Source organism: Anomalospiza imberbis, chromosome 15, assembly GCF_031753505.1.
Source record: "Anomalospiza imberbis isolate Cuckoo-Finch-1a 21T00152 chromosome 15, ASM3175350v1, whole genome shotgun sequence".
NCBI classification, from domain to species: Eukaryota; Metazoa; Chordata; class Aves; order Passeriformes; family Viduidae; genus Anomalospiza; species Anomalospiza imberbis.
In genome coordinates this window covers 11,351,998-11,622,568 of record NC_089695.1, presented here as the reverse complement: position 1 = coordinate 11,622,568, position 270,571 = coordinate 11,351,998, and the positions used below count along the sequence as shown (strand labels likewise).

At 41.5% G+C, this 270,571-nt stretch overlaps 2 protein-coding genes across 3 annotated transcripts; one reads left to right on the top strand and one right to left on the bottom strand.

The window, feature by feature from the left end:
• The first annotated feature begins 40,688 nt into the window (after positions 1–40,688).
• On the top strand, positions 40,689–215,431 carry ADAMTS2 (ADAM metallopeptidase with thrombospondin type 1 motif 2). Its single transcript, XM_068205862.1, has 22 exons — positions 40,689–41,133; positions 42,085–42,446; positions 103,993–104,152; positions 155,682–155,884; positions 166,791–166,874; positions 177,413–177,569; positions 178,403–178,508; positions 180,132–180,275; positions 182,033–182,165; positions 183,625–183,738; positions 190,726–190,871; positions 192,291–192,466; positions 196,263–196,396; positions 197,200–197,323; positions 197,943–198,023; positions 199,497–199,660; positions 200,825–200,984; positions 202,178–202,310; positions 204,577–204,784; positions 205,142–205,271; positions 206,300–206,389; positions 210,685–215,431. Exons 1-22 carry the CDS (start codon positions 41,046–41,048, stop codon positions 211,143–211,145), a joined length of 3,558 nt encoding a protein of 1,185 aa, XP_068061963.1. The 5' UTR covers positions 40,689–41,045; the 3' UTR covers positions 211,146–215,431.
• Positions 215,432–239,851: 24,420 nt separating this feature from the next.
• On the bottom strand, positions 239,852–269,406 carry CNOT6 (CCR4-NOT transcription complex subunit 6). Of its 2 annotated transcripts, none has more exons than XM_068205861.1 (12): positions 269,245–269,406; positions 254,764–254,877; positions 252,108–252,294; positions 248,686–248,771; positions 247,632–247,721; positions 247,457–247,525; positions 245,895–246,052; positions 245,232–245,386; positions 244,123–244,277; positions 242,930–243,160; positions 241,487–241,689; positions 239,852–240,834 (listed from the first exon to the last, which is right to left on the bottom strand). In XM_068205861.1, the coding sequence occupies exons 2-12, from the start codon at positions 254,873–254,875 to the stop codon at positions 240,622–240,624; spliced, it is 1,659 nt and encodes a 552-aa protein (XP_068061962.1). In that variant the 5' UTR covers positions 254,876–254,877; positions 269,245–269,406; the 3' UTR covers positions 239,852–240,621. The 2 variants fall into 2 exon arrangements, with proteins under 2 accessions (XP_068061962.1, XP_068061961.1); XM_068205860.1 differs by having other exon boundaries at positions 247,617–247,721; positions 269,245–269,405.
• Between the last annotated feature and the right edge of the window lie 1,165 nt (positions 269,407–270,571).

The following is a 270,571-nucleotide window of genomic DNA, read 5'->3' as shown; positions in this document are numbered from 1 at the left end:
GCAAGATGGTATCACTTCTGTTTAATAAAATGAGATTTACATTGGAGAACCAACAAAGAACCTTGCAGAGTTTGACATTTACTGTTAGACAGAGAGAAGAGTGATGCAGTTGCTAATGACTGTATTGTCACCAGGTGTCTAAGAATTAAACATTATAGCAACAGGTTTTTTACTCAGTCCTAATGATTCTGTTTCAACAGTGAATCGATGGGCAAAACAGAAGCTAATGTCCTGTTCAGGTGTACCTGTAGCCCCACACAGCTTATTTCTGGGAAAATCTCTGTTTTATGAGTACTTTATAGCCCATTTTAAATATCCACTTACATGCCTAGGAGGAGCAAGAGGGTTTTGATGTAGAATGCAAAGTGGCAAATGATTTCAGAGGGCCAGCTGATGGGAAGATGGAGTCTAGTAACCAGTCCCATTCCTTGAGTTCCATCCTCATGGATCATGAATAGAAGGACCTTCACACTGTCCTGTATATTATCATTTAAAAACACCAAAAGTTAAAATTGACCAAGGCAGAGAATTTCTGCCCACATTGTACTGGATTGCAAGCAGTATGTTTTATGTTTTGAGCTGGTGCCATCCATGGAGGTGCACTGGAGTTTGTCACACATGGGGGCTGCAGCATGTGTTTGTAGTAACAGACCCTCAGAGCTCTGAGACAGAATCTGTTTTGTATAAGCAGCCCTGCTAGTGAGGTCTGGCACGTGGCTCTCTCTCCTTCAGGCAGGTCTGGCTGCTCAGTTCCCTAAGCACTAAGTGTGATTCTCTCATTTATCTGTCTTTGCTGGCTCTCAGAACCTGCCATGCCTTCTACCATCTCAGCAGCCTCAGCCTCCCTTGCAGCTGTTCTCAATAGCACCCAGCAGCAATAGAAGGGATGGCTGAGTAAAGACGGACAGAAAATTCATCTTCTGTGGGATTTTTTATGTTCAGTAAGAAAGAATGCTATGGAACATTGAGCCAGTGTGGCTCCAAAATGGAAAGTCACAGAGTACTGTGACCAAAAGAAGGGTTGCTACTCTGATCAGGAATAAATAAATTGGGGAGATGCTTCTGTGGGACCAAAGCAGAGGTAAGACCTGTATCACCTAAGGTGTTTTCTCCTTGAAAGCACTGGATTTCTTCTGATCCAGAACAGAGTGTGAAGTTCTGGGTTCTTACTCACTTTAGCAAATATTTATCCAAGCTCATGCCAGACCTGAAGTCTTCAGCCATGAGATTGCTCTCAAATTCTCATAAAATGCATTACTTTTTCTTTCTCATCATATCATGTCATATCATATCAAGACAGTGCAAACATCAATGCCATTTAATGAGCTGTAATGGCAGCTCATTGGTTCCAGGCAATAACTTTTTATTTAGCTCTATAATGCAAACATTAATATTAGAATAATAACTTCATCTGATTATTATTTTTAAGCTGTCCCAATTTTATGGACATTGTATGACTAAATTATATTTGTTCTTTTTCTTCTCCTTGCAAGCAGTTTCCCTAATATTAAATCTTCCAACATCCTGCATCCTTTCTATCAGGGTGTGCTGTTGCTGAGCAACACCAGATTTGCTCTTTAAAATTATCCAGGTTTCTTTAGCCAGCTTTGTGAGTTGGTGCAGCAGGGAAGCAGTAATATGTCTAAATGCTTTTAAAATATACATACTTTTAATTCAAACTATTTATTAATGTTTCTTGTCTTTGGGCCATCATACATGGGTATGTGGCTATTCATTTAAAAATAATGCAGTTTCACATAGTTTTTTAGTTCTGCTATGAGGATTTTTGTAATTACATAACTGTACTTGTATAACATACATTAACTCTTTATACATAGGTGTGAGAAGAGAGAAAAATTAAAACACAGATATACTTTGGAAAGTTCTTATAAGAGACACTATTAATTGTTTTTTTTTTCCCTAAGGCATATATATTTCAGCTTAACTATCTAGATGGCCATAAAAGTTGCCAAAATATTTCTTTTGACTTTATAATTGAGTGTTGGAGGAGTTATTTTCCTGTAGATTAAGAGGAATTAACTATTTCAATGCAGACCCTGATATAGGACCATGTATGTTCCAAATGCTTTATTCTTTAGTGTCAATTTTTAATTACAAAAGCAAAAACTTTCATTACTTACTTTATTGAACTATTCCTTTGAATATGACCATTACTAGCAAGGTGATAAAACATGTGTGTAATATTTGCACATGTGGCCAACATCTGATTACAGGGGTTGCAAAGCAGGAGAGAGGCTGAGGTCTTGCTTACCTCGTGGAAGCTCAGACTGCAAGAACCCTGGTGAAAATTGGAAACCTCAGCCTCAGCAGAGGATTGTCAGTGCCTTTCAGCTCCTGTGCCACAGCACAGGAATGCTTTGGGAGACAGGAACCTTGAGCATCTGAGCTGTGTACCAGGAGCTGAGTCTGTGTGAAGCATGTTCTTCCCTGTGTTCAGCAGAAAGTAATGTTAGCCTGAGTTCAGACTGGTAGAACAAGGCACTGAGAGAACAAACCAGTGGCAATAAGTTTGGAAAGGGAGCTGCACTTTCAGGCACAGGAAGGAAGAGACCGGGCTGCAACTTCACACCTGCTTTCAGCGGATTTTCAGCTTGCTGTTACTAAACAGAGCAATATCTTCAGTCCCTGCCCTTCATCCTCAGCAGCATATGTTCACTGTTCTCCAGAGCTGGTGCTTGTAGAGTTTTGCAATGAGTTATATCAGGGAGCTTATTTGACTACAAATGAATATCCAAGGAGGTCTTGCTGGTTTGGTTTGCAGTTGCATCAGTTTCTGTGTCAGACTCACTGTGCAACCATGGGAGAGCTAAAGCCAGGGTTAGTGAGGGAATGAAAAGGAGCAGTTTCAGAGAGAGGGGAATTTAGAAGTCCCCCATTTCCCTGACAGACTGGGTTTATGCTGGATTAAAGCAGCTGTGTAACCATGGCCACAGATCTCCTAGGATAGCTAAAGGGTTTTACAGGTGCTCTCTGTGCTTTTCTGTAAATACCTGCTTTGCAGAGGAATAGTGCTGCAAGAACCTTGTGTGTGAACCCAAAGGTTTATGGGACTTCTTTGCTGTTTGTGTGATATATGAAGAGATAGTTCTGGGAAGATGCTTTTGCATAAACCAACAGTGTAGCCATCAGCTGAATGTCTAAGTGGAAGAATCTTGCCTATTCTCCAACATAGCTTCCTTCCTATTGACTCTCGTGTGCTCAAGTGAATTTAATGATTAGAGATCAATTTTAAATTAAAAGCAGAGAATATCCAACCCCTGGAAGATGAAAAGAAGGAGGCAGTTGAATACACATGCAGAACACAGACAGCTAGAACAAATCCTCTGGCAGCCATTGCAGAGGAGGCAAGGAAGAAAAGCACAGCAAATAATGATCTGAAAATGTTGATTACCACATTTTTGAAGATGTGAGAGCTCCTTGAAAATGTTGACCCAAGCAATGATTACACCTAAGAGGAACAAAAGGTAATTACTTAGGAGATAATAAATCCAAGAAGGAAGGCAAAAGTAGTATCAGGGGAAAGTGTTAAAATGTTGTGCAAAGGATGAAAGGATATTTTAAGTCCAGATGTTCCTTTATGAATTTATGGGAAATGAGCCTGCATTTGAATAGTACTTTGAAAGCTCTCCAAGGAGGCAAAAAAAAGGGCATTTTAAAATTCTGTAATTCTAATATAACTGGAAAAGTCTTTTTATTAATCAGCTCTCGAAAGGATGTTCTCAGATACAACTTTGTATTTCTCTTTAAGAATCTCATTTCCAGCAATGTTTGCAAAAAGAGTTGGCTGCACTTGGGTTGTTGATGTACTTGCACCACAATTTATGACACTAACAGGCAATATCTGGATGTGCTTTTTTTCATTGTGCTCTGTATGTGGTTACTCACCTGTGTCCCATCTCTTTGCATGGAAGATAAGCTCTCTCTGGACAGAGATAATTTTTGATTCTGTGCTGCTACACATGTTGTGTGTCTGGGTCCCAGCCCTTGGCTACAAATCCTACTTTGTGTCACAACATGGGTAATGACATTCAAATACCACTAAACTTGGGCCGTGTTTCAAAGTCTTCTGGCCTCTAACCTGTGCCCATAACAGTGAATTTCTGCTGCCATTTCTGAAGTAGGTTTGGCTGCTTTGGACTCCTGACCCTCCCTGACCCAATTTATCAAACTGAGTGACAGTAATTCCATTAAATTGAACAGCTAGTTGGAGAAGAGAAATAGACTAAGAAGTGAACCACATGGGCTCAAAAAGTATTAAAACAAAGAAAATATCTCAATGTTTGTCACTTAAAAACCCCCGAACCCTAAGATTTTTTAGTTAATCTCTTTATAAGGTATTAAACAGGCAGATGTATGCGCTTTGCTGAATCATAGCAGCATGAAAGGAAAATAATAAAAAAATACATAAATCCATGCAGTGGACATGAGAAGTGACATTGGGCATGTTCCTCAGGATGAAAGACAAAATTAAGTATACTATCCACGTTCTAAAATTTTCAAGTCACCTTGTATTTAGGTTCCTTCTTAGTAGAGCAATGAAGGTATTTGCATGTGGTCAAAGTCTCTGGCAGCACCTTTCAAAAGCTGGCAATTTTCTTGCTGCCATTGGTTTACATTTTCACATTACCAGCATAAAAAGTCAGGAAGGAAGACCATGGCCAGTTAATTAAGTGGAAGAGTTAGCTGAAGGTGGAGGAAAAGTGGGTTTGATAAATGAGGCTGTTGTTGTTTACTCAGTAGTTAAAGGGAATCGAAGCTTCTGGCCCCCTGATGCTCAGTCCTCTGCAGGGCAGAAGAGCAGCTCACCAGTTTGGTGTAGTGGCTTCAGTTCTTATGAAACAAATTAGATCCACTCAGATAAGTGACCTTAATGCTTAACTTAAGTCATATTGCAAAGCATTGAAGAAAATATTTTTTCCCAATTACATGAAAATGAAGCTAGCAAAAGTCTTGAGTGATGAAGAATATTTTAATGATAAGCTTGATATTTCAAGATCTTTAATTTCAGTTTTCCAAAGTCGCAAGTAGCCATGAATGCTGCACATCATTATCTAAAACAAATACTTCATGATTTCCCTAAGCACAGCCTGAAAATAATGATCAGTTGCCGCCTACAGAAGATAACACAACAAATACTGCACTGTAAAAAGAATGAAATTTTGCATTGAAGTGCTTACCCTATGCTTCTTTTAATTTGCACATTATTCAGATGGTATCTAACAGAGTATTTATTTATATACCAAAAGTTAAACTCATTAAAAAGCACCACCACACATGCAACTCAAGATGTATATTTATTTTCCAAAATCTCATTAAGCTCAGGTACTTCTTCTACATTTCCTTTCATAATAATGAAGCACAAACAGAGTTTCTGCTAACACTGAATGAGGAATTTTTAAAACCATGTGTACAGTTCTTAGAGGCAAATCTGTTAGGACAAATGTATTCTGCCTCCCTTTCTACTTTTGACTTAGTGATGTGCCAAGGACTTCCTTCAACACCTTGCCTGGTCCCCTTCTTCAGATACACTTTATTATCCCTTAACTTCACATACTTAACTATAATAGAAGTGGACAGTATTAGTAATTGGAAGGGAGCATGAGAAACAAAAACAAAGGCTTCAAAGTATAAATTTTCCTCTTAATGTGGAATGTTTTGGGGTTTTTTATAATTAAAACCAGCACTACATCACAGAAAGACAATTTGGATTTTGTCAGTCAAGTTATTCCCCCAGCAACATCATCATTTTATCACCCTGCCAGGAATGTGTGTATTTGTCCACACATGTCAGTAACTTCTTGGTAGTAAACCTGTATTCACTGGTACATATTCTATAGAATCCATAGATTCTATATTTATAGAATATATAAATATAGGAAAATAGATAACATTTACAATAAATAATTAAAAATTATTTATTATATAAATATTAAAGACCCGGACAAACACCCCACTATCTATTAGCAATTGAAAAAATGTATGAACTTTACATAACAGACTTATCTAAATGCTTTGGCCTATCCTCAAAAGTTTCTCATTTTTCAAAGTTGTTTTCAACTGGAATGACATTTTGAATTCTTCCTAGTATGAGTAATTGGACTAAAGCCTGGCAAGTATTTGTTAGATTGAAAAAAAGATTTAAAAAAGGTGCAACTTCCAGTGTTTTTTTTTCTTTTTATCCCTCCTCTTTTTCCTGAAAGGTTCTGTAATTTAATACAAAGAACAACATCAAAAGAAAAAAGTTAAATCTATCCTCTCTCCTCATTTTTAGGGACTTGTTAATGTGACAGTGATATTTATTTTTGGCTTTTTGAATTGTCTGCAGATTCACCTTATGTTCATTTATGAAATAGTCTTTTGAAGAGATGTTCAAAATTGAGATGTTTAATGGAAATGTGTGATTAACACCCAAGCTTACCCAAAATGTTCTGGGAAAAAATCTATTGTCTGTAACTGTGATTAAAGTATCTCTGTAAGTTCTATAGCCAAGTTTACCAACTTCTTTATAGCTCAGTCTCCATTGCAGGGGGAGAGCAGGGGATTAAGGAGTGGGAGTTACACTTCTTTACTTTCATTATTGTAATAAAAGATAAGTATTGTTTAATAAGTATGTGAGGATGAATTCAGCAGTAGGGCTTGAAGACTAATTAAAACATTAACTTTATAATCTTCCTAGAATTGCCATTTCCATAATCCAACAATATTCCACTTAATCAGAACCATTATGGTAGTTCCTGATTCTCTTTTCCCAGGGGTAGTACCACAGCCTGACATCACTGCCAGAGAAGTCATGGAAAAAGTTGTCACTGTGTAACATGAGTGTCCCTTCTTGTGCCCAGCCCAGCATCTGTGCAGATGTGATGAAAGTGAATTATACCGAACACGATGAGGCATCAGAATATTAACTGAGGAGGGGCCTGTTACAGCCAGAGATGTCTCTGCTCCTTGAGATTTTACTCTGTACCAGAATAAGGGTGACTAAATTTTACAAAGATATCAGCCTGTGGTAAGGACTTGGTGCACAGTGCTCATAACCTTTGTTTAAAACCTGTTATTGAGTTTCTTTCTAGTGATGAAGTATTCACTGCTGAGAAACAATTCTGAGCACGATGATAAAACATTGCAGATGCCCAGCTGGGGATGTTCATCTGTAAAGGTGGTGTTTTTTACAGCTGAAATATGTTATGCTAAAATACTCCCAGTAGGCCTAATTAAAACTGGGAAGGAAGCGAACACCGTATTTGCCATCTTTATGTTCTGATGCTCTTAACCTATAGTACATGTGTTTATGCTTCAATAAAATTCATTAAGAGCCACATAACTCAGGGATAAATGGCAAAAATTGGATTCTGGATCATTGGATTATAAACCCATGACAGTATTTTACAGTAGTTATAATGAATTTCAGAAAACTCCTTCCAGTAACTTTGGGTTTAATCCAAAGAGTATCATAAAGCACTAAATGGTCCTTTATATAAGCAAATATTGAGTTTTCTTCGTGTTGTTGTACATGTGAGGTACTGGTACACAAACCACAGTAACTAGAGAATCCTTTTCTCAAGGCACTAGGATGAACTAAAACAATTTCTAGAAGGGAAATGTCCTTGTCTCTCTGCCTTGAATGACTGAATGCAGTAATCATTGCTCTTCTGTTTGGTTTGATATTGGCTTTCAGATTTCCCATATCACATCAGATCTTATTGGACTGGGACACAAAACTTTAAGTCATTTCTGTTTTTGCTGTATCCTCTGTACTCATCTGAGGCATTGCATCCAGATTCAGATGTCTTACTGAAAGCACATAATAATTACTTAAGAATGAAAACTCCATGTTAAAAAGACAGACTCCATTTTAAAGACAGTATTCTTTGGCTAAATAATTTTCTTAATTATTATAAGACCATCTACTCAATACCTTATTGACCTTTAAGCACACATAATAGTCATGTTCTAATAGACAGTCTTCATTTTTCTTGATTGTTTTTCAGTTTTCAATAGGACTTGTATATTGACAAACTCTTTTTAATGTTGATTAAAATAGTAGCTTTTTTCTTTAGTGTTTATTAGCTTTTCAAATGCCTCCCGTGTGTGTCCACATGACCTGGAGCCAAGGGCTGGGTGCTAGGCAGGACAGTGACCTCTCATGGTAAATGAGCAGCTCACAGAATGAATTGCAGCGACATTTCTCATTACGCTTGTAATGAAACTGCCTTTTCTTTGCCTTTCTTCAGGGCCACAGGAGGCACGGGCAGAGCAGTGGTCTCCAAGGCAGACAGAGAATTAGGGGCAACAACCAAGAGCCCTGAGGCACTGCCAGAGCACTGGCAGGTTCTTGCTGCTGCCTCAGGAGAAGCTGGAGTGTGTAACACGGTCACTGCAGGTGTGACAGCAGAAAGCCCTTTGCAAAGCCTGACACCCCATTTATATCATCTCATCCCTTTGAACAGTGCCAGAAAAAGCCAAGTTTTGCTCCCTTTCCAGATCTCTGCCTGGTTTCTGGTTTTCCCTTCCTTTTTTCCCCTTCCCGGGAAAGGCGTGCCCTGGTCACTCTCCTTTCAGATGCCAGGGTTTCTTGGTTGTACTGGAGTGCTGAGCAGCCCTGGGCCAGTCTTGCTGTTCCTAAAGAGGCAGTGAAAGCTTTTTATAGGAGAAGGTACTGTCTAGAACACAGCTGGAAAACGTGAGTCAGACAGAGGTCTGCTTGAACCTAGAGAAATGAGTTGGGAAGTAATGTGATGATCTCCCTTTTTTATCTGCTCAAATATGGCAAAACGTTTACCATTCTGTATGCAAAAATCACAACTAACACAACTTCAACTCTATAGCTAATGTATAGAAATCATAGCTCTGTGATTATTTTGAACCTTTTAATAGCATTTCCCTTTTGTCTTCATAATACTTGATCACATTCCAAGGTTGCCTATTTTTATTGGAACCGGGGTGATGCTGTGGTGGTAGGTCACACACAGCTGTGCTACACGTGGATCCTTCAGCACCAATCCCACCCTGGTGCCAACAGCATCCAGCTGTGCCAGCACTAACACAGCGCTTGCCTTGCACTTGTGGCTGTAATCATCAGGTCAAGATGAGAAACATTTGTCAAGGTGGAATCTGGTCAAAGTAAATGAGCACATTTCTCCCCCAGTGTATCCTGAGCTTCCTGCGCTGCAGAGTTTGATTTGTTCACTTTTAGCTGTGTGGGAAACTGGAGATGGTTTAGCCAGGAAATGTCCCAGAACCCTGAACAGGAACTGTTCTTCAACTGCTTTGGCTGAATTTACCCTGCATCTCAGGAATGTCATCTTTTATTTTTTGCTGAAATTCACATCTTGATTTTTCTAACAGTTGGCAGAGATTTTATTTTGCCACTTGGTGCATTACACAGATATAGGCTGCAGATATAGGCTGCAGTTCCCAGGAACTCAAGGTTTTTTCACACTTATTTCTAATATTACTGTAATTTTGTGTGTTTTGGGTTCTAGTTTTCTCCCCCTCCCCCCAAAACATTATGATCTGATTTGCTTTTAGCAGTTGTAACAAGAATATTAGTGTTGACACCTTCTGGTTTCATCAGTGAGATTGTCAAAATTAATCTGAAATCTCAAATATGTCCCTGACTGATTGCTTCTGTGCTGAAATCAGAAGGGGTTTATTATTCTAAATCTTCTTGCAATACTTGATCTTGAATATTTCTAGCATTCTGGGTAAAAAATGTTGTGAAAAAAATCTGTGATTTGAGCCTTAATTTAAAAATGGATTTCAAAGAACAGACTGTTCCTGTACGCATCACTGGATAGATACACCATTGAAAACATATCAAATGCTTGTACTAATATTTAAGGCTCCTATTTTAAATATAAATAAATAATCTAGATTCATTGGGAACTGGTAATCAGTAAACTGAAGAACTTCACCAAAATAACCAAATTTCCACTGTGGGTTTTTTCTGCAGTAAGAATAACAATGTTGCAGAGATTTACTAAAACAGCCAAAGGAGAAGGTAACAGAGTTTGTAAATCTTCCAAAATCTATTTCTTGGTGAAGTCAGAAAGTATAATATTTTAAGACTTGTATGATGGCAGAGAGTACATTAAAAGTGTGCAGAGAGATCATGAAAAATGTATTTTATTATTCTTTCCTGGTAGAGTATTCATTTTTGTCAAAATTACAAACTTCAGGTTCAAGTTATCAACTGAGATTGAAGTTAAGGAAGCACAAGCAGTGCTATATGGGCCTTCCTCATGCTCAGTGTAAGCATATTAAACTAGAGTGATTATCCCAGGGTTTTCCAATCTACATAACTGGTTCATTTGGGAATAGACTTAAAATTATTTGATATAATAATTAACTCTCCCAAATATATTTTTCCTCAGAACTACTGGAAAATTTAACAAATAAACACTTTGTAACAATTCCCCAATATATAAAAAAATCCAGTTGCTGTTTCATAATCCTGTAAAAAATTGCAAGAGGTTAAGTTGTCAGGAAACTTCAGTGGAATTTCAACTTTAATGTGAGCAACTACATTGAGTGCTCTTGTAGAGTCAGTAAAACAAGATATAAATACTTACTGTTGCTCAGTTGTTGTAAAGCAATTCTTTATAATTGACTATTCTTTTTTTGACTACATGTTTCCATCTTTTTATATGGCATATGTGTGTATTAGATATAAATAAAATGTAATAGGATATAGGTAATACATGTATTTCTGCTGTGCTATTTCCATCAGTTCATATCTAGAGTTTCCTGCTCTCTGGTCGAAATACCTGGTGGACTTTAGAAGTTGGAATTAACTGTTTATACTTTGCCTTTAAAATCCAATGTGATATGTAGTGATATGGAGAATAATATTTAGAGTAATTAAAAAAATTGGTTCTTTTGTAGATGTGACAAATACAGATATATATACACTCCAGATTTGTGTATTCATGTCTCTGCAAATTAGGAGTGATTGTGTTTTAACAAGGCACAAACAGCTAATAATATAATAACAACACATTTCATCTGTGTTCTGAAATTAACATCAATGAACAATTGGAAGCTAATAACTGTGTAGTGTATTTGGAACTTCATAATGATTTGGGCTTCTCTGCAGTCTTTCTGGGGAGACCTGTGTGTGTGTGTTCAGCAGTGTCAGAATGAAAAGATAAAAAAGGGCTAAGGATTAAACTCTACAAACTAATATACAGGAATAATAAAAATATTGTAAGTGACCTGACCTTTGAGGTGCAATTATACACTAACTGTGGTGGATTATTAAAATTTCCTGTATGGTTCTATCAATCCAGCTTAAAAATGGGCACTGGGAAGAGCAAACAGAAAAACATTTTCATGCATGGATGTAGGTAGAGGTGCACACAGAAATAGCTGCCGGCTTGTATCCTGCCTCTGTGGTGCCACAAGCCTTGTTCTGTGGGAGCTCAGAACCTGAAAACCAAAAACCTCACTCAGTTAACAAGAAATTCTTTTCCAAAGCCATTTTCAGGAGCATCCCAGTGAGGTGGAAACAGGGTCTGTTTGACAACTGCAGTGGCCTGTCCAGGAATCCAGGTAAAACCCTGGTGCACCCCAGGACCCAGCTGAATCCCTGTGCCAGGTGTGGAGAGCTGTGTAGAATGGTGGAGCACAGCCTCAGTGTTAACAAGGTCTCCTGTAGCTGTTCTCTAAATCCTGGAAGAACTTCTACATGTATCCTTGATTTTATGATAGTTTATGAGGTCCTGTTAAGATTTTATAATGTGGAACTTGAATTTCCACAGAAAGTATCTTCTGAAAGAAAACTCTAAAAGTCACGAAGCAATGTTGTGACTTGAAAAGTGTGTGTGCAGTCACTGAATTATGCAGCACCCAGAGACACAAACCAGTCACACAAGATTGTTTAGGCAACATAAGTTTTTAAGTTCTTGAATTTGAAAGTCTACATTGCAAGCATAAATATGCACTATTTAAAAGAGAAAATCTGTGATGAATTTTTTTTTTTTGTGGCTTGTACCTTGAACCACAGATTTTATGGAGAGAACATAGTTTTTATATGAAAGGGAACAGTTCAAATTTAGGGCAATAACCACTTGGAAGCTTAAAGTGTCTAGCTACAATGAAATTCTACAATTAACTTTAAAATCTACCTCTGTAGAACTGCAGATTAATCAGTTTTATATCTCAATCAACCATGAACAAGCAATTCCGTGCTTTGAACAAAAGAATAGCAGATTTCAGCATAGCAATAAATTGGATTCTTAGTGTATCTGTAATAGGAAATTTAATCCTGTAATTCCTCTGTGTCACTAACTTGACTCTAGGTCATGGTAAATGATCCCCAAAAACTTCTTAATCTATTCAAAACCCATATCAGATAAGATGGACATACATGTCTTGTTTGACAAGTGTGTGTTATTTAGAAACATCTTTTACTTAACTGTAAACATTATAATAGCTGACAATGGCATCAAAAGTCACTGATAGGTTGGAAGCACTACTGAATTTGTCAAAAGCACTCTGAGACAGATTTTAAAATTTGTTTTAATTTGTACACCCTTCAGAATTTCAGCTGGAGCTGGAAAAGGAGCTTGATTTGCTGCATCGTGGGAACAGAACACCTAGTAATCCCAGTAGACTAAAACCTACAGTGACAAAACATGGAAAAGATTTAAAAAAAAAGTAATTTCCAGGAAACTATTGAGGATGTGAAGCTTAAAATACTTGTAGCCAATAACTGCATTTTATATAACATAGCTGTGAAATTTTACTGAGTTTGGATGGGACACATTTAAGGGTTAACACTGTTCAGCTGGTGTCCACAGTGGCTCTGAAGTCAATCAAGTATGAATTTGTACGTCTCATGCTGAAGGATAAGTGCGATGTGATGTGACGGTTTTTCTGCCTTTCTTCTTGAAACAACCAGATTTATTTGAGATGAGTGAGCTGTTGTGCTCAATCTGTTCACAGTAGCTCCCTTCCTATCTTCATACTTAGCTGCCATTAACATTAACTGCAGGTGTGCACAGAGAAAGGAAATTAAATGTCTTAATTTTCTTGCATCTGGTAGACAGCTGTACTTTTAAGCACACCATAGAGGAGAGTGAGGAGAGAACAGCCCTTCCCTTTATCTCCTGATCCCTGCTGTAGTAAATACAGGGTAGGGAATGAAGTATTACAATATCCAACTACTGCTGAAGATTTTACAACTAAACCTCTGGACAGCATGGTTGAAAGGAATTAGAAAATTACTGTTCAAAACTCACTGTGGACAAATTCAAATAGTACATGGCAGCTTGGGAACATCCCAACCATACAACTGGACAGAGTTAATGTGGGAAAAGATGTTCTTTTTCCAGTCCATGCATATTTATGGTGAATCCATGGCATTCCTATTTTTTTTTCTGAAAGTGAGACAGCAGCATCCTTTTCCTCAACCACCTCTGTACCCAAGAATCTAAAATTAGCTCAGTGTTATTGAGCATTGCCTGTGACAGGATCAGACTCATAGCACCAGAGATCAGGGCTGCTGGCTCATAGAGAAAACCAGGTAAACCAGGGAAAGGAGGGAGTTGTTGATGTTATAAACTGTGACTGAGCTGCCCGCAGCTGGCTCAGACCCCCTCTGTGTGTGTATATTCAGTGACCAAACACTTGATGCAGATCACAATACAATGAGTTATCGGGGCATTCTAGGACCCACTCGAGTTGGTGTTTACTGCTCTGTTGTGGATGCAATGTTTTACCTTGGGTGCATTTTCATGAGCAGGCTGAGGTGATCTATGATGAATGGCCGCTGATCTCCCATTCTTCTGCCTGCCCAGGGCAGAAGGTGGGACAGCCCATTTTGGTGACAGTGCAGTTTTAGATTGGATTAAACTGATTATGAAACCACATCCTTACACAGCAATGTCAGTGTAATAGGAATGTAGACAACAATTGCATTGTCATATGAATGAGCAAATTATTGTCTTCAGTAAAAAATACTAAATTTTTTATCCTAACATGTCTTTCCATGTCCTGAAATTTGTCATTCACCACAGTGCAGCTGCAGCAATATTCCTAACATCCTAACATACATTATACATGGATGTATAACAAAACTTGTCTTTTACCCAAAAGACCTCACTATCTGATCAGGAAAAAATAAGCTCCAACCTCAACTAATCCGTTTCTTTCAGCTCCTCTTTCAGATTAATATGTGCAAATTCCCCCACAGAATCCCTAACTGCTTTTAAAGTTTTCCATCTGTGGACACAATTTTCTTTTATTTTTCTTTGCAGTGGAGAGCTCATCTTGGTGTATGCATTTTCAGCACATCCAAATAATCAACTTTGTTTTTCAGTTTCTGTATAGTTTTGAAGAATTGCCAGTTTACAAGTGGTCAGTTATACAGTAGCCAGTGTGTGCTTTCTAGTAGACTGTGATAATTTTTTGCAATTTTCCTATGTGAAGATTATTCTAAAAGGGAAAGTGGGCACTGACAATTCCTCAGAGTGGTATGTAGTTATTTTTGCTTTGGACTCAAATAGGCCAGTCCCTAGCCACAGTGGCAGATATATCAGCTGAGTTACATAATAAATTTGTCACTTTTAATTCTATTTGGGAAGACTTAAAGAATTTAGGGCTTTATGATTTGGGACTCAGTCAGTACACAGTGTTCTTTCTGCACCGAGGGAGGAATAAAAGGTCTTGTTTTATGACTTGGCTGGTTGTCCTGCCTGTGATAGTTTTCTCCACTGTGTGTGTTTTTCTTTATAGAATTAAGGATGACAAAAGAGAACCACAAGTAGCAAATTGCCAAATGACAACTTGACTTTAAAGACCAGAACTGACCATGAATGAAGTGAAAACTCTTTCAACAACTGTAAACACCTAATTCTTTTCTCATGTGAGTGTCGATCAGAGTAACTCCTGAGAGCCTGCAGTGATTCAGCTCAAAATAAAAGATGTGCAGCAGCATTGTTGTCACAGTTTCCAATATGATGCTGTGTTTGATGGGACGTGGTAAGTGATGTTAGAATTAAGACATTCAAAGTAACAGCAGGGGGTAATCTCAAGAACTAAATTTAAACAGAAGTACAGCCCAGACATGTCTTGTTCCATTTGAAAGATGGGATTCTTAGTGCATTTAAGCTGGCTGTGCAAAATCCAATTACTATTAGATAAATGTTTTAGGTAACAATTCTGCAGAAGCTAGTTTGAGCATCTTTGAAGCAGATCTCAGCTAACTTCTCTTGCTTTTGCTTGTTTCCATTTTCTTGTCCCATTTTGTGCTCTGCATAGCTTGAGAATCACAGTCAGCTGACAAAAATTCCTGCTATAAACAGAAAACCTTTTTTCACTCAGTTTGCAGAGAGTATAGTGCTTCACTGAAGCAAGGGAGACCTTCCCAAAGAACAGGACACTGCAGAGATCAAGAGTATAATTGCCTGGCTGCTGAGCATCTGAAAGTTTCTACAGGGCTTTTGAATGCCTTGGCATAAGGTGGGGTAAAACATAGGTCATGTTTACAGGGTGTTATTATTCCTCTGTAATGATGCCAGTGTGCCTCTGCTTTCCTGTGGGAATGCTCTGTTCCAGAAAAATCCTTTAAATCCTTTATTTGAAAATAGAATGCCTGCAGAAAGGAGAAACATGACAATACTTTGGGTCTGTTACGTGTTCATCTGCAGTTCTCCTGGGTCAGCATAGCCATGCAGGCGAGATTTTATCTTAGTGTGGAAAAACCAGAAGGGTTTCTCTTTTTTGAACTGATATATCTGAATCTTACAAAGATTTCCTCCCTATGTTAGAGTATGTGATGTAGTAGGCAATGCCCTTTTAAAAACATTCTCTCACATGCCTAGTGTTATTTAAAAAAAAAAATCTCATGTACAAAACAAAGCTACACTGCTACAGCTGCTATCTTATCTCCTTTATATCTCTCAGAAATTCTTTTCAGCCTTGATGCATCTTCTGGGTATCCAGATCTGGTGAGCTTTGACTGTCCTATACATTTTTTGTCTTCTTTTACCTTATATGATCACTTAATTCTCAGTGCCAGCTATTTGAAAAAACAAAGCCTAACAGAACATGAAGCATTTTCTAGCAAATATATCCAACTTTTCATGCTGTTCACTTGCCTGCATCTGATCACCTCGTACCTGTTTCTCTGTTCACTTGCTTGGCACTAAAACCTTCTCAGTCAAGACTGGGTTTTATTCTGTGTTTGCATAGCAAAGGGGTGATTTTTCCTCGTGCTCCAACTACTGCTAACAATAGTAATGAAGAAAGGTTCTATTACTCCAGAGAAAAAAGAAAGAAGAAAAAATATAGTTAAAAGCAATGGTGGTAGAGATGCAGGATTCAGACAGAATGAAAGTAGAAAGATGGAAGAATATGCTGGACTTCGCAAAACTCCAGAGTTATATAACTTCATATAAATTTCAGAGGAGTGTGAATTTATGTCCATATCATTATCAGATCATTCTACTTTATTATTCACTTCTAATTAAAAAAAAAAAAAGCTCCTGAAGAGTGTGCTTATCCCTGCAGAGTTCTTTCAATAAAATAAAATGAAAGGCAACAGCTAAGTCAGTATTCTGCATTTCTCAGATCTACACAGGTCAGAAAAAGAAAAGGAAAAAAGGGATGGAGCAGAACTGTCTGATCTTATTTTACACTTAGACCTGATTAAGGTTTTACATAAGATGATCAGTCGCAGGAACCCTATACAAATATAATAAAGACTTTTAAAAGGCATAATATACAGAATTTTGAATTTATATTTGACAAATAGCAACTCTCACTTAGTAAAAACCCTCCCCTGACTGAGATTCACTAAAACTGGATTAAAATCTGAAGTAAAGCAAGTGGAAACTAAAATAAGAGTATTGCTTATTACAGTGGGTTGGGACAAAACACAGTTCTTTGTAACAGATCAAAGTTGCTATAGGGTCGTGACTTGGTCTGGCCAGGAAGAGGTGAGCAATTTTAATTTTCCTTTGGCTTAACAAAACACATTGGGCAGATAATTTAAATCAGATGAATTAATTTGATCCTAGCACTCCTTGTTATCCCTTATGAAATCAGTAAAAGAAGGGAAAGAATAATGGAGTGAAATGAAACATTTTCAGTACGTTTGCCAGTGTCCTTCGTGCCCTCTCCAGGAGGGAAGTGCGGTAGAAATCAGGAAGTTCTTCTGCTGATCCCATCACTCTTTGGAGGCTGGAGGTAAAAGTCACTGGCCATGGTTGGCAAGATTCCCAGAAATTTCACTGAGTGATCAATAGGGTTTAAGAAGTAAAAAAGAGAATAAAACTAATTCCATAAGAATTCTGTCACCATTCACTAAACCAAGCAAGTTATAGCAGTCTTTCAATTGAATTCCATTAAATTTTGGATGTGGCCTTAATAAAACATAGTGCTTCATGGGGCCAGCACAAAGCACTTAACTAGATCTGTCTTTGGGAGGATGTTTATATTGCTTAAGTACACTACTGACAGAAATACTGACTGAATTATAGCTGGCTTAAATGAAAAACTTTCTGCCTCTTTTCTCTTTCCTTATGGAATCATTTTACAACCTTAAGTGAAAAACTAATCTCTGTAAGATTTTTGAAACTTAAAAATTTTAGTGAGGAATTATATCCCTATCAAATCTAATTGAGAATTTGAAAGGCCCACTACAAATGTGGAATTCTCTGTCAAAATCAATAGTTCTCCAAATGCATTCTACAGAGTCCAGTGATATTTCATTGAAACCTTGTTGTTTTATTCTACTCGTTACTGAAATCTTTGGTTACTCAATTAATGGAGCAAAACTGTTTTTCACCACTCATTGTCTCTCTCTGGTGGCTGCATCCCATGACAGAAACCATGGAGCGCCAAGGCAGGAATAATGGCATGAAATTCCATTGAATTCCATGAAATTCTCTCATGTTGGCTCTCCAACCACAGGCCTCAGGTACCTTTGAAAGCCATTATGTTCCTTAAAGCTCTTTTTTCCATAGGAGCCAGGTCCTACTCCTGGAAATCTAATTTAAGTTTTTTACATGTTCCTCTGAAATATTTCACTGATCATTTCAGGTCAGTTCTTCTGGATGCTAGGTTCTGAATCAGCTACTTAAATCCTTATATTTTTCTTATGGAAAAATTATTTCTTTTTATGTAACTTTCCATTGTTATGGCTGGAGATGTCAGCAGGGAAGTAGAATTTTGCAACAGTTCTTCAGATTTCACAGATGTTGATTTGCCCAGAATTGAAGCAATGAAAAGTGTCTGCAGAACCAGGTGTCCTAGCTGAAAAAGAATATAATAGAACATAAAATGTAGAAAACTCAGCTGTGTTATACTGCATTTTGGAAAAGCAGGCAGTAAAAACCTATTCTAAGAGACATTTTGAAAATGTGATTAAAAATTATTTCATTTATTTAATTTTCATCCAGGAGCACAATCCAGTTATACCTGAGTGTGACTGCCTCTGCTATGATACTTTCTGTAAAAATAGTCATGGATCAACTTGATCCCTGGTATAATTATATGGCATTAAACTGTCAAATATGCTTAGCACACACACACAAAGACAGGAGGTCATTTGTGGCAGTAAAGCTTTGGAACATGGAGTCTTCTGCATGTGGTTGTTGTTTTATAAGTGATAGTTGTCACTTCAATAGCTCCTCTGTTGTCAAGACTTTTGGTTGAAGCATGTGAAGCAATTCCTCGCTGGGCTCAGTGCTGTTATTGACTGGGGGATGGAGTGAACGTGCTGTTGCTGGGAAACTGAGAGGGAGAGGCAGAAGTAAAACATGGCAGGTGGAAGCAGCTTGTGGAAATGTGGAAATGGTGGTGCTCCCTTTCAGTCTGAACAAGATGTCCTTGGTTTTTTAGTAACGTGCCCGTTGTAGCAGCCTTTGCATGGGTTGAGGAAGGAGGTGCTTGGCTGTCGTTGGGAAGTTATGGTGTGGTCAAAGCACAATGAGGTGTGATTTCAAGTAAAATGTTACATTACCAGCAGAATGTTAGGGGAGAAAATATTATACATATTTCAAGAGCAAGAGAACTATCTAAATAGTGATTTTGTATTTTCTCTGATTATTTTGTGTAAAGATGTACCCATTTAGTGGACTGTGGGGTAGCAGAAGAACCAAAAAGCCCCAAACAAGCCAAAAAAGTACAGAATAACTTGAGTGAAGTATCTCAGGTTTTAATAAGAGGACTGTCAAGAAAATGCCATGACTATAATTCCAGACAGAGGTCTACAGATGCTGCTAATGCATAAATAAAAAAATAACAGAAAGATAAAGAGGGACAGAACGCATATTGGAAACTATTTATGTTTTCAAGAGCAGGGCATAGTGTTGGTGCATCATGTTCATCCTGATGGAGCAAACATTTTTAAAAAGGAGATGGTAGGAGATAAAAATGACAAGAATTTTTACTTAGAATAAATGTGTACATGATGGCTGGCATCTTGGTGTGAACTACATCATATTGTCCAGAATGAAAAAATTTAGATAAATTTGCCTAAAACACTAAAAGACCCTGAGTGAGGCTGTAGGATTTTTGTTCTCTACAAGCTGGACACCAAGGGAAACCTTTAACCCATATTCCTCCATGACAGAACCCAACAAAATGAAAAAATAACATTTTTGGATTGGAGCCAGCTGAGTTTTCCTCTCATGCCCCCAAATAATGTAGGATCTACAGGGAGTATGTTAAACCTAGAAGTCAATAAATTTCTTACTTGATTTGGAATAAAACCGGCAGGGAACCGTAGGAAGTATGAACTTTAATTTTAGATATCCATTCCAAAGATAAAAAGCTTTTTGTCTTCCAAAGGACAAACTGACCTAGGATGTTACAGAAATCTGGGTTTTTTTAGTACTCACATAATGGGAAATGAAAAGTTCCTTTTTTCAGTGGTGGAGATTACAGAAAAAGAGCTAAGGACCTTCACATGGGAAGGAATATGTTAGAGCAATTTAAATATAGCACAACTTCCTTCATGTTCTGTCAAGGAGCAGGCTGTTGTTTTTTGCCTTCTGAGGATGAAGAGGTAGTAGGGGGTAATCTGCCTGCTGTAGCTTATGGCTACAGTCAGATGATCTGAGACAGTATTTATGCCAACATGTAAAAATATAGTAATATATAAGAGCTGTACATCGAACCATGCAATTAATACTGGAAATCAAAGATATGACACTGAAACTGCTGTAAAATAGTTTCCCAAATTAGTATGTCCATCAAATAATGAAGAGTATACTTCTAGGTACAGTTTTAGGTAATATTGGAGGTACAACTGACTATATAATAAAGCAAGGATCATAGCCTAAATAGATTTGGAATTAAAACAAAAATGAAAGTGAGGAGAGTGCTGCCAAGAAGTTAAACATGGAAAAGGAGAATTTTGCCTTGGAATCATGCTGTGTTTTACACTGCAGAGCTTTATTAGAAGGAAATATTTAATTAATGATGTCTGGGGCAGAGAAATAGTGAAATATGCCAAAGATGACTATAATAGGTAAGAACAGCCAGAGAATAAGGGCAAAACTCTGTCCCATGGAAACCAGTAAACTTTTGCCATTGATGGAGTAGGATCAACTTCTTCCAAAAAAAGTCATAAGTGGGAAATCACTATGAGAAATGTCCAGATTAAGTGCACTGAGGACATTTGCATACCAAAACTTCTTTAAAAAAATTAGTTGTTAAACCTGACCCACTGAATATAAATTAAGAAAGGAATTACTGGCCATCCAAAGTTGCTCAGTCCTCATTCTGCCAAACTTACTCTGAAGTAAAATCAATAGGACTCTTCAAAGGGCAAGGTACTGCTCACTATAATGCAGTGACTTGCTAAAATACATTAGAAACCATTCTGGTTTATTTTAATTCTGGCTCTTTAATTTCTGCAAATGTTGATGACAAATAACTTAGTGAATAAAGTGTTATTTTACATACATTTACTTGAAGTCATTCTAGTTTCCAAGCTTTGCATGTGATGTAGAGTTTCTATGATCCCCTGGCACATCACAACTCTGACTACAGCTCAGCCAGTGTAGGTACTCTCATTCCAACCCTCCATACACTAAGAATAACTGCAAAACAAGTTCATGTCCAAAATTCATGAAACCTTTTGGGGTCACATGTATTTGGAGTGATGCCCAGCATATGCATTTCAAACTTTCAGCATGTTGGAAATGCTAATACATCTTAAATATATTCCATCAGATTCAGCCAAGAAATGCCTATGAGCACAGAATGATGCAAAAGGAAGGACGTGCCAATTAAAGCTAGTAGCAAGTCACTTCAGTGTAGGCAGAATGCTGCTTTCTTCCAGGTGAAAATCCAGCTGAATGACATATCCACAAGTCATCTGCTCGTTACAGAGCATGGCAGGAGGAAATCTGGCTTGTGTTACGCTTTATTGGCAAAATGTCTGCAGAAAGTGAATCAAAGCAGCATAGGCAAGAATTAATGGAAAACCTCTGAGTTTGCTTTGGCTCCTGGAACAGTCCAGCCTTGAGCCATGTCAAGGGGAGCATATCAGAAATTTTCGTGACACATGAGGGGATGTAATGCTGTGGTACAATGTTTTGGTGCCATCCAGCACCAAAAGAAGAAAGAAATTTAAAGAAATTCTTCCACTAGGAGCTGCAGTGCCAGGTTCATTGCTGTGTCCCCCCCTGCCGTGCCCTGTGGTGCTGGACACAAACGTGGCTGGCAGATAAACATGGGAGCAGAGAGTGGGAGAGAGGCAGTAGTGCTGGAGCCTGGAGTGGCCCTCGGTAAGGGAGAACCTTGGTGAGGCTCACACACAGGTTAGCTGGCAGATCTTGAAGGCTAAATTTTAAATTTAAATAGATAGGTATTAGAATTACAGATATTGGAACCCTATTTTGGGAATTGAAACAATTAGTATGTAACTTTACCTGACTGCTTCAGTGATGGCTGTTGTCCTTTGCAGATGGAGACAGGAAACACTTGCGAAGAACATTACAGTATTCAGCTATAGGCAATGAGAAGAATTGTCCCCAGAACCTAAAAAAAAACCAAATAGGTTAGAGAAATTCCTAATCTTTTAGAGACTATTTGTAAGCAGAGGAATTTTTTTCCCATGGTGCATAGTCTCTCAGCCTTACATTATTCTTTTAGCAGAGAATTCCACCTGGAAGCTGTTGTAGGTAGAAGGTGAAAGAGGAAATAACACTGTCTACATTTTGCAAATGGAAAATTAAAGCATAGTGCTCAATAGCTAAATTTGCAAAGTTAGTTATTTAAAATCCCCTGGAGTCGGATGTCCAGATGCCCATAAAAACCTTGCCCTGAGCAATGTGCCTAAGGTCACAGGGGAAGTCTGTGGCAGAACAGGAATTTAAATCAGCTCTCCTTAGTCTCTTAAACAACATCATATTTCCTTTGAATTAAGCCATATTTTTCCAGCCACATATTCCTGAGTTTTTCTGGTTTTATGAAGACCCCAATTTTACAGTGAAATCCATGTCTCCCTCAGCTTCCTTTATGGCAAAAGCAAGACACTAAAGTTAACCTACTCATATCATCCAAATTTAGATATTTAATTCAGCTGCCTGCAATAGGACCTCTGAGTCTGCACACAATCAGGGAAGTATACAGTGAACAGTTAGGTAGGGAGGATGCTCTGAATTGCTCTCTCCAGCCTCCACTGACTACACTAGGTGTCCATTCTACTGCAGTTCAATGTTAGATAGTTGCCTAAAATGAAGAGCCATTGGAAATAGGGGAGTTCTTACCTCTAAGGAAAGTGAGGCAGAAAGGAAAAGAGACAAAGTCCTTAGGTAGGTTTTTAGTCAATGTGTTTTGGAGCACCTGCTTTATCTGCCACACTCACTATTCAAACAGAAGAGAAAAGAGTGAATAATTTTTAAGAACTAAATGTCACTTTGTGAAGTCAGTTTAAAAATCAATTAAATTTAAGGGCCTTGTTTATTAAATAACTGTTCTTCATCCTGTTGTTAATACTGATTAGAGAATGATTCATTTTGAAGTAAATGTAATTAACATAATTAATGAATAGACATGATGGGGGAAACCTCAGGGAACTCTCTTTAATGCTACAAAGGTATTGATTTTAATACATAAATATATACATTTATGACGGCTCATTTTAGGAATTCAGCTCTTTTAACCACCTTTATGTGCAGTATAGTATTCTACACCATGTACTGTACTCTAATTAGGGTAGGTGATTCAGTTAAGTGATCAGTCAGATAATTTATTTATAAAGCTGTTATCCAAACTGTGAAAAAAAAAAAAAAAACAAACCATGAACAATCAGAGCTTTTTAAAGCTATTCCTTAAATGCTCTATTTTTGAATGAGGACTCTGTCATGGGAATGGTATAATTAATATATAAAATTTCCTCCATTTTGTCATTGAAAGGAGCATTTTACACACAGGCCTTAGTTTTTGATAGACTGATTCTAAGCTTATTGTTGTCAATGCATTGACATCTTTGACAATTTACTCAGCCCGTAATTACAGACAGTGTGAAGAGCAAAGGAGTGGCCCTGAGTGCTCATTGCAGGGCAGGAGGAGGGCAGGGCACAGGCTTCTCCCTCACAATTACATGTTTCCAAAAAAGTTTCTAACAGGAATTACTCCCAGCAAATTCCTACACTGAAGTTTGATTTTTAGGAACCTAAAGTTTTACTACTGAAGAGACAGCAGAAGAAATTACAATAGATTAGAAAACTGATTCAGTAACTCATATTTCTGTGGGATTAGTAAGACACAGAAAAGTAGCAAAAAACCCCAAATGATCATTATCTGAATAAAAGAGATAAATGTAAACTTTTGGGGAGATATTTGTTCAAGGCAGTAGCATGGATTGCCACTGAAAAGCCACCTCTCTTCAGAGAGAGCTAATATTCCTGTTTTAAACTGTCTGACTTTCCTCAAGGGTAAGAAACGTCCCTGCCCAGGTGGGCTGTGCTTGCAGCTGGTTAGATGAAGTACCCAGTTGGTCCCAGCTATTGAAACCCAGTGCTCCCTGGAGGTAGCTATCAGTATTATAATCACTCCGGGATCAGCCTTGGGAAATAATACGGCATGAGGAGAATAGTTAATTCTATGGAAAATGTCATGGAAGAACTGAACATCAGGCTCCAGATAAAAATTCACAAAGTAAAAGGAATGTTTCCAGTGTGAACAAAATCTCCCAAATTTTTAATCCCTCTGCTTCCATTTCAGAGTTAAATAATACTAAAATTCTTAATATCAGTACCAACCTTACAGGCTGTTCCATTTTGTAGTCTTAAATATCCCCAAATACATGTTTTAATGTCTACAGTGCAAAAAAACCCAAAACGGATAAACCGGTTATGCTTGAGTTACGGCTTCAAGGAGCTTTCTTGTACTTCAGTGCTCCCCACAGAGGAATCAGTGGGAGGATGCAGGGGCACAGCTATGTTATGGGCATATGCCAAGGCTGGAAGATGCATTCCCTGGGTCATGAAGAGCCTTTGGATCCCTCATGCCCAGGTAAAACCACACTCAGCCAGCAGCAGCTACTTCAGATAAAATGATGGCAACAGACTCTCTGTTGTTCCGAAGCAGCATTGTGTGCATCTGCAGGCATATTGTTTTAGGCACTTGTTCCCAGTGTTTCCTCTCTGCCCTGGGTAAATTTCCAGAAGTTTGAGACCCAATATTGCTTGGAGTTTCCCTGGGGCTTTGCTTTGCAGCTGCCCTGCTTTCTATTGGTACAATCATACTCTAAACTGACAGGTGTTGCAAGAATAAGCAAGCAAGGAGAAATAATAAAAAGGGATCTAAAGAGCTCAAAAATATGTGCAGGAAGCAAAATGAGATTCAAGCTGGAGAACGGCAAGCTGATGTATCTGGAGGAATTGATAAATTCAGTTCTGGCCAGCTCAATAGCAGAAATGTGAAAGGAATTCAGAGACAAGCAACAAAAATGATTGAGTCAGGACAGTGTAACTCCTGCAGACCGAGTAGCACAGACTGGGCAGCCCCAAAGCCCTCACTCAGCACACTGAAGGTGACCATGGCCTTCCAGAATCCAGTCCTATCCTCAGCCCAATAAATGGCAGAATTAATGTTCAGATAAAAGGTGATGAGGACAATCCAAAGGGCAAGAAGGTTGAGGGCTAGGAACTGACCGAACTCCGGTGCAGGAAGCCATGGGAGACACAATGTTTCCCATGGACCAAATCTGCATCAGCATCAGGACAGGCTTGAAAGAAACCCAGACCATTTTATTTCTGATTTCTTATTCCATAGGTTTTTGAGCTGTTTGTGTGCTTGTTACCTTGATGTGACTCTGTTTCTAGTGGCTGTAGGAGATAAAGGATAATAAGTGCTCAAGTAAAAATGTGAAGGAAATGTGGGATTTTGAAACAGAAGCTAGAAGGTTTTTTTGCACGTTTAAAATGGCATATGTTTGTTTGGCTTTGATTCTAAGGTATTACTTGCCTGTGAAATGGTCAAAAGAGATTACAGTTGTACTTGATCTCAGATTAAAATTTACATAAATTAATTCCAATTTATCACATTATAGTTAGACTGTATTTTTAAGTTGTTTCTTTAATCTGAGCACAATAGACAATTCTAAAATATTGTATATTTAATAATTCCCTATACTTTAAAATTGTATATGGACAGTAAAAAAGTTCAGATGCTTCGTCACTGTGTAATTTAAAACAAAACCTTGGTGAATTGAAAGATAATGTTTTCCAGGACATCTGAGCCACACAAGGTATTGTACTTTGAAAATTCATTTCTAGCTGGTATTTTCAGTATATATTTTTGCATCAACTGCATTTGCTTCAGAATAATTTTTTTCACTACTACTATATACTTTATTCTGGCCATTTGTTTTTGTCCCTTATCATTAAAAACCTCAGCAGTTCAATATACTTTTCAACAATTCCTTTCCTAAGTGCAGTAATACAAAAAAGAAACAATTGCTCTCTTGTGTGTTGTGAACCATTTGAATATGTCCATGATTCCAGTGTACAGGCAATGTTTTAGACACAGGCAGCTCGATATAAACTGTGCACTCCTGGAGGATGATTTTAGGTGACTAGGAAGCTGAACATCTGTTCTGTAGGTGAACAGAATGGCAGCTAATCTCATATTGTCAGCGTGTTTATTCCCAGCCTTTTTTTGTTTGATGCTTGGCTGTGCCTCAGCGTGGATGATGCAAATGGCATCTTTTGAGAAGTAAGAGCACACAAGTATTTGAAACACGGGCAGGGCTGATTTAAAGTCTTTTGCCACAAGTTGATCATGCCAGCTGTTGGGAAGTGCTCCCCAGCAACCATATGGTGTGAACGAGATAAGCAATTACTGTGCACCATCCAGGCTTTGTACTGAACAGGAGAAGCTTGTGCTTTTAAGGTAGAGCTCCCCAGGAAAAGTACTACCCCACTCCTTCTGTCTGTAACCACCTATTAGAGGGCACTGTTGCTAATAAATACCAGGAGTAATATTTAGTGAGAGATCACCGAGCCAAATAATAAAGTCACTGCATACCCTTGGGTTACAATTCCATGTCTCTGCAGGAATAATTTACCCCAGCAAGAACTGCATGGGGCTCTGATTGTGTTATTGTTATTTCTGCCTCACAATTGTTGTTTTCGTTGTGACTGAGCCCTCAACCATTTGTTAACAATTTAGTTTTTGTCAGAAGTGTGGCAGAGAATGTGAGTTGTTTTGGAAAAAAACAGTTGGAACAAGTTACTTTGACTGGTCTATAGAGTTAATCAAGATGACAATAAAAGCAGGAGTGCAGCTCCAGCCTGTTCCTACAGGATAGGCCAGAGGGTCTTTGTGGAAGTTGTCCCCATGTTATTCCAGGTAGCTGCTGAGAGCTCTGTGCCCCCAGCTCTTGTTTCCCCAGCCTGCAGCAACACAGACTTGCTGAACAGCTTTTTCCTGCTGCTTGTGGCCCTGAGCAGACCCTTGCAGGTGAGAAAATATGGGGAAATTAATCTTCTGTTTGCTTTTACTAAGGATTTGGGATTATAATGTGGGATGTTCTGTATTAGAGGATATCTAGCAACCTTCCCAGTATCATAAATTTTACAATAGCTTTCAACTATGTAGAGACTCTATGAACATTTTTTCTGTTAATATTGCAGTAGGGCCAATACAGATAATGAAGAATCAGTACTCAACTGAATGTCACTGCTAACAATTGCTGGAGACAGTGCCTTTTTTAATTCTTCATCCATGTTTGTGTCTCTCTTGAGCTACAGTAGAACTTTCTCCAATTAATATGTAAAAGCAGATGCTCTGCTGAGTTGCCTTTAATCTGTCTCATGCAAGGCCATGCATCCTGAAGAGGATCACTGCAGTCATACAGTGCCTTCAAAGAGCTGACTGACCACAAGATATAGTTTCAGATACTAAATTACTCTCAGAAAATGTATAGAAGACCTTATTTGTGTGTGTTTCTGAAAGAGATATACAAAATTATCTTACATGGAATAATAGAAGTTGATGTGGCCTCGCAGTCCATGCAGAAGACTATGAAACCTCATGTTTTTATTTTCATAAGGGCAGAATTCCCCCAGCTCCAGTAACTATTCTTTGCACTTGGTGTAAATTTGAGACTTGTTTAATAAACAGCTCACAGAGCTGTTGAATTTTGTATTTTGCATTCATAGCATTTCTGCTTAGTTTGGAGGTAATCACCTCAGATATTCCAATGGATTAGGGAGGAAATGGCTTTTCATACAATCAAATCCATTGAATGGGTATTTTTACTGGAAAGGGTTGTTTTGGGGGTGCAGTCAGACAGCAAAGCCTGGATTTGTCATATTTTGATGAGAAGGAATTGGGTTATGAAGCAGCTTGCCATTGCCTTGGAGAGCCTGAGAACATTGCAGTGCTGGACTCTCAGGAAATGTGGCTTTTCCCCCGAGCCCCTGAAACAGGAGCTGAGTGAAGCTGAAAATCAATCTCCCCATGTAGGTGCTCTGCACTCCTAGAAACCAGTGCCAAAAAAGTCCCCAGAAAGGGACACCTTCTAATGACAACACACTGAACCCCAGCCATGAGCAAACAATGTCCTTTTGACCTGTTATGTGCCATCCTGTGCTGCTCCATCTCATTGCACTTTATTTTGAGGCTTCATGTACACAGATGCAGAACAGAATAAGAAGCTAAAAGGATTGTACTGGGGATAGCTCAAGAATTTTTATATAGTTAGAGAAAAATTCCTCTCCCACCCTCCTGAAATGTGATCATTACAATAACATATATTCCAAAAGAAAGCATCTGTATCAACACCTCCTGACATAAATGAATGGAAATAGTGACTTTGCCTATTATTATTATAAAGGTTGTTAGTTCTGCTAATAAAATGTTTCTTAAGCTCCACAGCTAGATGGGTTTCCTGTGGAATTGTCTAAACCCTTCCAATGCTAACTGTTTGCAATATTCAGAAAAGTATTTGCAGAACTGCTGTACCAGAAAAAGGCCACCTTTCCCAGGAAACACAGCTCCAGTTACAGTTGTATTGAAAAGAGGCCAAGGAGGCCAGAGCAGAGCACTTACAGACACATTTCCTCGTCATACATAGAATGCTGAATTATTGCTGCCATGCAGTGCTTGGGTTGAGAGCTGAATTTGCAAGGGGGAGCTGACTGCAGCAGGACCAAAGGGCATGGAGACAGAGTCCTGCACACTTTTACCACTCCAAACCTATCTGTTCCACACATACAGTGCACTTTAACTGCTTGTGGGTTATTGTCTCTTTTCCAAAGCCCACAGGCTGCCTCGCCCTTCATCTTCCTGAATTCTTTACCATTTTCTGGCAGCCATCTGCTGTGTCTCAGTCGGAAATGTCTGCTCCTCTGTCTTAATTTAAAAAAAAAAAAAAAAACAAACCCACAGCATTTTCTTCCAGTTCTTTTGGAGAGCAGTGCACACCCTGTGCTGCTGCTCACAGTGAGCTGTGTCTTTGTCTCCATAGCTGTAACTTTGCACAGAGAGAAAATGGGCAGATGTAAGATCAGCTTGCAGAGTAAAAAGTGGATGAGCCTCCAAACAATCCTGTATTCAAACCCAAATTGATTGCTGAACTTTCAGCTCAATTTTAATTTCCCTTGATGCCTTATTTTTAAAATAAATATGCAGGGCTTTTTTTCCTTTGGTATTATCCAGCCTCCTATTGCAGCTGTTGCCAGGATGTTCCAAGCAGCCACACAGGATGGATGTGAGAGGTCTCAATATCTGCAGATTGGTAACAATAACAATCTCTCTTGTCCCTCGGTTCAAACAATTTAAAATGTCATGTCAGGAATGGAAAGATATTAATCACTGCACAGCTAGAGAGAGTTCCTAGGAAGAAGACTGAAACTGTGGATTCAGAAGCCTGTTGAATGAGATGAGGAGAACCTTTGCCTTGGAAACTCGATTCAGCAGATGTGAAATCCTGTAGGTTCTGAGTGCAGGTCCATGGAGCTCAGCTTCTCCTCTGTTTCAAAGAGAAACACCATGGTATATGCAGGAACAGTGGCACATGAAGGGTAATATTTAGTTATTTTGAGATAATTGCAATGTAAAACTAAGCAAAATAGTTTATTTTCATTGTGACATAAGTAGCATTTTGTTTAAGCAGCATTTAATGATTATAACAGCAGAGACCAATGATTTTCTTTCATAATTAGCCCTATTAGAGTGAAGACATGCACATGGTTGACCTTGAAACAAGAATCAATGTATTTTTTTCTTTTGTGCACGTTTTCCCTTTTTTATTTCTTTAATCATTTAACATACTCTTTGATCAATATCTAATGTGATGCAATATCTAAGAAAGGACTGAATGCAGATGTTTAACATAAGTTGCATGTTCTTTCACTGTTCTGATGTATCAAATTACCAAACCTTGTAAGAGTGAACAAATGTTTATTCAAGTGTAATGCAGATTCATTATGGTGATGTTAGATTATGTTCTGAGGTAATGATTACATGGTCCATTGAGACGTGTTTATTCTTGATTTTTTTTAGCTGACCTATTGTATGATTTTAGGCAAGTTATACCCGTACTCCCTGCCAGTCATTTTCTTACTATGTTTATCTTGTCTTGTTTATGTAAATAGTAAGATATTTACAAAAGAGTGAGTCATTGACTGTATTTAATAGGATTTACCACAATATGTTCTGGTCTTATTTGAATCTGCTTCACATTAAATAATTACTTATAATCAAGGCTCTTAATCCACTGCAGTCACCAATGGCACATTTTCTTTAGGGAATCTGTACATTAATCCTCTCTTATACTGATATTGTTATAATGATATTAAAGTTGTAAGAGGCTGAAGTGCAAAATTCAAATCTAGTAATTTAATAGTCTCAGAGAGCTTTGAGAATTATTCGGTTTCGTAAAAAATCAGAGTAATGGAAATATCAGTTTGTGTGGTAACACTGGTCACAAGTAGCTCAGGTTGTCCTTCACTTCTCTCTTCAGTTTGAGGGCAGAATTTTTAAGAACTTGCCCATCCTTTTGTTTCCATAAGAACTGAAATTCTGTTTTGAAGATTATTTCCCTTTTGCTCTCCTACTTGCATTATTTAGTTAAATATAGGAGACTATCAGCTTCATGAGAAGCTTCAAATTTTTATGATATCACGGAATGGCTGAGCTGAAATTGCAATTAAGACTGAAGCCAGATGGAACACCATCAGTAAGACGGGGGTAATGTTGGAATAGGGAAATTTCTAAAGAAACTCAGAAATGAATAAAACAATTCTTTGTCTTATAAACTGGGATAACCTTGGAAAAAACAGCATTTTAGAAATACTTAGACTGGTCATAAAAACATTTGCTTTTCTTTCTTCTCCCATGGAACATGACAGGTACTAGTTAAAATACAAGGCCAGCTGGAGGAAGAGTACAGCAGACACTAAAAAAAAACAACTGCTTTTCCCTTGTCCTCAAAACTGGAATTGCTCATATTTTGATGCATATATATTCAGTAGCAAATAATGTTTGAATAATCATTTAGAGTGAAGGGGTGAAGTAGTCATGGAAGTGGTATATGAAACTCTCTAGGAAGAGATTCCTTTTCCTTGTGGACAAGGATTTTTTCTAAATTTGTTTACTAATTGTGCTCCAGCTGCATTTCCCCTTTTGCTCTTGATATAACTTATTTCATAATCAGCATAATTTACAGTCAGAGCTATGTTTTGAAAGATCCCACATACATTTCAGCACTCTATATGTATATGAGAACCCCCCCGATTACCATAATGATAAATTATTTATTTAACTACTGACATGATAAGTATGGTGTTTCTATAGAATATTTCAAGCATATTTCTAAGAGATGATACAATTCAGAAGAAAATTTGACTTTTGTTAAAATATTTAACTGGAGCCACTTTTAGAACCAAAGTAGTTGATGTCTGTTCCTTAGTTTGTGCATCTGTATTTGTTTGTACGCAGCCACAGGGAAGGCAGGTTTTACAAAGGGAAGGTACAGAGATGAAAATCTGATTAGTTTTAGGAATCTCCCCCAGAATCACACACATCGGTACATGCATATTGTACAGAACATGTACTTCTTGCAAAACCTGCCAGGCACAGAATGAAATCCCTTTTATGAGGACAGCTGGAGAGTTATGCAACTTCAGGAGGATTATGCAGATGTGTATACGCCGTGAAGTTGCCTGATGGATTGCGAGCCTGTGTAGGTTTGATTTAAAAAGAAAAATTACTTGATTCTCTTGTGTAGTGAATGGAATGTTTCCAGATATGGCCAGAAGCCTGGAGACTTCAGAACTGAGATAGTCTGATGAATGTACAGGTCTATACTAGTGTCTTCAGTATGACCAGTGATGAGAATTGACCAAGTTTAAGCAGGACCTGTGTTACTCTGTACTCCCTATAATGGAAATTATGTTCTCAGTCTCTACAGAACATGCCCAAAGCTCAGTGTAGACAGACTAGTTGTAAATTAGCCCTACTGAAATCCTTTTGTAATACGCCACCTAATGAAGATGGGCATCTTACAGTTTTATTGAACTGTAAAACATTAAGTAGACATGTTCCACCAAGAATTGCATCAGTTGTAATTAGGAGGCTGATGTAATTTTACCTACTGTTTCACTGGAAGAGTTGGATCTTGTTCATACTCAGGCATTGCCCTGGCAGAACTGAGTGCCACTATCTTCAACATTTGCAAACGGGAATGCTGGAAGCAAATATGCAAAGGGAAAGGCACAGTTAATTCTGGTGTCTGAGGGCTCTGTCCACTCAACCACAACATGCCTTCGAGCTGGAGAAAGCTGCAGGGAGTCCTGCAGGTCCATCATGCTGTTTCCACAAATGCTTTGGAGAAATGAAAGGCCTTGCACTCATGAACACAGATCAGAAACTAGAGTTGTTTCTGCTTTTAAAGAGCTAATCTTTGACATAGACAAGATACACAGACTACTTTTGAAGTTCAACAATCCATGTACAGCACTGCCTAAAGAAGACAGGATCCAGAAGTTATTTCAGATGGAAATAGTTGTCAGGGAATGCAAAGCACATGCACTTTGATATTTGATGCAGTATCCCTTATGTAGTATCATTATTGTGAGCATAAAAACAGATCAATAAAATACTACACTGCAGTTGGTTACCTAGTCTGAAACTCGAACAGCCCAAAACCCCCCAGACTGCCCCATGATGCCTGAGGAAATAAATTGTAGGGCATCACATTTAGTAGATATACTTCATGTTTTTCACCTGCTTCTATGTTTAGGGGTTCTTTGCTGTCTGAATATGAAATGCACCTTAAATAATTGCCCAAAATTACAAGTTAGAGGCATGGATGCTGTAAGCACAGCAGGCTGAAATGATTCAAAACCACATTGTCAGTAGGTGATCCTGATTATATTAACATCCATTTCACATGAGGGTCACAGCTCTTAGTTCAGTGAATTTACTCTTGATTTATAAGTCTATAAAGGACAGGAACAATCATAAGATACTCCCTGTGATACTCTGAAATCAATACAAAGGACCAAAGAACAAGGAAGGCTGCTAACAAGCTTTCAGGTCATGGACTGAGCGCTGCAGTCTACTTGTCAACCATTGGTTGAAAGTGGAGCAAAAGCCAGTTATAAATTTGCTAAACATAAGATATCCATTTGAAAGTGATTTTATTACATTTATAAAACGAAGAAGGTCATTAGAAGCATCAAGATTTTCCCATTGTTGCCTTGGGGCACTGAAAAGCCTAATGTGTGATTTGCACTTATTGCACCAAGCCAGCTTTCTGCAGCTTTGAATTTTCGGGTGAAAATTATTTCTTATTATGCTTTCTGAATGTGTTTCCCTAAATTTCCATTTCTGTGGGCTTGCTCTATTATTTCCCCTAAACTGGACTTTCTGAAGCAATAATTCTTTTTGTGTAACATAGAGCAGGCTTACCCAAGTTAAAGCTCTTCTTATTAGGCTAGACCCTGACATGTCATTTGGAGAATAAGCTGAAGAACAGCCAGAAACATTTGGTTGTTTTACTGCATATGTTTCAATAATAGCCCTGGGCTTACTAGAGATTTTCCATGCTATTTTCCTTTGATGTTAGTGTGACACAATTTGCAGCTCACTCTTAGGAGTGCCAGCTCACACTCAAGTAAGTCCTGTTCAGGGATTAAGTAGAAGACAGGGATGGGATTCAATTCCTGCATGATAAAGGTGAATAGAAATTATTCTATTCTTAGTGCTTTTCTCAAATTTTTCTTAGTGACAAATGATGCAAATGGCTTGCTTTTAAATGTTCCTAAAGAATTCCTGCCCTCATTTCCTCATGTGAATGAGTGAAGGATTAGGTAGAGCTTCCATGTGCAGTGCCACATCATTTGGCAGGCTTAGAGACTGGAACTAGAGGAAGTGCAAAATTCACAATCTTAACATAACTTTCCTTTTTTAAGGTAGAAAATGCACATTCCCAAAAGCTTCCCATTTCCCAACAGCCTGAGAACTGTTTTCCTTTATCCTTCAGGCCCTGTGACTGTGACCTTCCCCCTGAGTTGGCAGTTCTCACTGAGTCAAATTCCATGAACCTTCTGAGCTTGTTTGACTTGAGGCTGCAGATATTCCATATTGGATAAGATCCAAGTAATCTGCTGTGCTTTTCCTTCTGTCTTACTTATATACTGAAACAGCAGCTACAGAAAGTCTATCATTTCTGTGACTGATGAAAAACCTCTTAAAATATAGGGTCCTGGGTAGTAGTAAGTTTTCCTTACCCTAATTTGTAAGGCCTTCTCTGATGAAGCCTGGTGGAGCATACGAATTCAGTATTTCTGCCACTGCTTAAAGCTTAAACTCATCTCTGAAGATGCAATTATTTACGGTTTTCTCCCTTTCAGCTTTATGGCTCCCAGCAAGCATGATTAAGGGGGAAAAAAATAAAAAAGGGTAAGTTGCAAACGTGTGGCATCTCTCGAGGAGATGGAGTAGGCGGTGAGAAGGGAATTAGCCTAAGACTTCTGTTGTTAAAGGATAAAATTATTCAGATAAACTGTTTGTAAATGTAAAGAATAAATACTATTTGAAAAGTGTGCCGGCAAGGAATACATAAGGACTGCAGAGATGATTTTTTAAAATATTATCCAAACTGCTAGGATTTTGGGATGGGAATCCTTATTTTCGTACTTGTTTCACTAAACTGCTATACTGAACTTTGTACTTAGGGAGGTCACTTTCTTCACTGTCTTACTAACTCAATAGACCTCAGTCTCAGCTGGGCCTTCTAGGCATTACTTCAATACAAATACACAAATAATGATTCTGAAACTGGAAAATGTCCCGGTCTATTTCAAATGGGTATTTGTTTTTAGTGAAGATATAAATTACTAAGATGCCCTATTATCAGAGTTGTAGCTGTGAAGCAGGCAACCAGAAAGTAAAATGTCTTTTATTTGTAAAGGGAATTGAATGTTAAGATCTTGATAAGTCTTAATTTTCAAAATTTCCCTGTTTTAGGAGTAGTCTTGTGTTTTGGTTGTGCTTTGATTTATTAGTAAATATTTCAGAGGTATTTGCTACTAGTTATTAGGACTAGTAGCAAATTTGCTATTAGTTATTAGGAATACTTTTGCTTTGCTTCTTAATATATGCTCTTTATGTGTATCTTTACTCACTAAAACAATGCTTCAACTGAACAAGTGACTGATTAATATAAGCAGTGGGTGAACCAGTGAGAATGAGTGGTGTGGTTTTTTTGGAGAGTGAAGAAATCTGCATGGCTGAAATGCTTCTGAAGTGATTTCTTTCTAGCAGAAAAATTTGTAAGTACGGTTGGTTGAAACTGATCCATCGAAATTGTTTCTCAAAAATAAGTTAGTATGTTGACTAGAAACATGTTTTTCCTCCTGAAATGTTCCTCCTGGAAGATGTTGATCCTTCTGTTTTTAAAAAGTCATGGTGCACACAGCCAATATATTTCAGCCAAACTTGCTAAATGTTTTTCAGGGAAAATTATATATGGCTAGATGCACTGGGAAAAAAATCCCACACCCCTGTTTGGGGCCTAAACTTCCTTTATAGGTAGAGCTGACAGGGGAAGTGACAGATCTGAGGGTCATCAAACTTTATTATATTTCCAAGATCTTCCACAAATCTGAACCTAGTGACTTGTCCCGATTTGTGGCATAATAAGATGTTAAATAAGGCCTGTCTTTCTGTAAGGTTGGAAGCATGTTGATAGGCAGGATAGGAATGCTTTATTGTCACTGCCTGTGAACTTGATGTTTTTGAGATTTCTGACCTAGGAGAGTTATTTTGGCATTAGATTGACATGAACAATATGAAGAAGGGTAGAACAGTATTGAAAAAGTGTTTGGTTAATTCAGTTGCCTCTATTCTCTGCCCTCAAAATAGGTGTCTCTTATACTGGAAAAGAACTGGTTAGTAGCAAATGAGAATTCTTCAAGAGGGAAATCAAATGTCCCAGTACTAATTAGTTGAAATTAGGATCATTCAAATATTTATATAGAGAAGGCAAGTATTCCGGGAACATGCTGGGATAAATCACACGGCTGGAATATTAATAGCGAGGCAATAAATCTGAACAGAAAGAATCAAGGTGAAAACATAGGGGAGAGATTGTAGTATTTATCAAAAGACAACTAGCTGGTAAATACAGATGATTAGTGGAAGAAGTGGTAACAACGAAATTTTGCATTTTCTCTGTCAGCACAATACATAAAGAGGAATTAAGATGGAACACCTACCATGGGCCACAAAATCAGGATAAAGTGACTGAACCAAATAGTGAAGATGCTGAAGGAAACTTGGATCCATCCCTGCAGTTCTGTTACTTCCTTCCCTGCCTCTGAGTGCAAACCTGTGTGTGTGGACAGCTCAGGTGCAAAGCTGTGGTCAGGCAGCAGCTCTGGCCCAGCACAGAAGGAATTTGAACCTGTGTTATCAATGAGCACAGACCCAAAAATGTACCCACAGCCAGTCCCTGCGTGAGCAGCATCTTACAGATTAATTTCTTGGCCTCAGAGAATTGCAGGCAGCAGGACCTTTGTACTGTCCCAGGCTGCAGGTGTCCCAGCAGTGACACCAGGAACAGGGCTGGGAGGAATTGCTGCTCTGATCTGTCTTGGAAGAACGGACACTTGAATCTTCGACAACTGAAGTGAGAGCCAAGTCCCACTGTCCAACAGTGACAGGCTTCAGAATGTAAAACTGCCCAGGTTTTTCTAAGTAAAGCCCCTGAAATCCTGGGGTAAGTCTCATGCTGCTCCTGGCTCAGCAGAATCACCAAGTCTCCTGAGGAGCCTGGGCACACTGAGCATGCCTGGGAAGGACTCAGGAGTTGGTTCTCAGAAAGCCCAGGATGAGCAGGCAGAGGGGATGTCCTGCTTTTATACCTTCAGTCAGTAGTTTTCTGTTGAAGGTAGGATTTTATTGGTTAAAGATGTCAGTATCTTCTGTAATACTACCTGATTTCTTACTCCAAGAATCCAAGGGACTGGCCTGGGTATTACTGCTTTAATTTGGCTCATTTTTACTTCACTTATCTTAGAATATTTTTTGGCACTGTCTTAAAAAAGAAGTGGAAGTGAAATTATTAGCAAGAGCTGAATAAGTTGATAAGTTATTAATAGTTCAATTGGTCTATTTTTTGTGTGATAGATTGTTTTGTTACCTTACTAAAGTAAAGGGGGGGAAGGTAGGACTGTTCCAATTTTAATTACTGCCCTTTAGGTAGCACTGCTTCAAAATCAGCATTAAATACATCCTTTTTTTCCTAGGTAGTACATCATAGTGCCACATAATGGCACAAGGGTTCAAATAATATGAAGCCTGGAAATGTCAAGTGTGAAGGAAATGAACTGGCATACTGTTTTAATTTTTCTTTCTTTTTATTAAGCTTTATAACATTGCATAGCCACAAAGTGTGCATGGCAGTCAAGGGTGAGAGCAAAGACAATCATCTGCATGAGAAACACGGGCAAAATGCAGTCCTTGTGCAGAGAGGTACCATCTTCCCCATCAGGAGGTCAGGAATGAGAATTCCCCTTTTGAGGAACCTTTCACCTGAGAGCTTGGACTGCTTTGAGCCATAAACAGACTCAAAGTTACCTTCTTAGGCATTGGTGTGCCCTTTGCAGAATGCACAGTGCTGCAGTCCAGCATCTTCCCTCACAGCCCCACTAATAAAAGGAAAAGAGTGATTTTCCCTTGAAAACAGCAAGAAATCTTAGAAATTCCAGACACAGTAAATTTCTCATTGCAATGTGCAGTTATATGTGTTTAAAACACCTTCAGAGCAGTACTGGTGATGAAGCTTAGGATCTATTCATTTTCCTAAGCAAAATTAAATGTTGTGAGAACATCTCCAAGGGAAGGTCTGGCTGCAGTTTATGCAGATGCACCCTAGCTGGAACAGGAACAGACAGCACAAACTTGGTGTGGATTAGAAAATCTGTAAAGCCAATAAATACTCCACAGTCTGTGCTGAGCCCCGTATCAGTTCAGTTACAGGGCTGTTCATACCTCTGCTGGCTAGTTTGAAAGTAATTCGGGTATTTCAGCTCCTAGAACACCTTGCTTCAGTGTGGGCATTCATTCAGGACATACAGAGCATCATTTTCTCCTTTCTCTATGCCTGTATCCAGTGAAGGCAAACATCTGTGTGACTGTAGTCATGGTTGGCAGAGCACAGCCATACTCTCAGATTGAACTATCCAAGCACAGTTGCAGTATCTAGTCCTTCTCCCTTCATTCCAGTTAAATACATATGGTGTGACTTCATTTGCACCAATTAATTTAGAGGGTTGTGGACTATAATTAATGCAGCAGTGCATACATTCCATGCTGACTGTTTTCCAGTTCATTGTAAAATGTATAGAAGCCATGGAGACAGCCATGGCAATGCCCCACTAAGAAAACCCAGGCCACAACCTCATCTGTCTGTGACAAGAAGCCCAGTTTAGGAAATGGAAAATTACTTTTGAGGAGGATATTTCCCTGAATTTCTCTGCTATGATTGTGTAATGGCAGGGAGGTAAGGACTCAAATTTCACTCCCCTGGGCTCTGTGGTGGTGGGCATGCTTTGGACCACCTCCTCAGGGTCAAACATACACCCTTTTTTCCTGTGGAAGGATACAGGCCCATTGCTGTGCCATGTGGCACATCCTCAGTTGGTCTAAATCTCATTGAGAATCTACTGCAGAAAATCTTGGCTCTGCTGAAGTCAATGGCAAAACTCTCACTGGCTTCAGTGGGGATCAGGATTTATTCCAGCGAGTGCAGTGGAAGCACAGTTTTTACCAGCTGCAGAGCTGGCTCTATTGTTTGACACTGGTTCTCAGTTTGGTTTTTTTTTTTTTTTTAATTTTAAAGGAGTTTGTAAAACAGTCCCCCCCAAGCCCTGGAGCCCATGGAGCTTTTGTCTCCATGTGATAAGGTAACAACATATGCACATAGAACTTGGTTTCTCTATAGAAATAAACTGCATGAAGGCAATTACTGGTTCTTTTTGTTTACATCATTACTCTGCAGTACAGCTGTTATCCATATTAAAGCATATTTTCTAACCTCCAGTATTTTTAAGAGTAAAAATCCATCTTAATTAGTAGAACTAATGGCTAGGTTGTTTTGTATTTGTATAAACTACTCAGTCTCTCTTTTTTTTTTTTCTTGATGAATCATATACAAATAAGAACTTTGATTTCAAATGTAGAGGGCCAACCCCTCTCCCTTTCAAGTTTATGTGCAGAAGTTATTTCAATTTGAGCAGGATGGGATGGATGAAACATAAAAAAGCCACATCATCAACTTAAAATACAAGTCCAATAAAAATGAGGTTGGAACTCTACCAGCTGTGTACTGATGAAAGCATATGAGATTTTAAGTATGAGAATCTGCTCAATATGGACCCAAACCCAAAAAAAAAAAAAAAAAAAAAAAAGTGTGCCAATCTAGGACCATATCAAAAGGACAAAGGAAGAACTGGGAGAAGCCTGGCGCAGACAGCAATTCCAAAGGAGGGTCATTTGAAAAGATAAGAAGAGGGATGTTTGAATTGTTTGAATGCAATGTACAAGTTGATCTACCTCATCATTCACAATAATCTTTCCCTTTTTATCCTTAACCTGAAAAATGGGAAAGTCAAACCAGAACACCAAACCAAGCAAGCAGAAATCATATACTGCCATAACTGATCAGGGCTGAGGTCCATAAGACCTCTTCATGGGCAGGGAGCTGGACTGGCTTGCTGTTATTTTTCTTCTATACCCTTCATCTGTATCCATAATAGAGGGGTGGAAGGTAATAGCTGGACCCTTAGTCATAAAGGAGCAAGAATAGTCAAGGATACCCAGGAAAATTCTTTGGCAGAAGACCAGCTTCCTGCAGGAAGCCATTGCCTGCAGCTTTCCAGAGAGGTCTAACTCATGCAGACACAGTGAGAATCAGCCTGGGGTAAGCAGGGCTGTGGGCTGGCAGGGCCAGCCGGAGCACAAGAAGGGCTAATAGGATTCTGCAAGGTTAAAGAGTAAAGTGGTTAAAACAGCAGATGATCCCAGTAATGTAAAAGCTGAGTAAATATATACATTATTTGAAGGGAATAAGCGGTATGGCATTTATCCTGGCCATATGGAAACAAATATAACTTGTTTTTTACCATAAAGGCCACTCTTGATGTTTTAATTATTTAAAAATCCTGCTTCTATATTGTATTTATAGTATTCCTAAAGACTTTCAGGGTCTATCTTTCCAACTGCAGATATTTAATATGATTGCTTGAAGCAATTTCAGTCTTATTGGCAAATAGCCCTAACAATTTTTCCTGTGAAATGGCTGCTTAGAGTAATTTATTGGATCAGATGAAGATCTCTGACCGTGATTTGCCTCTGCCGGTGGCACTTTTTCCATTTGGGTCCCTGCTGTCAACTGGAAACACAGACTGCAACACAACTCATGCCGAGGTGCCCTAAGTTTGTCAGCCTCGTCTGTCTCTGGTCGTTTCCATATGGATGCACAGCCGGGACGGCGCAGCCGGCGGGCCCCGGTAGCGGGACGCTGCCCCAGCGCCCGGGGGCTCCCGAGCCCGGCGCGGGGCGTTCCTTTCCGCCTCCACACGCGTTCTGCCAACTCCCGTCCCCGCCGGCCGGGCCGTCCCGGAGCGGGGCGCGGCGCGGGGCGGGCGCTGCCGGCCGGGGCTGCCCGGAGCGCGGCGGGGGCGGCGCGGGGGCTGCCCGGCGGGGCGGGCGGTCCCGTCCCCGCTGCCCGCGGCCCGTCCCCGCTCCCCGCGGCCGGGCTGCGCCGTGTGGCAGCGCCTCTGTCAATCAGCCTGACTTCACTCCGCACGCCCTGTGCTTCCAGTACTATACCCCCGCCGCCTCCTGGTGTCTCTGCTTCGCTGCGAGCCGGGAGCGCGGCCGCCACTGCCGCTGCGGCTGCGGCTGGGCGAATGCGCGGGCGGCGGGGCGCGGGGCAGCGCTGAGCCGCGCGGAGCCGCGCGGAGCGGGGCTGCCGCCTGGCCCGCCCCGGCTGCGGGCAGCCCGGGCGCCGGCCCCCGCGTCCGGCCGGGGCCGCCGCGATGGACCCTCCCGCGGGCATCGCCTGCGTCCTGCTCTGCTGCGCGCTCGCCCTGCCCGCCGGCGCCCTGCGGCGCCCCGGGGACAGAGGTAGGTCTCCGCCGGGACGCCTTCGGGGCTGCTCGCCCTGCCCCGCCGCCGCCGGCCGGTGCCCGCAGCCCGCCCGTCCCAAGTAGCGGCTCGCCGCCCCGCGGCTTTCGGCTCCCCTTGAACTTCTTCTGCGGCTACTTTTGCCGGGTTGCCAGTTGTTTCCTGCAAGCGGCAGGCGGGGACGGGGACCGGGCAGCCGCGCCGCCGGCGGGGAAGGGACGCGGGAGCGCCCGGCAGTGACAGCGCTGCGCCGCTGCCCGCAGCCCCGCTGCTGCCCCGCGGAGCGGGCGAGCCCCGGCGGGCAGGGAGCGGTGCCTGGGGTTCCCGTGCGGGCTGAAACACATGGCAGCTCGTCTGCCTCCTCCTCCTCCTCTTCCTCGGGCCATCGCCTCCGTCCGAAACTCCCGAGCTCCCCACTGAGACCGCTCCCGTTCGCTGCCCGCGGCGTCCCCGTCACCGCTCGACTCAAACCCGCCGCACCGGGGGTAGTTTGAGGGACGTGCCTTTGCCTTGCAGGCTTACCACCTGCAAACCCTACCCCTTGCCCCTGCGAGCAGTCCCGAAGTGAATCAACGCCCCGTCTTGAACGCTGGCCACTCGGGAAACCCCCGAAGTCCCCGCGGCGACCCGGTCACTGACTGGGTGTGCAGGGGAGCGGGGTCCGGGCTCGTGGGCAAAGGGGAGCGGGACCTCGCGGCAGGGGCAGGAGTGCGGGGTCCTGGCAGGGTGGGGAGGCTCACACTGCCGTCTGGTATTTTGGGGAAGAAAAGGCAAGTTTGAGTGAACTCTGCACACTTCATGCAGGTGAACCAAGTGCTTGCAAATAGTGCAGTGTCCATCTGCCTTATGTAAGTGTCTGCTGTGCTAATGAATAATGGAATAAATATCCCGCGGCATCAGGATATGTTTAGTTCCAGTATCTCTGTCCTCTCTTGCTTTCTCCCTGTAAAGATTCAATCCTGAGGAATATAGAGGAGTACAGCCTTGTCATCCCCACAAGCACCGATTCAGAGGGCAGGTTCCTATCCCACTTGGTGTCTGGACCGCCAAAAGCACGCTTCCGGAGAGCTGTGGAGGACTTGCAACGTGAAGCAGCAGATGAGCAGATATTTTACAATGTCACTGTTTTTGGAAGAGAGTTTCACTTCAGGCTGCGGCCAAACTCCAGGCTCGTGGCCCCTGGAGCAACAGTTGAGTGGCAGGAGGACTCTGAGGAGACTCATATTGAACCTCTCTATGGGAATTGCCTCTATGTTGGGGATATCACTGATCTGCCAAATGCTTCAGTTGCTATCAGCAATTGCGATGGACTGGTAAGTTACTTTTGTTATTATATCAAAGATAATTATATTAATTTCCTACAGTCTTTAAATATAAAATGTGTGGACTGTCAGAAACTCACACCTCATATGGTAACTGTGAATGCAAATTAACTAATGTTCCCTTGTGTGGGAATAGCTGTGCTGCACCAAGCGCTGCTTTACAGACAGTGGCACTAGAAGTTTGAGCACATGCTCTGAGGTAGCTACTCTGGAACAGAGCAGCTGAAAACAGTGTTTATGTTGATTTGTGGTAAAGTTACTTGAGGGGGTCGGATGCTCTAAACCAGAAGGTTAAGTAGCAAGTTCTCAGCATCCTCTTCCACTTCTCACTTACAGCCTGCAAGGATAAATGTTAGAAAGAGTTAATCCCAAATAATGGGCTGGACTACCCTGGAAACAAATTTGATAGGTAAAATATGGTTTTGTCCTGGAAAATTTTAATTTATTCAGAGTCTGTTTTCTTGGATATTTCACTTGGTGAGTTTCATTGCCTAATCAAGTGATTGATGAAAAGTTGCAGAAGACTTTGAGTTTTATGAGCAAAACAGCCCCCTGTGATACATTTGTCAAAGCTGTGTTTTAAAACCGGCTGCAGCTTTCTGTTCTGGAATGCATGTTCAGCACTCAGATTATGACTGTTTGTCCCTGACATCCTAAACTGTCACACTGTCATTTGAGCAGTAATTACTGAACAGCAATTTGTTTAGTGAGAAAGGGGCTATATTTTTTTTATAATGACCAGTTTATCCAGCCTGTATTTCCTTGCTATAGCCTTTAGAGTTTGTAATTTTGAGATTGCTTAATTGTAATGCATTCTGCCTCTGCATAAAGAGCCAGTAAGAGTCAGTTGTATTTCTATTTATTTAGTCATAGGAAGTTGTTCATTTGCTGTGCCAAGAAGATGACATGTATGGAGATAGTATGTTGGCTATCTGAGAATGGAAGGGAATCAAATACTTTTCCCCTTAGTCTTTCCTTTCCTGTGGTTTCTCCCAGCCATGTGCATTTCTGTTTTCAGAAACAGGTTTTAATGTTGCAGTTGTTTGATGTGGACAGCTGGCTGAGGGTAAGAGAAGCACGAGGACTGAGCAAGAAGAGCCATTCAGAGAGCAGAGTGTGAGCCTGCAGTTCTGCCTCGGGGGGGAAGCAAAAGTTCTGTGCTCTCTCTCTGTCTAGAACAGATCATTTTGTTTAAGGCAAATTTACTTGCTCAAGATTTACTTGCTCTTTACTTTTAAAACTGGGGCAGAGCCAAAACTCTTCTTCCTTGTCCATCTGTGCTGAAAGGTGGAGGAAGATCCTATTTGATGGCTACTCCTTGCCTTGTATTCTCCTCAGCACAGGTGTTGACTGTAAGGGCAGGGGGGGAGCTTGTTCCTGCTTCCTTCCAGTGTTTGCTTGAATGTGGGCTCCTTATATTTAGACAAAAGAGTTATGATAAAACAGAACAGGAGTTAAAGCCAAACTTTGGATGAGACTCTAAAGGTCCAAGGCATCATGTTGCATGTAAAAATGACAAAGAATGAGAATGACTTATAAAATGAAGTAAAAATAGAAATGAAAGTCTTTATAAATTACTGCTCTTTTCACATTTGTAATGTCTCAAATGCAAAGGTGTGAAGCCAGGCCTCAATGCAATAATAAATGCACTCATAAATGACTGGAATCCAGAAAGCTACTGAAGGAATTGTAGTTTTTAACCTGTATGCCCAACCCATGTGCCTGCCTTTTCCAGTGTTCTTGTTTCCATTAGAAGGAGCTGGAGAGTTGGTCTGGGCTAGGAGGTGCCACATTCTAATCTGAGTGATTTTCATATGGAATTACAACTTCTGTGTTTCTGCTAATACATTCAGAAATGTATTGGCTTCCTCCAGGGTGTATCTACATGGTAGATGTTGCAGGGCAGAGATGTGGTTTTTTTGCCCAGGTCACTGAAGCCTTCCTGCAGGAAGCATTGCCTCAATACCTTTCGGCTGTAAAGATTTCCCTGAGATTGTGCAGTAAATCTGTTTTGGAACAACAAATTGAACTCCAGTCCCTTGGGTACCATGTTCCATCTCTACCCTTTCCCTCCATCTCAGTTTCTTTCTTTCTTGTGGGGTGAGCGTATAAAACAGATTATCAATAGATTACTCAAACTCAAAGGAATTATACCAATGTTTCTCCAAAAGCCACTGCTCTGTGGACAGAAATAATAAGCAAGTAATGACAGAAGTTAATACTGCTTGTAATTCTCTCTCTCTTTATTTCTTGTTTTTTGCAAGGAGAATTGAAGAGTCCTTGGAGCAATGTGTAGCCAGCAAGACATACTTAGAGACCTCTGGGCTGTATGCTTTTCTTGGGTTTATTGACATTTGGATGTGAATAAAGACATGGACAAGGCTATTCTCAACTGTTTTTCTATGTTTGTTTTTTACTTCACACCTAGTTTTCTTCAGTGGGCCCAAGTATTTCCACAACATTTTCTAGGTTATTCTGGAAATAGGGATGGTGGACCTCTCTTACAACTGAGTTGTCAACTGACAAGTGTTAGAATTTTACATTATAAACTTGATTAATTTAATTCCTAGTATTTATTTTTGAAGTGCTTGCTTTTGAAGGTGGTTTGACATCTGTCTATGCTTGTCGTGGTCTTCTGTCTTTTGCATCAGCCATCAGGGCTGAAACAATACTGGACTTGAAGTGTTCTACTTTGATTTTTACATTGGAAACTTTTGTTGACCGAATCTAGTTTAAGTCGGCAAATGCATCTGCCACCTTGCCAGCTTCTGATGTTACTTCCTTTGAACAGCCCTTTGGTTTGCACTGCACTACCAACCATGTCTTATTTTCCAGTTACTGTCTTAGAAGAGTCAGGCTGGTGGAACTGATATTGCCAAATGACAAGTTGCTCGAAGGAATTTACATGAAAATAGTAGATCTGTGAAGGGACTTTTGAACTGTACTATAAAAGATGAGGATCTACTGCCCTGACCAAAGAGATACACATTAATTTGGGTATTCACGATTTTCTGTATCAGAAGTCAGCCAAAAATTTGTTGACCTAGAAATTAAATCTGAGGCAGATGAAGAGAACTTCTGAAGTATGCAATCTAGGTGTGTTGTCAGAGCTGGAGTGGGTAATTAAAAATTGTGGATGAAGAATCAAAGTTAAAGCTAATCAATAGATTTTTAACAGCTTTCTGAATTATGAATGTGATTTTTACCATATAAAAAAAAAAGTACTGTGAAAGCTTTCTCACTTAAGATAAAAACACTCGGGACAACTTGTTATCATCTTGGTTGGCCTGACAGCATTCAAACTATTTCTCCACTGAGTGGGCAGAGCAAGCATGGTCAGCTGTCCATGACCAGCAGGCTGTGGTGGAAGGTGTTGTGCTTTGAGTATGTTCTTGGTCCTTGGCCAGATTCTTACTTGTGGATGCAGTTGGAGGATGAGGGAGCTGGCTGTCCTCTCCAAGGGGTGTGAAGGAGAGTGGTTGGAGGCTGTAAAAAATGCTATAAAACAACAAAAAGTTAGGATTATGTTAACCTTTCCAGATTATTGCATAACTGTTATTGTGGAACTTTCTTCACCTCACCTGCCATTGTAGAAGAACTCTTTACACATCTAGATTTTTCATAAATATTTCTGCAGTGCTTGAGGCAGATGTGCCAAAAAGTCTTCTTCAGGTTGGCTGTATGGCACAATTTGGTTGTGGAAATTCGAAGACATAACCTCCCTCCCAGTATCCTCATGACATTTGTAGTTTGTGAGCTAGAATGTATACTTAGACAGGAAAAACACAATATCAACAGCACATCTGAAGTGGATAATGAACACATGATTAACTTAGGCTGCAGTGCAGAGTCAGATGTACTGACAGGACTGAGAAGACTGAGGATCACTACTCCATGATGAACAATCAATGTGATCTGATGGCACCCACTGAAGCAAAGGAAGGAACATCAGTTTCAGTAACACCTCATGGTGTCCTAGTTTGACTCCATTAGTATAACCCTCTTCCATTTTTAAAGGTAAAAGATCAGCTGTCCAAAAATTTTGCAGTATTGTCACTAAAATGGAAAGTTATTAGAAGAAGATATATAGAAATTAGCTTTTCAAGCCATCTCTGGTTGTTTTCTAAACGAGCTGTAAGCATTACATGGCTGGGGCTACCAAGACAGACACCTTACAAGTGCAGTGGACTTGTTTCTTCTTGTGATGAACCAGGCAGGGTTTGCTGTACAACGCTTCAGTCTTTCCTGTGCTCTGTGCTAACCCTCCCAAACTGTTTTTGAGCAGCCTGCTGGCTGGCTGGCTGCTTGCCCAGGCTCTGTTTCTTCTAGAAATGCTTGGGACATCAACAGTGCTTTTTCGACTCATGCACAATGCTGCAGTGTCTGTAGCCCTGGGCTCACCTGGGTGGGTTTATGGTGATACATTTCCCTTTCCTAACCAGTCATGGATCCTCAGGAACTGGCTGGTGCTTTGGCTGCTGTCAATACAAGTGCACATCTGCCAGTTGTCCCAAGATGTTGTTAGGTATTATTTATATTATGAGTATTTTCTTTCCTGTTTTAAATCAGAGAACAAAATTTTTTTCCTCAGTTTTTATTTTACGGGGTTGTATTCATATAATCTAATTTCTGAAGTATAAATGTAGAATCTCACGTTCAGATCCAATTGACGGTATTTCTTGAGAGCAATTCCAGCTACTCATTGAAATGTCTGCCTTTCTCCCCTTCCTTCTGCCACCTTCCCTGCCTTCCTAAAGGCATTCAGACACCTTGTGAAGTCTAGCCTTGCTTAGTATAGTTCTTCTTCACTTTGAGCATGAGTTTGACCTCTTTGAAGTAAGTGAATTTTAAGGTTATATTGTTATATACTGTTCTGACAGAGGTGTTTTCTTGGAACTGCCCACAGAGTTGAAGGTGAATCTAACTCACCTTAGGTGGAACATGTAATTTACCTGGATAAGAAAGTGAAGGAGCTGCTCACAATTAATATACCAGGAGAAGGCAGACATGATTATGTAACTGTGTTATTTTTCCTTTTAGACATCCATCTCCTGTTGTCATATGGATTTATAATTTAGTCATGTTTCTTTTTGATCTGGTTTTTGGATTACACTGGTTTGTGATGTAGTAAAAAAGCAGAGCTCAAGGTAGCACAATATTATCTTCAAAGTCTGGTCAGGTCTAGTTCCTGACAGTTTAAACAGATGCCTGCTACAAATAATTCCAGTAATTCCTTTTCTGTATGCTAAATTCTTAGCATTTACATTATGATGGGGTTGCATCCATTTTGAGGAGATCAAAATTGGGCAAATTTTGAAAATGATCTTTGGAAAATGGTCTTTTCATTTGGGAGCATTTTCTCATTAAATTAAACCAAACTCAAACCAAAGTGCCATTTGCGTTTTTTTTTTTCTTTTCTTTCTGCATTTTTAAATGTAATGACAAAATTCATGGTGGGCATTTTAGATAAGTAGAACTGTAATACAGTGGCAGAAGAAGTGCAAATAAGTTCTGTGACACAGTATAGAACAAAATGTAAAAGCCATTCTCATTAAGGAAACAGCAGCCCTTCCTCTGCAGATGATCAGCGGGATCACCATTAACCCTTTTTCAAGGACATTTTGAATTCACCTGGGGTTTCCACATGGCTAAGCCAAGCATGTATGTGAATTCCTGCACACCAGAGCCTGACTGCACATCCCCAGCTACACACATCATTTAAAAGACCTGCGTTGCCTGGCAAAGCAATGGAGCTCTTTTGATGCCTAACACTCCAGCATCTCCATGTTTTCACAGGATAGAGACTTTGCTTTGTCACCCATTCTCTGGGTTTCTGCTGTTCATTTCCCTGGCCAACACAAGCCTAGTTGGACAGTCCCTTCTGCTGTGTGAATTGCACAGGCTTTCCCTTTTAAAAGTGATGGTGTGAAAGACGAAGAGTGTAAACACTATGATTCAGCCTCTGACTGGAGTAAATTATCCTCTGCTGTCCTTAAAAGAGACTCTGTCATCAGTAAATACTGGGTTTTTTTTTTCTTTACATCTTCTGTGCATGGATCATCTCACCTACATTTTATCTGAGAGCAGAGCAAGTAATTTCCTACATCATACAGGTGGACACCATCTGGACAGAGTATCCTCAGACAGTCAGAACTGGTATCTTTGTGGTATGTTGTGGGCCTTTGGACAAAATATAAGTATTTCTTTATGTCCTCTTTGACTTTGTGTTGCATTGTCCTCATTGTAGTAGTGTCTCAGCTGTACTGTGCCCTTTGACCACACAAAAACTAATTTTCCAACCAGAATATTAAACTCTATATATCTGAGGAAAGGGGCCTAGTGTCTCCTGCTTCCCGTCTTGAAAGACCCAAATATAGGAACTAATTTTGATAAGGTCATAATTAATTTCTGGGGTAAGCAGAGCATCTATTTTGAGAAGTCTGTCCCTCTTAGCTTCCAAAGGTGTGTCCCTCAAAAAGTTCTATTAACTCACTTACCTGCCAGCTCGCTGCTTCCTCGTGGTGTGGAGAGGGTGTTCCCTGAGAATTCAAGATTCCTGCAAATGGCAAGGCATTACCACATTTCAGGTTAGTTACATGTTTACTTTTATCTACAGAAGGCTAAAAAAATTTTTTTTTTGATCAACCAGAACTCCAGCTGCTGCATGGAGCAGGACCTTTTCTCCAGAGATCACACTAGTGTTTTATTCGACCTACTTCTGAGTACTTTTTATTTATGGTGACTGTTGCTTTGTAAGCAGGTCATGCACTGCCTGCTTGATGCCATACTTAATGGCACACTAGGACATTTCTCATACTGCGTCTGATTAAAACAGAAGCAGGGAGCAGGTCTTGAGTGTCTTGCCGGGGGTTGCACAACCTTGCTCTGATGTGCACACCCTCCTTTTCGGATCACCTTGTCCCTTTATTGCTTTCTTTCTGCCAAAGTTTCAGTAAGTTCTCTAACACATCACATCTGGTTCCTTTAGCCCCTTTATCTGAGTGTGTTTTAAATTCATCTTTGTTTGCAGAGTCTTGACACAGCGGGTTCCCAGCTTTAATAGTCTGCAAATGAAAGGCCCACATTTCACACGCTATTTTCAGCGCTGTTCTATTAAACTGTAACATTGAAAAGAAGAGTGTCCTCTTCAAGTGTGGAAGAGCACGTTGCTTCCTCATATCTAAATCACAGCTTCAGTTATAGATCTTCTCAGTTATTCCCAGGTCTCAAAACGTCTGGTACTTTCTTCAGATCTGGAGTTCTTGGAGTTGTAAGTGTGAATCTCAGCATTAATGTTTCTGCTTTTTCTTCTAAGCAACTGTTTTTTGTTTAAAGAAAGAGTTTTAAAGCGTTTCCCTCAAGGAAAATACAGAGATGCCAGTTCTCTTTCTTGAAGTCTCAAAAAACCCCAGGCCAGTGAAAATCACCCCAAGTGTGTTGTTTTGAAGGTGTCATTTTACAGTACAGATGAGTTTCTCTTTTCTCTTGTGTGCCTCTGTGAGACTTTGTGCACTGCCGTGGGTTCCGTGGGCTGGCTGCCCCCCAAGTGGGGGAGGTTCATTTACTGACCATGGTAACTTCAGTATCATTTTATCCTCTCTAGTCCCACAGAGAGAACCTGCCCTCACCACTAATTTATGCACTTGATTTCCCCCCCACTTCATGCCCCTTGTAGGACTGCATCTACTGGTCTGTTTTCCAAATCTTTGCCTTGCTGAAATGGAAGTCCCATTTGTACAACTTGCTGTTACTTGTTGGTCTTGGCATCTCAAGTGTGTTGAAGTTTTTCAGTGTTAACTGTCCAGTTTATATATATTTTTTAATTCTTTTTAAATAGGCTCGTGTAAAATTTTGTGTTTTGTCCCTTTACTGCTGTATTTGTGACCCTTATCTTCAAAATAGACACTATTATTTCTTCACTTGTGCAGCTCTCTGTGGAGAATTCAGAGGTTGGAATTGCCTAGCGTCCCTGGTACTTTCTGACTCTTCCACCTGCAAAGTACAATGTTGCCACTTTTGATGCGGTGAGCTATAAATACAGCTACTTTAGCTTCTTTCCTACTGTGATTCCCTTTAACTTTTCCTATAGTTGCCACCTCTGTGTTTGAATTTCATTATATGGTCAGACTGCTTTTTCCCAGCATTTAACCTCTAGCCTCATGGACCTCAGGGGACAAATTATAACCTATTTTCCACTGAAATTAAGTGTGAAGCCTACTAATCCTGTAATGAGAAAGTCAGTGGACATCACTGGTATCTGTGAAGAAGAAGACCTCCTTCTACCTGTAACTAGATAGAGTTAATTTATGCATTTAAGTTATTTCTCTTCACTAAGAGTGTGGACTATAGGTTGCTGTTATTGCCCTGCAATGAAGGTGAATGATTTTTACAGTTTTTTGAGGCAAGAAAGCTGGAAGGAAATACCTGGCATACAGTCAACATCTAATCTGTTTTTTGAAAAACATGGAATCAAAATATCTGCCTGAGGTTTAGTGTAGCACAGAGCCACACCTTGATGTAGGCCCTGAGTCTTAAAGCCTTTATTAATATGTTTTCTGATTTACTGTCACTGTAAGAATAATGAAGTGGATGTGTGGAGAAGAACATGCATGGCTAATGAGCAGGCAGGCTAATGAGCAGGCTGGCCAGCAGCTCTCTTCTTTTACCCCATCACTTAGAATCCTGACAAGAAGCAGTCCATGAAATGGCAGGGGGCATTGGATTTTGAGAACGATACAGCAAATTTCTACAGGAGCCCTGAGTGCAGCTCTCTCAGGCTGCTGCTGTGCCTGCTTCCCAAGGTTGTGGGCAGTCCCTCTTTCACCCCTGCCTCCTCCCTCTGTGTCCTGGGGGCTGCTGGGCTGCAGCGGCAGCTTCCAGCATGTCCAGTGGAGCTCTGGACATGCATCTGCCCCCTCAGGCAAACCCATCCGCCACCTTCACACCACGCACCCAGATGGGCACTGCAGACTCAGGGCTACTCTTGCACAATTCGGTGCGTGGGAGGGATTTCTCTTTCAAGTTTTGTTTCTGAACATGTGCTTTTTTGGCATGATTTAATGAGTATTGTAGAGTGTAGAATGGAGAAAGTCAAAATAATACATCGGGTCCAACAGGAAAGAAAGGCTTACTTTCTTGGGAGTAAAACTATTTCAAGAGCTAAGCATAGTAATGCACTGTTTAGATTTTAATTAAAATGCAGTAAAATGACAGAATTTAGAAAGGAAGAGGGGAAAACACTTGCTGAATTTTTAGATTAGATTTTAGGAAAAACTTCTTCACCAAAAGGGCTGGAACAGGCTGCTCAGGGAGGTACAGATTTGGCACGTGGGGACATGGTTTGGTGTGGACTTAACAGTCCTGTGTTAATGGTTGGACTTAAAGATCTTCCAAGTCTCTTCCAACCTAAATGATTCCGTGCTTCTGTGATTCTCATTTCTCTGCTTTTTCCCGCACCTGCAAAAGGCAGAACTAACATCCAGTACCTGCCCTAAGCAGCTGCATCTTGCATTTCTCCCATGGTGAAGAGTGTGACTCCCAAGGCTGGTGCCCATGGCCATGACATCACCTGCAGGGCATTCCAATTTCCACGACAGAGCCCACACTTTGGAAAAAGCCTACAGAAAACACGGAGATTAAGCAAGGGTAGGTGGCAGCACAGGCTGTGGTTACTGTTTTAATAGTGGGTTTATTTGTTTTAAATCATGGCTTTTGGGTAAATCATGTTCTTCCAACTCATATGCAGAATATATTTCTTCATTTTTCAGAGTGCTAAAATTGCAAGGCTTTTCTCTTCCTCCAAGCAGAAGAGCTGTGGAAGAAATGTGAGAGATGTTGTTCAGAAAGCATTCTGCAAACCAGAATGTATTTAAGAAACAGTCATTGAGAAATAAATCACTACCTGACCATGAAGACAGCTGAGCTGGGCTCAGTGAGAGTCTTTCACATGCCAACACTCTCACGTGACAGGCGTTATATTGGAAGATGACAGGCTTTGAAACTTGCAAGGTTTAAAATGTCTAAAGGTTTTTATATACCTAAAGTAATAGCTGGATAAAATGGTGTCTTTCAGACTTCAAAATGCTCTCTGTAAAGCACCATGAACATACATAGGGTCACAATCTTTTACTTGTTGTAATCAACAAAAAAAGCCCCACCCCAAATCCCAGAATCAGAAATTTTATGCCACTTCTGTTCAATTCCACTAAGTACCTCAGGGATATAGAAGTTTTAGAGATGAATTTGTATTGATTTCAGATTTATAACCAAGCTTGAAATCAGAGTTTTCTAATAGTTTTAGGTTTTATTGTAGAAATGGCAAACGCACCATTCATCAAGTAAACCAAAATATTTAATTCCCACAAAAGTGCTAAGAGGTGTCTGTCAATATTAAATTTGTTTGCAAAGTTACAGCACGTTAAGGCTGACATAAGCAGCAAGTGTAAAAATGGGATTAATCAAAGGATGATTTAGTACTCCTGAAAGAAGACTATGAAACTCAGTCTGGATAAGTTATAGACAGGCAAAGAAAGACAAGACCATTTACAAGATGTTTTGAATTAATTTAATCTCCTCAGAAGGAGAATGTAATGAATTTCTGTGAAAATAAAGTGCTTAGTTCACTGCAGTCAAATTAAGCCCAATGATAATCATACACATTTATAAAATAGAATAAAAATGCTAAACCTATGAAAATACAGTGTAATCTTGCATTTATCTAAACAGAAAATCACACAGGAAAAAACCCAGATTTCTGTCAATGTTTGTCATTTTACATAAGGGCCAGGGAGGTCCCATGGCAAGCAGCTGATTTTTGGGTCTATTCCAAAGCTGCTGAAGTGAATGTGTTTAGTTTCACTGGCTGTTTGGCTTTGTGTGGACAGGTTGATTAGCAGAGTATTTGGGACAAAAAGCAGGCCATGGAGTATTCCACATCATAACCTTGTCTTTCACCTTGTTGTCTGTCCCCTGATGCAGTGGTGCTGGGGGGGCAGGTGAGTATGAGAAGCTCAAGTGCAGTTTTCCCATGGCTGTTTATATCCCGTGTGCTGGATGGAACAAGACAGAACTGTGTGCCTCTAAACCTGAAATAGCTCTGCTAAACCTTCTTCCCCTTCTGCCTCACACCACATCCCCACCACAGAAGAGGTGATGCATTAAGTAAGGGGGAGGGATCAGGAGAAACCCTCCAGTCTATGCCAGGAGGATGAGGCAATTCCAGCTGCCTTGAATTTGCAGGCTCATTCTGACAGCTTTTCTGTCTTCATATTCCTATGAAGATGAGGCCAGAAAGGAGAAAGATTTTCCTGCTGACACTGCCTCTCTTTGCTTCTGCACTGCTGGGGGCGTGGTGGTGGAAGAGCTTTCTCTGCCTAAGATGTTAGTTTTGACCTCCATAAAACTAGCATCACTTGCAAAAAACCCCACCCAAATGCCAAATACTATCCCCCAACAAAAAAACCCCAAGTCACAAGAGAGAACAACATGAGAAAAACTCTAATTGCACATCTGTTCAACAGACTTTTGTGATAGCTCAGCAACAGCTAATTGAAACTCCTGGATCATAAATATGCTTTCAGCCAAACTGGAGTTTACTTTCCCTGATGCTATCTCCTTTCAACTCCCCATTGCACTCTGAGGTTCTGGTGGTCAGGATTCCAACAATCTGTCACTAGATGGGAAAATTAGAATTTGGGTCCATTGAATTATAATGAGCCAAACCTCTGTTAATCTGCATCATCATATCTCCCCGGATTTCTGGGAGCTCTGTCACTTTGCATTAGCTGAGGACCTGGCTTTATGTAATTAGATGTTTTCACACTCATGTGGAGATATGCCCTCCTCCAACAATCTGGATTACAGGCTCCCATGCTTTGAAAAGAGATACACTCCTTCTTGGGAGGCAACAGGACACACAACATCTGTGAATGTGCATATGTTTTCATGAGATTTCACTAAGTGACATATTTAGGGTTTGTTTTTTGGAAATGGCAAAGTGCACTGGAAAGGGAGACTGGGAATCCCAGGATCTTTGAAGAGCCCTAGGTCTCGAATGGGCAGATGGGTTAAAGACACAGCTCCAGGCACTGCTACTTGTCACACAAAGCTCACTGAGGGCCTTGTGGCTCCCTGCCTCTGGATTGCCATTCTGAAGTAATTTTTGTGACATTTTCATGTTATTATGCAAGCCTGTAGAAATCATGACAAGAGTAGGAAAACTGTTGAATAAATGCAATGCTAGTAATGTAAAATTCATCTGTGATAGAATATACTTAGGTCTTTGAAGGATTTAGCTGCTTCTGGCAATTTTGTGTTCCTTTTAGGTGATTTGAAGAGGTGTTTGCTTTGATTTGTGGGTTTAAGAAATATTTGTGCTTAGGTAACACTTTTATAGTGCACTTCCAGAATGAACTCCATGCAGTCTTTAATCCAAGGTAATAATTTTTGGAGTATTGAATCACTGCTTGCAAGTTCTACAGTAGATTCTAGCTATGCCACTGTGGGGAAGCATTGTTTTTTTATCTTTTAGTTTTATATTTGTTTATATTAAGACCACTTTTCACTGACGTCAGAGACCTATCAGGTCAAATCTAATCCTCTATATCTCACGGTGTGCTGGCTAGATTAGCCCTAATACTTGTGTTTTCTAGTCTGTGTGGAGGCAGCTTTCACCTTGTAATGATGTCCTTCCTGGAGCTGGTTCTAGGGGATGGTTGAGCCTGTAGGTTCTCACTCCTCGCCTTCACAGAGCCAGCATGCCTTGTCAGCATCCCTCCTTTGCTGAGGAATGTGGAGCGAATGGCCATCTTTGAAATTGCTGCCAAGAGCTGGTGAATTTGCTCCACCACAGCGAATGGGTTTGAATTCCAAAGCTGCACAGATTGTTTGGAGGTCTACCTCCCTCCCCTCTGGCTGCTGCTGGGCTGCTGGGCAGTTCTGCTCTCCTTTTCATGAGCTGGAAAGACTTCCATCACTGGGGAAAAATGCACTGGGGCTCCTGTGAAGTGTAGTGCTCAGAGCAGTGAGATGACTGTGTGGGATTTGGGGGACAGGAAGGGATGTGTCAGAAAGAAGGCCAAAAGAAAGAGCAGTTGGAGACATCTGATCAGTGTCAGCAAGCACTTGAGTGCTGAGGTGGTGAGAATAGCTTGTGAGTGGCCCATGCAGCAGGAAGGAGCAGAAAACACTGCACTGTATTTCCTGGCAATTCACAACAGAATCCTTGCTCAGTGAATATTCTCCTTTAATGAGCAGCTCTAAAAGAGACAATGAAGCAAGAAGTGATGTCCCCATTTATGTTCAGTGCAAGTTTGCAGGGCAGGGCTGGAATCTGACTCCATGGGAGAGCAAACGGAGGTGTCAGTACAAGGTGAGTCAGGGCTGCCCAGAGGCACTGGGCAGATGGGAGCAGGGAGCTGGAGACACGTGCCCACATCACCAACGTGTCCTGGTGTGCTGCAGGACAGTCCCCTCCAGAGCTGCTGTGATTGATTCCATGGGAAGGGTCACAGCTCCAGCCCAGAAGGGACTGAAGCACCTCTCATCCTCACCCTGAATTTTCTTCTTTCTCTATTAACGTTCTGCCAAAGTTGTTTTCAAGGAAATTTGTTCCCTAGCCTACTGTGCTGCCAGGTTGGAGTAGTGTGAAATGAAAGAAATACATTGAAACCAGCAGCACAAGTCTCGGTTTTTTGTTTGGGCTTTTGAGAATTTTAAAGAAGGATCCTGTGGCTCTGCTGCTGAGTCAGCATTGGTTGGATGTGATTTCTGAATGTGATTTCTGTGGTCAAACTTTACACAGAACTTTGATGTTTAATGTGCCAGTCAATTAAACCATGCTGTTGTGCTAGAAGTGATGTGGTAGCTTTGTGTGGCTTGCTTGGTATTGCCAAAATGGGTCAAAAGTATCATGAGAAGGTTTAATCTCCCTGTTTACATAGTGTCATTTTTCTTGCTTTGTGGTTCATTGCTTTCTGCAGTGACTGGGGTATAGTCTAAGGGCAGGAAGCCTCCTCTCTCCTCTGTGACAAAAATAGCTGGTGCTCTCTCCTGCTGGTTTGATGAAAGTGGTTATGGAGGTTCAGCTGTGCTGCACTAGAGCTGACTGCTCTGCTGAACAGAGCTCCCCTCAGCTGGGCCTGGCTGTCCTGGTGCCACCTGGTCAGGTGTGGATGTCTCTGGCCAAACAGCCTTAGTGGCTGAATGACATTGGTGAAGTTTTCTGCAGAGCAGCCCAATAGACCCAGGGTTGGCACAACTGTGGTGGTGCCAGAGAAAGAACAAGTGTTTGGGGCAGGACCTTTAAACAGTTCTGTTGCCAGGTCTGTCCTCCCAGGGTGGACCCTCCCGTCCTTGCACAGTGTAGGATTCCCAGGAAAAGCCTCAGGAAGGTGTCACCTTCTGCCATGGGAAGGTTTCTCACAGTGAAGCTCTGCACACTTTTACGTGCCTTCTGACACTTTAATCACACTTGCAAAAAAAGAGCTGTCCAGCTGGTTTTGTAAGGTGTTCAATAATGAGATTTACTTTAAAGTGGGTAAAAACTTTAGGAAGGTTTTAAGATTGTACTTTAAAGTGTAAGCTTGTTATAGCTGTTCTTTTCCTAGGGGTGTTTTATTTGATTCTGGTATTAAACCAGGAGTTGGTCCAAAGCCCGTTAACATAAATGAAAAGAGTTTTATTGACTTTGATGGGATTTGGATCATGCTGCACTAATTAAATAGTAAAGTATCCATTAGTAGTGAAGAAAACAGACGAGAGGAGAGCCAAATACTGTTGTGATGAACCCTGTGAAGTTGAGTGAACTGCAGCCAAAGTCTCAGCATCTTTACAGATGAGCTTTTCCATATTTCTCTGCCTCAGTCCTTCTGACACAGATACATGGTGGATTTTAAAGAGAACTGAATTTATAAAGATCTTTACATTTATTCTGCCTATTTACAAGTGTTCATAGACACATTTAGTCAATAAATATTACCTTATTCAAGGTAATAATAAGAAAAAAATTGGAAGTGAGTTGTGACAGAAGAAAAAGTTATGCTTTAAACAACATTGAAATCAGGTACTAATAATTTGCACTTACTTTGCCTGAGTATTCTTGTAAGATTCTTTAGGAACACAGATTTACTAGATTCCAAAGAAAAGAGAAACAGCTTTTCTCTGTTATTGATGCTGTAAGTAGAAGGTAAAGTAAAAGTTAATATCTTATGTGTCTGGAAGATCTGCATAAAAAGTGGGTTTTATTTAAAAAATAAAATGAAAGCAGGCTGTTCTGGAACTGGCCAAAACTCAACCATGTACAGACAGCTTAAAAATATAGTAATGTTTGAATTTATATGGGCTACTGGATGGATGTTAAAAGGAGCTGGCATTTAAAACTCAGAAATGCTGTTCCTCATTCCTCTTGCTGTGACCCGCTGTGCCTGGGTGGCAGCAGTGGCCCTTGAATTCAGTAGCCTACAGCCTGCTGAGACAGGAGGTCTGCACTCTCAAAAAGCATTTATGGGAATTTCCCTGTGACAGTGGGATGGTTGGAAAGCACCCCTCATTTGAAAGGAGTTGGATGTGTTGGGATTCAGCTGTAACCATGAAAGCTGAGGTTTTGAGGACATGAGGAGCCCATCTGTGTTTGGCTGTCAGTTCTCCTTAGGCGTCTTTGTCAACACAACCCTAATTGAGATGCTTTCTAAAAACAACTTGCTGGCATTGTTTGCCTGCTGCCGCATTTACTGAAGGACAGTACTCTTAAGCCAGTTCACAAGGTTTTTTCCATTTCAGATACTTGTCATCAGATTTCCTAGCACCCTCTCTCTCAAACTTAGCAAAAAAGAGGTTTTCCCACCTTCACTGCTCAGGTATTTAAGAAGAAATGATGTCTGCAATTTGGTTTGGATTTTTACTAAAGTTATCACACAAAAATGTCGATCATGCCATGCTGATACCATGAACCCATCTTCTGTGTTTATAAGTGTATGTTGGCATTCTACTTGCAAAAATCATGAGGTCTTGTCAGCTGCAGCTGCAGCTTGGAGAGTAATTTAGGTTGAATTGTAGATTAGTCCATTTTTCAATTCTGTGATGGCTGAAACTCCCAAACAAATAAATGTTCTAGTAGACTGAAATTTTCTAGAATACTCAAAATAGGAAAATGTGAAAGGAAAGAGTCAGTCTGAGGCCCAGCAGCTAAAATGCTCTTCAGTGCTTCCAAAAATAAAGTGTCAGAGGTAGAACCCTGTATCCCCTTTTTATAAATCTTCTCTTTCAAATCCAGTGGATAACTAACAGAAAGTTTTCAGAAGGACAAAAAAGAGGCTTTATGCTTTATGTAAGAAAGATTAAGTGGAGAGGGGCTTTTTTCTTCTTGAATACATGGGTGTGTAGGAATTGTGTTTTAGAATCAGGCTTTTTGTGAGGCCTGCAGAGTAAAATTGTTATTTGGGAAATTCAAAATTGTTCTTTTGCTTGTTGGGAGGTCAGGGAATGAAGCAGAAGAGATTGGCATTGAAAGATGCCACTGAATAGCAATACCCCAGAAGGGCAGGTGTCACCTTGCAACGGTGACAGGTTGCAAACAGGGTTACAAAACAGGGCTCAGGAACCAACTGAGAACTGCCAGACTGCCCTAGGGTGCAATCCTGCTCTTTTCTGATCAGTTCTACTCCTATATTTGTTCTGTTGGCCAATGCGGGTACATGGGCAAGTAAGGTTATATAAGAGTTAAAGGTTTAACCTTTCAAAGAACATAACCATTCATTAACGTGATTTCATTAAGTATAAAAAGAAAATTAGATGGAGACTCCAGCACATGAGAATATAGAGATGGATTTGCTTCAGAAGAAACTCTTTCAATATGAAATTACTTTTTGCTCTGAGACAAGGAAAATAATCCAAAGTATAATGGAAATGCTTTAATTACATTTAGCTTTATTATTTCTAAACAAAAATATTTCTGTCTGAGAGCAAATGACAAACTAATTTTCCCCCACCCTAAACCTAATTTGGCAACCAACTGATTTGTTAGTCCAAGACTGATTCTTAAAAAAAATCCTAATATAAAATGTTCCCTTATGTTCCAGGCAATACTGCATGTGTTTCCATAGAAACCTCTTCTCATGTCTTGAACTTGTCAGCATCAACATATGACATTTTAAACTATAAAGCATTTGCATGTTCTGCTGCCTCTGTGGACATGAGTGAGATTTGCCAAAAACTGGGTTCTTGGAGACAGTTGAAGTTAGGGAAAGGTGATAGACTCAGATATTCTTTGTACCTCCTGCTTGCTTACAAAGAATAAGGAAGTTCTTTGAGTTCTCACCAAACTCAGGCACTGGGACACAGATTCCTGCTCCCTGCTCCAAGGTCAACAGCTAACTCCAAGCCTGGCTTTTCCCCCAGGACTGTTTGTCAGCGGGTTCCCTGTCTGATTCTCTGCACTGTGTATTTTTGGGCTGTCTGACTTTTCTCAGGTGCACCTGCTTCTCTGTTCCGTGTTCAGCTGAGTTGTTCTTGACCCTGGACACACACAGGCTTTGGACAGTGATGTACACCAGATCTCTCTCTGTTGCTCTGATGCTTTTCATTTTAAACCCAGGGAATTGTAAGTGCAGGTTAAGTGCAGCCTAATCCAAGTGACAGTGTATTTGCAAAACATTTGAGAAATAAAAGAACTGAAGAAGGGGTACAGAAAAGCCCTAGTCAGCTTGGAGGAAATAGAAGAGATGGTGTTCCAGCAAGCAGTACAGAGAAATTGGTTTGACTAGCCAGACATAATTGTAAAACATTCTCTAGGAAGGTGCACTAATATAATTGTATGATATGTGCTTTTACTGTCTTCTTTTTCTGTCTGTAGTATGGGTTGGCTGCTGATTTGATCTTCTAAAATATGTATTTGCAGATATGGATGAGCTGCCAAAAATGTGACTCACACAAAAATGCCCATTGATCTCTTTTTAAAGCCTGTATTAACATTGCTCTCTGAAAGATAATAATAATTTCTCAGTCTTTGCAGTATTTATGCAGACACCTTCCTAAAGGATAGCTCCACTTTTCCAAAGAGAGAGGAACATTAGTACCAGGTTTGTGAGGCCAGGTTTTGATTCTGTGTGTGGGGACTAGAGGGGTGGCTTCTGTGAGCAGCTGCTAAAATCTCCCCCATGTCCCCTAGTGCCACTGGCTCCAAAAAGGACTTGCTGCTGGCCAAGGCTGAGCCCGTCAGGGATGGTGGTAGTGCCTCATAACATATTTCAGAAGAAGGGAAAAGAACTTGCAGATGTGGTGAGAGGAGTGAGAATATGTGAGGGCAGCACCTCTGCAGAGCCCAAGGTCAGTGCAGAAGAAAGGGAGGAGGTGCTGCAGGTGCTGGAGCAGAGATTCCCCATGGAGGGGCCACATGTCCCCATGCAGCCCATGGAGGAGCAGGGGGAGCAGACATCCACCTGCAGCCCCAGGAGGAGCCCACACTGGAGCTGGGCAAGAGTGTGAGGAGTCCTCCCCCTGAGGAGGAAAGAGCAGCACAGACAACGGGTGATGAACTGCCCACAGCCCCCATTCCCCATCCCACTGCACCATTGTGGGGAAGGAGGCAGGGAATTCAGGAGTGAAATTGAGCTTGGGAAGAACAGAGGGATGAGGTGGAAGGTGTTTTTAGGATTTGGTTTTATTTCTCATTGCTATACTGTGATTTGATTAGTAATAAATTAAATTAATTTTCCCCAACTCGAGTTTTGCCTGTGGCAGTAATTGGTGAATGATCTCTCCCTGTCCTTATCTCAGCCTAGAGTATTTTGTTATATTTTATCTCCTCTGTCCATCTGAGGAGGGGAGTGATGGACTGGCTTTGGTGGGCATCTGGAATCCAGCCAGTGGCCCCCCACCACAATACCACTCCCCTGCTTTGGCTGTCAGAGTGTATTTGGATTTATCCTTCACACCATTATGTAGGAGAGAGCTGATTTATGCAGCAGGACTCGTCATGGCCTTAAATGCTCACTGCAGTGGTGCATCTCCACATAAGAATAAAGACAGGTCAATGGCTTGTTTTGCCTTGATTTATGACTTTATGGCTTGGAGCAGGAGACTCCTTTTATTGATGACTCTGTGCATTCAAAAGATGTGGGTGTAGATTCTTTCCTCTGTCTTCACTAAAATAGATATCACGGTGATGTTTAACTCTTAGGGCCCTGCTGAAGCTTCCCCCATGCACTGCTCCTTACAGGGTGTTCCTGTGCCACTCACTGGCCCACAGGCACTCACAATTCCTGGGGAGCTGTGGCCCCCAGGAATTCATCAGAGGGGATGGTTTTTCCAGGTATGGAATAAACCTTTCCCTGTGAGACCTGGCAAGAGAAGTGACAGTGGAATGAACTTCAGTGATTTGTCTAGGACTGGACATGAACTCTGCTCCCAAAGCAGAGCAGATACTGCTTGTGCCGAAGTAATAACTGCAACAAAAACCAGTTTTAAAACCATCTGGGCATGCATATGTCAATATGGGGCATGAGGAGCCCATGTTCGTATTCTGGGGTGATAACTCTTATCAGAAGAGATGAGAAGTAGATGCTTGAATTTCTTGTGGACTTTCTTCATAACTGATCTGGAACAGTATGTTCTTGGGCCAGTGCTTTGATCTAGCTGGGATATAGCCAGAGGGAAAACAATTTCTTACTTTTAGTTTGCTAATCAGGAAATTAGATAATTCATATAAAAATATCTTTTTGGGAAAAAAAATTGAAGCCTTCTGGTCACTTTGCAGGCATTAATCTTCAGATAAAGAATTTATGTTTTGCTTCTGAATCAGCCATATCTTTAATACAAATAACATAAAGCTCAGTGTTTTCTGTGTTCCTTAAATCCAGTTTCAGAGAAAAACTGACCTTTCCTTCATTTCAAAATACAGCTGCTCCTCTTGAAATTTTAGCTGTGTAAATACACTTGTTGCTCTCTTCTGTTAGTTTTCTGCATCTTTTACTCACTGAAGTGTAAAACAATATATGACATCTTCAAATCCTCTTTGGAAGACTGGGAAAGTTCTGCTCTGTTGCTGCTGAGGGAATTACCGAGTTTCAGTATTGCCTTTTTTTGCCCCTGGTTTGTAAGGAATGCTACCATTTTCCAGAATTGTTCTTACATGAACAGTTCTAAAGTGTTTGTCCCTTCCTTGATACTTCCTCTGATTTCATTCTCTTCTGCATGTTGAGGCCCAAACTGAATACAGCATCACCCACTGCTTCTGAGAGAAGGAAATTGGGGACTTCAGTGTCCCAACATTTGTGTCCGCTGCCTTTCTCCCTTGCTGGAACTGTCACCCTCTGAGCTGTTGATGAGCTGCAGTTCCCTGGGTTCCTCCTGCCTGGCAGCTCCTTGAAGGGTCCTGGTTCAGCCTCCCCACATAAGGAGAGGATAAAGTTGGGAGTGGTTGGAGAGGCAGTTTTGGATCATAAGAAAAAGTGGACCAAATGTGGCATATGCAGCCTCCTGCCTCAGTGGCTGTTTGATCTCTCTCTTTTAATCTTTCCCACACCACAGACATGACCCATGTCAGGAACAGGTAGTAAAGCATCCCTCTCTTTCCCATTTGTAGGAAATCAGTGGAAGTGGCAATGCTGTGATGCCTTGAGAGAGGTCAGCTCAGCTGAGTCCAGCAAAAAGTGACTGTAGTATTACTTTACTTTCATACTGAAGTGGTTGAACCGATTTTGAAATAGAGAATTATTCAATTATTTGGGTCAGTACAATTAAAAGCCAACAGATGAATGTTATTTAGCAATAATTTTCTTTTTATCAGGCATCAGGGTCATGTTTGTCTTTTTATATAACCTTTATTTTAGTTTTCTGCATAGACCTTACCAAATACATATTATTCTTTCCTTTAGGAAAAAAAAATCTTTTCAGTTTCTGGTTTAAGATTTATGGAAAATACTGGAAAAGGGAGGTTTCTTGGAGTAGTCTGTGTATATCATTATATTTCAGTGTGCTTGAAACATTATACTGTATATTGGTCCAAGTACCACCTTTTGCAAAAGACAATTGACTCTTTTTGTGGAACTCACAGAAAATGAACATAAAACATTGATGAAATGAAATTTGGGCTGAATCGTTTAGACTATTGTACATTCAAAATCCCTTAAATACTTATAAAATGGAATAAATTGGCAAATGATGCTAGTGCACCTCTAGGACATATGGGAAAATGGGTAAAATAAGTAAATCTCTGTTACTTTCAGTACTTACAGGGAGCATAATGTCATTAAGAAAGGAAAATGCAAAACATGTGATAGCAGATGCCAGACAAACCACAGTGCTCCAGCTCTCACAAGAAGCCCCCTTTTCAAGCTGTACGTGGCCCTGGCCAAAGCATTCATCTTGGACTGAGTTTTCATTCCTGGTTTTAGGCCAAAGGTAAATTCTCCTCTGTGTGGAAACTTTGAATAAAACCAATTCAATCATTTTTCGGATTCTCTCTCTCATCAGGGCTCCTGCCCCTTTCCCATTGCTGTGCCAATGCTGCAGCAGCTGTGAGAGCTCTGCCTTAGCTTCTTTTGGAGTGTTTTTGCACATGCTCCAAAAATATTGCTATGGTCCTTTGCCTTGTATTTCTAATATCACCAAGAATGTTTATGATGCTGCTGATTGATCTCTTGGACAGCACAAACTGCAAAATCACCTGAAGTTGTGCTGCAGCCTGCCCAAGAAAGTAGCTGAGACCCAGATCAACCCTCTCAGAAAAGCAGGAGTTTGAAACTTCCACTGACTCTTAAGGTTAAGGGTGGATTTTGAGTTTTTGTAGAGTTATACAGGGAACTAAAAAACAAGCATGGTACCTAGTGACACTTCCACATTCACCTGAGCTCTGGTCTTAATTCTCCTGACCTCATGGGGTTTAAGTATCTAACCCACTGGGGCTGGAGCTTTGCGGAGCCCACCCGCTTCTTTCGTGGGTGAATACCTTTGGCTATGTAACCCCACACAGCTGACTTTCTGAACTGTTGGCTTTTGTTGGCTCTTTCATGGGCTCCAGAGGAAGTGAAGTCATGTGCTGGGCTTCACTGTCCTCTTCTGAATTTGGCCCCAACTCATTCCAAAATGGCTATTTTAGGGTTTGTTTTTACTGCTTTAAAAACGTATTTAAATTATCTATATCTGCCCTCTGCAATAGCAGTGGTGAGCATCATTGTTCTTAGCAAAAAAAAGGAAAAGTGGAAGCGAGGACTTTGAAGTTGCTTGAGCTCTTGGGTGAGGCAATGTGAACAGGTCAGGCAAGAGAAAGAGGAGCTAAAGCACATTTCTACTGTTATTTGAAGATAATTTTCAGTTTCATTTGGTCTGGCTGGTGGAAAGACATTCACTCATGAACTTGCTTGATTTTAGAGATTTCAGAGCTATTTTCATTTGAGTGAAAAATCATTTCATACCTTGGTGTTGTCATTCTGTTATATGGACCTTCCCCTGCTCACTTCTGGCTTCGTGCACCTGGATTTTTCTAATCAGGCAAGAATGGTGGATGCAGAATGGGTCAGTTTGGGATTCTTGATAGGCTTAAGTGTGTATGAAGCTGAATCTAAATAGCCAATTACTTGCTGTGGCTTATTTAATTTCACTCAGTTCTTTTTTTCCTGATGGTTTATGAAGTATTCATACCACGTTTTCCCTAATTAACTTAAGTTAGCTCTTCCTTTTTTGAAAGGAAATATGCCAAACTAAAAGGTTGCAAATGAAGACTGTGGTCACATTGTGGTTTTTTTTGTCATCTTGACTACAATATTTAGTATTGGAAAAAAACTGCTGATAAAATTATATGGTAAAGTGCTTTGAGACATTTAAGGAAGACAGAAGCCAAATGGAACTGTCAGGAGACAAATCTGGCCACTAGAACAGTTCTATCTCATGCAAGTCTCATCTGTAATCCGAGTTTCCATTCATTGAATAGCAGATAAGGAATAATCTCTTCTTAATGTAATAATGTGGGCATTTGTATTTTTTTGAGAATTAAGATTCGTGTGCTAAGAAACAAATGCTTTATTTTAATTTGGCTGGATATTTTGAAGGTGTTAATTAAGAAAGAAAGAGAGCCTCTTAATCTAAAGAAATAAATGTTGAGTTTCTACTTGAATGCAGAGAGAGAAATTTACAGTTGCTTTTACTTTGTTTGTTTAGTTTAAGTTTGTTTTTGTTTTTTTTTTAAGTGCTTGTGCATCGAAGGCTGTAATTGGCTCTGGAGAAGGCCTTTTACTTGTGTTTCCCAGTCATGGATGTCTGCACTTATCTCATTCTTGGCATCCTCCCATTTCAAAGTAAGACGTGGCAGTAAAGTATTCTGAGGCAGTGCCAAAGAGCAGATTGTTGTAGGGGGAAAAAATTGTTCCTTATACGTTATGCTGAACTCTTAAGCTTTTAAGGAATTGAGCTTACCCATTTTCCTTATAACATTACAGGAGAGGTTAGTTGCCACCCAAATAACAAGCTTCTCACAGGTGCTTTTGTGCACAGCTCATGTATTTGGGTAAGGAATAAGTTAGCTCTGTGTCCCTTTACCTGCTCCGCTCCCGGAGCGTGGCTGGGCTGAGCTGGAAGCGGTCGCTGCGGGAAGCAGGGAGGTGTCTGGCGTCACCCACGTGTGGTCTGCTCTGCTCAGATTCCAAGGCAGCTGCTGGGGTGAGGAAGGTGGTCATGATGTAAGAAACCCTGTGCAAGTCAGATTTGCTTCTTTTTTTTTTTTTTTTTTTTTTTTTAATCTGATATTTTTGGGGTTTTTGCAAGTGATTTTTATGAGGTGGAAGTAAAAATGAATGAGGGTTAATGAAGGAGGAAAAACTGCTGATTTTAAACACGTGGTAAGTGTAGATCAGTCTTTCTTATAGCAGGGTTTTGCAGAAAATAAATCCTCTGCTAGTTTCCTGTGGGATAGATTAAGGCATTAATTAATGATTTTGGATATAACTCTATTCCAATGTAGTTCCTGTACTTGAGAATATGGAGTGTGGTTACAGAAAGGGAAGAACTTCTCACATTAAACCTCCTATGTATTGATTCATAAATCCATGTGTATTAATCTGTGGGAATCTACTTTTAGAAATGGAAGGGATCACACCATATTTTGGTGAAGTGTTAAATCTGGGTTGGAACAGGAGAAGTGCTGGCAAGAGGAGATTGCTTTGCTTCAGTGTCACCAGCAGGGCTGGATGAAATGGTGCAAGAGGGCAAAGTGGGACTGTCTACAAAGAATTAAAACAGGAGATGTAGGAGAGCAGTATTTTTAATTATGTTTCATCTGAGGCACATGTTCATTGTCTCAAGACAGATTTTGAGATTTTTATCCATATTTGAACTGGAACAAGAGAACAGTTTTTTCCCAGTTTTGCGTCTGACTTGCATCCAAAGCAGATTTGGATGGGTGCCCCACCTGAATTGTTAAGGACTTGGAAGAAATCTTTTAGTCTTGGCCTATTTCTGGGTAAAATACATTCTTCTGCAATGGAGCAAAAGTATTTTTTTAAATAAATGAAACAGACAGGAGGCAGATATAATCTCAAGAGATGAGGTTAAGATTTCAAACATCTTTTAAACTGATCTATTTTTGATAGGCAGATTACTAAAACCTGACTGTTGGGCAGATTTATTTAAACTCTCAGTAGTGTGTGGTATTGGGAAAACTGCACCATCAATGCAGGGAAATGTGAGTTTGGGCACAGCATTTGCCTTATTTACTTGAATAATCTCACAGTGCACCCACTACACAAAACAGTTCTCCTGCTGATTATGTGTTTCCTGTTCTGTTAATTAGGATGTCACTGCTCTTCCGTATCTCATTTCTTACCGTAATTTCTTAATGAGTCAGTTGAAGTTTTGTGGGCATGGGAAATCTGGTGAACTGGCTAACGTTTTCCTCTGATATCTGTTTTGATATCAATTATGCTTCAGCTTCCAATTAAGCAGGTCAGGGTGCATTAGCAAGTCTGCAGTTCATGGCAAAATAGTGCATAGAGAGATGGCATAAGACTAAATTCAAGATTATCCAAAGTAATTGGGACAGAAAATTATTTAGTTTGCCTTGCTGGAATTAGTCTGACTTATTGTTGAAATGCTGCCTGCCTTAGTTCAGTTCTTTCTGTAGTTCCAGGCAGAAGAAAGCCATCTGCAGCAGACTGTAATCTTTAATAAGGTTGTATTATGCAACTAAGTAAACCAGGGTGAGGAAAGACTGGAGCTGAACTCCCTGAAAAAGTTTGCACTGAAAATGCAAAAGACATGAACTTGCAATTAAAAAGCAAAAATTGCACATGATCTATTGGACAATAGGCCCTGATATTAAAGAACGGAATGAATGAATGAGGATATAATTTGGGAGAAGAAAAATAGAAAAGTCTTATATCACTGAGTTACTCATGTCCATGTTTTGTACCTTTTCTAAATATTTCTTATAGCATCATAGGCAACGTTCCTCCTTGTCATATTGACTTGCAGGACAAGTGAAAATTATATCTGCTAAGCTTTATTAGAATATATTAATTTGGCCAGGCTGTGTAGGATGTGCTTGGAATGTAGCAATTTGCACACTAAGGAAAATTAGAATTTTTTCAAATTAAGTGATAAAATTTGGCAGCATTTCTTAGAGCAAAATGTATGTTGAGTTGTATCTAGAATGAAAACATGACTTTTAATTTGAAAATATTGCTTTGCGCTTATCAGAGAGTCTTCATACATCTGGTCATGATCAGAAATGGTCAGGGAAAAAATCTGAAAAGCAGTATATACTTTACACTGTCAAGTTTCAGAGTCTTCACTGTTTTTTTTTTTTTTTAACTTATTTTTGGTGATGACTAGAATTCTGCAGGCTCAATCAAGTGCATTAGTGTAACTCTTAATAATAGTATATATCTTTGACTCGGGTTCTTCCAAAATGAGAGAGCTCTTCCCCCTCCTCCCATATGAGAAATGAAATTTAAATCTGTGTATATGAAGGATTGCTCTATGCAGAGTTTCTCTTCTTCTCTCACTATAGTGCAGCTCTTCAGACCTCAGTCACTGATGTTGAGTGAGGCATTCCACAGTTGTCTCCAGGCTATGGACTGGATCCAAGAACAAGACTGAATTTTTAAACTCCTTATAAAGAAGTTTCATTTGTATTGATACCTTTTTTTTGGTGCCTTTTTGAAACCTGCCTTTTTGAAACCTGCCTTTTAAAACCTTATTATGCCCTAGGAAATCACTGGATGCTGCTCTACCAGATGTGCACGCACCAATTTCTCCTCTTTAGGATTCTGCCTTCCTGTACATCTGACAAAAAATCTCTGGACCACAGCTGTCATTTAGCACTTTGAAATCGAACCATCTTTCATTACAGTTGGTATTTCTGACCTTCAAGACTGAAATTCTGAACGTGCCCCCTTGTTGGCATTGGGTTTTATACTGTGCTCTAGGCAGTAATTTGCTGAACCACTCCTGTGCCTTCCAAAAGCCATTTTGTAATTAAAAAAGTCTTCAACAGAGATAGCTGCAAGAAAAGTAGTATATACAGCAGACTCCTAAGGCTTCTGGCTTTTTTTCTGTATCAGGGAAAGGTTTTGGAAAAACTTTGATGCCTAAAGGCTTAAACAATAGCAATAAAAAGTGAGATAAAATTTGATGAAAAACTGATAGAACTTATGAGAGCCAAGGCATTATCCTCCATAAAGGGAACAGTTCCTAAAGATAGCACAAGTTGATGCTGTGTGTAAAGTCCTGGTTACATTACACACGTGTCACAGCGCTGCTTAATTTTCTTAAATGAAGATGGCATAGACTCTTCCCTATGTTCCTACATAGCAGATAGACTCATGCATGGCCTTCTTATAACTGGTTTTCCTTGGTGTATCCTTTCTGTGTGAGACAGGGTGCTATTTTTCTCAGGGATAAAGTACCTAAGGTGTTCTTAACCCCTCCTTTAATTCTTTTTGAATTAGAAGTGCTGCTTCAGCAGCAGGGCTGTTGTTTCCTTGGGTTGATGATACAGGCAGCTGCAGTCAGTATTAGGGCTAATCCAGCTCCACAATTTAAATGGAATGAAAGGAAGTTGAGTGTTTAAAATCAGGTCATTTTTAAGTGTTTAGTGAAGGATTTGAAGAGCCAAACTTACGCACAGATCTCAGTGTTCCAGTTTAATTTAACTAGTGGTGATGGTGTTTTTTGTTTTGTTTTCCTCACAAGATGCAAGAGGATTTTAAACCACTGCTACTTCTGTGAAGAGAGAAAAAAGGGGTGCTCAGGACACCAGCATGCAGGCAGAAAAGAGAGCCGGGATGTGTACAAGAGTAAAAGTTGTTATTTTCTTTAAGGATGAGCCATTCTGAACTTCAAAAGCTTCATTTCATTTCTTAAGGCAAACCTTTGCTCAGATGGCAACGTTAAATTTCTTGTGCTAATCTAAATCTTCTATGTAGTTTATTTTCCCTGGACTTTTTAAGGCCCCCTAACTAAGAGGAGAAATTAAAAAGCATCTACTTGTTTACTCTGGTCCTGTCAGCTGAAATAAATGTCCCAATTTATCCCAAGCCCTGCTTACACTAAGGAAGTGCAGTTAGCTGATGGTAAATGAACCTGGGTCATTGTTCATTAGTCTCTGTAGCTGGACAGAGTGTTCTGTGTTCTGCTCCACCTTTTTCCCCCTCATACTTTTATATTTAAATGCTCTTACTTGTTCAGGATGGGTGTTTTAACTCTGTCCCCTGAGGCCCCTTATGAAAATGCGATGATGCATCTTAGCTTATTCCGTTAAGCAAAACAGATCCATGTCTTATGACAACAGCTGACTGCCATGGTGGGGAACACAGGTCCCTCAGGACCCACACACTCCTTTACCTTCTCCTTTGATCTTGATGATACAGATGAAAACTTCATTTTGTTTTAAATTATCCATCCCTTGCTCTGCCATAGTTTGAAAGGAGATTTCAGAAAGGCTTTAAGCGATATTAAATAGACCACCATGAGGCACTGCCAAATCCCTGTGTCCCTCCCCTTGCCAGGGGCCATGTGGAGCATCTGTGCCAGTTGCAGAAGGAGCTGGAGAGTCTGAGCTCGGAGACCTGCCAGAGGCTCCAGCAGCAGAGCATTGCTCGAGATTGGTGCTGGAATTTCTTCTCCTCTCTCCTCTTGGCATATTTTGCTGCTTGGCTTCCAGAAGCAAGGTCTACCTCTTCTGTGATGATGATGCTTCCCATTCTGTTAAAACTAATTTATGGCCAGAGCAGGGAGTTGTGGTGGCAGGCTTAGGCAGTGGGCTTGCTGTCCCAGCTAATGCATTTGTACCTAGAGCTGTTTTGATATACTCTCTTGCTTCCATTGTGATTATGAATGCCCCATCCCTTTTTTCACTGCTCCAAGCCTACAATTTAAGAGAAATTCTGCCTGAAATTTAAGAGAAGATGATGAAAGAGGGAGGGATTCTTTTCTCTCCACTTATCCATTTGTTTCTTGGCTTCATGTGAGGCTTTTCTTTTCTTTCTTTCCTGTTGTACTGAGATTTGCAGGCAGTTTCTCATCCTGGTCCTCCTCCTTTGATCCTCTTCCAAAATAAAAAAAGAATAACTCCCCTTCCCCTCAAAGATATGCTTTTTAAATGCTTATTTGTAATCCAGTCGTAAGAACTTAATCTATTAGTCAGGTTCACGAACTGAGATTTCACAGCCTATTTTATTTATCTATTTTATTATACCTGCCAAGATTTTAATCTTGAGATATTTTCCTTTGCTCCTGAATTTTGAAATAACTGCTGTCATGGCCAAATCACATATCCCAGTGCTGACATCCAATCTGTCCAGATTACTTGCCCTGCACAGATTGTACTCCTGTGTTTGGTGTCATCCTCCAGCGTGACATTGCTCTGTGCGATGGAAATTTCCTTGTGAACAGCAACAGCTTCTGAAACTTGGGGTCAACCAAAGCTGAAGATGAGCCTGGCTTTTATAGGAGAGCATCTGAAGGATAATATTTACCACTTTCTTTAATTTGTAACTTCTCTGTGTAGCTCAGCTTACTGTGATGGAACTTCAGTGGAAGCTACTCATTTTGGGAAAGGCTTGTGAACAGGTTGGAAGTGGTGTCTGGACTAAGGGTAGGCTGCAGATATGGATAAATCCATCTTGGATTTGGGGTTTGATTTGTTTTTAGAACTTAAGTTACAGATTTTTTTTATGCCTACACTTTTCCACTGCAATAGAAAACATCTTTTATTGGTCTGCTTTGAAGAAGGTAAATCTGGATAAAGTTAAAATAGTAAGAATGTTGGTCAGGTTATATTCCTAGTATTTCCAAAAATTATTTCCTTCCCCTTTATGCCCCACAGGGAATTGATGCAAAGTGCCCTATGAAAAGAGCCTCAATTATTTAAGGACCTCAAAGAACTTAATGTAAATTAAGGATTTTTAAGAGAATGGAGTGGAAGAAACCTCCTGAGCTGCCGTGTGCCTTCTGCCGCTGGTGCGGGTGCCACGCACGTGTGAGGTTGTCCCTTTCTCATCTCCATTTCACAAACCAGCAATCTGTGGCAATTATACAGATGGGTCAGTGGCAGGGCTAGCACAAAGCCAGGGTTTTGTCTTGCAGTTACAGTACACTGCCTTCTAAACAGAATATTCACCAAGAGTAGAAGTCTCCATAGCAGTTCTGCCAGTTTCTACAATCACTGTGTGTTATGACCGTGAAGATTACAAACAGCGTGGGACAATGCCAATAATATTTTTTACTGTAGATGTCTGAAGCAAACTGAATAATTCAACGGAAATTCATTTTGGGATACAAATATTGAGCAATTTTATTCTGGAAATGGCCTTCGGTGTTTTACGATGGAGATATTGGAAGGTCGCTGCGCACTGATGGTAGCAGGCATTAACTCTGTTGTGATCAGTGAAATTGTTACATGAACACAAGGAGCCTAAGGGCCCATTTTACAATCTGGTGTCTGTTTAGGAAGCTGGTTGAGCTAGAGGATAGAGTTCTGTCTCTCAGATGTGTAGCCACAAGTCATTATGAGCTTCCTGCTAATTCAGAAACTGCAGAAACCGAATCGTGCTGCTCTCCGTGCTGTGTTGATTTTGCAGCCACTGTGCATTGCAGCAGTCTAAGAGAAAGAGAAGTTTCCCTACATGTAGGAAAATAGCAAAGAATAAATATCCAAAGGCAAAGGAACCGTTGACAAACATCATGGAAAACTGCAGATAATGAAATTGAATGTGCAGTAGTAGTTGCTGGCTGGTAGCCTTTCCATCCAAGAATGTACTTCTTAGTTAGGAGGCTGCCTCATAGGCTGGGGATAATTAGGAATTTTAAGTGCAAAAGAAGGAGGAGATGAGAATCTTTTGTTCATTACTAGAGCTTCTGGAAAACAGCTGAAAATGGTGATAAATTTTTGCAAAGCATTCAGTAAGTAATTTTTCTGATCAACTTATTTTTTTGCAGCTAGCATACCAGCAAATGCTCTTTTAACAGCAATCCAGACTATTGTTAGAGTTCCTGAAGGGTTCTCACCCTAATTTGTGGCTTCAAGTAGATTGCTAACCTCTCAGCACAACACTTGAGTTGCATGGATCAGGCCACAGGAATTTCCTTAGTCTCCAAAGGTATGAATGTTGACATTGGATCTGATTTTAGGAAGTGTGAAGCACTCCAAAATCTCAAAGATGTTAATAGAAAAAATATGGAACAAAATTCTCTTTCTGCTAGAGGTGTGTGGAGCTGATTGGCAATGGGACTGGGAAGCAGAGGGCTGGATTTTCAGTTAAGATCTTAAAATACCTTTGAATAAGATGGAAGTGGTACTGAGGAATGTCAATGTTTGGTGTAAGCAGGTAGAAAGATATGAGGAGAATCAAAAACTCTGCAGGGTGTCTGCCCTTTTCTTTGTGGAAGGGTTATGCAGTTAATTTTACAGAGTGGTTTGAAACTGTAGTTTCATTCATCAGTACTAGAGATGACGCGGGGAAAAGGAGTCAAAATTGTTGGCCCTTAAAAACACAGGAAAAAATGTCTTCTCAATATAAAGATGTTTACTGGTATAAAAGTGTTTGTGAAGTGCATATGTCAGAATCATGGTGTGTAGTGTGGCTGCTAATGCATAAATACTATAGTGAGCTAGTGGCATTATAAATTCTAGGGCACTTAACAATGAATTATCCCAGTGACCTAAATAATTTTCTGTCAGAATGTTTTTTTCCCTTTTACATTTTCAAATTGTCTATAGTAAATCTTCCATGTGTTTCACTGAGATTTATTCTTAAATCCTCACACTATTTACCCCTTAAGGTTGAAAGCTTGAATTTAAGATAAGCAGCCATAGAAAAATGTGATTTTCCCCTTCCAGACAAGCAAACTACTTCTAACACTTACCTGACTTTACAGGGAAGGATGTGGGAGACATGAGGCTTTGCCATTTAGGCTCCATTAAACATATACACTTAATGCTATAAACAGGGTGCTTAATGTTGTTCTCACTGCTTGCAATTGTTGTGACTTGGCAGGTGTATTTGATGGGGTCCTTGGAGCTGCAGCCTTGTCAGCAAGCATGTGTGAAAAATAACTGGTTAGAATTGCAATACAAATGGGGATTGTGAAATGAACTCATTGTGGTATGCTGGAATTACTGGCCTATAATTAAATATTCTATTAAAATACGCACATTACGTGGGATAGCAGGGGTCACAGACAGGGACAAATTTCATGTGCATAAAATATTCCATTACTCAAGCAAAGATTTAAGGAATAAGCTATTCTTAAACAGTCATTATTTGGTTGCAAAACAAAGGGGAATATTAAGATTTATCTGCTTTCCTGACAAGCGTGAAATTCACTAATCCCTTTGAAGAACTCAAAAACCTGCCATATCTCTGCCTTGTGAACACAGTTTATATGTATCATTACTCCTAGCAGTTATTTTGCAGAGAATTTGGGCAGAACCTACTCTAGGAGAAATCCTGCATGTCAAAGTACAAATGCTTATGTGGCTTTATGATTTCTTCTGTAACCTTTGATCCGGACAGCTCATGGGCTGAACACCAAGGCTTCTGCTCTCATTTTCTGGGTTTAAATCCTCCTGGGGATGTGTTGCAGTAAAGCCAATTTAAAGCATTCTGGCTCAATCCTCCTGTTCCATCCCCAAATGCAGAATAATGGAAAAAAAAAAATAAAAAAGTATTTTTTTAGTTATTCACATTCTCTTTTTGTCTCTTGATGCTGAGCATACCTTTTTGGCTGTACTAAGTTGTTGTTGACAAGTTGTGATTGCTTTTTTGTTTATTTATTTTTAAAAGCCCACTGTATGAATACGAACATATAAGTTTAAAGACAGGAACTGCAACTTGATCCTGTGGGGCTTTGGATAAAACTAGGAGAGTGAATTTACAGTTGCTTACAATTAAAAAGGCAACAGATTTCAAAATCTTCAATAACTGATTTTAGATCTGGGAGTCTATTAGATTCCTTCTGTACCATATCCTGGTCCCAATGGGAACTGGAGGAGCAAGCACTCTGGTTGATTCTCAGTTCCTCAAAGGGCTGCTGTAATTTGAATAATCAGTAGGGCTGTAGAGGTCCTTCAGTGTGGTCTGCAGTGTCTGCTCCCACCACAGCTCTGTGCTCGACCCTGCAGGCAGAGCCCTTCCAGTGGGAGTTTCTCCCTGACGCAGTGATCGGTCAAATGTCCCAGAGCTTTGCTTTTTTAAAGAGCCCGTCAATGGACAGTGGCACTTCTCAGCCTGACAGCAAATGTGTCAGGAAGTGTCAGGATTTTCTCCAGAGTTCTCATTTGTTTGCTGTGGATGGACAAGGCACAAAACATCCCACCATAATATGTGGTTTAAATTTTTAGTGGGGTAGAGAAAACCATCTGCTTTTGAGTGTTTTGGTTCCCATTGTGAGCTCGAGGTGAGAATCCAGTCTGACAGGGTTTTGGTTGCTTTCAGGATCTGGAGTTTGGGGATTTGTGATTCTGATCTGTCCTGTTTTAAGCCTAAGATTTTATTGTAAAATTTTGAGAAATAGTGGTGTGTTAACCAGCAAAACCTGACTTAAGAGTAGGAGAGTGGAATGGCTTCCTGCTTGGATATATCTCATAAAAGCCCACTAAGGCTCTGTGTCTAGGATTGTGTGGTTTTGTGAATGCACTGGAAGTGTCTTTTTCTCTCTGCAGTCCATCATCCATTGGGATCTGCAATACATTTTGAAGAGGGTCACAATAGCACTAAACCCACCAAGCTTATAACTAGGAAGATAATTTCTGCCTCATCTGATGCCCTGTTTCACTGGAAATTGTTAAATGTATGCATTGGAAAAGATATTGATAATACTGGTAAAACAAAAATTAATAACCACCTCAGCTTTCACCAAATACTAAAATAAGTATTCTGTGCTTTCCACAGTCTTTGCTCATTGGAATTGATTTTCTGCTGGAGCGTGCCTGCTGTGCAGTACTGGAATGAATTCCTGTAGTTTTACAAATTGGCTAGATTAGAAGGTCTGGCTTTACATGTCAGGAGTGGTTGTCAGATTCTCCAGATAAATGGGGTACTGCTTGTCTCAGGACTTTGGCTGGTTCTTAAGGCATGAGTGTATGGGGTTTTGGGGCTTTTGTCTGTCTTTGTTTTACTTTCAGACTTTCATGGAAATGACTAGAAACTGTCAGGGATCACAAGTGGTAGCTGGACGCTCTGAGGCCTGGAATGCTTTGGCTGCAGCTTGTGCAGCTACTAAGAGCTTTCAGGTGATGAGGTGTTGGGAGTTAAACCAAAGCAGGAACTCGTAGGAGTGTTAGCGCTGACTTTTCTGCAAGATGGATGGGAGAACTCTTCCTCTTGTGCTATCAGAAGGGCACACCACAAGGTCTTCATGAAACAGCATTCCTGCCCTTGTCCTCTCCTACCCAGTAACCCCATGAATATGACATTCTCCTTCAGAAGGACCAGACAAGCTTAAAAGTGGTAAAATTGTAGAATAGACTTCCCTTTCCAAATACCAATTTCCCCTTGCCATCCCATGAAAACACTTCCATGTGAACTCTGGCCTCTGGGAAAGGATGGAGAGAGATGGTTGTAGCCTGTGGTTCCCTCATGGATTTCTGGTGTCTGAGCTGTCTGGTCATTGAGAGGGGAAAAAAGCACCTTTGTTTTTAGAGGAACATCTAGAATGTAAAAGCCTGGTGTGAGAATAGGAGCTGGGCAGAGCTGTCTTCTGCCAATTCAGTGTAGCTACAAAAGGGAGACAACTAAAATAAGCAATGTGGCAGCAACTTAATGTGGTCTGTATTAAAAAATAGAAAGGAGAAAATAGAAAAGAAATAATTTGTTGTCTCACAGCTGGAATATTTCCTCCGAGAGCTACTTGGAAACTTCTGAAGGGAATTCCCAGTAGTGTTTGGGGATGTGTTCAGACGTGGTTGGAAACCAGAGGCTTGAATGCAGGGCTGAGGGAAGCATGTCAGTGCTCTTGGAAGTACCGACAGGCTCAGAATTGACCACGACCACAAACAAATTAAAAGGGATGGGTAGGATCAGGTCCAGAGCTGGGCACAAAATGTAGCTAGTGAGCCTCCATTGACTGTGCCTAGGACAATTGTAGAACAGTTTTATAATGTTCAATATTTGATGTTCTGTATCTTCAAATTCCCCATTTTTCTCATTTGCTGTAAATAAGTTTTGTACATGCCAAGATTGTCAGATGAATGCCTGCTTGTTTCAGCCAAACATGTATTTAGCTGACTTCTAAGCCATTTTGTTCAAATGAGGGCACATTTATGGAATGAATCATAGAATGGTTTGGGTTGGAAGGGACCTTAGAGATCATCTAGTTCCAACCCCCTGCCATGGCAAGGACAATTGCCATTTATATTTATACTTACAAACATTTCCATTTATATTCTCAAATTGAGAAGATGATTGTGAAATCTGACTCCAGTTTAACTCAGTCCATGATTAAGTTTTCAGGACAGAGAATGTTCTTCATACTATGTGTAAAATGATCTGTATGTTTTCAGCGTTGTATAAAAGCTGCTAATAATAATTCAGAGAAGCTTTTGAATCTGAATCAAGTGTAAACAAACTGTAAGTGAATACCAATTTCCTGGAGCAACTTTTACCATTTTTAGGTTCCCATCTTATGTAAAGACTTAAAATATGCAATGATTTCATATAAACAGACATAAATACATAGAAGTTGGATACAAACATGAATTTGAGTACTTGAGTATTATTTTGTAACTTAGTGTGTTGTGCAGAATGAAAAAGATGTTTCAGTTGTACTCTGAACTGTGGAAAGCAGGAGAGTGAAGCTCTGAGCTGCTAAATCCAAGCTGGAGTCCTTCTGAACTCAATTTACGTCTGTGGCCCTTGAGTCAAAGGTGTGATTGCAGCTTGTGTAGACCACATGCAGTTGCTGAGACAGCAAGAGCTTGAAGGAGAGGCAACAACCCCTCCAAAACAACCTGTGACTGCAGCCCCCCTCATCTCAAAAAGACTGATGAGCCTGAGCTGAACTTCATGGTGAAATGAATACCTGAGGAACCTGTTTTAAACTTGCATGAGCTGCAGGCATGGCGTTAGGAAACAGACAGATAATCCGTAGAGTGTAGAGGGAGGTTCATGCACTAAATCCAATTGCTCAAAAAATGAGATTTGGTGAAAAATCCCCAGATTTGTTGTTTAATTTCTCATCATATTTGGGTTTATATCTGCCACCTCCCCTGAGCTTTTAAGATTGTGGTAAAGTTCAAACATTTCTTTGCAACCACAACAGTTCGAGCTGTTTTGTTTTAGATGCAGGAGAGAATCGCAGGGAGTTATGCTCCTGCCAGAGCATAAAAGAAACCCCTGCTGGTATCATAACAACAGTGATAAAATTGTGAAATGAGTTCTTTCCTCTAAGCATGAATTGCTTGAACTTTACAGTGGTAGAAAACAGACTTCACTGGGATAGCAGAAGCTGTGGTTGTGTAAGGATAAACCACTAATTTGGCTGTCTGTCACTTTTCATCAACAATAGTGTTCTGTCACCTTGAATTATAACTTGCAAATCTTATATTCCGATTGGAGCTTAACCTTGAATTGAGTTTAAACCTTTAGATTAGACCTCTGTGATAAGTTTGCAGGAGGTATGATGTGTAATACCAAAATAATATAAAAACAAGCTATGGAACATGGTACTAGTATAGAACTGAGAATGTAGAGAAGAACAGCCAGTGAATTGCAGTGGTAATATGTAACATTTCCACAAAACTCTTCCTTGTCTGAGTCTCTGGAAGACCAGACTGTTTGTATGGCAGTGTGGGAACCAAACAAAGCTGTTCTTGAGCCCTGAGTGTGAAACAGGGACTGCCATGGACCTGTCTCCAAGGGCAGTTCAAAGAGTGTTGCAAAGCACAGAACAATTCCAGGGGAGGGGAGATGGAAAGTGATGCTGAGATATCAAGATCTATAAAATCATGAGTGAGCAGGAGAAGGTCCTGTGTCTCTTCCTATGTAACAACTAAGAGACATCAAGTTGAACTTTGAGGAAGCAGTTTCTGACAAACTCAAGGAAGCCAGCTCAACACAATAAAGCCATGGAACTATTTGCTGAGTGATACCATGGATGGTAAAGTGCAACAAGAGTTCAAAAAATCATCAGAGATTCACAGAAAGAAAATTGATTAAGGACTGGGAAGTATCCACGCACCAGCACTGCTGCAGGAAATCCCAGACTAGCACTTTGCTGGAAGTAGGAGGTATATTCTGGAGAACATCACTGGCTTGCAAGTTTGTGGGAGGTATGATGTTTAATACCACTTAGTCTTACATAGTTCCTTAGGAAGGAGTTACAGGACACCTTTGGAAACAGAATATTGAACTTTTATTTGGGAGTCTCAAAGTACTGAGAATATTTGTTCTTATTGCAAGTGGGAACCCTTGGGGCTTCATAGGCAATCAGTAGGCTTACAAACACTGCTGTATATCTTTATCATCCTCTATTTAGACAGAAAATCTCTGTGTCTGACTTGGCCCAGTGAGGACAGACATTTGCTGTTATGCATCATATATTATGAAAAAAACCTTCACATTTCTCCACAATTCCATCAGCACATCTCATTATTGCAGTTAGGAGTGGCTTGGAGCTTTGCTCTTAATGCAGTTCTCATAGCTTCCCTATATTATGTTGTCCAAATATCCCATGTATTAAATTCTCAGTTTCTTTTTATGATACTTCTCCCATCTTCTGTTAGTTGGCATCAAAGCTTTTCAGACACTGGAGAAGATGTTTTCTTTTTCTAACTCACCATTTGCCATAGCAGTGTGGGGTTTGTGTTCGTTGTGATATTTTTAAGATATTTTCTTGGCATAATGACTGATTTGCAAGAAGTTGAGAAGATTCAAAAAAGCCCAAGATGGGAAATTAAATTTAATTTGATTTCTTGGCAATGTGAAAATTCATTTCCCCAGTCTTTCCACGCAACAGGGCAAAATTTCAGCCTGTTCCCAAGCTATCAAGATTCTTGGGTCTTTCAGTGGCTGCAAATCCATTTCTCACGATCCATATTATTGGGACAGGGCAAGAAGTGACCATGTAGGCTGCTCCATCCCATGCTTTTATTGCTGCTCTGACTAATGGGTGTTCAGAGACCCCATGCTAATGGGATGTTTTGCTTATTCATAAAATTTCATCAGTGCTAATTTCTGAAGGAATGTCTTGGTCTACGTGCAGTGTTGAACCCAGAGGCAGGAATTTGGCAGGCCTCATAATAAGTCTGAGTATTGAGAATTGTTATGTCTTCCTCACCAATATGTCTAAATAATGGTTCATAATTAACTCTGGCAATCTCTCTTGTCCAAGCAAAATTCATCATTTTGTAATTCTCTGGGGCTTTTGCCAGCTTTCCCACGAGGAGTGTTTGGACTGTGTGTGAAGAGGTTGCAAGGCCAGCTGAAACAGGCAGCAGATGATTCTTCCAATTAGTGTGGAGCGAGTGTGATGCCCGCCCTTGCTGGGAGTGTGCCTTTCCCACCCTGGCAGTGGGGCAGTCATCAGTTCCTCTCTGTAGTAGATAGCACTTGGCCTCAGTGGAAAACAAAGCCATCAGGCTCTTCAGAGCTTACTGGTTTATTGTGGCACGTATGAGGCATGAAAATGCAGTTTTCCCTTGAGGAAAACATATGCAATTCCCAACATGGTAAGAATTTGCTTTCCATCTTTCTTACAATCTTGTGGACACCCTGTAGACTATTTGACATCTGTAGAGGGCTTTTATTCTAACCCTTATGTTGGGAATGAAGTGGGTAAGATCACTCACCATTCTTCAGGAGAAATACAGGCACTGTATTTCAGGACATTGGCCTCAGACAGAGAAGATAGTGTGTGTTTCCTTGGAGGGCTCACAATAGCAGTACATGTCCATCTGGTCTGCATTTTTACCGGCCTTGCTCCTGAAAAACAGAGTTACCACATGTCTTTAGAAGGATGGACTGAGAAAAAGATCTTAGAGTTTCTATCTCCCTTCCCAGAAATCACCATTACAGGAAAATGCTGGACTCAAGTGCTGACTCGGGATGGAAAATCCCATGTGCGCTTGGGCCATGTGCAAAAGATTTGTGAGTCACATGGAATTTACACGTCACTTGCTGAACTCAAAGCTTGGAAAGGACTAATCTTCTATTAATTTATGTAAACAGGAAGCTGTGTTTGGCCATTTGGATGTTCTTAAGCTGCACACTTTAGCCTTTTAAAATGTTAGATTTCCCTAGAGAATAACAATGTCCTGTCAGCATGCCAGTCCTGCTTTGTATTTCATACCTGTACATTGACTCTGCCTGCATGCCTAATTCCCCTGCCTAGGTTTGCATTATTTTATCTTTCAATTGGAAAACTACGTACATCTGTAAAAACAGAGTGCAATATATGGCAGTGGTCTGCTACTGTATTCATTTGAATTAATATCCTTAAAGTGCAAAGGCTGCAGAATTCATGCATTGCAGGATGGCAGAACTCTGTGCATTTGAAGACAACAGATCCTGTTTTTATAAAGGCTGATTTATAACTTGTTCCAGGTTAATTTAATTTTGGTGGTGCAACGAGAGGAAAAGTGGTGGCAAAAACTTAGATTATCAGTCTGAATTCACAGACTGTACAATTTTGTTTTTGTTGCCTTTCTACCAATGGGAATTCTCTGTGTTCACATTCTTGATCCTTCTCCTCTTCCTTGAGGAAACACAGCTGTGGACTAGGAGCCGTGATTGTATTGCACTTATGAGGAGGGCAGGGGGAATTGGGTTGCACTGGATGTAAATGTGATTGTGTTGTTTCTGCCTGTCAGGAATAAGTGTTTTATCATATCAGTTACCATCTGTTTTCCCATTAATCAGGTTTTTCTGCCTTGAAAATGGCCAAAGCCAAAGGTCCCAGCCACAAGTACATGAAGATTAATAGCAGGTGTAAAGTCATCCCACTCTGAAGCTGTGAGTGGTTGCTTTTTTTCCCTAAAATATGATGACTTATTTATTTGGTGCAATAGCCTTAAGATTTCTTTAACAACACTTGAGGATGGTTTATTTGAAAAGCACAAGAATTTGGTCAAAACTCCCTAAAATTATGAAGTTACTGGGACTTAGCTAGAGCATCTCAAGTCTCTGCCAGAATGGTCTTCTCTGGCAGTGAAGTGAGTGTAGCTGCTGAATGTTCGTGTGGTTAGGATTAAGTTATGACAAACAAATTCCTCTTTCAGATGAGCATAATCCCCAGCACTTAGTGAGCTTTAATTTATGTGCATCAACTTCGTGGAACTAGTTGATTCATTTACTTCTGCTTTTTCTGCTCATCTTTCTGGCTTTGGAGTGTGATGCCTCTTTATCTAGTAGGAAGCCTGCAAAGCTAGGATTTATTTCCAAACTGCTTCAAGCACATTAAACATGTCTCAAATGCAGATCTCATCATCCACATTTTCCCCTTTCACATATTTTGACATCTGCTTTCCTGGTTGGTGCCCGCAATCCTGTTTTTAAATCAGTTGCAGCGACATCTACATAGTGGAGTGGAGTGTCCTCTTTCTAAATAATCTGGTTTACAAAAAATCCTGGCACAGATGTCACTGATGACTGAGAATGGGGTCACCTCAGCTCCTCACCTCTCTCCTCCTTGATCACAAGTGAGAGGCTGCTCTGGGTTCAAAGCCTTCCCCATCTGCTCCTTCAAATAGTGCAAAACTCATTTCCAGAGAGAAGATCAAATTTTGTCTCTGATCTGTGAAGCTCCCCATGGAAACTCATTTCCTAATAATGATGTAAGTTGACTGTTACTTAGAGATGGTCTTTCCCTTTATCTCTACACAAACAAAAATAAGCCACAGAGTGTGTTAATGCCCAGAGTAGGTGTATGTTAGACAGAACAGTAACAGTGGAGAGTATTGACCTGCAATTGTGGTTACAGGGCTGATGCACACCATGAGCAGAAGTATGTGATACACATATGGGACCTAGCATGTAGTTTCCATTTACACAGTAATTTTCTTCTTTTTAGATCTATGTTTTTCTCCCCTCCTTTTGCTTTCTATCACTAACTTTAAAAATTCTTGGAAGAAGGGACAAACCATTTTCTTTGGAGCCAACAGCAACACCATGGGGTTTTTCTTTTGGTTTTGGCAGTCTGCTAGCACTTTGGATTTCGATTTCCTTTACCTACTAGATATGTTTAAATATGTAGATATTAAAATAGCACAAAATTTATTTTGTCTGTTTCTGTTCATCTTTAAAACAATGTGCAGCTGTTGAACTGCACATGAGTGTTCCCTTGCTGTGGGTTATTCTTGATGGATTTATTATTGCTGTGCCAGGCAGTGATCTTTGAGAATAGCGAGATGGGCTTGGTTCTCTCTCCTTTAAAGACATAAGATTAATAAGAAATAATTCCAGGTATGTATATGGTGAGAAAGAAGCTTTGAATTATGTTCTTGGCATGATCAGTTTCCATCACTTTATATTTCCTGTGATATAAATTTCTTGTTTCTAAAAATTCACTAGTGGCAGCTGCTTAAAAAACCACTTGTGACATTTCAGTTGAAACCCTGTTCTCCTCCTCGCCACTCCATCCTTTTCTTTTGGACCTTTATGCCATTTACTGCAGGTTCTGCTTTCTCTCCCATTCTGCCTTTGTCACATCTTTCTCTTTTCCTTCTTTCCCGTCTTCTTTCCCGTCTTCTTTCCCGTCTTCTTTCCCGTCTTCTTTCCCGTCTTTCTTCCCTCTGGTGTTTCAAGTTGTAGGTCATCCCATTCCATCTTCCTTCCTGCTCACAGCAAATAGAGGATTTATCTTAAGTGTTTTTTATCTGCAGGTCATTTGACATTCCAAGGAAAATGTTTTCTGGGGTTTTAGGCTGGTACAGAGTAGACATGGGAGGTCACTGTCCAGCATTTTGAGTTATCAGATTACTCCTCCAGCACATTAGTCATGTTTCTTGGATGCAAAGAGGAGGCCGTGGCTGCATAGGATCAGGGTGGTGATGTAGCAGAGGGAACACAGCTGTAGATCCATTAGGGTTAGTTGGAAATTTTTAGTCCATTTTCCCTCTGAAAAGAACACTTTCCCATATCCTCTCAAGCCCTAAATTTGCTCAGAAACATCTATGTAAGATTTAGATTTTCCTTCAAAAATGAGAAGCAGCAGCTTCACTGGGATTTCTGGAGTATTCAGACACTGCAAATGAGAGCAGAGGATTTGAGAACAGAGTTAGTTTATTTAATGCTGACATATTTCTCAGAAAGGGAATGGGGACACCCTTTATAGCCTTTCAAAGAGCCCCCCTGCCTCTGCTGACCTCTGTTTCTCCATGCCCTGTGCATAGCAGCACCAGCACAGCAATGCCACAAAACCCTCCTCAATGAGCACAGGCTTCCCCCGTCACAGGAACGTGGAGGGGCAGAAGCTGCTCTGAGGTGCACCACTACCTGTCCTGGCTGCTCTTGTTTATTGTCCTGTAATGCAGAATTGTGATTCCTCTCCTGCTTTTGCATGCTTCCATATTTACTTGAGCTGCCAACAAACCATTGACAATTTGGCTAAGACTGTGGGAAAGAACGTAAATATTAGATTTGCATTGTGAATCTTCTTCCTTCAGTGCTGCCTGGCATTTGGGATCCCCGTGTGCCCAGAGCAGCCTGTGCTCAGCCTCCCAGCAGAGCAGGGGCCTCTCTGTTGACACATGGTCCTGCCCTCTGGTGTGGTGCTGCGTCTTGTTCTCGGGGCTGGGACTACAGCCGTGCTCTGTAATGTGCTGATTTGCAATTCCCTGACATATGCTGGTTACAATGATACATCAGGTTTCGGGAAAACAGCCCTCCTAATATACATGAGAGATAACACACCAGATGACTGTTATGAGAGAGATCTGAGACATCTTATTTAATGTAATAGCAAACCAAATGGAGAAACCTTGCAGCAATGGCTGCCAGATTATCCTCTGTGGACCACAGCCTGGCTATTTGGCTGATGATAAAACTGCATATTTTTGTATTTACTAATATGGGAGAAGTGAACTCTCCATGGTGAGTAATGCAGACAGCAGCAGCTCCAGCTCCTCTTCATTCATCACTACACTGTGCTCCCCAACAAAGGTCAGTGAGTGTGCTTAGTTTGCGTGTTGTAGGATTTAAGGTCATGAGTCACTGAAGGGTCTGTGATTGCATCCTGGCAGTGTGGACCAAGAGAGCTGCTGTTTCAGGAGCCTGTACCCCTCTCCTGCTCTTGGACAGACCCAAGTGATGATTCAGTGTAAGGGGAAGGTCAGGATGTGGAAAGTTTACGCTCTTAGCCCGTGACTCACCTTACCTTAAGCTTCCTCTTTCACATGGTAAGGGAACAGGTCTGGGACTGGGGCTTCATCCTGAGTTTTTTGACATCCAAGCACTATCAGGAGAGAGGCAACATCATCTAAGTCTGCCCGTGATTGTCTAGGAAGTAGGTCAGTAGGTCATGCCCAGATATCTTTAGTTTCTTTTTAAGGATAGCACTTGTAATCCAGGTGTTGATGTGTCTTTTAAAATGCAGGTAAGAGAACACATTCTGCATTTGTGTAAAACAGGAATTTCAGATGCAGAACAGTTGGTTGTAATGACCAATCTGTGTATTCTTTCCTTCAGGGCTCAGTTAAGTTTATTTTAATGAATATGGTATTGAGCTTTTCACAGTAGGGTTTAGTGAACAGATTGGAAAGTCTCAAAAAGATATTAGAACTGGGTGAATAATTCATAAAGAGTAATTTATTTTATGAATGTCACCTCTTTCTATTTTGAATTGCCTGGGAATAAAGCATGGCTTACTTGAATGTAGTTGTTAATTAAAATTATACACCATAATTTCTGTCAGTAATTCCTACTTTGTAACTCTTTTACAAGAGTTTTGTTGTGAGCAGGTAATGTTTAGAAGCTCATGTGTTACACTGAACACAGAAATTCCAGGATTTATTTTTAAATTTTTTATTAGATTATCATAACTTGCTAAGTTTTGCTTTGTTGAAAGGATTGACTAAAATTACAGAGTATTCTCATTCATAAGTTTACGGGAATATTGGAATATTTGCCAGAATTTCATGTTTCAGACAGCTGTTCTGCCAAAAAATTATTTCATTATAAGACTGATGAAGCAATTACATTATTAAAAATAGACTATCACATTTGTTTCTGTCTTCTACATACTTTGAAACTGAACTTCTGATTTTTGGAGTAACCAATACAAAGGCTATCTCCATCATGGCAATATTATGAGATTCTAGTGTTGAATTTTTCAGGGCTAAGCTTGAAGAATAAAGAACTCTGACTTTTTTTGTGTTATTCTGCTCCTAATAATGGGTCAGAAGAAGTCCATGTCAGGCTCAGAGAGCGTAAAATTGTCTGTAAGTAGATTGTTTTGTGGGTTGTTCTTTTTTTTTTTTAGTTCTTAGTCTTATTTTTTGTTTTTATTTATTTTAAAAACATGGAGTCAGTTGCACAGTAGCAAGAATTAGTTCCCTTCAACTATCTCCCCCATAATTTTTACAAATCTTGTCAGCTAATGAAAACTATGTATCTTTACACTTTCTCTAAACTGGGAGCTAATGTGATGTGCAGAAATTGCTCCAAACTTTCTTGTGCCCATTATGACAGGCTTTATTAATGCACCAGATTCCAATATACAAAATTAAAGGCATTAGACATGTACACTGCTGCTTATTTGACAAGGTGCTGTGTATCCCCTGTGCCAGGTTTGCTGGCTGCAGTGGCTCAGGCTGCACTTCATTACACTGTGCTGGGCTGGGAAGTGAAGCTGACCTTGTCCAACACTCTGTTTTGTTGCCTCTCTTTCTCATCTGTCTTGGTGATCAAGTTGTCATTATAAATGCAATTTAAAATCCTGTAAGAAATGTAATTTTCCCCAACTGTCTGCTGCTGGAGGAGTCCTGAAAGTGCAGCTTCAGGAAAGCACAGGCTGGCAGCCCATGCTCCTGGAGTCAGCTGCTCCCCTGCCAGGTAGACACTTCATGAAATAGTATTGCCCACAGGGATCGTTTGTCTCATTTGAATTGATAACTCTGGCAATCTGTTGTAACCTGTGTTGCTTTTTCATCATTTCTTGCATGGTTTTATGCCCTCAGCCTGACATGTGCCTCCCATATGGAGTCAGACCCTGGGGCTGTGTGCTTTGGATCCTGTGTCTTATGGTTGGACTCGATGATCTTAAAGGTATTTCCAGCCTAGATGATTCTATGATTTCATGTGCAAACAGCAGCACTGCTCTTGGCTTGGGCACATGCAAGCTCTCCAGTTGCTGTGTGTTGCCAGATCGTAATTCTTTCTGATTACCTGGTGTTTACCCCACTCCTGGTTTGTGTTTTGTACGTAATCCTTGTGTGCAGGGCTGTAGTTTGATCATCAGCAATTTGTGGGTTATATATTTACACAATGCCTCTTTACTCCTGAGAGACTTCAGTGGAAATAAATGGTAATACTGCATGTTCAATATTTGTTCTCCCTTTTCCACAGAGTCAGAGCAATATAATAGGATCTATTTAGCTTTTGTTCATTTGCTTTGCAGAATTCTTCCTCCTTTTTCTCTGATTCTGTAGGTGTCTACTATTGCTCTTAGCTGTAGATTGTACTGCGTAGGTTTTCACAGAGTAAACATATACTGAAATCTGTACAGAAGATTCTTGTTTAATAATAGATGAGATGAACATAACCTGTTTAGATTTGACATTATACATTCCTAAAAGGAGTGTGTAGGGGAGGCACAATGTGCTGTTTGAAATGCATACAAAGACAACCCCCCCGAATATTTATATATATATTTTTTTGGTGTGCGGTTCCTTATACTTGGGTCAAAGGAAAGAGGAAAACCAAATCCCAATAAACCTATGTGTATTATTAATGAGCATTAACTCACTCAATAGGATGTGGTGCTTAACTAAAAAGATGCAGAACAGACCAATGGAGAACAAATGAAAAAAAAACCAGCCCATTAACTGACCCATTGTCTTCTATAGAGCAGGAGAATGAGACCAGATCCCCATGGGTATGCACTGCAGGGTGGGATGTGCTTTTTTAAGCACAGTGTCCAAGGTCTTTGCTACAGCCATGGATACTGATATTAAGAGTGGCAACTATTCCAAGTTAGGCACTTCCAGTGAGAACTTAGAGTATGGTTAGTCCTTTCCTTGCTGAGAAGAGTTGGAGGCTTAGCCTGACTGTTCAGTGAGACAGCACTTACGGGAGGGAAAGGTGACAGATGGAGAAGCTTGTTTCAAGGTTTCTCTATCCATGTGTTTTCCATATGATCTAGTGCTTTTGAAAAACGTTGTAGTCACGTTAGATAATGCAATCACATGGTATGTGCTGTACCTACGTTCTAGTGTAATGACTTTTTTTCCCCCATGAAATTCTCTGGGGCCTCCCAGTATCTGGCGCTGGCTATTGTGTTGGACATACATGCCAGGTACCTGGCTGGTCTTTGCCTGTGTGCTTCACTGAAGAAAGGCTCAGGTTGGAAAAGCAAGTTACTTTTTTATGCATATAAATATTTGATTATGTTTTAGCTCTTTTAAAAGTAGTGTTAGTAAGTGGTTATAAATACCTGCATGCTAATTTTAGCCCTCTGTAAAATTTGTACAAGGACTGATCTATAAAGAAATCTATAAATGCCCAAGTCTGCCTTCACAGAGAGCAAAAACAAATTTGAGAGCAAGTGGGTCTTTCAGCAATTTCTCCCCTATGAATCACTTGTAAAATAGGAAACCCCTCTGCTTGCCCACACTTTCATGTGTGCCGAGTGTCTTGGTTGCTGCAGAGTCATGTACAGGTCTTGGAGAGGAACAAGAGTTCCAAAGCCCAGCTTCTGCTACCTGAATTTTATTGGTTTTGAGGTTTTGCTTTTATAGCCCCAGGAGCTGAGCACAGAGAGCTCTGGCCATACTGAGTGACATTGCTTTTTGAAAGGAGATGTTAAGGGGAATGTTTAAGGTGTGATTTAGTTTATCCCAAGAGATAAAAGCAATAAAAAAATGGTGCAGAAGTTGTATTAATGTTTGGTTTTTAATTGATTCCCTTCCAAAGACGTTAAAAAGGAAGGAAATTTGAATAGCTGCTGAAAGGGGAGCTCTGTTATCTACTTCTGTAACTCAAACTTTCCAAGGTTTGGCCAGTATTTATACATCTCTCTGCTGAGCTCTATTTTTGGCACCAAAATATTGGTTGTGGTTTGCATAATCATGTGTTACACTAACTGCCTGCAAGAAAGCTGAAGTTATTCTTATTTTAAAAATAAAATTAATTTAAAAACATTATGCTAATTAAAAAAAAATCTCTACAAGATGTGGAAAAAACAAACTTTTGTTCACTCTTGAGGGATACAGAAGGTAGCTTGGAGAGAGTCAAAAAATAAGTAGTTTTCAGTTCCTCTGAGACTGAACTAAAATGACTTTTTTTCTTCCAAAAAATGATAAAAAAATCAGCATAAACTCTGTAAAAGAAAAGTTTAAATATTGTAGAAAAATGTTGGCCTTTACTACTCTGCTCTCATTTCTACCTTCTCTTTGTTGAGGTAGGAAGTAGATCCCAAAGACTGTTTCTGTCAGAGCTATTATGTGTCACTGCCTTTAGTGACCAGTTACAAATACAACACACTTGTGAATAAATGTAGGAGTTGGTGAGTGGATGAAAAAGTTTGTACATGCTAAAATAATTTGGTTCCCATGGACATGATGATGTGTTTATAACAGAGGATGTGTTGATACATTTAAGGTTTCATCTGTATAAATATTGGCTGATAAAGCAAAGATATCCCAAATGTAATGCTCTGAGGATCACAAGTCTAATGTAAATCCAGGAGGAGTGTTTAAAAACACACAGGTGTTTTATTAATCCCTTTCTTCTACACAGGTTTTTTTCCCAAAGCAAGACCTCAGAGCTCATTACTTCCTTATGCTTCCTCTCTTCCTCCTCTAGGATTATCTCCATGGCTTGAAAAATGACATCTCCTTCTTCATGGTAATTTGTCATGTTTCTAATGGGTATTAGCCCAAATGGAAACCAAAAATATGTGTCTGTAAATTCCTTACTGAATTGAAGTGGCCTGAAATATTTCCCTCTGGTCACTCTAAAATGGGATGGTGAGTTTGTGGTAGAGGAGGAAGGGCTTCTTCAAACACACCAATGGTTGCTGATGTGATCAGTTGGAAGTGTGAACTCATCATCTTCTTTCTTTTGAGGCAGCTGTGCCCAGAAGAAATCTGGACCACTAACCTGGAGATGGCCCTTTGTGCACACAAGAGCCCACCTGAGGAAGGAGTGGGTCCTGTCTGTAAGCACAATGTAGCCTGGCCACAGCAGGCTGTTTAAAGACTGTTTCATCCATCACCAGGCACAGCTTTCAGGGATGGCTTGCTCCTTGTGTCTGCCAACACAGCAGAGTGCTTGGCAGGCCAGGGGTTAATTGTCACTGCTTGGCTCTGTTCAGAAGCTGTGTGATCCCAGCCTGCTGTCACGAGGCTACGTGGCCTCTGGCTTTCCAAGATGGAACAGGTTCCTTCCACAAACTGTAATTCTGACTGATGGGAGGCTGCTTAAGAAGTTGAAATATGGTTTAAAATGACAGTACTTATCCTCAGGCTCTTCTGGGAGAGTCAGCATATCTTGTTCTTTTGTCCTCCTACTTCTCCCTACCTCCCCTTGCACTTTAATGCTTTCCCAAGATTTGTTATTCTTGAGGACTTGGGAGAAAGGTGCCTATTGGTGTTTGATCCTTGTGCTGCCAGCTGGGAGATGCCATGTCTGTGCCCATCCATGCTGCCCACAGGCCAGTTTGGGTCCAGGGGATCTGGAGAGTGCCTGGTCCTGCCCAGTGCCAGCTGATGGCCACAGCATCCCTGTCCTTGGCTTGCAGAGGTACAGCTCACCAAGAAGCTATGAGCAGAGCAGAACAAAGCAACTGCATTTGTCCAGTTATTAAAGCAAATCTGAGTGTTGTGCCATCTGTTCTGCAGAGACACAAAACCCTCTTTTGACACAAAAAGCTCTTTGGAAAAGTCAGAGAATATGTTCAGGATCTGTGGAAAAGATGGATGTGAAAATAAGATGCTGAGAATTGGTAGGAGCCTGGATAACACCAAAACAGACTAAATACAACAAAATAAACACTTGAAGGAGCAAACACAACAAAGAAAACTCACTTCAAGTGCAGGAAAACACAACATTGATTGGATTTTTCATCTTGCATCTTCCCCACTGCCTTTCATACATGTGGTAATTTTTTCCCCAGTGATTCTACTCAGGAGAGCAGATCCAAGGGTATTTCACAGCTCAGAAATGCTGTGACAGTGCAGGAGCCCACAACACCTCACCCTGCCATGCCAGCAAGGGGGACTGGTCTCTCCTGGCTGATGAGAAGCCCCAGATAGCTCAGGATGACACTGGCTACCCCAGCCTCGCATTGGGTCTCCTCTGCCTGCTGCCAGAAGTCACAGCTGTCATGTAAAGCACAGCTGTGTGTCATTTTTCAAAAGCCAGGAAGGAGAATTGCAGAGGAGATCCCCAGAGTTCAGATGAATCCCATGAATTCTAATTGTGTGAAGCTCCTTGTTGCAGTCCCGTGGCCAGACAGGGCTGGTGGCTGTGCTGGTGGTGAACAGTTGGCAGAGAGGGTCGTTGGCTGACCAACTCCTTGCAGCAGAGTAGAACAGGAAGAGCAGGTTATGAGATATCCCACACCTCTCCTGCTTTTTAAACTGAGAGCCATGGTCTGGTTGGAAGTGACTCTGATGCTGAAAGCTACCTGAAGTGAGAGATTTTGCTGGTCGGAGTGAAAAGCGCACCTTGTGGATCATGCTCTGGACTTGGTCTTCAGGACATTTGGTTTCCCATCTCTGCCACAGAGTTCCAACATGTCTTTGGGCAAGTCATCCAGCTTACTCTCCTCTCATTTCCCCAGTGAGGAATGGGGGATTGCTTTCCTCCAGCACAGTGCTGTGAGGCTTCGTGGAGTTGGCAGTTACCATAGAGATGAGGGACCTAAATAGAATTTGAAACCTGTTGAAGGAGAGCTGGAAACCTGACAGTGTTACCAAAAGAGCAGCTTGGCTTTGGCTGTGTTGTGTGGGGCAGCTACAACAGGTTGTAAAACTGTTACAGTAGGTGTAAGTCCTGTGAATCCTGGGTCATCTGGAACACTGACTTGTAAAAACAAAAAGCTACTAGCACAAACTCAGCCCGTAAATATGAAGCAATATCACTAGTTAAACAAATAAACTAAAAGAGATTTTTTTCTTTAGGATCCTCTGGGCATTTTCATTTAATAAAGTCTTTAGGTCTGGCAGGAGTCCAAAACCAAGAAGTCCAGACCTGCTTCTGTTCTTTCTGGGGCACCAGGGAGCTTCTGAGGCTCTTCACTGTTTGTATTAAAGGTCTTTAATTTGCTATAAAATGTCAGCTGGAGAATAAAAACTGAGTTACTCTGATTTGTTTTAGGCAGAAGGAGACAGGGGGAAGAATATTTAATCTAATTGATACTCTGTTGTGAAATGAAGAGATTAATTTCAGGTAGTCCTTATTGCACCATTAATTGTGTTTCTCTGTCCTTCTCATTCGCGTTAAAACAAATATTTAACGTTTTCAGTCTCCCTGCTGAAATGAGGATGGCTTTGAGATCCTGGTCATTCCCATTCAACTTATTTGGAAACATTTCAGTTAGGTTGTATTTGCAGGCATCCTGCATCCAGTGTTTTCAGTGCAGCTATAGGACTGACTTGTGTAACAACAAAACAATGCCATCTGTCTTGTCTTTTTTTATCCCATATTTAAGCATACTTCTCTTTCTTTTTTTCCTGTTTTGGTGCTGATTGAGTTTGTGGAGTGAAGTGAAAGGAAATATTTGTTGAACTTGTTGCAATAGTTGTCCATCCCTCACGTGAATTGGAAGTAGCTAATTTAGGACTTGTGCGTAGGTTGGTTAAATGTTTCTAACAAAACATTTTAGTTTTTTGTCAGTGTTATTTTGACAGGTTCCTGTGCATTCATTCCTTGATCTTCCTGAGTTCTGTCTCTTGGGCTCCTGATACTACTATCTCTAATCTAAATTGTGTGGCTAGCAGCAAATTCAAAGTGGAAGTGCAAGGACTATATTGACTTTCTTGGTAATTTTTCAAAAACATTTGGAAATTCGTTGTGAAGCTCAGTGGCTCACTGGTCACACAACCACAACTCACCACCAGTGTGTAAGTTCACCTGTCTAGCCTGGGATAAGCATGGGTTGGTTGGAACCTCTGTTTTCTGGAGGAGGGATGTTTCCTGTCAGGACCTGGATGCTCCCATGTCACTGCTGGGTACCCTCAGCAGCCCCCTTGGTGCCCTCAGCTGTTTTGCCCTGGGCTGGATATTTGGTCCTCCTCTAGACAGGTCGTAAAGACACAATTGCAATAATTGACTTTAGAGTAGGGGAAGAGGGTAGATACAGATTATCTGATAATTTCTTTAGAAAACTAATGATTTTTGCATTTATAGAGGTAGTAAACTGGCACCCTTACTAGAGTATTTCCTCTGACCCATATTCCCAGTTTGTAGTTCTTGTAACTGTACTTGGACAACTGACTTTGAGAAGTTTTTAAGCATTGTTGTTGGCTCAAGAACTACAAATGTTTATTTTTTTTCTTCTCTGCCTAGTAATCTAAATTAATGATGTCTGTTTCATTATAAAACAATCCCATGAAATTTTAAAGTCAACTTTAAGTGAGAAAGCCATATTATTTTATAGTAGACATGTAAATTATGGAAACCACCCCTCCTCTTGAAGATCTTGCTTAATAACTTCTGTAGTAATAGTATTGTCCAAATAAACACACACCAGTTGTAAACTTTCCAGAATGTGTGGTGGTGCTAACCCAGCTCTACTGGTGTGAATACATTAGCCCACTGACATATGGTGTGTAATTTGATTTCTAGTAGTTCTGAAAGATTTACAGGCTGACTTATGCTTCTTACTTTGCCTTTATTTTCCATACTCTCTTATGTTCCTTTACAGGCTCCATTTGACTCAATGTATGTTGTGTCCAACTTCCAGCTACCTGAGTGCTGTGGGATATTAATTTTTTTTTTTTTTTTGAAAACAGACACTTTTCTTTTAACTTTTGCCTAAGAGTAAAGGCACTTTTCCAAAATAAAACATTATTACCAGTCTACCTTCTACTGAAACACTTGCTACTTTTTCAGCTTTCTACAGTTATTATCTAACTGTGGTTTTGTCCTTTAGAGTTTTGTGTGTGATATCATTTTGTGCTTCCTGGAGTATGGTGAAAAGTTTATGGTTACTGGAGCGATAGTCTACGCAGCAGAGGGAACATTCCTATTCTTCAATTCACACAATATTAAATTGTTTTATTAGTAGCTGCAGACTTGGAGGGAGGAGAGGAGAAAAATATCTGGAAAAACACAAACAGCAAAAACCATAAAAAATGGAGATGATCAAAAAGAGGGAAAGAAAATCGCATGAGCCACACTGTGTTTGACCAGATGTCCATGTGAGGCCTTGTCTTGTCTTCAAAACCAGCCAGTAGCAGGTGATTGTCTTTGGTGTCTGAACCTAACTCATGTTTGATTTTGCTTTTCAAAGGACGTAGGTGACCAGCTACTGCCGAGCTCCCTGAGCCTGTTTTGGACTCAGCTGAAGTTTATTATTTCCTCTGCAGAAATCTGCTAAAATGTCTTTGTTATTGTACGATGCCTAAACCTTGGTCCTTGAACTCTAGGTAGTAATGCAGTGTAAAAAATAAAGTCTTTAAAGATTTAGGTTTTGAGCTGGTTTTTACATAAGACTGCCTATATTATTGCAGGCTAAAATTTTTTGTCACATTTTCGTTTTTTGTTTGTTTCCTGGTATGTCCAAGCTTTTCTCATCAGCAATTCTTATTCTTTCTATGCTTTCAGATCTTGGAGAGTTATCCTATGCCTCCCTTCGTCTTTGTCACACAGACAAATAGTGCACATTAATTCTTTGATTTAATCCTTCTTAATAAGCCTGTTCCTCCAGGGATTAATTATTTTAGTTTTTGTACTGTATCTTGCACTTTGTTGACATCTTGTACTGGGAGCCTACAGCTGAGTGCAGTATAAAATTGAAAGCTCATCTCTCATTAGGTTTTCATGCTCTCATTTGAAAAACTGCTTTCCAGGTCCATTTTTCCAACACAGGACAAGAGAAAGAAGGTTAAAATAAGCCTGGCTGTGGGATGTGAAAATAAAAACAAGCCTCAGCTGCAGCAACCTTTTGTTACTTTTGTTTTCCTGCACCCTTATGGACATCCTGTTAGAGTAAAGCTGGCATTTAGCAGAGAAGGACCCTGTCTGATTTCCCAGCCACGGATCCAGACCTGTGGCTGGCTTTGGGTTATGAGTTTTGCATGGAACAGTATGAAGTGTGTGTGAGATAAGATGCTCTCTCCCAGCTGGGACTGGGAGTTTTTACCTGCTGGGGGTCTTTCCTTGTAGTAGCAAATGTCAGAGGCTGCAGCCCAGGGGTGCTGGGTTCTGCCAAGGGGCTCCCCAGGGTGGGGATTTTGGGGTGAGCTCCCTGAACATGCCCACGCTGTGGCTGTGTGGGCACTGGGGCTGCTGTGCCACAGTGGGTGGGGTGGCACTGGGAGGAGCAGGAGATGGGAATGGCTGGGGCCAGGGCTGGCTCCTGCTGCCCTGCAGCTGGTGCTCTGCAGTTCACATGCTCCTGTGGATGTGCAATGCTGCTGCAGAACATCTTCCTAAACAGAGTCAGGACTTTTATAAGATAATTTGGAATTACTTTAAATGCTGGGTTTCCACTCAGATTAATTTAATATATTAAACTTTTTTTTTTCTTTTTTAATGCAGTAAACCTTTTTTCTGCAGTTTTCTGTGGTCTGGATCTTTTTTATCTTGTTTACCATAGCAAGCCCTTGACTCTGTTTCCTACCCATTAATGAATCTGTTCCAGCCCTGCTGCAGACAGTTTCTGGGAGGCTGCAGTGATGCTTTGATAAAAAGTCTTTGGCCTGTCTTATACAGAATATCAGACTAAACTGCTTTAGTATTTACAAATCCACTTAAAATTCTGACCTTGAGACTTATGAACGTGATACTCGTTGACTTAAGTGTGTGGTGATTTGTGCCTTAAGCAAATATATTTTTGAAAAGAAACTTGTGTAGCAACTGTCCCATTTTGTGAGAGTTTGAGCTGAGGAGCTTTCCAGTTGGACTTGTTTTCTTGCAGAATGTCAATTAAGTTTTATTGCTGAGGGTAGGACTCAACTATGTGTTTTGTCAGTGTCCTCTGAAATGCCTTATTTCAAATGGTTTTGTGTGTCAAAATTGGAAAAGTTAATCTTTTTGAATCTTGCTGTTAGCAAATTCAGGGACTTGATATTCATGCTTTTCCTCCCTGAAAGATTAAAGTTGAGAAACTATGTTTCAGGGCACTGCAATTACTATTCCCTGCTTGCAACAACAGCAATCAAGTTTACAATCCACTGAGTCTGCAAGATCTGCCACATTTATCATTTTCATTCTTAACAGCTATTTAATAACTCACCTCTTTCCCACTCGGAATTACACATACCTGTGGGCATCAAGCCTGGAGAATTTCCGAAATGTTCTTGCTTATGTATTATTTTAGTTAAAGGAACTGCTTGTCTCTGAAAAGCTACACAATTGTAACACTTTTGCAGCTGGGCTCACTGGAGATGAGGCTGGTGGAGGTATCTGAAAGGTGGAAGCCAACCTGGCAGAGGTGCCAGGTACAGCAGCTGCATGGAGATCTGCTCTGAATTTGCCTGCTTCAGAGCCTCTTTGTACTTTGGCAGGCTCTGCTCTGCAAAAGGAGTATCTATGGCAAATACAGAAAGTTCTGGGTTTGTTATTACCTAAATTTGTTGAAAATGAGATTTATCTCTTGGGTTCTCTGAGGATTCATAGGTGAGTGGCTGCTAGGACTGGGCAGGTCATGGGGGACAGAGGCAGGAGATTTACTGGAGGGAAGTGCTTGGGGTTGTGCCTGGTCTGCTGCTGCTGCTGGCCCTGGGCAGGCGCTGAGTGACAGAGGTGAGAATTTGGTAATTTTCTTGTAAAGGCAGAGAAGTTGAAAGCAGTGTTTTTAGCATTGCTCACTGGTGAAAGCCAGGCCCTTTGGCCAGGACCTTTGTCTTGAAATCTGGCACTGCTCTGTGAAATCACTTCAATTGTGTCTGTTTTCTCGATGGTTCACTGAGAATGAGACACAGTCTGTCTCACTATTGTGTCCCTTAAAAACCTCAGAAAACCCTTCTGAGTTCCTAAAATGAATTATAGCATAAAACTGCAAGATTTGGGTCCAAATTCCCATCTGCTATAACCTAATGCAGCTCTCTTAACTTCAGGTTATATTGGCTCAGATTTGTCCCCCTGCTGTTATCAATCACACCTGCAATTGTGTAGTGACTAAGCTCAGCTCTGGGGACAAAATTTTATTTTTGGTAGCAGTGGAAATCTGTAGATGCATGAATGGATGGATACCAATCCTCCCTTGAGCCACAAGGACTGTAGAAGGCAGCCTGTCATGACAGAGCTCTCAGTAGCAATAATTCCTGTATGGTTGCTATTCATTAGTAGATCTCAAAGTGCACTAAAAGTGTGACCTTACCCCCATGCAGAGAATAGATGGAGGCCCTAAGGGACACACAGCTTCCATAGGGTGACCAGAAGGCTCTGCTTTTCTGTCAGTCTGGCTGTGTAATTCTTCTGTGTATCCATAATTATTTGCCCCCTTAATTTTTTTGAGGATATGTGAAAATAACATGACTTAACTGCAAACCAATTTGAAAAAAAAGCTGAAAAATACTAACAGCAACAAAAATATATATGATCAGTTAGAAACTTTCTTCCCCATCCAGTCTGGGCCTGAATAGATCAGTGTAGATTGAGGGCAGCAGGAGCATGCAGCACAGTAAGTTCCAAATATTTGCCACAATTCCTTCAGTACCTCCTTTCACTGTAAAGGAAGATGAATTTGCAGCACTGCACAATGCTTCCTCTGCAATGCTTCACTAGTTGGAGGAATGCTCTCAAAGAATCAAATGCAAATATGACATGAGGTTCTGGGGTTTTTTGCATTATCTACATGAATTAAGCTGAATGGAAGTAAAATTCCAAACTCATCTATTCCTGAATCAAAGTACTGTGTGATTGGGAATGAACATATTGCACAAGGGAAAATATAGAGAGATCTCATGTGGGCAGGGATGAGTTTGGAACGTCTGTGTCATGTCCATAGCTCTGCCACAGACTTCCTGGGTGAGCTTGCTCCAGTCACTGGAGCTCCTGGTGCACCAGGTCCATTCCATTGTAACTGAGCAAAGAGTATTTCTGCACTTGGCTTTTGTGCTGGGAGGACACGTCTGTTGTTGTCTGAAAAAATCATGTTCCTGTGGCTCTAAGACCTAGAGAAGGATCATGAAAGTAACATGTGGAATTTGCTTGGAAATTCCCTGCTCTGCCAGTGCCACTTGGGTCAAATGTAGAGAAATGTGGTTTTAGGTAAAGGCACATTGATATATGGCATAAGACTTTGTCCAATATCTTGTCCTGAAAATGTAAAAATTTTCTCTTTTAAGTCATCTACAGAGTATTTTTGGCAACTCTACGTTTAAATGCAAGTCTTTCTCAGATTCTCTGTGAATTGATTGTTGGGAGAATCCCATATTGCCAGTTTCCATCTGGAGTGGTCACTGGCATTGCAGGGAGTGCAAGCTCATAATCCAGGCACTGAGGGTAAATATCAGATAGTTTGTAGGTCGCTTTTGTCTCAAGAAAATAGCCTTTATTTCAAGACTGTATTTAGGATTTGTTCATGTGCAGGTATGTCATTTGGCTAGTTATCTCTTTCAGAATCAAATACTCAAAAACATTAGATCTTTCTCTATTTACAGAAATGCTATTGCTAAGAGTTTCTGAAACACTGTTTTTCTAGGTTACTGATTTAATTAATTAACCAGTTATGTGGATTTAAAAAAAATTAAAAATTTCAGGTTTGTTCGCATTAAATTTTATCTTCCTATCTGTATCATGCGCTTGGAGATTGGGACGTAAATCTGCCTTTTTATGGCAATGAGAAGCTTTGTAAATCTGTACTAATGAGGAAGAAAATGAACATTAATTAAACTCCTGGTTTCAGCATGGGCTGAGGCTCTGGAGTCCTGAAGCAGCCGCTGGATGGGTTACTTCATTACAGCCTAGAACAAGGAGCTGTGATCTGAATGCAATGAGGAGACAATTAAGTCACTCAGCAAGTGCAGAGCCAGAGAGACATTTAATTATCCACAGGAGCTAACGCTCCAAAACCTGGAGTTTTCTGTAGATCTAAATATGCCAGGGAGTTTTTTCTGTCAAGTTAGGCTTCTGAAGAATGTCTTTAGGAATGCAGGCGGGCCTGGGGATGTTGAGGAGATGGGAGAAGAAACCTGCTGTTCAGCTGAGCTCTGTGGTGTGGTGGCAAAGCTCTAGTAGGTCTCCTGGGCTGGAGAGGAGGTCTCCATCATGTGGGATGGGATTAGTGTCATTAACCTGGGCAGAAAGCCCATGTGGCTGTGGCCATTGGCAGCACATGTAGATCCTGTGGTCCTTGAAAGCCTTGGGAGGAGGTCTCCAGGGATGCACAGGAGCCCCGTTACCCTCAAAAGAGATTAGTGGAACTCTAGACCCCAACTCTGTGTGATCCACAAATGGACTAATTTGTGGTTTAAGTGTAATTTGTGTCATAATTAGGACATTCACTCTCAGTCTTCCTTGTGAATTTTTTTCTGTGTGGCTTTTGCTTCTAAATAACAACCTTGCTAATCTTAGCAGAGGTTTTGATTCTCTGAACTGCCATTTCCTTTTGATTAAGTGTTTTCTGCTCTAGTCTTTAATGCATATTAATGAGTGCCAAGCAGTGCTTGACTTGAGTAATTTGCAGCTGGGATCTAACAGCCCTTGCAAGGAAGGCCTGGGGATGTCCCGCTTTGGGAAATTGTGGGATATTGTAGGCTCTTTGCTACAATTTGGTGCATTTCAAAGGCAAACACTTTTTCTATTAATTTATATTTTCATTAGTCACAGGACACAATCACAGCTGCCATAATCAATATTCCTATGTTCAGCTTAGTTTCAAGTTAAAAGTCCCAGAAGAGGAGGGGAAGAGGTAAGAGCTTACCAATTTTTCCAGAAATGGACTTCCTTTCCACTGACATGCACAATTTCATGCCTGGTTATAGACTGCACAGTGTGTATATGGCTGCAGAGTGGTAGTGCAGGGTGATCACTGCTAATCCGTAATGCCTGGAAGTACAACATTCCTGGGATGAGAGGTGAGCAGTATGGGATAGAAAAACACTACAATAGCAGGTACTTTTTAAGCTCTTAGTTTATGAAAGCACCTGCTCTGATTCTGTTCAGAACTTTTGGGGGAACAGGCAATTGAAAGGCTTAAAATCCCTTTTCACATCTTGTGGAGTAAATGTCCAGATGATGACTGTGCAAGGATTTTCTGAAGTCCTTCCAGTTGAAGGGAAGGCACAGGTGCTCAAACAATACAGCATTTCCATCTTAGTCATCCAGAAGCATTCTCCAGGATATTGCAGGAACCTGAATGCTCTCTGTTGTCATCACAAACTTGGTGCCTGTCTGACAGTGTTCTTTGCATGATGGGCTGGCCCAGAGGTGGTGGCAGCCGTGGATAAGAACAGGAGAAGGGTAAAGGTGAAGGATGTGGGCAAACCCCTGCTGCCTTGTTTGTTGCCCTATTGCTTGCTTGGCTGTGCACAACACTGGTGTTGAGTTGATGACTAAAAGCAATCTCCCTTTCATGGTGGCTTTTTGAGGGTGTTCTGAGTAGTATCAGAAAAAAATGCATTAGGCAATTCATCTTGAGCTTTTCCTGTTCAAAGTATATGACCAAAAAAACCCCCAAATCAGGCCTTGCAATTATCCTGCAAGGCAGTTGTTATGCTGGTTCAGAGGTGGAGAAATGGAAGGAAAGAGGTTAAATGTCTTGCTCAAAGCAGTAAGGAAATGTGTGGTGGAGACTTTCAGGAGCCCCACATATTTCTTAATGAATCATTTATAGCTGTGGTTATATTAGTAGGCAGATGACTTGAACTGGATTTCTGTAGGAACTCTGCCTTGCCATCTAAATGAATTTTCTTCTTAGAATCTGAAACAGCTATTCTTTCTTTTTTTTTCTTTTTTTTTAATTTAATTACAATATGTTGGCTAAATCAAAGACTGTGTAGGACATGCAATATATAAAAATATAAATTCTTTTACAGCTCAAACATATATTCTTTCCTAATAATTCTGATCAAAAATAATTGATATGTTTCTCAGCACTAAAAGAAAAGAGAAATTTCAGTGTAGTCCAAGATTAAAATGAGAAAAAGAACATTCAGCCATGCAGGGCCAGGAGTTGGGCTTTGATGGTTCTTCAGGGCCTTTACAACTCAGGCAATTCTATGAATCTTCACTTGAAGGCTAAATTCCTTTCTTTCTGCACCCCTACAGAAGTAGGGCAGATGCTGCCATGGGGATGTACTGAGTGGTGTCCTGTCCATCCAAGAAGCAGAGTGGGGAATGAGGGCACCTGATGTTGTCCTGCTCTTTGGCAGCTTCCAGTGCCACATGAATCTCCCTGCACAGAAAAGGGCCAATACCAGGCACAGTGATCTGCAGAAAGCACTGTTTAAGCACTGTTTTATGTCTTGGGATCCAGCATTCAAATATCTCTTTCTGTTTAGTCTTACAGCCTGTCCCAGGGTGTCACATTCATCTTCTCAGAGAGGAGAATTCACTCTGACCAACAGGTTTCATTTCCAAAAGGCCATCATACCCTGGAAGCTAAAGTTCACCTATAAGAGTTGTTCCTCTGTCTGATTGCAGAAGTTGCTTCTCTGTTAATTTTCTTAGAAGATCTAAATTCCTCCAAACTCCCATCAGTACTCTCTGCTGCACACAATGTACAGCAGCATTTCCCCCTGTATCCTGAATTATGGTCTGCATTCCAAACTATGGTCTGGCATTAGCTGCTTAGTTAATATTAGGCTTAATGTATCCAAGAATACATAAGAACATGTGCACAACCATGGTGCTTTTTTCACTTGCAAAAACCAAAATCACATATTTTTCACATGACAGTCAAGCTCTCAGTGTATTTCTTCTGAGTATAGTATGGCATGTGCCTTGTACCTTGTGCTGTTGAACTTGCAAGTGCTTGCTCCTTCTTGATGTTTAGTTGTGAATTTATCATAAAAAGATTTCCAAATTTCTGGATATAATATTTAATATCCAGAAGAACTGTGTGTGTAATGTAGTTAGAATAACATTAAAAGGAGAGTAACATCAAGTCTGAATTTTTCATGTATTCCACTTTACAGTAAAAGATCAGTTGCTGTCTCTTTGGGTTCAGCACTCATTTTCTTGGTTGTCTTGACTTCCTTGAGCTGCTGAGCCTGTCTCACCTTTTCTGTGTCTGATGTAGAATCTAAATTAGTTAAGAAGAAACAGGATTTCAAATTCAGTTTCCTCTATACAGGCAGGATGGCATCAACTTAAATTCCTTTGATAGAATTTTGCTTCTTTAATCCTTCCTCTGCAATCTGGTTTTGTATACATTATATATATGAATTCTGGGACTGGAAATCTTGCCTAATGTAACTTAAGACATGACAAATGAACCTGACATTTTTCCAAGGAGGGAACCAGTGAACATACTGTATTTATAGCAGGAGGAATGTAGTTTGTTGCTTGTAGAAGAAAAATATGTGCTGTATGAGAACTTTGGTGCTGGAATGTGATAAGTGTGTTTATATGTGCTTGTTTCAAGTCAGGATACTGGGTTCAAAGGAGCCAAACAAGTTCCCCTGGAAGCTTGAGGAAGCTTGAGCTTCCCCTGGAAGCTTCACTGAACAGGGGATTTAGGCTCCCAGAAGCTCAGATATCAAGATAGAGAGTGTCACAGTGCAAGTTTGAAACTACAGTGTCTCCAGGATTGTCTCTGGGCAGAGTGGGAAAGAATGTGATGAAGAAGCTTCTGAAGGCTGGATCTGGAACAATTTCATTCGTGTTAATAGTAAGACTTTGCCTGCAAGCTGAGAGTTCACTAGCTGGAGTTCTCAAATACAGATGTGCAAACATGCAGAAAAAATTGATTCAAGCCAAGCATCTCTGCAAGCAGCCCTTGGCTGCTGTGACCTCCTGCAATTGGGCAGGACTGCAAGAGGAGATATGCTCAGGTGATCCAGGTGCCCAAGTTGTTTCACCTGCCCAAAGATGAGAAAAAGTCCTTTTCTTTTTTAAAGTTGTCAGTCTTTATGAGGGTTTCCCCTGAACACAATGAGAATTGATTGGATAATGTTCCTTTAACTTGCTTTGTAGAAGTGTAAATTTATATTTTCATGTCTGGTCCAGTATGAATAAGTTGGGGTGTTTTTTTAACAATGCACTACTGACACTCAAACTAGTTGTGGCTAATTCTTGAAAGGTTATTTTGCTGGCTTTGTGTCATGGGGGAAATAATCACAAAGCTTAGCTGCCTGAATGTAAGATGCAGTATTTTTCTATCTTGTTTCTGAATAAGAAGGCTGACTCTACAACTTTTGACTGTTGAAGTGCACATCAGAACCAGCTTATGGCACTGATCTGATCCTTTATTTAGCAGAAATAGTAAACACTAGAGTGGTCTGGGCCTGATGGATAGCTAAGGTCATAGTAACTTCCATTGTAGATGTTTTTTAATGGAGTAGGTGATTTCCTAGACACATTCTTAGACCTATACTTGGCTTATGTGGCTCAAGGAGGAGTCCTTTTGGTTCAGAGTTGTACCTTTTGTCCTTTCTTGTCAAGTTGGGAAAATGATGCCTTGTTTTGCTCTAATAAAGAATTCACCTGGTTTCCTCTCTGCATCCTAATTGCTCTCTAGGGAGCACTAAAGTGTGCTTAAGCATATTGTAACTGTTTGCTTGCAGCTCCTGCTGTATGTGCAGTAATGCAAAGTGTTCCATCTCTGCCCTGTGCTGCAGGCTGGCATGATTCGCACGGACAAGGACGAGTTCTTCATCGAACCTCTGGAGAGGGGGGCCCAGGAGGAGGAAGAGGGAGGAGGCAGAACACATGTGGTGTATCGCAGAGCAGCTGCCAGGAAGCAGCTTCCTAGTGAGAATGTGGATACTGTGTACAAAGGTAAGGCGGGCTCTGGGATGAGGTGCAGCTGAAGGCCCGTAGCCAATGTGATCTGCTGCCTCTGGCTTTTTTATTCTCCAAAGTGGAAATGTGCTCTCCCTCCAAGGAGGGAAAAGTAGGGAACGTGTTGAACATTTTCTATGGGCTAAGCAAACATTCCAGCAGCCAAAAGCATCTCTGGGATGCAGGCACTGTCTTTGCCTTGAGGAGTTTCCTTGGCTCCAGAGATGGCCAACATGAAGTCATGTGTCCCCCCAAGCCCTGGGTCAGAGCAGAGGAAGGGGATGGTGGGTGACATCTGTACAGATGTGGCTGTGGCTGCTGGGACAGGTGGCAGTGCTGTCTTTGCAAAGTCTGTGTTGGAAGGCTGCAAGCAGGACACTGAGGCTGGCACGGTACATGGGCTTTATTGACACTGTCTTCACTGGGCTGCATTAGTCCCAAAAAGAAAATAGTGGTATCTCCAGTACGAGCACAAACTTTCTGGATTTAGTTATGTGTTGCCAAGTGTGGAATATAAAGTACTAAGTATGTGATAGACAGTGATGGAATAACAAGAATTAAATATAAACACCCATTCTGTGTAGTGTTTTCTGTTTCTCTGATAACTGCTTGGTTATTGCACCTTTTTTTCTGAATAAATAAGGGATGCAAATCTGCTAAGAGGATGTTTTGACAGCTGATGTTAACACTGAAATTAACTGGGTCATTTGAGTGGAAACAACAAAATAGCTGCATTTTCATTCCAAATGAGTGTACCAAACTGCAGATTTGTTTGTCACTCATACTCTAGTATTCTCTTATTTCAGTATAATGGGGTTTCAAGTATAGGAAGAAAGGAACAGAGAACCACAGGGATGAAGCACTGAAATTAGGGCCACATGAACAATATAAATTTCTTACTGTTCAGGTTGGAACAAGGATTAAAAAGAAAGCAACCAATAGCAATCAACCAACTTTTTTTCTCCACTTTGGAAATGACCTGTGAATTTTGTGACTGATACAGTGCTTGGCCGAGTTGTTCTTGTTGCCTTTGTACTCACTGTGGAGCAGATCTGGGTAATGCAGTCTGAGTGCCACAGTCCCAGAAGGGCTGGATGGTAGCTATGGTGGAAGCTGCTCTATTAGTGAATGTTTATAAAATTATTGCATGTTGGAAAATACCAGCCGCTCACTGTGTTTCCTCTTAAACAAAAGAGACTTGATGTTGTTCACACCTTATGGCAGTATTTTTGGTTTTGGATGGTAAATATTCCTCAGGAGTAGGAGTCTGGTACACAGAAAAGCACAAACTGTAGTTCAGCTCCAGTTACTGGCACCTGTACCTGCTGGAGGAGGCTCTGACAGCAGAGGCTGAGATGCAGCCTGTACCTGGCAGCAAAGCCACACGCCGTGTCTGATGCCACCAGACTTGGTGTCTGTCACCTCCCCTGTGTCAGGGCTGGAGTCTGTAAACTGTGGTAAAAAGGCACAGAGTAATCACAGCCACCAGCCAGCACTGTGGGATTGAAAAGCAAAAGGGAGGTTGGGCTGAGAAGCAGCAGTGACCTTGTCTGGTACAGCAGGTGTTGGGGACAGGTAGGAATGGTTGTGATATTTCCACTTTTTAAACTAAGGAAAGAATGCTAAGGGTAGTAATCTTCCCTTTTACCCCATCACCTTTTGATTTGGAAACTTGACTGAAGATTAGTTTTTATTTTGGAAAAAAACCCCCACTGTTACCAAAAATCAGTAAAAATAAAAAAATGTACAGTAAAGGGGATTTTTTCTGTGAAATTGTCTTTGGCTTTAATAAAAGAAAGTGAACAGCCACTTGAAAATGGTTTGTTCCCTACCTTTTTTTTTTGTTAAACGTGGCTTCCCACCTCTGATTGCTCTAGGCAAAAAGCATAGACAGGATGTGCTTTCAGAAATGTAATTTTATTTTCCACTTTGTCTTTTTCCATAATGCATTGAGTTTTGGTTAACAAACACCAAAATATTTAATGATTGGACATTGATAAGCACACTCTGCTGTGTGTTTCCTTAGTGTTCTAAACTGATTGATGGGCTGAGATAGGAAATACTTAGTAGGGCATTTCAGCATGCTGTATCTATTAAAAAAAAAAAAAAAAAAGAAGGTTAACCAAGAGCGCTCCCCTTCTTTCCAGCATCCCTGGAGACAAGTGCATTGTTGCCAAATCCCATAAATTTACATGTGATGAATTGCAACACTTGGACTATTTTTAAAGGTCCAGCCTCCAGGAATCTTATGAATATGTGATGATTTTTTTTTCCCTAGGTAAGCTTCTGGTTCTTTTAACTGTTGATAAAAATTTGTAGTTTCTGGCTGTGTAAATATTTTAAGGTAATGCGTGACAAACAAAATTTATGTATTCCATAATTTTTAAAACAGCATCTTTTAAAATCCCATGATATGTTAATTTAATCCCATGATTTGGGAGGGGATTGTGAGTCATGATTTTTGAATGTTTTGGTTTGGATAGATAGATACAAATTCCTTATAAATATTCCTATCTTTGGCACTCTTTTCACAAGAAATAGGACAAGCTGTTCTCTTCTCAGCGAAACAGGAGGTGAAGGAATTGAAAACTCCATGAACTTGGAGTTGAGAGGGTCAGTCACCATTTCAAAGTCTTGGGTCGGCAGCGGGCAGTGGCCACGCTGGACCTCACAAGGCACAAGGGTTTGGGATTTACTGCTGAATGCAGTTATTTTGGAGGGTGGTTTGTTGAAGAACTCAATGCCCCAAGGCAACGTGCATCCCCACAGCTGCCCTGGTAGAGAGCTCCAACTCGGGGCTGCAGGGCTGTGGGACCGAGGTTCCTGAGGCTGGGGGGCAGCTGAACACCCCAAAAGGCAGCCAGGACTAATGGAAGATCCATTGACTGCTTGGGACTACAGATTAAAAAAAAAAAAAACTAAAAAAAAAGCATTTTGCACACCATGGAAATAAATTCTAAATTATGTCAACAGATGTGGTGAGATGGACCTGACAGCAGGGTTTTTCTAGCATTTTCCATGCACCGTTATCTATCTTTTATATTATAATAAGAAAAACCAAGGTTCCATCTGTCTAAACATTGTAAACAAGCAAACCCCACAACCCCTTAAGCCCTGCAGAGATCAAGGTGTGCATCTTGTGTTATGAAGGCTCTGCTGACGTGCTGGCTTTTGAAAAGTGGAATGTGCTGGGAGAGATCTATCCTGCCCTGGTTCCAGACTGTGCCAGATTTGCTTCGGCATTTACGTAAAGCATTATCAGAAGATTGGGAAATGTAACTACTTGTTTTGGCAACCTGAATCATTTGTTTTGACTGGTGTGGGATTATCTGGGGTTTGGGAGAATTGCAGAGTATGGGGTGTAATATTTCTGCCTGGTCTTCCCTCTCAAACAACGCTATTTGTTAATGTACTGGAAAAAATGTAAGCATCATATTTTAGGCAAGTAATAATCTTCAGCAGAGTAGTTCTGTGACAATCTGTGTGAGCTCACTACAAATTAGGCTAATTGTTTCAGAAAGAGAAATGTTTTCATGTAGTGGCTGAAATATTGCAGGTGTGGTGAGAATAAATCCTATTTTCTCTGGCAACTGCTTTTAGTGCTTGCGTACATATAATAATTTATCTTCCTCTAGATAAAAATACGCATCATGTTGAACATATTTTAATATTTCCAGTTTAATTCCTTCTTACAAACATGAAAAATGGTCCTTGATAGCAGTAAAACTACCTACATAATAGAAATGGAATTAAATAGATAAGCTAGAGAGGGTTGTTTTTTCTTGAAACTGCTGGGTTTTTGCTTTGGATGTTCTTTGGCTGTTAACTGAAGAGGTGGTAATTGTTTAATTAATGGTTATGATGAGGCCAGGAAAGTCAGCTTGATTTTTACCTCTAAAGACAATCTGGTTATCGGGCTTGTAAGCTTTAATATCACATTTCTCCACCTAAACTACTGTGTCTGTTACGTTGATCAGCTGAGAGGAAATGATTATACTCGAACTTCCTTAAGGTTTGCCTTTTCTCTAAAAAATGTTGTTTAAGTACTGTGCTCTGAGTTTTATTTTATTATTTGATTGATGAGAAACAGAAACTCAGCTTTAGTGACAGTTTTATTTACTGTGCAGATGAAAGATGACCTTAGCCAAGAACAGTTTATTACTGACGAAGACAGTAAGGTAACTCCCCAAATGTGCTTAAACCAGAAAGTTTTCATTTCTGTAAGTGCCAGTTAAATCCCTTGGCATGGCCAAGCACAGTCTGACACAAGTCCCATCAGGAATAGCTCTGTGCTTGACAGGATGGACAAACCCACAGCTCTGCTGGAGACTGGTGACCCCTTCCCATGGCAATACTTGGGATTGCTGGAGGTCAGACCTGCAGAGGAGTTGAGCCTTGGTGCTGAATGATGTGATAATTTAATGGGACCCTGTGATTTCTTTCCTGGGGCAAACCCCATCACTTTTTTTATTACTTTTTTTTGGTAAATTTTTCAACCGTTTCCTTTTATTTTTCCATTGAGGGGTTCTAACATTCCCCTGGCAGTAAGCACATGCCAGTCAGATAAAAAGACAGAAATAATTTGCTGCTTCTACTCAGTAGTGGTAGCCAGCTTCTTTCTGACAGACCCAAACTTTGTCAGAGCAGAGCTGGTCCTCAGTTCTCTCTCACTGGCATCTCCTGGCCCTCCACAATGCAAAAAGACAGCACTCTTTGACATTTAGGAAGCCTAAAAAGTTAGGGGCCAATTCAGCAGGAGAGAAATCCATGTACATTTAAGCTGAAACAACTCCACTCTGGAAGTTTTTTGAAAAGATGAGAGTTAAAAATATGATAAAGTTGTAACAACTCAGTTGCCAGAGCTTTGCAGGTTTTGGAGATGATATTTCAGAGGAAGACTCCTCCATCATAGTCCATCAAACTGTCAATGCCATTGATTTACTAATGTATTTAAATTACTCTTTAGAAACCAGCGTGCATCTGGTGTGTATTTTTCTGGATTGCCTGAAATGGCTCAGATTGGCTGCTGGCTGGCCAGCTGCCATTCTAATTTACACAAACTTTCCTGGTTACCTTTGCAGGGGAACAGTTTCTTCAGGAAACTGAAGTTTCTCCAAATCCAATCAATATTTCCTCTCAGCCTGTACTCTTGCTGATTAATTACTGCTCCCTTATTTTGCAGTCAGTAAGACTCTGATGACAATATTTTTTGTCTCCTTCCTACATCATCTGTGCATGATAAATACATCTGTCTTTCTCTCCTGTCTTGGGTTTTCGCTGAATTCCACATTGCAGATTCCTGGGGATTTCTGGGAAGAGGAAGACTGAGATTTCAGGGGCAAATCAGCTTTTGATTCAGAAGCAAGGTTAAGCACTCAGGGGAAAAACAATTCTCCAGAGAAAGTGGTCAGTGGTCTTAGGCCATGGTTTGCCACCCTTCCCAGCCCCCTGCATTACAGCTGATCAGGCAGTTCTTTGCTAGCACGGGCAAATGAGAACCATGCAGTAATTCTGGGGAAAAATCTAAAGGTTTCTATTTTTACAATAGTGCTGTAAGTCATATGGGATGACCAGGTGAAGGCTAGTGAGCAATGCTTTTAAATGTACTTGATGGGAAATGTCAGGAATAGCCCATTTTTCTCCAGAGCTGATGGAGTTTTCTGCCGTGGACTTCCTCAGTGGGTGGCCTTAGCTGGGCCACAGAAGTGTGTCAGGTAAAAAGTCAACCTTCCCAGTGCTCCTGGGGTAGTCAGTTTCATTTTGCCTGGAAATAAAATTATTACTAAATGAATTGAATTTCTTTTTTCTTAATATCAGTAATTTTGCTCAGTTTTTTCGATGGAGATGTGCTCATGTAACTACTGATGCGTGGTGAGGCATATGCATATCAGGACCATAGCAAAGCTGTGTGGGCTACCTTTGCAGTGTGCTTTTTTGAATTTTGGAGTGCTTTGGGAAGTATATTACATCTTCAAAAGATTTTTCTTTTAATTAAACATCTCCTTTTTCCAGGTGTTCTAAATCACTTCCAGAATTGTTGAACATTTATTAAATAGTTTCTCATTATTATTTCTTCATGATATCAAATCTGTAGTTGCTGCAGCACCATTTTGTTTCACCAGGAACACAAATCCTCTTGTACAGAGGTAAAAATTGGTGGGGTGGCCTGGAGCTGGAGCAGAGCTGCCACCTGGGCCAGCTCCACTGCAGGTTCTTGGCACTGAGCTGTCATCTCCCTCTCCCACACACCCCACCAAGCTGTAATAAACTCTTGCTAAACTATTATTATCTTCCTGGAATACAGGAACATAATAATAGTATGTGAAGAAGCTCAGTTTCTGTATTTGTCCCTGCTTTTCTCATTAGGCAGCTTGGGATCTGTGTAGACTTTGAGGAAACAGTTCAGTGCAGGCTCAGCTTTGAGCAGGTCCTTAAATCAAATTGATTTCAGTGGGATTCAGGTACATATCCTAAGCTAAATGGATTTTTTTATTCTGAATGGGTTTCTGTTGTGGTTATGAGGCAAGTTACTGGAGCAAGTTACTTCCATTCAGATATGCATTGATTAAGGGTGAAGGACTTAATTATTTATAATTGTTTAAATATCACTGATTTACCCGTATTGACAGCTAATATAAAAATAAAATTAATTTTATTCTCAACTGATGGGTTTGTTTTAGCTTCTCTGCTAAATTCAAGCTCTATAAGGCTCTCCAAAATGAGTGCTGTGAACAGCTTATAGCTGGAGTTGAATATTACCAAATGTTGCTAAATAGAACAAAACGTTAATAAAGCTGATATTGGTCTATAAAACAAGTTCCAGTTCACATATAAATACTCCTGTAAAAAAGCTCTGATGAAAATATTGAGAAAGCACTCATTTTACTTTTCACATCCTTCTATCAATTAATTCAGCTTCAGGGGTGTGTGAAACTGAGGTTGATTCATCACTGGTTTGTGTTTACATTTAGTCAACACTTAAAAGACAAAAACATTTTCAGCAGATTTCATTAAAGTTCCTTTTTATTCTTCCTTCTAGTATCCATTGATCTCACAATCCTTAATGGATTTAGCCTCTCTGTCTCCCGGGAGGAAAGAGAGAAGAAAATATTTGCCTTTTGGACGCGGGTGACATAACCCTTGTTTTCACTGCAAGCTGACCCTGTGTCTTGCTGGTAAAAGCCCTGTGGAAGGGCAGAGTTCACTGGAGCAGCAGTTGGGAAGTCAGACTTTGCCTCCAGAACCCCAGCCAGAGCTCTCATGTGTGAGGGTGTGCAGCCGCCCACAGGCGTGTGGGGAGGTTTGCCTTATGAAAATGTATGTGCACACCCACGAGGTTTTTGCAATTTCACATTTACTGGTGTGTTTTTCTGTGAAGTGTCATCCTGTTGTGGTTTGTTTATTTACAAGCTGTGTTCATGTTGTCCAACCTGCTGAGAAAAACAGAGGATGGCGAGGATCCAGCAGGTCCTGCCAGGCTCAAAGAGGGAGAAACTTGTTCACAGAAAGACCTTAATATTCTGTCCTGACTAACTGGAAGTGTTCTGCAACCCGTATCTCTGTTTAGGAAACGGATTCTGAAAGTGAGAATTCAAAAATATGGGTAGCATGTAGTGTTTGCTGTTTTGTACCATGGGATTCAAACTCTGTGTTCAATAACAATACACAAAATAGCATCCGGTAGGCACCACTAAAATAAGCTCTAGTAGAAAATGCCGATAAGTGTTTTCCATTTAAAATGTTTTCTGGCAAAAAGTGGCATAAATTTTGTCTGCTGTCCATGATGATGATGATGCAGTGGTTTGACGAGGCTGAAAGACATCATCAAGTGAAAGTGATGGGCAAGCCCAGAGCTGCAAGAGAGATGCATATCCTTCAAACATCTACATTTCTATGATTTCTTGCAACAGGAGAGCCACAAGTGAGGCCTTGTGAAGTGGTCCAAGGATTAAAAATGTATTCCAGCTGGTTCTGACTGTTCTCAGCTGCGTGAGATGTGCTCCTCACGGGCTGGCCAGAGCAGCAGTGCTGTGTGGTGCTGTTATCTTGGTGCTTACAAAAGGGGCACTGGAAGGGTCTCTGCATTTATGGTGGTGTGAGCCCAGCTGGAGAATGAGAAACAAATGGCTTGGTCTTACTCTGCTCTGATTTTCATGGTTGCCACCAAATACTTCCCTACACCCCTGTGTTGCTCATGTTCAGTGCTGGTTTAAAGGAGAACCTTTCAGTGCCCCAGAGCTGGTGCTGCAGTCTGACATCATTGGGCACCCCCAAAGCAAAAGCCTGAGCTGAAGGGCTGTTTGTTTAGCTGGCTCTGTATATGGTGAGTTCTGCATTGTGTAATGTATTTAAACACTGCAGTATGCACTGTTCCCTTTAAAAGCTCTTCTTCCCTCTGCCCTAAAGCCACAGCCAGGACTCCTGCTTGTCCTGCCTCCCCCTTGCAGGCACAGGTCCTGTGTGGGTCAGTGAGACACAGCGGTGCTGGGGGAGCTGAGCAGGGCAGGCACTGCCGCTCACAGCGCTGCTGCTGCTGGACTGGCAGGACACAGAGCACTTCTGCCTTTTCTAGACACCGTGAGAGGAGGATGCAGCTTTCTGGACCACATTCTGCCCCTGGTGTGTGCCAGTGCAGGGATGAGCAGGGAAGCTCGTGCTTCTTGGATGTTTATGTTTTAGCCAAGCATGTGTCACACCCTGCAGGAGGTGGGCAGTGCACCTGTGGTAACCCGGTGGTTGGTATGGATGAGGTGCCTGGTCTGCCCAGCCTTGGTTTATTGCTAAAGCCTGTGTTGGGAAATAACTTTCCATAACCATTTTTTGACTATTCCATTTTTTTTTTTTTTTTTTTTTTTTTTTTTTTTTTTTTTGGTGCTTTTTGTATTTTGAGTTCCCTGAGCAGTGCTTGGGCCTGCTTGGACCTTTTAGGTAAAAATAATTTTCATTTGAACAACAAGCAACAGCAGTGTTAACTTTCCTTTGAGCTATTGCAAGGCTCTTTTCCCCTGTGCTTTCCTGAAATTCTAAAAGGCAAGAATGTCTTAGCCCAGGAGGAAAACAGCAAAGTTTTTGATTATAGTTGCTTTGGATCTGCAGTTTGGTAACAGTAGTGAATGAATTTCTTCTTGAAAATTTTTGCTTTTCCATAGAGCAGAAACACTGTTTTTAAACAGTGGGTAAGTGGGATAAAGCAGCAACAGAAACTGTTACTGCAAACTAAGAATGCAAACTCTGCTTTTTCTAAATGATCATGTTACAAATGATTTATAATTATTTTTCTAAATATTTTGTCTCAAAATGTGTAGATCATAAAGTCCTGCATACATGCTTGCTGGTAATAGCTTGAATTTAAATATCTTTGCTCATTTGAATATAAACCTCAGAAGCTGTTTTACTTAATATTTACATATTAGATTACAAATGGTCTGTCAGTAGGACTGGCGTAGACCATGATGAATTTTCAAGCCAAACAATGGCTATTTGTTAATATAGAGGTGTTTTCTTGATCCCTGCAACACTGCCTGCACACCCCTGCATCCTGATACTCCATTACTGAAACTTTACTGTTGTAATAAGAGCAAAGGCATGGTCTGGTAATTGGTTTAAAGCAGTGTAACACCCTGCTAATGACAGTCCCCTCTCTCACTGGCCACAGTCTGTTGCCAGCTGTTGCTATCTGAGCCTCATTGCTGGAAGGGATGCAGCCACCATCTGGAAGCTGTTGGGTGTCCAACAGAGGCAAGGCAAGCCATTGAATCACTGCATTGCTTTTCTCAATGTCCATGGAGACCCTGTGCTCTACTGACTGCATTTCTGGAAAGAGACCCTCAGAGAGTGGCACCTGCTTCTGGTGTCCACTCATCCCATTCCTGTGCAAAAGGTGATGTCTTGCAGACCAACAGGTTCTTAATGTTCTGTAGGATATTGTTGCTCAGCTCATGGCACTGCAATGCTTGTTAGTGGGTTAAATATTGTGTATTTCATTTGTCAGCAGGTTCTCTGATTAAAACCCTGAGATGCATCTTTGCTTTTCCTTTTATCTCTGAGTTTTTGAGCAGTCTCTTCCTTGTTCCAGCTCTCTGTGTGTGCTCGGACCATCTGGCACGGCTCGGCTGCCCGTCAACGTGTGCTGCTTTCAAGGGGAAAAATTATTAATCACAATCTGGATGGTGAGGGGGTTAGGGATGGGTTTTATTTCCACTTCAGAGCTGACAGTTCCACAGGTAGGCAGCTCTTCAGGGGAGGTTTCTCAGCAGCCTTTTGCAGCGTTGCCTGATGGGTGTGAGGAAGGGTGGCCAGAAATCCCGCAGGAGCAGGTGGCCGGGAGGAGCTGGGAGCAGCGGTCCTTGGCGGCTCAGCCCCGCAGTCCCTCGCTGCTGTCCTGCTGCAGGAGCCTCACAGTGCTCAGAATCACCTTCTTTAGCACTGCTGGGCTCCAGACAGTTGTCCTTGGATCAAAATTAATTTCCCTGGGCTCTGCTCCATTTTGTAGGGTTTGGTCATTACAGACTGTCAGTTTTAAGAGACATGGGCTGTTTTTTTTTCCTGGTGACACTAATATTTTAGCATTGCTTCAACAATCATGGCTTTGTAAACATTGGAGTGATTATTTACAGAACATTTGAGGAAGGACTCTTTTACCCAAAGAGTGAGCTCCACATAAGACGTGCTCAGTCTAAAAGTAACCTGAAAAGACAAGCTTAATGGTGGTTTCTATGAACTGCCACCTGTGGGAAATTTCTAAACTTGTAATCTCATCAGGTATCTGTGCACTTTGTGACCATGTCTGTTTGCTTGACAAGGAGATCATTTTTCCTGTGGTACTTGTGGAGGCATATTGCAGGAAAAAAAATGTTTTGTGCCTGAAGCAGCTGCCTCCAAAATGCCCATCCCTGCACCTCCTTCAAAAACTACCTTGCACGCTTAACAGTGAAGTTTTACCTTGCTGCTGCAGGGCTTTATTTTAACTTTTAAAGAAATATGAACATTTTTTTTCCTTTTTTCTATCTCTTTTTTTTTTCTTTTGTGAAGTATTTTTAGGAATAAATGGATGGTGTGGTTTTAAGTGATTCAGGTTTTTGAATGGGACTTTGGATGTGGGGAGTAATGACATTTTGGAAATGCTGTTCTTCAACAGACCAGCAAAGCCAGGTCACTTTGTGGGAAAGTGTCTGGTGTGAGTGGTAGCAACAGAATCTAAATAGTGACATGAGAAGCTGCCCTTGCCTGACTATTAAAATATGTGAAATTAGCAAGCAGTGACAATTACCTCTTGTGAGCTGTTTTGTTGTTGCTGAGTGGGCAGCAGTCGTGTTTGTCTAATTGAGCTTTGCTAGATCATAGTGTTCAGAGTTCATTCATCATACTGGGTTTCTTTCTTTCTAGGCTTTTCCATTTTTAGAGAGACCCTGTTATATATAGTAATGAACACATTGCAGTCGTGCATGCCTTTTTCCCTGTGGAGCAGGGCAGAAGTTTGGATCTTGTTTTACAGAGCTCTCGCTTACATTTTATTCACAATGAAACTGGGGATGCCAAACCCTAGATATTTGGGGCTTATATCTATTTTTTTAATGTGGCTTTTAAAGCAGATTTTTTTATTCAATACATAAAAAATGTATTTCTTGAGGTTGGGAAATCAGATCTTTCAAGGGCCTGAGCTTAAAATAATATATTGTCCAAAGCCATAGATTAAATCTCTGCTTGAGTCCTTGTTCACAGACTTGCTGGCTGTTCTTTTTGCCAATTCAATGTAGCCTTTCCCCAGTCCCTCTTAAGAAATTGTTGACTAAAGAGCAGGCTGAAAATCATACATGTTGACTTCATATTCTACTTACAAGCTGAAGTATTTTTTGCCGTGTTTTTCTTTAAGCAGAGCCTCTGGAGACTTGTTAAACTACGAAATGGTTACAAAAAAGCAGCCCAAAGGTTCCTGAAAAAGGTATTAAATATCCTAGGAAGCCGAAAAAAGCTGCTCCAAGTTCAATGGAGTAAAATATACAAAAAGGGGAAAATCTGATTTTGAGTCACTGTAAGATGACTTGAATATTATTAATAAATTTCCAGGTATTTTTCTAGGATATCCCAATTAAATGTGTGCAGAGAAATGGATGGTATTGACATTTCCATGGCAACTCATTGTAGCATTTCAGATATTAACCTGCAGGTCATATATTACTGAAGCAGAATATTTTTGGAAGACTGGCAAAATCTATTGGTCTACTGCAAAATGTGCAGGCAACAGCATAGCAACAAAATGCAGATAAGAAAACACAGGCTTTGGAATAAAATCTGGGCTTGAAAGTTAAGTGGAAGTTATGTTTAAGACTGCACAGGCGGTAAGTAACATCACATTCCAGCCCTAAGGGGTTAATTGCTGCCATCTTTTGGCTGTGGGTCTGGTGTGTATTTGTGGCTTGGTGTGGAATAGAGGTGGGATGATGGCAGAAGTGTTGTAGCAACTCTTATTATCCTTTAATTCCAGGTGCTAACAGAGTTTGGGGAGCCTGAGGTGGTCCATTGTTCCACTGGTCATTGGTGATGGTGGTGGGATATGGGTGAGAAGAGAACATGGCCAGAATTAGTTAAGCCTTAGATCTCTGAGGAGGTGTTTACTGGTCCATAATGATGGATTGCCCACTGTTCCACATGGGATCCTCTTACCAGACGTCCTGAAGAGAATTAGGTGTTCTTTTGTGCTGCTGAAACCCTGGAGAACAGCGCTGGCAAAGGGCAGAGTGTTCCTTGCAAGGAGACTGGTGTGTCTCTGGTATCTGGAGATTTGCAGCAGATAAGATTGATTGCACCGAGGATTTACAGACCTTGTGGGTCTCAGGTCAGACAGCTGGAAAGCCTGATTGTCTCTGAAGAGATGGCAGAGGCATTTCCAAGAACCTTTGGAAGAAAGAATCCAGTTTGCTAGGAAGTCACTTTTCTTCCTTAAGATTATTTCATTTTTTTAAAAGTTTTTTAAAGGAGAACTTGGAGTCTTTGCAACATGAGATGGAACTGTACTCCCACCAATAAATTACAGTGTCTCCTTCAAAATCCCCGTAGGCAAGGCGTGCTAAGTGATAGCTAATTCTCACAGACTTTATGAGAATGCATTTTCTGGGAACTGCCTTTGTAATAATAAATTATAGGTTGGCAAGTGGATAGGGTTCAGCCAAGCCATGCACTTGATCCTGTTCACACTGATTTTAATGGAAAAATTCCCAGTGAGTTTATTGGGGGCAGACCCAGTACAAGGCTGTGGGAAACTGGATGTCTGAATTTCCCTGAACTGCAAAGTGTCTTTGCTTCTGTTTAGATTAATTTTGTACCTTCGGGTTTCATGATTTACTTTGAGATTTTGTAACTTGAAGTTATATTAAGAACTGAGCACTGAAAACAAGACCTGTGTATTGCTAATGATTGACTGTATATATGGACGTGATGGAATGGATCCAGGCATTCCTAATGGAGTTACACTGCACAGGTGCTTGCTCTCTAACATTCCTTTTATATCTTTTGAGAGACAGCAGCATCTTTCATTGTTCATGAAAGATTATCAGAGCCCCTTTGAAAATATATTTATTTTTCCCGGGTTTCCCACTGTGCAGTTTGCAGAGGTTGTGTGCTTTGTGCTGCTTTCCAGTTGCAGCAGATGTGCTTTCACCATTTAGGACACAGACAAAGACTTGTGACAATATCATACACATTCATGTCATTTGCTCAGAATTCAGGCAGTTGTTTCCTGCCTTTAATATCTCAGCCACCAGGACATGGGTTTTTTCCTCCCCATTTATGCTTTGTCAATACCCTCCCTTATATCAAGCAACACATCATTAGTTTTAACCAGTTCAGCCAATTTGTCATTAATGAACCAGATAAGAAACTTCCAGATCATAAGTGACCAGGTTATTTGTCATGGGATTTCAGTGCTGCTCCTTTTTGTTTTAATGAGCACTTTCTTCTCTCACCTGGGCAAGTGCTCCTTCCTCCAGCCTTTGCTGGATGCTTTCAGAGGTGAGGTCTAATTTTGTTAAACTCTGTCAGTAACAATTGCACCTCCATTCCTCCTTGTGCTGTCCAATTAAATAATTTTCTGAATTTAATTTGTACAGCTCTCTCTTTAGATATGCACTTCACTGTGCTCAATCTCATTATTCCATTCATCCTTTGTTTTTAATCCAATTTTCAGGAAATACATGCCTTCTTTTCCTATGGTACTTTCCAAAAATCAGTGCTTCTTGTGCATGTAGAAGTAACTTTTATCCCTCCACTGCAATTTTCTGACAGCTTCTCAACTGATTTCAATAACTGATTGAATTCACATTGGGCTGTGCTTCTGTATGTTTCTTCAATTCATCAAAATTATTTCAGCTCTATAGTGCAGCAGCAAGAAGTCTAAAATTTTGACTCATGAACTCTGTTGTTTCTGGTCCTTCCTTTCTTTTTGTCTTGTCCAGTGAGCCACTTTTTTTTCTTTATTTTTTTAACAACAATTGGTCTAATTTAGGTTTCCAGGTGATGTCTTGGTGATTCCTATGTTTCCCAGATGTCCTAGAATCTTTCAAGCTTCTCATTCACATTTTCCAAGGAACGCATCATGCCTTCTCAGTACTTCCACCATTTTATGCCAAGATGTCATCTTGCATGAGGCCTTTTACTGCACTTATTTTTTATTCTCCCAATTTATAGTGAAATTGTTGGAAGAATTTGATGTTGTGTTAGCATTTAGAAGAATTTCTCATTCATGGGCAAATTTGGCTTGAAACACAAAACCTTGCTCCCCAAATCCCAAAATATCCATTAAATCCAAGCAAAGCACATATTCTGATACAGCTAAAAAGGATAGAAATACACTTCCTGGGCTAACACCAAAAACATCCTGCAGTATTGGTCTCTCCACATTCTTCCAGAAGTCATTGTCATGTGCAAATACCTTTCTCACTTCCTTCATAATAAAGGTAAATAGTTCAAGTTTTTAAAAACAAACTTAAAGTTGTTCAGATACCCAGGAGAAATCACTGTCTTCAGCCTTCTATAAAGGATCTCAAGAAGATAATTTTATTGGTTTCAGGATCTGAAGGGAGAATCAATAAGGCACCTACAGACTTTGAAGTCTGACCTCTGTATTCCCATTAGCTGCTCTCCTCTTGTTTCTCCCTCTCACAAGTCATCTTAATGACAGTGTAAACCCTTGGACTTCATTTCATTTCACATTTTGCTCTTAAAAACACCCACAAAGTGCTTAACAGGATGTTTCAGAAACACTGCCAAGAGCTTGGGGTGAATTTCCTTCCCTTGGAAGTGCTGACCTCAGGCTGGAAGAGGAGGCTGCTGTGGAAATCCAGCTGGGGTCTGCTCTCCCTTTGCAGAGGGGTCTAAAGACACCCCACAGCTGCAGGTGCTTCCTTTGCTCCAGGCTCTTGCCCTTTGCAGGGAGGAAACTCTTGAGTTTAGAGTGGCCATGTGGTGCCCTGTCCCTGCCAGCCGAGGGGCTCTGTTGGCTCCTGGGCAGGCTGGATGAGGACAACAGCACAACTCCCCTGATCCCTGGGGAAGAGCAGCTCTGGGGCGTGCCCTGTGCAGTGCTTCCCTGCCAGCATGGTGGGCAGGCAAGGTGGGATGGCACAGAGAGGAGTGAGGAAGCAAGGCAGGAGTGCCATTTAGTATCTGCTTGTACAGAGAACTGTATGCTTGCAATATGTTTTGCCTTCTGCCGGCAGTTCTGGTGTGAAAAGCAGCACAGCTTAATTAGGCAGTGTCAAGATACTCAAATCTTCCAATCTGCCTTCCAATCTGAAGTGTTGTTCTTTGCTGATTTAGCTGTATCTTGCAAGAAGTCTATATGCTTATGGCTAAAAGATTGAGTTGCATGAAAAATTTCAGTGTCACCTGATTTTTGATGGATTTTTTAATAGGACTTGGACAAATCTGTCAGGCTCTGTGGATCATCATTCTGTCAGGATTTTCCAAAAAGGGATCTGTGTGTGCTATGACCAGAGTGAATCTGCAGTATCCAAGTTATGTGGGATTTAATATGCAAGACTGGGACTCGGTGTGCTGCATGTCCTGCAGCACAGGTCCACCTACATGTTGTAATCCCAGTACATACCAGTTACATCCTGCTTGCTGCATGTGCTCGGGAGATTTCAGAGCACACTCTTAACATGTGAGACAACATTGAAAAATGTCCCAAATTTACTGGGTATATGTGTGGCTCACTTGTTCCAGTATCTTGCAGCTGTACCAAATTTACTGGGTTTCTAGAGCTGGTTACCTTGTGGCCAGTGCTTTTCCTTGGAGGAGTGGTTCAAAACACCAGTAGCTTGGTCAGGCATCTGGACATTTAGAAATGTGAGGCCAACAGCCAGTGTTCTCTAGTTCCACCTGGGTGAAGTTTCTGGGAAGATAAAGAGCAGAAGCAGGAGAAAACCTGGATGAACAAAATAATGTCAAAACCTTGGTCTCAAGCACGTACTGTTCCCAAGGGCTTTGTTTGCATTGTGCTTGATAAGAATCAAGTTTCAGTGGGTTTTGGATTGTGTTGTTGAACCAGATGAAGCGTTCTTTGCTAAACTTAGAATGAAGAAGACAAAAGGAAGTTGTTATTGGGTAAAGAATTTTTTTCTTACTAGAACCATCTTTCCCTGAAATATGAAAGATCCTTTCCAAATGCAAAAGTTATGCAAACATGTCTGAATATAGAAGTGAAACTGGAAAGCAGTGGGTTTCTTCTGCCAGTTTTGCAGGAGGCCACCCACAAAGGTATATCTTATTTTTTTCTCTTTCTGGATTTGTTTTTTTCTCTTCTGGAAAAATACAGAAAAATTTTGGCCAAAATCAGAGCCTATTTTGATTTTATAGCCTTTCTTATCAAAGCAGGATTGAAATGTAGCTTGAATTTTCCAAGTAGTGTCTGATTGTTTGAAGGAAAAAAGAATAAAGAATAAAGCTACGGATTTGGTGTGCAAATGGTTTATCACCAAGGCTCTAAGTTCTTGCTTTGACAAATTCATACAGATTAGCCTTTGTCTACATGAAATGGAGAATAACGTATTCAGACTGTTTGGTGTAAGCCATTTGCCTTGCTTACTGTATTTTTGTCCTTGCTTTGAGTGTTTGATAATGGTTTCCTGTATTAAAATCAAAGTCCTGTTTTGATTTGATATTTCCAATCTGTTTCTTAACTGCCACATTCTCAAATTTTATTCATCTTTAAGAGGCTGTTACTTTTTATTCTGCAAATTATTTATTTTTCATATCCATTCCCTCTGGTGAAATGGGCAGGAAATATAGTTAATTTCTCTGTAACCCACAGAGATGCAGGATTCCCTGTGGAGGGACACTCTGCAGTGCTCACAGCCCGCCCCGCTCTCCTCAAATCTGCTCTGCCTTCCATTGATGGATGATTTCTCAGTGCAAGCAAAGCCCTAGAAATGCAGTTAGAATGTGAGTTGTTTATTGTTCATTTAGCTTCAGAAGCCAGATATTCCAGATCCCTGCAGTCACTTGTATAGCAGTGTCTGTATCCTCTGTCTGCTACAGAAATGATCTCCTTGGTCCTTTGGTGCGTCCTGAGCCCCCGTCCCACCACTCCCTCCTGTGCATTGTTCAAACTCATTTAGCAGAATTCCAGAGGAAGAAATTCAACAATTTGCACTTGGAGCCTACATTGTAGTCTAAATGATCTCACTGCTTAAAAATGTTTTCTTGGGTCTAAGTTTAATAATTTTTCACAATCTATCCTTTGTAGCTAACCCTCCCCCACTTTCTTCTTAAAAAAATTCCTTCTCTTCCATGTGCCAGTGTTTTGTAGACATATAAGCTGTTATCAGGTTGTCTCAGCCATCTTTCAATCAAGATGTACTTTTTAGTTCCTGAGGATCATTATTTTTTTTCTTCATCTTTATGTAAATACAGAAATCGTACTAATGTAACCTCCTGTAGTTAAAATGATGCAACCTCGCTGGTGTCGTTGTGTAACCTAGTTCTGTGGGATGACAAACTCTGCTTGGGATAAGGCACCTTTATCCCAGTACCCACACTGGTGCCTGTACTGATAATTATCACTCAGAAGGTAAGTGATCTAGGACAATAAACCAGAAGGATGCCTTTAAATGAACAAAGATTTCCACACCCTTAAAACAAGAAAAATATAGCAATGGGTAGGCAGCTTGGCAGCAGAGTCCTCAGCTGAGTAAAAGTGTGTCCTTGAGCAGAGTTCATGTTCTGCTGTGGTTTGGTGGTGTTGGATGGAGGAATGACTCTTATTCATACATTTGTATTCCCAAATAAGTCTCAGTGATTAAAACATCCTGACTGAGCAGAGTTGTTTTTTATGGATTCAAAACTGGGACAAAGTAATGTTCAAGTGTGGAGGCTGCTGTTAATCCTGCAGTGCTGTTTTGACACTGGGTGTAGTTATTTTCTGTAAGGGATGCTTTTCCAGAAGTGGTGTAGCTGTGTGGTGTTGGAATGGTATGACATCCTGACTTTGAATTAGGAAAAGGTTTCAGAGTTAAGCAAATGTAATGATGACCAAAACCCTTAATAATGTGAGTGTTGGATTCCTAGGACTTGTCGTATGGAGGCTTTTTAAGAGTTGGAGTCATTAACTTCTTTCAGTTACACTGGTGATGGTCCAGAACTCTTCAAGGACATTGAGATTACACTAAATATCTACCAGCACAACTGAGAATTGACTCTAGTCCCATCTTTTCTTTTCCGTGTGCTAGGCCATCTCAAAAAATGGGGAGAATGTGGCTCTCTGCAAAGAGAAAAGAGGCTTATTGAATGTCTGTGCTGTGGTGTATACTAACTAAAACAGGAACCGGTGCCAGAAGATTCCTAGCTAATCTAGCCAGCCTACTTCTTTAAATGGTTTGCTCATCAGTTCACTGCAGTCTTTGATTTATAAAATTATGATTTATTAAATCATAAATGTTAATAAGCTTTAAAGGATAGGTATTATCTAAAAAATGTTTTGTCCAAAATAATAAATCCTTTATTGTTTCTAGAAATGGCACAGTAGAAATCTGTATTCAATGCTAATCATGCATTAAGGTTTAGGTATTTAAACATGAGAATCTTCTGGTTATCTGTAACAGAGCCCTGTAAGTGGCTCTGTTGCAATGACACTGAGAACCAGACATCTCTGCATAGAGTACAGCCTCAATCCCTCTGAGGGTACTTCCCAGTATGAATCTGTTTTGTTTTTGTCAATAATAAAAAAGATGCATATGCAGTAGTTCTCTTGGTGCTGCATCTGCATTGCCTCCTCTTTAAAATTTGCACCAAGAAGTTTTTGCCCAAGGGCAGGGCAGGCTGGTCAGGACAGGCTCCGTGGCACTGACTTGGGCAGCTGCCATCCGTGTAATCCTGGAGAAATCTACCTAAATCCTCCAAATCAGAATTTCATGCTCCCTGTATGAGGCTGGGTGTGAAATTTTAATTTGCACTTGTCAGTCTGAAGTAAGGGGAAAAGGGAAAGCAAAAAATAAAAGGCATATGATAAATTTCACACTTTCCCCCGAACAAAGCAGCGCGGTTCTTTCCTGCGGGCGCCTCAATGAATCTCCGTGTGGGCAGCTGGAAGCTGGCGGTTTATCTGCAGAGATGGCAGAGTTGTAAGCAGAGTGGGTAGTGTCAGCTATCGCTGAGTTTACATGGTGCTTCCTATTATTGAACTCGGATTTAATTTTGCTAAAAATTTGCCAAACCCTCCTGGTTTGGGCTGAAGGTTTTTGTGTCAGGTGTCTGCCAGGGCTGAGTTATGCTGGAGGCTGGGGCCAGACTGGCTTTTGGCAGTGCTGTTCAGGCTGTACTTGATGAACAGAGTAAAAAAGGCTCTCCAGGGAGAAGCTACTTTGGGTTTTGTTTTCTGTTTGCACTCCAGGGTTTCCCTTCATCCCTGCTCTGATGACTGAACTTTCTCCAGGGTTTTGCTCTGATGCTCTAAGTAGATGTTTCACAGCCACTAATGAATCTGTTTTTACAGCCCTCCACAGGAAGAGAGTGTTTTTTCAATATCTTGCTGAGGAGAGAACCAAGTAACAAGTGGTTGGAGTTGGAACTTCCCTTGTGTTCTGACTGGCCCATTTGAGGCACCTTTTTTGAGTGTTTTAAACAGTCAGAACACACTGAGTAACTGTAATGCCCAGCTGCAGATTGTGGAACTTGAATCTTTTGAAAAATCCAAGGCTGATGTTTCAAGCCAGATTGCTGCAGCACATACTTAGTGGTACCTGCACAGGAAAATCTTTGTGGTTCATGTGATAGAGTGGAGTTTGCTTCTCCAGCACATCATTTTGTATCCCTTCCTTAGACACTTTCCAACATGGTTCTCATCTTTTGCAAGTGATAAAAGATATTCCATGGAAAACTATTTACTGTCCTCTCCTGAATCATGTCTATGCATGGTTATTGCTTGCACGTCAAGGATTCAATGGAAATAAGAGAATGTGAAGATCTAGAAATCTGCATCATAATACATAAAGGCTGGGGTTCAGGGTTAGGGTCACACGAGCATTATTAAAACATTTTCAGTAGGCAACATTTGTAGCTGAGAAAACCTTTGATGCTTTAGACATGCTATTTAAACATGGGATTTCTATTTTTCGGTATTAGAGAGCTGACAGGATCATCTGTAATTTTGTTTCCCATTGCTATGATTCATAGTGTTTTCTGATGGATTGCTGGGCAGTGATTGATTCCTGAAGTACTTCCAGTGGGAGTTCATCCACAGCTCAGTGAAATCATTGGTCTTCTATAGCACCAGACTGCTGGAGAAGGCCTAAATAGTCTCTAGTTATGCTATGGATAAGTGGTATTGCAAATGTCATATTGGAAATGTCTGGGCTTCTTTGACTGATTTTCCTAATTTAAAAAAATGTTGCTCTTCAAAATGCAGTATCAAAGGATGTGCATTAAATTATTTAGTCACAGAGTTTTTCCTTTGCCCTGATAATTTTCTAAAAATTTGGGTGACAATCACTGCTTTCCTCTGGAAAAGGATTTGGAGCATTTTGTTGGTGTCTTTTCTGGATCACTGTCAGGAGATGCCTTTTTATCTTTGTTGACTGTTTAGAGAATCTCAGGTGAGCAGATTCCTGAACAGCCAGCTGCATCAGATGCTCCAGCTGGGCACGATGACTCAGCCCATGGATAGTGACCTAGTTTGAGCTGTCTGCAGGGGAAGGTGTGTGAGAGGTTCTGGAGGTGTTGAAAGGATAACAACAGCCGTGAGCTGGGTGTGTCAGGGAAATTCCACTACATCTGTGTAGTGTTTTTAGAGGACAGACCTCTGATACAGCAGATTCCAGGATGGAAAGGAGCTCATAAGAAGCTAAGCCTTCCTAAACTGTACACAACTGTGCAAACTGTACACTCGACCTTCCTACTGGATGTACTGAGTGGATGGTTCTCAAGGATATGCAACAAATAAACATGGAAATATGTAAAACGTTTCTCACTGGGGGGAGTGCATGAAGTTTGTGCACGATTTCAACTCAAAGGCCAGTTTCCTGGTGCTACTGAGCAAAGGCTGTGGATGTAGCAAAAAGACAGGGAAGTCAAGCAGAAATGATTACTCTCCTGAAAGGAATAAGGGCAAACCAGCCCATCTCATTTGCTGAGTTAAAAAGTGTCAGTTCCTTTCTTAATTCCCAGAGATAATATTGAGGAATTCTTAGAGCTTATATGGGCAAGAAGGTACCTTTCCAAATGTTTCTTGTATTTACCTGTAAAGATGCTAGTGGTAGAAGGATGTTTGGCAGGATGGGAGGGCAGTAGAGCTATACTTCATGTGGATATGGGAAAACAAAATGTAATAAATAATATTTTTTTTGTTCATTGCTAGAAATTCAATTTTATTTTAAAATCTTATCTATATTCCATCATATAAATTTACCAACCTGCTCTCATGGTCGTTTTTCTAGAGTTAACCCAGATTTTTCAGTTAAAAAATATTTTCAAGTAAAGCAACATATGTCTAAGAAATGAATAGACAGTTAAATTGCCTCTATATCCCACAGTTTAATTAGTGAAAATAGTGTATGTTTTATGCAGAGCAAAGAGATATGTTGGCTTTTGTGACTCTTAGTGGGATGCAAGATTTGACAGCTTGAATGTAGGTTACAGAGATTCAGTTCATTAGTGATACTAAGAAAGCAATTACAGTTTCTGGGAGACAGGTAAAGTCTCCAGTGACAGATTTTTAAGTTGTTGGCATTTGTTGCTCTGAATGTGTGAAAGACTCTTTCTGTCTGTCTATCTATCTATCTATCTATCTATCTATCTATCTATCATTTTCAGGGAGAGCTAAATGCACAAACTAATGACCAGGGGAAGTAGTAAATAAATGCTTTGGTTTTCTTCATTATGGTCACTCGTGACTGCTAAATTCTTAGTTGCTATTCAAGGACTAAATCTGAATCCTGATTTTTCTCCACCTTCCTCACTACAGAGTTCAACTAAGATTTTTTTTTCTCTGTTCTACATTACTTTGAAATGCGTGTGATGAGAATCAAAACTCTTATGCCTCAACAGAAAGAGGTTTCCTAGTTGATCTTTTAGGCCCTCATGAGAGGGAGGACTTTTGCATGAACATATTTTCCCTCTTTTTCTCCCCCCAGCCCCTGAAATCATGCTGAAAGCCCCTTCACAGCACTTCACATGAAGGGCTCTGCCCTGGATGTATTTGCAGTTGAGTCCCCTTCAGCTGTTCTTAGCACATCATCTTTCCATGTAGAAGCAACATCAAATCAGAGCATCTCTGTCTACACAGACAGCTGACTTTGGCAATCTATAGAAGGGAAATCAAATTTCATAGCCAGTTTGGGTAGCTTGAAGAGGACAAGCATCCTGATTATTTTTCCACAGAGTTTAACAGGTGACCTACATTTTTAAGGAACCTGCTAAGTTACAATTTTTGTACTTTTGCAAAGGCCTTGTTTTCAAAAATTACTGATCCATGCTTGCTTGAGAAGTCAGGCTTACTGAAGACATTTTAGGCAGCAAAAAACACTTGTAGCCTGAGAACATCCCAATTACTGAGCTTGTGTTTGGATTTTGATAGATAAAGCTACTTCACCAGACAGTGTAAAACACTAGCAATGCTTTAAAAATATAATTGGTTTAAGACTAATTTCTAATATAATGATGAAGCCAACTATCCTTTATTGCAAGAAAATGAATTTTCATTTCTGTTGCTAATCATTCTGAAATCAATCTTGGCTCACTGGAATGTCATTAGGTTTCCATTTAGAAGTTTTTTTAACAAGTCTTAAAGTATTGCAACTTGATATTATTCTGAACTCTCTGAATTAAAAGAAGGCATAAATCAAGGCTGAATAGGCCCTAAATACACACTAAAAATAGTCTGGGATGCGTCTGACCTTTTCACAGTGGGTGGAAATCTGCCTGCTGCCAGCTGTTTATTTAAGCCAGTGATACTGGTTTTCTAGCAAAAACTACCAGTGCTGGTAGGAAGGGAGAGCTGGCAGGAGTTCAGCCCTGAAGTATTAAACTGTCGTGTGACAGGACGCAGAAAAATAAATAGATGGAAATTTTCAGTGATGGAAATTTTGATCCCTGAAGAAAATGACAATGTTTTCACTTGCTTTCTGTTCAGGTGCGTGTACCAAATCTGGGTTGTGTTGCAAAATCCTCTGGGTGAGCCCTTCCCCTTGCACTGAACTGAGTTATCCAGACCCAGATGGGAGAAACCTCCTGTCCCTCCACCCAGTATTTGTGGGAGAGCTGGGATGTGATGACTTTAGGCCATTCAGTGGTATAACCTATTCTACATTTGCAGGAAACCTTATTGTTTTGGCCTATATTTGAAGGCCTGACCCATTTCCCAGTGGAATCAATGGTATTTTCTGCTGGCTTTAGTAAGAGCCAGATTGATTTTTAAAATATAATGAATAAATATGCTGCTTTATTAATGGAGTGTTCCATTTTAAAGAGAAGTGATATTTCCCCCCCTGTATAGCAAACAATAACATTAAATGATGTTGATGAAATGATGAGGGTAAAAACTTATATGAAAATGAGATGAACTGCCTTTGACATTTTCCATAGTGCCTTGCAGTTCTGAAATTTTATTTGCTCATGAATAATGACATCTGAGCTTCTGACCGCATAAACTTTTAAATATGAAAGCATCATAGCAAGTTTTCTGGAACTCCATATGTGCCTGCAGATAAGGATGTTAGTGAGCACTGTGTAGTTTGAAACCATAATATGGAAAGAAATCCATTTTAGGATTAAACTTATCCTGTGGAGCAAGTTCTGTGCTCCACAGAGACTCACTTTAGCCTTTTTGAGGTGTTTGATAGGGCTCAGTGTGGGTAGTTACCATCACAAATATATATTGCACATATTGTATGTTGGATATTGTATCCATGTGCATTAGAGAAAGCATCATGCAGACACACAAGGTATCAGCCCTGTTGTAACGGGGAGAATCTGTGCAACTATCCATGGAAAAACTTTGCAACTTCAAAAAAATGTGCTTATTTAATGTAATGAGCATTAATATGATATGGTTTGTCACCACTCAGGTTTATATTAGCAAACTGAAAATGCTGAAATGAAGAATTAAGAATAAAGAGGACTTCAGTTTGCTGGAAATGGGGCTGATCCATGACTGTGTTTGCTGAAGCTGGGTAAATACTTTGTGTCTTAGAATTGACTTCACAGTAAACAAAATGTTTGTTCCTTCTGGAAAACTTTGTTGGCCTAAGGTATATTTCACCTTATTTCAACTCCAGCTCAAAATAATCTTGCGTGCCTGTTGTTGATCTTGGACACTAATAGGGAGGAACATATGCTAAGCATTGGTAATGTCAGTTAAGCCCTTAATTAGTGATGAACGAACCTCAGTTTTTCCCTGTGGTTCAATTCGGATGCTGCTCAAAAGCTGAGCAGTTCTCCAGGTTTTAGCCAAGTTTTTTAAGCATCTCAAGTTGTGCAAAGCTGGTTTTGTTACTGTGGTGAAGTTAAGACTTCACTGGCGTTTTTAGAATTGGAACAAGCTGTAATATCCTCAGTCCTTTCCTGGCAGTGTTTTGGCACTTTGGGATGAGGATGAGGAAGGTATAAACAGGTGTTCAAAAGAAAAAAAACATGTTTGGATCAGGGATGACATTACGTCTGCTCCACACACTTGTCAATTCAGGAAAATCTTAACACAAGTTTAGAGTGCTCCAGCAAAGCTTTTGAGGCAAGTAGATGAGGCTTCTGTGTCCTCCAAGAAGGGGATTTGGGCTGTAGGACCTGCACTGGGAGCACCTGGGTAGGTTGTACCTGCTCTGGAGAAAGCAGTAGTGATGAGATTTCCAGTGAGAAGACATCTGCTCATTACTTGTCTTAGTAAGCCCAGAGTAGTCAGGGCTTACTAAGGGTAAGTGCAGGGTACAGTGGATATCCAAATGTCTCCAGAAGGGGAACAGAGTGCTGGGAGCAAAAGCCCATTTGTCATTTTTGTCTCTGCTCTGCCACCTAATTAAACATGGTGAAGGCACTTACGGGCAGCAGAATTGCCTCATCTCCATGTCTGGAAGAGGAGCAGTGAAAATGCAGCTTTGCAGAGCTGGCATGTCCAAAGAGTCACAAAACTGCTGTTATAGCCTTGGTTTACTAAACACCCCCAAAGTAGTTCAGCTTTGTTTCAGAGCTTCCCTGTGCTGTTTTTAGCAGAATGATTCTAAAGTGGGACAAAAGCCATAGGTTTGCACCGCGATGAGCAGAGCTCCCAGCGCATGACTAGGCCCCTTTCCATGTTACCTTGGCTGGCCTTTGCTGCAATGTTTTCTTGACATCCTCTTACAGGCACAGAATTAAAGGTTATTTCCATTCCTGCTTCTTATCACTTTGATCTTTTGCCAGCTCTTAACATCTCCAGCAGATTTGCTCTGGATCTGTAATTCCCATACCTACCCTCTGCCTGCGACATTCTCTGACATTTCCATTTCTGCATCACCCCTTAGTTTCTTTCTCTCCCCATTTATTCTTCAAGATTTTTTTTTATTTTTCCCCTCAGTGGAATAGCTGTACAAAATTATTGATATTTGCATGCAGTGTCTACCAAATTCGTAAGTCTCACCCTGTGAATCCCAAAGCCAACAGACTGCTCAAAATATTTTTGCAATTTCTGTCTGCTTAGCCTAAAAAAAAGAAAAGGTAAAAAAATTGCTGTTTAATTCTCTCTGCAATACATCTTCCAGGTGGCTTTATGCTGTGGTTTAATAGTTTATTAGCTCCAGGATCTTTCCTGAAATTAGAGGGAGTCAGACCAAGGACTGGCAAAGATTAAGGCACAGTCATGATGGTATGACTTGTTTCTGTCTCTATCTGGTGGAAATAAAACCCAAAAACAACAAAAAAGGATGTTTGGGGTGGGAGAGGAGGAAAAATAAGCAAAGGAATGAATGGAAGAGAGAATTTTTTTTAAAAGGCAGAAAAAAAGAATTAATTTAATTATTGCATATCTGTTCCTCAGCTAAATCTATTTTCCTTGGATTAAACAAAAGAATGGAGTGTGTCTGAACCTGTTGTAGCATAAAACAATATCTTTGTCTAATGATCTGCAGCCATGACCAGGAGGTAGGAGTCCCCCACTATTCATTATCCCACTGCTCCATCCTGCGTGTTCTCAGGCCAGTCATTAATGGCATTTATCACTCTTCCTCCCCTGCATAATATTCCTCACGGTGAGCTGGGTCTGATAAATTATATTTGAAGAGGACAGCACCCAAAGTGAATCAATTTACAGCTTTTACCCTCTGGTGTACAAAGAACAACCCAATGTTGTAGCTGAGTCTTTGAAGGAGATCCGGACAGACAGTGGAATCAGAAATTAGTGGAAGGAGTTTCATATTCTTTTCTGTGGGAGAAAACAGACACTAAACTTCTGATGATGTTGAGTTTTCTTATGCCTGCGGTCAGAGCATAAGAAAAGAATGAGAGTTGGAAGATTTGCTCTTATTAAAGGTGCAGAATAGCTGCTGGGCACCTCCAGAGAGCAAAGGGGTGCATTTGGGAAGTTGTGGTGACGCTGTCTGCTCTCCATCAATCTCTTCCCTTCCCAGAGCTGCATTTTCCCTCTCTGTACCATGGTGTAACAATAAAAGTCTCTTTTGTAAGTGTTTTGAGAGCTGTAGATTAAAAATGTGGCTGCTGCTCCTTTTCCCGGTGCGGCTGCTGTAGATGTGGTTGTTAAATCCACCTGGAAGCTCGGGCAGAACATTTCTGACTCCTTAAAAACCCACCCTGATGTGGTACCATTCACACAGAGCACCTCTGTGCAGGGTGGGATGGGCTGTCCCTGCTCTCAGGGCAGCATCCCAGGCCCTCAGAGCTCACCTTTCTGGTTTTGGGGACTGCTCCTCACCAAGACTTTTCCCTCACCCAGCATGGCAGGGACAGCTGAGCTGCAGCTCAGTTGATTTAGGAGTGACATTCAGGATTCGCTGTCTAGACGTTCTCTGCAGTGGATTTTCAGCTTCAGACCTAACCTATTCCTTTTTTCTCAAAGTCATTAAAATCCACTGACCTTTGGGATCTGCTGAAAGAAAAATAATCTATCATTTTGGTATGTTGTAGTGATATTTCTTTTATGTATTTGTAACAAGTGGCTTTAGCCTTCTCTTCTGTCTTGTTTATTCTTATCTCAATTTTTTCTCTTAAATTTATGCTATCTCCTACTATAAAGGCAGTGTTGAAGATGTTTTTGAATATTATTATGAATGTAAAATCCAGTTGCTTTTGGAATGCTCTAACTGCTACATGAGTACTCAGGCTTTAGAAGAATTTATCCCCTGCTTGCATAGCAAACTAAAGAAAAGTTTGTGGGCTTATAGGTTTGGATTCAGGTATCTGGCTTGGGAAATGGTGCAGAACATGAATTGCTGTTGGTCTTTGGGTAAATGCAGGTTTTGTTGAAATGCTCATTAAACAGAGACTGAGGTCTTCCATGGCTCTGCTTGCTGACAGGTCGGTCTCGCTGCCTGGGTTTGGCAGAACAAACCCATGGCTTTATGAAACATGTTTTAATGGAAATGTCCCATAGCAGAGATTAACAAACTTTTTTGCAGACAGTTTTGCTTTATGGTGCTGGCTCTGTGTGACCCTCTCTGCAGAATACAATCTCTGTTACTGCACTTAACTGGGGGCCACTGCACTAAATAAAACAAAATGCTTATGTTATTATTTGGCCAATATTTAGTTAATATATGGGTTTGGGATACCACAGGGTATATTCCTGGTTTTAGAGAGTGTCTGATTAGCCATGCAGACAGCATCTTTCTGCATTATAAGTTTGAGAAGTTTAACCTTTGTTTTCCCTAACACCAATTTATCTGCCTTCAGTTACTCCTAAGCTTGATAGAAAAGAATCAGAGTAATTTTTGATTGGTAATAGCATATTGCCAAAAATGACTCTGTATATTGAAATTGCAGTTGGGGGTAATCTAAAAAGATTATTCATTTTAGATGAAGAAATTATCCCTAATTTAGTAGTAACAAAAATGAGGTATACCCAACACTGAGATTGCAGTCAGAGAAATCCTAGCAAGTAAAGACACAAAAATACAAAGGAAGAATAATTTAAATTTTTTTAATTTAGAATTTTAAGTTAAAAAATATATTTGCATCTATGTTCTCAGGGCAGGATGCCATTTTTAGTGATTCAGTTGTGTAACTTCAGGCAGGACATACTGTATCCTTCACAAGAAGATGGCTGGAGCCGTCTGAAACATCCCCCAGACTGTGCAGGTACTCACTGAACACACATAGCAAACCCCAATACAACTAACTTCATTCTCCCTTTCCCAAGCCTGGGAAAGTTTCTTACCATTTGGTTGTGCTGGGCATAAAGCATCCATACTATCTGGGTTTCAGAACTTTGCTGAAAATTCCTTGGAATGGGTTAAAGAAGAAAGAAACTTCACTTGTTCAATTTACTGACTTGCATTCCAGGATTCTGAATGTTCCTCCAGCTTCCAGCGATTAAATAGCAGTGCTGGTGTCTGGACAGGCCCAAGGGAGCTGGCTGTGCTTTTATGGGCACAGACTTCTCTCCTACAATGTGCTCTGATAAATAGCCATTGTGCTGCCTGCTCTTTTCCCATTACCAGGAGTTCCACAAGAGCATCACTCTGCGGTGAGCTGGGATCAAGCTTTGAAATAATCTGCTCAGAGAGATTTGAAATGGTATTTAAAAAATAGTGGGACAATGGTTGTGAGCTCTCTGCTTCTTCCTAGCAATTCAAAAGCAAAAACTGTGTTTGGGGTTTTGGGCTGTCTTCTCTTCTGATTTTGAGACCAATGAAGCTGCATGTTGGTTGAGCTAATGATATCTCCAAGTGTACTGACAAAACACTGCTCTGGTGGTCTTGGAAAGTGAAAATACAGGAAAAATACCTCGCAGTCCTCTCAGAGACAGGATTATCTCTGGCACAGATGATGTCTGCTTAGTAATGCTTATGTTCTTAGTTGCATTTTGGTTATCTTGCAAAGATTAGGATGAAACTGTGGCATTCTTAGTTAGTGGGAAAATCTCTCATTATTGTCTGAAGTTGAAAATGTGCTTTCACATTTTGGAGTGGAGGTTTGAACCGGCACTAAACTCTCTGCTGCAAGATGGAACCTTGACAAGGGGGAAGGAAGAGATATATGAAATGCCTTATAGGAAAGGGTGAGCAGCCAAATAGCATCGGTGGTGTTGCTCCTACATGCTTTCCTACTCCAGAAAATGTACTTAATATATGGTAGCACAAACATAATCTGTTGCACCTTTCCTTTTCTCTGTTGTGCCTTCCTGCCCATTAAGTATCTCACCAGAATCTCAGTCTGTTTAATGTTCAGGATACTAGAAGATGACTTAGACCTCTACCTAAAGGATACCCAGCTGTTTCTGTCTGCAAACATTTTGAGTTATATTTTTATTAGCTAGTAAAATAAAAGGCTGGATAGCAGAATTATGGAGGTTTTCCACTGATGCACAGTTCCAGTGTGCCTGCAGCTCACACTGCATGATATTTGAAATGGCTTTGGCATGTTTTTCTGTCTCTTTTGCTCAGCTGAGCACATACCCACTTCTCAGAACTATTGACAAGGTTACTTCAATTCACCCACATATTTGGATTAGTTTTTCACTGGTCTCCATGGTAAATAACAGAACTAAGGGCCTTGGCTGTATGGAAGCTGGAAGAACAATGCAAGAACATCTGTGCTGCTTGCACACGTTATTTGAAAATCTCTTCTGTCTACGTATCAAAAATTTGTGACAGCTGTGAAGGTCCTATGATTCCTTCAGTGCAACTAAAAGATTAAAAACCTAAAAAAGTCTGGAATTGTATTTAAAGTAATCACATCCAAGAGACTTTCTAAAGGCAGCTGCTGGGGAATGAATTTAAACATTTTTTTATGATATCTGATGGAACAGAAGCAGAAAAAAGGCTGGGATTTTGAGAAATTAAATCCTGCTCTTGCTTTTCATGGGTTGTCATCCCAACATTGGCCTGTCCCTGGAAAGATGCTTGACACACTGTGCTGGGAAGAGGAGCCAGCAAGATAGAGGAGGGCTGAAATCCACGAGGGTGTGTGGAAGTCACTGTGGGATATTGCAGTCACTTGGGCATTTTAGAGAATCACATCTGTATCCTGGAGAGTCAGAAATACCGTGGAGAACAGCTGCTGAACCCTGTGCCTGTTGCCAGCTGGCCAGGTCTCCTCTCATGGGGTGAGGCAGGGCAGGCTCTGCTGGGGATGTGTGATCCCTACAGGGAGGCACAAAGATCTGTTTGCTCTGTGCTGTCTTTACTGTGGAAGAGCCTCAGGGGGGTCACTGGGCTGGGTTTAGGAGGTGGCAGGTCCAATGGACACTATCATGCTAAAGCTGATCACCTGAATCATGCCTTGTGCACTTTCCTTGTTTCTAGTGTGGAGACCAGGTGAGAAAAACACTTAATGGAATATGACCACATGCAGTGTGCCACTGCACCTTACCTGTTTGCAATGGTGTGTGAATTTGCTGTAGATAAAATATACAATAAAACCTGCATGGGTTCTTTGGTTGTTGTTTTGTTTGTGTTTGTTTGATTTGTTTTTCCCCTTGGTTTTTTTTGATATGGATAATAAACTCACTGGAAAATGTGGTTTAGATTACCAGCAATACCCATTAATTGTGTATTGGAGGGAGCAGGATGAGAAGGGTAATCCTCAAGCTTGTCTGGAGGTTGAATGAGACAGTGGGGGTTCCTGGGATGTGCTTGGAAGGGTGCTCAGTATCCTGCTTAATTTATTGCTGCCCTAAACCTGAGCAAGGACAAGGCTGAGGACACATCCACAGGGTCCCTGGAGGTCTCGAAAGGCTCTTTTTTCTCTTTTGGGTGCCCCATGTTGCTCTCTCAAAGTAGCAGACTACTGACCCAGCCTTGGAGGCATAAAAGCTCTTAGGTGGGATCATCTCCTCCTGCTGCCATCTCCCTGTTCTGCTGAAAGGCCAGCTGATTATCATGAAATTTGCTGTTATTTGATATACAGCATTTTCTAACAAAATCCAAAGAAAGATGTGATGAAAGGTTTATATGTAAGTAATTATAATGCTGCAGTATTCAGTGCAGGCAGAAATTAATATATGAGGTGAAAATGTCAAAATAAAAGGTCAGGAAAGTGAATTACAGAGAAAGTTGAGCATTAGCTAAGAGGCAGTGTTTGTTGGCAGAAGCTCCCTCCAGTATAAAAAAGGTTAGGAAGGAGGCTTATGAAGACTGAATATTTCACACACAATTAAAATTCTGTATCGGTTATCTTGAAGAGTCATGTAGCATAGTTAAACTAGGACAATTAATATAATGAAAAATTCATGTTTATATCTTCTGGCTTTTGCCTGGGGATACTTCATAAACCAAAAGTGACCCTTTCCCTTAGAGGTGATTCCAAGAGCTTGACACGACATAGGTGGGGCAAGGGAAATATAGTCAAAGAAAACAGATTTCTTAAAATAATAGCCACCAATTATAAACACAACCGAGAAACATTTAATAACAATTTTTTTCATAATAAACTGAGCTATCCCTTTATATAAGCAGGGCAGCCATGCAGCATTAAACTATGATTTACAAGGGCTGTGAGTGGTGGAATCACCGTTTCTATTTTAGCAATAAGCAATAATAATAAATTTTTTAGGAGGATGCTACAAAAAAAAGTGTTGGAGGAAATGCACGATGATCGATTTCTCAGAATTAAACTGCACAGACATACTGAATCAATGAGCTCTTTGTTCTTAAAGCTTCACCTACTCTGGCTGCTGAAATTGGAGATTTATGTTGTCAAAAAAATTGTAATAACTATAAATTGCTATGCTGGTGTCTGTTAAAGTTAATCCACTTGCTTCCAATATGAAACTGATTTTTTTTTCCTAAATTGCCTTGTAGATTTAGTCATCTGAATAGCTGCTTTTCCTTCCAGCAGAGATTTGCTATTAAAGCTGTTGTCCTACTGAATGTAGATTTCAAGGTTTATTCATTCATTTACTTAATGTATTGTCCTAAATTACTTATGCAAAGTAATGCAATTTAATGGTGGAGTTATTGATTAATTTTGCTTTTTAAAATGTACTTTAAGAGGACAGATTAAGTGAATCTTAGCAAAATCTCAAGTTAAGTACTCAAAGGATCTCTACTTTGTCAAGTTTCTGTAGGCAGTGTGCTCTAGGCCTTGCATAACCTGGCACAGATCGATGGCATCTGGTGATGTGCTGACTCTTGGGGATGCTGCACTAGCAAAGTCCCCATGTGTGGTGCTCTGCCTGCAAGCCTGAAAGTGACTCTTCTCAGCTGCACAGAGACCTCCAGCACATAGTACTCACTTTTGTCCATCTTTATTGATAGCTGTACCCAGATCTTCATTAAATTTTAACACAGATGCACTGTATGCAATGCAAGAAAATGATGTCTCGCAGCCAGACGATCCCAGCAGGTCTGCTGGCTGCAGTGTCTGCATCCTGCCCCTGTGCTGGAAGCACAGCCCACAAACCACGGGTGGCAATGGCAAGTCTTGTGTGTGGTTTCACACCAGTTGCACATGCAAGCTCCAAATCCGAAATGGATGTACCTGTGTATTTCCTGTGGTATAAGTCATTTATCTCACAGAGTCTCCTGCTCTCTAGGGCACTGTGAATGACTGTAACTGTCCTCTTCTTACATCCTTTTCTCCATATCCTCTGTTTTTTTCATCTATTTTAAGGAGGCAAAGTTTGCTGATGTTTGTAACTCTCCTCCTCCCATTTTTCCATCATTTGCTTCATCTCCTTTCCCAGCATCCTAACCCTCTACCACATATCAGTGTTCTCAGCCAATTGACCATCAGCAGAAGGTATAGGAGCAGGCAGTTTTTTGAGTTATTAAAACACTGGCTTTAATGAAAAGCTTGGTGGGAGGTTTTTTTGGGTTTTGTTTGGGATATTTTTTTAAATATTCAGTTCCTACTGTAAAATCCCAGCTGTGTTTTTATGTGCCCCACATAACCTTGTCTAGGTTGCAGTGGAGGAATTTTTGATGGCATGGTGCAGCTGTGGGTGTACTTCTCTTCTGAAAGATGACTTTGCAGGGATGACGTTGTGGACTTCCATATGCATTGCTGTGAAATGCTGCCAGATTTCATTGTACTGTTGGAAATAGAGCATTTCTTTGAGCATTGACCTATGTGAAGTCAAGCTTGGGTCACAAAATCAAGGTGATTTCTCTCCTCATCCACTCATCAGCAACAACAGCCTTGTACTCAGAATTTAAGTAATCTTGTTACGTCAGTCCGATGCAACCCAGGTCATTTTTCCCTATGTATCTTGATTCTGGAGTAAAATAAGACCCCAATTAATTATGGAGGGAAATGGATCAGCTACAAAATACATCTAGAAAAAAATGCATGATACCTTAAAATATCTTTTTAAATCAGGCATGGGATAAGTGTAAATCCTAAATCTCCTTAAACTGATTTTTTTTTTCTCGATGGGATTAGTAAACCTGTGCCTTACATTACCTTACTCACCTTCTCTGGATGTCATACACTCTGTCACAGGCTCCTGTTGTGTTACAGCCCCACTGATGTGACTGTCATCTGGAGGTTTGCAGAGTGTGGTTCATTCTCTGTCCTTTGGCTGTCCCCAGTGTTATGAAATCTCCATTTCCAGAGCAGTTCATCTCAAAGTGAAGGTGTTTGTTTGCAGTGCCAAGGCTGGCTGTGCTGAGCCCTGCCTGCCCTTTGCTCTGCTGCAGAGCTGTTTGCAATCGGTGGCCTCAGGATGCTCCTGCAGATCTAACATTGATTTAAGGGGAGGGACTAGGTTTGGGAGAGCAGTGGGCTCACTGAGGGTTGGGGTTTTTAAAGCTTTTAATGGAATCTGTAACATCTGCATCTAGAACTGCAGCATAAAAAATTAATTACCAAATGATAATGCCTCTGATATGAATCACTTGGTTAAGAAAGCTGAAGTTGATTCTATGTAAATTCTTCTTCTATTTGAATTATAAGAAAAATCAGTATTTCTGGGCCTTCTTCTCTTTTAGAAATTTAGATTATCCTTCTTATGGTAAGACCTGATCTGAAACTCTACATGGATTTTACTCTGTGTTCATCACCATGAGGTTTGAAAACTTTATTCTTCAGTAGCTGTAGAGAAGTGCTCAGCATCTCAGGATCTGTGTTTGGGAGAGACACAGTGACCCCTCTAATAACTGATTTCTAGTTAGTTATTTTTGGTGCATTATCTTTCTGCAGATACAAAAGTATTCTTGTCTGTTTCATTTTGCTTATCATTATTGCTGTTTAGTGATAGATGATTCAAGGGAACACACAAAATGAGGAAATCTTGGAAACCTCCCTTAGGGTGTTGTGGAGAGTGTATGTGGGAATGCACAGTTTAATTAAGACTACCTGGCAGACATTCAGGCAAGGGAAGTCATGTTTAAGTAATTTGCTGGAGTTGTTTGAGGATATAACTGCCACAAGAGATAAGGGGAAGTCAGTGCTTGTGGTATATTTAAATGTTGAAGTCTGTGCATCCAGAATGAGTGTCCATGCTGTGGCCTGGCAGGAGAGGCTCATGACTGGTAGGACACTGAATCCAGGACCAGGTCCATTGGGAAGTGGAATAAGAACAACAATGTTCCTGCTGATCTTCTGTGCTAAATGCCACCTGTGTTGCTGTGTGCACTGGAGAAGATGTTGTGTTGGAAGTGATCCATCATGGAGTGGGACAGCTGAGGATGTGGAGAGTGCCCATGGATATCTGTGGGAGAGGAGGGTGCCAGTGGAAGCCACGGTCAGTGGAGTCTGGGGACAAGGGGACCAAGGGACCGTGGCACTCTGCCTGCTCCACTCCTGGTGCCTGCTGCCCATCCCTGCCAGGAGCCGGGTGTTTGTGTCTCCTCCTGGCCCTGCCTGTGGCTGCCAGAGTGCCCTGGGCAAGGGACCTGGCAATCCCACCCCCCCTGGGATGTGTGTCCTGGGAGAACAGAGCCTTTCTAAGCCTCTGCCTACAGCCAAATGGGGAAGGGTGGATGTGTGGGGGAATTATCTCTACTGTAGGTGGAGATCCTGGCTGTGCATTAATGGCCTGCTCTGACCTGCAGTGGCTGTACAGGAGCACCCCTGGGATCCTGAGGTGAGGCCAATGGTCATTCCCAGTTACCAACTTCCATGTGTGTAATGCAGCCAGCCAGGAAAATCCCCTGTCCCCTGCAAAACAAGGAATGATGCAAACAAACAGTGAAGACACACTGTGATATATATAAACTTTTATCCAGGTGCTTGTGTTATATATATATATGGTTTAATCACACATAGCAGGGAATTGTGTAAGAACTGTGCAGGAAGATTAACCTTGATTTAATGGGAACAATTTTTTATTGCTTTTAAACAAATTGACAGGTAAGCACTGGCTCCTTAGACATGACAGCTCTCATGCTAAGTCTGAATGACAGAAGATTTGAGAGGTTTCAGCATTAAAACATCCAGAGAAGCTTTTCACAGCCCTGGACCCAGTTGATGTGATGCTAAGAAGCCCCCACTTTCCCAAATCTCAGAAAGGCTGCAAAGTCAAGCACACTGTTCCTCAGCTTAGAGTTTAAACTTTTAAATCTCAGCCTGCCAGGCAGTCAGAACAGGCCTCTTGTGCAACTGAGTTCCATTTAGCATATGGTTTTATTAGATGAGACTTTTCTCAGCCATGTCAGGCATGAAAGACTTAGTATAAATAATGTGTTTAAAAGCTGCATAGAACTGCTGGCTGTAAAATAATGTGTTGCTCTGAAATTGCCAATTAGGTCTCCTGTTTGTTTTGTTGTGGTAGAAAGACATGCTCTGACAGTTCATACTTTTTTTCCTTTTGTTCAGATTAGGAAATAGAAAATCCTGGTCTTTTCTCACATTTCCAATTGACATTCTGAAGAGGCATATTCAGTACAGAGATGTGCATGAGTTGCTGAGTTTTATTAGGTTTTAGTTATGGCTAATAAAACCCATTTTCTGCACAGTTATTTAATTTGCATCTATAATTGCTGCAGTTGTACATAAATTAGACATGCAATTGGAAGCCTAATTCAGCTTGTCTACTCCTTCTGCTGCATCCATAATTACGGAGCTGTGGTAGCTTCATGTTAAGAGGTTTACAGAAGTTTTGGAAAGCACTTGGCTCCAGGGAGAAAAGGGCCCGTTGCTATCAGCTGCTTTACGTGATGGTTATACAGAATGCCCAGCCTGGGCTGGAAATCCCAGCACTGGTGAGGGGCACTCCCTGCCCTGCAGGATTTCCAGTGGGAACAGATCTGGCAGGAGCTGCAGCAGCAGCCCCGTGCTGTGGTGCCAGTGCAGAGTTCAGAGCCTGGTGCTACTGCTGGCCCTGTGTTTCCTGCCCTGGTACAAGTTCAGTCCCTGGATGTGCCTTCCCAGCCTCTTTCCCTTTCCTCACAAGGTGCCAAGGGGAAGTACTGGGAAGCTCCTGGGGTGTCTACTCTTGTCTTGGCCTCTTGCTCTCCCATACATCTATAAATCTGAGAAAGCTTTAAAAGCTGAAAGCTGGTATTGCTTACATGGGCATTATTCCAAGGTAATGTGTGTCAGGAAGGCAGGGGTTGGAAAAGCTGAGCTGTGGTGGTCCCATGTGCATCAAATGGCTCAGTTTGGCCCTGCTAGCCTCGCTTCTTGCAGTTCTTCACCAGTGTTTCCATCAGTGGTCCAGCACCTGAAAGCACATTAAAATGCCTCTTCCCAAAACCCTGTGGCTCCATGGTCACACTCTACAAATATCTGCCAAACAAAGCAATCTTCTCTCCAAACCTGAACAACCCTTCTTCCCTCTCCCACATGCTTTTTGGCATGAACCTTTCCTTGCTCAGGTAGTTATCTACAGAACCTGTTGGGGTTTTGCCATGACTTGTCTTTGGGGAGGGGGGTTGGTTTTCTTGAGGTTATTCTGAGTTGCAAGGAGAGAGAAGGTAAAAACTTGTCCCTGTTGAAGTTAAGTGCTGATACCAGCAGGGCACAGGCCCCAGGGCATGTTTTGGTCTTGCTGAGGTTGATTGCTGTAAGTGATGTCTGGATTGAGCTAGATCCACGTGTGGAAGGCTGGGAAACAAAGAGACAAGAGCTGCTTTTGCAGCTGGATGAGAAAGTACTTTTTTTTTACCCTCTGTTTTCCCTGACTAATGGCAACAGAGGGGTTCTGCAAGAGGAGTTGGTTTCCCTGGGTGAATTCGGGACATATAGACAAGACCACATGCTGTACTCTATAGGTTTTGGGTTTTTAAAAACCTTTTCACAAGGAAGTTCAATCGGTTGCTTTAGTTTCTCTGTTGTGAGACTTCAAATGGATCTGAAATTTGTGACGTTAAGATATAATCCTGGCAGGTTAATGCTTCAGACAATTTGTTCTTTGCTGACTTTCCTTGTACTTTAGGTGATCCAAATACTGGTGTTCTCTTTTGTCTCCCATAGCATTGCTTGGCTTTCCAGATGAATTTTTAAACCACAATTTAAATTTTAAAATAATTTACTGTAAAATTTACTGTAAAATAATTTACAGTAAAATAATTTACTGGAATTGTCCAAGAATATTTATTTCCCCCATACATAAAAACCTCACTGCGAGCTGACCTTTGGTTAGAAGAGACAGCTAAAAGCCATGCAATGGGCAGTGGTTGCTCCACTGATTTCATACCATGGTTTGACACTCTCACTTTGTGAGGAAAAAAAAACCAAAAAACCTTTAAAAGATTTTTCCCTTCACAAACTGCTTTATTTCTCGTCTTTTCATATTGTAATTGTTTTCATTGCAATTGGATTTATTTGGTGTGGTTTCCTCCCCTCTCCTCTCCTTCCACAAGCTGGTTGCTCAGAATTGGTATTTTCTGATTTTTAGCCAGGCAAAGATCCATTGCTAAAGCTGGAGAACAATCTCCCATTCAAATGGTCAAGAAGCCACGGTCAAGGCTAAAAGCTCAAAGCTTAAAATGAGGCAGTCTCTGCAAAAAAAAAAATCAAGCTCTGACTGGGAGGGTTGAGGATCTCCCTCATATTCCTGAATTCCCAAAGGTTCCAGTCCTTTGGCAAGGCGCAGCCCTGTCTCTTTCTGTAAACTAACTCCTTTAATTCACATGACACCTTCAAGACCTAAGGCATGGACTAACTTTGCCATGCTCGGAGCCTCACAGGGCAGATCTGGCTCCTGTCACTGGAAGATGAACACCCCTGTGCTGGCAAGGTTGAATGCCCTAGAGAAGTGGTAGATGCCCCATCCTGGGAAACAACACAAGGCCAGTCTGCATGAGGTTTTGAGCAACTTGATGCTAATTGATGATGTTTTTACCCATCACAGGGGTGTTGGACTAGATGACATTTAAAAGTTATTTGCAACCCAAACTATTCTGTGATTCTGTGTCCTCCTCTCTGCTGTAGTCTGAGCTGGTTGGGTGCTTTCATATTGTGAAATATACGTTCACCAAAATGAAATGTGGGTCCTTACTCCATTATTTAATTTTTTTTAATCCCTAAAACCCCCAGTGATTTGATTTGGAAATAATTTCAAAACAATCACAACTTTGTTTTTGGTGAACGAATTATTCAGCAAAATGTAAGAGTTGCCCAGCTGCACTGCAGTATTTGAAACCAAGGCACCTTGGACTAAAACCAGAATGTAAGAAACCTTTCCGAATGCTTCAGAAATTTTAGAGAAGATTAGCCAGAAATAGATTCGAAAGAGCAAAAAAGTAATACATTAAAATTCTCTGATCCTAAGAGAAATATAGGAAATGTCGAATGGAAAGCTATGCACTGAAAGGCAGCCTGGAGCTCACTAGAAGAGCCTGGAGAACCAGGCAATGAGAGCAGCTGGATGCCATCAACCCTTGGCTTCCTTCTGAGGCTCACTGGGGCAGTAGCAGCTGTTGATATCATTTTTCTAATAAAGTTGAAACCAGTGAGAAAGTGATGGGTATTGATTAGTGTCAGCTTCAATAAATACATGTCCAACTCCCACACTGCACAAGATCATTCAGAGTCCTGCAAGTCCAAAGTAATTGTTGAGGACTCGCGGGGGCTTCCAGGGCACCACAGCAAAGAGGAGTCGTTATTGACTGTGGCACTTTCATGTCTTAGTTCATAACTGAGTAGCACTGTTGTTGGACAAGTAAATGCTGTTTTGTATGACTTTCAAAAGCATTCCTTTTCAGCACTGATTTGTGGTCTCAGATCTGGTTGAACAGGTACAATAGGTGAACTGAAGGAGACTGTACTTGTGGGACTTGTGTTGCTGAGGAGACAGGCAGGAAGTTGCTCTTGGGGAACAATAATCTGTTGAAGAGACAGACCCTGACACCCAACATGTACCTTCTTCAGCTGCCAAAAAATGTTACTTTTCCCTCCAGCCTTGCTTCCCCTTTGCTACAAATGTCACTTTATTCCTTTAAAGTAAGTTCAGTTAGTGTTAATTTGCTCTTTATCTTTGTAGACTTTTCTTTTTGGAGTAATGGGAAAATAGAAAGAATTTTTATGTTGAAACACTGAAGAAATAATTTTCTCTTGTTCAGCAAGAACTGAAAGTGGATGGAGTCTATTCTGACTTCAAATGAGGGAACTATGTTATTACTTTTTTTAGCACAATATGAATTAATAATTAATATTATCAGAGTTTGTATGATCTATTACCTAAACATTTAGATTTTTGGAAGAATAAAGAAGATTAATATACTCATAGACATCTTTTCACCTCTTGATTCCCAAAATGGTACATAAACTGTGGTGTTGCAACTAATGATTTATGGAAAGGTTTTTTTATTTCTGTTTTTTTCCCTGTGGTTTTTGTTCAACTGATCACAGGTATCTTTACAAACAAGTAAACTAGGAGTGGCTTGTTTAGCCAGTTCTTAACTAGGTGGAAACATCTTAACTAGGTGGAAACTAATCCAGTCTAGTATTCAGATAAAACCCCAAATTCATTGCAGGAACTCAGATCTGGAGTGACTGGTTTTACCAGTTTTAGAGAGAATGTGTTAATTACTGGAAGTTTTTATCATGTATGTCAGCATTGCTCTCAGTAAACTTCTTGGTTACTTTAGCAACTGCTTTTTAAGGAAATTTGAAAGGTGTTTTTTTTCTTTTTGTATTGGCTTTAACATTTCCATTTGTTACTATGCAAAAGTAACAGGCTGGAGGGTAAATGGTCTTTAAATACTGTTCCAGTTCCAGAGGCAAAAACTACTTAAAGCTTTGGAACACTGTCTACTTTTATCCTTAACAGCATCCACTGTTTCTCTAACATCCATTGACTTGCCTAGTCCTCTTAGCTTCCAATTGTGTTAAAACCATTTAAAGAGAATTTGAGTTTAAAAAAACCTTCATATCTCAATTTTCTGTTGTTTCTGTTAGTTTTCTAATGTTTGATTTAATTTAAAATCATGTCTAATAGAAATGTTAGCTATCAAGAGAGTTGTTCATCCATCAACACTCCACTCACCTTTGTTAAAATACACAGTTATCTTATTTTAGCATTATTACATGTAAGTATATCTATATGTGTGTGTATATATATAGATATAGATATATGTATGTATATATATAAGTTAGAGGCTTCCCAGCCCTTCTTACTGGCTGTTGTGCATTTGCTTTTCAAAGTCTCATTTCATTCTCTGTAGAAAGAGCAGAGCAGTCATTACTATTAAAGCAATTTTATAGCACACTGCAAAGGGAATACAAATGCAGTTTCTGATCACTTTAAGCCTTATTTGCACAAAGATGAGTCTTTAATTCAGGAGATAAATTCCTTGCTACCTAATTCTTGAAAGGCTTTTATTTTGAGGTGGGTCTGATTTGTAACTGTAGGAGAGTTGTCTGCTGCCTGCCAAGAAGCACTACATCCCACCAACTACATCTCATTTAGCAGAAAAATGACCTGGGTTTGGTTAGGCTACAAGCCAATTTGAAGGACAAGCCATTCAGTGCTGAGTACAGCTTGTTTATCAATAATATGTGAATAACCCAACAGAAATTCAGAGGTCCTGAAATGATGATCATTCCTTTGGAGGAAGGGGGGTAGATGGTGGAGAGAGGAAATGGAAACTCCTTTTAGTCTTGGCACTTACAGTTGAGTTGGGTGAAATTTTTATTGGTGATGAAAAATCTGGAATTTTTCACTGAACTTCACATCGATAAATAAGGAAAAATCCTGAAAATGTAGAGGGGTTTCATGGCAGTGCATTCCAAACAAACCATCTCCCTTCTTTCCCTTGAGATACCTTATAATTTTAAATTATTCTTTGCATTGAGACTTGAAGTGCTTGATTTCATATCAAATGAGTAAAACTTTATTTCAGATGAACTGAAATGTTTTGTTTGTTCACATTAAAAAAAGTTCAGTATTCAAGTCCATTTGACCTGAAAGGAATTAAAAATATTTTGGACCTGCCAGAAAATGAAATAAATGCATGCTGACCTGTTCTAATCCCACTAAAGCTCCCAGATATTAATGCTAAATTTAACTTGAGAAAGGAACATTAAAGCCCTGCCTGCAGGTGCTGGGGAAATGGTTTGCCTGGCAAACCTTGGCATTTGTGCCTGTATTCCCTGAAGCTCAGGGGCTGTTCCCAGGACACAGCTTTCAGGATGGGGAGTGGGATGTGGGAGGAAGCCCTGGCTTTGCTTTCCTAGGGCCAGTGGGGAACTGCAGCGGGAAAACCAACAGTGATTTCTTTTCACTTTCCTCTTTTGCATTTGTGTCCTCACAACTTCTGCCTCTAAATTTGCCTTTTCCCCAGAGGGTTTTGTTATCCTCACACCCATTCATCTTCTTTCCTTCCTCCCTACCTTCTTTTCCCCTCTCTCCAGCCCCAGTCCATGCTCATGAAGAGGACTGCCCATTTAAAGCATCTCTTCTCTGCTGTCAGTGCCAGGACCCATCTCCCACCCACCCACCACAGTAGAAGGGCAGCATTTCACAGTTTGCCTTTTGTAGGGCCTGACAGATTGAGAGCTCTTGTACAAATAACAAAAGAAGCCTTTGCCCTTGATTTTGAAATGCTCTGGGACTAAACCTCATGTGCTGTCACTAGAGCAGAGGGTAATTCTCTCTTTCAGGGTTTTTTACTGTCATTTTGAAGTTTAAGAAACTCCTGCATCCTCCAAGTGAGTTTTGTCTTTCTTGCAGTTTCTAATCAATTACAACTTTGTTAGTGCAGAAGGTCCAAGCAGATTTAGCAACAAGGATATTTTCAAAACATAGGTAAAATTATAACTCCTTCTCACTCAGTTTTAAATCCTGCCAGCAGAAGTAGCCAAGGCATTGTGTGTTGCCCTGCCTTTACTCAGCCTGTCTGGATGATGTTTTCTTCTTGTAATACTCAATTTAACCTCTTTTCTTTTGTCTGTCTTACTGCTGATTTATGGCAAAACTTTTTGAGATGTACAAGAAGTCTGTTGAACTCACTGATACTGCAAAATGCAGATGTTTTTTACCTTAGAATTTGGGGAGATTTTCTTCTTCCTATGCTTTTCTGCACAAGGTGAAATGAGCAGACTGTTTACTTTGTCTAATTAAAAGATCATTATGATTATGTAGGAAAGAGGAGCTGTTTGCATTGTCATTTTTGCTGTACGTTGTTTACACTGATGAGTTTTATATTCTGCTTGACATTGAGAACATTCAATTGTATAATTTACAACTTTTTGAGACTTTGTAACTGAGAAAAGTGCTGCCCTTTTAAAAGGATGGAATAATTCTATTTGAAATATTTTCAATTGACAAGACTTGAGATTATGGCTAAAAAGTATGGGAAAGATACATATTTGCTTCAGTCATTATTTTTCAGTAATATTTCCAATGATGTATGGTTATTTTATGTTTTTCTTTGCCTTTTCTCCCTCATCTCACCTTCCTGCCCTGGAATTTGACTTTTGTTACCTGTGTGTTTTTTAAAGTTATGTTCTTGAACTATAATAAAACTATATTTCCCTTTCTTATGGGCTTACTTGGAAAGACAGCTGCCAAATCCCATGTAATCTGTTGTTATTCAGGTCCTGTACCATGGCTTGGCATTTCATTCTGTTAAAAATGCAAGTGGGATTGTTAGACATGTCACCTACAAAGCCATGGTGTCAGCTTGGCAGCTTACTTAATGTGCTAATTTGCTGTAATTTAATCATGCTTGGAATATGGATTGGACATCTGAGTATCCTGGTGGCAGACTTGGACTCAAGCATCCCATAAACACTTGGTTAAAGCCCGGATGGGAAAAGTGAGTTGTGCTCAGCTCCTGATCCTTTGCCTTTGGGGCTTCAGGTGGGGTCTTTGGGGCTCGTGGAACTCTGTGGAGCTGTGGCTCCGTGCTCGGTGCCTGTGTGGAGATGTGGCTGAACTCTGCAGTTTAATTAATTATGCATTAGCTGCAAATGAGATTGAGCACGCCGAGCTCCCTTTGTGGCTCTCCGTGAGCGATGCAGAGCAAAGCCTGCTCTGCCCAGGCACAATGAGCACTCCATGGCTCCGGAGGGATGGAGCCCTTGTCCCAGGCCAGATGTGGGCTCTCGGAGTGGGTGGGGTGTGGTAAATCAGGCACCCTCTTTTGCAAGTCACAGGCTCTGCAATACAGGCCAGCTTACAATGACTTGCCAAAATATTTGCCAGATAGTACTTCTCAGATGCAATCAACTAAGTCAGTGAAACTTAAAAGTTGGCTTCTAAATTAGTTTTCTAGAGTAGCTTTCTTTGCCCCTTTTTTAGCTTACTTTTAAGCACTGAGTTTGGAGTTCTTGCTCATGCATTATTTGGTGCTAAATTGTGAAACCCGTGTTTGCATTAGTAAGGCTGATAGCTGAAAATTTTCCAAAGGATAAGTTTTGCTGTTGGAAAAAAATTGTGTTTGGATCCCAGAGAGCTCCATTTCAACCTGGTCACACAGAGTGGTTTCCTGGCTGGTTTGCCATTTCTTTCATTTCCCCTTTTTGACTATTATGTTGTAGGATGAAAGTTAAAATTTTAACACACTATGTTTCACCATTTGAAAAAAAGAAAACTTTTAGCCTGGGGTATTCCATTACCTTGCTCTCATTTAATCTTCTAACAGTGCAATTATCTCCCATCTTTATGTTATTCTTTGTGTGACTCTGGCCCTGATGAGATCAATTTAGTTTTCAACTTCTCTTTTTAGTATTGTGATATCTTTCTCTTTGTTGTGATAAGCCAGAAAAAATCTTCCTGGCAACACCTAGCTGTGGATATTCTTAGTACCTCTGGCCTGGCCACTTGCTACTGTGTCCACCTGGCCATTTTCACTGCACTAATTATTGGTTTATCCTTTGGAAAGAATTTTTTTCCCTTTTTTTTTTTTTTCAACTTTGGTAGGTTCATCTTTGTTTTTCTTTATAACACTGATTCTCTGATCTAGGTTTAGATTACATATTAAGAAAAAATTCTTTCCTGTGAGGGTGGGGAAGCCCTGGCACAGGTTGCCCAGAGCAGCTGTGCTGCCCCATCCCTGGATGTGTCCAAGGCCAGGTTGGACAGGGCTTGGAGCAACCTGGGATAGTGGAAGGTGTCCCTGCCCATAGCAGAGGGGTGGAATGGGATGAGCTTTAAGGTCCCTTTCAACCCAAACCATTTTGTGATTTTATGATTCAGGCAGGCACTTGAGCATGTCCCAAGTTTCAAAGTCACTGTGCTGTTGCAAAGGTGACAAGAAAAAAATGGAACATTGCTTGTGCCTGTGTGTTTGCAAGAACGTGCATTCACTCTGCAAATGGGGGACATAGTTCTGCCCCAAGGAGTTTACAGCAACTGCTGTCTATATGAAATACTGTTAAATACTTGAAACTCCTGATTTCAAGTGCAGGACCAGATCATTCCAGCAGGAATTCAGCTGCTCTATCTGCTGGCCTTCATGCAGCTGGAATCCGAGACCTACTTTTGGAGAGCCCAGCCCAACTTACCCCAACAGCCGTGGCAAACTCCCCCTGGCCAGATGAAAGGTGTGTTGAAATGTGATTTGATCAGAAACAGCATTACCATAACTCAGAGGCAGGGAGCTTGTAATGAGATCATATGGTCAGCAAAGCACACAGCCTAAAATCTTCCTTTTAAATGGCTGCTTCGTTGCACATCAGGGCTGGACAATGATTTGTAAAGTTGGAGAGGATGCCTGGTGCATACCCAGTCTTTAGTTTACTAGTGTGGTCTTACTTTTGGTTTATGTAAAAATGTGTGAGAGGAGGAATTTGATCCCACTCCTCAAGAGAATTCTGCTGCAGTGGTTGCCCTTGGTTAAGGATTCATCAAGTACCAGCCATTGTTAACCTGTGATTCAAAAATCACGAGAATCCCATGAAAATTGAGCTCCAGGATAAAACTGTGCTGAGGCAGTGTTCCTGGAGATGCCTTTTAAACAGGGCTGACTTGGTATCATGTACCAAGTGCATTCTGTGGATTTCCTCTTGTTTAGGCTGTTTTCAATTTGCTTTCACCTCACAGAAGCTCTCTCCCATTTTAATTCCCTGCTGGCTTTACCCAGTTTTCTTATGAGTGATCTATAGCAGAAGGGTCCAAATTCAGACTGCAGTATGGGAAAGGGATTTATAAATTATGAAACACCAGTGTAGCTGAGCAGGATGGTTAGGGGGGAGAAGAAAGACAAGTAGAGGACATTTGGAAAACAAAGCAGAGAGCAGAGGAAGGTAAGCATGACTGTAAAAACCATCAGAAATAAGTTTTTAAAGAAATTAAAAATCAGAGAAACTATTGATTAAGAAATGAACATAACACAATATGGTTGTGTGCAACTGTAATGAAAAAAAAAACCCCAAATGGAGGAACTTAAAAATTGGTGAATAAATCACTAGGGGATAAAATCCAAGGTTGATGACTGTTCCTTGTTGACTCCAACCTCCATGAGCTGGGCTTCAATTTACCATGGAAGGCAAATGAGGGTTTTGGTAAAATGCATGAACAGGCTAATTGGAGGCTAATTAGGGAGTAATTTGATCACAGAGCACTGACACAAGAGAAGCCCACAGGATCCAAGTGGCAGGGAGAGCTGCAGAAGGATGGCTCATGATTGAAGGTGCAATTCCCAAAAGAGCAGTTTTCTGTCAAGCTGTCAGCAGGGTTTGGTGCTTTTCCAGAGGTGCAGATGTACTCGAGCAGTGGGAAGCTGAGAGCTAAAGCAAGTCCACCTTGCCTGCTTCTGCTTCCCTACCACACAGCCTGTTCCTCCTGCCTTTGCAGCACTGAGGGATGGATGGGCTCATGCCTGATTGTAGTCCCAGGCTTGGGGTGGCACTGCCACCAGCTGTGGTGCAGCTGAGCAGGGCTGGGTGCCCCGGGCTCCTGTGCTGTCACAGATGTGTTTGCCACCACAGCAGAGCAGGCTCCAGCTGTGCTTCACAGGTGCCTGAGTCACCGGGGTGAAAAACATGAAAACAACAACACAAAAGCTGCTGGTTTGCAGCAAGGAATGGGAAGCTGGGAGTTCCTTCAGCAATGTGTCCCAGGAATGGAGATGAGTGGCAAAGCAGCAGATCAGCAGTGCTGATCCTCGTGTGGCTGCAGAGAAGGTGCTCAGCAGTCGGCTCAGGCATTCGTCTGCTCCCACGCTGACAGATGAAGTGTCCACAAAAGCAAACCAGCTGCATTTCAATGGTGGCTGCCTGGTCTGAATGCTGCACACTCAGGTTTGAAATGAAATTCCAGCTCGTTGCTGTGCTGACAAGCTGCAGATGATGGCTCTGAACATGACACACAGTTCAGTCTCCCAGCTGCTTATCCTGGCCTCTGCTCTGGGCTTGCCAGAAAGTTCCCTTCTCCCTATCAGAAAGAGGAGATAAAATATTAGAAACTGCTTTATTAGGACAATATTGCTGCAGTGAGACTGGGGAGCCCTAAGGCTGGTAAAGTCCAGTTGTTTCATAAGGTGCAGCCGTATTTTCCTGAGCCTTTTTGAAAGGGGTCATGAAAAAAAACAAAACAAGATCATGAGCCAGCAACTGTGGATTTGGTAGATGTCCTAAAGGGAGTGACAGAAAACACAGGGAGAGGGAGTTTTTATGGCAGGCAGAGTATTCATGCTTCAGTAACTCAGAGCATCTGTTTGAGTTTTGCCTGCCATGATGGGTGAGGCAGAATCAGGGGGATGTCATGTAATTGGGTTTCCATAAAGAACGTGATATCGAACATTCATGAGCAAGGCAAAAATTCCCAGAAAAAAAGGTGGTGTCATCCCAAACTCTTGCAGATGGAGAATTCTTCTGAAGATGTGCAAACGCAACATTATTTGACATCTTGGGCACTTTTTATTCCTTCTCTGGAAGACGGTCTACAGTGGTAGCAGAAAATTACTGCAATATCACTGAGGTTTTTAGCTAGCTTTTGGGAAAAAGAGAGGGTTTGAGGGATTTTTTTGTTGAACTGTTAGAGTGCTGCTGTCATTTGATTTATTCTGAATGAGCAGCAAAAAAGAGAAATAGAAGCTTCTCTGTGAGTGGTTAATTTTCACAAATGTGAATTTTTCCCAGCAGGAGCAAGAGGATTTCAACACAGGCTGGTGTGAGGCTCTGCAAATGCCAAGTGTCTCCTCTTGGGAGATGGAAAACAAAGTTGGCACCAATGATGAGTGGCTGATTTGGCAAAAGTTGCTGAAAACTGACATCTGAGGGAAAGGTCTTGGGCTGATTTAGTAAAACAGTACAGTTTGGTATTACTTTTGTGATGTTACTGTGCAAAGTGCAGGGGTGATCAGAAGGAATGCAATGTGGAAAATGTGAAGGATGAATTTGGTGTCTTATTTAGTTCTTTGTGCTTTCTCTTGAGCTCTTCTAGCATATTGTTAGCAGTACAATGATACAGCAAAATTGCTGACATTAACTAAGGAAAGTTGAGATGCCAAAACACCACAAATATTTGATTTACTACATATGGAACTTTGTTTCTCTTCCTCTTTGCTAAGATATGGATATTAATTTCACTTGGATGTAACTGTCATTTAGGAGCAAATCCAACATGGGAATAACATTGCATGGTCCAGCAAATCCAGCAATTCATCATCCAGGAGCCTGAGAGGCAGAGCAGGAGGAGGACTCTGTGGGGTTTGTGGTCAGGCATGTGTGGAGGCATTCCTGCCTGCCCAGGGACAGCCTCTGGGAAAGAGCACTGGGTGGGAAGTTGGGATATGAACCAGAAATCTTGCAGCTACTGTTGTGAATGTTTTGAGCCGTGTTTCTGGTCTTGGGATGGTTCCAGCACCAGCTGGAGCCAGTGTGGCTTTCCCTCTGCTGGGAAGCACATGGGGTTGGTGCCTCAGAGGTACCAGTGCCCAGCACTGGGCGTGTTATCCTGAGGGGAATAGCTGAGGGGTGAAGGTAATTTTGTATGTGTGGCATTTTTATGCTCTCAGGAAAATTTAAAGTGGTTGGTTGGCACCTAGTGGGAGTGAGATGACTTCCAGGGAAGCTCCTGATAACTTTTCTCAGGAGTTGGCAGGACTGTAGGGACTACAGTGTGACAGTGATGAAGTGAGCAGCAAAGAGGGAGTACAGGCAGTTTTTGCTGCAGGATGGTAGGATCACATTTTGCCTCTGGCTGATTTACTCACAGCAGGAATAAAGGTAGTGTCAGGAGTTAGTTTGACACATAAGGGAGGGAAACGAAAGCACAAAAGCTCAAGATACCCTGACAGCCAATCACCCACCCAAAACACAGCCCCCCAGCCAGCAGAGCTTGCTGTCCACAACCTCACTGCATGGCTCAGGCTCTCCCCCTGCCCAGTGCTGCTGTTCTGCATTAGCAGCTCTGATAGCTTTGCCTTGCTGCTGATTGCTTTAGCTTTTTATGCACAGCAGAGAGAAGACATGACCTGCATCCCCTGCCAGCCTAGGCTTACTTTTCTACAGAGCTTTTAAGATTTATGGTGATATTTTACAGTAACTGTGATTTGTCTTATAGATCATGAATATATGATTGCCCCATGATCCCATAGCAAGCCTCAACTATGATGGCTTGCTCATTACTTCTGAGCACTAGCAAGGAAATTTTAACACTGAAGTTTTCCTGGTGGAGTAATCCACGAGGCAGGGCTGGAGCTGGCTGCTTGGCAGGTCTGGAGTCTGATAAAGAGCTGCCTCCAGTGCTGCCAGGCCAGGCTCATTTGCCCTCCATGGTACACCTGGGAGTGACAGCTGGGCTCTGCGTGAGGAATGAATTCTTGTGCTGAATCATGGATTCTGACCAAAATAATTATAAAAGCTTGTGGCCCCAGGAGCAGAAGCTGCTGGGAGCCCTGAGGCTGGTAACGAGAACGTGGTGGTTGTGCTTGTTAGCTACATTAAATGCTGCTGTTTGGGGAGAAGGACACTGGGGCTCTGTGGGAGCGTTAGACCACCACATGGCACCTTCTCTCTGTCCACTGGGCAAGGGGAGCCCTGCCAGTGCAGTGCAGAGGAGATCCCTGCAGCTGTGGATCTCAGGACAAGCATGTCCTTGAAGCTCGCTGGAAACTGGCAGGAAGCTGTGTCTTTCAGGGGCTGTCCTTTACCTGGAGGGCTCTTCAAGGAGAACAGAGACCAGCTTCTCACCACACAAGGCACAGCCTGGGGCCCAGGCAGTAAGGATTGCTCCATGGAGATTGGGGATGCCTGGTGTCTGTGTCCCTCCTGGCAGCCAGAGGCTGTGCAGGTCGGTGTGTTGCTGTCACCTCAGTGGGGAGTTGAGGGGACACTGCTCAGGCTGCACATTGCCCAGGACCTGCTGACACAGCAGCCTGCGGCAGCAAAGTTCAGGCAAGTGCACAGATGTTCTTGTAATGAGCCCAGTGATCTGGTGACTCATTCCCTTCCCAAGCAGCCACTTTTGATGTGAAATCTTCAATAAATGAAAATGGAGAATCCACTTTTGTAACATTTCCAAGAGCTGTTTCTCATTTCTGTTTTGAAGGTGATGGCTTGGGCTTCCTCCCTTTGCTTCCCATTATATTTCTGTGAATGAGACATTGGGACCTTTACTCAACCCACAGCCCACTCTGTACTTTTGCTGACCTCTCTGAGTCTTTCCTGACATTTCCTAAAATCAAGAGGTTCTCAGTGGTGATTCCAGTCTCTTGTAATGCAAATGGTAATAATGATATGAATGCTAATCATTGTTCTGTAGGATGAAATGTCAAGATTCCATATTTTCATGTTAATTTTTAGTAGGTAAGTGCCACATTAAGCATGTCCATCCTGTCAGGGAACATGCTTTTCATATCACAGGAACTGTTAGAAATCATTAGTAATGAAGGAGACAACTGTTGTGTCTGGTGGGCTGGTCTGTGACATACAGTGATGCAAAGTGATATGGTAAATTTGGAATGAAGGATGAAAAGCTGTTAAAAATTGTGGATGTAGCTATAAATTTATTAATCTTGTATCTAAAATGTGGTTCTGAGTTGTAATGATAAATAGGATCCTTGTCACTTCTGTTGGATTGCATGTGTGTAACCAGGAAAGGAGCTAAAGGGTTGAGGCTGGGGGGACAGGTTTGGTGGTACCTGTGTGGATAGCAAAAGGCTGTACTGGCAGCTGCACTTATCTTGAAATAGGAGTCTGTGGGCAGCAAGATCAGGTTTTGAAGTGTGTGTCTATCTTTGGTTGTTCGAAATAGAGGCTACCCTGGGTAGCACAGGATCCCTGGACAGTGTATTCTGTTAGAAGTACTTTTAAGCAACAAGTATTTTGCTGCAAACAGCCCCATTCTTCTCATCAAGACATTGGTAAGACCTGCTGCTCTTTGGGGCCTGTATTTATTATGCAGTATTACTTTGTAGAAAGTATTGCTTTTACTTTGCAAAATAAAACCATTTTGGGTCATATTTCTCTCTCATTTAGGTAGTTTTTAATTGACATTTTGTGAAACTAATGCTGTTATACAACACTCAGAACATAACAAATGCTGCTGCTTCATATTAATCAGAGCTGAAACCTGAACCTCTCCTGGCTGGTAACTCTGTTGTGTGTTTGATCCCAGGCTCCAACCTCACTGCCTTGGACCATCTCGGCAGCGCGCTGGGCCTCGCGGAGGAGCAGGTGCAGAGGTGGAGGCAGCGCCGCCGAAGGCACACCACGGAGGATGATTACAACATCGAGGTCCTCCTGGGGGTTGATGACTCAGTTGTTCAGTTCCATGGGAAAGAACATGTTCAGAAGTACCTGCTGACCTTGATGAACATTGTGAGTACAGCCTTGCTCGCTGCCCGGTGGGAAGGCTCTGAAAGGGCTGGGAATGTAGGTTGGGTAAGCCATTTGAATAAGACGTAACAGATCTCATGGCAGGAGATAAAATAACTCTAGGAGGGAAATCCAGGCCACTTTCAGAAAATCCAGTAGGGGAGAAGCAAAAAAAAGGAGCCAAGACAGAAGCTGAGTGTGGGACTGTTAAAATGTTCAAAGTTCTTCTTATGTGCTTTGGTGGGTGGGACACAAGGTCAGGGGCTCAGGTTTTTGGAAGTCATGTTTCAGCTGTATATTCCCTTAACCTAAGCTTCCTGCTGAGGAACATGGTTTGGAGAACTGTCTTCAAATAAGGTTCTAACAGAAATTACAGCTGGCTTTTACATTTTTAAAACTACTCTGCTGAATTCTTTGATTTCTCAACAGCCACTTTAGGTCCCAGGCCACCTCCCTGCTCCTTGTTCACACTGCAGTAAAATGTTATGCAGTGTAACACTGAGCTTTCTTAAATTGATTTAGTATTTACTCCATGACTGACATCTTTAGGTTGCCTTAGTTAAATATTTAATCTTCAGAACCATAGACTGTGTAACAGACTTTATAGTGTAGGAGTGATGAAAGGAGACACTAGGGAATATTGTGTTTTAAAGAATCACTTTTTATTTCTAAATATCAATGCAGCAGCCCTCTAGTACCCCAGACAGTAAGCAAGGACACTATTTTTTGGAAAAGAATGAAGACTTGAAAAACCATCCCTAATACAGATCAAAATCAAAATATATTTTATTTTTTTTCTGAAGAAATAGAAGTAAGTGGTAGCCCCCCTCACAGACAACTCATCTGGGGATGACTTTCTTCCTTCTCCTTCTCATCTGGAACAGGAGTCTTTTCTCAATAAAATACACTTCTGAAAAAGCTTTGGCCTCAGTGAATGTGTGTTAGTAAAATAGTGTTGAGTAAAAATTGTAGGTCTTCTCTGTTTTTGACAAATGGAGTCTGACTGCTGAAGTTTGCAGTCGTGTCAAGAGGATGAGCCTGTAGATGACTCCTTTCACTTTGCAAACCACAGAGGCAGAAATCCAGGCTATTAGGTAGATTTGTCTGGGATGTAGTTTTTCCAAGATAAATTTTTTTAATTATGAAGCTTGTTTTTTTTTCTTTCTTTATTACGTTCTTTTAGCAATGTGCAGAATATCACTGTTTTTCATTTTAAATGAGAGGTGGAATACAATTTAAGAAAATCCCTTGTGTGATATAAATTCAGTTATGACTTTTTATAACAGCATTGTAAATAGTTAAAAACCTGCCCTGACATTAGAGTTATGGGGTACTTGGTGTCTGCTCTGATGGTTGTAAATGCATATATTCTAACAGAAATGACATGGTGAATCTAATTTATTTGTGTGGTTTGTTTCCTCTGAGGCTTAAAACAAAGTCTACAGTGAAACAGATGGTTTTATGCATCTCTAAATTAACAAGTCAAACAGGCCAAACCAGGAATGTGGCAAACAGGCCAAAATAGATTAAGCAGGACTCTTTACTTATCATGTCACTTAAATCTATTTTTAAGAATTAAAATATATAGTAATGGTAAAGAAGCCATAAATGTTCCAGCTCTGGAATATACTTTTTCCTAATTTTAGTAAACCATCCAAGACACAAATTGCAAGAAATAACAACTCTTCAGCAGCCTGTCTCTGCAAGTGGTTTAGAAAGTGCAGCCTCTGTAACCATCCCCACAGGGCACAGCAGCTCTTGGCATAGGCAGCAATTGTTCTGTTGAGAGCTCTGAGGTAGAAACATGTCTTCTGGGGACTGAGGATGTGTCCCATGCCTTGTGCCCGAATTCAAGGAGCTGCTTGAAACCCCCAAGGCCTCTTGAAAGGCTCTGGATAGTCGCTGGCAGTCATCAGTGTTGTCCTGCTCTTTCCTTCAAAACTCAGCTGGTTTCTGGAGTCTGTATTTTAGCAGATGGGTGGTGATGATAACCAGTCCTGTTTCCAGCTCCAGCACAGAGAGGCAGGAGGGGTTTGTTACTGCAGATGGTGGTGCTGGGGACCTGGATTGTGCCAAGGACAACACGATGCAGAACCTCTCCTTCCTCTCAGCAGGGCAACTCCAGCTCTTGCTCTCATTGTTGGATGGGTGCAAGGTGTAATTCTGTGTAGAGCATGGCTTTGGTCTCCTTTCCTGAGATTCACACTGACTCCCCCATTGCCCTCTCTTCTACCTCTTTGAATGGCTGGGGGTTTTTGTTTAGGAAATGAGCCCACTTATAAAAGGCCTTGGGGTCCCTGGCTGTTAGGGGTCACGTGTATGCAATGTGTTTCTGATGAGATATGTAGGACCAAGGTCACTGAAAAACAAAAGGCAGTGACAAACAATTCCAGTTGTATTTTTAAATCTAATTGGAGATCCTCTTATAACCATCAGATTGTGTATACCCTATTGGGTTTAGGATGTAATCAATTAGCTTGCAGTTGTAACAAGGCATAGAATCAATTACCTTTGTATGGTAACGAGGTAGTAAGCATAAAATCAAGAATGCATGGTAACAAAATAAAATAATAGTGAAGGTATTTACTGGAGATAAAACAGGTGATCAAATAGTTGAATTTCTGAGGTTCCAAAAATGAAATAAATCTTAGGTGAATTGTCCCTCCTGGGGCAAGACATTCCTTTCCCAGAAGAAGCTCCCAGCATGGCTGCTTCTTCCACTGTGCTTGATCTCCTTGTGTGTGATGGCATGAGCAGTTGTCCTTAACTAACTTTTCCCAGGGATCTTGGGTGGAACCCTACCACTAACCCAATCAAAACAATATATTTTTTTTTCCAAGCTCAGTGCAATGACTGTAAATTCAGTAAAATTTGTTTTGTGCAGCTTAAGTGATGTGTTACAGTCCACACCTAAAAGCCATGAAGTGAGAAAAAACAGGGGTTGGGTGTCCTGGCTATCTTGAATAGCTGTGCTAATATTTATCCCAAAGTTTGAAAATGAAGTCACTCCCAAACAAATGGTGATAGATGCCAGAGGATTTTTAACACATTGGGCTGCAGCCATGTATTGTCTGACTGTGCGCCAGCCGTTCCACTGCAGTGAGCTCGGCCTCATGCCTCCCCTTTTTCATCCTCTAGTCATTTCCTCTGACAAAACTCTGGTTTGTCTTGACCTCCTCTCTTTTCTCTGCTCAGCACCATCGGGACATTCAGTCACCTTTGGAAAATAAGCCATTGTTTTTGCTTTAGAGACCCTCGGCTGCCTCCTGCTTGCACCATTTTCATTTGCATGTCATGCTGTGTTTTTTCCTGGGAAGGATATTGGCCTGCACAGTCCTCTGCATTTCCAAGCACGAGCCCACACATTGCACAAATTAGCTTTGTATTTATAGCATGCAGGAGCATTTCCACAGAGGAGAGATATTTGGGTGGAATCATGTAGTTCTGTAGTTGCTCAAGAACATGCAAGGTAATTCAGTTTCAGCAAGAAAGCATCTCAACCCCTCAGTAACTGTATCTGCTTGTACAATTGTTTGGGAAATGCTAGAAAAGTGCAAGGCTAGAAGTGGTGTTGTAAAATTACCTTGTTGCTTGGGAAAGAAAAGGTTTTCACTGCATTATGCTCTGGGAGGAGAAGGGCACGGAATGGGTGTCATTGAGCTGAATGGCTTGGATGGGTGCACTGATCAGAGGACAAAAGAACTGGCTGGGTGGTCAAGTCCAAAGGGTGGTGGTAAATGGAACCAAATCCAGTTGGTGACCAGTCCAAAGTGGTATTCCCCAGGACCAGCAGTGCTCAATATCAGTGATCTGGATTGGGGAATTGAGTGAATCCTCAGTCCATGTGCAGGTGACACCAGGGTAGATGGGAGTGTTGATCTGCTGGAGGGCTGGAAGGCTCTCCAGTGGGATCTGGACGTGGCCTCAAGTTGCTCCAGGAGATATTTGGATTGAATATTTGGAAAAATCGCTTCATGGTTTTCAAGCATTGGAACAGGCTGCCCAGGGAAGTGATGGAGTCACCACCCCTGGAGATGTTTAGAAGATGTTTAGAAGATGTTTGATGCGGTGCTTGGGGATATGGTTTAGTGGTGATCTTGGCAATGCTGGGGTTGATGGTTGGACTTAATAATCTTAAAGAGCTTTTTCAACCGAAAGGGTTCATTGATTTTGAAATGGGTGTTGTTGGTACCCAGTCCTGGTACTGAAATTCATTGTTTCATAACCCTATTAAAAGTAGTTTTGAGGATTAAGCAATTTTCAGGGGTAAAAATCTTTAAATTCTTTTCCACTCCTCTACTGTAAAAGAGCTGATATTAAAATACTTATATATAGGCATGTAATGGATATATGGCCAAAATATTTGTGATACTAAAGCCCATCTCCTCAAAGTAGCTAAGTGCCTAATTGCTGTTATTTCAAAGGGAGGTAGACTCTAAATAAGAATTATGCCTCAGTGTGGGCTAGATTTATCTGAGTATTTAGTAATTTACCTGCCTTTGAAATCAGTGAGAATCAGTATTGAAAATTAGCTCATGGGATTACGTATCCCCCAGCCTTCAAGTGAAACTTCAACTCCAGAACAAATACATTAAACAACTTTTCATTTGAATAACTGAAATCAATGAGAGTTATGCAGCTGGGGGCTTTGGAAAGTCCCTGGAGTCTTTCACCTGCATCTTTCAGCACTACACATGTCTTTGAAATTGTGGCCCTGAGGCGCTGCTGAATGTGTTATCTGTCCTCTTTAATAGGATGTACATGATACTACTATTATAGATGAGATTTCTGCTCTCGTATCTCTGGCTGATGAGGGATGAAGATTTGCAGGTACAGAACAGCCAGTCCCTAATGAGAGGAAAGGGCAGAAATGCCATTGGTTTCTAACTGACAGTTGGATAAAAACCTGAAAGCATGTCTAATTCAAGCTGCTAAAAAGAAAGTGATGATTGAATACATTGAAATAATGGTGCTCCCTGTCTTCAGAATCATGCTTTTTAAACTGAAAAGCATTTCTTTTAGGCAGCAAGGATAGTTCAATAATGTAGAATCCAACTGGACTTTTGAAAATTAAATAATTCATAAGCTCCAGTGCTCATTATTTAAAATCAGTTTATTTTAATATGGGCACTCTAAATTTGAACTAACTCTAAGAAGTTCCACAAATAACAAATGTAAGTCCAGTTCTATTCATCTGAGGGACTTCAGCTGTCCGTAGCTGAATTACAGCTTGTTTGAAAGTTTCAATATATGTATGTGAGTTAACTCCACATTTTGACTGTTCATTATAAACCAGTGGCTGTGACTGGTGTGAACAACGTCTGAAGAGGCCTCCATGAGGTTATTTTTGTTCATTATCTTGATTGCTATCCTACAGTGGAAGCTGTAGTTGTGCTTGGGCATTCAGGGGTTCCTGCAGGAAAGACCCTCTCAGAACTCTTACAGGTTGTGCTCATTTTCTCAGGGATTTTATTCCCAGTGTCAATTAGGTGAGCATTGCTCATTATTGGTACCTGGAATGTGCCTTGCTGCCCTATCACACTGGTTTTGGTACCATCCTCAAGGTAGAGGGTAGGTACTGTTAAAAGATAGATTTTTTTCCTTTACTCCAAATACCAACATGAGCTTTAGCCACAAAGGTTTCAGGCAGAGATTTCTGAGTTGTGACAGTTGTGGATAATTAGGATCAGCTTTCAAATTCTGGGTGCTTTTCTTTACCTAACCACTCAGATTTGAAGAGGTCACCATATTTATTACTTTGACACCACACCCCTATTCTTGTAGCAAAGAGATAAATCAGTCTGCTTAATTATTTTATGATGCTATAGGTGATTTTATTAACATTATCTTGAGACAGTAGTTCAGAAAAATACTGAGTCTGTTGGTGCAAAAGTAATTTACAGTGTTTAGAGAAACTTCTCACAGCAGTGGTTTATGAGCAGGAATGAGAAGTTCCAAGAGCCTGCGGGAGAAACTAAGAAAAATAAATTAGTCATGAAGTCAGAAAACAAAGTCTATGACCTTTCTAAAGCCAATGTTACAGTCGAAGATGAGATAGAGGCCCATAACATGGAGCTGCCTAGTGCCTTGCCAACACATCTGCTGGGGATTGTTTTTCATTTTGATCAGAAGCAGCTAACTTGGAAGTGGTAACACCTAGTTACTGACTCTGACACCAGGGAAGGTAAATCTGGACTCAGACTCATATTTGCATATAAAATGAGAGATTCTTATCTCTGTTTTGAAATGTACATTGCCAAGCTCTTCTAAAACTGCCCGGTGTATGTGGTTTTGAGCAGAATGATAGATGTTTTCCAAATGTGGGATCACAGTTTGACCTTTAAGTTTCATGTGTGTTGTGTGCTTTCATTCTTCTTTTTTCCTTGTGATGCTCAATAAAGATTTCAGGAAAAAAAGAGAGTCCCTCTCTGAGGAAATGAGGAAATGCCTTGTACGGACTAGAAAGGGAGACTAGGAGCCCTTGATTTTGCTGTATGACTTTCTATGTGACCAATAGTGCATCCACCAGAGGAATTGATGTAATGTTATTCCTGTGGGATTAAGATAAAGCTTTGGGAATGTCAGAAATGCTCGTTTGGGATCTTCAAAAGCATAAAGAAGGTGATGAAAATCAAAGAGCACAGTGGTGTTTGAAATGGGACCACAGAAAAATAAAGTGAGAGGGAAACACTTTTTGGAGGGTCAGATTACAGAAGTTTGTGCTCAGTATCTACCATGACATTTCTGGTTCCTATCCTGTAATTCAAACCAGACGTTTCTTACAGAAATAGACAATCACTGGATGCCCACCAGGCACTGAGGCTTTGCTGCAGATAATTATGATCAGATGAATGAGCTGCATCTCAGGCTGGGCTCTAACAATGGCTTGCCAGGAGCTCTGCCATCCCACAGGGAAGGAACTGATGCTCTCCAGCTTCTCCAGTATTGCTCTGGCTGAGATCCACACATGGTCCCAGCTCTGCCTGGGAGCACGTAGCCTTCAGTAGTTTCTGCAGCAATAGTTGTGTGAGGATGCTGGGTGATCAAAGAGTGAGCTAATCAGCTTGGATGGATCAGCAAATTGTGGTGGCTGCAAAACCAGATGACTCTTGGTTTATGCCCTCTCCAAATGGTCAGATGTGCCCTCTGACGGCCGCTGGTGCTGGGTCAGAGCTTTTTGACACCGATGTAGCCCGAGGTTGAAGCTATGAGATGTCCAACAGGGGCGTGTGCTCAGGAGCCCGGGGAGCGGCGCTCACCCAGGCGTGAGGAGCAATCCATGGAGCCGCCTCGGGACGAACCCGATGGTTTATGGTTCAAGAGCCATGTTCTCATGAAATGATCTGCCTTTTGCATAGCAGATACTAACAAACTCTGCAAGGCTGGGGACTCCTTCAAACTGCATGGATGAGTTTGCTGATGATTTGCCAAAATACGCAGATTATTCTCCTATGGTGCATTGGTTTAATTAGGGATCCAAGGAACCACCTGACTTTGCCTAAAAATCCTGCCAGCTCTATCAGCAGGTAACCTGCTCTGCACCAAGACTAGCAGAACTGCAGGCTGTTGATTACTATTTGTGTTACAGGAGCTTTCAAAATTCCCTTTTAGGATCAGGCAGTGCTTTGCTCAGTAATCAAAACTTTCCAGTGCTTCTTTTACAAAGCATGAGACACCTCACTGGTGCTTGGCTTGCCTTTAGCTTTTTGATGTATTCTATGTGCTTACTGTGCTGACTTGAAACTTGCTCAAGGCAGAAGAATTTTAAAATTAGCAGAGAGGGACAGATAAAAAAAGTAAATAAAGTGTTTGGTTTTTTTATGTAGCACCAATCTGTGCCAGCCTGATTTCTACACAGAAACTTTAAATAGAAGTGTATGTTTTCCTTTGAAATATCCCAGAAAAAGAAACCAAAGATATCCCAAAATAGTTAGCGAACTACAATAGCTTGATGAAAGTGTCTTTACAGTGTTTCACTGTGCTTTGAATTCTTTGAGATTTACCCAGCCTTTTCCATCACCCTCTATAAATGCTGAATCACTGTAGGACATCTAACAGGATTTAATTCATTCACTGCCTTCAGTTCAGGAGCTGTGATTATGGGATGGTCTCTGTGTACTTTTTGTCTTCTATGCAGCAACTTAATTTTAGACTTACTGATCTAAGAACAACAGGAGATTAACTCTGGCTTTTCTTCTGTTGATATGAACCAGGATGTCCTGCTGAAGTACATGGAGATGCAGTGCTGGAAAAGTACTTGCAGTCTTTTCCAGAGTTGTGCATATTTATTGCACAGGCATCTGAACACATATCTCCATTGTCTGGCTGTCTGTGCTTTCAAGCACTAAGTTTCAAAGTTGCGAGTTGTTCTCAAGCCTGGAGCTTTCTGATTGCACAGGCTGGTTGGTCATCTTCTGCCCTATACATTGAGCTGCTTTAGCTTGACTCTGCTTTCCTGTTGAAATAAGAGGTGAAAATGTGGAGAATCTGAGCTAGGGATTATGTTGGTCCTTTTGGTGTGTGCCTTTTCATGAACCTCTGAGAGCACAACATTTATCTTGTATCTCTAACAGCTTCCTGAAACAAATAGGTATGATTTAGACTGTGCTGAAAAAAAAGGAAAAGCATCTATTTCAGCATATTATTCATGTGCAGTGAGACACTCCTAGCAAACTACAGTTTAGGTCAGAGGAAGATGCTGGGCGAAGAGAGCTTGGGCTCATCCTTATTAATGAAACCGAGACCCAGAGCTTTGAATTGGCCTGATGTCTGCAGAAAATCCAGGATCCCAAGAGAACCAAGCAGCTTTTTACAGTGCTTGTGCTTTTCTGTTCATTCACAGTTTGTTTGTTAGATGTCATTTGCATGAATAGTCAAACAGTGCTTTATTTCTGTTCCATCAATGTTTGCAAGCCAAGATTCCCTTTGGCACACAACAGCGATACAGTTGTTTGGTTACTCAACGATTGTTAAAAGAGGCTTAGGTTAAATTCTAGAAGTTAATGAGAGAGTGGTGTGCACCAATTTGGATTATGCTTTATGAACTAATTAAATACTTATTTACATGCTGTGTTTACTGTCCTCTATGCACACCAGTTTTTGTTTAATACTCATTTCATGTACAGGTAATTTACAGCTTATTTCAACCTCATATCCTTGATGTGAGTACTCTCTTCTCACCACATGAAGAGGGAGGCAAATTAATATCCCTGCCTCCCTAGACAGCGTTCAAGGGTCTTTTTCTGGGTAAAATAATTTTTGTTAAGCAAAACGTGTTCATGTCTTACCTCTTTATAATCTGTGTTGAGCAATGGTACTCAAAGTAAAAATAAGAGCGTTTTTAAAATTTCAGAATATAAAGTTAGTCTTCTAAAGTCTTATTTAAGCATGCAAAGAGATCTGATGATCTGATGATCTGATTTCTAGAGGGGTTGTTTACAAAGCAGATTTGAACATAATCAGCTCCTTCTACCCTGCAAGGAAAAGAGAAGCCCCTGAGGCCACTCATAGCCATGGGCTCCTCATCCACCATCTTAATCCAAGGATCTGCTTGCTTGTCAACCAGTAACGAGCCTGCATCCCTGAGAATGTTCCCCAGGTGCCCTGGAGGGTGTGAGCCTCCTCCTGGAGCTGCGGTTCAGCAGGACACTCAGGACTGTTGAAAACTTGGATGCCTACCAGGCATAAAATAAGGCTCTTCTGTCAAAAAATACTGATGAAACAAATTAAAATTCACTTTAAAATGTCAGTGGGGATTGCTTAGCAAAACCTACACTGATGTATTTAATTTTAATGGTTTTTGAAGAGATAAAATATGGGCCATTAAAACTGGGGCTGATTGAAGTAGCAGGACATTATTTACCATGTTTCAAATGAAAGGTTCCCTGAAAGTTATTTATTAGCTTGAAGTAATGAATCTAGTTTGCAGGAATAAATGAAATCTAGGTCCAGCCAGCAAAACAGTTCAGTTTGGTGCAACCTTTACCAGGGGAAGGAGGTTTTAGGGAAGGAACTTGCCTTGCAGGGATCTCATCTGCCTCTTCTAATTTGTAAAGCTAAACCCCTGCCATTTGGCCAAGTCTCATGAAGTCTTCATCACTGAATACTTAAATCAGCCTTGTTAACAGTTAATATTTGCCCAGCTTGCCTGTAGCAGTGTTTCCTAAGTAATTGTTATTCATCCACATTTCATTCTCTACTCTAAATATTTACAGTTTTCTTTTCAGTGTTCCTGGGGTGATTTCCCTGTGTGTGTGTGTTCAGTTATGTAGCTCTGGTATAAAAAAAAAGAAGACAATTTCAACTTGCTGGCATTTTGTAGCTTTTGTTCTACTTGCAAAGTTTAACACTGATGAGTTTTGACACACAATAAAGGCAGCTCATGTGCCTGACCAGCTTTTTGGGGGAGACACATCCTCTTGGCAGAGTGTGATGTGATGGGTCCCAGATGGAAGAGTTACAGGGCGCAGCTGAGCTGATCTGGTGAATGGCTCTCAGGAGAGAGGTCCTGTCTCTCTGCTCACTCATCCCTTTCCCTATACATGGTCCTACTCAGCAGAGAGATATTTGGGATTTTGCCTGGACTGCCCTGCTCCAGGCTCCAGTGGGTACACATGGGTCAGCTCAGCTGTATCGTGTGGGCACACCATGATACTTCCAAGTGCAATTAGGCTGGCATTTATAAACCTGTTAATCTGAAGTTTATTTTTAAAGATTCCCTAAATTATGGCCTGCTGGGAGACTACGGCAGAGTTTGGAAAAAAAACCATTCCCTCTCTCATTAGTGGAGTTTTTCATGTTTTAAATATGATCACAAAGTGGTGTCTGGCCTAATGACAGAGCATAAAAGCTACTGGCTGAATCACTGCCTTCATAGTTACCATTGTTAAAGCACTGAACTCTTTTGCAGGTTAATGAAATTTATCATGATGAGTCCCTGGGTGCTCACATTAACGTTGTCTTGGTGAGGATAATCCTGCTGAGCTACGGCAAGGTAAGGAAAGGTTAATTTAAATGGAGGATATCAATATCTGTAGACTTCATTCTTTTATGAACAGTTACTGGGGAAATTTATTTATTTTGTGTTTTAATCCATATATATTATCCTTACTAGTCTGTGAATATAAAGCACTTTCATGTTTATATATATCTGCTTATCATTTAAACTTTACATTTCAAATAATTTCCATTTCTTCTGGATTTTCCTGTGTCATTTGAAGTTACTGCTTAGCTCTGGCAGTCTGTCTTTTCACATTTGTTTGAAATAGTCCATAAAACATGGAGAATATTTTAGTTCCTAAAGAAAACACAACGGGTTCTGGTTCAACTGTATGTAAGTAGCAGTCAATACAAGGTCAGCTCTGCAAGAGGGCTATGGGTACATTCTAAGAACTCATTTATACTTGTGCTTATTATCAGGGAAACTACACACGTGCTTAAAGTTAACTGGGTGTTCTGTGGAATAGGGGCCAGAAGGTAAGAGCTCTGCAGATCAAATCTATAATTAAATATATCAAGTGTTCTTTCTCTCAGTTTCTGTGGAAGGGGTTGCTCCACAGACAAAACTTGGGTAAAGAGGGACAAAATGTTAAATGGGTTTCAAAAGTATTGATCTGTTCAGTACCTGTGTCCTGTTACTGCCAAGTCAGCATCTTGTTCCATGGGAACAAGAACAGGACATTTCAAGTATGTTGATAATTGCTTTGGTTAAGGACATGTGATTTCAGTGCTTCCAATGCAGCATCAGGCCCAGCTGCTCAGAGCAGAGTGTTAATGTCTGATGCACCTTCCTGTGACTGGAGTGCTGGGTTTTCCATGTTCATGTAGAAAACCTGGATTCTAGATGACTCCATGTCTGTTCAAGGAAGTTGCTGGAATGCTGTCAACAAAGAGCCAGTGCAGATGGTGAAGCTCCACTGGCATTCACCAGCTTACCCCGCTCAATACCAACTGAGAATTTTCCTCCCTGGTGCAAATGAGGGAGCTCTCAGGTTTAGTCTGGACTCTGCAGGAGACTGATTACCTGGGTATGGGTTAAATTTTTCTGTTGGAGCTTCCCCATCTGAGAACCAAACACACCAGTCCATCTCTGCTTTTCCTGCAGTGATGATGATGATGATGTAGTTGTGCACTTTGGATAAGCTTAATCAGATGTATGTCCTAAAGTAAAATGTAAAAAAAAGGTCATATTTGCCATTTTGTGATTGAAAGTTCAGGGAGTGTGTAGTTAACATTGAATTACAAAATGGTTGAAATATCCTTGTAATTGTTGTAATGGCAAAAATTTGATTGCAGGTTGACTTATGAATCTCATACCAATCTGATGTTGCAATAGTGGAGGAGGCCAGCAGAATTAGTACCTGGGCTAGTGACTTCTTTGCAGTCCTTAGTTAGTTCATGGGTATTTCATAATTGTTATGTGTTTATTATTATTCATCTTTAGCCCTATAGATCTAGCTCAGTGTGAGCTCTGGTTATTTCTGCCAGTTTCCAGATGGCAGACAGTGGCTGCAGCAGTTATCATTCCATCTTAAGGATCTTCGTTTTCTTGTGAAGAGCAAAGCTTTGTCCATTTACAATTTGAAAGTTACCAGTTTCATATTCTTTAGAGAGGAGAGTTGGGGTGGAGGACAGAAGCCATCATTTCTTGTCAGGTCTTTGGCCACATCACAGAAGCAGCATTTGCAGGTCTGTGTAATCTGCTTGTGGATGTTCTGCTTCTGGATTCTACATCCACAATCTGCAGTGTACAGTGCTTTAGCTTCTGAGTTGTCCTGCTGGTTTCAGTGGAATAATTCTGCTATCACAAGATTTCCCCAAATATAATTTTTCTTGCATTTCCATATCTGATTCTTTTTTACAAGAAAGACAATCTATCACTTTCAAAAAATAGTAAAAAGTATATATACAAGATATCATTCCAGAGCTCCTCTACCTTGTGATGTGGGAACCTGCATACCATGGCTGTATAGGAATACATCCTTTTCTGTTTATGTTTTTAAAGTTCCTGATCAGAGGACTCCCAGGGAGTGAAGGTGAGGAGATTTTTCTTTAAATGTTTGGGATAATTTAGCGGTGGAAAAGCAGAGAGAAGTGTATAGTTCTTATTTTCTGAACCTGTTCTGAGGAATTAGAACAAAGTCTTGAATATTTTACTGTCCCACACATGAGCACTAACAATTTTTAGGAAAATATATATTCAAAACATCTACTATTAAGTAGAGTACGTCTACAAGTTAAGGCAGTGCATGAATGAAGCAGTGTGGTTGGCTTCACAACGTGAAAATGTTATCCCAGTCTTGTTTGAGTAAGCATTTCTTTTGAAAGCATGGAGCTAATATCTTCGGATTCATTTGCTTCACTGCAGGCAATTTATATATATTATCAAGGGTGCCATTTAAATAATCATAATAATTACATTATGGTTCTGTAACTGATGAAGTATGTACCATCAACGTCAGGTTTATGACAGCACTCTCAGCTATTGCCAATTCTCCACCCTGAGCAGCCTTCTACTGTATTGTGGGGTTTTTCAGACAATTATATTATTTTATACAATATGTCATCTGTTGATAAGAATAATATGGACAATACTTGAGTTGCATAGCAACCAACCTTTCACTGGTTCTTGCTTGAAGGTACTCCACTCTTTCAAATGTACTTATTTTTTAATATTCTCCAACACAGGCAACTGTACATGCAGAAGTTTCAGTAATTTCAGGAATAGCATTAATTGCCCTGGTAAGATGAAAAAACGGAAAATATTCCTTAGTGATCACATGCTGAAATTACTTCAGGGACGAATTCAAAAGATCTGACATGGTTTTACTGAATTAGCACTTTGTGTGAGTTATCACCTCAGGACTTTGAGGGGGTGGCAGGTTGAGCCCTGCCAAGAGCACCAAGCTTGGGGTCTGGTTGGGTGGTGTGTCTGGGGAGCAGGCAGTGTGGCTGGGCTGGGGCTGGGGTAGCTTTGCAGGACTTGCAGGAGCTGCCAGCCCTTCCCTGACTCTCCACTTTTCTCTTAGTACTTCCAACAAATGATGTACACAGACTGATGTGAAGGCTTCAGCTGTGCCTTGCTGCTGCCCACTTATTTATCAATTCCGTCATAAGGATAGAAAAATGTGTTCTGCAAAGGGTGCTCCATATCTGTGTTGGGTTCAGAAGCCACAGTGCATTTCTCTGCATTTTCTTGACATTGACTTCCAAAGTCACTGGCTTTTTTGATGTGATGGGATACTGCAAATAAGTAAACAGGGTACATGCAGTGCATTTTTCCTCAAATGGGAAAAAGATGAGCTGGCTTGCTTCTGCCTTTTTGACTGCAGTAGTAGGAAGATTGGTTCCAAATTTTGGCAACTGCGGATATATTTGAGATTAATATAATTCAATGTTTGTGCAAATTATTCCACTTAGACCTATTTTGGTTGTAACAGCTCTGTAATACAGCTAGCTCTAGAATACTCAGGGATATAAGCAAAGCAACCACGAGCACCAAGTGCAGAGGAGGTTGCAAGAGATGAGCTGAGCATGCATTTAAAAACCCTGACTGGTTATTCTAAAATTTGTTTGGAAACATTTAAATACTGAGCACTGCATAAAATCCTCTCATCGCCTTTTTGAGGTGAATGAAGAAAGATTATTATTCCCATTTTACAGCTAAAAAAACAAAGATGTTAAGTGTTATTTTCCAAGGCCACACGGAAGGCCACTGGCAGGCTGGGGATAAGACCTCATAAATTCCTGGCTCCAGCCCCACGCTCTGTCCACTGACAATGGTGACTCTGTGTGCAGATGAGCTGCCCTTGCACAGCGCAGAGGAAAGCACATGTTAGCTGGGATGGATGTAATTAATACAGTGATTAATGAAACAACACTTGGAAATAATTTTGCAGGGACTGCAGGAGTTTCAATAAATGCAGCCACCTGAGGATTTGTGAGGGTTATTTCTTGGGAAATGTGAGTGTGGCAGTGCAGGACACCCCTGAGCTCTCCTTTGGCGCCATGCACAGCCCGAGTGGCCTGTATTCAGCCTGGAGCAGGGTGGGATGGGCTGAGGGATGCTGGCTCTGCTCCGTGGCATCTGGAAATGCAGCCAGGAGGGAGAGAAAATCCACATAATCTGTAAACCAGTGTTGGCATCATAACAAGTGGTTGGACTCTGTCCACATGTTAACTTGGTCAGAGTGAAAGAGGAACCTGACTACCAGTGCAGAGTGCCTCTCAAATACCTTAGAGGAGGGAAGAAAACCCAAACGGCTTTGAGGTAGTAGTTCAGGAAGAAAGTGCTATGGAGTGGATGCCTGCAACCTCATAGGACAGGACTGCTCAGCTGAGAAGGACTTTTCAATTTTGTATGTCTGAGATATTAGCAGAGCTCCTGCTGCCTTCATTTGGGACAGGGCTTTACCTTCGATATTTTCATAAATGATGCTCTCTTTGCCATCTGACCTTTTCATGTCTAAGCTTGATGTAAGCAGGGGAGATGTTCTTGGTTCAGCCAGGATGGAAGTGTGGCTCAGTCTGAGTCAGGTTCTTCTTTCTCTCTGTTTCCCATAAGGCAGCCTTGGAAGCACAAATCAGATTTATTCCTTAAATCTGCTGTTTGTCATTATTTTGCTGTCGATCCTCTTGTTTCCCTGGATGGATGAGCACCTCCACTTACCTCTGCCTCTCCCAGGAAGGTGCAAAGACTCTGGCTGAGAGCACCTGTGCCTGACAATGCAAGGAGCGGCACAATAGGGCCATGGAATTGCTGTGCTTGGAATGGACCTCTGGACATCATCTAGTCCAACTGCCCTGCTTAAAGCAAGGTCACCTGGAGCAGGTTGTTCAGGACTTGGTCCAGCTTGGTTTTGAACATTTCCAGAGACTCAATAACCTCTCTGGACAACCCTTCCCAATGTTTGGCCACTCTTATGGTAAAACTACAGTAACACTCCTAAAGGCTTTTTTTCTTGCCAATTGCCTCTTCTCCTTTCTCTGAATCCCACTGAGAAGACTGTCTCAGCCATTTTTATTCCGTGCCCAATAGGTATTTATATATATTGAGATTTTCCTGAGCCTCCTCCAGCCTCTCCTTGTACTAGGTCATGAATGTGAGTTGAGTATCTTATTTTTCCACTGTCATTGATAGATGCAGAAGACCTGAAACAATCAGCAGGAATCAAGCTTACAAATGTGTCTGAGGATGGAGTTGTTGACCCCAGTATTTGGTCATATCCAAATACCAGTAACCAGTTCTGCACAGGCTGAGTTGCAAGGCCAGGACTCACATATGATGTAGCATTTTTTCAGTTGTTGATATTTTTTCACTGTTTTCATATGTTTCATTTGGGGATGAAGAGAAGAGGTATTGCCCCTCCTGTTTTTTATCTGGGTGAATTGTTGAATTCCCTTATTTATATATTAGGCTTAGAGTTTATATAATTTCCCAGTGTGTTTTGTTGGGACCTTGAAGAATGTGGAGCTGGCTGATAGCATAAACAGTGCTTTGTACTCCTGATCTGCTTACATTTATATAGAATTAGAGACTGAAAAATGTTTACAAACTGCTGCCATAAGAAAGCTTTACAAATCCTTTGAATGCAAAATGACAGTTTGCTGAATGAGCTATTTTTGTTAGTTTGGTTACCATGGACGTTCAATAATTGTATTTATTTATCTTGTGCTTGTCTTGTTCAGGATGAGAGAAGAATATAGAAGTTCTAATCCAATATCCAATGAGCAATAGAAGTGCCAAGTAGAAGCAATGTAAACCGTGTGTTTTGCAGAGACTTTACACGTTCAGGAAGGGAAAGTCATATGTTAAATTGTTTCCTGAACGTGTGCACTGCTGTGGTCCAACTTTTCCTACTATAGTTTGAAGCCTGTCATGTTAAGAATATTTCTGCTCCTCCTGGAGCTACTGAAGAGCTGCAAAGCCTTTTACGTTGGTTCTCTTGGAGCACCACCTAATGGATGAGTTAGGAAAGGTTCCAAGCTTCTGACCAGCCTAAATTTCTCATGTTCTTATCACCAGTTTCCTGCTCATCATCACTTTTGCGAAGTTGTACCCAGTGATGCCAAATATCAGATAAATAAAACATTTGCTTAAGAGGAGCTGCCATTCTGTCTGTGACACCAGTGTGTCTTTCACATGGGCCGGCAGCTTGAACATTCTTGAAAGGCTTGGGTAGAATATAGATTAAATTTGCAGTTTTCTTCTAAGATAACTTTGACATTGTTGAAGAAAAAAAAAAATCACATATTTCTTCCTTGTCCCATACTCTCCACAAGTATTTGAAAGACTTTCCAGTCAGCTTAATGAATGACTTGTTCTTCAGTGTGTTCATATAAGAGAACTGATAACTTCCCAAAGAATAAGACAGATAGCAAAAAAGGTTCTGAGACGTCTCTGGCTTTCAACCACTTCTTACTCCCCTGCTTTTCCTCTTTGTATGAATGGTAGTTGCAAATCAGTTTTTTTTTTTTTTTTTTTTTTGTTGCTTCCATCTAAGAAGGAAGGGAGTGGAGAAGAAATGAAGGCAGGATCAAAAAAAAAGGAAGGAAAATGTGCAGCATTGGTAGATGTTGAGTTTCCCAGAGAAAAGGCCTCAGCTAGTTCTGTAGGGCAGACTGTCCTCGTCACCCTCTGTGGTGTCTCCTCGCCTGGGGGATGTTTTCCCAGCTGAGCCCTTTCCACTTCTTGGCCAACATCTCCATCTGTTTCCATCAGCAGTTCACAGATTTTTTGCTTTTCTTGCTGTGAGAAGGAAAGTTTCTCTTTCCATTGGCAGTTTTCCTGCTGATCAGCTGAGTAATGCTCTCCACAGGCCTGCTGTCCTGCTTGGAAAGAGGTCCTTCCCAGCCAGGTCAGAGCTCCCAGCCAGCTGCAGGACCTGCGAGTTCCTGGCAGTGTGGGCCCTTTACTGGCCAAGAGTAACACCTACACCTCTTCTCCATGTGCAGCCTGCTGGCCCCCAACTTCCCCTGTTTGCAGTGGGACAAAAAGGGATTTTACCTTTCAGCCATTATTACAGCACACAGCTCATCTCTTTTCCTCTTTGTTACTTGCTTTGTCCATTTAATAAGGGGTTGGGCTCTGATGAAAGCCCACATTGAAATCTAAAAGAAAATATTATTGTTATCTGATATTTCTACAAGAGTAATTTTTGGACAACATCCTTCTAAAACATATGACATCTGCCCTGTCAACTAACAAGCTTTGCCTGGTCCAATGATCTCCTAAGCTTCTTTCTTCAGGACAGCATCATTTATCTGTAAAGGCAAGGCAGCTGGAAAAGTGGATAAAATTCTATACAAAGGCATGCGTAGCTTAGGAAGTCTTTGATCCAAAGACCACTGGAACCTTGGAGGTTCTTTGGAGGGAAACACTACCTCTAATTCCCTTCTCTGGCCATACCATTGCCTGCTGTGAGGAGAGGACCACGGTGTTCGTGGTTCTTCAGTCTCAGCCAGTGCAGTTGCACAGCACAGTGAGCTTGACTCACTGATGGTTCCCCGGCCATGCAATATTTGCTGCTAGCACTGTTGGAGCCTTTCTGATCTGAAAGTCTTTGGCAAATTGTGGAAAGTGGTCATTCAGGTAAAAATTTGCTAGGAATCAAGTGGCTTTCTCTTTTCAGGCTGCTGCATTACAGTGAGGAAAGACAAGGGATGATTTGAGTGCTCAGTGGACTTGGAGTACTCAGCAGACAGACCGAGTTTTTCCTCTCACTCTCTGAAGTCCTCTTCACGTACAGGATCTAGACTTGCTACTTACATTCATAGCACATGGACACTCAAAATAATTGATTTCCTAGTGGATGTCTTGTTTCTCAACTTAAAGAGCAGTAAGGTTCAGTTTTATGATGTTAAAGTTGTGTCATTGGCAAAAACATTGGGTCAGCTAAAACATGTTTTATAAGACTTGTGTGTTCTCGCTTCCTCTTTTATGTGAAAGGGTTTTTTTTTTTAATTTCTTCCTGTTGCATTGGAGGAAAAAACCCCACAATGCTCCGTATTAACCAGTTGGTCCAACTTCATTTGCTTGAAGACAAACTCTAAAATCAATGTTTTGATAAGTAAGCATTGAAGTTCTCTTGGACTGAGCCTGTGGTTTTGCTCTTGGAATGGACTTCAGAATACAGTGAGAGAGTTGTTGACTCACGGCAGATGCCAGGGCAGTGCCTGAACCACGGGAGCTGCTGCTTTGCTGTGCCAGACTGCTCTGGCCTCTGGCAGACTCGGTGTTAATCAGAGCAGTGCTGAAACCTGCTCTCTTAGTTCATTCAGAGACAAATATTTTGCTTTTGTGATGAACTCCACCAACAAGGGTTTGGTTTAGCGGGCAGGGAAGAGATAACAGAGGAAAGCTATAAAGCAGTGGTTATTAGGAAATAATTGACATTTTATTTTCTATGCTTTTTTGCTGATTATGCAAATTCAATACTTCTTTGCAAATAATTGGATACCCTTAAACAAAGCATATGTTGATAGGGTGTGTGTTTTCATTGTTTTCTGATCATTGTGTCTTAAATGATGCAATTTTTCATTTGGCAGAATGTACACAAGGAGGTCATTATGAAATAAGGAAGTATTAGCAAACATCAGAAAATAGAGGTTCCTCAACTTCATTTTACAGCATTCTTTTCTTTTGAGTCTTGCAGTCAGATTTTTTATTGAGCTTCTTGAAGGAATTGATCTTTTTTCTGCAGTTATAGAGAAATAAGAGTGAAGGTGACACAGATACATTTTGTGTTTGTTTGCTTGTTTGTTTTTGTTTTACCACTGATGGATGTTAGTAAAGACCTCAGCAACAGTCAAACCCAGTTTAAAGGACTAGAATTTTTCTTGAAGAGCCAGGATTTTGCCCTGTATTAGTGACCCAAAGTTTGTTTAAGTATGTTCTTATAAATATACAAAGATTCAATAAAGGCACCACAACTGTCCCACCATTTAAAATACAGTTATTAGTTCAGTTTCCAAGGGAATTATGTCTGGAAGCAGTATGATCCAGCACAGGATTATATTACAACTTTTTCATTCCACACTGGTATCAGAATCCAAACTGTGCCTCTATTTGGTTTATAAATTTGTTTTTCTGAACATTTGCAGAATTGTAATATCTTAGTTTTGCCAAAATCAGACCTCAGTTTGGCAGACGCTTCTTTTATCAATTCCAGTTGTTCTTCCACAACCCTTTGAGGATTTTCTTTTTCATGTAGTCAATACTCTACGTACTCCATCGTGCATTAAATTAGAAGACACGTCAAATACATCTGTATTTAAACATGAATTGTATTACTTCTCTCTTATTTTTGGCCTAGGCTAAGTTTTGCTCTACATTAAGTATTTTGGAATGACAAATGCTTGCAGTACAGTATAGCATCTAAACTGTAGTGGGTTTTGTTATGATTACAGTGTTGTCATGGTAATATAATTTTTGCAAATGAAAAGCCAGGGTTCACATCTGTAGTTCTTACAAATCCTGGAAGTCCTGAGACAGGTCAGTTAGTCATACATTTTACAGTATTCCAAATACAATAAGCTTTCTAAAGTCTTAGCAGTGTACAGTATCAAACAGAATTAGCTGGGAACTCTGAAGAAAGTACTTAATGCAAAAAAAAAAAAAGGAGACAAATGTAATAGCTGGATTTTAAAATGCCTTTTTTGTCTTTGCTCAAGAGAACTGCTCTTTGCACCTCACCTAACACATCAGCTCACTGGAGAGCCAAGCCAAGCCGTGTCAGTTCACCACCCATGTAACGTGTGGTTTACATGGAGAAGGCACTTCACAGTGGGAAGTTGTGTTCTACCTTCTGAATGATCTTCAGATGAGTAATGGGATAAAGAAAATGCAATTTAAAAGTCACTGAGAAAGTCCATTTCTGGAAGTAACGATTCAAGTACAGCTAAAAAAGTGTACTTGTTTTACACCAACAGAGCATCCAGGAGTGTGCCAAGGTCTGACAGAACGGCCTAAACAGCTCCATTTCATGACAAAAGCAGCTGATGAACAGGACAGGGTGCTGGCTCTCTGCAGTGGTTGTGATAGGCTTTTCTTGGCCATTAGGCATTGATCTTCCCCACGCTGGGTCAGCCTCTCCTGGTTGAGACTGCTGTGATTCCTAAAGGGACATGGGCTCCATCAGGAACTGTATATCCAGTCTGGAAGTGATGGTAAAGAGATGATGAAGTGATGTAAACTGATGCCAGGATGGCATAGAAATAATAAGAGTGCACAACCCAGTATGAGTTTTGTCATTAGAATACCCATCTTTTTATTTCTCGTCTATTTTTTAATTTTGTTATATCTTAGATCTCATTAAATGCAGAAATCACAATCTAACCATGAACTTTAGCTATTTTCTTGCTTTCTTGATCCAGTAAAATTTGTTTCTGAAGTGTAAGTATCTCTTAATTAAGAACAAACTTGTAATGGAAATGTGATATTTAGTCAAGTGCCCGAAAAAGTAGGGGAAAAAATTGCCCGCGCTTTTAATAAACAACTCTTGGTGTCTTTTTTTTTCCTCTGTGTGACTGCAGTCTATGAGTCTGATAGAGATTGGGAACCCCTCACAAAGCCTGGAGAACGTGTGTCGCTGGGCCTACTTGCAGCAGAAACCCGACACTGGGCACGCCGAGTATCACGACCACGCCATCTTCCTCACCAGGCAGGACTTTGGTCCATCAGGCATGCAAGGTGTGTGTCTGGGTTTGTTCTGCATTTGCATTTGTTACCGAGCCAGGCTAGCCACTTAAAGTTTAATTGTATCTCCTTTGCTGAGCTGTGCGCAGTGTTTTCTTTCCTCAAAAGCTCCGCATTGAGCCATTTTCAGTTGTAACTGCTTCACTTGTTATTTGATCCTTTCTTACTGATTACCTATTGGATCCTTTCTGTGTTCTTACTGAAGCAAAGAAAATGGGATACATATGTACACAGTCCTGGAAATGCGCAAAGATTAAATAATAGATTTTGTGTTTAAAAAGTTCCAATGCTGTTGCTGTGTTAGAGCTGAATTGCATGAAATGTGGTCATAGAGAGGTCTGGCATAGCAGGGCCAAGCGCTGTCCACTTTTTTCTTTTTTCAGACCTCTGCCTCATGTGAGATCAGGTTTTTCACCAGAGGGGAGAAATCTCAGAGCTTTCCCATTCATTTTGAGTTGGCCAGAACTGCTGTCAACACAGGGCTGGGGCTTTGCTCCCTGAGGGCTGGTATTTGGCTGCTCCATACAGCAGCACGTGGTGTTCTTTGCCTCTGTTGTCTTATGCACTTAGAAAAGGCAATCATAGGGCAGTCCAAGAGGTGACAAGAATCTTCTTGGTGAGCCAGGAAGTTTTCATTTGTTCAAGGCTGGTTTCATCTGTTTCCTAGATGAAGGAGCACATAATAAATGTTTGGGGGCAGAGGTCTTGAGAGGATCACTTCAACTATGCTTGTGTCACAACAGTGAACAGAGCTCACCCTAGAGCTTCCCACCACGCTGATTTTTCTGTACTTGCTCATTTTGTGAAACACTTGGTGTTTCTCACAGGCTACGCTCCTGTCACTGGGATGTGCCATCCTGTCCGGAGCTGCACTCTCAACCATGAAGATGGTTTTTCATCTGCATTTGTGGTGGCTCATGAAACTGGACATGTGTGAGTACAACTGGACATCTGTGTTGTGCCTTAAATGGCTTTTGGTACAGACAAATGCTGATGTCATTGAACATATGCAATTGATGTTAAGAAACAATATTCAGGGTTAGCTCTGGTTTCAGGTCTCAGCTCTCACAAAGCTTTCTTTATGGTCTTAAGTAAGCTTTATATTTTGGGATTTTCAAATGGGAAAAAAGAACTAATAACAAAATATCTTCCAGGGCTGCTGTGGGACTAGATTGAATGATGAATTGTAGTCTCCTGGTGGAAATGTAAAGTACCCATAATAAAGAAATATGAATTCACTGAGTCAGTGAAACACAGTATTCTTGCCAGCAATCCATACTAAATAAGTACATAATCTGTATATGTTACTGCTGATAAAGGAAACAATACTGTATAGAAGCGAGGTGCCAAGCACTGCAGTTACAACTGTTCTATATATCTCATATAAAAAATGCAATCATTTTACCTCTTGACATGATTTGAACCCGTGCCTGGGCAGCAGTTGTTAGAGCTTTGTTTTTTCCCAGCTCTTTTTAGTTTCCCTGTTTTCCCTCCAGAGAACTCCCACTGATTTCCCATTTTCTCTTTGGTAGAATAACAGTTACCAGAAGGCTTTTTCTGAATAGTTTCCATCTATTCTGTTTTCCCTAAGAAAGCCTGCCGGCCCTTTCTCTTTTTTTAAACAATAAAGTGCCAAAATTTATTGAAATCACCATAAATATATCTTAGTTAGACAGAGACACCTATTTGAGACTCAGTTAGTATTTGATTCCAGAATTTTTGAATTAGGAATGAAAAGAACGCAGCATGGGCTTTAAAAGAGACACCACTGCAGAAAGTTTGTAATCCCTCAGGTCATATTCAGCCCCAGTCTGTTAATTTGGTTTAACTATGGACAGATATTGCCCACATTAGTCCAATAGTGCTTATTAAAAAGGCAATATAAGATCCTAACAAAGGAAAGGAACAAATGTATTCATAATAAATCCAAAAAGAAATTTTAAAATATCTGTAATTTGGGGTAATTTTCTAGAAAGCATCCACCACTTTCCAGGCTGTTTCACATTTAAACAATGTGGGATTGCTCTTGGGCAACAGCAGCTTGTCTGAACTAGCTTTCTGTGTGGTGCTTTTCTTTATTTCCATGTAAAAAAAGTCTGCAGTTGCAAAATACTTTAAATCCAAGCTAAGGTGTAATTTTTTTTAGAAGTTACATAAAGTCCTGGATAGCTCCAGCTTAGAGCCAGGGAACATTTCTGTTAGTATTCTTGGAGGGTGGGCAGGCTCAGTAATTCAGAAATGGATTCACATTTAGCTGTAGTAATTCACAAATGTGCATGTGCACAAAGTCCACAAGAGGCATTTTCAGGTTTTTTCGAAAGTGGATTAGGCTAATGACATGAAGGTACTCTCAAGGGTCGATCCTTCCATGCGGGAGTTACTCCAGACCAGCTCTTTAGCTGCAGCCTCACCCTTATTCCCATGACTTTGCTCATGTGAACAAGGGCCATGGGACTTCAGAACCCTGCTGGCACCAACCCCTGGTGACATGGGGAGGGGACAGCACTCGGAGCCCACCCGCAACGTCACCGCTGTGTCTCTGTGTGCGCGGGGCAGTTTAGGAATGGAGCACGACGGCCAAGGGAACCGCTGTGGGGACGAGGTCCGGCTGGGCAGCATCATGGCCCCCCTGGTGCAGGCTGCCTTCCACCGCTTCCACTGGTCCCGCTGCAGCCAGCAGGAGCTGAACCGCTACCTCCAGTGAGTACTGCGTGGCAGCCTCTGCCCCCCGTGAGGGAGCGCGTGGGAGCAGCTCTGCATCCCGCCTTCGCTTTGATCTCAGCCCATTCTAAATGATCTTGGTTGCATTTGCGTCTGTTCATTTTCTGGACATTGAGGGTGTATCTGCTGTCCTGTCAGGGATGATGGAAGGCATTGTTGTGAATCTCACTGTTGACTTTCCTCCTTCCCTTCCCTAGTCTCTAGCTGAGGGCTGCCTTGGCTGCCCAGCAGTGTTGTGTCTGTCGTGCCATTTGTTGCTTATGATACCTGTCAGTGACAAGGTGGTGCTGCCTAGAGAGGAAAATCTGCCCTTTAAGTGATCAGGACTGTCCTTGACTTTAGTAGATATCTGAAGAGCACACATGGTTCCAGAATCAGTTCTTCAGTTGTTAATTTTTCTTTCAGCATCTTAAATGCAAAAGCTGTTTAAACAGCTTCATCCATGCCCTTGCCTTCCTTTTTGGACCTGACACTTCAGGCATTAGACCTGTGTGGAGTTCCCTGACAAATTCTGTTGTTTATGACCTTTTTTTTGCTCCTTACAGAAAAAAACCCTCCCCTTGTTATGTGCAAGTTGTATAAAAATACAGGGAAACTACTACTATAACCAGCAAAAGCTGAAAATGAGTAGGAAAAAAGTGCAGCAAAATACATGAAGTAAACATGAGTCAGTCTTTTTGTCAATATTTTTATTATCGAAGATATCTTAGGTGTGGCAATAAGGAATAAAAACATGGTGAGGGAAGTGTGATTGTTTCAATTAGCAAAATCCTCCAGAGCTTTAGCCATTAAATAAAAATCATCTGGCCTAGAGGGCTGCTTTACGTTCTTTTAAATACAACTATTTATAAAAAGTCTTATAACAAAGCAGAATGATGGTTTACTTTGAAGAAAATCTAACCTCAAAATTCTGCTTTCTGCTATTGGTAACTTCAAGGCAACCTTAATGATTGCCAGGATGGGCTCGTGTATGGTGTCCTTATGTCTGTAAAATAACTGGGAGACATTTCAGAGACCCTGTGGACTGTGCTGGTGTTGTGAATCAACCAATACTTACACTGGGTTAACCATTTGGTGGGACTGGCATCAATCCTTTGTGCTGGCATGACTTGGTCAGATGTAATTCTACAGGCTGTCCTCACTCCTTAGGAGCAGAGGAGAAACTTCCACGTTGATCACACAGAAAGGACACTTAGTTTAAACTATGGATGGAGCTGGGAAGCGATCAGGAGAAGCAGAGAGAGGGAACAAACCCATGTGAAGTCTGTAAATGAGTCATTGCTTCTCAGGGAGGACACAGGGAAACTGTAAGCTCAGTGGTATTCTGGGCTGGTTACCCTGGTCTCTGCTTTTCAAACCTCACTTGAAAGACAGCTGCAGGCAGCAAGAAATTCCACAAATGGAAAATTAATTAGACTTTCTTTTCTTCTTGGTCTCATGTGGATTCTTGCTTTGATTCTTTTCACATAAGGAGCTTGGAGACTGATAGGAATTTACCTGCAAGCTAAATGGAAATTACAATGGAAGGGCTTCAAAAAAAGACATGTAGAATCCATTGAAGGTAGATACGACGTGCTAAAGTGAATGTGGCCATAATTGCAATATTAGCTGCTCTTCAGGACCAGCATCTGAGAAATTGTAGGCTCTATTTTATTTGGAACAAAAAGGCAATGAAACCACAAACACTGTGGAAGCCTCACAGCCCCATCTGTTCCTGTAATTTTTGCCTGTTGCAGTTCCTACGATTGTCTGCGGGATGATCCCTTCGAACACGACTGGCCTTCCCTTCCTCAGCTGCCAGGGATTCACTACTCCATGAATGAGCAGTGCCGATTTGACTTCGGTCTGGGATACATGATGTGCACAGCTGTGAGTACTTAACTTTAGCTTCTGCTATTTCTCATCCAGGAGTGGTCTGTGTCTCTGAAATGTCCTTAATAGGGACAGGGTAGTGAAGCCCACAAGGAAAGATGTTTTGCCTTCTTATCTGTAAGCAAGGATTTACAACTGAATGTTGACATATATGTTATTTTAAATATGTATTGGTTTGGTTTCTTTTTTTTTTTACTGGAGATACAGAAGTAATTATTGTGTAGTTTCATAAATATCTGTAGTTGTCAAGCAAACAAACTTGCTGTGTTATTGAGCCTCCTCCTGCTGGCAGCTGGTTATTTTGCTACAAAACTCCCACCCGGATGTGGAAGGAGATGGATTTGCTGCCACATCTCATAGTGCTAGCACAGGGCAACATGCTTTTATGATCCAATCTTATGGAAAGTGTAATGCATTTTGATACCTTGTAAGAGAAAATAGGCCTCACAGCGAGTAAAGCGACTTGTAAGGGCTCTTGATGACATGGCTGGCTCTCGTGTATGAGGAAAACAAGAGGCAAAGTCTAAGTTTAAAGCAAGGCAAGATTAGTGCTATTCTCAGTGGACTGGCCTCAGAAAATAGTCTTCTGCAGGAGGGCTGTGTCTCCCACCTCCAGCTCCTCAAGTAGAACTAAATATTAAATGGAAAGAGATGTTTTCAGCTGATGGCAGCTGCTGACACATAACATTTCTGCTTTCATTCCCATCTGAATGAATATATATGTCGAGCAGTGTCCCTAGATAATGGATGAGAACCTTTACAGCATGAGTTGTAGTGTTGTGTCTTTATACAATTCCCTCTGATGCTGCCTTGGAAGAATGTCCCATCCAAAGAGAATCTTTTCTTACAGCCATCCTCCAGAGCATGGGAGATGGAGGCTTTCTATTCTTCTCTGCTCAGAATAGCCAAAAGCATGTCCAGACATCATGATTTAGTGTGTTTTGTGGTGGGTGGTTCCCATCCTCTCCTATAGAAGCCTTTGCATTGTAGGTAAAACGCTGATTTATTCATTGGATTGGGGACCTGATCTCAAATTTCCATCCCCCTAAGAAGGGGATTACAACAGCTGAGCTAAAGTCTGAGCAGTTCATTTCCATCTCCCATGGGTGCACAAGGATTTTTTGCTCTGTTTGCCAAATGAAGCAGCCCCATTTGGAGAGGCTGTAAGAAAAGGCAGCATGTGTCTCACTGCCTGAGGAAGCTGGTTGGTCACTTGTAAAACTATTTTTGCCTGACTTTATTCCATTGCATGCAGATGGGATCTCGCCTCAGAGTCATGATTCTGTATGCTCAAATATTCAATCCACAGACATCCCGGTGCTCCTCAGGGATCAGCCCTAACAGCTGGCATTTTATACCTAGAAAAGGAACTCCCCCATCTTCAGCTTTTGTTGCGGTTTCCAGTGGGAGCTCTTTCAAAGCATCATCTACTCTGATTTCTTTTTGTGTGTTCCAGTTCCGTACATTTGATCCCTGCAAGCAGCTGTGGTGTAGCCACCCCGAGAACCCCTATTTCTGCAAAACAAAGAAAGGGCCTCCGCTGGACGGGACCATGTGCGCACCAGGCAAGGTGAGAGCTGGTGCCCTGTGTACCCACATGCCCGTGGGCAGTGTTTGTGTGCAGCTGGGGATGTTCCTCTCAAAATTAAGAGGAACAAGAGAAGAACCTGTCTGGAGGACCTGAGGTTTGTTAAGATGTGGGGCAAACTCCTGAGTGCAAGTGAAGTGCTGAGCATTAGCTCAGCTGGTTGGAGTGCGGTGCTAATAGCACATGGGTTTGATCTCTGTAGGGGCCATTCACTGAAGAGCTGGACTTGATGATCCTTGTGGATTCCATCCAACTCAGAATATTCTGTGATTCGGAGCAGTGTGAGGAGAGGACATGGGGTGAGGGCTGGTGTGTCCTGCATGGCCATTCTGGGACCATTAAACCCCATCCTCAGGCAGCTCATGGCAGTATCTGCCCCACACAAGTCTCTGTGGCAAAGCCAAAAATGGGGAAATTTCCACTCTCCTATGACTCTTCTGAGGTCAGGGTGTTGTGCTTGGACCAGGGCTGTTGCCGTGGTGCTGCCTGGCCTCCCCCGTGCAGAGAGCAGTGGGAGCTGGAGAAACAGCCAAGCCACGGCCGCTGGAGCTTCCCGGAGGGGAAGGATGGATGTGGGAGTTGAGTGCCAGCTAGCGAGAACCCACATGACAGCACAGAGGGACTGTGAGCAGAGAAGGGCAGGTCTGTGGAGGTGGATTTGCAGGTTTGATGAGAGCCCAGGGAGGCATGAGGAGTGGTGGAGGGATGTGTGGGGTGGTAAAGGCTCAGAGAGCTCTGGCCGCGCAGCCACTGCGCTGGAGCTGCTCCCAGCCCCAGTTATCCTCCGTGGGATCACACTCTGCTCACAGTGGGTCTGAACTCCAAGTCCTTTGAAGTCTGATGGAAAAAATCTGGCTTCCCTAGGCTTTGGATGCAGTGACTGAGGGGGAGAGGAAGATGTCGCTACTTGGAAAGGTTTTTTTATAACCCAGTGTATGACATCATTTATGCAATAAATGAACCGTATTAGCAGCTGCTGTTATGGTTTGAAAAATCTTTTTTTATGAAAAAGTTATGTTAAATTAATTTGCCAGCAAGTCACACTCTATTCAAACCACTCCCTTCTGGATTTCTTTTCTTTAAATTATTCCCGTTACAAAAGCTTTGTCTCTTTTAAAAAAAAAAAATAAAAAGAATTAGGTTACAATCCAAAATTTTAGACAATTTATTTGGATACACTTTTCTTTATCTTGATTTTTATATTAAAATATTCATGATCCTCACGGTGAGACTGCAAGGAATCATCTTAAAAAAAAAAGTTATATTCCATTTTGTTGCATCACCCTCTTCCCTGAGCTATTCATTCATATTAGTATTTGAACAGAAATGAGGAGAAAAAAGGAATTTGTAACCCTACAGTTAAGGATCTGTCAGTGCTTCCATTATAAACAGTTTGTCAGGATATTATGCAACTCAGCTGTAAAAATTTTCTTTGGACTGGAACTTGGGATCCAAGGCTTCAGCAAGCTGTGCAGACAGCCAGGCTTTTGAGCTCTGCAGAGATGCAAGAGAGTATGTGAGCATTCTGAGGTTTCAGTAGATGATAGGACTCTGACTGTTTTATTCTCAAGGGAGCTGTCCCAGTTTTTTGATAAATAAACTTACTGCCACCTTCCAGAAGAAGAACCTGAGAAAAGGATAAAAAATGAAAACCATTTTATTAGATAAGGCTCAGCAGTCTGAACTAAATGGTTTGGGTTTTTTTTTTAAATAGTGGGAGTTCTGGAGGTTATATAGCTGACTTTATGTACCTAAGCTCAGCATTTGACCAGTGTATTTATTAGATATTACTGTTTTTAGCACAGGTACATCAGATCAATGCTTTTACATCTGTTCCTTTCCTTTTCATCCCTGCCCTTGATTTTGCCTTCCCCTGTTCACTCTCTTCCCAACTGGGACAATACCAGAGACTCTTTCCTGAATGCACGGGGCTGTAAAATGCATTTATTGCCCAAAGCTGGGACTCAGTTACTGTGGGGTAGCTTCCTTTCAGGTACATCTCCCAGGATACCTCATCAGCACTTGAGAAAAATAGAAAACAATTTCAAACATGATCTCCTATTTTCTTTGGAATCATGCCAGAAAAGTACAGAAACACAAGCAATTAAAGATGTTGATTGAGAAAGATTCATTTGTTTCCCACTTTAGAGATTTGCAGTTTTCATGATTTCATACCACTAATTCCCAGGGCCTATTTTAAGCTCAAACCAATCACAGCACTGCTGATGTGTCACAGAAACATCCTGGCTTTGCTGCAGCTGAGGGGACGGGATGCCAGAAATGAAAGTGGTGCTGGGCAGATGAACACGGCGTGTGGTGCGTGGATGTTCTCACCTGGGGCTGGTGTTCACATAACTGATAGCTGATCCCAAATCTAGCCAACTGATCCCAAATCTAGCCAGATGCCATTGAGGAGAATCCAGCCCAGCTGTCTTCTTCCTAACTGATGGTCAAGGGGCAAGAACAGCCATGTGGGAAATGTGAAATCTGTAGTATATTTTTGGCAGACAGGATGTTAAGGGGCATGTGTCTGCACACCCAGGCTGTGTCCTGGATGTCCCAGACACCACCCTTTGAAAGGGAAGATGAGGCTTTTGAGCATGTACATACATGTATGTGTACAGATAAGTATATATATTTATGTAAATGTTTGTAAGCTCTTCTGTGCCTGTGGTTACTTGAACTAAGTTGCCAAAAGAGTGGGGTTCTGCAATTTTGAAAACTTCTTAATGAGCCTTCTTGTGCAAATGGAGATACTGAGCAAACATTATGTTAATTGGCAGCAAACTAATAATTTGCTGGGTTTAAAGATAAAAAAAATAACATATTCTCCTGGACCTTCCCAGTCAGAAAAGAAAACTACTATTTTGACAGAATCCTGAAGGAAATAGAATAATTTATACTGCTCCCAGCTTGATTTTTTAAAACCAGATTGAATTTTCAACAGCAAGAGGGAGGTTTCTATCAGTTTTGTGAGGCTTTGATGATGCAGCCGCTGGAAATGGTCACATTACCTTCCACGAAATAACTCCAGTGTGTAAAGTTAAGCACATGGAAGTTCAGAGTCTTACTGTGGAGTCACAGACACTCTGTAAATTGCTATAGTAAGCCATGCAGACAAGACATAACTGTGCAAAGCTAAACTGCCTGGCATTCTGTAGATTGAAAGAAAACATATGCTGTCAGCTGATAATTTATTTACTTGTATACAATTCTGTCAGCTCTACCATTAGCCTCAGGCTTCTGAATCCAGGCAAACTTCAGAAATCTATCATCAGTTTTTGTTATTCCATTTTTTTAAAATATTACTCTTCTGGGAAGACATTTATGTCGGCTGAAGGAGCTAACTGCTCTCCACAGGGTAGAAATAAAACCCAGAGTCAGTCACGCAGGGAGATCACATGTTTGAGTCCATCTGCTTGCTGCAGTAACTAACATCAAGGTTTGCAGCACCTGAGCCTCCTTTTTTTCTTTTCTTGGAGAGAGGTTAAGAGCCTGGTAGCTGCTCCTGCCAACCAAGCTGATGTTGCTCTTGGATTTGGCTTCTGTGCCAAGGATCCAGCACAAACCTAGCAGGTCTTCTCTTTGCTTGCACTGTGCTAATGAGATGATCTGAGTGAAACTTGGAATGATTTTTTACTCTGTCAGGAAAGGAAGGGAATGATTAAATATTGAAATAAATAGATACTTTTGAGAAGAAATATGGACCAAGAAAAAAGGTTTCTTAAAACACTAATGGGTACTCAAAGCAATGCAGTTAATTTCCCACTGAGAAAGCTGACCTCAGCTTCTCTCGGAGACAGGAGACAGATGGGTGAGTGTGTGCTGTGTTAGTCACCACAGAAATGGAGAATACTTGCTTCTCCACTGAAGAAACTTTCCCTGCCTCAGAGTAGTCCTCAGTGTAGGAACTTTCAGTTCATCCCTTGCAACTAATTATTTTAAACAGATGGAGCAGAGCGGGCCAGCCTGCGTGTGATGGGGAATACAAATAAATCAGTAATCCCCTCCTGATGGGACCCCAGGAGAGTGAGGAGAACTGAGCACCCCCGGCCTTGGTGCACTATGAGGGTTACTTGGTAGGCCCTGGAGCATCAAGTGAGGAGATGAGAGAGGTGCCCATTGCTGCCCAATATAAAATAGTTACCCACAGAAGATCTTCAATTCTTGGAAAATTGACTTGCAGATGTGTTAAGCCCACAGGAACACACTGGTTCTTTTTTTGGCATCCACAGCAGTTGTTTCAAAGAACTGCTGAAAACAGCAGTGGAATGTTTTACTGCAAGAAATTTAAGCTCCCTGTCCTGGAAAATGCACTTGTTTTGGACTGCCCTGGTTGCCAGAAAAATAGGCGAGACTGCAAGAAGTCATCTTCAACTAAGAAAACAATTTGCATTTACCCATTTTTTTTCTCATTTTAAAAAAGAAATGCTTTGATATGCTTCATTCTTTAAGTGAAACCCCATGTTTATGAAGGGAATAGTGCTTGGCTCTTTTCCTCCTCATTATGTAGTTAATGTAGTAGCAATAGGAAGGGTTGGCTTTAACTTCCTTTATTACACTGGAGATTGCTCTGTCTCTGGTTTTACCTTCTCATGCATTTTCTTGCATGGATCTGCACAGAGTAAGATTCATTAGTGAATAATTTTGTTTTCTGTAGGCTCCTTTCTTTTAATCCACAAAAAAAGGCAGAGCTGGGGATGACTCATTTTACACAAATGCTTCTCTCCTAATAGCTCTGCCTCAGCTTCCCAACAATCAGCATCTGACCAGCTTCTCCACTAAAAATCAGTGCTGCTCTTCTCTTTACACAGCAAAGTCAATAACACTATTCCATGTTTGCCTTCCAGTTCAGGGACCAGTCTCAATGTCAGAGAGGGGGGTTTATTAGAGGTTGTTGCAAACCTGCATCCTGCTATTCCTGACTAAAACAGGGAAAAGAGGCTGGGAAACACAGTGTCACCACATGTCTCTCCCTCTCCTCCATGAGTCCAAGTACTGGATTCTGGATCATCACATAATGAACATAGGCTAAATGGCTCCTGAAATGGATTTGGTCACTGCTGTGGAACTTACACCTGAGAGATGCAGCAGCCTGATAAAAGGATGTGTGAGTAAGCACAGATCAGGAGCTGTCACTTCACATCTGCTTCCAAGCCCAGCTGAAATGTCTATTGACAAGCTGAAACATTGCCAACTTCCCCCACATTGCTGAATGGTCCCCTGGCAGCGCAGGGCCCCACGACTCAAACTGTTTGTTCAAACAAACCTCTCCAAAGCCGCAAGTAAACAGTCCCTGAAGGGTACAGCCCCGAGCTTCTAAACCAAAAAAAGCAAAGGACATATTAGCATTTTGCATTTCTTTCATGCTTTGCTGAATTATCTCTTGTTCTGTCAAACATCTAAGAAAAATCTGCCCATTACAGCTCTGGAGCAGGATTGGTATAATTGGCTTTGTGGTAACTCATCTATTTCAATATGTTTTGACTTTGAATATCTGAAGTCATGGGAATGAAAAAAAATAGTTGAAACTTAATTTCTACTCTCTCTTCTAGTCCTTGTCCAACCAAATCAGCTCCAAAATAAATTGCATGAATAAGGAGCCAGTCACTGAACAGATTAGTGAATCAGTAAGCTGTGCCTTGCTACCATTCTAATGATTCTCTCTTGAAATTCAGCATTATTAATGGTTATCCTTCACTTTTAGATTTGCCTTCCAGATCACTAATCGCTCTATGCTCAAGAACACTCTCCTGTTATATATCTTCTGATTTTGTTTTTGCTGGCAGCATGCATTTAGCCATATGCTTGTCTTGTGCAGCCTGCCAAATTCCTGCGTTCCAGGGCTTGTTAAGCTGTGTAAAATGTTGTTGTTGACTTGAATGTTAAGGAAAGTAAGTGACTGATTTCACTTGTTGTTGCAGCCATCTGTGCTCCTGAGCCAGAGCTCTCATCCCAGCAGTAACCGTTAACGCAGACAAACTGTGACAGTCTCATGCAAAGTCGTTTGTTTGCTGGAATATATTTTCCAGCACCCACACTTCATCAGTAGACTTTTATGAAAGCAGAAATAGTACTGAAAGGGGCCAGAATCTTGTGATCCTTGAGAAGAATTTTTTGTGACTTCAGCTGAGAAAAAACTCCATGATTATGGACTGGAGAAATTGGTGGAAAGGCATTGACAGGTTTCTTTAACAGGAGATGACAGTAGAGATGATCAGTACTGGAGCTATGAAGGCTCTTGAAATAAAATCCCTTAATAGTCTGAGGAATGCAGTAAATTCAACTGCTGTAGAATAACTGTATTAAAAACCAGGTAAAAGCAAGGAGAAAGTGTGGTAGGGTATGATGAACTGTGCAGCTGTAGGACAGTTCAGGGCTGTCCCTAAGGAATACCTCCTGGCTTTTTGGTCAAGTTTACCATGAGATGTCCAGGGAGACAGTGCAAAAGCTTTTAATTAATAGCATTAAGTCTACAATGTGAGCTTACCTTAATTCCATGACTTTGCTGATCACATTTATTATAGGAATATGGGTGTGGATTTGGGAGCAGCTGGGCAGGATGGTGCTGTGGCCAGAGCTCCTGACAGTGCTGCCTGGAGAGGCTGCAGGCAGCAGTGGAAGCAGAATGTTACTGTTAGCCTCCAATATTTGGGATTCTGCCATTTCCCTTAAATGATATCCCTGCTGCAGACAGATGATGAGGAAATGTAACATTGAGAACAGTTTAACAAACTTGGTAGACTTGAAACCTGCACGCACACATGTGCATACTGACATGTAAGGTTGTAAAATCTGAGTGAGTTTGGGATCATGGGCACAATCTGACAGCAAGTCCCTCTACTTTCTACTGGAGAGGTGAAAAAAAATCCAGAACTTGAGCCGAAAATTAAAATGTGTGGTACAACAGCTTCTCATCTGATATAAGTTAGTAATCTAATCATTCTGACATCTGATTCTCTCTTTCAGCATTGCTTTAAAGGTCACTGCATCTGGCTCACACCAGACATTCTGAAGCAGGATGGACACTGGGGGGCATGGAGCAAGTTTGGCTCTTGTTCCCGCACGTGTGGCACCGGGGTGAAGTACAGGACCCGGCAGTGTGACAACCCACAGTAAGAGACACCCCACTGATGTGGGGCTCCACTGAATGTGCAGAGGCTGCACAGGGAGGATCCTCAGTGCATGGCCAGTGCAGCAGTGCAGGAAAGGATGCTGAGTGGTGCTTGTTAAATCTGACCTATAGCATAAGTTGTCAGAAATTCTACTTTTGGCACCCTTAGCAAGCCATGAATCATCTTTATTTCTCAGTTTATCCATCTATTAAACTGGTTATGCAGTTACAAGGGCTAGTACAGTGCTGTGTGAGGCATAAGTAAAAGTTTAGAGTTCTACAGATCTTGTTTTAAAATGTGAGTATAAAATAATATAAGTGATGTACTGGATTTTTTAAAAACCATTTAAAAGGTTTTCTTTAATCCACCTTTTAGGATATTTCAACAAGAAGGTCTTAAAATATTTTCAACCTGTTTTCATTCCAAGTTGGAACAAAGCTCCTGAGATCAGAACTTTCCACAAAGTTAATTTTAGGAATTTTGAATTGTCTTGCTTTAATAACTTACATATGGGTCATTTAGATAGTGTAGAATGATTCCATTTCTGTAACAGTGAGAGCAAAGTATAGTTAATAAAGATTGGCATATACATATGATAGGAAATATGTAATTATTGCTATCTTAAAGTGTATCATAAAATGTCAAGATCCTAACAGCAAGGACTAAAACAATTGTTGGAATTAAATGATTTTAACAGAGAGAATATTTTTAACATTTAATTTCTTGGTTTGTTGATAAAGCAATTGAAGTTGGCTAGTATTAAAAATCATCTTATCATTGATTTGTTTTTTTTTTTTTTTTTAATTGAGTTTTATGAAGCAGCATTTTCAATGGAAATTGTTCTGTTAAGAAAACATTTGCCAGTTCTCTTTTCAGCCTTTATTACTTTGGCAACAGAGAAGCGACCTTTATAATTGTGGGCACAGCTTTAGCTGTAAAACCCATTTGCATGTAGGAAAAGCCTAACATGCTATTGAAAACGTTTTCTATGTTTCCTGGAAGAGGATGAAAACCCAGCTATAGGTCCTGAGCTCTGTGATGCCAGATCTGCCAGGGATCTGGTACACATCTGCCTGGGGGCACACACTGAGCTGGGCTGTTCTGCCTTTGCAGCTGCATTAAGGGTGAATGTGAATGAGTTTTGCTGTGTTTTCCTTTCCTGGCTACACCAAGAAAATGGCTTTTCTTGCCTTTATCAAGTAGTTTGAACCTCTACTTGCAGAAGTTGCTTTTTAACAGCTAAACAGTGACAGCAGGCTTTTAAGGAAATATATATTTTATGTATCAGAAATACAGCCCTGGCTTCATCAAGTGCCTACTGACATGACTGGGAATCAAATTGCTCCTCAAAAGATTTAATAGACACTTGATTAGTGAAATAATAGCAAAACTAACCATGGGGTTCTCTGCATGTCACAGTCCTGCCAACGGAGGCCGCACGTGTGTGGGGCCGAGCTACGAGTTCCAGCTGTGCAACACCCAGGACTGTCCCAAGGACTTTGAGGATTTCAGAGAGGAGCAGTGCCGGCAGTGGGACCCCTACTTTGAGTACCAGAACACCAAACACCACTGGCTCCCCTATGAACATGTTGATGGTGAGCAGCCCCTCTCCTGTCAAAACTAAAACCAGCTACAAATATGAATAAAAATTGTATAGGGAGGGGTAAAATTTCTTCCCAGGAAATCATGCCTCCTAAATCTGTTAGGAGGTGTTTGGAGGGATCAGTGAGTATCAGTGTAGAAGTGACTCAATTTATGCAATGCACTTGGATTTTACAAAAAACTTTGGACCCCATTCCCCAATGCCAGCTGTTAAATGGATTTACCATGAGATAAAAGGGAATGGTTTTGCATGGGAGGATGGTCCATTCTGAGAGCTGCAGAAGGACCTTGTGACACTAAGAGACACAAGAAGGCAAAGGAAGTGTGGTGTTAATGAATGCCAGTATTGGATGTGGGGGTAAAAACTGGGGTGGGTGTGTGTGTGTGTGTATGGATGGTGGGCTCTGAAGAGAAAGGCTGGGAATAGCTTTAGGAGAAGATCAGTTCAGTGACTGTGAAGGGAGAGATGGAGAGCACTGACCTGCCCCTGTGTACCTGCATGTTGTGCCTGCACTTTAAATACTCAGCCAGTGTATCTCAGGTTGTGCCCATCTCACCGCTGCCCAGGCTGCTAAAAACCCACAGCTGAACTCAGGCCAGAATAAAGCAAACATAAATAATGACTTCTGGATGAGGAGAGTTTGGATAAACCAGGACTTTTCACCCTGGAAAAGCAAGGATGTAGATTAAAAAGATAGAGTTACAGAGTTGTGAGTGGCCCAAAGAGACTGAATGTGGAATGATTGCTGAGATTCTCATAACACGAGCCTGGGAACAGCAAATAAAATTATCAGGTGGCAGATTTAAAACAAATAAGAGGAAAGGCTTAGTACAAAGCATTTAATTATCTTGAAATTCACTGCCATAGAAGGTTGCTGATGCCAGAAAGTTTTAGAAATTATTTTGAAAAATTCTTGACAGTTCTACAGTCCATTAAGAGCCATTAAACACCAAGTTCCAGTCATGATTTTGGAAATCCCCAAGTGGCAGTGTAGGAGGAACTGGGAGAATATTCTAAGAAAAGTTTCCACTTGGTTCCAGTGTCTTCCTCCAAATGCTGCTGGCACTGCTCAGGCAGCTGTTGGGTTGGATGGGTGCTGGCTCTCAAACCAGCAAGGTTGACAGAGATCATCTCCTAAAACAAAAATGTTCCTGTTCCTGTTAATGCTTCAGCTTAACTGTCAGTGCAAGTGCAGCTGGTTGCTTTGGGCCATGTCTGCTCTTGCCAGAAAACACACTGAGATGTTTTACCAAACAAAGAGGCAGAGGACAATGAGTCTCAGCTTGTTGAATGAGCAGTGTGAGCTGCTCACCGTTTTTGAACCCTAACACCTTATTGAATGACAAATTCTTGAGGGCAGGGTTGGCCTGGCAAGGGGCAGGTTCTGAGCACCTGCCCCATCCTCAGCCCAGCTGCCATCACTGGGAGGAGAAGGGTCATTTTGGGTGAATCATTTTGCATTCCAGTGAGAGGATACTCTGCCAGAAATTAATAGCAAATTCCTTATAATTAATTTGCCTGACTTTCTTCCCAAACAGTTTCTCAGAGTTCCCTCATTCTTTTCATGCCATCTTGGTCAGTCTGTTAGTCTGGGATTTTCAAAGGCACAGACACAGCCTCACAGCTTAATTTCATGAAATAGCTTTGCTGGCACAAGGTGAAGGAATGAAGGCTGTTGCCTGCAGGACCTTTGCTTATGCTTTAGCCTTTGGAGCAGTCTGTTGCAAAGACCAGTGAAACAAATCAGAAATTTTTCAATTAAATTCAATGGCTTCTGTGTCAGAAACCAGCTCATTGATGTCTGAGTGCTGATCCCTGGGCACTGCTGGTTTCCAATATAACTATGGTATAACTGCAGATACCTTGAGAGTTACATTTACCTGTGCAGGGTTATTAGAGGGAACAGCTTTTGTGTGAAAATAAGGCCAGAGACAAGCTTATGCTTGAGCTCTAATCTATTCAAAACTCCCTTTTGTAACGGTAAGGCATATCAGTGACATACTTGTGAGGACAATGCAGTTGTGGCTCAGAAGTGACATAAATCCATACACTACACAGGCAGCTCAGCTGGACGTGTCTGACACATTGTGCAGGGCATAAGAGCAGACAGGAGTGCCTCGTGCTGTGGGCAGAGAAAAGCCACTGAGCTGGGGCACACCTCAGTGTGTCCTTGAGCATCCCATGCCCCGTTGTGCCATGGCTGTCTCCTGTTCCAGGCCCTCAGAGCCCCCATGTCCTCACCCTGCCGTGCTCACAGGCTCCCGCACTGTGCATCAGCCAGGGCAGCAGGGAGGGACTCTGCCCATGAGCTCCCAGCCTCAGTTAAATGAGAAGGACTCAGGGAGCAGGGACTGGACAGGCACACCAGCACATCCATGCTCTACTGTGTCCAGGGTCTAATTTAACAGCACGTACACATTTACTGTTCCGTGCAGCAGCGGGAGCAGAACCATCTCTAAAATAAAGCCCTTGTGCAGAGTTGTTGGCACCCAGTCCGACCTGCTGATATTCTCTTTAATCACGTGCAGTGAATGTGTGGTATGTGTGGGGTGGGGGTGGCTGCATACCCAGGGGTGCTGTGTACACATCTATCCTGTGCACAGCTTAATGTTTCTAATGTATGCATTCGGTCTGTCGTTATTGTGATCTTAATAGTCTCCTATTAAGAATTTGCACCAAAAAAAGTACCTGTTTTAATAGACTAGACCCTGGGTTTTCAGCATGGCTTCTCTGCATGGTTTGGAGCAGTAGCAAAGGTCTCTGATGTACCAATACCCAGTGGCCTTGAGGATATCAACAGCAATAACAAGGACTTTATAAAAGAGGGCAGAGGCCATGGAACTGTACAGGGGAAGAACGCAAAGGGCCTGTGAAGATCTATTTCAGTTGAACTGCTATGATGGAAAGGTTGTTATTGTTTTAAATGGTGGGAAAAGCATTCCAACTTTTAATCATGTTAAAATAGCAGAATCTCTACTTGTTTCATCTAGCAGAAAGGCCATCTGCTCTTCAGTGCCAAGGAAAGCATAGTGAATCCTATTATGGGGCTGAGCACAGCAAGAGAAATGGGTAAAATGAAATACACTAGTGGAATACAACTTTATTCAGCCACTGACTAGTCATGTTCAGCTTTATTTTTTGTTCTTAGCTCTTTGGAGCAGATTAGAGAAGGTATCACTTGTGTGGCTGTTTGTGCATGTGTTAGCAGTAAAAAAAAAAAAAAAGGTTTTTCTCTGAATCTTTTTGACATCTCATCTTGTTTAATGGTTTAAATTATCATAAATACAAGTACAACCATGAGGGAAAATTAACTTTGTGGTTAGGATGAAATGCTATGGCCCAGCTGTCTCTGAAGAAATTTTGGATGCCAGGTTCACTCAGTGTCAAACAGCTGCTTTTAATAGGAAAATTAATTTGGCTTTTTTTCAATTTAAGTGCAGTGCAGGAGAAACCAGCATCTCTCACAGGTAGTCGTGCATGTGAGGAGAGCTCTGCCAGATTGCATCATCTGCAAAGGATTAAATAGATCCCCCCTCAAATTCAATGATCTGTTATTTTTAAGCCTGTCTCCTAATGGTGACACATGGATGCTTTATGATTCAGCATTTTCCAAGACATCACAGAATCTTTCAAAGGGGATAAGCATCAATGATTCATGGGCACCACGTTGGGCTCTGTGATGTGTGCAAGGAAGAAGGGAGAGCCAACATTACTGAAAGAGCTGCTCACAAAGTCAGCAACTAAACTGAGAGCTGAACATGCACAATTTGGGTCGTTTTGTTTTTCAGCCAAGGAGAGGTGCCACCTGTACTGTGAATCCAAGGAGACAGGGGATGTGGTGTACATGAAAAGGATGGTGCACGACGGGACCCGCTGCTCCTACAAGGACGCTTACAGCATCTGCGTGAGGGGGGACTGCCTCGTGAGTGTCTGGGGGCTTCTGCAGAGCTCAGTATTGTGAAAGCAATTCAAACTGTACCTTGAGTGTTTCTCTCTGAGCCTGACTAAGTATAATAACACTTTGGGCAATAAGGAGATTTCATTAGGATTATTGTCACAATATTATGTGTGATATTCACAGTTGCCATGCATGTGAGTCGATTCCAAAAGCACCTACCTACACAAGTAATATTTCATGCAGTATTTTAAGATGAACTATTACTATTAGCTTTCAAGGAAAGCTCTCCCTGCTGAGGTTTAGTGGGGGTGGAATGTACAATGAAATAGGAACACACAGCAGCTTTCAAGGAAAGTGGTGTTAGGATATGGCTGATGTGCATTCTCTCGGTATTTGATCGTGCTGTTTTTAAAAGATCAATGACAGTTCCTCTAAGTTGGGATCTGCTGCAGGTCATCTTTCAAAGGAATTGGTATCTGACTAGCAAAACACTGGTAGAGGTGCTTATCCCCATATAGATGCCTAGATTCTCCTGGAATTTAAGGAGCTGTCTTAAGCTGAGGCTGAAGAGCTTTTCCTTAACCATGCTGCTTTCCTTCAGTAAGAGAACCACTGTGAAGCATAATATGAAAATATAATCAGCCAGTTGACAGCTATTATAGGAACTGGAAGTATTAAAATCTGTTTAGGTGTTGATCTTCCAGGAGAATACTACGAGGTGTGCTGCTTTGCTGAAGCAGAATCTGGGGGTTGATATGTAAAGTGAAGGCTCATTTGAATTGAAAAGTGGATAAATAATAATGACTGTTTCTCTCTTTTGTGCACAGAAAGTTGGGTGTGACAGGGTCATAGGTTCCACGAAGCAGGAAGATAAGTGTGGTGTCTGTGGAGGAGATAATTCGCACTGCAAAGTGGTGAAAAGAACATTTTCAAGAGTACCAAAAAAGCAAGGTCAGTGCATCCAGTGTGGTTTGTCCTGTGGAATTCAGGGTATTTTTTCTTGGTCTCTTATGTTTCATGGAAAGTACCACGACAATTATAAATCATTTGCAGCATCATTAATTCCAATAAACAATCAGGACTTACTTCCATACGTGTTTATAATTTGAAAATAAGGCTTCTGTCCAGCGAGCAGTTAAAGCTGCTGATCCCAAGGCCTGTGCACGCATGGCAGAGGGCTTCCCTGCTCCTTGTTGGAGAGCTGTGGACTTGTGCTGCTGATGTCAGCCAGCTGCTCTGTCACTCCAGTGCTGCAATAATGTGTCATCATCAGGCACTGTCAGGCAGGAGGTTGGGTGGTCTCTGTGGCTGCATATGGCACTCAAGCCCATTTTAGTCTGAAGGCAAGTCTGTTGGTGATACTTCAGGCATCTTTCTTCTGACCCCAAGCCCTTTGTCCCTGTTATGTTCCATCACCTGGCACAGAAATGGGAATGGGAATAATGCTGGATTCACTTCATCTTGTTTAATACACCCTGCTTTCAGAAATAAGATTTATTTAAAAGCCTAAAAACCCACCCTGACTGTGGCATATTAATCCATAACTATCTTTTCAAATACCTCAATTTAGGGTACGTTAAGATGTTTGAAATTCCTGCTGGTGCAAGGCATTTACTTATACAGGAAACAGATGCCACCACTCATCATCTTGGTAAGTAACAAGTAGGAACATTTTCAGTCAGAATATTTTTTCTGGTATTTATTTTTGTCTCTGGAGGCTGACAATGTGTTTATACATTTGTTTACCCATTACCCACCCACACCATATACTTTGTCTAAGTATGTTGGTTTAGGAACCTTGTTTGATTTCCCTGTGCTGTATTCCAGGGTGTCCCAGCCAGATCTCTGTGTTGGTATGTGCACGTGTGAAAGCTGCTGGAAGAGGCACTGAGTTACTTCATGGGGTGCAGTGCATTATCTTTGGGGGTGGGAAGTAGATGATCTTCAAAGTCCTTTTCAACCCAAACCATTCTATGGTCGTTGTGTGCATCTTTCGTGCTTCCCACCCTCAGTCATTTCCCAGCTATATCCAGATCTGCTCCAGATTCTGCCCCTCTGCTAACGGTACTGTCACGAGGCTGCCAAATCAATCCAGCAGCTTAGGAGGCAATGGAGATCCACTCCTCCCCAGGCTCTGTAATCAATGGGAAGCAGTGATTAGTAGGCTGCTATTAATTGGAAGTAGATTCACAGTGAATGGCCTGCCAATCACAGTGTGAGTCGTCCCAGCTTCTCCCCGGTGAATGCTTTCCTTCCTGCGCAGGGCAGCCTGGCCCTGTGGATCAGGGAGCAGCCCTCATTCAAAGTTCTGTCGGGGTGAGCTGAGTGCTGTGCACATGGACATGGCGCTCTGTCTTGGCCACTGCTGAGGGAGCAGGATGCTCAAGTAGCTGCCAGAGAGAGAGTGGAGTTAAAATCTGGTGTTACATAACAAATAGTCCCTGCTTCTTCTAACGAGGAGGGCAAATGTTCCATCTCAGGTGAAAACCTGTCCTCATACAAAGGTGGCTGAAGTCTCTCCAGGTGAGGGATGGAGCACTGAAGAGCTGAAGAGAGGAACCAGGCTCTGTGTGCAGTGGCAGGTGTCTGCAGAGCAGCAGGAGCTTAACAGGACTGTGCTGGTGTCAGGACTGGATCTGAGCAGGAGAATTAATGCTGTTTCTAGTGTCACTCTCTCACTGTGGGGACCTGCTGGGGGTTAGCTCAGTAGCCTTTCTCTGATGGAGCAGTAACAGCCCCCTGAGCTGCCTTACAGCATATGAAAGAGCTGAATAGCTCTGGGACCCCCACTGGCTCTCAAATTGGCTCAGATTTGGCCAGTGGATTCAGAAGTTGTTATATGGGAGCAGGCAGCTGGACCCTGTGGTGCAGCTGCATTGGCCTCATTTCTCTGGCGAGGCAGGCTATGAAAAAGGAAAAAAAAAGGACAACTAATGTTCCTGGAGCTGAGCAGAAAAGCATTGACAGTTCAGTGAAACACCTGAAAAAGTCTTTCCAAACCTGTGAGGGAACAGAGGAAAAATGCACATTGGCCTTTTCAGCTTCGTCCACTGGGACATGAGCAGATCAAAACTGGAGAGGAGAAACAAACCTCGTATATTCACTTCTCTTGTGTTGTTCCCAGCTATTAAAAATCGTGAAACGGGGAAATTCATTCTAAGTGAGGACAACTATGTGCCAGACTCCAAAGTATTTATTGACATGGGTGTGGAGTGGGAATATCGGAATGACGACGACAGAGAAACGGTGCAGACCATGGGGCCGCTGCGTCATGGGATAGTTATCCTGGTAAGTCAAATGGAAACCACCTTCCACAGAGCCACAGTGGGCTAGCATATCATTCAGATTCCTCTTGTGAGTTACAAGAACACATCTGCTTCAATTATAAGACAATAGAAGATGTGTTTTAATTCCTTTCTCCCAATTCATTGCTCTGCATGAGGGCTGTTATAATTCAGGGTTATGTGTTGAGCAACCAGCTGTCCTGATTATTTCCTGTGGATGGCATAGCAATCAGCCACTGAGTAAAGACTGCAGTTTATTTATCCTATCTGACATGTGAGCACCAATCAAAAAAAGGTCAGAGTGGTTCATATCAGCTAGATCTAATAGTTCCTTCTCCCATCCATGTTTTGAAAATGTATCCTGCAAAGGCAATGAAATGGGAACACACAGGATTCCTGTGATCCTGGCTCCCTTTGTCAGGGCAAAACCAGTTCCACAGTTCCCAAAACCACCCAAATATATTCTTTTTTTCATTGCAAACTAGCAAACAGTGGACTTCAATTCAGGGGTAAGTTGATTTAGAATCCCTCTGAAAACAACTGTAATGTGTTGATCTGCAGCAGCTGAACTTCAAAGAAAGAATAAATACTATGTTTCCAAAAGACAAATATTTTGCACTTTGTTCAAATGGAGTTCTGTTTTCTTGCATTTGTCTTAGTGCAGTGTGATAACAAAACCTCTTTCTAAATAGTTTATATTTCTGTCAAGATTAAGTAAAGAGCTTTGCAGAATTCCAGGATTATCATAAGAATATTTGTGTTTTATCAGAAATATAAGCAATTTTCTTTGCCGGTTTCACTTATTTCAGCAGTTGAATTTGCTTTGTCTTTTAGTGGAACTATCCGTTATCATTTCGGTACAAAATTTCCTTCCTTTGTGATGGGATATGGAAAAAATTTAGTATCATGATGTCAGTCCAATGCTGGCAAGGAAAATAAGTCTAAATCAACAACAATCTTTCTTAATATGCAGTTTAGAAACTCTGTGTCATAAGGATGGAGATACTTTTTCATCAAGGAAAAAATGTGTTGAGTGCAGCTAAAGGTTGAAATCCCTCTGGGGATGTTTTTTATATGTGAGCCATGATCACTATTTCACATCATCTCACAGAGCTCCTGATATCAGTCTTTCATATTTTTTTTTCATTATATCTCCTTTGCTTATTAGGTGATTCCTCATGGTGGTGCCAAGATATCTTTGACTTACAAATACATGATCCATGAAGATTCCTTGAATGTAGATAACAATAATGTTTTGGAAGAGGACTCATTGTTATATGAATGGGCTTTGAAGAAATGGTCCCAGTGTTCAAAACCTTGTGGAGGAGGTAAAAACAAAACCTCAGATCATGCAAAATTCATTCATTGCCACAAGACATTAGGGAGACCAGAGTATGAGAGGAGTTTTATTTAAGTAATAGATAAATAAATACTGAATGGTGTTAAAATCTGACTTAAATGTTTAGGGGGCAGATCAGATTAATAAGATTAATTTCTGATTTATGGTTATGGAACAGAAAAATTGGACAAATGTGCAAGATTTGGATGAGAGTCTCCAAGCTGTGAAGGTGCCAAACCTCAAGGTGCCATGGGGCAGCCCTTTGTAAATCCACATCCAGTGGTGTGGCTTTTGCAATGTCAGACTCCTTTTTGGGGCCAGATCTGAATGCTGATGCTGTTCCCCAGGCTCATGGTCGGGTTGCAGCACTGGATTGTGGCTAGTCAGGTTTGCAGAATGCTTTTGATATGCTGGGTCTGGCTGTTATTTTCATTAAATATTACTTAAGTGTTATTTTCATTTTCATAGTGAGGCTGCACCTTGAGTGCTGAGTCCAGTTCTGTCCCCTCAGTTTGGGAAGGATGTTGAGATTCTTGAACATGTCCAGAGAAGGGCAATGAGGTTAGTCAGGGGCTTGGAACATGAGCCCTGTGAGGAACGGCTGAGGGAGCTGGGGGTGCTCAGCCTGGAGAAAACGAGACTCAGGGGTGACCTCAGCACTCTCTACAGCTCCTGAAAGGTGCCTGTGCTCAGGTGGGGTTGGGCTCTTTCTCCAGGCAGCACTGACAGAACCAGAGGACAGTCTCAAGCTGCACCGAGGGAAATATAGGTTGGATATTAGGAAAAACTTTTTTACAGAAAGAGTGATGAAGTTCTGGAATGGTCTGCCCAGGGAGGTGGTGGAGTCCACATCCCTGGATGTATTTAATAAAGCCCTGGATGTGGCACTGGGTGCCATGGTTTAGTTGAGGTGTTAGGGCTGGGTTGGACTCGATGATCTTGATGGTCTCTTCCAACCCAGTGATTCTGTGATTAAAGGAGAGAGAAATATAGGGGGTGAGCAATTTTGGGTACTAAATTTGCATTGCAAATCTTTATTCAGTGCAGCTTACCCCTACTTTGGTAGCACGTTCATTTGCAATTCCTACTGCAACCCTTGACAGAATTTGTGCAGTTCCTCTGAAACTCAAGCCCTGTGTGAGATGTGCCAGCTCTTAGAGTAAGAGCAGTGTCTCTCCCCAGGCTACCAGTTCACCAAATACGGCTGCCGCAGGAAGACGGACCACAAGATGGTTCATCGGAGCTACTGCGAGCTGATCCAGAAGCCCAAACCCATCCGCAGGGTGTGCAACCTCCAGGAGTGCTCCCAGCCCATGTAAGCATCCCTGCCCCCAGCACTGTTCCCTGGAGGTGCAAGGGGCATCACACCCAGCCAGCATTGTCCCCTCAAGGAAGGTGGCTTTGGCTTCACCTTCATGGCCATTACAGAGGCCCAGGACTGTGAGGATCTCATGCTCTGTTCTGCTCATAGAAATATTCTTTATGGTTCCTTATGAAATAAGCTGTATTAGAAAAGAAGTGCTGTCCTGATCCAGACTTCTGTGTTCAGGCCATCTTGAGGTGATACAAAATAGACATAAATTCAGTTTATACCAGTGGATTTAACACAGTGTGAGTTAACCATGTCAGAGCAAATTTACAGAGTGCTGCAGAAGACAACCAGTGTCAATGTCCAGTCTCTCAAATCCAAATTTTCATAAATTTGTAAATTTAAAATAAACAGCATATTTCTGTACATTTAAACACTGGGAAAGTAGTTGACCTGTTAAATTTCTCTGGCTGCCCTTGTATAGCATGAAATGCCTGTTGTACCTTCATTTCTGCTCTACATAGTCAACTGTTATAAATATTTTAATTCACATTTTACAGGTGATTTTTTTTTGACTGACAGCAGGTTATTCCTGCCACATGTAGGACTAATATTCTTTGTGCTACTACTGCAACAAGAAAGGAATATGCTGATCCCAGCTTTTATCTCTGGGGACCAAGTGTAGGTTCCAGGAATCACAGCAAATAAATAGAACATACCACACAATATTTCCTAACTTCCTTTCAAAAAAAAAAAAAATTGAAAGAGAGCAAAGGCAAGAAACTGTGCCCCATAAACTCTGCATGGGTCAGGGTTGAACATTTATTTATTGGAAAGCTAAAGTAATGACCTAACTGTACCTCAGGCTCTCTGGGAAGGACTGTATCCTCCTTTCAGCTGCAAATATAATTGGGCCCAGGTACCACAAAGGCTCAATATGATCCTAAATTGTACTTGGATCCCTGAAGTTTCAGTTAGCTCTGTTTCCATAGAATGTCATCCAAGCATTTTGCTCTTGTACATAGGAGAGGCAATTATTAAGGAGTTTTACAAAGCTCTGGGACATCCCCTACACTAATATGCTGCTTCTTCACTTTTGGGAAAAAACTCATCTTTGTCTCAGAAGTCACCTCAGTATTCCTGGCTTCACAGCTCTTGCATTTCTTCACAGCTGTGTAATTTCTGTAGGTTACAAAGAGAAAGTTGGGAGAAATTGTTACTTTCTGATTAACTGGAATGTGTAGTGCAGTGCCTTGTACTATTTTTTGACCATTTTGAAACCTGGGATTATATGAGTACTTCAGGACAATTCCTTCAAGCTCAGGGTGTTTCTCCAGGCTATGTATATTTTTTTAGTTAAGTTTACCCCATGAATATTGTTTACATGGAACAATATTTCCATCTTGCAGATCTCTGCACTCTGTAAATATTTATAGACTGCTGTATGTCTTCACTTAATTATAACCAAGCTTCCAGTAGTCTAGGTAAACTTCCTTTGGTGCTGTGTGTCCCTGTTGCTCTTCTCTAAGTCCTTTACAATTTGTATCTGTAATTAATGAGTCGGTTTAGGTGATCAGTGAGGGTTTCAACTACACCACATTACCATAGATTTCATTTCTCAGTGGCCAAACGGATTTAGAAATTATGAACTCGAACTTTCTGGTTTTCAGTGGAGTGTTGCCTTCCCCCAGACCAAATGATTATGATGATGAGTACCCAGGTCTGCCCAAGCTCAGCACTCACAGCACTGGGTTTGCCAGTGCTTCAGCAGATTGAGTCTAATATGGCCAGGGATATGGTCCATGGAATGCCCAGATGTGGTCCAGGCAGAAGCTGCATTTCTAGCCCAGATGTTTTGGCTTCACTCATATGGGAACCAGCTGGTTCATATTGCATTATGAGACAAGGCACATCTCATGTGCCCAGACCTGGGAAGCTCAGCAGCACCCTTGGGTGGCTGCTTTTGACATAAAAGTGGCCACATTTTTATGTGCAGTCTTGGAAAGGGCAGCTTAAAATCACAGCAAATACACCGAAGTAAGAATAATGCTTATCTTGGAGATAATGAGAAAGAGTAATATTGAAGGTCGGGGTCCTATTAATGACATTTCAGGGGCAGTCAAATAACTCTCACCATAACTAATTTTTTTTTTTATATTTTCTCCTTTTGTCCATATTAGAACTAGTATTAATATCATGTTAAACCTGTGTTTAAGAGTTACAGATCAACAGTTTGAATTTTACTCTGCTCACTCTCTTTTCACCAATCCAGATGGGTTACAGGGGAATGGGAGCCCTGCAGCAAATCCTGTGGGAAGACAGGGTATCAGGTCCGGTCTGTGCGCTGCATCCAGCCCCTGCACGACAACACAAATCGCTCTGTCCACACCAAGTACTGCAACAACGACCGCCCAGAGGGCAGGAGGCCCTGCAACAGGGAGCTGTGCCCGGCACAGTGGAGAATAGGATCCTGGTCACAGGTCAGTCTCTTTCTGGAGGTCTCAAACAACTCATTTGTGTCTGGGCGGAATGAGCATGACAAGTAATGCCACCTCTGTATTTGTGAATAGATGGCTCTGTGAATAGATGGCTTGCATGTACAGTTGTTTGTTTATTTCTCAGACCACAGCTCATTCTTGGAGTATTTCACAATTACCTGTGTACCTCAAGAAGCAGTGAGTGGCTCTTCTTCATGCTTCATTACTGTAGGTACTGCAGTGCCTCGAATAATGAACCACGTAATCTCAAATCAAAGGGCAGTTTAAAATTGAAAAGCTAATTTCTGATCTGTTGTTTCCAGAGGGTGGCTGGGGTGTAACTGCTGCCTGTCCTTTCAGTGCTCTGTCAGCTGTGGCAATGGCACCCAGGATCGCCCGGTCCTGTGCCGCACCAGGGACAATGCCATCGGCCTGTGCAAGGAGAATAAACCAGAGACCGTCAGGATTTGCAGACTACCTCCATGTCCCAGTAAGGGCTTCTCTTCAATAGCTTCTGTTACTTGTTGAAAAAAATAATTATTTACTTATTTGCAATGCCTTCATTGAATTGATACTTATGTGCTACACCTGCCCGGGTCGGGGCACTTCTCCATAGTCCCTGTTTTGAGTAGAATTCCAAATGTGGAGCTGCTGTGTGGCCAATAAGCTTCTTGGGCACTCTTCTCCTGCTGGGGAGCACTGCTTGGCCCAGGACAGCCTGAGAGCCTGGGGCAGACCTCAGCACAGTGCTGATGGCCAGATGGGCCAGCAGCCAACAGCTGTCCTGGGAGAGGAGCAGTACCTGAGTCCAGCCCTGCACCCCTGAGATCTGTGGGGCTTGGCAAGGGCCAGCTGTTGGGGCTGCTGGGCTGTGGCTAACCAAGGATGCCTCTTTGCTTTCCCCACCCCCACCAACAGTTCCAGGCTTCTTTTTCATTCCAACAAACACAAGTTTTCTGCAGGGGTTATCTAACTCAGTTTTTAGAAGCTGTAATTAATTTGTTCCTGCTTCATCCAGGGCAATAAGGCCTTTATCCTTGTTAGCTTTTCAACTGTTTGCAAATGATACTTGTGAGATCATTTCACATATTCCTATTATTAAGTCATTCATATTTTTCTTTTTTTCCTGATGTATTTCTCAGGGTAGCTTTTGATTTCTAATTAATTAGAAGCAAGCTGTCAATTACAGTCTCCAGTACAAAGATTTTAATGAGGCACTGTAACTAAACTAGACTTCATGTCTCTGGGGATGTGTGACACTGCCATGAGAAGTGCTGCTGGAGAACTGGCCCTTGGGCTGTCTTCAGTGTTGGCTTTGAAGTGCTGGGCATGAGCTGTAGCATCCTCCCCAAACAGCACCTTTTGCCCAAAATCACACAGCTTGGTTGTAATCCTTCCATGGGCCCCTTCACAACTGAAGCCCACTCACTCTCTGAGCTTGTCCCCTTCTGACAGGACAACAATTTAATGCTGCCTAACATATCTTGTGTTCCATCTTTTTTTTTTCCTCTATTCAAGGAAACGTTTCTGATCCTTCAAAGAAAACCTACATGATACAATGGCTGTCAAGACCCGATCCAGACTACCCCATCCAGAAAATATCTTCAAGTAAAAGACCCATTTATAACTCTGCCTTTGCCCCTAAATGCATGCCACATCGAATGTGGACTTTGCCTTTTGCTCTCTTCTTCTCTCTATGCGGAAAGTTCCCTTGACTTTGCCAAGTTTAAATCTTGGGCTGAATCTGTTTTTTCACACCAGGCACTCGGTGCTCGGTGTCTTTCTTCTCTGGAGCTTGCGTAGCACTGGTGGTGGAGGTCTTGAAGTGTTGGATGTGTGAAGTTGGATCTCCACAGTATGTTGCAGTCCTCTGAAAGGGAGCTGGGATCGGTTTGCTTGTTGCTTGGTGGTGGTGAAAAAAGGCTCTTACTGGTTCCTGATGTTCAGTTTGATAGTAAAACTGAGAACTTATTGTGAATGTGATCACATCACAATAATGACACCTTGTAGTGCTAAAGTTCTCCTTTATCTAAAAACCTGAAATCTCATAGCTCTCCAGCTTCAGTTCGCTGACAGGGTAGTCTGATGAGTGGAAGAATTTTTTCATTCCATTTTCCTTTGTGGTGCTGTTGCTTTCCTCACCCTTGCTGCTCATTTTGTATTCCTGACCCTCACCTTTACGTTTGTGATGCGTGGAGGGCTCACTGGGAAGCAGAAGCTGAGTTTCTGTCGGTACTTTCCCCGCTGCTCTGATGCCGTTGCTCTCGCCAGACTCCCGGTGGTCATTTGGAAGGTTTTTTCTCGAGAAAAGCTGCATTCATTTTCTCCATCGCACAATTTTTGCCAGTTTTGCGCTTTTTCACTTTAGAAACAAACCCAAAGCAGAACAGGCGTGGTCCATGGTGAAGGTGGCGTGGTGGTGTTTCCCTTAACGTGGCGGAGGCAATATGACGTTTTCATTGACTACGATGTCTCCAGCTGCTCAGCATGGAGCTGTTTATACTCATTACATCTCTGGTCTTTTTTCACCATGTGCATGTCTGACTTGACTGGTACGGTTGTGTGTGTGTGTGTGTGTGTGTGTGCGCGTGTGTGCTTTTAGATGTGTCAACTGGCAAACATAACAGTGTGAACTACTACAGAATTACCTCAATTTTTATTGCTTTTTTTGCTTAGGAGATGAATTTTAGAAAAATGCCTTAATGTTGAAATGTAAATGGCATTAATTTACCAGATCCAGCTTTAAATATGATCAGTACACTGGTACCTTGAGTTAATCTTCATATGGAGTGTTTTTACTTGAACGATGACTATTGGAAGGCAGTAAATTAAATTGGAGGTTGATTTGCACAGTGCATATCCATATCTTCATTGAGACAGGATTGTGGCCTGACTTACTGAAATTTGACTGGCATTCGTGCTTCACCTTCCGTGTTTGTGTTGAAGATTTGGAATTCAAAAGTCATAAACTTCTTTGTGACAGTCAGTACCAATAGTAGAAATGTAAAACTGCAGTCTTGGAGCAAAATACTACCTTATTGCTTTGATAATATTTTTTGGAAAAGTGGCATTTTTGAATCTTTGGGTCGTCAACAGTGTAGCACTTCAAACTTGTCATTATCATGTGATCACATAATTAAATTTTGCTGTTAATATTTCCTGAAACATGTTAACAATTTACATGACAAGGTGAAAAAGCAAAGACACGTATCTGGCACTGAATACTGTTATGTAAAATAATCGGTGTTTAACTGTATAAATATATTCATGACTGTTACCTTTAAATAGACAATGTTTAGTGATGTTTCAAGAGATGGGTGGCTATAGAGAATGGTGCAATAAGGTATCTGGGCATTGTGCACTATGTCTATATGCACTTTGGTTTATCAGGGATATTTTATTAGTGTTTTGTATGTATTTAACATAATATTAAAGATGTGCCAATTCAGTTTGCTTTTCAATATTTTTTTATGAGACTAATGTGTACCAAAGTGACTGTGAAACTGATTTATTTTTTTCTTACTGATGTTTTGAATATATACTTCCAGTCTGTCATGCATACTGCAAGTAAAAATAAATAAAAGTTCAGCAAATCTGGATATTTTGGTTTGGATAGAGGATCAAAATTTCATTCTGGCATTGAGAAGTTGCAGAGTTTATTTATATGACTTATCAGATGTCACTAAACATATTACATAATGCAGTTTTATCTCCATGTATTATTAAGCTTGACATTGCATATTTTTGTTAGGAAAAAAGGCATTTTTCTAAAGGTGCTGTTACTGATTCTTACAAAGCCAAGAACAGACTTGCCTTGTTAAAATCACAGTTAAATATTATATCTCTTGGCTTTTATTATGGAAACCATTTGGAGGAAGATGCATAAGGGTCATGCATCACAAGGCAAAATGTCCAAAGGGGACTCTTATGGGGCATGTAAAGATATATATAAATTATATAGGCACATTCAGGCCTTTGTATGGAGCTCTGCATGCAGGTATGAACAGTTCCAGCTCTTAAAGGCTGGTTTGAAAATCTCTTCAAAACCAAGATACTATTCTTATGTTCCTAAGGAAGGAGTCATTCCTAATCTCCAGCAGTATTTCAGTTTAATATTTGAAAAATATGAAAAATACCTGGCACATTCTAAAGTAGGAACTAGAATTTTGCTTTTCTGCAACAAAAGCAACAATCAGAGCATAGATGCAACGTACAGGAGGTGTTTTCACCCGCCTCAGCCAGCCACTAGCATTTTAAAGCAGCAGCACCAGCTATTAGTTTATTTTGGACTGATATGTTTGCCAATGAAACACCCACGATGCCCTGTTTTGTTAACTGAGGATGAGTGAAGAGGTGGCACCCACGCTTTCCAAATCCCCTTGGCATCGCTGAACCTGCTCTGCTTCTCTCCTTTGCTGTGAGGGTGCTGACACAAGCTAGTGCTTGTAGCAGGAGGGTGAAATGTGACTCCAGATCAGGCTGAGAACACTGTCTCACATCGGGTGCACTCCAAATAAAAGCGAGTAATTGGAGTTACTCACCCTTTACTGTAAGAGTAGGTGGAAATGTGGTAAGAGCAGGGGGAGAGTGACAAGTGATTTCATCTCTGTCTCAGCATTCTGGTCACAGAGAAGATGTTTTATTAGTGGTGATGCCAGGTGTTGGTCAGCCTGCTTTTCTCCTCAGCCCTCTCCTCTCCTACAAGTCCTCTGACTCTTCTCTCAGCATGGGCTGCATGTTGGGAATTTTCCTTCACTGCAGAGCCTGGCTCCATTATTTCATCCTGGAGGCACAGGAGCTGAGGGGTGTCTGTGTGGGATAGAGGACAGGCAGCTTTCTCTCCAAGGAGCCTGCTAGACCCTCACCATCCATTTCCCACCAATTCATACAGTCCTCTGCCTCCCATGAGCAGAAATCACAAGGGCTTGGGGAATCTCTGAGTAGGCTTCTGTTTATGTTTCTCAGGCAGGAACACTTTGACCATTTCACCTTTAATGCCTCAGCCTACAATTTGCCACCTGCATTTGAGCATGATCAGGATCTACCATAACACCTCTATTATAGTGCAGATTGTTTTAACAGCTATTGAGAGCTTAAAGCTTATTGATTATCATTTTTTCTCTTTTATTACAGTCACTGACACAAAAATCAGGACTTTTACTGAGTCTCCCAGTTGTTAATGGGCTGGCTTGGCCCCATTGCACTGGAGTTTGTTGTACCAAAGATATCAGCTCCCTTCTAGGAGGAGTAGAAAAGCCTCATGGCACCACTTTTCTCTCAAACAAGAGTCATGCTGAGAAAACACTGCTATTTTCAGAGTAGAGGTACCTGGCAATAATATCACTCAGATTAGTGGAGATGGATTAATTCTGAGAATTACACACATCAAAATAGACACTCCTGAGACAGTCTGGATAAATATGTTACCCCTGACTGTGGTTAGTCACTGTTTGGTTGCAGAAAAGCATTAAAAGGAGCAAATAGCGAAAAAATAGATTTCTTAATATAAAACTTCATGACTTTGTGGGAGTTCAGTGTAGTTTTAGCAAGAACACAGCTCAGTCAGTGTGTTTTGAAGTTTAAACCAAGACAGTAACACAATTCATTGTGGCTTCACGGTCTTCAGGGTAGAGCTTCCACGATGTGAAGGCAAAAATTCGAGTGTGATGGTCTAGAGCTTGGATGGGGCTGGTACATATAGTTCAGATCACCTTTTGCAACTCTTGGAGTTGACTTTTAGTTTGAATATAAGCCTGCTTCTGCTTGTAGAAGGCTCATTTGCCAGTTTCCCAACCCACTTTAAATATCAAACCCTCTGCCCACTGCCAAAGCTTCAGCTGTGTTTCTTTTTCTGCTTAATGTGAAGATGCTCTTTATTTATCTGTTCCCTTTTTCTCTTTCAGAAGATCATTGTCAAGGAGACAAGTCAATGTTTTGTCGCATGGAGGTTCTCTCCCGTTACTGCTCCATTCCTGGGTACAATAAGCTGTGTTGCAAGTCCTGCAACATGTACAGCAACGTAACAGAGGACGGCAATGTAACCAATGCCAATGTAAATAAGAATAATGTCATTGAGGAGGAGCTCCTGACAACCCTCAGCCCTCCTGTGGGAGTGTCCACCACACAGTCTGCCACCAGCCCTCCTCTGCTTCCCAAAACACGTGCACCCCCTTCCAATGCAACTGAGGAGCACCCAGAAATCAATGCAGTGGATGTTCCCTACAAAGTTGATGGGTTGGATAACGAAGTACCACAGCACAACATCATTACACGGAGGAGGCCTTATGAAAGGACAAGGAATCAAAGAATTCAGGAGCTGATCGCTGAGAAAATGAAAAAAGAGACTCTTAGGAAAATAAACTAAAATGGAAATATGGCACAAACAACATTTTTCTCTTATAGAGATGTTACCAACATCATAGTATTGGCCATCGTAAAGACTACGAATGGGGAAAAATCAAAGTGGTGCTATGGCAGAGATACCAAATTCTCAAGCCTACTATAAATGGAAATGAGAGATTGTTTCATAAGTGCTAATCTGAACACTTTGATGGCTAGGTTAGGTGTACAGGGTACGGCAGAGTATTAGTGCAATATCCCTACAGTGTCCCACTGAATCCAAACAAACCATAGTACTTAGGTCAGGTTAGCAGGTTTCTCAGCTACAGGCTCTTTAAAGTCTTCTATGCCTATATAAAACTGCTTGGGAATAGTAATGGGAGTCACACTTAGTATGGCAGAAAGCAGTCCCAAGACATAATAAATCCCTTTAACTCTGACAAGCGGGGGGTCAGCACTCCTGTGATGCTTCTGTGCCTTGCACAAACCCTGGCACTAACACAGCCAGCTTCGGGAAGGCTCTTAGGACATGCCAGGCTTGGTTTGGCTGACCTTGGCAGAGCTGCCTCTGTGCTCACAGCTCGGCATGTGCTCACGTAGCTTCCTGAACCAGGACTGGGTAAGAAAGTACAGAGAAAATTCTATAGCCATATATTTATGTGTAAAGTAAAAACTGACAAACAGTAGTTTACATACTTCCATAAACAATTTCAAAGGATTCTCCTCTTGGACACATGCAAGTCATTTAGTAGGGTAGATCTGGCCAACTTGGACTGACAACATCCTAGTCTTTCTGTTTACAATTATCCATATTTTTTATAATCTTTAAGTTCCTGTAATGCAACAGCCTCAGTGATCCTTATTGGTTGGTGCTTTTTTATTGGTCTGATTTTTTTTTTCTACCCACATTCTGTTTAACTTAAAGATGACTGGATTCTTGTTGTCTTTTCTTTGGTGCTTTGTTAAAACAAACCCTTTTTTTTTCCCCACATAGGATGCAGTTATTTTTGAGGAATTAATTTTGTATTATCTTCCTTTCCTTAGGACAGCTTTATTGGTGCAGAAATGAACAACTGTTTGCTGTGCCCATACATGAACACACACACACACACACACACACACACACACACACACACACGTGTGTGCATTCACAGCACCAGGTCTGCTAGAAAACTTTTAGATGTGTAACCTGACAACCCTTTGAGTACTTTTTTTCCCCTAAGGGTCATCATGGTTTTCATAAATCATTTTGAGTTGCTGGTTGGAGAACAGAAGATGAACTCAGCTTGGCTCTAACACTGCTTAGACAGAGAGCATGGACTGGTTCTTCCTGTGGGTGGCATCTGAACAGATTTTTTCCTGGCTTGGATTCTTCCATTTGTTTCTTCTTTGCTGGTAAATCTCCTGCAGAGCCCAGGGCTTCCCTGAAATCCTCTCTTTACCACTAGGTAGGTTTGGTGGCTCCAAGTTCATATTTTCCAGTCTGAGAGGAAGATCTCACCCTCCAGCTTGAGTTGGTCCTGGTTTGAAGCAGCACCAGCAATAAGCCCATATATAGAGTCACAAAATCATTGGGAATGTGCTGCATTCCCAGCAATGTGTGAGCTCTTCTCTGGCCCAGCTGCTGGCAAAGAGCTTCACAGGTATTGCAAGGTGAAGCACATGTGACTCCCTGTGACCTACCTTCTGCCCTTGACCACCACGACTGAATAAACTGCCCAGTCTCCTCTTCCAAACAAGCCATTCCTGCTGGAAAGGAGGCAAGAGCCTGCAGGAGCCTCAGGCTTCACAGCACCTTCATGTGGGACTGTTTTGGCCTGAACTGTGGCCAGAAGTTTTTGAAGCACAAGCCTGGTCTAAGAAAAATTCTCCATGGAGATACTAGCCCAAGCAGAGATGGAATGTTTTCAGCTGGGATCGTGGCATCAAGTGCCCCTTCTTACACAGGACCAAAGTGATACACTTGGAGCAGCTCAGTGCAGGGATGAAAGATACACTGAAGACCAGGAAGACTGGGAAGCCCAACATGCCTGCTAAGAGTCCAGAACATTAGGAAACATCTCCTGGGCCAAGCAGACGTGGCTGCAGATGTGGAAGAAGCAGCCAGCACAAGCAAAAATCTGTTCTGGTTTGGAGAAGTAAAACTCAGGCTGTGCAGTTTGGCAGCACAGAGTTCCACCACAGATTTTCACTCCTGGGACATGGAGTGTTCTCCTGCAGTCAAAGGGTGCTTGTCCTTGGTGCCCTGTCCCAGCCCTGCTCCGTGGCCTGCCAGCTGTCACACGGCTACAGTGTGCAGGCAAGCCCCAGGAGCCTCATGCCAAGGGATTTATGGTTGCCTACAGATGGGACAAGTTTTAATAACAATGTAGGGTCAGGTCACATCTGTGCACAGCAGCAATGTAGTAATGAGCATTGAAGGGGAAAAAAAACCCCACCATTCTATTTATAAGCAAGGAAGATGTGTCTAAATCAACATCATTCCAGCTGCTGTGCCATGGGAGACACAAGCTGTAGCCAGGCTCCCAGCCTGTAGTCACAGCATTTCTTGCCTTCCATGTTTCCTTTACACAGATGTGGTTTCTATAAAACTCATCTTTTCCCCTTCAAGTTAATATCCTTTTAGCTCCGTGGACAATAAAAATAAACCACAACCCCCAGCTTTTTTGCAGACTAGGAAGCTCACCCAAGCATGTGAAACTTAGGAAAAATTTTTACAAACCCAAAGATAGAAAGGGTTGGAGCTGGATTTATGCAGATGGGGAGGTAAAAGTTTGCTGCCTGGAAGGTACCAGTCTTACCCTCTGGGCCTTTTTCAAGACCCATTGCTCTGATCCCCTGAGGTAACTCATCTAATATATTCTGTTCTGCCCTAGCTTCTGGAATAGGCTTAGTCAACCAGGCAGTGTGAAAAAATACCACGGGAGGCAGTGCTCACAGCTCAAAAAAGCATTTTTCCAGATAAAGTGGAGAGTTCTGCTGCCTCAGGGAGCAGGAACTGCCTCCTGGAAGGCTGGCCTGGTGCTATGTTAGGTCCAGTGTTCATTAGGAACCCAATGCAATGCCTGGTGGCATCTGCATTTTGGAATGGCTTGTTCCCTTCTAAGTCTAACCTTCTGGGAGATTTAATTTGATTTGTTTCTCAGTGGTTTAAATTCAACTGAATATTTCTCCAGCTGTTTTTTGGGAGGAACACTAAACTACTTGAAGCAGCAGCTTCAGACTACGTTGCTCAAGACATCGAGAGGCTGATGGACTATCTCTTTAAGGAGCAGGAGCCACCAGCTGCCTTCTCTTCACACTCTTCCTGTATGAGAAGGAGGGAAGTTAAGTCTCTTCAGACCAGAAAAGATGCCTCCTTTTCAAGATGCCATGGGTTCTTCAGAAGGTGGTTTTTTTCAGCAGTTCCCCAAGAATGTGTACATCACTTCTACTGGAAAACACAACCCCAGGCTCTATTTATAAAGAAAAAGCAGCCCCAGACAAAAGGTGGAGGTTTGCTCTCCTGAGCTGATCTCATTTCTGTGTCATACAGTGGAAAATTTGGTCATTTTTTTGTTTGAACTTTGACAACTGTTTCATCTTCTCTACAATGCTGTAATTGGCCAAGAGCATCATCACAGTGGATCTTCTGTAACGGGTTTGCTGTTGCTCAGGTGCTGCATTTTCAGATGTAACAATCAGAAAGCGATATTTTAATGTAACCTAATCCCCAGAAACTAAAGCAGGTTTATAAACAAATCTATTCCTGCAGAGACCATCTCAGAGATCTGAGACATAATGTGCTCCCACGAAGCAATGTATTTATGATCTAACCTTGAAGGTACAGTTTTCTCAATTGTCATTTTCTGGTTGTCTAAACTTAAAATCCAAATGACAGCCTCTCATGAAAAAAAAAAATCCCAAACAAATTCTGGTTTCTTTGGCTTCAGTCATCTGCCATTTTTTCACCATCATTTCTTAAAAAAATTCTGTTATCTGTTGTGAACGCATCACTTTTTATATTCATATATTCATTCAATATTTAGAGTCTCACAACACCTCCATAGAATGCTTTCAGATATTTTGAGAATTCTAGAAATGGTGCTTTACCAGTACTCAAAGGGTTTTTTGTTTTATTTTATTACATAATGCATTTAATGTCTTATTTACTCACCTACAATGCACAGTATTAGCTATGTTCATCTGAATATCTATATGCAACTTCCATTCACTTACATATGCCTTAACAGAAATTGCAATAAATAGCCATTTCTTGTATATTAAAAATGTATATACAAATTAGAATCTTTAATTTTATAATTTATTAAATTCAAATGTCTGTGTTCTTTTGCAAAAAAAAAAAAAAAAAAAGTGTTTGGCTTTTCCCTGTGCTTTTTTCATTGAGTCAATGTTACACAGAGATGCTAGAGGAGGAAGAACCAGTATCTTCAGATTCAAAACCAATTCAATTTCTACAACTTAATGAGGTGGGATTGGGATACATTTGCTGCCAAAGTCCTACATCCTTGTTACAACATCCATTATCCAAGGCTAAATATCATGAAGTCACTGGACCAAAACCTCAGTTGATAACTGCACAGAAATTAATCAAACTCACTCAAACCTGCTTGAGGCCCAAATCCATCCTGGTCCATGTATCATCTTTTTAAAAGCTCAGTTATTTGGGCTTCTATTCAGGACGGATGAGTGAATTCTGCTTTGCATGTCCTATTGATAAAGTAATTGCTTCTTTCCATGAAATTCTTTTGCACACATTCTCCTGCCGTATCCTGCACACACATAGCTGAGTTCCCTTTAAAGCATAATTGAGTCTTTCTCATCTGATTGAAGTTTTTTGCTTGAGGATTTGAAAAATCCCTGCTTACTGTGATTATTCAGTGAGCACCACGCAGTGCATTCAAGTCCAGCATTCTTTAATCACGTAACAAGCCACCTCAACACTTTCCATCTGGAAAATAATTTACACACTTAAATGCTCCTATGAAACAGTGGACAAGCCCGAACCTGGGGTTCATTTACTGCGATAATTCATGCAGCATTTACGTCTGTGACAAGGGTTATATTTAATTGCCTTTTGTTTTCATAGATTTTTAGAGTGGCCATGGCAAAGGGTCTCATGTCCACACCCCAGACACGAGGGACACCCAAGGTGGGGTCAGTCATGTCCAACACCTCTCCCTCTCCATGGTCTTGCTCTCTCTCTCTCAAATGCCGAAAGACATCCACAGGAGGCCTTCTCTTCCTCTCTTTACCTACATCAGATTTTTATCCCTTTTCACCATCATCTGGCTCTGAGGATTTTTTTTTTTAAGGCAGCTCAAGGAGCTGCAATTCCAGGCCAGGAAAGCAGTTTTCAGGTTATTCTTAATTACACCAGGTAGAAGGCAGCTCCTCCAAAGTGCTGTGCAAATTTGACTCCCCTTTCCCACAGTGAGGGGGGCACAGGATGATTTCCAGGGTGTTCCCACAGGGTGTTCTGGATAAACACTTGGCTTTCCTCACAGGGGTCAAAAACGGTTCTTGAGCCTTCCTGGGAGAGAAATGCCTGGGAAACTCTCCTAGGGCTGTGTGTGTGCATGTGGATATGTGTGTGTGTGCATTGCTCACCTTTGCTCTCCCACTGCCCCCTCCCCACCTTTCCCAGTCCCTCCTCCTTTAGAACAACTTCCCAAAGCTGAGCAGGGCCCGGAGCGATGGAGCCACAGAGCCGCAGCAGGGACTTCTAAATGTCGTTACAGGAGGGAGCAGAGCAGGATGACACACGTGGGAGAAGCCTTATCCTGGCTAACCTGCTGGGTTTTATGCTTCGTCAGCAGAGTGCTGCCAGCAGCGTCCCCGCAGGGATGGAGCTGAACCGCGCGGCCCCAGCAGCACCGGGGCTCCCAGCAGGCCGGGGACGCTTCGCCTCGGTGGAGCCACCGCTAGATGGTGGCACGGCACAAGAAGTGCGATTAGGAAACGGCCGCTGGACTGTGACCCCAGCCTGAAAAACCCCTTGGTCTGGGGAGATGTGCTCAGGAAGGGCCAGGCGGAATGAAACTCACTCGGCGCAGTCCCCGTCCCAGCGTGGGTGTAGTCGAAGATGCTGCTGTGCTGCTGTCTGTGCCCTGCCTGCGGCTGCGGGCTGGAGGAGGGATGCTGCAGGAGAGAAACACAGCGCCTGCACTGGAGAAATAGAGCCATGGTCAATCCCACCACACAAACCACTGAAAATAACTCAAGAATAAGTTGTTTTCTGGGGTTGCTATTTCTTAGGGCATCTAAACACATCCCAGCTCCTCCAGAAGAAAGTTTAGAGGCCAGTAACAAAACAAGAAGTCCCACTGATGATTGTAATTTATTTTTAAAAATCTTGTATTAAAGAAACAGAACAGCTATGGAAAGAAAAACATGTTTTAGGTACCTGGACTGCTGGCAGGACAGGGGGTTTCATGTGACCCCAGGCAGGAGAAGGTTTTCAAGTGATTGCAGTGCTGCCCTCACTGAGACCTGCAACAAGTCAGTGCTCAGCTCTCCAGCCTCTTTGTGTGGTGCATCCAAGAGGGACCAATCCACACCAGCGTTCAGGTACTTTGGAACATGTATAATCTAAAATGATGATGAAACATTCATCCATGAGAAGATGCAATTTAATCATAGGCAGATCAGTAATAACAGAAATTTAAATGTTTATATTATTTTAAATAAATGACCTGGGACAGATTCCCAGGAGAGGTTGCCGGCGAGTTGTCACCAACTTTGGTTTGGACTTCTGAGACTTTGTAGTGTTTTAAGAGAAAGCTGCACTGGCACAGAACCCTCTGCTGGCCATGAGCAGCCACTGCCAATGAAGCCATGACCATGGAAACTCCCAGCGAAGGCTCCCAGGAGTCATTTTCCAGCTTAATTAAACTTGTAATGAAACAAAGTACCTAAATCCCTCTGAGCCTTTGCAAAGGCTGCAGACAGGACCCCACCCATGTTCCCAGCTGGATTGAGAGCTCAGGTCCTGCAAACAAGCCTTGTACTCTGTGGTGATGTGCTGCAGGCACCCAGCCCTCACACAGCAGCTGGTTGCTCACCTGCAAAAGGCAAGAAATAGCCAGGACCTCCCAGAAAATCTGTGTGCATCAGTGACAGTGTTTGCACACGTAGCCACCACCAGTTGCTGTGTGAGCTGCAGTCGAGGCAACAGCCGTGGGAGCAACAATTCCAGCCCAACTCTGTCTAGTTAATACAAAAACAGCTCATTAATATTTCATGACAATATCTTCACTGGTACCTTTGTGGCTGCTTGATGTAATGCACAGGAGGTTAAATGGGCTGGGGGATGTAATTAAAGAACACAAATCATCTGGAATCTGGCACTAATCAGGTCAAAACCTTTTCCTTTCCTAAACTTTTATGACAAACATGGAAACACAGAATCACAGAATGGTTTGGAATGGAAGGGACCTTAGAGATCATCTTGTTCCGCCCCCCTGTGATGGGCAGGGACACCTTCCACTAAACCAAGTTGCTCCAAGCCCTGTCCAACCTGGCCTTGAACACCTCCAGGAACCCACAAGCTCTCTGGGCAATCTGTGCCTCAGCACACTCTCAGTAAAGAATTTCTTCGTGTTCCAAACCTCTCCTCTTAATTTAAAACTGTTCCCCTTGTCCAATTCAATATCTACCCTGTAAAAAGCCACTGTCCCACGTGCAAGAGAGGAGCAGCTCTTCCAGGTTGTTGATGCACCTTCAAGGAGGATCTGCACTGAGGTGTGGAGATGCTCAGTGTCATGTTAACCCTGTCCCCCAGCCCTGGCAAGGGCCAACAAGCTTCGAAAATGCCCAGAGGAGTCACCTGTTACACTTACCCAACTCTGCTAAACTGTGTGGATTTCCCAAAAACTGGAAGCATTCAAAAAAAAAAAAACAAAAAAAAACAAAAAAAAACCAAAAAAAAAAAAAAAAACTAACAAACATAAAACCAAACCAAAAAATAACTGTCAGCATTTATATCTCAGACACTCCACCAAGCCCAGCAGAACTAACAACTGGTGTTTTGCTCTGCAGCTCAGGCACTGCTGCTGTTGCTGTTTTCTTTTGCCATTAATCCCATTTGGCGACAGTTTTCATGCACCCAGAAATGCTGATTCATGGCACCTTTGAGGAGTATAAATACAGGAAACTGGGATGATTTATCCAAAACCATCCTCACAAGTGCTTGGGAGAAACCTATGGCATTCTTGCAGCAAACATTCCAAGTTGCACCTTGTTTCTTTTACATTAAGATTTTTTGGGGACGCAGCTGATGAAAAATGAAACCAAATAGCTGTGGTTGAGGTTAAAAAAAAGGTATATTATTATTATTTGTCCCTCCCATCTGGCATGTCCTATTCACTCCATCATACCTTTAAGAAGGAGGTAACTCCAGCAGGGAGGAGAGACTTATCAGGGCAGAGGAACCATCTTGAGGGCTCATTTTAAAGAGAATGTATCCATGCACATCTGCACATGTGGAGTTTGTTTCCAGATCAGTGTTCTTCCTCACAAAATGTTTTTCCCAAGCTCCATACTGCAGCTGCTTAGCATAGCTGGTGTCTGAGGGTTTTTTCCTTTTGATGGTAATCACGTTTCCTGCAAGCAAGAAGGAAAAATTGAAGCTCTGAGTTACTATGGCATGATCCCAGCTGATCATTGCTGTTAGTGAATTTAATGCAATGAAGGTTGTGGGTCATTTCAGCTAAATTCAGCTGTTTGGCACCAGAAGTCCAGACAAACAGCTTAAGCTTACATACCTGTTATATTGAAATGCTAAGCAATGGTTATTTCCAGAAAAAAAATAATAATCTGCTTGGAACCATATCCCGAAGGGATGCACAAGTCTGTTGAGCTGCTTATTTCTTTTCACTGGAGATAAAGAAAAAACCTGAATGATGAGTGTGGGCTTGTGTGACTAAATCAGCTGTTACAGCCAATTCCAGCCTGAAGACAGAATATTTGCATTAAAACTAAAGCAGTAATTTTTAATCTAGGATTTCTGCTTTTCTCTTCATCCCTCCAGCAGGTCAGGACAGGCATTGTGGGGAGCAGCAAGGCTCAGAAATGCAGTCATACTCCCTTCCCTGGGCACACAGGGATGTTGTGTGGGATGGCTATTCCCCAGGAAAGAGCAGCAGCTGTTGGGGCTGCCTCTTAGGACAGTGTTGGGAAATAAATACAGAAGGAAGAGTCTGCTGCAACATAACAATTCATCTCCCCACGCAATGTGATGCTGCAAGAGAGGCTGTGAGAGGCACACGGGGTTACTCCAGAACTGCAATCGGTTTGCAGCATGTTAATAAGCCGGGAAACAAAGGCAAATCCCTGCTGCCCAGGGACCCACAAGGTCAGATGCTGCCAGTCCTCCTGGCAAAGCAATTTGCTGTAATGCACTTGTGTGGCCTCAGAGAAACACAAAGGGGGATGATCCTGGAAGCAGTGGGAGAGGGGGATTGGTGGAGCACAGACCTGGGAGGTGCTGTGGCAGGGCCGGCTGCTGCTGTGCCTCCACAGCAACATGGATGTACAGCTAAATGCAGGGATGTAGAGCTCTGCCCAGAGGGGTACAGCTCAGCCCAGGGATGCACAGCTCAGCCCGGGGCTGTTCAGCTCAACCCAGGGATGTACAGCTGAATCCCGGGATGTGTGGCTCAGCCTAGGGATGTACAGCTTGGCCTAGGGATGTACAGCTCAGCCCAGGGAGGTACAGCTCAGCCCAAGGATGTACAGCTTGGCCCAGGATGTAAAGCCTAATCCAGGGATGTAAAGCTCAGCCCAGGGATGTACAGCATGGCCTAGGGATGCTCGGCTCAGAGCAGAATGGGAGCAGAAACAGAAGAGAGCAGAGAGCAGCACTAAAGAAGCTGCAAACACCCACTGCCTCTTGGGCAAACCAGCACAAATTTGTCCACAAAATAAGGCAGAGAAGGAAGAAAAACAGCCCCAAACCCTAAGGATTCCCCTTCCAGCAATAAAGCATGAAGGACCTACGGCTCCTCTTTTCCCACCCCGGCGTGGAGCACAGGCAGCCCTTCCCCTCCCGCATCACGGCCGCGGCCCCGCGCTCCCTTCCACAGGGGGAATTGTCGCCAGGCAAGGAGCCGCAGGGATGTGTGCCGGCCGGTCCCGGCCGGTGCCCGCGGGCTGCCCCGGTGCCTCGGCGCCCGCCGGCTGCGGCTCGGGCAGGGCAGGCAGCCAGCGGGATATATTTAGCAACAGCAACAAAACAGGCAGCGGGATCAGCTGACTGAGGCAGGGAGCTGGCGCATGGGTTAGTGTCAGACAGCACATCTCCCGTGCTGGCAGCGGGGAGCAGGGAGCGGGGCAGAGCCGTGCAGCCGGGGGAGACGACAGCCGCCCGTGCCCGCACCCCGCAGGTAAGGGGAGGGGGTCTGGCCACGGGCGGTGCGCTGGGGGTCGCTAGGAATATCTGGGGTGCTGGTAGCCAGTGATGCTCAAGGCATGGTGGAAGGGCAGCTGCAGGCAGCGGGGCCCGCTCGCCGGGGCCCGCAGGTGACGGGGAGGTGACCTCGGCCGCGCCAGCGCGGTGCCCAGGGCGAAGGGGATCGCATCCGGGCGGGACCTGATCCATCCCATCATCGGAAGAGTTTTACTGCAAGCAGGTAATTTAAATTTCCTTCCGGAGGAAGGGCGTGTTGCAGGACTTAGTTACTGATTAGCGCTGTCGTGATTTGACACGACATGCCCGCGCCCCTCACCAGGAGCATCCGGCCGCTCTCATTGCCGGGCCCAGCTCTGGCACTGCCCGGCTCAGGCAAGGGCTCGAGGGAAGGAAGGAACGAGCCTTCTCTTTAAGGCTTGAATACATGACAGAAACAGAGCAGGCGGGGAAAAGGATAATAAAAGGGCCCTAAGGTTTAAAACAAGCATCTCCTGCTCTCAGGTCAGCAAATCCCAGCTTGGCTGGCTTTACCAGCAGCACATGAGGAAAACCAGGGAGGGCCAGCAGCAGCCTGGGGGAGGGATGGGCATCAGGCGAGCTCTACCCTGGGCTCCGTGCGAGCTGCTCATTTGTGCTCCGTGTGTGATCTGCAGCTTTGCAGGGAGGTTCAACAAAGCCAGATTTATTTCCAGCAATGACAAGCAAGGCATTAAAATAGCTAGCAATGCACTTTTGCGTTTAATCACAGAACAAAGCTATGTTGTGTCTGCAGATTAGTCAAATACGAATTTAATTGGGGGAAGCAGTAAAAAAAAAATCCAGGCTATATGGTCATTTCTGCCTGAAGGGGAGATAAGCAAAGCACAGGGGGGAGTGTCTGGAGAAAAAAAAAATCAGTACAGTTAGAAAACACTGCAGCACAAAATATACTGAAAAAATTGTAAATCAATATATTTAACTGAGTAGTAGGAGCAGTTTGATGGAAATCCATCCTAAAATGAGTTGAGGATGACTATTTGAATATAAAGGACATGAATCCCTTTGACACTGAGTAAGCACTCAGGGGAGGACCTACCTCTCCATAACTACATTTATGAACTATGGACAAAAGTGACCCTGTACATTCTCACTTACAGCTTCTAGAAGAGACCACTGTAATGCTGCTTCACTTAGGTGGTGCTTCCCACAGGGGCAGGGCAGCTCCTCTCCTGTTGGGTTCAGCTCCTGCCTGCTTGGGCTAAGGGTGAAGTCAGAGCCCTGTCACAGTGAAGAGACATGGAGCATTAAATAAGGAGAGTGGTTTGTGTCCTGCTGCTCCAACAAGGGCAGTGGGACAAGCTCATGCCCCTGCCCCATACCTCCCTAGCTGTGCTCCCTTGCATTGCTTCAGGAGGCAGCACCATTCCTGATCTCCTTAATGAATCCTCTATTTACTGCCACATTTAATGACTTGGCTTCTTTGGTACGTTTATGAAGCTCTTTATGAAGCCGTGGATACAAAAGTACTGCCAGCAAACTTCTAAAATGCGGTTTTTGTTAACAGCCGTGTTTACCACAAGAAGACATCAGGTGGCTCAGGTAGAAGCAAGCCCAGGATTTCTTTACCACAGCAGGTTTTCACATGATCAGGTCTGCTCTGTTCTTTGCAGCCATGGCACCCCGGATCAGACTGAGCCTTTCAAAGCCTCTCCCAACCATACGGGAAACCCACGAGGAAGCGATGGAGGATCCAAGCAGCAACCCAAAGTGTTCTGGAAGTGCTGCAGCCAGCCCAGACTCGTACTCCAGTGATGACTACATCCAATCCATCTGCCACCTCGCCAGACCCACCTTCCCAGCCCTTCTGGAAAGCAGACGTAAGGGTAAGGACAGAAAGACCCTGAAGACCCCTGAGGATGTGTCAGGTTCTCCACCGCTTGTGGGGACACAACAGGAGAGGTCAAAATGTAAATTGACCAATTTAATCTCAAATGTGGTGCCACTGGGAAAAGTCTCACCTGGGGAAACCGACTTTTGGTGCAGAGAAGACCCCCTGGAACAAATTTACACCAATGAAGGAAATCTTTGCTCATCCAAGGCTTCTTCCTATGGTGAAAGTGCCAGCACTGGTTACTCACAGTGCAGCCCTTCTGCCCCAAATGGTGACCTTCATCCCACAAACCTGGAAGAAAAAAACACAGGGAAAACCAGTTTAACACGAGTGTTCAGTTTTCCAAGGCTTCCTTCCCCAAGACCAGTTCAGAAAGAAGCAGTATGCTCAGAGCTGAGGTATCTCAGAAGGGATGAGGGAGCAGTTTTAGGCAATAACCACAGTCAGAAAGAAAATGGCCCCATGTTCATTAACACTGAAGAGCAATTGGCACCCTCAGCCAGAGGGAAAGTGGCAGGAAACCCTGCCCTGCCCTGCTCTGAAGGAAGGCAGAATTTATTCAGTACAGCAGGCATAGATGAAAAAGAAGGAAGAAAAACTTCTCACTGTGACAAAAATGTCATGGGTGGTGTTCCCACTAAGCAGAGATACTTCGAGTCTTTCCAGGTACCTAAAAAGGCCACCATCCATAACTGGATTTCAGAGCACAGATGCATCTGGAAAGAAGCAAAGATAAAAGCTTGTTTGCTCCCAGCCATTGCTGAAGTGTGAAGAAGTGGCTGCTTAGAATAATTTTATTCACAAGATATAACCACCCTGTGCTCTAGCAGCTCTCCCTGGAGTCCTCACACAGAAAACACGGCTTGAACATGCATGCGAGTCAGGCAGACTCTTGTGATCCATCGTATCCCTCATCCGTGGGCAAAGGGACGATTCAGAGTCCCATCTGCTAAGGAAACAGCAATCAGTTTTTATTTTGGAAAGGCAACAGTTCATAAAGCATCTCCTCCCACCTACTGCCGAGAACTGCCCTGAGCACAAAGAAAAGCTGGAGAGAGCTGGAGAGAACACAAATCCCATCTGCTAGAGAAGAAGTGGGAACACTGAAACACCAGTGCTTTCCAGCCAGTGCCAAGCAGCCAGATGTTGCTGACACTTGAGTACAGTTATTCAAAAAGGAACCCTTTGCCCAAGGCTCGGACAGTACGAAATGCACTCTCTCTGACACACACATTTACTGGGAGATCCATCATAGATCCCTGCCTCAGCACCAGGATCCCACTGGAGAGGTCACCCATTGGAGCAGTAGCATAAAGAATTACTTCTTCAAAATCATAAGAAGTCTTTTATGAGGATTTGCTGGAGGGCAAGGTGGAAAATATTACAACTCCTTGGGTGGGGATTTTCCTGGTGCTTACCCTGTCACAACTCTGTTCCCTTTATTCCCGGACTTAGCTCTGGCAGGAGGAGAGCTGGGAGCCCTGCTGGGCATTGCTGTGCCGGTGCTGTGGCTGTTGTGGAGCCAGCTGTAAACAGGCATCACGTTGGACTCTGCACTGTCACAGCCAGGCTGCACACCACGGGCACCCACGGGATCTGCTGCTCAGGTGTGGGGACCCTATGAGCCCACACAGAGCTCTGCAGGCTCAGAAGAGCAGCCTTGAGGGGCAGCCTAGGGATGCTGGGCTGGTGCTGATAGAACCTGAATGTAAAATAATAACTTGTGTTTCCCATCATACCTCTGCTTCTGTATTCTCACCTACCTGACTGTGCTGATGATGTGGACTGAGCTTTGCTTCATGCTGCAAGACTGAAACATGGAAAAAACAAATGTGCATGTCCCAACCATCCAGTGCACAGCATATACAAACTATTCATGTGGAGGGTATTGCTACATGGGATGTCTGTAGGACAAGAAGCATTCCCATAAGGCTGGGAGGTCCTGGCATGGGGTAGTGGGCACATGCCCAGGCCATCCCTCACTGCCACACAGAGACTTCTCCATCAGAGAAGCTGCCATTGGCACTTTCTCCTGCAGTCTGAGCAACCTCACCCACCTGTGTCTGGTGCCACTCTCTCTGTAGCCAGTCAAGAGATGTAGCTGAGAAAACTGCAAAGGAATACCAGCCTAATTATTACTACTACTAGGAATAAATGTTTTGGCACAGCAAAGAGCAGAGGGACCAGGCTGTTTGCTCAACAGTGGCTAAGATGAAAAACAGCATTGGAAAGCTGCAATTATAAAAATGCTCACAAGTGATTTCCAAACCACCCTCAAGCAGACGAAATGAAAAAGCAATTTCTACTCAGCACCAACGTGAGTGTAAATATGCTCAAGGATCAAAAGGTGAGAGTGTTTGAGCTTTTCATCCTCACATCTCTTACCTCAAATATTTTTTTCTCCTGTTGAAACTCATTAGTGCTATGGAGCTGAGCAGCTTCTCAGCTCTGTTTTTGAACTAACCATACAGCAAGAATGGAAGTGAAGGTGGCTCCAGCATTCATTAAAGCTGATGGAGAAAGTTGAACCCAGGAGGTCCCAGCCTGCTCTGCCTCCTCCACACCTGCCCCTCCCTTCTCAGGTACATGCTGGGGTTTAAGCAATGCTTGTCCTCACTGCTCTGCTGTCATTTAAATTTCTCTCCCTGTGAATATTTATGACTGTAATGCCTAACAAGTCTTGTGCCAACTGCATGTATCACTGCTTTTGACAGAGGAAACAAATAAAATCCTTCCATCCAGTTGTTGTTTCCATTCTGCATTCCACAGGGCATTTTTTAGTGCTGGGCTGATCCACAGCACATGGGCTGTACCTTGCCATGCAAGCACCTTCTCACCCTACCAGGTCACCAAAGGCCTTCACACCTCACCCCTTCAGCAGCTGCTACCCAGGGCTGGGATTCCTTCTCAGCTGCCACGATCCTGCAAGTCTCTACACCTCTGAAACCCATCACCTTTTCTCTCCAGAGCAAAGAGGCACAGCAGCAGATGAGAGCTGCACACAGGAGGCTGGGAAAAGCCTCCAACTCCTCTGCTGTAGGACTGGGAGCAGGCTGTGGGGGCTGGGGTGAGGGCAGGGTTGGGCTCAGAGCTGGGGCCATTTAAAAACACAGTGTTAGTTCCAGATGCAGCCAGGTTTGGAGCCAGGAGCAATGAAGCTTTGGAGTGAACTGGCTCTTTTTGTAGAATACTTTTACTTTAGTGAAAACTGAGATTCTACTCAAGCAACTGGGTTTTTCAAGAGGAGCCAAAGCTGCTGGGGTGCAGCAAAGATGGGGGCAAAGAGATGTGAGCAAATTAGGATCACAGAAGTGGCAAGGCAAGTGAGGAGGGAAATGTGAGGCTGGTGGTGCCAGTGAGTGAGCAGGGCACTCCCAGCAGGAGTGGCAGGGCCAGGAGCCCCAGTCTGAAGAATTCCAGCTGTGTGGTAGAAGCTGTAACAGGTAAGAAAAGAAAAGCTGGTTTAACACAGAACAGAGGCAGCAGATAGGGATGGTTGTTTCTATTCAGGTTCACTTAAATCCTTGTTTTGAAAAGCACAGTCCTCACTTTCTTCACCATCAGCTATGTTGGAAATGACCGTGTTGGTACTTGTGAGATCACTGCACAATTAAATATGCACCAGTTCCCTGGATAAGGCAGTTCTGCAGCTGTACAACATCACCCACCTGCTGCAGATGTACTTTGGGCTGGTTCAGGGAGGGGATGGGGACTGGGGCAGCCCTGTCACTCCCCTGTCACAGCCTCTCTGCCCCCCAGCTGCTGAGGGAGCCTGCAGTCCTACCAAAGGAAAAAAAAAAATTGGATGCTGTTGGGTGGGATAACGTGGCCTGAAGTTGTACAGCACTTTTCTCCTTGTTCACCCCATGGATGCACACCTGGGCCATATGAAAATGCTCCCCCTCTTTCCCTCTCTGCAGAACAGCCCCTGAGCTATCACTGGTCAGGATAAGCCTGCAGAAGTTGCTGCCTGTTCAGAAGTGTTTCCAGACAAGAAAGAAAACCTTACCTAGGAATTTAGGTCACAGAGAGAGATAAAAGCTGTGCTGCTTCCATGGCCAATCTCATGGCAGGCTCTGCATTTGAAGTCACTGGCAGAAAAATCTCATTTATTGAGATCATCAGAACTGCCAAAGGGATTTGGATTAATTTGAATGGGGAATTGGTATCCAAATCCCACCGGCAGCTTTCAGTCTCAAGCTTCACATCCAGTTCACAAGAAAACTGTGAGCTAACCTGGCAATTTTGCTTGCATGATCATGCAGCCTCTTCCTGCTGCAAACAGTAAATGTGTCTGGACACAGAAAATCATGACTAGAATTTACAAACCTGAGATGGTGAGGCAGAAAGAAAACTGTCCCACTCTTTCCTCAGATTCTTTCTTTAAATGACAAAGATACCCATCAGCTGAAACCCAAGGCGAGGAAGCAACAGCTCCATGATCAGACCTGTGCAGTGCAGGAGCTGCTCAGAAACTCCTAGAGCACAGAGAGCCTCACCCACCCAGGAGGGGCCTTTCTGTGCCCACACAGCCATCTAGAGAGATGTTGATAAACCAACTAAAATATGAGGCAGTGCAGAGTGATTACAGACAGGGACTGTAATGCAAGAGACGAGCAGGGAGGGCTGCTCACAAACAGGGAGATGCTGGAGGGCTATGAGCAAGGTTAGCAAAATCAGTTTCTAAAAAGGTCTTTAACTCTGAAGTTAGGATTAAAGCAGCTATTTTTGATTTCAGAAAAAAATCCAACTCTTAAAGCTCCAAGGAAAACTTAAGGCTCCCACCTTTAAAGGAGATGAGACCTGAGCCCGAGGCAAAACCCAAGATGCCTCAGCTGAAAGCAGGGGCTTTGTGGGTGGTGCTTCAGGCTTTTCCCCTGCCCCGAAGTGCCTGCATTTGGGCCTAATTGCTCATTAAGGGCATATTTTAATTAACTTTGAGCCTTCCTAAGTGGAGACTACTTCATTTATCATGGTGCAGAATGAAGTTAAACTGCATTTAGTGACTAAGCAGGAATCCCTTAGCTTTGAATGAAACCTTGATTGAACCATCAGCGCTGTGATTAATGGTAAAGTGATTTGTATTTTCCATTTGCAGCTGTAGCCATGAGCAGAAGAGAGCTCTGAAGTGATGGCTGAAAGCTTTACTGCCTTCGTTTGAAGAGCCAGAACGTTCAGGCACAGCTCTCTGCCTTGCTCATCAGGGCCCACACGTGTTTTTGTGGCTGGCATCACTTATATGGGCCACAGTTGACAGCAGGGATGACCCCTGAAGTGCCACATCATGGGCTTGTGGCCTTTCCCCATGCTCAGGGATTCTCAAGTATAATCTAATTTGCTTGACACGAGCTAGAGCTGATGTGAAATACATGTTGTGTAAATAGAGAGATATTGTTCCTGGTAATTGCAGCCTTCCTGGAATTAGTGGTCCTGGAGGCAATGCTTCCTAGGGCTGTTGCAAAGAGCTGTAGAAAGACTGGGCATTTTTAGAATACCAGCTTGTTGCTACATAATGTTTGACCAAATGCCATTTAAATCAAAGGGAGCCTTTAAGTGCTTTGGAATGGGCTTGTAATGGGGATAATGGGGTGCTGCATTTAAAGCATGGATTTCTAATAGCAGCTGATGTGGAAAATCAAATTATTACTTTATTTATTTGTGGGTATTAGCATTGTATCAACTGTTTCTTGTCTTTGCTTTTAAATTAACCTAGCTGAAAGCCCATCAGCCTGCTGTGAGCTTAGCAAAAACTGTGTGTAAACCACAAGGCTTTATCTGCCTGTGCCTCACACACCTGCAGTGGCTTTGTCCCTCAAAATCAGCAAATCCCTGCTCTGCAGAGCGGGTGGTCACGCATGGTGAGAGCAGAAGGAGCCAGCAGGGACACTGCCACATCTCATCTGGCAGCACAATGTGACATTTGCAAGTCAGCTGTGCTTAGCTGAATGTTTTGTTATTTTTTCCTGGATGGTGAGTATGTGGGAGAGGAAATGGTTTATACAGAGGTGCTGGGCTGCTCTCCAAAACCCTTTGAAAGGAGGCTGTAGCCAGGTGGGCACTGGTCTCTCCGCCCTCGTAACAAGTGGCAGGACCAGAGGAAATGGCCTCAAGCTGGGGCAGGAGAGGTTTAGATTAGGTATTGGGAACAATTTCTGCATGGGTTGTCAAGCCCTGGAACAGTCTGGGAAATGGTGGAATCACTGTCCCTGGAAGTGTTCAAAAAACATGTAGGTGTGGCACTTAGGAACATGGCTTAGCTGTGGCTTTGGTAGTGCTGTGCTGAAGTCAGTGACCTTAGAGGGCTTTTCCAACCTTAATTATTTTATTTTATATTTTTATATTGTTCCAACTCGCTCGATGAGCACTGGCTGAACTCCACTAGCTCAGCTTCGGAACAGGGAGATGCCACATCTCAAATGTCCAGGCTCCAAAGTAATTACACAGGAAATACCAAATTTGCTTCAGATGTTCTTTACATTCCCCATCAGGTCATGCTACAGAAGCATCAAAAACTGCACAAAATAAATTGTGACGTTGGCTCACAAATGCCCTTCATGGTTGCTTAGCAGTGCCAGCCTCCCACCAGGCCCTGCTGAGCTGGGGGCTTCGTAAATGCAGAGTGGCCACCCCTGACTTGCTGAGCCTACAGGCCATTCCAGCCTCATTAGTGGGATGAGCTGGGAGCTTCAGAATGAGGTTGATTTGCACAAAGAGCAAAGGAACCTTCCCATGGTCCTTACTCACAGAGCCAGCTGTGGAAAACAGTAAAAAATAGAACTGTTTTTAGGGGAAGCAAATACAAGCACAGGTCTGATCACGCCTGGTTTTGAATCCAGAAACGTCCGGGTCCTACTCCAGACCCCAGTTTAGGACAGATGGGTGTCTAACAACTGGCACTGTCTGCAGGTAAGAAGAGTTTGAATGGTACAAATATTGCAGGTGAGTTCCTGCTCCTGCTCAGAAGAGCTGATGGGATGGGCGGCCGGGACTCTGCTGCTGCTGCTCCCAGCCTGCTTCAGTCCCAGCTCTCTGCAAAATGTCACTGCACCTGTTCCTTCAGGCACTACAAGGTGACATGAAGTACAGCCAGGCTGTGGTGACATTTGAACTGCTCAGCCAATGTTCAGCTTCCCTTCAGGTGTGCTGAGGTGTGAGGCATCCCCAGCCCTCGAGGGATGGTGACATCCCTGCCTCAGATGCCAGATTCTGAGTTGACCCTCCATGCTGCCTCTGCTCAAGCCTGATTTGCTGGAAGAAGGGCACACAGACAGAAAACAACACCCTCCTTGCTGTGCAGGGTCAGCTCCTGGAATTAATTGCTGCAGGATGTCAACAAGATAAAATTCAGCAGGATTCAAGGGAGGATTAGACAGTCCTGTGATCAGGAACATTTGTGCAATGCTAACTGGGTCAAAGAAATACAAGGGAAATTAAGCGCTGTGCTTCCCTGAAGGGCTGAGCTGGTACCAGCTGGGTTTAGAACAGAATCCTCCCCACCTCCCTTTCCCAGTCTTTTTATAGCAACAAGCAAATAGCAGGATCTATTGCAAAGTGTCTTCTCTTTCCTTGGAATAATAAAGCATTGCCTGCTCTAGGAAGTCCTCGAGACCAAAGTGACAACTGGTCCTTGCTGCAGCACTCAGCAAAACCCTCCCCTTGTCATTTTAAAGGCAGAAAATGAAAGTTTCCTTTCTCTGCTGCCTCTAAGCTTCAGATCAACAATTTCTCAAGAAGAGAATGAACTGCACAATAAACTGGCTGCAGATGAGTTGCTTGTGTCTCCACCCTGAAACTCTTTTCTCAGCATAATTAACCAAATTAATTTTATAACTGTACAATAGTGTTAACCGGGAAAACATGTGGGGTAAATAGCTGGATCCAGAAGCCAACAGTGGTAGTAACAGGGGATAATGGGAGTGATGGTTTCCACTACCAAAGAGAGCAGAAGAGATTGCATCTTGCAACAAGGAAAAAGAAGAGCAAAATCCTCAGGACTTTGGAATAGAGCTCACTTTCCAGGTCGGCAGATACTGCACCAGATGCTCCAAGGGGGGATTTGCCATGGAGGGAGAAGGTGCAGGCTGGGGTGCCCAGTATAACCTTTTCTTAGGCTCTATTTTTCAGCAGAAAGATGCTGACAAACATCCATAATCTCTGTACATTTTTCTGACATGTAGAAGTGCTCCTGGCACAATTGGCCAGCAGGCACAAGGCACTGCATGTGACAGCAAGGGCAGTGCAGCTGCTCTGGGCACATTGGTTCACTTCATTCAACTGCACTGTCTTCAACAACAGGATTCTGAGAGAAAAGTCTCTCTGAGGCTAATGCTGACAACAGAAAATTACCTGGTCATCTCAGACAGGCAGCAGAAGTCTTTGGAGTCTGTGCCTAGAAATGAAGGCCTCCTTCCTACAGTCCATTGCAAAGAATACAAGCTAGAAAGAAAAACATTTAAATGTCACCCCATTAGGCTGGGCAAAATTTGTGATGCCCATTGTATTCCAGATTTTCATAGTATCATAGAATGGTTTGGATCTTAAAGATCAACTAATTCCAGCCCCCTGCAATGGGCAGGGACACCTTCCACTGGACCAGGTTTCTCCAAGCCCCATCCAGCCTGACCTTGAATATTTTCAGGGATGGAGCAGCCACAGCTTCTCTAGGAATCTTTGCCAGGGCCTCACAGGGAAGAACTTCTTCCTAATACCCAATATAACCCTGCCCTCTGTCAGTTTGAAGCCACTCCTTTTTGTATTTGCTGCCCAAAATTGACAAAGAAACAAGCCCTCCCCAAACCACCCCACCACATTTTGTTGCCTCCAATGCTAATTCTAGCAATATAATTTCAAAAGGAAATTCAAGATGTTTTTATCATTTTCCTTTTTCCCTGTTCTTCCAGAAATAGCAATGGCTGATATGGCCTGTCTCACTTTGTCAGACTGTGGGGGCTGTGAGGTCCCAGCTATCAAACCAAACATTGTAATTAGCCTTTACTAGAATTCTTTCCTTTCTCATCAACAGTATCAAGCACCACATTTACACAGTAGCTTGTCACACATAATTGGTTTTTTTTAGAGAAGTGTTTTTTGCACATCCTGACCCAATGAGCTCCCAAGGTCTCTCAGCTCCATTGTACTTCAACAGACGAGACAGACTTAGTGTGGATCAGAACGCTTGCAGATGTATTTAAGAAGACATTGCTCTCAGAACCTTGTACAGAGTGTTCCAGGCCAGAAGTACAGTACCTTTAAAATCACTGTGAAAACAAAGCACTGCACCACACACATTCCTTGTCCTGGGGACAGGAGGGAACCAACCCACCTGACACACTGAAGGCACATTGCTCATCCTGCTGTGGAAAGGAGCTCCAGCAGAACAAGGCCATGGCTCTGTACCCTCCTCAGACCACTTGATCTGCCCCAATGCAGAGCAGTTTTACCCTTGCTAAAGTCCCTCAGCTCATGGGATGAAATTCTCACCTGCAGGACAACAGGGAGTAGAACCAATCCCAGAGTCCAAGATGGGGACTGCAGTTGTGACCTGCTCCACCCCCCAGACACCCAGGAGCTTCAGTTAGTTGCTGGCTTTTGGAATTATTTCTGCTTTCTGTAGAATGGGAATAATTCCTACTGAGGGAAAGAAGATTCATAGGATTACCCAAACAAATAAGAAAAAAAATAATTATATAGAAACAGATTTTTCAGAGCAAGAAAAGAATCACAGAGATAAAAGAGGAACATGTGTTGCAGTGCCAGGTGTCTCTTTCTCTTTGGTCATTTCACCAGTTCTGACAGGACATGAGTAATACATGGACAAATGTAAGGGAAAGGCTGGCTGACTCCTGAGGCTGATGTAACAAGTTGAAACTGCAGTTTTCACACTATCAAATTGAAAGCCTAATTAAATTGTACAGCCATGCCAGAGACTTGGCACTGGACCCAGCAAAAATGCAAACTCCGTTCAGTGGGATGTGAATCCTGTGGTGGGTGCCACAGGTCAGACACCGCCCTGGTGCCTGCAGGGCTCTGGGGAGTTAGGACAGGTCTCAGGGAAGACAGGCTGTTCCACATGCACACATGGTAACTTCATTTTTCTGTGCTCCTGATTGTGTTTTCCCAGTGAAAGCCCAGTGGAGTCAATGGAAAATTTCCTGTTGGCTGTTTTGGGCCAAGACCCAAATTTCTACCTTTGGTTCATCTCTCTCCTCCCTCACTGGTCTGTGGATAAATGATTCCACCTGAGGGAGAAAATGTTACACAGGGTAATCCCAATCCTTCCCGCAGTCTATCACCTCAATTTACACCAGAAATACTCCTAGTTTACTACCTGCAAGCATTAGCAGGCATAGCCCTCACTTACACAGGGTACAGCCTCTCAGAGAACAGCTAAGGCACTAAAAACCTTCAGCTGCCTCACACACCAACTTAAAACACTGCAAAGGACATGAAAATACATAAATTTGTGAAGTCAGAAACTGAAAATCAAGGAGCAGTTGAAGGAAAAGCATGTTTGATTTGCTCTTGTCTCACTGGGCAATGCATGTAGAGTTTTACTGGGTGTTGCTGTTATTTACTCACTGGAAACCTGGCCAGCCACCAACCCAGCACTGCCAAGCCCACCATGTCCCCAGGTGCCACAGCTAAACATATTTAAACCCCTCCAGGGGCCACTCCATCACTTCTCTGAGAAGCCTGCTCTAATGCTTAACAACCCTTTCCATGAAGAAATTTCTAGAGAAATCTAATATCCAATCTAAACTTTTCCTGACAGACCATTTCCCCTTGTCCTGTTGCTGGTTGCCTGTGAGAAGAGACCGACCCCCACCTGGCTAGAGCCTCCTTCCAGAGAGCTGTGGAGTGGGATGAGGTTTCCCCTGAAGCTCAGTTTCCAGAGGCAGGCAAATATTCACTGTCTCCATTGGTTTCCTTTGCACAGTAACCTGTAACTCATCTTTCTGAGCCTGCAGCAGCTGTTCCATGGCTGGCAGCACATGCACCCCGTGACCCAGGTGAGTGCACAAGCATGGCAAGGACTCGGTTCCCAGCACCCCACCACCACGCTGGCCACGAAGCACTCTCACAAGCCACTGGAGCCTGGCATGTTCCCAGAGACCAGAAAACTGCAGAGAAAATTTAAACTATATTAAAAAAAAAAAAAAAAAAAAAAAAGTAGCCTCATAAGTGACCGATGTGTTACTTAAATCTCTGTGGTCACTAAAAATCCAGAAGGAGGGAATGTATGCTTTTATTTTCTGTAGTGTGTGTTTTTTTACAATAAATATCAAGCATTTTTAAATAAATCAGTGCTGTCCACTGATACACTAGGAGGATTTAACCAAGATGTACCCTCTTATCTTTTAAAAACAGATAAATTGTGAGAACAGTAGGCTTATTTTGAAATAAAAAAATATTCAAGTGTATCAAAGTTCCCTATAAATAGCTTAATTAGATTTACTGCTTTCCATACTGAGTAAAAGAACATTTAGAGAGTAAATCATTACTGTCTTTGGGTTAGGAAAGGAGGATGAAAAGCAAGAACAGAACCAGAACACTCACCTTTAGTGAAGTATGACTTCTCCCAAGAGGTCACTTCATGTACCTGGCTGAGTCTTGTCCTTTCCACTTACCTTTTTCTCGTTGGGCTCAATTCCACAGGTTTTAAGGTTCCTCTGCTTCACCAGTGCCAGTAGAAAAGACAAGCCATACTGTAAACTACTTTGATTTGGGAAATTCTCACCCTAGAAGGCCCAAATCCAACTTTTTCCCATCACTGAAGAGACAGTGGACATGGGGTATGAAGGACCAGTAACCAGAGTCTGTCCAGAGATGTTGTGTAGTCAATTCTATTAAAATAGCTTCAGTTATTTTACTGCAAGTTAAGCAAAGACAAGGTTTCTTTGACCTGACTGAGGACAACAGGACACAGGCTCAGCTCAGTCCTTGCCTTTGAGGAGAGGAGCTGTTTTCTCTCCACATTCTCTGACAAGGACACTGGCCTCTCCGTTAGTCTTGGCAGTTTCCCTACAAACAGCTCTCCCCATACTTACATGTCAGGTTGGCAGACACTATTTAGGAGCTTGTAAACTCCAGTCTGGAACCATGTAACAATTGCACTCATCTGAAAACATAACCTTAATTAGATTATTGCAAGAAGGGAAGGCCCTACTAAATAATTTTGTCACCAAGGACCAAGTGGGTCCCTTTCATTCCCATCATGACAGCTGGATTTATAAAACCAGTATTAATCGGCATGAATGTTACCAAACCAAAATGCTGCCATTAGAAAAGGTTTATCCCTGGGCCTGAATGCCCACAAATATTGTTCAGAATAATTCTACAAGCCACACTTTGTGCATGCACTGAAATAGGTTCAGGCTGTGTGCAGCCGAAGTCTGTGTTTCCCGCACCATCTAGTGGCAATCCTGCAAATGTGTTGGGAGTTAACATCTCACCCAAGACACAAAACCAAAGAGAAATCATAGCTAGGCTTGCAAGGGACCCATCACACTGCTGGGGACTTACAGCTGCTTCAAGAGAGCACATTTTAAACCTACAAACAAGCTGAACATTCTGGGACCTGTGCTATTTATTGGAACACAGAACTAGATAATTTATTTCATAGGAAAGCAGCACCAACATACTGAACACAGGCTCTAGGAGGGCAGTGGTGCCAGGAGAGGTATTGGGTGCTTCAGTGCTCCACACACACAAGTATGCTCAGGTGTCTGATGTTCCCTGCTGCCAGTGATGGGAACATCACACCAAACGTGGTGAGGCTGCACTGTTACAGACACTGAGTGTCACCTGCAGAGAAAGAATGGGGTATGAAAATACACCAAGGACAAGTTTGCTGAATCTCATACCTGAAAAAGCTGAAAAAGTCTTCACTTTGTTTCCCTCCCCTAGTAAATAGAGTATCTGAATGCCTTCCTGTTGTCAGACCCCAAGTCTACTTTGTGCTTCTGGAGCACTAAGAGGAAGGAAGGAGTGGGGTCTACAGGACCAAGACAAAACCTCCACTGCAGAACTGACCTTACAGACTGACCTGGAAGGTCAGAGGATGGCCAGCTATGGAAGACAAGGAGTTGAGCTCAGAGTAGGTTTGGACAGGGTTCTCCACAAGCTCTGGAGGCACTTCTGATCATGCCTTCACTTTGCAATCCAAACCCAACTGGCCAGAGTGGAGTTTTGGTGTGCAGGTCTCAAAAGGAGCAGGAAGCACAGCGAGGTCTTTCTGGGATTATCAAGTTCCTTATGCTTCCATTATACCCTTCACACACTTCACTCACTTTGGCTGTAACTCTTGAGGAACATCTTTACAAATCAAGTTAAAATATGAATTAGACTTCAAGAAGGTTTGAAACAGATACTGGATTTATTGGTCAGCTATGAGTAGGAAAATACATTGGTAAAGAAAAAGAAGACCCTGTATATAAATATAATACTAACTAGTTAAAATTTGACCAAGAAGAAAGTTCCACTGAAGAGAACAGTAAAAGCCCTTGTTTACCATCAGACCATATTCAGTTTCCCATTTATCTTATTGAAGAGCTGCCTATAGACAAATGCAACATTCTTTGAGCTTAGTGCAGATAATGTGCTGGTTTTTGTTACATGAATGGTAAACAAGAGTTAGTCCAGTGCATTACACATTATACAGAAGTACTGTGAATAAAGACTAAGATATTCTATTTTAGACACTACTTAAACATACCAAGACACTTAAGTGTTACAAATTTATGCAACCAAAAGAAAAGAATAGCAGTTAACATACTAAAAAATACTGTGTCCGGCTGGATGAGAAAGGCTTTGCTACTGAAGCGGTTAACTGAACTTTTCAAAGTTTTACAGTGTAATTAGTTTTCTTTTTCCCCCTCCCCCACAATGGTGTTGCAATTATTTTGTCTTTCATACTGGTTTTGCATGGTTGAAAAAGCAAAGCATAAGCTATTTTCTAAGCCTGCTATTAAAAAAAAAAAAACACAACCTTGAGAGATTTGCTGAAGTTACATCTAAGATGCATACAATGTTCTTAAAATCAGTTCAGTCAAATGCTAGCCAAATTTACCTTTAATTTAAAGCTGCTAAAAGCACAAAATAATTACAACACACACCAATATATATGCTCTTTTGCCCCCTACTTGTGTTATGTTTAAAAGCAGTAACTTGTGGTATTAGTCTTGTACTCTAAACAATTGTTTTATTTAAGGGTGTAGTTCAATTTACACTTTGACACCCAGAACTCTTGGTAAATGTAAATAAAACTGGACAAGATATGGCAGAGTGTACTTTAAGTGGAAAAAAGCCTGGTCTTACCTAAATAAATCCTTTCAACCCCAAGGATGTTCTGTGACTTTTGCTGTATGTGCTTTTACAACAAGAACACTGAAGGTACATTATGGCAACACCCAAAACCACCTCGAATAAAAATATTGCAAATAACCATTTCATGTTAAAAACTATGAAGCAAACATTTTGATTTTGTGAAGACACGGTTTATTGCCTTATTCTATGTTATAGCTGGAAATTGAGACTTTTGAGTTAGATTTGTTTGACACAAGAATGTATTTTCTTTGAGAGATTGTTTGACAAATAGCTCTGTTTTGGTGCCATCTAGTCTTTCCCTATTTTCAAAACATTTCTCCTTCCTTCATTCAGCCCCCGAGTCACAGCTGCTGTCCAGTCAAAACCCAGTGAAGTCAAAGGAGTGTCTTCAATGGATTCAGAGGGTTTTCAATCAGGACCTGATGGACTACTAAAAAAGCTGGAGGAAATGGTTATTCAAATGGACCCTTAGACCATAAGGTGACTAAGCAGGAACAGTTGTGTCTCCAAAAGCACAAGGGGCCATATTTTCACATGCTGTCATAAATTCAAATATTTTTTAAGACTAAGCAATAGAGGAGAACACATACTGGATAAAGCTCAAACCTTTAGAATCTAACAAGTGCACTCAAGCTCCAGCATCTATTAAAGTAAATTATCCCCCTCTAAAAAAATACAAAATGAGTAAGTGCTTCCCTTCCCCTTCTGTAAAGCTTTCTGGATTCCTTACACAATCCAGATTTCAGAAAAGAAAAATAGTTTGCTTAGTCTGACAAGCTAAATTGGCTCATCATTACTGGAAATTGTCATGATGTACATTACCAAGACATCATTAAGGAAACATGAGTAAAACACCTTTTATTCACACTTTACAAAAAAACCCCAAAAAACAAACAGAAAAAAAATAACACTACGCATTAAATCTACTACAGCAATACTACCAGCATTTCAATGTACTGATTATAAACTGGACATGTTTGGTGTTTTTACAACTAAAACCAAAACAAGATAACCCCAAGAGATCAGGTCCCAGACAAGGATTCAAGATCAAAAATTCTTGTATTGAAATTTTAAAATGTACATTTTACACATCCGAACTGTTTGCAATTTTTACTTTGAGCTTAAAACAGAACGGTTTGAGCACACTTATGTGCTGACTACTTTTCAATAAAATTTTGATTACCAATCCATTCTCTTATATATAAAAAATTCACAATATTTAGAAAGTTTTCTCTTAATGCTCAGTGTCCTTTTGCTTCCCTGCCCGCAGCTGAAACAAAAGCTGTTTAAGACCAAGCTCTATCTCCATTATTAATTTATTTTTTTTTACATTTATTATTCAAATTGTATTAGTTTAAGGAGATGATGAATTCTCCCTTTCAGGATAGAAATAGACAAGTTGAATTTGTAAGCTGTTATATACTTGGCTTCATGACACAAATGGCACTGAGGGTACACTATAACTTCGGTCTTGCTTGACACTTTAAAATAAGACTTGGTCACTTTAAAATATGATCTGAAGAATTGTCTTTGGGACCTGTATTGAAGATGCATTTATTTTACACTGCTTCATTAATAGAAAATGTAGGGCTAGGTTTTTATCTTCAAGGAATTATACTTTCAGAAACTGAGGAACACACAAACGAAAGAGAATCCACATGATAGTAACTCTCAGTGGGAAAAACGGCACTGTGCAATGACACTGATAGAAGCAGTGCATGGGCATTAGAAGCTAGAAACTGTGTACCCATAACCTGAACATGTTCCAAAGTGTGATATTCAATGCTTCACAAAGGAAAAAAGATGCCACAGCTTATACAAAAGTATCTTCATAAAATTTTCACAAGTGTTAACATTATTTAAAAAAATAAAAGAGGATGCACAGGATCTCTCTGCATGCACAGGCAGTGCTAGTTGAGAACAAATTTAAGCAGGCACAGTGGAGATAGGACAAATATTTAAAACAGAAATGAAGAAGCTTTACACAAGTATCGCTAGATTTTACTTCAAAGTTAGAGATGAGAAAAACGTCTGAGTGTGTACACATCAGCAAAAACTTTCAATCCATACAGGTCTACTTATATTCACTGCTCAGCTTATCTGTTCTGTGAGAACTCTATGCCTCTTTCTTTTTTATCAGAAATAGAATGTATTTTGTTATCTTTGTAAGATATTAATATTTTATAGGTTTGGATTTTGAAAGCAACGTTCTCAATTGAACATAAAAAGTAGTATAAAAGGGCTAACAAAACCCTAACAGTGCAAATCATTAGCAGAGAAAACCTGTGACAACCTCTTTTACATGCTGGCCTTTATAACACATGAAAACAGATAAAAATTTAGCCTTAGTTTACAATACAATCATTTTCCAAATCTGATTTTTCTTTTTTTTTTTTTTTTAAAGTACAAAATCTCATAAATCAGGTTTTCTGTTGTTCATATACAATCAATAAAGGCTAAATTCAAATTCTGTATTTTACAAACAAGTCTGAAAAAGGAGGGAGTGAAGTACGGAGAATGTTCTGTGGATGTTCCTACTGGCCTCAAAAAAGTAGTGCTACAGATAACTGTGCAAAGAGAATACACTGTATAACAATTCCCTATTTCAAGGCATGAAAATGTCACGTTGGAGAAAAGAAACAGGAAGGTTAATTGTAATGTATTAAAGAAAGGTGCAAATGCACCAATCGCTGTGGAACAGTATACAAAGTATATTGGGCTCAGAATTGTGTCTGTTGATAGCACCTGGCTTTTACTATGTCTTTAGCAAATAATTAGATTTAAGATTAAGATTATTAAGAAAAAAAAATCCCTGTTGGCCATACCTCACTCCTCTATATTCAGATTTTACAATTGTACAAGTTAGATTGAGGTTGCCCTCTAAAATGTATTTGACTACCTCCTGCCAGGGAGATGGATTCCATTTACAGGAGGCAGGAAAGGCAGCAAAAGCTCCAGTTGTGCAAAAAGTGAGAAGTGGTCAGAAGGGATGAGTGGATGTGGACAACCACTTATATTGTTCTCTATTAACCAATGATGATCCAAAGGTCCAAGAATGCCAAGTATGTTTAGCTGAGGTTTAGAGTAGAAGATGTAATCAATAATACCCTAAAACAAAAGGGGAAAAAAAGATTATTGTTAGTATTTATTCTTGTCTCAAGTTATTATTCCAAACAAGAGGTGAGCTCAGTGTTACAAGTAATGAAATGTCCCATTCCTTCTCTATAGAACACCACAATTTAAGAGATTTCTTCTTCCTATGCCCAGTGGAATGCTCAATATAGATTAGGAAAACAAAAGAAAAGGCCACCCTTTATCACTTCTGCTATGCTTTTGTGGGAGGTCCAACCTCCTAGAGAGCTTCAAATCACATTTTGCTGATTTTGAAGAGGAAAAAAACAATCTTTGCTTTCCCTGGGCAACAGAGAGCTTAAGACTTTTCCAGAAGCAACATGGATTATTTCCTTGTACTTGACAGCTTAAGTGCCCCTGTCATTTAGCTTGGAGTATCAAAACTGTTTACAGGGAAGGTTAAAAGTTAAAAGTTGGGGTCCAACTCTTTGTAAAGCTATTGCAAGTTATTAAAAAGAATAAGATGGTTTCTAGGAGACTGAAGTGTTGGGCATTCTAGTTTGCTATGTTTTAAGTATAAACTCGGCGAACTTAGCTACACAGATTAGCTTATATAACTTCATAGAGTAAATCACACTAGTTGCACTTGAAAATGGAAAACATTTCTGAAATATAAGCAAGTCCTTACCTTGAAGTCAAATGTGTAATTTGTATAAGGCATTAGACCATTCTCATAGGCACTCTTCAACTTGAAACCATGTGTAATTCTTCCATTTGTTGTCCCATTTTTTCCATTACAGCTGAAGTTAGTAAGACTTTCATTGTATCTCAGTTCCTTAAAATCTTTGTGGTTTGTTTCCACTCCACCAGTGCTCAAGTACTCAACAACACCTATGAGGAGACACAACGAACAAGAATGTATTAACAAACATTCAGCAAATAAGTGTGTGTAAGTACTTGAAGTCAGACATCCAACTTTAGGCTTTATATAAACAAAACCTTAACATTACACAGTACAAATCAACAGCAGTTCTTTTAAAATACTGCAGGGCAATGTGTATCAAGAGAAAATGTCACCTAGAACAAAGAGACACACTTTGATTAGAAAAAAAAGAGAAGATTAGTAAGGCATAGATTGGGAAGGGGAAGATGAAAAAAATCAGAAGAGAATTCTATCAATGCTAGTTATTGGCTGCCTCTTCTTGCTTATATGCTCAGATCCTGCCGTTTAATGTTCTTCAGCTGAAGTGCTGCAAAAAAGCCAACTTCCGAAACACTACTTCAAAAGAAGTTACCTTTAAAGAGGCTGCAAAGCCAAATTGATTAGATTTGTGTCACATAAAACGATGATTGTGCCTCAGTTTCAGAATAGCTGTGTTAAAGTTCTGGAAGGTAAAAGAAGCAGTCAAGTTGTTCTGAAGACACAACAAGACATGTGAACTGGTCCTTGCAATCATCACTAGTGATACTAGCCTTCCTTGGATCAAAAAGAACCCCATTTCCACAACTGATGAGCAATAACTGCTCCTTAAAATCCTAATAGGTGTTAAGAGTTGCCAAGATGAAGCCAAAAGGAAGGGGACCAGGAAAGGAGATGAGGCATGGCTCTTGAGTACAGCACTTCAGCTGGGTAGCTGAGCAAGCAAGGTGGCAGCCACTAAATGTGTTCTTTTTTTGCACTTTATAAAGTTGCCACCAAGTCAAGAAACAAAGTCCCATGCTGGTAAAGAGCTCTGGAAAGTCCCCTTCTGAAGAGGATGTATTGAATTTTAGAAGTTCTGAAACATGACCAAAAATCATTGTATGGTAGCAAATTTAAAGGTAAAATATCTTTTCACATTTAAATGAAGAAAACCGAATTATCAGCAACACACTCATGTTTCCAGTTATTTTTAGAAGATACTTTAAAATACAGGAACAAACAGGGAACAAAATCACAGTGGAAATGCTTCTGAAAGACCAGACACAGTTCAACTACAGCACAAGCAATAAGGTCACTCACAAATGAAACAGTTCTCTCTCCTCAGCACCTATAGAGCTTATATTATCAAACAATGCATTCTCTAAACAGAAAAACTTACAATTGTTAGACACTTGAAACAGTCTAAAGAATAAGAAATAGAACTCTTACCAGAGTCTGGTAGAGAATTGAGATCTGCACACAGTACAAGTGGAATGGTTCCAAGTTCTCCCGAAACACCAGGTTTGAGACTACGAGAAGCTTTATCAATAATGTTCTTTACCTCGGACAGGAACATCATAGTCTGAACCAGCTTCACATCAGAATAATCTGGGTCCCAATGCATATGTGCATTAGCTACAAGAACTAGCTGCTTTTCCATCCCAAGGTGTGGCTTTCCAGCTAAAATTTAAAATCAGTTATTTATTTAAATTCAGTCAGCAACAGAAAATACTACTACAAAAAAAAAAAAAAAACAACAAAACGTTTAAGGAGACAAAAAAAAAAATATCAGTATGACTTCAAGAGGGTTAAAACCATTTGAATGAAGAGGGTCAGATAACTCCTCTTACATTGAACAAGCGTTTTAGTTGATAGAAAGCATTAGGAATGATATTTCACATTCAAGACCATTAACAGACCTTCTTGTTACATGTAATGCTTTTGTATTCACTGTAAATTAACATAAGTAATGGATAATCCTAATTACAGGCAAATAATGTTTTTCTAAAAAATTACAGCAGCTTTCCTCAGGCTATGACAGCAAACAGGTTCTGTTCATATCTTCTTAGGCAGCAAGCTCTGAATTCTAAGTTATCTCTCTTGCTGGAAGTGTTTCTTAAAAGGCTTGTTTGCTACAATCTGGATTAATAAAATATCATTTGGATAAATATACTACATGTTGAGTAGGTTCCCACTGTGCTACTTATAAAGCCAATTTACATTTCCTAAATTAAGAATGACAGGGCAGAACAAATAGTTTGTTTAGGCATGACAGCAAAGAAAGTAAGTTAAAATGATGGAGATACATGATCCAGAAACACACAACTACCACCACCTGATTCTTTGATACTTGTACATTATTTTAAGAAAAAAAAAAACCCAAAACCAAACAACAAGACCACTCAAGTTTTTATATCTTTTTTTCCTAAAAAATACAAGTGGGGGGAAAAAAAAAACCCTCATCATTTAAGCAGTATGACTTTTCCCCAAAATCCTCTTTGGAAATAAATTTGTCTGAACATAAAATCTGCAAAGCCAAATTCACCTGCAGAACCTAGTTTCTATTGTTTATTATAACAAGAGTAATTTTTTTGCATTTACAAAATACCATCTATTTAAAAAATAAATGAAATGGGGCTTACATGACATTTCTATCAATTCCTTTCGCAGTTCTAACAGAACAGCGACTCCAATGTTATCTTTTGTCATAACTCTGTTCAGCATCGCCTCTGAACCTTCTGAGTTTGCCATTGCTAGTTGATTGAACTCAACAGTATGCTTTTGGACCAAAGTAAATCTGAAAGAAAAACATAATATGTAATTTTCAGCAGCCAGATACAGTTGGAAATGTTATCAGTAATTCTCCTTTTAATTAAAGTTCAAACACATTTATGATGTGAAAATCTTGGCCAGTCACATAATTTCATAAAATCCTAAATTGAAATCAAGTGATAGTTTTCATAGCAATGCTCATGTAGTTTATAGTACCTCAGTTACAATGAAAATATTTTGTTGATAGAGAGAAAGAGAGGTGTTTTAGAGAAGTCATGCTTGTTTCTAACTCTGCATCTGTTCCTAGTTCAAATACGCAGATTTAACAGAGAGGGAGTAAATAATTTTCCATGCCACTAGGTTGCAAACCTGGCACCTACATTTTCTTATGGATACACAGGAATGGAAGCAGCAAAGGACATTATAACCATCACATCCAAAGTTGTACAAGTGCAATATAACACAAGCAGTAAGTGCTGCAGCTCTTGAATGATTAGGGTTTTTTTACAGAAGTGTGCAGTGATCCCTTGTTGTTTGCTTTACCAAAGGCTTATGTATCAAAAAGTCAATGTCATCTGAGGCCTTATTTCTGCAATTTGGGGGATTATAAATTCCTTTACTCAAAAAAAAAACAAGAGGCAAGAAAATCTGCTTCTTTTTCATTACTTCCTTCATTTTCTATTATTATACTTCAACAAGTGAAGGGTAATTCAGTGAACACCCAAGCAGCACTGCTCAAACAGAATGAAATCGCGTTCAACTCAATATTTCAAGGTTAAATTTTTATTGTTAGTTCCACACAGAATGATCTCTGTCATATAAACCAGTCTTTCCAGGGGTAGGAACGCTCTGTATCAAAACCCTGCCTGGCTACAAAAGGACAGTTAAAGCCCAACTGTGTGAACTATAAGACCCACCTGAGAAATTATGTAAAAGACAGCAAGAGACAACAGAAGGCTTAGCAAATCACATCACTTACTTTTCTGTTTTGAAAAATATTGCACAACCATCAACATGTTTTCTTTCCTGTTCTGACATTGTCCTAGCTCTAGATTTTGGACTGAAGAATCCATTATAGCCACGTTCTTTCAATTCTACCAGGAAAAAACTGTAGTACTGCTCCGTTTCAACCTCCTGTAAAGTTAAGGCAGCACAGCATGAATGTACTATTAGCAAAATACAGAAGACAGATATTATTTAGACTCTTCAGAAGTGTAAATAATTTTCAAATTAGATTTAAGGGGAAAAAAATCTAAGAAATAAGTACATCAGAGAATGCAAATTCAAGAGCAATATCCCTATTTTAAGAAAATATAAATGAATTTCTGTAATCCCTGGAGTTATGATTATCTCTAGCCTCTTATTTGAAAATGTGTCAATTACAGCCCCACATACACACACAGGCACAAAGACACCCCCACGAACATTGCTTTGATCAGGGGCTGCTGGTTCCCATTCCAGCTGCGGGGGCTGAGAGCCTTCTTTTGATGTCAAGCAACAAATAATGTTCTAAACATGACTTCTTTTTCTTTTGTTTGCAGAAGGGTTTGAAAACAAACCGTTTACTAAAAATACATTTAACGTGAAGAAACCAGCACACTGGAATAGAAAAGGAAAAGAAAGAATGGTGTATTTTTTTTACCTGCAGACTTATGATGTCAGCATTGCAGCTCAGTATCTCCTGCATAATGGCTTTTTTTCTGTATTCCCAGTTCAAGGCCCAGGATGGACAATAGCCATACAGCTGCCGGGTGGCATATTTGTCACACAGGACATTGTAACACATGACAGAGAACAAGGCTGCAGAACAATAATTTTATTTACACACTGATAGATTAAAATAAAAATACAATTATGTTCTTGACTTTTGTCTTCTGCAAATTTATCAATTCACACTTCATTTGTTTCAACCAAAACACAGCATGTGTATCTGTGCTTAAAAAAATTTTTAGTTCTTCTAGGGAGACAAATTACATGTTTGGACTTATGGCAGCTGTCTTCTAGCATTTAATTAGGAAACAAACACCCTCCTTTATATGGTTAACACAGTGAAGAGCAGAAAAATGTGTTTTATGCTAAGTGGTGCTGTACTGTGAAAAACCCAAAACAAAATAAGTGTATTTGAACACTTGTATTTGCCAGCTACACAGAGGTTTGCATGTCTACAATTAAGATTCTTTAAAATCTACCTTAACTATTGCCACCACGAACTGTAACAGATCCATAGGCAGGGTGAGGATCCTTTCACACAAAGAAAAAGTGTAGGCATATTAACCCCTCAAATATTTCCACCTCAAAAAGCCATTCAGGCATAGGACAAGACATATCTCCTCTCTGTATTAATTTGAAACAGGAGTAATAATGAGACAGGCTGGGGCAATTTGACAAGTAATCCAGCAGAATGGATTTGGGGGGTTGTTTTGTTGAGTTTTTAGGTTTGTTTTTAAAAAGCACTTAAAAATTTGTGGTACAACGAGATACTTGTTTAGCTCTTCTCAAATGTAGAAAAAAGAAACAAGACCATTGCTTGAAGATACAGAGAATTGAGGGAAAGAATCTTGGGCTGACTGGGGTCAAAGTCTAGCATTTTGAAAACAAATAAATAGGTGACAGCAAAACAGAAACTGCATTAACATCATGATCTTTGAAGCAATCACCTTAATAATGGGAGGATTATCAGTCCTGAAAGAGAAGACACTGCAATAATTGAGAAATACACTAAGATTTTTGGTGTGCAGGTAAATAGAAAAGACTGTACTTTAAACTATTTAGGCAAGAAAAAAAATTAGCAAAGAATTAAACATGACCTGAATCCCAGCAGCAAGAAAACTGCTGAATGAATCAAGGATGATACCCTGGTTACTTAATTCTACATTTTTTGGAAATCACACTCAAATGCTTCAATTTTTTTATTCTTCGACAAATGTTAAATTAAGCCTGTTATAATTCCAGTGCTTAACTAATTGTGGACAACAGTTTCAATTCCTGTGAGGGGGACATTAATTAAAAATAAATTACTTTAGAGTGAAAGATGGGTAAATCTGGAACAGGTGTTCCAATTGGGATAGAATGACTTCAGCTGGCTGGTCAGCACTGCAGAGATGATTGGTTAATTTAAGCATTAACTTCTTTTCCAGTAAAGATCAACAGCTTTTATTAAAAGGAAAATAGAAGAAATGAGAAATCCTTGAAGCGTTACAGTACCTGTTGGTCTTGTACGGTCTGGTTCTTGCAACATAATCCAGGATCTTGGAGGTGGCTGTTCTGTCGAAACTATGGGAACATTTTAAAATAGAGATACAACAAGTGATAATCACATTTATTTCACACAGCAGAAAGAAATGTTTGAAGAATGATCACTTACTTCTTTTTGCAGTACCTGCCAAATTATCAAGCAAATAGTTCAGTAGCCGTCGTGTCCCATCTGGTTCCTGATACAGGTTCAGAATATCCTGTGTAAGTGGGTTTCCTACAAACCAATTCACAGGAATATTGACTAAAATATACAGAAACTATTGCAGACTTGCATATCAGTGTTGAAAGCTGACATCTTGGAGACAAGATCTACTATGAACTACTTCGGAATTTCAGATCTCAGGTCTTCAGTCCCACAGAACTCTGGATGTGTGGACAGCCCTAGTGAAGCTTAACAACATTCCCTGCTGATTCTGCTGTGGGACTGAGCATCCCAAAGGTGGTGCTTGGACTAAGAGCAGTGAAGAACTTGTGTGGTACAAGAGGCAGAGCTGATGAGCACAAACACAGGAGCCACCTCTGTTCAGTGTGAAACATCCACCAGCAGTTGATCTGACAGATCTCAGCAGAGACTCTGCCATCTGCCAAACATAAGCAGATTGTAGAAGTTGTAATGGACAACACACACTGCAAGTGCCCAGTTTTAAGGGGGAGATAAACAGACTTTTGAGACTTAACAGTGTATAGAGGTATTATATCTCTCAGTGCTTCTGATTTTGTGACTCAAAATTCCCCAAGGTCAGCAATTTTATAGCTAGAATCCATAAAGTTCAGAAGGGGGAACAAAAAAAAGGAAAATACTTGAATTGCTGCTTGCATGAACAGCACAGAACCCTGCAGCTGTACAAAGATGTTCCCTTTCTGGCTGGAGATGTACCACAGTTAACCACAGACTATTTCTTAGTTAAAGCAGAATTGCATTCAACCCCCATGCAAGCAACAGAAAGCTTCTGCACAGTCTGCAAAAAGAAAAGGAAACCTCTTTCTATGGGCACTGCTCTGCCAAACCTGTTATTTTTCTAAATAATCCCTAAGTAACAGTATTTATAAATGTGGAGTGAGCAGCTACATCTGGATTGCTAATCAGTAACATTTTATGAACCAGCAGACTACAGCCATTACAGCTCAGCAGCAGTATCACTAAACAAGCACAGACACCAAGAAAAAAACAGCAGTACCTTTCAGACCCAAAGTCTGTAACTGGAACAGTTTTCCCAGCTCAAAAGGTAAAACTCGTAACAGGTTGTTATTTAAATGTAGTTCCCTGTAGACAGAGCAAGAATCATATGGGTCTGAAAACAGAGCAATGTTTATCTGCAGCAGTACAAGAACTGAACTAAAAGACAATCAATATAGTAGCAAACCACAATATTGAAAAATTCAGAGACTAAACAGCAAGGGTTAGGGAAATCCTGCTGTACTCAAACACACACCCAGACAAAAAACATTATGTTGAAAGAGAGAGGAAAGGAGCTGTTTGGAGAGTTTATCTTAAACAGTCAGACATTTTGTGAACATTAGCAATAATTAAACACTTTAGTATCTACAAGTGATGAAGCAGTAACAGCTCAGACAAACTAGACCATGAAACAGGTCAGCTGTGTTCAAGAAATAAAGAGAAATTTTATCCCTGAAATCAAATTTAAAAATCCAGGATCATGGCAGTATGATTACAGCTATGGCATTACCATGCAGTAGTCATTTACAGCAGTAATTTTCTGTTGGTTTGGGTGGTTTTCTTTTCATAAATTCAGTGGTAAGACAAAATATGTGCTTTGAAACTCACAAAACCAATATACAAACAATAACAGAACTCATGTCCTGAATTCTGATATCCCAACAAATTGGGTAGAAAAAATAGACTTTTCACTTTCCTAAATGGATTCCTACTAAGCAGTGAATCAATCAATCAATATAAAGTTGCTGCTCAAATGTGTTTAGAACTTGGTTCCTAGAGACTTGACAAGTATTTCTGGGCAACAAAAAGGGGGAAAAATGGAAACCTGGAGGGCAAGAGTTAATTTAACTCATGTTGATTTCTACAGAACAGCATTTGAGGGTTTCAGTGTCTTTCTTGTCATAAGCAGCCTAGACTTGACCCCAGGATTTGAGGTGTAGTGTCAGCACAGGGGGACAGTCACTGCCCTGGTCCTGCTGCCACACTGTTGCTGATCCAGGCCAGGTGCTATCAGCTTTCTCAGCCACCTGGGCACACCTGGCTCATGTTCAGCTGCTGCTGACCACCCCCACCAGGTCCTTTTCCACCAGGCAGCTTTCCAGACACTGTTCCCTCAGAGTGGAGCACTGCTGGGTTGTGACCCATGTGCAGGACCCAGCACCTCCCCTGACTGAGCCTCACAGCACTGGCCTTGGCCCATGGATCCAGCCTGTCCAGATGCCTCTGCAGAGCTTTCCACTCAGCTCTGTGCCATCTGCAGACGTACTGGGGGTGCACTCAAGTTCTTTCAAGCACATCAAGAGGATCTGTTTTACAGCTGAGCTTTCCAAGATAACATGTTACACTGTTTATTTTTCTCTCCTTTTTCTGCAAAGATTAGAAATCCTACTGCTCTGACATCTCTTTTTTCAACTACTTGCAGTAAAAAGGGAGATGAAAGGAGTCTTGGGAGAGCTCTACAGTACAGACCAAACCCAGAGCTCCAGATGTGGGAGCTGGGAGAGCTGTTATCAGTTCTCCGTGTTGAGAGCACAAATGATTTCTGTGGCTTGGGATATCAGCAATGCCCAGGTTGAATTACCGTTAGTTTGAACAACTTCCCCGAATCCAGGGGAAAAGTCTGCAGCAACACCAGCCTGGAACACAAAACCCTGGCCCAGCTGGGACCTGCAATGTGCTCTCACATAGGATGTGTTTATGGGCTTTTCTTCACTTACACTACAGTGAAAAAAATACATGGAACTGCTGCAACTACTGAGGAGCACAGTGGATTCATGCACAGCTTTTCAAATCTAGAGATCTGGGCTCAACTGCTGAGTTTTGGTCATAAATAGAAAGCTTATGTGATCCTAGACCTTAGCTGCACATTTCATATTTACAAGATTTACCCTTCTCTGCTCAGAAGAAACTTAAAACATTCAAGAGCTGAAGCTTCATAGAATCAGCCAGAATAAATCAGAAGAAGTGTTGGGAAGAAGACATAATGACTTGACATTACTGATGACTTTGCACTGCTAAGCTATCTCCATGTCACAAGTGTTACATTTACAAAAATGTTTTAAAAAGACTGAAAGAAGGCAAATGAAGTACATAGATGAACTTGAGCCTATTCCAGTAAATTTAGGGTTGCTAGCTCACAATATCCAAGGAGTTGGATAAACAAGGGAAGAAACCTGTTACTAATAACTGCTTTTAATTGAAATAGTAACGCAAAGAACTAGAGCTTAGAACAGACTCCTCTCCAGTTGAAAGCAACTATACAACATGCTACAAAACAGAGCTGCCAATTATACTTCAAAAAGCAAGGTCCCTTTGCTCAGCCTCCAAGGTTGAGGCTTGAACTGCTCTGGAATTTGAGCTTTTAGCACCAATTTAATCAGCTAGTTTAATCCTCTCCAACAGAGCGGACTTCTCTAAAGGGGAGCAAAATGCAGTAAAAGATATTTCTATGTGCAAACTTGCTTTGCTTCCAATTTCATGAAAGCTCTGCTGGCAGTCCATTGCTCTATCATTGCCTTTACTTCTAATAACATTCTTGTTACTTTCAGACTCTGTATTTTCTGGATTTGAGAAAGCTGTTCAGAAGTACCTTCAAAATTAATAGCAATGAAGGCAATTACTGGCAACTGCCTAATAAACCCATGATAAGTCTCTTCCTTTGGGTCACGGGCAAAAGACCATTGCCCGTAAATATTTACTTTTACATAAATAATTTATATATTTATGTAACAGTGTTTTTACAAAGTAAAATGCTGCAGCCTTAAGTATAATCTAAATAGACATCATTTTTCATATTTCACTTCCAGGCTAAGGAAAAAAAAAACTTGAAAAGCTGTGATTAGAACATTTTTTTCTCCTCCCCAGTTTGCACAGGAATGCAGTTACATCACAGCAAAGGTGGGGAGGAGATGATACTAGACATACTAGATGATACTAGATGTTATGCAATTGTTATACAATAAACAGAACAAGAATTATTGTTAAGTATAATTACTAAATATGAATAAAGATGAAGACATTGTAGTTAACATGATTATAAATGTTTAATCTGATCTTTTTTCTACCTTACTATGAGTTAAAAGCAATTTTTTTTGGTGCTTCACTTACTCTTTGAGACAAACACCACATAAAAGATTTGTAAAAGAATCTGGAAAGAGATGCCCGAGAGGAAACCTGACTTGGAAAAATATAAAATGGGTGATTGTCATCAAACCAAACATTTCTGAGGCTCATTCTGTGCTGTCATACATCAGAACAGGAAATCACAGAAAAGCCAGTACTGCTAGAGCTGCACAACCCACAGCAAGTATTCAGGGAGGCAGATAAGAAGGGAGGAAAGGGGAACTTACTAATGCTGAAATTTGAACTGTTGCTACAAAGATAATAAAAGAACAATTTTAACTCCCGTTAGGATTTACACACCTGAGTGACACCATGTTTCCGAGCTCTGCTGGTAAACTGCGGATTTTATTAGAGGACAAGTCCAGATACACCAGATTGTGAAGCTTGGCAATGTCTGAAGGAATACGGGATAAGGAATTGTCACTGAGATGCAAAGCTGTCAAATGGGTCAGTGTCCACAACGATGAACTTAAGCTTCTCACTTTCCCTGTGGAAGAAAGGTACAAGAGAAAATAGGCCATTTAAAATACACAGATTTTGCAATAATAGCACATTTTTCAAGTACGTACAGGGCAGGGGAATTTCAGGGGGAGTTTTGCTTGTGGGTTTTATTATTTTATTCAGTGTAAATTCCATTAATCACTGATTCTATAGATGAAAATTTTGTCATCGTGTGAGAAAATGCAAGATCTTGCCAAGGATGCTTGAGGTGGTTTTTCCCAATCCATACTTAAGGCTTAAACATCTGTCTTTATCTAGTTCCATACAAGACAAAACATATTAACTAGCTGACCATGAATTTATCATTAACAGAGGTGTAGGAAACAGGTTTTTTTCAATTATAGTTTATGTCTGAGATGAAAGACGGTGCTTTGGTTCATCCCCTATTTCTGCACATCTTTCAAACCAAAAATCTTTACTCTGTGGCATTAATCCAGCCAAGAACAGATAGAAACACTATATTTAGGGTGACTAAGATGCTTAGTTGAGAACATGGATTTCCATCTGGCATTCAACTAAAAGCTGTATCAACTATTGCCAGATATTTTAAAAAAGGTATGATTTTTTGTATAAACTGAAGTGTGGAAACATGGATTTGTGTGACAGAATCAAGATTTTTACACTGTTGCATGCAAGGAATGTGAGATATGATCAGAAGGTCTCAAAATATTTCTTGTCTCCAAGATTTTTTTCCTCCAGGGGTAAACGCTTTCTCATTTACATAATTCATCTCACTGTACCAAAAGCATCAGGAGTACCAACACCAGTTTCTCCAAGGCAAAAAGTTAGCTGGAACAACTTTAAAATGCCCACTGTGACTCATCAAGTTTAACAACAGTCTGGTTAATATTATACCAATATACACACGTTGTAATTCCTTTCCTTAAATTATTTTCTCCAAAATAAGAATACATCTTTACTGCCCAGGGAAGGTTACACTGAGACATGTGCATCTGGGACTCAGTCCCTGGCAGCAAAATGTTTAATACTGGTATAATTTCCAGTGAGCTATAACAAAACAAAGAGCATAAAAAATGCCTGTAGTGAAAAAACATGATTTAAATGAGATCTGTTAAAACATTTGTGGCTTTCTGTATTATGTGACTTTGCAAGGAAAGGACAGTGTGAACGTTAATGAAACAAAAACACTGCACATTTTATTTTGCAAGGCAAATGCATACAGTTCTGAAGGGATTGATGGTCCTCCAATGCTCCTTAAGAACTATTTTGAAAGGTTTTAAACACAAATGGATAGTTCTTTGCATTTTAAAACTGAATTAGCACCCCTTCCCCACCCCCAATGCAAACAGGTGACCGTGATCATAGAAAGCCTTGCAGCTGAAAGGATTTCCAATCAACATCCCTGATCCAGGCTCTCCACTCCAGCACCTCCCCTGGTGGGAATCAGTCTGTAGTGAGATTACCAGGCATGAAAGGAAAGAGCCATCACTTAATGCACTTCCTATGCAGAGCAGCAGATGTCCAAGAGGATTCCAAGCCTAATGCTGATACATAATGCTGATTCCTGAAGCAGCATTTAACTGGGTTTCTGCATCTGTAACCTTCAGTAAAGAATGCTATTCACATGGGGAGGCATGTGGTACTGGAAGCAAGGCACAGATTCAGTGAACTGGATGGAAAGATTCTTCACAATTTGAAGAACTGTTTGTTTAGTCCTTCTTCCATGAATTTCTCTACTGAACAGTCATTTATAAATCTCACATGGCAATTTTTGCAGTTGCTTAAAGAGCTTCCATATCTACACAAAATTACAGCCTAAGTTTAAAACGTCACAAAATAATTTTTTAATTCTTAAAATATTTGCTTGAATTTCCTTGTAAACAGTTTTTGTAGCAAACTAAGGATTTACTCTACAAATCAAGAGACTGGTTGACCAGTCAAAATACATGCTTATGAATTCTGAGCATTATCTTGTTTTTCAGAAAAGATTCAAGAGTCCAACAGTATCTCAAAGCTTGCACAGATTGTGGAGGCTTTGGTGTTTGTCTTTAATCTTAAGAACAAAGCAAAATTTACAACTGCTTTTAAACAGAAAGCTTTTGCTTCATGGACTAACACCTCGTTGCTACATTACCTACGGTAAGAACATACCACTACAGATCAACCCCAACTTCACCATCTTCTCTTCGACAAATTAGATCTTAAATTCATGCTCTCACTCACTTCATCATTTTAAAACACAGAGTTCACATCCATATCCTCACCTTGGAAACTTTCCTGTACGTGGGGATTTCCCACTTGCCCTACCCTACCCCTCCCACAGCTCCCTGTGTTATCCCAGCCCAAGCTCTTCCCTCCACACACCCCCCAGCTGGCAGCTGCTACCCCTGTGCTCTGCTGGTGCACTTCAAGGTAGGTAACTCCACCCCAGACTTTCCAAGCCCACACTACTTGCAGTGAGTTCTAAACTCAGGACCATGCCTCAGTTCCTTACCACTTATTTCCAACTCTGCCCAGTGTGATTTCTTTCCATTGGCTGCTTCCTCTGAGGACATAATTGTGTACATCCTCCGTGGATCAGGTGGATCGTACTTTTCCTTGGGCATTCCTGTTGAAACAAAAAGGCAAGTGATTAACTGAGATATTACATACTGAGAATTCTTTAGAAAGAAATTCCCATTTCAGTGAAATTTCATACTAGGCTTTTGTATCAAATACTTCCCAAAGCTACAGATAATGTGCCCATTTACAAATGTCGCTGAACAGGAAACACTGCTGTAAAATTGAAAAACAGATTCCTAATGCTCCTAGAATGGCAGATAACAGCCTAGCCCCCTCCAAAAAATTACCAGAATCTGCAAAGCAGTTTAAAAACTGTGTCCCACCACCTTCCGTGGCTATGTTGTATGTCCCTCAAAACCAACACATCCCACTGCAAGCTCTTGTTTCTTCAACAATGGAACTTCAAAAAGGGATGACCACCACCACTGGGATCTCATACTCCTGGAGAACACATTCACTAATAACTCTGATTACCTATCAGTTCCAGGTTTACTGCAATTCTCAACTTTTTGCACAAATCAGCATCAAGAACAGAATTAAGGTTTCAAAAAGATCCTCAGTTCCTTAAATCTCCAAAGTGATAGGTTTTAATCCAACCTTCACGCTACTCTCTGCAATCCGAAAATATTGCACCCAAGGTAGATATTTCTATCACTTTCTTCAGCCAGGTATTTAATACTGAAATTTAGCTTCATTCTTTTTCACATCATTCCTGGTAACTTTATAAGACTAATTTTTCTAGGTTCTTTTTATCATATTCAATCATGCTCCATGACAGAGAAGCAAACATTCCTCTCCAACAAACCACAAGCTATAAATCTATTTATATGAAATAGAGAAATTAAACAATGCTGGCTCAAATCACACTTAAAAACACATTACAAGCAATATTATGCAATTATTCAGCAAAATAGATTACAGCAATATTATAGTACTACTCAAACCCACTCAATAAGCAAGCAGCTGTACTGGTCAAATTTCTAAGGACATCTTCCTACCAAGTCTTTTAAGGCTTTCTCATTTTTCATTTCCCGGGACAATGTTGTCATTATATAAAATAATCAAAGAATAACTCCTAGTAAATAAGACTATCAACCAGACTCATAACCTGGTTACTGATTTTACTGAAAAATGTTTAGTCCGCATGTTAAACAAAACAACAGAAATCCACCAAAAACTTTCTGATAATTATGCATCTTAATTAAAATAAAGCTTTTAGGTATCACATGCTTACTTTAAATATAACAGCTCTTTTACTAAGTCACACTCCTCCTGCCCTTTCCCACTCCCACTACTGGTCAAAACCAGATTTCTGCAGTGAAAAGAAATTCCCCTTTAAGAAGTGAATTGTGGGTAAAAGGATCAGATTATAAATAGCAGCTGGGTGAGGCTCCTTCCAGAGTGAAGGCATTTGAGTACCCAGGGTGTGGGAATCAGCAAGTGTAACACTTTTTTCATCAAACTTCACTAATTAAATGAGAGGAGAGTGGATTATAATCTCCAGAAAGGTAAAAGCCTAACTTCTTCCTGCAGTAACTATGCAACTGATGCAAAAATATGTATCAGAGTAATGTATAGAGCATCTCTTCTGAAATTTCTATGTATAATTATATATAATTCACAAAGCCCAAGTAGGAATGCTCCAGCTTGTCAGGAAACATTTCCCTTTGTCAGACATTTACTGCTTTCTCTTCCTGCTGCTCCCTGAATTAATAAATATGTTCCAATTTTTTGAGAAGCAGGTATAGCAAAGACAGAAATCTCATTCAGTACAGAAACACGAATGCTCCCCAGAGCACACTCAATCACATGCACTAATTAACAGCTTTGCTGGTACCAGCAGTGTATCACTGCTAGAAGAGGATGACATACTTTTCCAGTGGGTTTTGTTAATGTACACTAAAACAATTAGTGATTTAAGAATTTGAGGGTTTAACACTGGATCTTGGCGATCCTGCACTCCCAGTCACTCCATGGCACCACCCCTACCTCTCAATAAAGCTCCTGCTCTTGATGGTTTCCCCTCTCTCACTGCTGCATTTCTCAGAGGAGGAGATCCTGCTGTTTAGGATTACCAGGTGCCAAAAAAGCAGCAAATGCTTGAGAGCCTCCTGGCTGAAGGAGCTGCTGCTGCCCCAGAGCATCACTGCCAGCAGCCACATCCAGGATACTGTCACACCAGGCATTACCACATCTTCATCTATCACCCAGAACTCAAAATTTCTCAGGAACTGACAGGAAGGCTAAATTTGGGTTGTATCTCACAGTACAGCATAAAATACAAGCACAACACCTTCAATTGCATTTCAAAACTTCACAGCATGGAGTAGCTCAAGAAAATCAGTCTCTTTTACTGTCTCCTTTCTCCACCTCCCCAAATCCAAATTTAGCACCTGCTGAGCTACCGTAAAGCATAAAAGCTGAGGTAAACATCAGATTAAGCTATAGAGTTTTGTCAGACTAAAGTAATTTTTAGCAAGACCCATAATATAGTGTTGAACATCCTCAGAACCATTGATAACAGCAGCTCTTAACAATCATTATGGTAATTTTCAAAAGCGCTTATACCACCTGTAATTTTCACTTACACCAATACAGATGGTGAAACACCAGTAATGTCAGGTTCTTACTGCATGCAGTAAATCAGATTGTAAAGGAGAAAATCTTTCTAGCAAAGATATGACATGGATTCCTGGAACATGATCCAGACTACATAAATTTAATGAAAAGGACACTTAAGTATGTTTGAATGCAAATGAAATTGTTTACTGTCTCGTACCAGGTTATTAGAATTGTCATTTTAATAGCTGTAAAAACAGAAGAGCTTGAGAGCTGTACTGAGTGTGGCTGCCCACTCCCACCATGGGTCACTCAGTCCCTACACAGAATTAACACCCCTTACCCCAAAGAAACGGAGCCAAGCAAGGCCAATGAGATCAACAGTGCACAGGTCTGACACAGGGAATTAGAGCTCAAGCCTCCAGTGCAGACACTGCCTTTAGCCCTTGTTTGTAGGGGGTGCTGAGACGCTGGCATTGGGACAGGGTGAGGGGCAGCAGAGACCAACAGCCCCTTCAGGGAAGGGTGACAGGGACCAAAAAGAGAAGGAAAAACCTGAAGATTGTTATGTCAAGGGAGGGCAACCTGCTGGAAGAGAGCTGACAAAGCTGGCTACTGCAGCAGGTGGCTGTGGAGCTCTGGCTCAGGCTTCCCTCAGAACAGACCGCTGGAGACAAAGCCAAATGCTCCCAGGTCGAGCTGCAGCTGCCCCGAGTGCTGCCTGTCTCTCCAGACGACAGCCACGACTGCAGCCAGGCCATGCACAGCCAGGCTGGGCGCTGGGACTGCCCTGGACAATGTCAGTGCCACCACCAGCACCATGAGCTCCTGAGGTGCCCCCCAGCCACAGCACCAGGGCCATGGAGGGCACCTCGTCAGCAGGAGCTGGTGGCCTAGAAAAGGACTTCCTGGAGGCCAAGCTGGTTTAGATACACTGCTCGCTGTAGAAGAACAAAGAGAGCTCAGCTCATTGCCTGACAAGACATTCGGAATGGTTAAGTGTCCTTGGCTATGGACATGTGCAAAGTGGAAGCTGGACTACGAGGTAGTTAATGCTCCAGGTGACTGTGGAAACTACCAATAAATAATGCCTTCAAAATGGAGAAATGAGTCTTCTCTGAGGGACAGGGCAGGAAAGATGACGACTTTTTTCAACTTTGTTCTACTCTTCTGCCATTTTCATGAAATTGGAAGACAGCAAGGAGGAAGATTTACACAAAATAAGTAGGTGAGCAGATACTTTGAGATTAAGGTTTTGAGGCTTTTTAAGCACCCCAATTCTACAGCAATTCTTCATTTCCTGAAATGCTTTCTACAATACCATGACAAATTAACTTGATTTCAAAACTAAACGTAGCGGTCAACTCCTGTAGGCCAAATACAATCTTTTATACTATTACTATGGATGTAGATATCAAGTTTGCCCCTAAAATATCATCTTAAAATTAGGGAAACTTGAATTCTAAAACTGTGTAGAAAACTATGAACAAGTAAGAGCAACACAGCATTCAGACATAATTTCAACTGATCCAAACAACTATTCCGAAATAACTATTTCCATACTTACTATGAACTACCTATACAACCCATTTGGAAACCTGGGAGTACCTTTAGAAATACTTCAATTCAATCACAATGCTGAAGCATTACAGCTCTGCTTCTGAAACTTCCTAACACATTTCAGTGACTTCTTTTGGGTTCCTCTTCACTTGATTTTACTTGTCACTGACACACTAAAGCAGATCAGGAGATAGCCAGGAGGGGAAAGTAAACAAAGTAGCACCACACCTGATCAAGTGCAGAATTACTCAAACTTTTTGCTACTTTAATTAAAAACAGTGAATAAACAATGCAAATCTAGATCTAACAAAGTAAGAAGTAACAAGACAATTGGACAATATTTTCCATTTGTTGATGCAGTGCAGTATTACTTGCCAAATAAATTACTTCTCAGCTGCTGAAAAGTAGCAGGATAGAAAGCAATCTATTAAGTTGCCCAAAGATTTCATAAGAAAACAATAGCACATATGAGAGACTTTTTTTCTCCTTTCTTTCTCCAAACCCTCAACTGGAAGCTCACCCCAGACCATTCTTTTGTAACCTTGTGCCTGTAACCCTGAAGCTCTTTTCCATGCAATCCAAAGTTTCACTTAAAAATGGGTTCCAACGACCTTCCCCACAAATATAAATGTTTCTTAAATTGACTGGTCTGTTTTGAATTCAAAGTTAATTTAGGATCTTCCACACCCTCTACCACTTGCATGAAGCAGAACTATGCTGGTCCTGCTGCAGTTCCTCCTCCCCAGGACCCTGTATTTCCACTTCACTCTTGCATCAGCACAGACTTTTCTCTGATAACAAAGGAGCTGGTGAAGAGAATTAAACTGGGGGGAAGAGAAAAAATATATATACTCGAGGCAGACTAGATTCCTGTGTTATTATTGCTGTGTAGCAGGAATGCATGTGTGCATTTGCAGCTGTTGAAATCGGGACATCACCATAATGGCACTTCTGGCCACACAGACACAAAATCTCTTCTTCCACAGCAGGAAGCAAACTCTTGCTTCCAGCTACCCTCACCCAGTTAAACAGTAACACTGAACAAAGTCTGAAATCCTAACTGAAGGCAAAGTACATTGCATTTCAGATAACTTAAGGCTGTAGCAGGTCTAGCAATGTATAGGCTGATCAGATGTGTTAAGCTGTATTGAAAGGGTTAATTTCTACTGTTGAGCTTTACTAGAATTAACAGGAATATCTGCTTTCAACTCCAAACAGTGACCCTCTTCAAAGGGAACAGAAGTACCTCTAAAAGATAACAACTGCACTTTGGAAAAAAAATCTTTAAGATAATTTCATAGTGCTGTATTTCAGTCCTACTGTAAAACTGCAGATTTGCCCTTTCCTACTCAAAAACTCACTATCCCTTGTTTAAAAAGGGCTTTTCCAACATGAATCAAGCTTGCTGCTTTCTCTGTCCTGTCACTGGTGGTGCTTTACTCAGCAAGTCATGAATTTCTATGGGGACTTAATTACATTTCTGCTTGAAGTACAAGCAAATAAGCAACACTGTCCCTGGCCAGGATGACAAGGTGCAACATCTGGCACGTCCTCACAGAAAAGCCACAGCAGCTTGAACAGGGTTTATGATAAAGGTCAGTCCCTGCAGAATTTACACACTTGACTTGATGAGTTGAGTCAATGACTGAATTTATCCTCAGCCTGTTCCATGCCTGGGCAACAAATTCGAGAGTGATGTCAATACCAAAAACTGATGGAAAAATATTCATGGGCAAGATACCATGATGAGCAAACAAATACCCAATGCATCCCAGCTAAACCTCAAGTGCCCCGTGAAGTACATTTAATGTGTCTCAGCTAAATTCTTATTTTAAATTATTTGACATCACCCCACCCACCTAAGACATAAAACTAGAGAATTGGATGTTTTTTCTGTATCCTGATACTGTTCCTACAAAGCCTTTCAAATTTCACGTTATCTTATTTTTATAAATGTCTTATTCAAAACATACTAAATAGAAACTTTGTTTTTTTAAAAAAATAAATCTTAATGTATGCCTACAGTTTTGTATTTCCCAACTACTATCAAGTATACACCATAATATGGAAAAATACTTGCATTCTGCTAAGAAACATAACTTGCTATGTATTGCATACTGTGTTACAATACAGTATACAATATATATATTTATGTTACACAAATTTAACACATTTTTTATACAAAATGTATTTTACTACAATGTATTGCAACATATCTGCAAAATATATTTTGCTACAATACACAAGCAGATAAACTACAGTTCAGGAAAGCAGGTGAGAGCCATCTCCCAAAAGAAAAAAAAAAAAAAAAAAAGAAATAATTAAATCTGCCTCAGAATTGAGAAATCATGCTACAGTACATTAGAACTAAAATCACAAATATTCTGAGGCTAAATAAACAGAAATTTAAGGACTTGCATATCTGTTGAAATAAAACCTTACATATAACTTTGTAGGCATGAACCATATCCCTCTATTGAAATATATACAAAGAAAACACCAGTGTTGCAAGAAACCACATATTTATTTTTTCCCTACTAGTATGCTACTTCAAGGCAAATATCAAGTCTGTTGTGTAAATACCTATTATTTGTGGACTAGAACAAACACTCTTGGCATTTTATTTGAAAAAAAAGCTGTTCAAGTAATTTTTTTTACAGTATTTGGTATTGAAAAAATAAGGCTAGGAAAAATCCGATTGGGAAATCAGCTAAAGGCCAACACCTGAATTTTTCAGAACACATGCTGTAAGTTAAAAATTTCCTTTTGCCTAGTGTGGGGAGGGATGACATGTACTAGCTGTGGGCACAGGCAGAACTGCAGCAGCACAAGGACAACTCCTGAAAAACTCCCCCCCTGCCCACCCCCAAAAGACTCAACTGTAATATGTGGGAAGGTGTCAAGATCCCTTTAACCCAATTTATAGCTTAATGTTGGAATAATCTAAATTAAAATTATAAAAAAAGCTGTTGAGTCAACACAAAGTCAATTGATTCATTCCAAGTACTTTTTCACTCCCTAAGATCACATTTTAGTGGCTGTTAGCATATTAAGATTTAATGGCTTCTCCATCCTATTCTGAGGACTTCTAAAACTGTAATTTTACATGACTGCCAATACAAACCCACAAGTTACCCTTCTTTTTCAGACTTAAGATAATGCTGTGGATGTGAACATGCATGTGAACATGTGTAAAAATAAATACAAGATACTGATAAGTCAATATCCATTAATTCATATAAGTGTATCTGGAATATTATTAATCAGATGAGTTATTTGAATTTGCATATATAAGTTCTACCAGAGAAAACTCAGAAGCTGACAAAATGCTTTAATATTCTTTTAAAAATCTATAAAGCTGTTAAAGTTCAGCAAAGCCCTTAATCTAGCCAAAGCTGACTAAAATGAACCATAACCCTTCTGAAACTCAAGCAAAGCATCCTGGTTCAGATAAACTGGGCCATAAATGTCAAAGGATTTACTTGCTGTCTTCAAATCAGGAAGACTCCATTAGACTAGAGAGCACTGACTAGAACAGGCTTTAAATTTTGTTAAGTTCAAAACTCAGTCATTTCATATTTTTAAGAAGAGCATATTAAATTTTGACCTGCAGGTATTTCAAATTTAATTAAGGTTTCTTTGTCCTTCATAACTACTTGTTTATGGAAATGCAAACTGGCTGGCTCCAGCTGGCAGTGGCAGGCATAGGGAGGTTGTCATTTTCCCAACTTCTACTTTTCCTACCCAACCCCTGCCTATTACAATTTCCCACAGATAAGCAATGTGCAGCCCCGTGTTTTAATGGTGTACGTGTAATCCTCTAAACCTTGCACAGTGTGAAAAAACTTGTTTACCATCATTTCACTAATGCAAAGAAGTAATTGCCACTTCCATGTTCAGCTGCTATAAAAACTGTTTTAGGTTCAGAAGAGAAGTCCAAAATGGTCAGAGTAAAAAAGGCACAATTGAGGACAGAGGTCCTTGATTCCTCCATCTTCTAGACAGACCTGTTCTATCACACCCATGATAAAAAACTCTCAAATTCCCACCCCTTACCCTGCACAACATATAATCATTAGAAATACGATGTCCAAATGTTCTCAGTGTTGCAAACACGGTCCAGATGATTAGAATAGTTCTTAATTATCAGAAATTGTATCTAATTATGACTATAGCAAAAGGGTGCTGTATACAAAACAAACACTAACACAAAACCAAATTGCAAAGCAAAGCCTGACCTTAACTGGTACCCCTGGAACCACATTGGCTAGTTAATGAGTACTCCAAAGCATTCAGCTTTTTGCACATTCTGTTAGTGTATTCTGAAACGCCAATATATTAAAGAGATGTCAGGTTCACTAATTACTTTAGGAATTTAAATAAATTGCATTGCATTACAGAATTGTATACTGTACAAGTCAGATGGAACCTAAAAGACCAGCTTTAAAAAGAAAGAGCTATGTTGTAAAACATTTAGCTTCAGGTTTTATAAATGTAGGCAGAAAGACCAAGGCTTAAAAGCTTCACCTACAAATGTCTCTAGAAAGCTGAGAATAGTCTTACACTCCAAAACATTAATACAATACCAACTCCCACTCCACTGGCTGTATCCAATCATATTTGACAATTTAGTTATGATTCTTCACAATACATGCAACACTGATTCTTTTTTAGGGGACCTAGTGCAAAATTTCTCATCTTGGTCCAACTCAGTAAGCTATTCCAAATACTGGCACATGCATCAACACGCTCCTTACCACATTTTCCTTTATGTGTCTGCAGAATGCTTACCATGTTTCTGCTGCTCCATGGGGGAAAACCAAAAGTCACCACACAAAACACTATTTCTTAGTCTTATAACAGAGTTGAGGAGTAAGAGAGAACTCAACTACTTTAAATGAAGTTTGGACATGAGCTCATTCTCAGCATTCCTGCTATAGAACTGAACTAGAATTGACAAGAGATGTCAGTATCTAAAACCAAAAATCTCTGCCTTCCTAGAACACAATTTCAAGATACCTAAATGCTTGTTAGCATTAGTGTTGCTAAACTAACTGAAGGTCAGGATGTTACAGAAGTCATTGCACAGTGGATGCTCTACCCACCTAGCCACATCCTGACAGCAAGAAAATTATTCACAGATTGGCTTTACTTCAAATTCAACCAACAAGCCTAAAAATGTTTTTCCACAACCATGCTTTTGTGCAGCAAAGCCAACTCAAGACTTCTTTCCTGTCCCTATGTTCCACTGCATCACCTCTCTCAGTTTTGTTGATGCAGCTGTTTGCAAGACAATACTGAAAACCAAGAATGACACTCGGCTAAGAAAATGGGGTTTAGAGTTTGTGGGGGTTGGGTAGTTTTTAATAATGAAGTATCACTGCTCAGCCACATCACTGGCTGGTTTTGGGCATTACTCTGGAAACAGCTGTACTGACATGAATGATGAGCAACCAAAGCAGCAGCTTTCCAAATTCTGCCACTAAAGAGAAGTCCTGACCTACTAAATCAGAATAAACCATGAGATGATCTAGTCCACTGCTCCCTGTGCCATGACTGGCTATTGCAAATCTCCAGAGGTGGATCTTTCATCATGCTCCTCATCAAAACAGGATTCCTTACTAGTTTTAATTATTCTTCACCCTTATTACTTGTTCCTAAAAGCTCTCATTCCTGAAAGTACTCTGTAGATGAATTGTGATTAATGCTGCACTGAAATTCCTCTAAACCCACAGGACCTTTGCTTTGTCAGACAGAGCTCCTCTGTTGGGTGAGTAACTGTTAAAACTTCTTTAAAACACTATTTAGAAGTATTAATGGTAAGTGTGGCATAAAATTCCCCAATACTTTTTATATTTTGCCATTATGATGCCATTTCCTTGCTCTGACAGGTGATGCACATCAGATGGTGCATGGCCAACCCTGGTGGCATTTTAGTTTAGTTTCAAGCCTTCTGTCCTTGTAGGTGTTGGGTAAACGTGGCCTTTGCTGCAAAAATCCCATGAAAGTTCTGTCTCTGAAGCAAGTTTTTTTCTGATCCCTGACTTTGCAAACTGATTTATGCAGGGAGACACTTTTGTGGAGAGGCATTTAAGTCAGATTAATGTGCAGGATCCACATCTCACCCATCAATACACTCCAAAATAGCTCAAGCATTAAAGCTGAATATCATTTGTAACACGCAGGATATGACATTATTGTATATTCCTGGTCTCCTAACCACGGCTGCATCTTGGTCTCCTAACCAAGATGCTGCACCTTCATGACAGGATCCATCACTCAAATTGCTTCAGCATGTTCTGGAAAACCCCAGTCTTCCAACTGAAACTGCTGCCTTGCTAAGGAAAGGGGGAAGCTCAAAGGATGCTTTGGAGATACTGGCATTATGAAATGGAACAAAAACTTTAGGAAGGTCTTCAGGTAGGGAGCCCCTTCACTTGCAGAATAAAGGCTGCATACCAGGAACATGAACTAAGATGCACAAGAGAGCCATCCAAATATCCAGGCTGTGATCACAGTGTTGAGTTGGCAGCCTCCATAGAACAACTAACAGCATTCCCAGTCTAAAAAAATCTAAAGTCAAATCAATCTCTTCCTGCAGATCTCCATTGTAGCATAAATTGGAATCCTAACAGCAAGTATTTTAGTTCTAAAATAAACAACTGTATATATTTACTGCTCCTAGTCCCTCCTTGATTCATACACTAGAAAAAAGACCTCCAAGGCATTAACGAAAGGATTCACGTTGCAGTCTTACAAAAGGAAAAACTGAGTTGTTGCCAATCTTTTTTTTTAAACAAGCACCATCTTGGAAGCACAATTAGCAGCTAAAAGTACATGTTAAGCATTTAAACAGCTTTTTCTTTGGGACCTGCCTAAGCATTTGTAAACTCTTAAAGATGTCAGCTGCAGAAATTGCTCCATGTAGAAACTGAGAGTGCAGGTCCCCAAGCTTATGCCAAGACTCCCTTGTTGAGTGGACTTGTACAGCCCAATTTCAATGTAAGAACATAAATTATGTCACTTAACACAATGCTAATAATCTTGCAGGCCATTGTACAATAATCACACTTCCAAGTGTGAAGCACCAACACTTCAGAAGGAACAAAACAGATGAAACCCTGCAGTGACTCAGCTTGAGCAATTTATGCATAAAGCTTTCAAAATTACACCATGGAGAAGGCTAAATTTAGACTGGAATCAGTAATGTCAGTGTTTTGACATGGGAAGTAGTGTAAAACCTCAATATATGGATTGAAATCCCCAGATACTTCGTATGCAACTGGGCATGGCTCAACCTCTGCATCATGCAACGAGAACTAAAATCTGGTGGATGGATCTGTGGAGAATATTCTTGTGGTGTTTTAAGATCACTGGCAGCTTTTTAAAGCCCAATGTACACAAATTTAATCTTTCAATACTACATATATTTCCTGAAAATAAAACCCCTATAGAAATAAGTGTCAATTCTTGTACATCCCTTCAATTCTGAAGGCTGAAAGGCATCCTCATTCCTAAAGATTTCTGTGTAGCATCTTTGCGTAATGTGGCCGTTTGAGACTGGGATATAATGCTCAGACTGCACATACACAAGTGTACAGCCAAAAGGACGTGACAAAAAAATATAATAATAATTTAAAATTCAACAGTCTGTTAGCAAACAGAACCAGGGCCTCTGCAACAGCGACTGCACAAGTGGATGGAAGAATTCTGGTTCACCACATGGACTCCTGGCACAGTGGTGAGCCAAACAGCACGGCACAGTGTGCTACGAACACTAATATTTAAGTTTTTTGGTAACAGAGTAACACAACCATTTTTGTTTATACAGCCACATTTTCAAATATGGATTCTTTTGTTCATATGTTGGGAAAGAATTTTTAATTTGCTCAGTCTTGGAACCATTTTGAAGACAGCGGTTTCCACCACAAACATTGCACTTGGTTAAAAGAATGTCTTCCTAATATCTAGTACAGCCCTATCTTGAAAAGGTACCATGCTCATTCAATTTGTGACCCTTCATAACATGTTTTCAAGTCTTCATGTATAAAATGTCAAATGCATTTTCCTGCCCCTGCAGTATTACAGTTTCATCTATCTTTATATTTCAATTCTTCCTCTAAAATTCAAGCACACTAAACAGCCTGAACATGAGACTGTATTCGGAGTTCAACTTCAGAATGCAAATAGAAAAGAGATGCATGGTAGGATCCTTTTTAAACATGGGCTGATCCAAGCAATTCAGGTGAAAAGTGAACAAAGAGTTAATCCAAATGCGAAGGGCTCCATTTCAGTAATAGCATGAATAAACCCCCACAGAAGGCTTCATTGCTAGCAGCAAACTCCACAGAGTCCAGATGAACCAGCAGGAAGAACAGAGGGCGGATAATCCTGTAAAATTACCCCAGTGGAAATGTTGATAAATTCCCAATTACGAGACCTGCTCTAGAATGAAAAGAAATGCGAGATACAATACAATTACCAGTCAACACTTGCACATCTTTGTATTTAAGCCAGACAAATACCACAGGTATTTCTTAATCCCTTGGATTTTGAATTAGTTACACACTGTGCCGAAATCTAGATTATGAAAATAAGCCCCAGAAAGCAAATGAAAAAACAGGCAATCTGCAACTCTAGTTACAAAGGAAATACCCATCCATGAAGTCTTATTTTCAGTGATAGAATTTTCTATGCGTTTGTGGAAATACAGATGGCTGTATTAAAAAACAAACAAACAAAAAAACCCAAAACAAAACAGAAAAAAAAAACCTCAACAAAATCTTTAGCTTACTGCATTTGTTTTGAATATAGTTCTTACATGACACAAAGCAAAGCAGTACAGAATCAGGATGGAGAAGACCTCTAAGATCATCGAGTCCAACCTAGGACTACAACCTAGTAGGCTTCATATGAATTTTTAATGTTTGTGGAGAAAATGCTTAGAAAATACGTGTTCACCATAGATACCAAGACACAGACAAGTGCATTAGATATCTCCTTTTCTAAAGCCTTGTCTGATCCCAGGCTTATCGCTCTCCATAAAATTCTGGAGGAGGAAAGGCTGTCCTGTGAGCCCCAAGACGGGCCGGGGGTTGCGGGAGCTGCCCACCGCCCGCTCCCCCGCACGATGCGGTTCCGCAGGCAGCCCAGGCGCTCATTCCCCATGCCTTAATAGAGGCAGTGACCCCGCTCGGACCCCGCCCGGTTACGGAACAACGGCCGGGGCCGGGCCGCTCCCGGCCCGGGCGCCGCCGCCCGCCCCAATTCCCTCTGTTTATCCCTGCATGCGCCCGTCCCGCGGCCTCGCGCGCCCGCCCCCCGCGCCTCCCCATTGGCCGCCGCCGCTGTCACTCACAGCCCCCGCGGCCCCGCATTGGCCGCCGCCGCTGCCACTCAGGGCCCCCGCCCGCCCCGCCGCTCCCTCCGCCGGAACGAGCGAGCGGCGCTCCGGCCCCGGCGCCAGCGCGGCCGCGGCTCCCGCTGCCGGCGGGGCGGGGAGGGACGGGAGGGCGGGCGGCTGCCGCGGCTCCTTCCGGAGCAGGCGAAGCGCTCCGCTGACAGGCAGCGCTGCCGCCCCTCGCCGCGCGGCCAGCCAGGCGGCTCGGCCTCCGGGGAGGCAGCGGCGCGGGGCGCCGTGCGTGGAGGGTGGACGGGCAGTTCCCCCGATTGATGTCATTTCCCTCGGCCTTTTGTTTAATTATTTTAAACTCAATTGCACGGTGGGGGGAAAAAAAAAAAAAGCAACAAAACCAACAAAACCTACCAACACCAATAATAACAACAACAACAACAACAAAAAAAAACCAACTTCAGGCTTCCAGGTGCCATTATACTAATTCCTCTTAATTGCCTCTCCGATGCAAACAGAGCCGGGCTCCTGCGCGGCGCCGCCCGGCCCGGCTCCCTCCCAGCCTCCTTCCCTGCCTCCCGCTCGGCGGTGGGCGCTCGCGGGGCTCGGCCCGGGGCTGCGGAGCCCCCTCCCCGCCGCCCCCGCCTCGAAAGCCGCCGTTCCTCGCCGCCTCCCCGGCCGCGGAGCCTCCTCCGGGCGTCCTCGCAGCAGCGACTGCCCAGGCCCAGCACACCCCCCCCGGACCCCCCCACGCCCAGAGGGGCCTCGGCCCCCCCTGACACCCCCAAACGACGCGGCGCGGGGGCTTCTCCCCGCCGAGCCCGGGGGTCCCCCCTCGCCGTGCTACCGCCGGTCCCCCCCCTCAGCGCACTCCTCCCGCAGCGCTGCCCCCCCCCCGGGCAGAGCCCCCCGCTCCGGGCCGGGCGCCGGGGCCGCCCCTACCTGTGGCTGCAGCATCCCCGTCCCCCCGCCGCCCTCGCTCCGCCGCCTGCCTGGCTCTTTGTTTCCTGCCGCGGGCCGGACGGGAGAGCGGCTCCCCCCCGCCTCCTCCTCACACTCATTGAAAGCAAACAAGCATCATGGCGGCGCTGGCGGCGGCGGCGGCTGCGGGCGGGCCGGCCCCCCTCCTCCGCCTCCTCCTCCTCCTCCTTCCTCTCCTCCTCCTCCTCCTCCTCCTCCTCCTCTCCGCTCCGCTCTCCGCCCCACCTGCCCAGGCCGCCCGCACTGCGCGCACGCTCCGCGGAGGGAGGCCGGGGAGGGGGCGGCAGGCCCGGGGGGCCGCGGGGGGATGCGGAGGGAGGAGTTTGGAGCGTGTTTCGGGGTACGGCCGCAGGAACGCGGCGGGGGGAAAAGTGGGTGAAAGTAATGAGTGGGCTGCGGGGTAAGGCTCGAAATCCGTGCAAGTGCTGTATGGCAGGGAAGGGGTTCCTAGCAAGAACCCAAGGAAGGCGAATGGGAATAATCAGTTGTTTGGAAAAGAACTTTTAAATTCTCCTGCAAAAGCCCAAGTAGGGAACTCAGCCTTGAAGTGGATGAGCTCAGACAGGGTGCGGGTGATAGGCCAAACGCTTTTTAGGAAAGACAACACGTTTCGATGTTTGTGTCTTTAATGGGAAACCATTACCTCGGATCCTTCACTGTGACACACTCAGGAACAATGTTTACTGTGAAATGTCCCCCAGAATCGCCAGCAGCACCTTTTTGAAACTCAGGTTGCGGCTCATGTAATTTTCTCATGAACTGATTATTGGATGCAAACCAAGATATTTAGAAAAATAAAGTCCGTTCTCATTAAGTGTTATTATTACTGTCCCTGCACAACAAGTCTTTATGATGAGGGATGCCAAGTGAAATCATGGTGGGGAAGTGCCATCCATGGTGTAATACTAGCAAAACGCCTAAATAATGACTTCCAAATTAAGGATTTTGTCAGTTTTTCAGAGAGTTAAAATGCTGAAGCATTGATGATGCTGCAGCAAATGAGCACTTGGTACACATCACTTCATCCAAAGGAATAGTGAAGACAAAGACACTGTCCCAGATACCCAGAAGTGTCCCAGAACCCTGTTTATGATCTGGGAAAGCTGAATAGGAATTGAGGCCTCCATTTAGGTATAACTGGATATGTAGCTGGAAATAAATGGCACTCACACTGTTGTGTAGCAAAACATTCTCTTTAAACTCAATGTGAAAGAGGATGGTACCAGGTCCAGCTTCTGAGGAACACCACCCCCATCTGTGGAGGCCAGTGCTTTGGAAAGCATGACAC

What these genes read in the sequence shown, in the direction of transcription:
- ADAMTS2 (XM_068205862.1), top strand. Translation starts at nt 41,046, where the DNA reads ATGGACCCTCCCGCGGGCATCGCCTGCGTCCTGCTCTGCTGCGCGCTC. An exon ending in TCCTGCTGAGCTACGGCAAG is followed by an intron (nt 166,875 to 177,412) that starts GTAAGGAAAGGT and finishes GTGTGACTGCAG; the next exon opens with TCTATGAGTCTGATAGAGAT. An exon ending in TGGTCCATCAGGCATGCAAG is followed by an intron (nt 177,570 to 178,402) that starts GTGTGTGTCTGG and finishes TGTTTCTCACAG; the next exon opens with GCTACGCTCCTGTCACTGGG.
- CNOT6 (XM_068205860.1), bottom strand. Translation starts at nt 254,875, where the DNA reads ATGCCCAAGGAAAAGTACGATCCACCTGATCCACGGAGGATGTACACA. An exon ending in ATATTTTTCAAAACAGAAAA is followed by an intron (nt 244,278 to 245,231) that starts GTAAGTGATGTG and finishes TTTTTCTTTCAG; the next exon opens with ATTTACTTTGGTCCAAAAGC. An exon ending in CAATTCTCTACCAGACTCTG is followed by an intron (nt 241,690 to 242,929) that starts GTAAGAGTTCTA and finishes GTCTCCTCATAG; the next exon opens with GTGTTGTTGAGTACTTGAGC.